At 47.3% G+C, this 279276-nt stretch overlaps 5 protein-coding genes and 1 non-coding gene across 9 annotated transcripts; 2 read left to right on the top strand and 4 right to left on the bottom strand.

The window, feature by feature from the left end:
* Nucleotides 1-20495: 20495 nt before the first annotated feature.
* Nucleotides 20496-35005, top strand: LOC114198189 (aldehyde dehydrogenase, dimeric NADP-preferring). The gene is made up of 10 exons (XM_088027041.1): nucleotides 20496-20657; nucleotides 22123-22354; nucleotides 22572-22657; nucleotides 22881-23089; nucleotides 23306-23423; nucleotides 23891-24032; nucleotides 24688-24854; nucleotides 25193-25292; nucleotides 25740-25870; nucleotides 34841-35005. Exons 1-10 carry the CDS (start codon nucleotides 20496-20498, stop codon nucleotides 35003-35005), a joined length of 1512 nt encoding a protein of 503 aa, XP_087883167.1.
* Nucleotides 35006-44498: 9493 nt separating this feature from the next.
* SLC47A2 (solute carrier family 47 member 2) lies at nucleotides 44499-62629 on the top strand. Its single transcript, XM_088027227.1, has 16 exons — nucleotides 44499-44621; nucleotides 45559-45660; nucleotides 45940-46008; nucleotides 46797-46945; nucleotides 47557-47599; nucleotides 50526-50570; nucleotides 50789-50886; nucleotides 51337-51434; nucleotides 53318-53385; nucleotides 54405-54513; nucleotides 55182-55257; nucleotides 55694-55763; nucleotides 60607-60739; nucleotides 60819-60913; nucleotides 61358-61478; nucleotides 62409-62629. The coding sequence occupies exons 1-16, from the start codon at nucleotides 44499-44501 to the stop codon at nucleotides 62627-62629; spliced, it is 1620 nt and encodes a 539-aa protein (XP_087883353.1).
* Nucleotides 62630-64323: 1694 nt separating this feature from the next.
* On the bottom strand, nucleotides 64324-86081 carry ALDH3A2 (aldehyde dehydrogenase 3 family member A2). 4 transcript variants are annotated; one of them, XR_003607057.2, is made up of 13 exons: nucleotides 85995-86081; nucleotides 85685-85846; nucleotides 82506-82737; nucleotides 81189-81274; nucleotides 79665-79873; nucleotides 78171-78288; nucleotides 76473-76614; nucleotides 74002-74168; nucleotides 72488-72587; nucleotides 69768-70003; nucleotides 68672-68799; nucleotides 65433-65897; nucleotides 64324-64905 (listed from the first exon to the last, which is right to left on the bottom strand). XR_003607057.2 is itself a non-coding variant. In XM_028089544.2 (12 exons), exons 2-11 carry the CDS (start codon nucleotides 85835-85837, stop codon nucleotides 68719-68721), a joined length of 1524 nt encoding a protein of 507 aa, XP_027945345.1. In that variant the 5' UTR covers nucleotides 85838-85846; nucleotides 85995-86081; the 3' UTR covers nucleotides 64324-65897; nucleotides 68672-68718. The 4 variants fall into 4 exon arrangements, 3 of the variants coding, with proteins under 3 accessions (XP_027945345.1, XP_027945348.1, XP_027945349.1); XM_028089544.2 differs by having other exon boundaries at nucleotides 64324-65897; XM_028089547.2 differs by having other exon boundaries at nucleotides 64324-65897; nucleotides 68672-68735.
* A 24144-nt stretch (nucleotides 86082-110225) lies between these two features.
* On the bottom strand, nucleotides 110226-171019 carry LOC114198204 (multidrug and toxin extrusion protein 2-like). The gene is made up of 17 exons (XM_028089551.2): nucleotides 170954-171019; nucleotides 170722-170823; nucleotides 164482-164550; nucleotides 161753-161901; nucleotides 160898-160940; nucleotides 160099-160143; nucleotides 158728-158825; nucleotides 156876-156973; nucleotides 147144-147257; nucleotides 145960-146027; nucleotides 133253-133361; nucleotides 132382-132457; nucleotides 121731-121800; nucleotides 120489-120621; nucleotides 111792-111886; nucleotides 110748-110802; nucleotides 110226-110455 (listed from the first exon to the last, which is right to left on the bottom strand). The coding sequence occupies exons 2-17, from the start codon at nucleotides 170806-170808 to the stop codon at nucleotides 110226-110228; spliced, it is 1539 nt and encodes a 512-aa protein (XP_027945352.2). The 5' UTR covers nucleotides 170809-170823; nucleotides 170954-171019.
* A 2428-nt stretch (nucleotides 171020-173447) lies between these two features.
* On the bottom strand, nucleotides 173448-208690 carry LOC114198218 (multidrug and toxin extrusion protein 1-like). Its single transcript, XM_028089578.1, has 18 exons — nucleotides 208638-208690; nucleotides 208259-208337; nucleotides 201694-201795; nucleotides 200142-200210; nucleotides 199059-199207; nucleotides 198153-198195; nucleotides 196666-196710; nucleotides 193284-193381; nucleotides 192946-193043; nucleotides 192727-192840; nucleotides 192574-192641; nucleotides 188785-188893; nucleotides 188591-188666; nucleotides 185110-185179; nucleotides 184519-184651; nucleotides 176467-176561; nucleotides 175672-175741; nucleotides 173448-173686 (listed from the first exon to the last, which is right to left on the bottom strand). Exons 1-18 carry the CDS (start codon nucleotides 208688-208690, stop codon nucleotides 173448-173450), a joined length of 1710 nt encoding a protein of 569 aa, XP_027945379.1.
* Nucleotides 208691-234607: 25917 nt separating this feature from the next.
* TRNAW-CCA (transfer RNA tryptophan (anticodon CCA)) lies at nucleotides 234608-234679 on the bottom strand. Its single transcript has one exon. It is a non-coding gene; the product is annotated as a tRNA-Trp (tRNA).
* Nucleotides 234680-279276: the final 44597 nt, after the last annotated feature.

The following is a 279276-nucleotide window of genomic DNA, read 5'->3' as shown; positions in this document are numbered from 1 at the left end:
AGGGAAAGAGAAAGAAAGGAAGGAAGGAAAGAAAGGAGAAAGAGAAAGGAAGGAAGGAAGGAGAAAGAAAGAAAGAAAGAGAGAGAAAGAAAAGAAAAAAAGAGAAAGAAAGAAAGAAAAAGAAAAAAAAGAAAAGAAGAAAAAGAAAAAAAATGGTTCTGTCTGATTGGTGGAGCTGGATTACATGCAAGACCCTGTTTGCAGGGTGGGCAGAGGCCTCAGGTAGCATGCCTGGTCGTCTTCGTAGGCAGGGAGAAGAGGTCAGAGGTCAGGACACATGCAAACACATGGGCAGTGGTGAATGTGTTGGCTGCGTGGTTGAGGGTCTAGAAGAAGCAAGACTGAAAAATTGGGAGTTGGGACCGGGGGAAGGGGCGGGTGGATGACCTAGGAAGTGGGCACAAAGTGTTGTACTTTGTATCAATGGCCACCAGAGGGGGCACTAAGCAAACCAAGTGGACAGGATGACTGGTCCTGTGGAGTCCACCAGCCTCCGTCCTTGGCCCCCCCCGGTGCTTGCACCATGAGCCCACCGCAAGCGGGCCATGGGGACAGAGTTAGAGGCTATCTATGGGCCCAGCCGGCTATACTCACTAATGCCCAGCCTGCCCGCAGCGGAGGCCAAGGCTGACCTCTGTGCTACCCTCTCTTGAGACCAGCCAGGCTGGTCCTGATGCCTTTCATAATGGCTGGTCCTCAGAAGGTCCCGTAGAAGCCAGCAGCAAGGATCGAGGGGTCACACACTCAGCAACACATGGTGGCATTGGCTCTCTTTCTTCCCTGTCTCACTCAGGCCCCCCTGGAACCACACACCCCGGGGTGAAGTCCCTGTGGGCAAGATGACCCTTTATCTCCCGCTTTTTCGGATACCCAGGCCAACACAGCACTTTGAGCACCCCCCGAAGGTGGAGGGCCAAGGGTTGCTCACAAGTCCGTCCAGTGGGACCTGTGGGAGAACTTGTATACGCAACTTCCGAAGCTTGGGGGACATTCTAGAAAGGTGTAGGACCAGTCATGTTGTAGAACTTGCCCCAGGAAGGACTAGCTCCACAGACCAGTGGGGAAAGAAGAGTGGGTTTGCAGGAGCCCAGCCTGAGACCCACCAGCCCGCTGTGATGAGTGAGTCGCCTACTGGAAGAAGGGTCGGTGGGAGTGCGCGAAACCGCAGCCCCCCCCACCCCCACCCCTCCGCTGCGGGTGGGAACGTAACATGGAGCAACCGCTATGGGACACAGCATGGCGGGTCCTCAAGAAATTGAACGTAGAATTACCGTAGAATCCAGCCATTCCACTTCTGGGCATAGCCCCCCAAGAACTGAAAGCAGAGACGCAAGCAGATCCTTGTGGGCCCCCATTCACAGCAGCATTATTCACAAAAGCTAAAACATTGGATGCACCCCAAGTGTGCATCAGTGGATGAATGCATAAAACGCGGTCTCTGCATCCAAAGGGATATCATTTAGTCTTAAAAAGCAAGGAAATTCTGGCACATTCTCCAACATGGATGAACCTTGAGCACATCTCCTCATGCTGGGTGGAAGAAGCCAGTCACAGAAGGACAAATGCTATGTCATTCCACTCGTGTGAGGTACCCAGAGTTGTCAAATTCGCCGAAACAGAAGGGAAGGATGGTGGTTGCCAGGGGCTGGGGAGCCGGTGCCGGATGGGGACAGTTCCAATTTCACAGGATGAGGAGTTCTGGAGGGTGGATGGGGTTGCGAGAACGAAACTTATCTTTTCTTATGGTCCTAGTTTCCACAGTAAAAAACAATGAATAAATAAAAGTCCAAAGTCGGCTTGTGACAGGGGGAGGCAAAGACGGAGCAGAAGGAAGGCGGTGAGGTCCAAGAACAGACAGGCCCTGGGACTGAGCAGTGAGCAACTACAGCAACGGGGCTGAGCTGGAGCCCCACTCAGGGGCGCCCTCCGTGGCCGAGGGTCTTGGAAATGGGACGGCCAGGAAGGGGAGAGGGCTGGGATTTGTGCGGGACAAAAGCACGGACCCACCACGGGGGTCCGGAGGAGCCCTGCCCGCTCCTGGAGCCTGAGGTCAGGGACTCAAGAGGAAGAACTGCCCCCCAGGAGGGAGGGGGCCGTAGGGGCCCCGTTCCTTGTCCTGAGGGGCAAACCAGATTTCCAGTTCAGCCAGGGAGGGAGGAGCGGGGCTGCGCTTTCCAGAAGGTCCAGGGGAGGGGCTTGGGCCGATGGGGAGGGCGGGGCTGAGCAGGTGGGGCGTCCCTATGGGGGGGCAGAGGAGCAGGGGCACGAATAGTGTCCGTGATGGGCTCCGTACAAGAGGAGCTCAAGTGGTGTGAGTCTTACTTTTCATGGTAAGAGGGTCTCAGAGCAAAGGCTGCTGTGAGAGGTGGGTGGAGAGCGAGGGAGGAAGGGACGAAAGCTAGTCCTTCCACAGGGGTGCCAGGGGTCCCGGCCCCAGGCCTGGGGCTGGTCCCTACATCTCTCCCCAGATGGGACTGCCACAGGGGCCACCTGGGCCCCTCCCAGCTGGGGGAAGCACTGTCCTCTTTTTTGTCTTGAGGTGGTTTGCTTTGCGTTGTCCTTGGCAACACGTGTCCTTCTAAACATTCCATGGCTCCCCATTGCACACGGCCCTGCCTAGCTCACCGAACTGCTCTGGGCTCCCTGAACAGACTAGGTCAGGGCTGCCTTGCCCCGGACTTCATCCCATGAAAAGCCCTCACTGTCCAGGGCCCCTTCCCTGCCACCCCACTCTACCCACCCCCGCCTGAGCTTGGGCCTTCTCCTTCCCTGGCCCTGCCCCCTGGGGCCCTCAACTTCCCCTCCCCCTGGGACTCCTCTCCCCATTGCCTTTCAGTGGGAGCTTGTTGAGAACTGGCACATAGTGGAGGCTTGTTGAGAACGGGCACATAGTAGGGGCTTGTTGGGAATGGGCACATAGTGGGGCTTGTTGGGAACGGGCACATAGTGGGGGCCTGGGAAATTCTTGCTGCCTTGCTGGAAGTGCATAGACCCTTCCAGTGGCTTCTCTCTCTCAATGTCCTATGAATGGAGGGAAGCTGGAGGGGCTCGCTTCCCTGTGGAAGACCCCTCTCCTCCTCTTTATAAGTACTTTATGTTGACTGCAGAAACCTCTTCTTTTTTTTTTTTTTTTTTTAGGAGAGGGAGAGGAGGGGAGGGGCAGAAGGTGAGGGAGAGAGAGACTCTTAAGCAGACTCCTTGCCGAGCCTAGAGCCCCATGCGGGGCTCGAACTCACAACCCTGAGATCATGACCTGAGCTAAAATCAAGAGTCAGATGCTCAACTGACAGAGCCACCCAGGCGCCCCCAGAAACCTCTTAAAACACAAATAAGCAAAAAGAGAACAAACCCATAAACCCAGAGATTATATAAACACTCCCGTTTGTCTTGCCCAGATTATTTTTCTTCCATGTACACAAAATGATGCAAAATATACTATTTGAAGACTTGCCTCTCTTATGTATGAATATATTATGAACATCTCCCCTTTCTCAGGATCTGAAGTCTTTCATCAAATGGCTGCACCTTCATTTATGTAGCTGGTACCATCCTGTGGGGCCTGAGGCTGCTCTAATTCTATGCTCATTCCAAGTGATGCTGAATCGAGTACCTAAATAGGTCTTTACTCACTCCTTCCATTGTGTCTGATGGCGGCTCTGCCACGCACCGAAGTCCATGTACTGCTGGCTGGCCCTGGTGTGCCTGTCCCCCCTCCATGGCCTCCCACCCTGCTCTACCTCAGGAAACTCTGTCCTTGGCTTCTGTGGTTCTATTCTGTTTTCCCTTCAGGACCTCAGGCTGCCCCTCCTTGGCTTCATGCTACAGTGTAGACCATGTCTACACTCTCGCTCTGGGCCTCTGACCCAGCAAACACTTCGATGACCATTTCCAGACAGTTGGGCTTGGATGTGCCCCCAGACACCTGGAAATCTACATGTGTCCTCTTGAAGGCAGTGAAAATACTCTGCGCAAGGTTATGGTGGGTGGATCCGCGTCATAATGCGTCCAAACCCGTAGAATGTACACCAAGAGTGAACTGTAATATAAGCTATGGGCTTTGGGTTGGGTGATGATGATGTATCAGTGTAGGGTCATCAGCTGTAACGAACACCCCATTTTGATGGGGGATGTTGATAGTGGGGGAGGCCATGTAGCTGGGGATTTGGGGATATATGGGCGATCTCTGCACCTTCCCTTCAATGTTGCCGTGCCGAAGATGGCTCTAAAGACTAATCTTAATTTTAAAAATAAAATGTTTCAGCCATGCAAAAATGTGTAAAAACTATTTAACCAACATCTGTATCCCTTCTACCCAGCTTTAGATTTTAAATACATGGAAAACCTGCTGTGCCTCCCCTCCATCTATTCCTCTCCTGGCCACCGCCCCCCCACCCCCCGCAGATGTTTTCACTGTCCTGATTTGGCTTTGTCGTTCTCCATGCACATCTCTCAGCAAGTCCAGCCTCACACACGCAAGGCTGGGGCTGGCTCATCTGACCTCAGCGCGTCTCTCCCATCTTGGATTTCTATAATTGGGCTTCTTGGGCATGTGGTTCTGGTTGTCCCTCCAAGCTCTGCAGTTGTCACCCCAGCTGCTTCTGCCTTCCCTGCTGACTGGGAGCCCTGTGACAGCAAGGGCATCTCTGCCTCTCTCTCTCTCTCTCTCTCTCTCTCTCTCTTTTTTTTTTAACCACCACTATGGCTCTAGCACCTGGAACCCAGGAGAGGTTAGTCAGTAAAACATGTTGATGGATTCCTGCATTACTGGGTCCATATGGATGAGTTTTTAAAGATGTTATTTATTTATTTTTAGAGAGAGAAAGAGAGCAGGGGAAGGGGCTGAGGGGGAGGGAGAAGAAGAGGGAGAGAATCCCAAGCAGACTCCCCGCTGAGCGGAGACCCCCAATATGGGGCTTGATCTCAGGACCCTGAGATCATGAGCTGAAACCAGGAGGCTTAACCGAGTGAACCTCCCAGGCGCCCCCATGTGGATTTTTTTTTAAATTTTTATTGTGGTTAAATATCGTGGTTAAAAACATGACATGAAAGCTACTATCTTCGCCATTTTTAAGTGTCCAGTGCAGTGGCACTAAATGCAGCCACACTGTTATGCAGCCATCCCGCCACCCACCCCCAAAAGTGGACTCCACTCCTCTCCAAGCCAACCAAGTGGTCAGGGCTCCAAGAGAGTCCCTGACAGAGCTCAGGGTGCCCGCAAGAAGGGGAGTGGCAATTCATTGCCCCTTGAGATGTGTCCTCATGCAGGAGACTTGCACTCGAACTGGTTGAACTAGAAAAAAAGAGAGAGGTGGCTGGGTGAAGGGAGGCGACCCTGGGGCGGGGCAATGGTGAAGATGTGTGGTTTCCTCTCTGCTGACTGCTTGTTGGGTTAACCTTCTTGCCGATAGCAGGGGAGCTGCTGGCTAGGAGACCCCCGTGGGAGGTGCTGTGGATGGTGGCGGGAGGCTACGAGGCAGCAGGAAAACTCTCTCCCTTTCCTGGGAACCGTGTTGTGGACAAGTGAGCCAGCGAGGATGTCTGCCCACAGAGGGCGTCAGGAGCACCACTTGAGTAAAAAGACTTTGTCGGCATCCATTTTTCCCCGGCCAGCCCCAGCGACCAGGGGGAAAGGGACTCGGGAGACATGGGGTGGCAGAGGGAGTGAGACCCCCACCCCTTCCTTGGGGCCACAGGCCAGGCCTGAGCTGGGGAGGTGGAGGAGCATTCACTGGGATCAAAGGTTAAATTAGTCCAGACTGAGCTTTTGATACAGGAAATTAACCAGGAAGTGAGAGGAGCTCCTTGGAATGTTTGAAGGGAGGGAAAAATGAAGATTTGATGGAGCACAGTTGGAGGCAGTAATTGAAAACAAATTTGAAAAGCCATTTTGTATTCATACCTCAGTTGGTCCAAAACACTAGTCTAAAACTAAAAGTACAAAACTCTCCAAGAGGAGAGGAAAAACCAAAGGGTACAGATGCTGGGGAGGCAGAAAGTTAAGACCAACCTACATGTCATAACCAAGGCCTGGGAGTCCACGGAGAGGAGGGAGGAAGTGAAAGTATCCACAGCTCCTGTCTTGGGGCAGGAGAGGGACAGAGAGACTTAGAGGGGGAAACGGTTGGAATTTTGCTTACAAATAATTGTCAAAAAATATTCATCTGATTATGGGAGCAGGGAGAGGGAAGGGGGCCATCAGTGGGAGGTGGAGAAGAGCTTACAAATTAATAAGGAGAAAGGGAATGAATACTAACCATCTGAGCGGACAGAACAGTGTAAATAGTGAGCATGAAGGAAATGGAAAGAATAATATCAAGTATTTTGAAGTATTATACGAGGTCAGAATGGCATATAAAACAAACCCTATGGGGGGAAAAGAACCCTATGAGGGCGCCTGGGTGGCTCAGTTGGTTAAGCAACTGCCTTCGGCTCGGGTCACGATCCTGGAGTCCCGGGATCGAGTCCTGCATCGGGCTCCCCGGTCTGGGGGGGGGTGGGGGGGAGTCTGCTTCTCCATCTAACTCTCTCCTCTCTCATGCTCTCTCTCTAACTCCCTCTCTCAAATAAATAAATAAAATATTTTAAAAAATAGAAAAATAAAACAAACCCTAGCTAGATGTTATTTACAAGAAATGCAGGCAAAACAGTGGGATGAAGGAGGCCTGGAAATAATTAGATGGTCGGACACAAACAAAAGCAAGGCAGGACCAGTGATATTAACATCTGATAAGGTGGACGGTAAGGTGACCACGTGTGAAGATGAGGCGCCTGGGTGGCTCAGTCAGTTAAGCGTCTGCCTTCGGCTCAGGTCATGATCCCAGGGTCCTGGGATCGAGCCCCACATCGGGCACCCTGCTCAGCGGGAAGCCTGCTTCTCCCTCTCCTGCTCCGCCTGCTTGTGTTCCCTCTCTTGCTGTGTTTCTCTCTTTCAAATAAATAAATAAAATCTTTAAAAACAAACAAACAAACAAAAGGATGAAGAAGATCAAAGTGTCATAAATCCACGTTTTCTTTGGCAGCACGTTACAAAGTGTCGTAAACCCATATGAACTAAGCAAAATGTGATTAAGCACACAAAGCAAAAGTACCGGAATTGTAAGGAGACGTGGATAACAATGTGTTTACAGTGAGACTTCAATACACAACTCTCAGGCCCAGAAAGTAAAAAGTAACAATATACAGGAATAATCAATAAATTTGATTTAATAGTGAAGATTCTTACCTCTGTGAACAGAAAACATACATCCTATTCATAGGTCCCCAGAACTGCTGCAAAAATAGTCTCTTTGACCACAAAGAAGACCTGAACCAGTACAGAAAAACAGAGAAAAGGGCCATATTTTTTTAAGATTTATTTATTTATGTGAAAGAGAGAAAGAGAGAGAGAGCATGTGCATGGGCACCTGGGGTGAGGGGCAGAGGGAGAGAATCTTCAAGCAGCCTCCCTGCTGAGCACAGAGCCCCACTCAGGGCTTGATCTCACGACCCATGAGATCATGCCCCGAGCCGAAACCAAGAGTCAGGACGCTCGACTGACTGAGCCACGCAGGCGCCCTGAAAAAATAGAATACTTCATTCCCAAACTTCTGGGACACGGCAAAACCACATCCAGGGGAAAATGAAAACTTAAATGCCTTTGGTCTTAAAATAGGAAGACAAAGGATAAGAACCTTCTTTCTTATGGAGTTTAAGCACCAAAAGAAATGAGGAAGTTGAAGTTGATAAAGATAAAAGCAGAAATTAATGAATTAAGCAAGCAAATCTGCAGTCACATCCATATTTCTACTAGAGAAGATAAACATGCATCAGTTGGTTTTTGCAAGCCTGGATGCACAGAAAAATCTGAGTTCATCATGACTTGCACTTTCCTTGGTAAAGGAAAGATGAGATAGAAATAGACAAGGGCAACAGTGAGAAAGGAGACAGTAAAGGAATTTGGAGGAAACCATATTGGACACTATGGCAACAGGTTTCAAAACCTGGAGGATGTGGATGAAACAGAAGGATATGAACCTCTGAATGGGGGGGGACACTGAAGTCAGATGTCCTGGGTGACACCTGGACCTGTCACTCACCAGCTGTGTGACCTTAGGCCAATCGCTTAGACTCTCTGTGCTTTAGTTTCTGCATCTGTGGAGGTAATAATGGTTCCCATCTCTTGGGTGGTTGTGAGAATTAATGAGAATTAATACATGGACAGTGCACACAGTAAAGACCCAGTACATGCTGTTGTTACTGTTGCTGGTGGGGTTTTTTTGTTTGTTTTGGGGTTTGGGGTTTTTTTTTAAGATATATTTATTTATTTGAGAGAGAGAGCACATGTGCGCGCAAGCAGGAAGAGGAGCGGAGGGAGAGGAAGAGAGAGAATCCCCAAGCAGACTTCCCGCTGACTGTGGAGTCCCAACTCGGGGCTCGATCCCAGGACCCTGAGATCATGACCTGAGTTGAAATCAAGAGTCGGACTCTTAACCGACTGAGCCACCCAGGTGCCCCACTGTTGGTGGTGTTTTTATTAAGTGGTGTTGGCACATGCTATCCATTTGAGAGAAAATAAATGTGGATTTCCACCTTCATATGTAGAACAATTTCTTGGTGGGCTCAGGGTAAACAATAAAATAATTTAAAAAACCTACTAGAACAGCTAGAGAATCAGATGAACAACCTAGGACTCGGGGGTGGGGGGGTCGGGGGACCTTCTTCATCGAAACTAAGATGGAAGCATTCTAGTTGGCCAGATAAAAAACTTTTGAATAGCAAAAGGCCCCCCTCAATAAAGTCCGCAGGCAAATGACAGATTAAGGAAAACGCTAGTAACTCAGATGGTTATAACACACAGAGTTCTTAAACCCTGACAGGCCAAGCACGCGAAACAGGGTGGAAGAAATGGACCAAGGGGGGCAGGTCCCAGGGCGTGAACGCAAATCGCCAGTGCATGTGTGCAAAATGCCCCAGCTCACCTGCGGTCAGGAAATAGGGATCCGAGGAACGCAGCTAAAGCACTTTGCCCCCATCAGCCTGGCTGAACCTCCAACCCGCTCTGACAGCTTCGCTGGCCTGGAACGGCGCTGCCTTTGTGGAAAGCCATCTGGCAACACCTATGCAACTGAAGACGCAAATATTCCTGGGAATCTATTACAAAGAAATAAAAAAGAAAGAAGTCTACCTTCCTGCCCGCCAGTGGGAGGGGTGCTACAGCCAGATCTCAGTGGGGAGGTGAATCCATGGATACCAGGAGGGGAGCCGACTGCAGGGGGAGTCACTGCAGGCATGGAGGGGAAAGGCTGAGTGTCCGGGTGGGAGGGAAAAAGAGAAGCAGCCCACCTGGGGGCTGAAGGGTCTATACTAAGGTGGCCAGAGGCAAAGACCTATTGATCTACAGTTGATGCTTTTGGACAACTCAATGGGTGGGGGGTGTTAGGGGCGCCACCCACCTCCCACCCCTGCAGTGGAAAATCCCTGTGTAACTTCTGACTCTCCAAAGACTTTCCTAACAGCCTGCTGTTGACCTGAAGCCTTACAGATAACATAAACAATCAATTAACATGTATTTTATATACGGATTAATTACTGTATTCTTAAAGTAAGCTAGAGAAAAGAAAATGTTATTAAGAAAATCATAAGGAGGGGCCCCTGGGTGGCTGAGTCTGCCTTCGGCTCAGGTCATGATCCCAGGGTCCTGGGATGGAGCCCCTGAGATCAGCTCCCTGCTCTGCAGGGAGTCGTCTTCTTTCTCTCCTTCTGCCCCTCCCCCACTCATGCTCCCTTACGCAGGGGCTCTCTACCTCTCTCTCAAATAGATAAAATCTTAAAAAAAAAAATCACAAGGAAGACAGAAAAACATTCATAGTACTGTAATATATCAAAAAAAGAAAAAGCCCATGAGATTCGACCCATGCAGCTCAAACCTGTGTTGTTCAAGGGTCCACTGTATATTAAAGTTAGGAAAACAAGAATGTTTGAAGAATAAAATGTCCACATTTTATGTCCACATAGCTAAGTTTTTTTAGCTAACCGAAGCTCACGCTTGCCGGTGGATTATTTTGGAAGAAATTTCACTTTCCAGAGTTCTTCCATGTATGTTGCTGAGTTAGGATTCTACAACTGTTGGAGATTTTGGCACAAGTATTTTAACTGATGGGGGAGATCAGGCCCAGAGAGGGTAAATATCTTTCCTAGGTCACACAGCTAGAGAGCTGTGAAGCTAGAACCCGTTTCACCCTGCGTGCTGCCTCCAAATGGGATTTTCACAATAAACTTTACTTTTGCGAATTTTCAATTTACAGACAACTCGCAAAGGTAGTTATAGAGCGTTCCTGTAGAGCCTACACTCGGATCACCTGTTATTAACGTGTTTCGCTAGTGTGACTCTTTTGTCACAAGTAATGAATAAATGTTGGTGCATTATTATTAATGGCAGTCCATGCTTTATTTGGATTTCTTGACTTTTTACCTAATGTCTTTTCCTGTCCCAGGATCCCATTCAGAAGACCACCTTACACTCATTGTCATGTGTCCTTAGACCCCTCTTGGCTCAGACTTTCCTTGCTTTTGATGACCTTGACGGTTTCGAGGAGTACTGGTCAGGTATTTCTTAGACATCCCTCCATTTGGGTTTGTCTTTTGTTTTTCTCATGGTGAGAATGGGGTTCTGAGTTTTCCCAGGGAAGACCACGGAGGTGGTGTGGTCTTCATTTCATTTTCACTGGAGTCATTTTCATTATGCCGTATCTGGGGGACAGGCTGCCACCATAACTCATCACTGATGACCTTGACCTTGACCGCCGGGTGACATTGCATTTCTCCATGTAGAGCCACTCTCCCAACCTGTCCACACTTCCTCTTTGGAAGGAAGTTACCGCACACATCCCACACTTAAGCAGATGGGGGTTATGGGCCACCTCCTTCAGAGGGCATTACCTATACATGTTATTTTGAATCTTTCTTTTTTTTAAAGATTTTGTCTATTTATTTGAGACAGCAAGGGAGAGAGAACACAAGCAAGGAGAGGGAGAGGGAGAAGCAGACTCCCTGCTGAGCGTGGAGCCCGATGCGGGGCTCGATCCCAGGACCCCGAGATCAGGACCTGAGCCGAAGGCCGACTCCTGACCAACTGAGCCACCCAGGTGCCCCATTTTGAATCTTTCTATAAGGGAGATTCCCAAAGGATTTTCAATTCGTTTTCCTATTTCATAGAGTGAAAATACTAAATATATAATATGAATATTTTAATAGCTTTATTGAGATACAACATTATATTATTCACCCTTTAAATGTACAGTTCAGTGTTTTTTAGTTTTTTGGTACACCCATCACCACAATCTAACCAGGAACATTTTCGGTCCCCTTAAGAGAAATTCTCACCCCCACCACCCCCAACCCCCTTCCTCAGCCCTAGGCTGCCCCTAATCTACTTTTTGTCTATAAAGTTGTCTTTCCTGGATATTTCCTATGAATGGAATCATATACGATGTAGTCTTGTGTGTGACTGGCTTCTTTCACTAGGCATAATGTTTATAAGCAGCATCCATGTTGTAAGGTGTACCAAAACTTCCTTGTTTTTTATAGTTGGTTATTATTCCATCGTGTGGATAGACCACATCTTGTTTCTCCATTCATCAGTTGATGGACACTGGGTGGTTTCCACTTTTGGGCTATTATGAAACGTGCTGCTGTAAACATTCACATAGAAGTTTTTCTATGGGTGTACGTTTTCATTTCTCCTGGGTATATACCTGGGAGTAGAATTGCCAGGCCCTACAGAAACTCTGTTTACCTCTTTGAGGAACTGCCAGGCTGTTCTCCAAGCGACTACGCCATCTTACATTCCCACTAGCAATATAGGAGGGTTCCTATTTCTCCACATCCTCAACGACATTTGTTATTGTCTGTCTTTCCTTTTTTTAAAGTTTTTATCCAAATTCCACTTCGTTAACATACAGTGTAATATGAGTTTGGGGTGTTACAATATGGTGATTCAACATTTCCATACATCACCCCGTGCTCATCATGATAAGTGCCCTCCTTAATCCCCATCCCCTATTTCACCCCACCCTCCCGTCTGGTAACCATCAGTGTGTTCATTTGTTTCTTGGTTTGCTTCTTTTTCTCTTTCTTTTCACCCTTTGTTCATTTGTTTTGTTTCTTAAATTCCACACATAAGTGAAATCATATGGTATTTGTCTCTCTCTGACTGACTTATTTCACCTAGCATAATACTCTGTAGCTCTGTCCTTGTCCTTGCGAATGGCAAGATTTCTTTTTTTTTTTTTTTGATGGCTGAGTAATATTCCATCGTATACACATACCTCATCTTCTTTATCCATTCATCAGTCAATGGGCACTTGGGCTGTTTCCATAATTTGGCTATTGTGGATAATGCTGGTATAGACATAAGATGCATGTGGCCCTTTGAATCTGTATTTTTGTAATCTTTGATTAAGTACCTAGTAGTGCAATTGCTGGATAGTAGGGTAGATCTATTTTTAACTTTTTGAGAAACCTCCATAATATTTTCCACAGTGGCCGTACCAGTTTGTTAATGTCTGTTTTTGGAAAGAAAAAAAAAATACCATCCTAGTCAGTATAAAGCGGTATTTTTTTTTTAAGATTTTATTTATTTATTTGAGAGACAGAGAGAGCACGAGAGGGAAGAGGGTCAGAGGGAGAAGCAGACTCCCCGCCGAGCAGGGAGCCCGACGCGGGACTCGATCCCGGGACTCCGGGATCACGACCTGAGCCGAAGGCAGTCGCTGAACCAACCGAGCCACCCAGGCGCCCTATAAAGTGGTGTTTCATTGTATTTTATTTACATGTCCTTAATGACTATGATGGCAAGCACCTTTTCATGTGTTTATTGGTTATTTGTGTAACCTTTTTGGAGAAATGTCTGTTCAAACCCTTTGCCCATTTTTAAATTGGGTTGTCTTTTTATTATTGAGCTGTAATAGTTCTTTATATATTCTGATATAAGTCCCTTCCCAGATATATGGTTTGCAAATATATTCCCCCATTCTGTGGGTTTTCTCTTAACTTTCTGGATGGTACAACTTATAACACCCAAGTTTTTAATTTTGATGTAAGCCAGTTATCTTTTTTCTCCCCCTTTGATCATTTGTGCTTTTGGTGTTGTATCTAAGAAGTCATGACCTAACCCAATTCTGAACGTGAAGGTTTGTTCTTACGTTTTCTTGTAGAAGTTTTATATTTTTAGCTCTTACATGCAGATTGATGATCCATTTGGAGTTAATTTTTGCATATGGTGCGAAGTAGAAGTTCAATTTCATTCTTTTGCATGTGGATATCCAGTCATCCCAGCACCCTTTGTTAGAAAGACTTTTTTTTTTTTCCATGGAATTGTCTCTGCATCCTTGTGAAATAGCGATGGATGCTAAAGCTTTTGGTCCGGGGGCCATATTTGGAGAAGCACTGACTTAGTCTTATACTTTTTAAGAAGGTAATGTTTAGGCCTGGGGTCGTCAGATAGGTTCCCTGGAGGTGGTATTTGTGTCAGCAGGTTGAGAGCTGGATCCACCTGCCAGGGAAAGGTAGAGGTTACCTGAGCCCAAAGAGCTAACCCGAGAGCCCGCTGCATTGTATTCACAGGGGAGATACTGTTCACCAGGGGAGTCAGGCTAACGGTCGGTTCTGCCCACGTGGACAACCTATGGGGCAGCCAATTGATGATCAGATGTGACAGTTGGTCAATTTACAAAAACGAGAATAATGGTCAACCGTTCCCGAATTTTCCCTCCCAGGCTCCCAAGCTCAGTCCCGTCAAGAGAGGCATCGTGCATGGGTTTATGTGTCCAACGTGCGATTTCAAGCTTCTGGAGGGCTCCTGCAGATCTTTTTTTTTTTTTTTTTTTTTTTAAAGATTTTATTTATTTATTTGAGAGAGAGAGAGAATGAGAGCACGAGAGGGAAGAGGGTCAGAGGGAGAAACAAGACTCCCTGCCAAGGAGGGAGCCCGATGTGGGACTCGATCCCGGGACTCCAGGATCATGACCTGAGCCGAAGGCAGTCGCTCAACCAACTGAGCCACCCAGGCGCCCGGCTCCTGCAGATCTTGTCACAGGTTTTATTTCGAGGTTCTAAACCCAAGAGGCTTTTCTACCTCCCTCAAAGTACGCCTCTGATACACGGGTGGACAGCCTCGGCGCAGCTAAGGATCAGGCCCCCTTTGTGACAGTGTGTTCTCACCCTGCCCGTGACCTCAGGGGCGCATGAGACCCTCTTGTGGTTCCCAGGCTGTCTGTCCCTGGCTGCCCCAGGTCAGAAACAAAACCAGGACTCTTTTCCCCACGGTCTGTGCATGAAGTATTCCCACAGGCCCCAAGCGTCCACGTCTCTCCCCCTTCCCTCTTTAACAGAAAGGAGAGACATAACAACCCCACGTACTCACCACCAAATTATTTCCCATCTGCTCTTAAAAAGAAAGTGGGTAGGGGCACCTGGGTGGCTCAGTTGGTCAAGCGACTGCCTTCGGCTCAGGTCATGATCCTGGAGTCCCTGGATCGAGTCCCGCATCGGGCTCCCTGCTCAGCGGGGGGTCTGCTTCTCCCTCTGACCCTCCCCCCTCTCATGTGCTCTCTCTCTCTCTCTCTCATTCTCTCTCTCAAATAAATAAATAAATAAATAAAATCTTAAAAAAAAAAGAAAGTGGGTTTTCCCCTCCAACAGCTACTCTAACCTACATGTTCCTTGAAATTTAAGCCAAGTAACTTTTTTTAATGTACCTTCCACTAAGCAAAGTGACTTTTAAGCCAATTTTTTTTTATTCATTCAAAAATGTTTTGCTAGGTTTAGGTGAATTTGCTGAAAATCATCTGGCCAAATGATTGCTAATTTCTCTTGGTCTTCGCTTGGACCCTGCCCAGCCCCATCTGCTGATTTGGGATGGTTTGGTACATGGGCCTATTTCCATTATTCTTTGAGGCCTTCCTATATGCCACATGCTGGGGATACAGTGTTGAACAAAAGCTGAGATCTCAGCTTTCCTGGAAATGTGAGTCTGGGCGGAGGGGGTGGCGGGAGGGTAGAGGACAAGGAGCGATGAAAAATAATCCACAAAGAATCACAGATGCAAAAATATGATTGCAAGTTGTGGCAGATTCCTGGGAGTAAGGAAGCTATTATTTGGGGGTGAGAGTCGGTCAGAGAAGCTGAGGTCTAAACAGGAGTGAGGGTTACCCTGGTGCACAGTGGAAGAGGAAGTGTTCCAGGGAGTGAGACTGAGCATGTGCAAAGGCCCTGAGGTGGGCAACCGCCTGGCCCATTCTAGGACTGCCGGTGGACTAGAATCCAGTGAAAATGTTGGAAAGTGGTGCAAAATGAGGCTGGCAAGGCAGCCCAGGAGTCAGACCATGCAGTTCTCAAAGGCCACGGAAGGTTTTTTTTCCTCAGAGCGGTAGAAAGCCACTGAAGGATGTCAGCGGGCAGAGAGATGTTCAGGTCTTCTTCATTGCCCAAAGGTCCCCCTGTCGGTGTTTGAAGAAGGTACCGTAGAGAGGTGGGCAGGGACTCAGGAGAGCAGGCAGGTGGCAGTGGCGGTGGCTTCGGAGAGAGCGCGAGACCATCTGGGCATTGGGATGGAGTAGCGCGGCGAAGATGAAAACCTAAAAACCATGCATGCGCAACGCCGTCTGCGACAAGTCAAGCTTATGGTAGAACCACAACTCTCCACCAACAAGAATCTAAAGCTTTGGTTTCCCATGGATTTAAACAAGGTTCAAGGCTCCTTGCTCCGTGACGAAGGCTGCCGCTTCTAACGAGAGCAAGACACTCAGCGTTTCCACAAAACTTTCTGTGTGTGCCAGGCACCATTCGGCATCATTGCCTGTGCTTGTTTTTTCCAGTCGCTTCCATGGTTCTCCTCGGGGAGGTCAACTTCATGCTAAAAGATGAAGGAGGAAATGAGAGGGATGAAGGCGGCTTAAAGCCACGAAGGCTGCAGAGGAGTCTCACAGAAAGCGGGTGGACCCAAGGACCAGAAAGCGGGGAGCCCCAGGGGGGCTCATCTCTCTGTTTCTTTCCACCTCATTTTTCAGATGAGGGAAACTGAGGCCCAGAGGGACTAAATAGCGTGTCTAAGGACATGCAGCCGGTAATGTTCGGCAGTCCAGTGAACATTTCCACTGAAGGCATTAAACAGCGGAGCTGACAATCAGACCTCGGCAGGGTAGGGGCTGGGGCGATCAGGGGACTGGGGAGTGGACCGGGAGGGCTGAGTCTCCAGGGAGCTATGGTCATGATGAATCCGCTCCAGTGACCTTGGGTCTTGCAGTCTGCCCTCCACTCAATATCCAGTTCCCAGGAGAGCGTGGGGGGGGGGCGGGGCTCGCGTTCCCCCTGGCTAAGCTACAACAGAACACCCCAGTTGACTGTCTCACCGGCAAGGGGTCATCTGCAAAGATCACCAGGTGCCACCACCAGGAAAGCAAGGGGGAGGGTTCCAGTTGACATAAGAGGCCTGGTGCACCCACTTGGTCACTTTCCATCTCAGAGCATGCCCCCACCTTCCACCCACCACCCAGCTCACCGCCCCCCCACCCCCGTCCCCCAGGCACCAGATCCTGCCCCGGTTTCCTCCAGCTATACTGCCAGTCTGCGTTGGGGTCCTGTCATTCCTTTCCTGCATTCCTGCAAGCTGCAGTTTCCAGTCCAGACCTCACCAAGACCATGCCCTATCCAGAGGCATCCTCGAGAAACAAGGTCTGATTTTGATAGGCTATGATAAGCTCCTTCACGCCCAACTAAACCCACAGCCTGCCCGGCCCCCGGGGCCCCCATGAGCCCCCCGCCCCTGGAGCGTCATCCACCCCCTCACCTCCTGCGGGCAACAGCATGCCCATCACAGCTTATGAGTAACTGCAGCGGATGCATGACTTTGTTCACGGTCTCTGAGCCTTTGCTTTTGCTGTTCCAAACCCTCCCGCTGTTCCTCGCATGAATACCCTTCACTCAGCACAGACGCCGCCCCCTCCCGTGGCCCCCTCATCCTTGCTACAGTTTTCGTATTGTTTTGGAATGTTCTGTTCATTCCATCGCTCGGCAAATATTTATTGAACAGCTACTATGTGCCAGACACTGTGTGAGGATTATGGCAGTGAGCAAACCAAATTCTAGCTGGAGGGCAACAGGGAGCAAAGGAAATAAGTAGGCAGAGAGCATGTCCGGGGGCAACGAATGCTCTGGAGAGAAACAAAATGGATGAAGACCGAAAGTGGGTATCTGGGCAGGGCCTCCTAGGGAGGGAGGAGAAGGACTAGAACACGTCCCCGGGGGTTTGTAGGCCCCTCTTGGAGACCTTATGTTTTCCTCTCAGTGAAATGGGAAGCAAGGGCCCCCAAATGCTGCCTGGAGAAGAGCCTGCTGGTGGGAAAGGGCAGCGCAAGTCTGGTAGGGAAGAGGTCAAGAGTCTGCAGCAACAGGACAGGTGTGAGAAGTGACAGGAAGCGACGTCTGCCTCCTTCCCCGGTGGGTGGCCCAGAGGAGATGCCCAGCAAACAGCTGGTAAAGAGCAGGGGAAGGGGCTTGCAGATGCCTGCCTTCCTTCCCGAGCACTGCTGGTTTCCTGGGTGACCACACAGAGGGAGATTCCAGGCAGGCATTCCTGGTTCTTGGCCTTGTCTCTGCCCTTCAACGGGGGGCGGGGGGGGGGCAGACCCGCGCAGAGAAAGCCCCCAGCCTGTAGTGCCCCTGGTGGGAGATCACTCCCTCCGTGGGGCCCCGACACCCGTGCACATGGCCGAGAGGCGAGGGGGACGCACTTTTGGAGGAGCTGCGTGCGTGCTCACCATGACTCGTGCCTCACCCCCTGCTGACCTTACATAACAGGGAAATTAGGAGAACAGCCTCTGGCAGTGGAACTTCGGAAATCTGGGAGAGTTACGTGCCAGGCTGAATCAATCAGGACCCCCTTGCCCAGGGCAAACTCAGAGGCTCCTTCTGAAGATTGGATGGGAGCCCCGCCCAAGCCTTCACAGACTCATTCTTGCATTTCAGAAGAGGAAAAAAAAATAAACCACCCAAGGCCTAATCCCCAAAGCTGGGGTCAGAGGAAGTAGAGGTCGTTAGCTAGAACCCATATTCGTACACTGTTTTTTGTTCTTGTTACCCAAACTTCCTGGGCAGGGACTCCCAGGCCAAGTGGGCGGGAAGAAGGGTCCTTAAATGTGTCCCTTCTAGGCTGCTCATTCCAGAAGCTCAAGCCACTGGGAAAGGCTGTGTCAAAGGTATTCTCCCCACTCCCCCTCCCACCCCATCCCCCAACCCCGTTCTTTTTTTTTTTTTTTCCCTAGGTGGGACTATCCAGCGTCTTTCGGCCTCCCTTTGCTCACCTGTAAAATGGACTCCTACCAGTTCCTTCTTCATGGGCGCAGCCATGGAGTTTTTGTGAGGATTAAAGGGGGTGGTTGAGGGGAAGTCATCCACAGGGACACCTGGGGGCAAAGTCGGCACAGGTGAGGTGGGTGGGATGCAGAGCTGTGCGAAGGTGGACTGGTCCGGGGAAATGAATTCCATCAGCTCTCCTTGGGGTGCCAAGTGCAATGTGAGATGCTCTCCAGCTCCATTAATCTCTGTAATAATCTCTGTAATAAGAGGCGATGCCATTATTGATGCCGGCCATAGAGGGGGCTCCTTCCCAGATATCCCAAAGTTCTGAGTGCCGGACCTGGGGTCACACAGGGCTCTTCCACCCTGGGTCGCCCAGCCTCGGCGGCCAGTGGCCAGACAGAGGCTGCTGCCCTGGTTTGATCTCCCAAGTCGGCCGAGGGAAGCAGGACCCTCCTGTAGAGCTGTGTGCCTGAGGTCGTGGTCAGCTGGGGTGCCCCGGATGCCCGCAGGGCCCCTCCTCTCTGTGCGAAACGCCTGCGGTGGGGGTCAGCACCGTGGACAGGGGACCCCGTGGAAGCTATGAGAAACCGCTTGCTGGAATTTGAGCAGGATTACACACACACACAGCTATTTCCATTTTGCAAAAACAAAATTATATATACCATATATACATATATTTACATACGGATATATGTATCTGTATACTATATATGGTATATATAATTTTTTTTGCAAAATGTAAATAGCCGTATTGTGGGTTTTCTTTTTTTTTTTCTGATACTAGAAGTTATGCAGTGTCTGAAAGTGGTTGGGTATCTCTGGGAGGGACGGTAAGGAATTGCTGAGGGAAAAGGGGGAAGGGAGGTTTTTCTCTGTGCCCCTTTCATATCTTTTTACCTTTTCTACCATGAGCACCTGTTACCTATTCAAAAAGGTACAAAACATTTTTAAAAACGCAAGCTTGTTGCAAAAGAAGTCAAACACCACAGAAGATGAATGCAGAGATCACTATTAATCCCACCCCTACCTATTGTCACAATGTTGAGGGTTATTCTTCTGGTCTTATCTTCCGTGTACAAGGGCACACGTACGCGTGCACGTGCACACACACGTCTAGGCGCATGCCTAGTGTGCCTGCTGTTCTGTAACCTGTTTCCTTTCTTATGTCTCATGCTTATGCCTCGTGCCTGGGACACATCTGGCACCGAGAACAAGAGCTGCACCTCCCTCCAAAATCCTGCACAATCATCCGTTACATAAGTGCTGCGTACCTCATTTCCATTGCTGATGGCCATTTAGGATGTTTCCAGTATTTCTGGGTTATATGCAACCTTCATGACCTTGCTTATTCATGAATGTTTAGGAACGCTGAGATGTCTGTAAGCTCCTGAATGTGGACCTGCGGTATCATAGAGAAATACATTGTAAAGGCTTCTGCTGGAGGTTGCCAGATGGCCCCCAGGACAGCCATCCCAGTTTGCCAGTATGGTTCCTTGCTCCGCTAGCAGGAATCCCCTCTGCACTTCTGTGCGGAACTCTGAAGCTCTGAGAGACTTCTGCTGGCACGCACTCTGTGTCCCACCACAGGTGTTACAGGCACACTCTGGTTTAAAGACCAAGCCTGGTTCCACCTGCAAAGCAACCAGTGCTTTTGCAAACAGTCATGGAGCCAGAAAGGTGGCGTGGGTAGGCTGATGCTGGGTTTTCTTTAATCAGCTGGCTGTGGAATCACAACCTGAGCCGGCCAATCTAATCCAGAAAGGGGCCTGGCTTGGGGCGCAGAGCTCTTGGAGTGTTTGCCTGCCAGTGTCTTCCAGTTTGCAAGCGGGCAGAGGTGGGAGTGGGGCTTGAGAGATGCCAGGAAGGACCTGTCCCAGCACACTGCAGGGGAACTCACCGTGAGCAATTAGCGTCGCGTGTCATTGCTTCCTGGCCCTCCCTGCAGATGAGTTTGTCATCAGCTCAGGGGGTATTGAGAGGGCCAGAGGGTACCAGCCATCTGGGTTAGGGAGCTGAGAAGGCAAAAGCATGCCATTTTCCCAGCGCTCCCCGGGAGATCGTCCTCTTCCTACAAAATTAACGCGGTGGAGGAGCAAGGAGGGTGCTAGCCCTGAAGCCCCCAGGTCCAAGGTGTCCCCCCCCCCCCCCCGCCAGGCACCATGAGCAAAATCAGTGAGGTCGTGCAGCGGGCCAGAGCCGCGTTCAACTCGGGCAAGACCCGCCCGCTGCAGTTCCGGATCCAGCAGCTGGAGGCGGTGCGGCGCATGATCAAGGAGCACGAGAAGGACATCGTGGGCGCGCTGACCGCCGACCTCCACAAGGTGCGCCCCGCTTCCCCCCGCCACCCACCCCGGAGGCTGGAACAGCAACAGGAAGGGTCGCTGCTCGCGTCTGGGACATCTGCTGCGCGCCTCGCGCTCTGTGTCCAGCTCTTTGCCTAGAACCGCAAAGCAGGCTGCCTGAGGCGGGACCCTTTTTATAGAGGAGGAAAAGTGCAGCTCAAACCATCAGACTCTGAGATGGGGCGCTCAGACCACTCCTTCCAACCCATTCTGAGCCCCGGTTTCCCCGCAGCCCAGAGCAGGGGCCGGCAGCTCCTTCCCCCCATCTGCCTGCCATTCCCTCCTGGCTTCACTTCCTTCTCCATCCAGCCCGGAGCACGAGGCCACCCTGTTTAGCCACGTCCTGCGCACAGGACACCCTGAACTTCTTGTCTGCTCATTCCCCCAGCCCTCAGCCCCATGCATGGCCACCTGGTCCCCTCCACCCCCACCAGAGAACATCTCAGCTTGGGGTCCCAAAGGGCACCCTGCTCTACAGGGTATCCTCCCTCCCTCCCCACCCATCCCTCACCCTGAGCAGAATCAGACACCTCCCAATTTTCAAACTCTTCACCTTGCTGCCCCCAAGTCGCCTGGCCCTGCTTCCACAGTTCGATTTTGCCTCAGAGAAGAGCAGGGGGTTAGCTGGAGCTCCTCCCCCTTTCTGCTGCATTTTTAAATCTCTGATTCCTCATCTTAATACAAAAACTTCACAAATTCTGTTTTGCTCTTTCACAGCCGAAGCGCATGGAAGAGTTGTGTATTTTGCCATCTGCCCCTCCTTTCTCCTCACCCTTGCACAGTGGCTCCCTCCCCCCCCACTCCAGCAGGGTCCCTTGAACACTCTGCTCATTCCCTCCTTCCCCTGCTGAGGTTCTTCTGGGTTTTGTCCTCCCTTTCACAGTCTTTTTTCCTGCACCTGTTTCTTCAAGGTGGCTTTCTTAGGGCTCCATCCTGGGTTCAAGTCTCATTTCAATCTATGAGCATTCCTGGACACACCTCTGCTCGGTTCTCCCCACCCTTTAATGACCTTCAAATCACTGACCAGGTCTGAGGTCCTCGCAGGCACCATGAACTTGACATGTCCAAACCTGCCTGGGCCCCCAACGCTGTCAGAAAGGGACCTTCGCAGGCCCACCACCCCAGTGGCAAATGCTCAGCTTTGCTCGCACCCTCTGTGCCTTCTCTGGCCCAGGCCCCTGGCCTGGGGAGCCCCCAGTGAACACCCACCATCAGCCTGGCAGCTGAACATAACTGGGCTGTGTCCAGCATGCCGACCCAGCAGTCCTGTGAGGTCCAGATCACGCTCCCATTTTTCAGATCAGGAGGCTGAGGTTAGGAGAGGGTAAGCAGCTCAGTCAGGGTCCCAAATCTAGGGAACAGTGAGCCAGGAGCACAGCCAAGCCCCGGTGACTCCCTCGATCTCCAACCAGTGAACTCACACGGAGCCCTGTCTCCACCACAGAATGAATGGAATGCCTACTACGAGGAGGTGGTGTACGTCCTGGAAGAGATCGAGTACATGATAAAGAAGCTCCCCGAGTGGGCTGTGGACGAGCCCGTGGAGAAGACTTCCCAGACCCAGCAGGACGAGTGTTACATCCACTCGGAGCCCCTGGGTGTGGTCCTCATCATTGGCACCTGGAACTACCCCTTCACCGTCACCATCCAGCCCATGGTGGGCGCCATTGCTGCAGGTATACGTGGGCCCCGTTTCGGAGGGAGTCACCAGGAATCACGGTCCCACCCCTGCTGAGCTTGGCCAGAGACGGCAGGCCTGGGGGAAGATGGAGCCCCAGGCTCAGGTCGTGGTCTGATGGATCTGTCTTTCACGTGGTCTGATGGACACAGAACGGATGGGGCTCCCGGCTTGGTCAGTGGGAGGGCAGGATTCTGACTCCCTGATCTCTGCAGGGAACGCAGTGGTCATCAAGCCCTCGGAGCTGAGTGAGAACATGGCCAACCTGCTGGCCACCATGATCCCTCAGTACCTGGACAGGGTGAGGTGCTCACTGGGTCTTTGGGGGTTGAGAAACAGTGCATTTTTTTGCAGCAAGAGGCTAAGCCTTGGGTTGGGGCAAGGACAGCCGGCCCCTCCCACAGAGATGAAAGGAGCCCCGGTGTCAGGTGGTGGGGGGGTGTTCTACTGGATGGTGGCTGGCTCGCCAGGGGGAGGTGGGGTCGTTGTCTTTCCTGAGCCTCGTCTCTCTCCTCCCATGGAAGGACCTGTACCCGGTGATCGATGGGGGCATTCCCGAGACCACAGAGGTGCTCAAGGAGAGGTTTGACCACATCCTGTACACCGGGAATACTGCCGTGGGGAAGATCATCATGACGGCCGCAGCCAAGCACTTGACCCCCGTCACGCTGGGGCTGGGGGGAAAGAACCCCTGCTATGTTGACAAAGACTGCGATCTGGACATTGCCTGCAGGTGAGGCGTGCGGCACCTGTTTGTGCTGGAGCCTTCCGGCTCACGCAGACCGAAGTCCTGCTGTGAGTCTAGGCAGCCTCTGGCTTCTGCCCCCTGAGAGCTCCCCTCCGGAGCCCGGCCCCTTGTGCCTCGATCCTGAGCTGACGGAATAAGATGCTTGTCTGGGGGGAGCCTCCCGTGCCTTGCGGAATGCAATCTAATCTGGAATTTTCACAGACGCATCGCCTGGGGGAAATTCATGAACAGCGGCCAGAGCTGTGTGGCCCCTGACTACGTCCTCTGTGACCCCTCCATCCAGAACCAAATTGCGGAGAAGCTCAAAAAGTCCCTGAAAGTGAGTGTGGGCCCCCCGGGGCTGAGTGACAAGAGAGGTTGCAAAGCAGTGAGGTGGGTCTAGGCTTTAGAAAACACTGGATTTTCTTTTTTTCCGATCCTAAAAGTAATCTACACTCACTGTAGATCATTTGGAAAAAGATTATAAAAGAAAAAAAAAAAAACAAATTCCACCCAGGACCCCACCACCCCAAGACAATCACTGCTCACGTGTTGGTATGTTCCCTCCCATTTCCTATCGCCAAGTCCACACAACGGTGCATATATTTCTTTCAAATAATGCTGTCTCGCAGCAGTTTGTACGCAGTGAACGTCTGGAGCACCCCCGATGTCATGGCACTCTGGTGGCTCTTGGTGTCGCTGTGCACCAGCTGGGTGGTGCCCCGCCCTGTGCTCCAGGGTCACCTCTCAGCCAATGGCCATAATGAAGGTCCGCATCCTTACCTGAAGCCAGCCTCTTCTCTATAGGACTTTTATGGAGAGGATGCCAAGAAGTCCCGTGACTATGGAAGGATGATTAACTCCCAGCATTTCCAGAGGGTGATGGGCCTGATGGAGGGCCAGAAAGTCGCCTACGGAGGCACTGGGGACGCGGCCACCCGATACATAGGTGCGTGTGCTCGCCCTTGGTAAGAGCACCACTGCCCCCCGCCCCGTCACACGCCCCCCGCCCCCTGCCGCCCAGGCTGCCAGGGTCCCCGCAGGTTGATGGCGAATGAGCGCAGATCCTTGGGGAGCAGGCACAACCCATGGGCCTGGGGTGGGCTGTGGGACCGTCGGCAGGCAGGCGCCTAGCCCCAGCCCAGAAGCCCTCTGCCCACGGGGCCCGGAGGGCAGCTCCCTCTTCCCCCCACCCCTGCATCAGCAGGGGATACAGACCGAAAGACCACAAGAGCAACAAGAGCTGAGCCGGAGGGGCCCCCCAGGGCCTGGGCTTGCAGGTCACCAGATGCGACCCCACTTTGCCCCCAGTTTGGCAGGGAATGAAGAGCTCCAGCAGGGGCTCAGGTGGCGGGGCGGGGCACAGGGCCTGCCCCCTCGCAAGGTGGACCCTGTGTCTGTGTCCCCCCGCCTCCCCATCTAGGTTATACACAGTTCCCCCCATGGTCTGCCGGGATGGAGCCGGGCAGGTGGGGGCCTCGTCCATGCCCCACCTGAGCCTCGGCAGCCTTCCATACAGGAATGGAAGGAAGGAGCTAGATGCCGGGGCTGCCAGGCGGGCAGGGGCCTCGGCAACGGCTGATCTTGCTTGTTTCCTGCCCCAGCCCCCACCATCCTCATAGACGTGGACCCCCAGTCCCAGGTGATGCAGGAAGAGATCTTTGGGCCCGTGATGCCCATTGTGTGTGTGCGCAGCCTGGAGGAGGCCATCCAGTTCATCAGCCAACGCGAGAAGCCCCTGGCTCTCTACGTGTTCTCTCTAAACGACAAGGTGGGCCTGGGGTGCCCTCCCCCCGGGGTCTTGGCATCATGGGAACAGGATCCAGGGGTCCATGGACCCAGGTTCAGATCCCAGCTTCAGTGCTCACTGCTGTGTGACCTTGGGCAAGTCACTTAACCTTCCAAGCCCCTTTCTCAGCTCTGAAACCAGTTGTTTCTCACAAAGTGTTTGACACCTGGGGAGAGTGGGAGACCCCGACTGGGGTTCAGACCGCAGTGTGGGTCTGCCTGCACTGGCCCTTGAGGCTCCGGGATGCGCCCACACAGGGTGGGGAGGGGCCTGGGGTGCCCCGGGAAGGAGACTGAGGCAGGGGCTGGGTGCCGTGGCAGGTGATTAAGAAGATGATTGCAGAGACATCGAGCGGTGGGGTGACAGCCAATGACGTTGTGGTCCACACCTCTGTGCACTCCCTGCCTTACGGGGGTGTGGGTGAGTCCGGGGCTGAGCTCACTGCCCACCTGCCCCCTACAGATGTCCCCCCCCTCTCCCAGCCCTGGGTTGGGAGTTCAGGAGGGGCCTCAGACACCCCCAAACCCTCCCCTGTGGACCTCTGGCTCCTGTCAGCATATCCACCAACCACGTTTGACCTCGAGACCCAAGAGGCTCCTAGAGGCCCCCTGGTACACCAGGCCTGCTTCATGGAGGCCCCGAGAGAAGGGACAAGGGCCGGAGGTCACACAACTCTCTGGTGGCATCGCTGAAAACGAACTCTTCGGAGCACTCTCCGTTGTCCCCAGTGTGGACTCCCTGGGGGATCCTCCAGGGCTCGGCCACCCCTGGGAGGCTCAGAGAAGGGGTGCATGAGGGCTGCAGGCGGGGGCTGGGGGTCTCAGGCCACCTGGGGCTGAGCCAGCTCCCCGCCCCCGCCCCCCGCAGGGAACAGTGGCATGGGCTCCTACCACGGCAAGAAGAGCTTTGAGACCTTCTCCCACCGCCGCTCCTGCCTGGTGAGGCCTCTGCTGAATGATGAGTCCCTCAAAGCCAGATACCCCCCGAGCCTGGCCAAGGTGAGAGGTGGGGGTGGAGGCTGTCCCGGAGACCAGGCTGCAGGGAGCTGCTGGGCCCAGCAGGACACATGCCTTCCTGTCCCCTTGTGTCCTCTTCACAGATGACCCGTCACTGAAGTGGACCTGGCCTCCCCGTGCTGCACCCCTGCCTCTCTGTCCAGCCCTAGGAGGATTGCTCCTGGAGCCCCCCTCTTGCTCCTCTGTGGATCACTGCATGCCCCCACTCCCATCTGGGCCCTGGGCTTCCCTTCCCCAAGTCCCCGCTGCCCCTTGCTGGACATAGACCAATAAAAGTTCACCAGCCAGACAAATGTGTGTGTGTGTGTGTGTGTGTGTGTGTGCGCGCGCGCGCGCGTGCACGCGTTCATGCTTCCTTTGCAACCCCCCCTCCATTCTCTCCAGTCCCACCCCCGCCCCCCGCCAGTTCTCATCCTGACTCGCAGCAAAGGTCTCCCCAAAGTCTCGCATTGGCCCCCGGGGGGCGTGAGGCAGGAGGCACTGGTGTCCAGGAGACATTTATCTTGCATCTAGACGATGGGAGTCAGCTCCATTTCTGGAGTGTATCCAGTGAAGGCGATGGCCAAGGAGGCTGTCTTGATGGCACATGGCTCAGAAACTGGAGGCCAATGTGCTCCTTTCAAATTAGGTTTGACCCCTAGCTCAGGGGTCCCGTGGTGAGACCACACGGTCATCAACATGAACCCCCTTGGTGATTTCTGAGGGCAGCTCCTGGGCAGGAGGCTGGGAAGCCAGGTCGGCCCCCCAGGACCCACAGTGCCTGACAACTCTTGGTCAGGCAGCATCTGGGCCCAGGAGGCTGGCCTTGGAGGCCCGAGGAGCTAGGACAGAGTCCAAGGGACGATGGTCTGAAGTGGGAGCCAAGAATCAGCCCAGCCTGGCCAGCAGGTGCATGGGGGCGGGTTGGGGAGAGGTCTGCCGAGGCTGGCCTGCCTGCCTGGTTTACAAACTCGCAGTGGGTAGCAATGACTGGGGCTGGCCGCTCTCCGGGATAAACGTGGGGGTGCTCACGGGACTCTTCATGGTGAAAGCAGAGTTAGTCATCAGCTGTACCAGGCCCTGCGCCAAAGCTTTCCTGCTCCCAACCAAGGCCAGCCCTCCACTGGGCCCGGGACCCCTGCCTCTCTCAACCTTGCCTACTCCTGACCTTGACTCACGTCATTACCCTCCTTCCTCTCCACCCCTGGTCCCCCATTCTGTGCTGGATCATTCCTAGTCTCTAGTATCTCATACTTTATTTACCCTCCCCCCCAAACCCCAATACAACCCCAAATAAAAGCCCTTAAGCTGTTACCTGTGCTTCACCCCCTCTGGTGGGGAGAAGGGGAGGGGAGCCAGGCAGAGAGTGAACCGTTTTGTATGGCTTGGATGTTCCCTGTGTGCACCATTTACTTACTTTGCAAATATCCAAATAATTGAATAATAACAAAATCAAAATCCTCTCAAAGCCCACTGCCCCTCTACTTACTGCCTTGTTTCTCCGCTGTCCTGCTTCCAGCGAGACACTCCTCTGGACAGTGGGGAGTCTGCTCTTGCGCAACATTTTGCTTCCATGCACTTTGACCCGGCCAGGTTAGCCTCTGTCACCTCCACTCTGCTGAAACTGCTCTTGTCCAGACGCCAGTGCGTGGGCAGACTCACCCTCCTCCCATCACGCCGTCGCCCTCCCCGGCCCCACTGCTGGGCCACCCCTCTTTCCAATTCTCCCTCACCTCTGGGGTCCTGGGACTCCACGCCTCCATTCTCCTCCCACCGTCTTCCCAGATTAAAGTCTCCAATTCCGGCCCTGAGCTCCTGACGCATAAATCTAACTGCCTACCTGACCCATGAACTTGGATTCTTTTTTTTTTTTTTTTTTTGAACTTAGATTCTTAATAGGAACGTAACGCTAGCACGCCCGGGACTGAGCTCTTGAATTCCCTCTAAGCCAACGTGGCATCACCCTCCGGAGGAGTGCTCAAGCCAAAACTTAGGAGGCATGTTTGACTCCTCACTTTCCTTTAGGACCAAGACCTCACAAGACCCCCCGGGGGGGGGGGCACCCACATCAGCGCAGCTCTGTATTTTCACCATCACGCCCCTGGGCTAAGTACCACGGAAAATGGTACCACTGAGTGGTCTTTCTTCTGCTCTTGCTCCTCCCCAGGTCATTCTTCCCTGAGCACCCAGATAAGATTGCTAGAAAAAAGTGTCTGCCTTCAGCTCAGGTTGTGATCCTGGGGTCCCGGGATCGAGCCCCTCCTCCCTCTCCCCCTGCTCATGTGCTCGCGTTCTCTCTCTCTCTCTCTCTCTCAAATAAATAAATAAAATCTTTTTTAAAATAATCAGATCATGCCACTGTGAGAGCAAAAAATTATAAAAAGAGGCCTAATGCCCCCACCCCCGTCAAAAACAGAGGGACACATTTTTCTCTCCTAGTAAATATAAACTGACTTCCGAAAAATTGTCATTGTATGTTCTTTGTCTCTTTGAAACCTGTGGAAATCTTTTTTTAAAAGCTAAAAAAGCGGGCGCCTGAGTGGCTCAGGTGGTTAAGCAACTGCCTTCGGCTCAGGTCATGATCCTGGAGTCTCTGGATCGAGTCCTGCATCAGGCTCCCTGCTCAGTGGGGAGTCTGCTTCTCCCTCTGACCCTCCCCCATCTTGTGCTCTCAATCTCTCTCTCAAACAAATAAATAAAATCTTTATATCTAAAAAAAAAAAAAGCTAAAAAAGCCTCTAGCCAGCTTAGTAAGTCAGGAGATCTTTCTCAGGGACCTGGGAGCCACCTTTTGGAAAGGAGACCATCCGGGGAAACAGCGCCCCCTATCTCCTCAGGTCGGAGCCGCACTTGGCCAGCACTTGACCCCAAGGTGCAGAACTACCTACCTCCTGTCATTTAGACGTTTGCCCCTGGAGGAGGCCAATTAGTTAGCACAGATAGTGTCCCCAAGTACCAGGCGAGGTTAGGATGAACTCTGTGTGACAAATGGTGCTGCCGAGTCCTCTTATCAAAGGACTAGCTATCTTTCATCTTGAGAACGTGTGTGTGTGACGGAATATTCCGCCTGGCTGTATAAGGTGGTGGGATTCCTTCTGTCTCTGCCTGGGGTGTGCATCACATTCTGCTTTAATGCCTCCTCAATCAAAAACCTGTTTTCTTTCTCCACTACCTTCGCGGAGAGGTTTCCTGGGTTGTGAGATGTAGGTTTTAATTCTATTCCCCCAACACCACCTTCCGTTTAAAATCCTCAGGTCCCTAAGTTGCCCTGCAAGGGGGCTGTATGATCTGGGCCCCACCTTACTCTCTGACCCCAGCTGATATATCTCAAACTCCCCATCCAACACATACATCACCCAAAGCCTCATGGCAGGTGCGTCTCATCACCCCTGTCTCAACGCCCCCAAGTCCTTCCCCATTCTTTATCACTGCTTTGTTGTCTCCAAAATGCTTCGTGTCTCCAAAATGCTTCTTATCATCTGTCCTTAACTTGATCTGTTCATCTACTTATAGCCTGTGTCTCCCCGTTAAAATGAGAGCAGTTACCTTTCTCTGTTGTACTCACTGTATCCGCCTAGAGGCTAAAACAGTGACTAGCACATAGTAGGTGCTCACTAAATATTTAAGTGCATGAATGTATTGCGGGGATGATACAGCCCAGAAGCTGAAACCGTATTAACCCTAAAGACAACATCCCGATCAAAGACTTCTTGTCCCTTGTCTTCCCCGAGCTTAGGCCCCACAGGCATCCCTCTGATAAGTGAGAAAGCAGAGCCCCCCTACCCCAGGCCAGAGGTGGGAGGAAGGAGAAAGCCTTAGCTGGTCCCCACCCCCACCCCCAGCTCCTTCTCTCCTTCACTGCCATCCACCTGCAGCACTATGAGTTAGTCTCATGAGCCCATTCACAGATTAAGAAACTGAGGTTGAGGGGCGCCTGGGTGGCTCAGATGGTTAAGCGTCTGCCTTCGGCTCAGGTCATGATCCCAGGGTCCTGGGATCGAGCCCCACATCGGGCTCCCCGCTCCGCGGGAAGCCTGCTTCTCCCTCTCCCACTCCCCCTGCTTGTGTTCCCTCTTTCGCTGTGTCTCTCTCTGTCGAATAAATAAATAAAATCTTAAAAAAAAAACAAAACATACACCTTGCAGTGTAACCTGTTTTAGTCCAAACGTCCCCAACCCGACCTGTTCTGGTCTAATCCTATTTCCAAACTGGATTTGAACTCAAAGAAAACAACTGGAGGGGGTGGAGAGGGCAGAAAAACAACCTGATCTTGTCCCAACACTGTGATTCAATCTACTGTTTTTCTTTCTACTGTTTTTCTTGGTTGAAGGAATGGGCCAAAAAAATATTTGCCCAATCATGATTCAAACTTTCCAAACAATTGCCATTGTCCCGAACATAAATGGCCAAGAATCGTCACAACTCATGTGTTACCCCATGAAAGCAGCTGACGTTTCTGGGTTGCTCATCGCAACCCACACCTCGCTGGACAGAGTACACAAGGGGGCACCTGTCACCTTCCAATTCACAACGCGGTCGCCACGTGAGCAAATCTTCCCTTCGTTCCATTGTTCAATCGCTTCTAGCGTTTAGATTCTCAGATTAAAAAAACAACAACAAACCTATTTGTTGTAGTCACAGCATCTTCCAAATTATAAACTTTTGTTGTTGTTATAGAACAGAAAGGAAGAGTACATCTTCAACAAATATTTATTCTGGGCGCTGGAAGAAACAGATAAGGTCTGTGCTTTCGAGGAGCTTAAGGTTGATTGGAGTGTTTTAGTCAGGGTAGGCTAGGTTAGGCTGGGGTAACGAGCTAGCCACAGAATGTCTGTGGTTAACCCAACAGGGCATTGGTGGGGCTCTGCTCTGCATAGGCAATCAGAGGCCACCGCTTACGGAGGCCCCATCTCTGGGGTTCACCCCAGAGGGGAAGGAGATCCAGAGGGTCACACACACAGCAGATCACCACGCCTCACCTTCCGCTGGCCAGAACCACTCACATGGCCCCACCAGGCGGAACAGTGCTGGGAAATGCAGAGGAGCCTTGTTATCTGTTGAGCAGCCAACGCGTCTGCCACGTGGATGGGGACAGACAATAAACGCATGAAACAACGCACAAGGAAAACACCTGGAAAAGGGCAATGCTGTGCAGATAAGGAAGACCCTGCTTGGCATTGAGAGGTGAGCATTTGAGGGGTTGACTGAGAAAGGCACATCTAGGACCCTTCATCACAGGCCCCAGAAGTCTAACCCTGACCTGCAGTGGCTCTTGAGTTCCTCTGTCCTCCAGGTTGGCACTGCTGCTACCCCAGGCCCTCCTCCCTCCACACACCATCCCCAGGGCTCTGCACACCACAACCGGGACTCTGCTCTCTGTCTCTGGCCATCTCTGAGGTCAGGCAATGGGGAAACCCACCATGCTGCACTCCAGGAGTCTGAAGGGAGGGCAGACGGCAGCTGTGGACGCCCATCTCCAGCTCTGCTTCTGGGGTCCCCCTGGCCCTGCCCTTTCCGTGGGTCCCCATCACCCTCGGACCAGCCCCTTCTCTGTCCCTGCTTCCCCAGAGTTTCTTTGTGGTCCCATTGACTAGTGTGGACTGAAGTGAGGACCTTGGTGACCGCTGCCTCCGCAAAGTCCGTCCCCTCCATCCTTGCTAGCAGAATCTCCATATCATTCAGATGTTCACCTCCAGGAAAGGTCACTTTGTCCCCAGCTCAGAGACAAATATTACATAGTTTATTTATTTATTTTTAAATTTTTTATTGTTATGTTAATCACCATACATCATTAGTTTCTAATGTCGTGTTCCATGATTCATTGTTTGTGCATAACACCCAGTGCTCCACGCAGAACGTGCCCTCTTCAATACCCATCACCAGGCTAACCCATCCCCCCACCCCCTCCCCTCTAGAACCCTGTTTGTTTTTCAGAGTCCATCGTCTCTCATGGTTCGTCTCCCCCTCCGACTTACTCCCCTTCATTCTTCCCCTCCTGCTATCTTCTTTTTTTTTTCCTTAACATATATTGCATTATTTGTTTCAGAGGTACAGATCTGTGATTCAACGGTCTTGCACAATTAATATTACGTACTTTAAACCAATAGTTCCTCAACTCTGGTGGCATGCTAGATTATTATAATAATTCTAGGAAATTCTAAAAAAAATAGTAATGCCTAGGATCTTGAGCTTTAAAGAGTTTTTAAAGAAAATTTTTTTAGAGCAGTTTGAGGTTCACAGCCAAATTGAGTGGAAAGTACAAAGATTTCCCACATAACTCTGTCCTCCGCCCTGATATAGCCCCTGTATCAACAGGTACATTTGTTTTTTGTTTTGTTTTGTTTTTAAAGATTTTATTTATTTATTTGAGAGAGAATGAGAGATAGAGACCACGAGAGGGAAGAGGGTCAGAGGGAGAAGCAGACTCCCTGCCGAGCAGGGAGCCCGATGCGGGACTCGATCCCGGGACTCCAGGATCATGACCTGAGCCGAAGGCACTCACTTAACCAACTGAGCCACCCAGGCGCCCCTAACAGGTGCATTTGTTACAATTGATGAACCTGCATTGACACATCATTATCGGGGATCCTGAGCTTTTGATTCATGTTCCAGGGTGGAGACTAGGCATTAATATATACATTTTTTTCTTTTTTAAGTACTCTGAGTGATTCTCATATGTTGCCAGGGTCAAGAGCCCCTAACATGAGCCAATAACGAAGTGTGTTTTCCCAGCCAGAGACTGATTAGGGATGACCATGAGACCCAGTTTTGGGCATTAGGGTCTGAGAGGAAGTCTACTGGGGGATTCTGGGAACAGTTCTTCTGGTAAAAACAGGAGCCCAGAAGGGATGACTCCTCTTCTTAGAGGTTGGTGTGTCTGGATGTGACATTTGGAATAGTGTGGTCATCTTGTGACCATGAGGATGTGACACTTGGAATAGTGCAGCCATCTTGTGACCATGAGGACAGCCCCACTGAGGCTAAGCAGACCTACCAAGAAGGCTATGGCGGAAGGATAGGAAACAACTTGGCCTTTCAAAGACAGTATTGGGCTAATATAGATGCCTTGTCTTTGGAGTCTTTGTTATATGTGATAACAAACTGTCCTTAAAAAAAAAATTTTTTTTTTTTGGAAGAGCGTCTTCAGTTATTTACATGTGAAAGCATGGAGAGAATCAACCATTTCCTGCACAACAGACTCCACTCTTCCCCTCCCCTCGGCTGGTGTCCATCTCTCTCCTCTTGGCTCTTGGTCCACACCTTGTTCCAGCGTCTTCCAAGCAGGGCTGGCTTGTTCCCCTACCTGAACTTCCTGCTCGTGATTTCCAGCAATTCCTCCCTGCCGGTCTCCCTTCCCTAACCATACAAGCAGATGCTAGCTGGGCCTCCTGATTCTAAACACCCATGGCCATTGGCCCCTCACTCAGGCCACTGCTGCCCCCAAGCTCTGGACTCTGAAACCAGAGAGACAGATGGCTGAGAGCGTCTGGAGGCAGGAGACCCTGGTATTGGCCCCAGCTTTGCCTCTTCACTAGCTTTGGGACTGTATCAGCCTCATCAGAACAGGAAATGGAAAGTCCTGGCAGGTATTTTCAACAGAAGGAGGTTCAATAAAGGGAATTAGGTCTCTACAAAAACACAGGAAAAGCTGGGGGCACGGGGTCCAGGCTAGGTCTCCAGGAATGGTCCCCCTGGGCACATGAGAACTGTCCAGCAGGAGAGTTACCTCTCCGCCTCCAGAATCAGAGGTCACCTCTGCAACTCACAGCCGTGGATTGGGAAGGGACGCCGCCCCTGTAACTGGCTCTGGACCCCAGCCCCAGTCAAGGCGGTGAGTGAGCACAAGATGGTAGGTGCATAAAACCCCACCGGTCCATGCCCTTGCCCGCCAACCCAAGCTGCCAACCCCTGCGCAGGTGTCTCTGAAGGACAGAACCTAAGTATCACCTAGAACCCTGGAGGCAAGGGAGTCTGGGAGTCAAGTCCAAGCTCTCTGATCCCTGCTGCAGATAAAGCTGCTAGCAGGAAGCAGGCATGGATGCTGAGAGCCAGCTGAACCTGGGGCAGATTCCTGAGCCCCTCCAGCCTGTTTCTCGATTTCCAAGGGAGTATGCTATCAACACTGAGCTCCTAGGGTCAGCGAGAGGATGAAACGAGATAATGCAGGTAAAGCGGTTGGCATGGTGCCTTATGAGGGGCTAATAACTTTTAGTTATTATTTTGGGTACTTTCTCCTGTGGTTCCCTGAGCGTGGGCGAGGCCCCTTACTCTGAAATAGGCACTGGAGGTTGCTTGCCTGGTGGTGTTTGCAGGGAGGTTGGAAGGCACGACCCCGAGAGGGTGGCCTGGCAATGACTGTGGACGACCTTGTTCAGTCCCAGCCTCCCCGGACACACTGCCCTCGGGGCTCCTGCTGGCTGCTTGCTTCTCCAGCCTGGGGTGCGATATAACCTGCATCTTTTACTTTGTTTACAGGAAAGCATGAGAATACCAGTTGGGTATCGCTCAAAGTGCTTAATTCCTTAGAGGCAACGCAGATTGGGCTGGTGGGACAGTCACATGGAAAGCAGCTGCCCAGGCTGAGAGCCAGGTCTAGGAGGACAGGCAGGCTCTGGCTGTCTCTCCATCAGCCACTCCTAGCTGGGAGATCCAGAATGCCAAGTGCATGCGGGGAGGGGGCGGGGGGGGGAGGCAGCCCTGGTGCCCTCAGATGTGCCGCTTGCAACCACGCTGACTCTCAGACGGGGCCTCGGGTTCCCTGCCCAGCCCTGAGGTTCTCCACCACGAATGTCAGCCCTCCACTCTGCCACCTCCCATGTGATCTGGGAGCCCGCCCTAGGCGTCTGTCGATTCTTCTGACTGGCATCAGCCTCTTAGCAAAGCAGGAGGAGAGGAAAGCTCAGTGTGCGGGGCAGGGAGGGACAACAGGAGTAGGCAGTGGCACCACGGTTTCACCTCTCTGGTTTGACCCAGGTTTTAAATCGCGAGATGGGGAGAAAGCTCACACCCTTGGCCCCCTCACGTGACAACAGTGCCACGCAGGTGCCAAGCTTCCCGAACGACTGCCAGATCCATTCCGGGAACGCTGCCCAGGCCCGGTCCCAGGGCGTTACAGTCACAGAACATCGTCCCTTTTGAGTCGGGACCAGACATGAGCTCACAAGTCCTCATGTGACCTTCTGGTAAATAAGTGTTCATGCTGGTAGAGCTGTTTTGCCAAAGAAAGACAACAGCTCTTTGTGCCCCAAAGCTTGTCCGCCTGGTAGGAGTTTACAGGGTTGGGGACCGGACGAAACAGGAATGACGACTTCTGCTCCAAACCCGGGCTCGGTGTGATGGAGGCTGGAGAGGCAGACGCAGAACACACAAGCTCTCTTCCTTACTCCTCCATTCCAGGCCCAGGGCAGATGGGTTCCCGATACAGCAGTGCAAGGCAAGGTGCCCAGGGGCACCGAGCTGGAAGGCTGGAGAAAAGCTCTCACCCCAGATGCAGTAGAAAGAGCATGTCCTTTGGATAAAATACAGATCCAGCCTCACGCTCTGGCTCCGCCACTAGATTGGGGCAAGCACTTTGCTTCTCTGGGCTTTGCTCTTCTCCTTTGTAAAACCAAGATAAGCATATCTACCTGAATAGGTTGGTAGAAGATCAAACGAGAAGAGGTGTCTGAGTCTGCTCGTCCACTCACACACGACTGATCGAGAGACACTTGTTTCTACATACACCCTGGCATCAGCACAAACCCTCCTACACGCCATACAAACATACTCTGCATGGAATCTATAGGGATGAAAATGCCACCAGCCAAGCTCAAGTTTTCTCTCGAATCTTCCTCTCCAAATCCCGCTTCTCTTTCTCAAAGGATTTGTTGTTGTTGTTGTTTTAAAGATTTTATTTTTTATTTATTTGAGAGAGAGAGAGCCCAAGACGGGGGAGGGTCAGAGGGAGGAGCAGACTCCCTGCTAGGCAGCGAGCCCGACGTGGGACTCGATCCCAGGACTCCGGGATCATGACCTGAGCCGAAGGCAGTTGCTTAACCAACTGAGCCACCCAGGCGCCCTTTCTCAAAGGATTTGTAACGCAACAAAACTTAATATGAGGATTATCGAAGCTACTTAAGAAACCTAGGGATTTTTGCACTGCTTATTGACCTAAAGGTTAAAGTCTGGGCTATTTGTAAATTAGTTTCCTCGAGTCTCTGTGATGTTACCGCATCAGGAGTCAAGGACCAGAACTTGAGGAAGAAAGAAAGAAAAGAGACCCTAACATCTATTAAACGTCTACCATGTTCTGAGCACCTCTGTATCAACACCTTCTGTGAGGTTTCAATTTTTTTGTTGTTATTTTTAATTGTGGCAAAATACACATAACATAAAGTTAATCATCTTAAACATTTTCAGGTGTTTTGGTGAGTTGTGTGAAGTATTGTTGTGCAACCAATCTCCAGAAATTTTTTCAAGTTGCCAAACTGAAACTCTACCCCCAGTAAACAACAACCCCCACTTCCTTCCCCCCCCCTCAGCCCTTGGCAACCACCCTTCTCCTTTTCTGTCTCTATGGATTTGACTACTCTAGGTACCTCATATGAATACCTCATATAATACCTCATTTATCTTCTTGAGACTGATTTAATGCACTTAAAACAATGTTTGTTCAGTGTTCCCAAAGTTCATGTGTTGTGTGGCATGTGTCAGAATTTCCTTCCTTTTTAAGGATGAATGATTGCCCATTGTATGTATTTACCACATTTTGTTTAGGCCTTCATCCATCACTGGACATCTGGGTCGCCTCCACCTTCTGGCTATTATGAGTAATGTTGCTATAAACATGGGTGTGCAAATCTGTTTGGGTCCCTGCCTTCAATTCTGGGGTATATACCCAGAGGTGGAAAGGCTAGATCATAGGGTAATTCCATCTATGTCACGTTCTGTTACAAAGGAAGAACAAGCCAAAGAGAAGAAATGACTTGCCCAACGAGAAAGGGGCAGAATCAGAATTTAACCTAATTTGACTGAGCTTCACTGACTGACCGCATTTCGTTTCTCACCTTTTAAAAGACACACTGAGGCAAATGGAAAATGGTTAAGAGTTTGAGTAGAAATCTATTCAAACCAGGTAGTGCCAAACCAGAGTGATTAGGAGCACTCCACTGACAGGAGCGGGGGGGGGGGGGGGGAGGCTTTTTATAGAGAAAGAGGCAGACGCAAATCAAGGACATTATTTGGCCATAGCTTAAGCTTTATGTGGAAAAACCTCGTTGACTGGGATTGTCCTTAGGTTTTGATTTCTTAACCTTGAAGCATTCACAGGCTGAGGTCTGGGTTTGCTTAAATAGGGCGACTAATTTGTTTCATTGATTTAACACTCCCTTGAGCAAACAGTTGGTACCCCTCATGAAAGGGGTACAGGAGTGAGGGAAAGTGGGGATGAATTCTTTCCTCCCAGGCTGGCATGTGATCTGATGGGTCAGGAGGGGTCTCGCTAGGTGGTTTGGGAGCATCCTCAGCCCTTCACGCTGGGCCGGTGGCCTCCCCGGCAAGACCCACAGGATGGACAATGAGGCCATCCTTTGCTCGGTGGGGTCAACACGCACTGGGGGTGGGGGTGGGGTGGGGAGCCGGCAGGCCCCCGTTAGTCAGGGTTGCAAGGAACAGACCTCCACTCAGATCACCTCAAATGAAAAATGAGGTTGGAAAGATAGGGTTGTCATCTTCGAGGGAAAAGGAACAGGCCCCACAGCGACCAGAAATGGGAAAATGTTGAAAAACAAAAGAGTGAAAAGCGCACATTGCAACCCCTTCTCTCCGGCGGCGACAGGGTCTCCCAGCTCTGCCTCTCGTGGGCTCTGCTTTTCTCTTTTCTCCTGCCAAATCGGCTGCCTCCCCAGCCTTTGCCCCCAGGGCCCGCCTTAGCTTGGGGTTTTTCTTTCTCTTTCTTTCTTTCTTTCTTTCTTTTTTAAGATTTTATTTATTTATTTGACAGAGAGAGACACAGCGAGAGAGGGAACACAAGCAGGGGGAGTGGGAGAGGGAGAAGCAGGCTTCCTGCTGAGCAGGGAGCCCGATGTGGGGCTCGATCCCAGGACCCCGAGATCATGACATGAGCCCAGGGCAGACGCTAAACGACTGAGCCACCCGGGTGTCCCTAGCTTGGGGTTTCATACAGCTCTGCCCAGCCTAGCAGGCACCAGCTTCCACAAGCTGACCACATCTCCCTGGCCGACTGGACCCCGCCTCTCAGGCCCAAGTGTGAAGTCCCGGGAGAGAGGATCTGACTGGCCCAGCTTCATGGGGAGGCGACCACGTGGCATTCAGGACCACCCCCTTCCAGGCACTGTGTCCAGCCAGTGGGGGGGGACCCCTGGGCGGCCCCTCCCGGTGCAGTCCACGGTGAGAGGAGGCCCCCACCTGCCCGCCTGCGGGACCGTGCCCGTGAGCTGGGCACGTGGCTCCAGGAGGCATGTCATCCCCAGCTGGCTGCCCCCAGGCTCCGTAATCCCGGCCAACTGCGCACAGGCTGGGCTGAATTATGGCTTGTTTTTAAATAAAGGCGGGTTTATTCCCACCATTTCGCTGCTGGCCGCCTGGAGCCAGGGCCCCGCTTCCTGTTTGCCCTCCCGGCTGGTCACGCTCCAGCGCCCAAGGCAGGTGCGCTGGCCTGGCCTTGCTTTGACCTCAGAGAGCCCCTTGCTTCAGGCCAGTAGCTCCCTGGCGACTGGAGGACAGTGGGCCCTAGCCCCGGGGTGGCCCTTGGGAGGGATCCCTGCAGCCCTGCTCCCAAGCCTTCAGGCCCCGCTCCTTGGATGCGCCCTGCTGGTGGCTAGACGGATCCCATCTGGAGAAGTCTCCAGGGCTCCCCCCTCCAGCATAAACATGAGCTTCCCCCAGGGTAAGCCTTCCTGGGAGCTCAGATCTCCCAGCCCACCCCGTGCCTTGCAAATCCTCCAATGCCCTGGGGGATCTGGTCAAGTCTGAGGGCAGGCAGTACCCGGTTCCAGTGACTTGAGACGTCTCAAAGGTGTGGGTGCTGGAGTCTTGGCCTTGGCTTCTGTCATTCCTTAAATCTGAAGCTGCTCTGGGGCAGAGCAGACAAGCCCTGGTGGAAAAGGACATGCTGGGGAGCGAGGGGGACGCCCAGGGTCCCCTCACCCACGAGGAGCTGCTACTACCTTCACCCCAGCCTCTGAGCTGTCCCTTCTGGTGCCTTAGGATACCACAGGTCTGATGACACTTCCTGGCTGACATCCTAGGGGCCTCCTGTCAGTGAGGCACCTCCCTGCACCCACAAGTGGGGCCGCTCGCCACCCCTCCTTCCCTCTACCCTCTCTGAGTACCCGCCGCTGCTCCTTCTGGTCCTGAGCTCCTGGTTAGCTGGCCTGGCCTGCCCCTACCCGCTTTCTCTCTGTCCTTCGGGACCTCCGGCGCACCTGCTGGTCCTGGGTGCAGCGGGCTGACCTGGGTTTGAATTAGGTTCAGCCTGGTCCCAGTGTGGGACGTTGCCTGGTTCGTGCAATCTCTCCGAGCCACTTCGCATGTCTGCAGGCTCACCCACGTTGTAGCCTGGGTCAGTCCTTCATTCCTTTTTAGGGCCGAATAAAATTCCGTTGTTGGATAGATCCTGCTTTGTTCGTCCTTTTATCAAGTCGATGCACACTCGGGGGGTCCCCGCTTTTTGGTGACTGTGAATAGCCCTACCATTGCATTCTTAAACTGAAGGGACAAGGGGGAGGGTATTTTCCTTAGAAACCTCAGTAAATGCTACCCTTTTATTATGATTTTGTCTATCAGTTTTTTGTGTTTTTTTTAATAAAGTTTGTTTTTGTTTTTGTTTTTGTTTTTGACAGACACAGCAAGAGAGGGAACAGAAGCAGGGGGAGTGGGAGAGGGAGAAGCAGGCTTCCCGCCGAGCAGGGAGCCCGATGCGGGGCTCCATCCCAGGAGCTTAACGACTGAACCACCCAGGCGCCCCTATCAGTTTTTAATAGACTTTATTATTATTATTTTAAGTAGACTCCACAGAGAGCATGGAGCCCAACACCGGGCTTGAACTCACGACGCTGAGATCAAGACCTGAGCTGAGATCAAGCGATCAAGACGCTCAACTGACTGAGCCACCCAGGCGCCCCCAATAGACTTTATATTTTAGAGCACTTTTAGATTCATATAGAAATTGTGCAGAAAGTACAGAGTTTAATTTCCAGTCCCCTCCCCAACCTTCCCCTCCCCGGTTTTCCCGAGTATTAATCTCTTGCAAGAGGATGGTACATTGATTATAACTGAAGAACCAATATGGATACAGATGATTAATTCAAGTCCAGAGTTTACACCAGGGTTCCCTCTTGATGATGTATGTTCTAGGGGTTTTGACAAACATATAATAGCAGGGAGCCGGAAAAATCCTCCTTCCCAACCGTTCATCTCTCCCTCTCCACCCACCCCTGGCCACCACTGATCCTTTTACTGTCCCCGGTAAATGTCACATAGTTGGAATCACGCAGCCTTTCTAAATTGGCTTCTTTCACTTAGTGATACGCATTTCAGGTGCCTCCCTGTCTTTTTATGGCTTGAGAGCTCATTTCTCTCTAGTGCTGAATAATCGTCTTTTTTTTCCTGCAGACTTTTTCCCAGTAGGAAATGCCCCCCAACATCTTTGGGGTTTTAGGAGCCTTGCTCTTGGCAGGTCTCATGTAGGGGCCTCGCTGTTCCCGCTGCGGCTCTGGCAGCTCTGTCCCTCCCCTCACCCGCAGGCCTGGGAGCACCTTGAGCCTCTGTTGGGACTAAGGCTCTGGGTGGTTCTGTGGGGAAGGTGCCCAGTGAGGCCTTGTGGGAGGACGGAGGGAGGAGAGAGCAGAAGGGGGTGAGGCCTGGAGGAACGAGGCGCTGGGTGGACGCAGGGAGAGAAGGAAGCAGCTGTCTTGGGGCTGTCGGAGTGGCCTCGGGCATTTTGGTCAGGGCGATGTGGGTCACCGCTCAGCTGAAGGCCTAGGCACGGGCAGGAGGCAGACACCTTGTCCTTCCCAGCTGTCCTTCGTCCTGAAGATGGATGTGGAGCTGAGGGACCAGAAGGCCAGAGTCGCTGCTCTCCCCGGTGGATAACCGGGAGTTGTTTCAGTCACGGGGCAGTGAGTGGGGCGTGGGGGGCGGTTAAAGAGAGAAAATCTGGCTCCCCGGCCTGGAGGTGCAAGGCTTGGGGTAGCCAAAGGGCAAACAAGCGTGGTGAAGTGTAACCAAGCGAAGAAAGAGGTTAGCAGAGGCCCAGACATCCGCCGTATCCAGCAGTTACCTGAGAGCAGGCCCAGGACAGGGCCCCCCGTGCCCCCCCCACCTCCTACTGCCCCCAGGACTTTGTGACTTCAGGTCCTTCTTCTGTGGGAAGGTCCTGGGCAGGCCGGAGCCTCACCACTGTGTGCCCGAGACTTCATCCCTTCCACCCTTGCTGGGCGGGGCTGTGGGGGATGGGCAGGGCAGGGGAGAGGAGATGGGGCAAAGAAAGGAGTCGGCGCAAGCCCTGTGATTAGCTCGGGCCAACAGACGGAAGTGACCGCTGTCACTTCCCAGGCTGTGTCTTGTTGCGAAGGCAGCTTCCTCTTGTACTCCTGGAATGTTCTCTCTTCAAGCCAACCCCGCGCGCAGCCCAGGGAGACTCTGTGGAGGGAGATCCGGGTAGGCAGTGTGACCCTCAGCAGGCACCCCTGCCAGCCCTCGGGGACCGTCCAGCCCAGGCCGGCCTGCGGGCGCTCGCTCACACAGCAGTGCCAGAACTTTGCCAGCAGAGACCCCAGCTGATCCCACCAGCCCAGACCCAGCATACAAATGGTGGCTGGTCAAAGACACTAACTTGGGGGTGGGGGGCGTTTACTATGCAGGATGTGTAGGGGATACCGTGTCTTTTTATCTGTATGGCATCCCATCTTTTGGGGGAACCCACTGCCCCACTCCAGATGGCCACAGCACCCCGCTCCCCGCGTGTTCCTCTTCTGTTCCCAGCAGTGGCTGATCCCTGCTCCGTCTTCCAAGAATTGGCCTCTGGGATGGGAAGGTGTTTGCAGCTGAGTAATCTCAGGAGCTTGCCTGAAAAGCCCCGAGTCCAAAGTTGCCCGGATTGTCTTGTTTTCCAGGCTGGTTGCTCAACTTTCTTCTACCAGTGATCACCTGCTGATAATTACTCCTCCCGCCCCAACTCCCTCCCCTCCTCCCTCCCTCCCTCCCTCCCTCTCCCCCCTTCCTTGCTCGGATGGTATCAATCTCAAGGTAATTTCTACTGTTCCCACCAAAGAACTGTCATTGGCACCGAAATTGGCACAAGGGAGGACGTTGTAAGTCACGGGGCCCCAAGGGGAAGGGCACCCCAAGAAGTGAAAGGCTCCCCAGGTCATGGGGATTCATGGTCCTGTTCCCGGGAGCTGAACCATGACCACGGACAGGAGGTGGGGCAGGATGCTCACAATAGCGCTGGGCAGCTTGGAGAGGGGGACCGACACCCCCGAGTTCTCACCTCCCCGCAGGAGGGTGCCAGGGCCTCCACGTTGGCTGCCTTGGCTGGAGTCCCAGAACACCAGCCTCGGAGGCTGGACCTGCAGGCAGCTGAACCACAGCCCAGAGCGCAGGCCCGGCTGGAAAGCACCGTCATCTGGGAGCATCTGGAAGACTTGAGATCCTGAAACTCCCCACCTGGAGGAGGCAGTTCCCACAGGGCGCCTGTGCCTGAGGGAGCACCCACATGGCCACTGGGCCCTAATCCCTGTTCCTAACCCCCCAGGCCCAGACCTGGACCCACCCCGAGGGAAATGTAGGCATTCTTAGTTTTTGTAAGAATCCTGGGGAACATTTGTCGGAATGGTTTTGAGGACGCTCAAGCAAGGACCCGCCCTCGGGAGGTTGAACTGACCTTGACCTACGGCACCCCCTTGGCCAGACGGAGAAACCCTTACTGGAAACTGCACCCAGTGTTGCCATTTGCACCAAATATCTTCCATCCTGGTGGGGACGGCTTTGCCTTCATTAAAGCTGACCTTGGATTTAGATTTGCTCGCCTGCCCCGCACCCACGGGCTTACCCGAACCCCCTCCCCCAAACCCCCCCATCCACTGGGGACTCCCACAACACGTGACTTCTGACCACGGAAGTCACTTTCCTGCCGCAGGAGTGGGGCAGGGGGCCTAGGCTGGCGGGACACCCCTCTGGCCGCGTGGCCCCACGTCTAGGGACAGTGGGTGTCATCTAAAAGAGATTTCCCCCACCCCCGAGGCCCAGGTGCCCCGGAGTGAAGGAAAAGGTTTTGGCCAGCCTTTCAAGAGAGGAAGCCAAACCAGCCCAGAACCAGAACGGGCCGAAAGGTGAGAAGAACCGGAAAACGCATCAAAGGAAGCACATCATAGCCCCAAGCCACATAGCCCAAGGCAACGGGCTTATCACTAGAGCCCTTTGGCTTTGATCCGTAGGCCTGCCTTGTTTTGGTCACACGCTAATCCTTGCAATGGTAATAAAATGTCTTCTTGGTCCTCTGTGTCAGTGGCAGTTAATTTGGCTGTGTCGTGTGCAGGTTGTAGAAATTTGCACTAGGAGCTCGGCAGAATCGGGGAAGGAAGAGTGGTCGCCCAGGTCACTGGGGTGCACAGGGCGGCGGAGCATTTGGGATTCTGTGTGTGCGTGTGGGGAGCAGCGTGCGTGCAGGGCTGTGTCCCGGGGTCCTACTGGCTGCTTCCTCCCTGCAGGGGAGCGTATGGGACCATCCCATGGCCGCTGTCCTGCCTGCCCCTCTTGCCGGCGCCTCTCCCTCAGGCTTCCTTTTCCTGGCTGAGCCCACATCCCAAAGCCTGACTGGGGACTGGACCAGGTAAGGTGGCAGTTATGAGCCTCCCGTGGTCTGCCCTGCCTGTCCTTGGTGGGTCACAGGCCAGCCCTGCATGCATGGGAGAGAAGAGAGGGTAGACTGGGCGGGCCAGAGAGCCACCTGGGGGGATGCCCAGGGACAGCTTCCCTGGGCAAAATGGAGGGGGAGAGCGGTGAGCTGTTCACCCAAGTGGGGTCACCCTGGCTCTCAGGGATGCTGCTGAAAGGGATGGTGGGCAGAGAGGGGGCTAGGGGTCTCCCCCAGGTATCCTGGCTCCTGGCTACAGGCCATTGCCCCCTCCCACCGGACCGCTCCCCGGGCAGGGCTCTGGAGGCTGCCCTCCTCTCTAAGTCTTCATTGCTTCTTCTCTGGAGTCGGAGTCATCATGGGTACCAACATGCCAGGGTGTAAGATGCCCAGCGCCTCAGCCCACCCCAGCCAGGCCATCCTGCCCTCACCCCCAGAACCAGCACACCCCCACACTGCCCCAAACCTTCTCCTCCCGGGGCTTTGCAGTTGACCACCCTGGGGACAGCAGACCCGAGGCACCCACAGGCATCAGCCTGGGTGACTCCCGGGTGCCCAGGGCTCCAACCTGTCCTGCCCTGGTTGACAGAGCCAGGGGGCTGGGCAACAGGGCCACGGTGCTGGGAGGGAGGGCACATCCCATAGGTTGCTGCAGCGGCCCCTCCTCCTGCCCCTTACTCATTAGCCAGCCGGCAAGGTGACATGGACTTGGCTGGGCAAGGCTGGCTGAAGGAGTGCCCAGGCATGCAGGGCGGAGAGCAGCCTGGTCTCGGAATGGACAGCATTCAGGACACGGTCCCCCAAGACCGAGGGGGCTGTTGCCCTGCCCTCCGCAGGCTGGTCCCCGTTGGCTTTGGGGCTGAGGTGTGGACGCTCTTCGCTCTTTCTGGACCCCTGGTAAGGAGGTGAAGTTGCGCGGAGGGGGGATGGGCAGTAAGGCTGGGTGTGACGGGGGCTGTGCCAGGAGCAGCTCACCCCCCTCCCCAGAAACTTCCCACGCTGACGGTGTCCAGGCACTACCAGGGGCCACCACCCAGAGCAGGTGACAGACAGCGGGACAGCTGTCCCTGGACAGTGCCTGGGGTGGCAGTGGGGCCTGACCTCGCTCAGCAGCCAGCAGCCCCCACTCGGAAGGGGCAGGTGTGCCCTCCTTCAGAAACAAACAGGAAGGCTGGATTAAATCCCTGGGATGACCAGTGAGACCCATTAATGCAGGAGTCTGTGGGCCCCCCCTGCAGACAGTTTGCAGGGAGAAGACGGGGCCATCTGCCCGTTTTATTTCCAATGGGAAATTTGCTTTAGATCCTTTTTTTTTTTTTTTCTCTCTCTCACCATAAAGACTAATCAATATATGCTCCCTACGAAATTTCCGGACGAAATGAAAAGTTACGATGAAATTTATCTCTAATCCCACCACCAGGACCTAGCCATTACTCTTTTGTATGAGGTCTGACCACATGATTATTAATAACACCGTTGGAGTATGAGATGTTTGAGTTGAGCTCTCTGTGCTCCAGGCTGCTGGGTGCTAGCTGCTTCTCGTGCATTCCTGCACTTTCAGGCAGGGAACCAGGAGCCCAGAGGTGGAGCCCAGAGGCTCACGACCACTGCTGACAGCGGAAAGGGAACAAGACTCAGGTGTCCTGACCTCCCGCTCTGGCTGCCACGTCCGCCTCAGCCACAGTGCTCGCTTTCTTTCCCCGGTTGCAGGCAATGGGTCCGGGGACTGTGTTTTTTTGTGGGTCTCTGGTTTGAGGCTCCCCCCAAGAGCTGGAAAAGCCTCAGTGTGGGGCTGGGCGGTGCAGGGCTCTTGACCTTGGTTGCTGTCCCCCAGTTTTTGTTCCAGGTGCTGACCTTCATGATCCATGTCGTGAGTTCGGTGTTTTGCGGGCACCTGGGCAAGCTGGAGTTGGCGTCAGTGACCCTCTCAGTGGCCGTGAGTATAGATGGGTCGGTGTGGGGATGCTCTCCCCCCCCTCCCCACTGAGCCACAGCATGAGGGCTGACATTCCCAGCTGGGCCTGGGAGGGGGGCCTTGCCCAGTGGCCCACAGTGGGTGCAGGCAGGGCCTGGGGCAGGAAGGGGGTCTCTGGCTCAGCCGCACATCAGGGCTGCCGTTGGGTGGCCTCCCCCAGACGCAGGGTGCCCCCCAGGTTCCCCTCCTTCATCCCCCGCCCCTGACAAGCCCTGTGTTCTCTCCTGTGCGTGACTCCAGTTTGTCAATGTCTGTGGAGTTTCCATAGGATTGGGCTTGTCCTCGGCATGTGACACCTTGATGTCCCAGGTAGGTGGGCCTCCTGGAGCCGGGCAGGAGGGCACCCACTGAAGGCCATTCAGTGACCCCTGGATCTGGGAGCCCATCAAACAGGCCCCAGGGACAGCTGCCCCCCGGCCTGCCTGCAAGGCCTTGCATGCTGTCAGGGACTTAGATCCATCGTTTTGAAAGAGGCTGCGCAGACGGGCAAGAGAGCCATGGAGGGAACGGGGTGGAGGCCGGTCCCTGACCTCATGTGTCAAATGCTGAGGGTGCACCTGTGCGGACCCTCCCGCCCTCGGGGGCCCACAGCCCAGGGGGGCTCAGCTTTCCTGGGGCAGGGATCTGGACTCACGGTGGACCTGGGGACCTGGGCTTGGTCCTGGCTGCCACGTAGCTGTATGGGGACTTGACAAATGTTCTCGGAGCTTCCCTTGCTCTAGCTGTGATTGGGAGAATGAAGCTCTCCTTGTTAGGGGCTTTTGAAGAACTGGGCACAAGGGGTAGATAGAGGTTGGCCTTGGCCGCAGGGCGGGCCTGGAGCTAGTGCTCACTAAATAACGGCTATTGTGATTCTATGAGCAGGTTGAGCCCCCTGCAGAGGAAGCTGAGCCCAGAAGGACCCCCTCCAGGCTGTAATCAGGGGGTGCCAAAAGCCCGCTCCCGGGGCGCAGAAGACTGCGGGTGGTGGTGTCCTGGGCCCATCCCCACAGCCCTAGCTCCACTAGGAGCTTGACGCCCTGGCTAGGCTCACCCGGGGACAGAGGGAAGGTGCTGAAGGGGTGGGCAGCCTGACCCAGGACTGAGCTGTTTTGCAGAGCTTCGGCAGCCCCAACAAGAAGCACGTGGGGGTCATCCTGCAGAGGGGGACCCTGGTGCTGCTTCTGTGCTGCTTCCCCTGCTGGGCGCTCTTCCTCAACACCCAGCAGATCCTGCTGCTCTTCCGGCAGGACCCGGCCGTGTCCAGGTACTGGCTTCTGCTGGGACGCCGGGGAGGGACCCCGTCAAGGAGACCCCTAGCCCCGCCCCGCCCCGCCCCTCCCCGCCCCTGTGCTTCTCTGGGTCGCCAGCGGTCACAGGTGCAGCTCCTAGGGGCAAGGTTCCAGGATTCCGTGTTCGGGTCTCTCCCTTCTGGGGCGTGCTGCTCCAACTGCGACCAGCAGGGGGCAGACACGCGGCCAGTTTTTAACTCGTTAGGAGAGGAGGCCTGATGAAGGCATTTGCATGTGTGCCCCCGCCTGGGAATACCTCCTTCATTTTGTAGGATCTGCGCTTCATTTGCTTCTTTCTTGATATCAGCTTCTCCCCGCTCCCCCTTACACACCGCATGTTACCGCGAGTTTACGTTCCCTAGCCATGACGGCCTCATGGTTAGGTCCTTGCCAACCCCCCCACCCCCACCCGGCACCTTCCAAGTGCATAGTAGTGGCACCCCGTGACTACTTGTCTTCAGGGCTTGGCAAGGCCTCTCTTCAAACCTGGGGTGCCCAGAGTTTCCTCGGGCAGCCTCCCAGCTCCCGCCCCCCGCTCCTGGAGGGCACAGCCTGCGCCGCTCTGGAGCTTCTGGCTCTCTTGCAGGCTAACCCAGGAGTACGTGCTGATCTTCATCCCAGCACTTCCGGTAAGTGCCTCTGTCTCCTGAGCCTGGAGGAGGGTGGACCTACACTCCCTTTGATTCCGGCGGTTTGCTTTTCCATGCTTTTCCATGCTCTCTGCTGGGGAGGCCCATGAGCCTGCAGCCACTTCCGGCCGAGGCACCGAGGCTGGCTGGAGGCGAGAGGAGAAATCCGGCCTCGTTCCAGTGCACGCAGAAGCACCTTTTAGGAAGTAACATGTTTTCTGATTAGAAAACCATTTATTGGAGAAATCGTGGGAAGCGTGGGAAAGAAACATTCTAAATCACCTCTAATCCTGCCCCCCCATGACCCGGAGAACATAGGGTAATTCCTCTTTCCAGGGTTATTTCTGTTCGTGGGACGCGTGTGTTCAAACACGCATGCGCACGTGTAGTTGGAAAAAGGGTCAACGTATCTTGCATTATAACCTGCTTTTCCCCTTTCCAATATGTTGTTTGTCCCTGGATGTGATTATAAATAGCTTTCCACAATATCCACTTCAAAGGCTATGGAACATCCTATGGTGCCACAATGTATTAACCAATCCCTATTTGGTAGGTATTTCGGTTGTTTCCAATATCCCACTATCAGAAAGAAGATTGTGATAAACACCCTTATAGAAAGATCTTTGTGAACATCTGTAACGATTTCCTTCAGGTGCATTCCTGGAATTGGCGTTGCTTTGGCAATGGCTTTTGATACCAGTTTGTACCAATTCTCCCCCACTAGCAACACTCTCGTTTAGCGCAGAGTATTGTTACTAATTTTTTTTTCCCGATTCGAAATAGTTTTCACAGGCATTTTATTGCTAATGAACATTTTTCTTCATGTATTTATTGATCATTTTGTTCTTTTGTGAACTGTCCATACCCTTCGCTTTAGTGGGTTAATCTTTTTTTTTTTTAAGATTTATTTGTTTATTTTAGAGAGAGAGCGAGGGAGGGAGGGGCAGAGGGAGAGAGAGAATCTCAAGCAGAGTCCCCGCTGAGCGCAGAGCCTGACTCAGGGCTTAATCTCCTGACCCCAGAGATCGTGACCTGAGCTGAAACAAGAGTCCGACGCTTAACGGCCCGAGCCATCCAGGCACCTCTGGGTTAATCTTTTTCTAGTTATTATAACCCTTGTTAACTAATAACTCTTTATCATATATGGCACATACCTTTTCATTTTTTAAGCTTGTCACTCGCCTTATAATTTTTTTGATATTTTTGACCTAAAGAATTTTTAATGTATACATAACAGACCCATAAACCCTCTTCTTTGTGGGGTCTTTGATGAGCTTAAAAACACTTACCCCATTGCAAGATTATATAAACATTTGCCTCTGTTGTCTTTGAGCCCTCCTATGGTTTTTATTTTTACCTTTAAGACTCTAATCCATCTAGGGGCGCCTGGGTGGCTCAGTCATTAAGCATCTGCCTTCGGCTCAGGTCATGATCCCAGCGTCCTGGGATCGAGCCCCACAGCAGACTCCCTGCTCAACAGGAAGCCTGCTTCTCCCTCTCCCACTCCCTCTCTCGCTGTGTTCCCTCTCTCACGGTGTCTCTCTCTGTCAAATAAATAAAAATCTTAAAAAAAAAAAGACTCTAATCCATCTAACAAACTTTAACTAGGACTCATGATTGCATATTCTCTCCTTTCTCCATTAATTTATTAAATACCAGCTAGGCAGTGCATCTAGTCAAGTCAGTTTCTGAGATTTCCGGCTGGACCGGTAGTCTGTATGTCTGCTCAAGAATTCACTGCTATCCTCTTTAATTTGTTGAGGTTTAGTGAGACACGTGATTAGCTGGCAGTATTGTGTTGGGGATGGCGTCTTTGGAATGACACAGCACCCCTTTGGTGTCCTGCCAAACAGGGCCACTGGGGCTGGGTCAGGGGGAGACATCCAATAATGTTAATCACTGTGGCAACTCCTTTATCGAATAAAGCAAGTCCCTCCCATACAATGCCGCTGTATAATTTACCAGTAAAGTAACAACAGAAGTGCCAAACATCATTTACATAATGCTTACCTAACACTTGGGATGCTTAAACGTGCCATTTCCTGTTTTGTAAACATTTGGCAATATTAACTTTACGTATATATGTACAGGTGAATATGCATGCAGTATGCGCACAGATGATTATCCCCATTGTAGATGAAGAAACTGAGGCCCAGAGAGGTTAAGCAACTTGCCTAAGATCACACAGCCGATAAGAGAGTGGGGCCAGCACTTGAACCCAGGCAATCTAGCTCCAGCTCCATGCTCTTAAGCACTGTGCTTTACTCAACAGAAGCAGAGGGCTAAGGGAAGGGATGGGGTAGGAAGGCGCAGGCCAAGGGCCATGCTTTGACAGAGGACAGAAAGGGGGGCAGGGACACACACACTGACGCGCATGCTCTCTCTGTCCTCCACCTGCCACCCTGTGGGGACTTGAGCCTACTCAGCAGGGACCACTGATGGCCACACGGCTAAGCCCCCTTCCCCCCACCCCCGCCACCCTAGCCCGAGGCCACTCCCCCCAGATTATGGTTTTCAGCAGCCAGAGCCAGACTCAAGGGTTGTCACAGCCCGTGGACTGGGGCTCTGCTGGGTGCTTCTGTACGCAGGCCCCTGGGTGGCCTCCCTGAGCTGATGGAAGGTCCGGGTCGGCAGCCAGAAGCTCTCTGCTCTCAACTTTCTGCCCTGCCTGTCTGTCCTCCCGTGCAGCCGAGCAGGAGCCCGGATGGGGGCCTCTATCCTCCTAGGCAGGGCCAGAGCACCCGAGATGGCTCAGCGGGCTTCAGCCCACCGGGGGAGTGGGGGGCGCGGGGGTTCCAGACATACTTTGGTGAAGTAATTGCTCCATACTCAGGTATCAGAGAAATATCTGTTGATGTTCATCTCGTGCTTTTGGGTAGTCATTGTTTATTTGTGTGTCTGGTTTTTTTGTTTTTATTTTACACAGGCATTTTTCCTTTATGTCCTGCTGGCGAAATATTTGCAAAATCAGGTACACGTCTCTGGCTAGCAGGGTGACCCCCGGGCCCAGCACACTGCCCTATTCCGTGGGAAGGGGTGCCTGAGGCTTTTCTCCTTTCTGCACAATCTGTGAGCCTGACTAGGGCCCAGCAAGGAGCTGCATGTCCCCAGCCTCCTTCCAACCCCTGGACCTGCAGGGGCTGGGCCACACCCCTCACTCCTGCCCCCCACCCCCTTCATTTATTTCAGGGAATCGTCTGGCCCCAAGTGTTCAGTGGCATCGTGGGCAACTGCATCAATGGCTTGGCCAACTACATCCTGGTTTCCATGCTGAGCCTGGGGGTCAGGTGAGCACTGGGGACCCCATCAGGCAGCACTGCCCACCAGGCACCCCACTCCCAACTAGGGCGGGTTGGTCACCATCCTCGCCTCACAAGAACTGCGGGGGCTGCCCCTGCCGTCCAGAAGCGGGTGTCGCGAGGAATTGGGGGGTCCCGCTGGTCCCTTGGGTCCTGGGGGGGCTCCCCACCAAGGAGACGGGGAGAGGAGCCCTCCTCATCCGTGCCCCAGCCTGCCAGGAAAGGCCGAGAGTGGGGACCTGGCAGGGTGACTCTAGGGACTCTGTCGTCATGGTGCCTGTGGCACTAGAGGGTCCCGTGGCCAATCCCGGGATGCGGGCGCTGGCTGGGCCATGCCTGGGCCCGCTTCCCCTCCATGCTGGCTTCAGCAGGGGAGCCCCTTACCCCGAGGGCCACAGTCGGCCCTCGGCCCCAGCCCTGCTCTCTCTCCTTTCCCAGGGGCTCTGCTTACGCCAGCACTATGTCTTACTTCGTGCAGACCATCTTCCTCTTTCTCTACATTGTGCTGAAGAAGCTGCACCTGGAGACGTGGGCAGGTGCAGAGGGCCGCCCTGCCTTCGGGGGGCTGAACAGACAAGCATTAGGCAGGACCCCGGCACGGGCCCAGGGTGTGCATTTGGCAGGTGGACAGAAGACCCGGTTGGAGTCCCGTTGGAGGGGCCCTGTCTCCAGGCTTGCCTCTACTTCCCTTCGGGGCCTCCTTCCCCTTGGCTCCACCCCTCAGGACCCCGCCCCCAAAGGCCCCAGATCGCCCCCCCATCAAATGTGACGTGGTGCAGAGCCCCGCTTTCTGGCCCGCTCCCTGATCTCAGGGTGGTGACACGGGGGAAATCCTAGGTGTCAGCCGTGGACCCAGCACCAACGTTTCTGACCCCAGTTAAACTCCATGATGCCTTATTATCCCCATTTTATTTACACAGAGGAAATTGGTACATGGTGGGGCTGGACTCGAACCTGTGGCCGTCTGAGCTTTTCTGCCTCCTGAAACCTAACTCTGTAGACCGTGGGGTCCCCTTGCAGGCATTTCAGGACCAGCTCTCTGGCCAGGGCCTCAGTCACCGGGCAGGGAGCCCGGCGTGCCCCCCACCCCCCGCCCCGCTCTCCATGCCTGCGCAGCCCTATCTGCCCTGCGAATCCTTTTGTCACCCTTGACCTCATACCATCCTCCCAAGAATCCTTCCGGAGAGGCAGGGCAAAGATAACTCCGATTTTCAGATGAGGAAGTGGAGCCCAGAAAGGGCAGGGTAGTTGCCCGAGATCCCGGCGTGGTGACGCAAGCAGTGTGAGGTCTTTCACCTGCCATGTGGTGCTGGCCCTTGCCCTGTACCCTCCTCCCGCACCACACCAACCCTGGACCAGCTGGCACGCCCTGTGCAGAATGCAAAGTGCCTGCACGTGCGGAGCCGAGCCCCGGGCGGGGGGAGGGGGGTGGGGGCGCAGAGCCAGAGGCCGGCAGGGGCTTCTGGCAGTGGACGGGCATGCGCAGTGGGCTCCCTGCTCGGCTCTTCAGCGCGGCTTCTGTTCCTAGGCTGGTCCAGCCAGTGCCTGCAGGACTGGGGCCCCTTCTTCTCTCTGGCCGTCCCCAGCATGCTCATGATATGCATTGAGTGGTGGGCCTACGAGATCGGGAGCTTCCTCATGGGTATGTGGATGAGCACGGCTCGGGGAACCGTGTGGGCAGCTCTGAAACCCCTCCCACCCACCCGTCCCGGGACGCAGCAGCCTGGGCCAGGCTGGGCCTGTGGCTCTCTCATCTCCCCCACGAGGTCCTGAGCTCCCGGAAGGCAGGCCTGGGCCTTTCATGTCCAGACCCCAGCACCGCCCAGCAAAAGGCCTAGAACCGAGCAGGTGCCCCGGGCAGGTGGTTGAGTCAGTGAGGGGGCGAGGGACTGAACCAGCAGGGGTGTGAGCATGTGTGGGTTTGTCAGGCATGTGACACAGGTGTGCTCACCGGAGCACCCAGGGCAAAGTCCACACAGCCTGAGAATCAGGCCAGTGCGAGAATGGTCCTGGGAGACCTTCTGGTCCAACCCTTGCCCCCCATTTACAGATAGGTAAACTGAGCCCCAAGAACAGGAGACTGTCCAGAGTCGCACAGAGTTGCACAGTGGTAGGGCTGTGACCCAAACTCGGCTTTCCTGATCTTGGTCCAGGTCTCTTTTCTCTCGCTCACCATGCCGAGGTATACCAAGGACTTGAAAGTCAAACCATACAGGGAAAGGCCTCCAGAAAATTCCACTGGGATTTTCCTGGAAGGCTGAAGGCCAAGTAGGAACATCTTCCATTGCAAATCTGCCCTTGGAAATCATTTGCCCCTTGGCCTCCAAAGCAGAGGGGCCTCCTGTCCCAGGTCTGTTAGCCAGCCCCAGGGCTGGATGCTGACCGTGTGCCCCCCAAACCCCCCCACTCGCCCCCGCAGGCCTGATCAGCGTGCTGGACCTCTCTGGCCAGGCCATCCTCTACGAGTTGGCCACGGTAGTCTACATGGTGAGTGTCTTCTGGGGGCACGGTAGTCTACATGGTGAGTGTCTTCTGGGGGCACCTTCGCCAAACCCTCCATGCTGGCCCAGCCCCCCCTGACGGTCTGGGGTGTCACAGAAGAGGGGCAGGCGGTCACCCTAAGGGCCATCTCTATCTCCCGAGAGACCCTCCTGGACCCTCTGTGCCCGTTCAGGTCCGGGCCCTGCTGGACACACAGGTGACTCACAGCTGCTCCATGGAGGGTAATACTGAATGCACGTGGTGTTAGAATTTTTTTAATGAGCACCATTTAAAAATGGGGAGATTTCACATCGTAATTTGAATTTTTGCCTTTTCTTGAAAAATGGGACATTCCATTTAGCGGTGGGCCCATATTCCTGCACGCCCCAGTCAGCAAGAGCTGGGTGATGGTATCCCCTGGTGGTGGTGGGGGGGGACATCTCTGTCCCCCACCACGGTCCCCGTAGCTCCCTCCTCTTCCCACAGAGACATGAATTGTCCCATGTCACTCAAGTGTGTATCTATCTGCCAGCCTCCTGGGGACATGCAGTATGCGACCCTGGGCTTAAGGAAATGACTCACGAAAGTCTGCACTTAGAGCACTAACGTCTAAGGTGCTTTATTTTACAAATGGTTTCCACAAAACTTTGTTTTTCTGGCATACTTAAGACCACAGCTACCTCTTAAAAATGTATTTACTCACGAGGTTTTGGCAACACATCGATTTAGGTTGCAGGGCCAGTGGCCTTGTGATGTCTTCTGGAGCGGGGGTGGGGGGCAGCATTGCCTGGCTCACTCAGGGCATCCCCAACCCATCTCCCAACCACAGCCGAGGATGCCCTCTGCCCTCATGCTGCCTCCTAGGGATCCATCCTGTCTCCCTGCTCTTCTCCCTCTTGGCCCGGCTTGGAGGGCTAGAGGACCGCTCCACCCCCAGCCCCGGCCTCTTCCTGGCTCAGGACCCACCCCATTCCCGGGGCTGGAGGTTGGCTCCACTGACAGCCCCTTGTTACCTGTGATCCCAGATTCCCCTGGGGCTCAGCAACGCGGTCTGCGTCCGGGTGGGGATGGCCCTGGGAGCCGCAGATACTGCCCAAGCTAAGCGGTCAGCCATCTCAGGCATGCTCTGCACAGGTGGGTAGAGTCCTCTGGGCGTGGGGGGAGGCTCTTGGAAAGTTAGAGCCGGGGGCAGGGGAGAAACCAGCCCGAAGGGGGGGCAGTGGGGGGGTCCGGAGCAGCCCCTGCTGAGTTGACACAGCCTTTGCACCCCTTACCTTAGTGTGATCTTGCGAAGTCTCTTCCTTCCCAGGCTTCTCCCTCCAGCTCTCCAGGGTCCTATTGCAAATTTGCCCTCGCATTATCTCCCCCGCCCCAAGGAGCTTGGGGCCTGCGTATCCCCCATCCCCCCACCCTGGGATGAACCAAACTTGTGTCCTCCTCCGTGGCTCTGCTTTCTGAGGCTGCCCGATCCAGATCAGCTCAGCTGTGGAGAGCAGCGGTTCCCAGGCTTTAGGCTGCTTTAGAATCAGCCAGAGGGCTGTGTCAATACACAGACCCCTGGGCCTTCCCCCACAGAGTTTGCGATTCAGGAGGTCTGAGACGGGGGTCCGAGAACCTGCAATGTTACCAAGTTACCATGTCATGCTGGTGCTGCTGGTCCAGGAACCCCACTTTGCGAACCAGAGGAGGAAAAGCATTCCCTCCGTTGTCCTGCCTTGCGCTGACCTCAGCTGGGCTCCTCCGAGGGTCGGGGTGGGGGGTGGGGGTGGGGGTGCAAATGCTCTTCCTTTTGTCTCTTCCAGTTGGTACCTCGCTGGTTGTGGGCATGCTGTTGAGCCTCCTGAAAAACAAACTGGGGCATATTTTTACTAATGATGAGTAGGTAATCAGTTCTCTTCACTGACCTCTGGGACGTGTCAGAGTGGCTGGCGGCTAGTCCTCAGCGGCTTGTCACACGGCTGGCTGGCTTGGCACTAGGTCCGGAGGAAGTGGGGACTAGCCCCGACTTTGCCCTCCCTGGGAGGAAGCTAGCTAGCAGCTGTCTTTGCTGCTCTCCCCGGACCACGGCCTCCATCACTTGCTGGGACAGGATGCTGAGCGAAGGGCGGTAGGATAGTGGGGGGCTCTTCTGGAGCTTAAAAGACCCACAGACATGCAGAAACTCAGGGCTAGGAATGTCAAGTCCGTGTGGGGCCACTACCTCTATTCCGACCCTTTATAGGAGGTGGTGGAACAGAGGGGAGATACATGAGTCTCAAGGACACGGTCATGCCTCAGATTTCCACACGAATGTTCTTCCCTGTCTCTCCTGCAGAGAAGTCATTGCCCTGGTGAACAAGGTCCTGCCGATTTATATCGTCTTTCAGCTCTTTGAGGCCGTCTGTGTGAGTACTGCCCTGGTGGGAAACCTGACCCCCCCCCCCCCCCCCCCGTCCGAGTCCATGTTCATGGGCGCTCCCTGAGGCCTCCATGGGATGTGAGGCTTAACTCATTAACACATGTAAAGGGCTAACTGTATATTGTAAGTGCCCAAAGTCTTCGCTCGGATTAATTCTATTATTACTCAAAACAATAATTCCCTTTCCCTTCTGCAATTCTGCAATTCGAACAAGCCAAAAGATGAATGCAAAAAAAAAAAAAAAAAAAGATGAATGCAGATTAGCAAAAAACGGAAAGATTGCATCAGTATAAACTCCCGCACCCTGTTACCCGAGCAAAGGGACCTGCAAGGGAGGGAGTCATCCCAGAGTACAGAGGGACCAGAGTTTTCTGAATCTCTGACCCCTACAAGACAGGTCCCATTTAGTGCAGATCTGAATGATGTGAATTTTAAAGAGCATCATATAAAAAGAAAAGAAAAATTACTAACGGCTCCTTCTGGAAGCAGAGTTTGGAACCCTGTGTCTTCTCCTTCACATCTTGAGGTCGGCAGGAATGCGTCCCTTGCCTAACAGGCAACAGCTCTGCCTGGGAGTGCGGGCTTTGAGAGCTCCACAGAGCACCTGCCCTCTGGGCTGGTCCTGCCCTGGGGAAAATCACCTGTACAATAACTATTCACCAGTATGAAAAAAATTTTTTTTTCCTCAATGAAGGATTTTTCTAAAAGACAGTGCACTCTGTCCAGATTGCTACATATTCTAGAATTTACTTTCGACTCGAGCAGGCATGCACGAAGCTTAGAGCACCTGCTCAGCCTTCCGCAGAACTGCCTCCTTTGGACTGGGCTTCGTGATGATATCCTAATGTTATCACAGAACATTAAAAGAAACCATCCTATGGAATCTATTATGGCTTTTGTCACAGGATGGGGTCAAGGACACTTTTTTTTTTTTTTTTTTGCCACAGCTGAGAAATTCTTCTTGCAGTTAAGGGTTGGGAATAGGAATTCCTCGAGGAGTTAATTCACACATGAGTCTCCGTGTGGATGTCTGTTTTCATCACTCTTGGTAGAGTCCCGCGCGTTCAATTGTTGGAAGTGTATGTTTAACTTCCTAAGAAACTGCCAGACTCTTTTCCTCGGGGGCTGTACCATTTTACGTGCCCACTGGCGATCTATGAGGGTTCCAGTCTTTCTACTCCCTTGCTAATTCTTGGTATTGTCTTTTGAAACAAAAACTAGATTTTTGTTTCAAAACTTTTGTTTCAAAAAGTAGATTTTAAAGAGCAGTCTTAGGTTTACAGAAGGAAATAGAATTCCCATAAACCTCCTCCCTCAGTTTCCCTTATCATTTCACGTCTTATTAGTAGTTATTAATTATGTACGGGTGAGTGTGGCACACTTGTTGACCTGATGAGGGAATATTGATATGTTATTAACTAAAGTCCACAGTTCATTGTCGGGGGTCACTGGTGGTGTTGTAGAGTCTATGGGTTTTGACAAATATAGAAGGACACGGACCCACCATGATAGTATCATACGAATAATTTCACTGTCATAAAAATCCTTGTGCCTCCCATTCACTACCCCCCCCCCTCCATTCTCCCTACTGGCATTTTGAAAGGAATTGTGTTGAATCTACAGGGTCGTTTGGGGACAACTGACATCTTAACAATATTGGGGCCTCCAATCCATGGACACGGAGTGTCTCTCCAATTATTTAGACGTTCTTTATCCAACAACGTTTTGTTGTCTCTGGTGGACACATCCGGCACTATTTTTGTGAAATTTATCCCCAAGTATTTTGGAGGTTTTTTTGGGGGGGGTGCAGTTGTGAATGGAACTGGTGTCTTAATTTCATTTTTAGTTCATTGATGCTAGCCCCTGGAAATAGAACTGATCTTTGTTTATTGATCTTTTATCCTGTGACTTTGTTAATCTCATTCAAGTAGTTTTGTGTGTTGGGGGGGTATTCCTTTAAGATGTTCATATAGGATCAGGTCATTTGTGAATCAAGAGTTTTACTTCCCCCTTTTCATGTGGCTAGAACTCGACTCCAGTATGATGTTGGATACACACGGAGCATAATCTATGCCTTGTTCCCAACGTTAGGGCAAGAGTGTTCAGTCTTTCAGCATGAAGTGTCATCTGTAGGATTTTTATAAATGCCCTTCATCAGGCTGAGGAAGAGCCCTTCTACTCGTCGTCTGGTAAAACGTTTTCTCGAGAACGGCGTTGGATTTTCTAGAATGCCTTTTTTGCGTCTGTTGAGATAATCAGGTGGCTTTTGTCCCTTATTCTATCAATACAAATCACATTAATTGATTTTCAAATGTCATACCTTGCATTCCTGTGATAAGGCCCTCCTGACCATGGCATAGATCTTGTTTATCTATTGCTGAATTTGGCTTGCTAACATTTTGCTCAAGATTTTGGTCTACATTCATGAAGGATATTCATCTGCTAACTTGTATCTTTGTGGTATCTTGATCTGCCTTTGGTGTCAGGGTAACACCGGCCTCACAGAATGATTCTGAAAATGTCCTCTCCTCCTAGGCTTTCTGAGTTTGGGAAGGATTGGCATTATATCTTCTTTAAACATTTAAGCTCATCCGGGCCTGAGCTTTGGTCAGAAAATTTTTTAATTAATTCCATTTATTTACTTGTTACAGGTCTCTTCACTTTCTCTTTCTTGCTGAGGTCCCTTCAGTAATGTGTGTCTTTCTAGTCCTTTATTCATTTCAACTAAATTTGTCTAATTCTTTGGCACGAAGTTGCTCACCATATTTCCTTACCATCCTTCCCTCTGTGGTCCGTGGTTATGTCCCTTGTTTCATGCCTCATTTTGGTGATTCGTGTTTTCACTTTCTTATTTTCTTAGTCTTATTTTACCAAGGCCAACTCCTTGGCAAGCGTTTGGCAGTGTTGTGGATCTTCTCAAAGACCTAGAATTTGGGGTTTCATCGATTGTTGGTTGTTTTTCTGTTGTCTGTTTCAGTGATTTCCACTCTCATCATCAGTATTCCCTTTCTCCTGCATTATTTCGATACGGTTTGCCCTTACTCGTTTCTTAGGATGGAATATTAGGCTATTGATTTGAGTGAGGCCTTTCTGCTTTTTGGATCTAGGCATTTAAAGCTATACATTTCTAAGCACTGCGTTAGTGGCATCTAATACATTTGATATGCTGTTTTACTTTGCATTCAAAATATTTTACAATTTCTCCTGTTCTTTATTCTTTGACCCATAGGTTTAGAAGTGTGTTAACTTCCAAAAAAAAAAAAAAAAACATAGAAGTGTGTTAATTTCCAATATTGGGCGTCTTCCCAGATTTCTTTTTGTCAGTGTCTCTAACTGAATTCTGTTGTATGCTCTGGCACAGACCCATCCCGGAGAATGTCTTGTGTGTGACCTTCCCCCAAGGCCTGTTGTTTTATTTGGTAATTTGCCTGCACTGCTTCTGTGTGTGAATCCTGCCTCCTCTCCTCTACAACCCGTAGGTGTTCTCACTACTCAGTTTGGTTTTCTGGTTTTGTTTTTTTTTCCCTCCCTTTAATTTTAGACTTAGCTTCCTGGAGTGGGGGGGCGGGGCGGGGCGCACTGGCCCTTCTTGGTGTGCTGGTCACTGGAGACTGTCCCTGTCATTCAAAATGCTCTAAAGGGCTTCACAATCTTGGCACCGTAACATTTCAGGATGGACAGTTCCTTGTTAAGGGGGCTGCTAAAGGAGGTTGAGCAGCATCCCTGGTCTCAACCCACTAGGTACCAGTCGGCATCTCCCCAGACCATCTCCAGACATTGCCAAATGTCCCCTGGAGGACGAAATTGAGAAACACTTGTCCAGAGCGCATCAATCATCATTTGGGAGGAGTCTTTTTCTAACCAAAAAAATACCTTCTATGTCACCGATAGATACATGAGTAACCTACCTGCCACATTTCCAAGTTCAAGAGGCACACATCTCCCCTCCCGCACGCAGTGCCTCTTTGCTCAAAAGTGTGAAAGCAAACCACAAAATCCTCCACGTCCTTCATCTTAAGGAAAGAAAAAGAGCCAAGCATCTCTGCATCAGCAGCGCTGATGAAACAGAACTGTGGCTGTAGTTCTTTCATTCACTAGGTCGGAGATCAGGTTGGGAGGGTGAGCCTAGTAAAATCAAGCAGAGTTAGTATTTTCTCCAGTAGTTCTTGTCTGTGAGCATTACGGGGACAGCAGCGAGCTAGGGCTGCAGGTCTGGAACAGACAACACCTTTGCTCGCCCCGTGCAGAATCCAGAATCGGGGCCCCCAAAGATATCTATCCACATCCAAATCCCCAGACCTGTGGCTGTCAGGTGGCAGGAGGGGATTTTGCAGATGGGATTAAGTGAAGGATCTTGAGCTGGGGCAGATTTTCTTGGATTATCCAGAAGACCCGATATATAACCACTAAGGGTTCTCATAAGCAGGAGAGGGAGGCGGAGAGACAGAAGGAAGGCACCAAGCCAGCAGCAGAGGCTGGGCTGATATCACTGCTGTCTGAGGGCTGGGAGCCAAGGAATGCAGGGCAGCCAAAGAAACAGATTCTCCCCTCGGCCTCCAGAAGGAACCCGCCCTGCCTTTAGCGTAGCGATTTTCTAGATTTTCTAGAGAGGCGGTCATGATGCAGGAGTGATGAGGGGGGGCCCTGGAGTGGTGTCCAGAACACAGTGCTACTTTGGAGCAACTGTGGGCAAGTGACTTGCCCTGACTCGGTCTCCCCACGGAAGGGGACGAGAGCACGGTCCCGGGGCTGAGTGAGAGGAGGCCTCGTGACAGGAGTGGCCGTCGGTCTCACGCCCACCTCTCGCCCCTCTCTGCGCCGCCCCGCAGTGCGTCTACGGCGGAGTCCTGAGAGGGACCGGCAAGCAGGCCTTCGGAGCCATTGTGAATGCAGTCATGTACTATGTCGTCGGCCTCCCTCTGGGCATCGTTCTGACCTTTGTAGTCAGAATGAGAATCATGGGTAAGTGTCACAAGGGGAAGCCGGAAGAGGCCTGGGGGCCCTCGGACACCCTGGCCCCACCGCTGCGTGTCCCCTGCAGGCCTCTGGCTGGGCATGCTGGCTTGTGGCCTCCTGGTCACTGCTGCCTTTGCGGTCTACACCGGCCGGATGGACTGGAAGCTCGCTGCAGAGGAGGTGAGCGAGAGGTGGGCCCTGGCCTGGCCAAGCGTGCAGGGTGACTGCTCCCCGGCAGCGCTCAGGGCACGTCAGGCCTCGGCAGCAGCGAACTGCGGGATAGGCTGGGGGGCACGGGGGGCACGGCCCCCCATCTGTTCCCCGCGCTATAGCGGGACCCCAGATGGCGCCAGTATACTCTCCAATTACGAGGAGGAGCACACACACCACAACCCTTCCTTAGCCAGCCCAAGCTGCTGGAAACCCAGACAAAAGCCAACAGCTCAAACAGGGCTGAACCCAGACACGTGCCCTGAGCGTGTGGCCCAAGCCGAAGGCGGACGTGTAACCGACTGAGCCACCCAGGCGCCCTCAGCCTACAGTGTGTTAAGGCAGGGTGCTGGTGAGGCCGGTGGTGAGCGGGAGGGCCGACTGGCTGACCCAGGCAAGCTGTCGCTCTTGTAGGCTCAGAAACATGCGGGGTTGCTGCCGCAGAGCCCCGACGGCACGGTGAGCGTGGTGACCGCGGGGACCTCGGCGACCTCGGCCCCACGCCCCGGGCCTGCGAAAGCTGTCACCTCTTCAGGTAATGCTGTCCTGGTGCTTCTGCTGGGCACACACCATGCCGGGGGGGGGAGGGGGGAGCACACTGCTCCTGGCGGCCTTGCGTCAGGGCCTGGGTCGAGTGGGAATCGTGCAAGCCACCGTTCCTCCTCTTGGCTCGGACGCACCGTCCTAAGTACCAGGAAGGCGACGTTACTACCTCTGATTTAACGGGCCCTGCCCCAAGTACTTCACATCCTTGACCTCGCGAGGTCGCGACTATAGTCCCATTCTCAGATGAGGAAGGCAGGCTGAGAGCTTAGGTCTCTTCCCCATGGTCCCGCTACTAGAAAAGGGGAGAAGATCCTTGCAGGGACCCGTTCTCCTCTCTGAAGGCCACGTCCTGCCCATGGGCGGGCAGCCCTGGTTGATATCCAGGGTGTCTGTGATGAAGTGATGGCCCAGGCGGGCGTGGAGTGCGGGGCGTGCGTGTGCACAGCCCAGAGGCCTCACTTACCTCGGTGAGCTCATCGCATCCCGGGCTCTGCCTTCAGTAGGGAGCTACGGACTAAGCTCGGGGAGCTCAGAGTGTCGCGAGAGACCACGGTAAGGTCCGACTAAGCATTTAACGCGCTCTGAAGACACATGTGAACGTCCCACTCGCCAGGTCATCACAAGGACAGGCTCGGAGAGGAACCCCTGTAATGTCATCTTAGTAGTAGCTCTATGCATCGAACTCACATCCCGAGAGGTTTTCCCACATCATTTCCTCCTCTGATCCTGCTGCGGAGTAGATGAGACTCCTTCTCCTGTGCGGGCATTTTCTAGTGTAAGGCACAGAGGCGGATTCTTAACTGTCACCCCGCATAACACATGCAGCTGGGCTTCTTGATTCAAGGCCGAAGCTCTCCCCCAGCCCCCCAGCCCCCCGGCCCCCCAGCCCTGCTGAGTTGGCTCCTGTTTGTGTCCACAGTGGCCACGGGTAACTCCCCAGGCATCACCCTGACGACGTATTCAAGGCCCGAGTGCCACCTGGACCTCTTCAGGACCCCGGAAGCAACCCATGCCCTGTCGGCCCCGGCCAGCCCCCTGTCAGCAAAACAGCTGCTCATCCGCCGTGGCGCTGCTCTGGGGGTGGTGTCAGCCATGCTGATGGTGGGCCTGGTCATCAGGTTCCTGACCACCAGACACTAGCCACGCAGCTCGGAACCAGAAAGGGAGCCAAGAGCGGCCGCCCCCACCTGCCCACACCTGCCTACAACAGCACACGCGGGATCCAGGGAGGGGGGACACCTTGGTGCACACCTCCGAGGACGACCTGCAGCCGGCGCCTCGTGTGACCAGTGTCAAACTGGTGTGTCAAACTGGCTTTCTCCCCTCTGCTCTTTAAGAAGCCATCCGCCGACCGAAGAGACAGAGTCCTGGGACTGCTTCTAGGCAGGAGTCAGTGATGTACATGGCTTCAAATCGGGAGACTTCAAATCAAAGCACGATCACAAAACACACTGTCACCCAATCAAAAATTCCATTTTCTCCCAGGAGACTCTGGGGCCCGGGTCTGTTCACAAAGCCTTTGTGAAGTCCCTGCCCCACGCGCCCCTGTAGATCTGGGCGCCGTGAAACCCCGACGAGGCAGGTGGCCGTCCACAGACCCTTCTTTGCCTTTGCCTTTCCGCTAACCCTTCGTTCCGTCAGCATCATGCTGGTCACAGACCTTGAGAAACACTGGTTCTTACAGCAGGGATGGGGTAGAAGCAAGGGCAGCCGAACCCAGATGGCCGGGCCACACAGCCTCAGGATGGAAGGCAATGCCGACCCAAATTCTCGGACGCTTCTCCTGAAGGCCTGGGACTGCTGAACGTTTTCAGGCTCCGTGTCTCCAAAGCGGAGGGCGGTCTGGCCTCCCCTGCCACACACAGTCCCTTCGGCATCAGTAGCTATAAACGCCTCGCAAACAAAATGAATTTATTGATCAGAACCAATAGAAACAAAAGGAAGCACAGAACGTAATCCCGGTTTGAAAGAGTCAATGTGAATTCATGTCGAGGACCTGGTAACACTCCGGGCCTCCCGCTCCCCGGAAGGCGGAGATCCTCCTTGCCTGGGACATACCTTAGTGAGCTGTTGGCAACCCAACAAAACGACTGGGAACCAAGCACAGAAAAGTAATGTTTCCCCAAATGTGTTCCAAGGTTACAAAGTCTTCAGAGCAAAGGGTTCCCTGGTCAACTAAGTTTGGAAAACCACTCACGCCAGCCTGCAAACGTTCTATAGGCCTGGAGTCCTGAAATATGCTGCCGTGCTTTACGAATCCCGGTGGACAGGGTGGGTGGTGGGATCCACTTTTGTGTAAAACCTCATGGGATTAATGTTCTGGGAAGAGGCTTACGGAAATGCTTGTTTTAGATTAGCAAATGGGGATAGGAGGAGAGAGTTGGGAAAAACCTCTTTACTATACAGATATTTTAAAAAATAAAACCCCACGGGGGCGTCTAGGTGGCTCGGTCGGTTAAGCGTCTGACTCTTGATTTTGGCTCAGGTCATGATGTCAGGGTCGTGAGATCAAGCCTCACGTCAGCGCTGTGCTCCACATGGAGTCTGCTGGAGAATCTTTCTTCCACTGTCTGCCCTGCCTCCCACCCCCCTCTCTCTCCCAACCTTAAAAAAAAAAAAACAACAAACCCACAAATGATAGAAAGTAAAGCCTGAGAAATTCTTGGCTAAGAATTTAGGTGAGAAAGCAGGACTTAAAGTGGATAAATACCACCTGTGATAGATAAAGGCAAAAAATGGATTTATAGTTGGGGGAAAACTTAGGGCCAAAGAACTGTCTTCGAGACAACAGGGCATGAGGGGTTCCACGCCAAGAATGTCATTCTTAAACTTCATGCCAGTTTTAGCAAATATAATGTATTTATTTTGAAGCAGGATATACGAATAGACAAGCCAGTAATTTAGTTGAACTAGAAATTAGAACGTACAATATGCTAAATGAAAATTCCACGTGGAAATTCTAAGATACTTTATGACCGATTATCCTGATGGACTAGCCTAGTGATGAAGTCTTGACACCTCATCCTGGGATGAAGATCCCACACTCAGCCTTCCTGGGAAGAGATTCACGCAACCAAGCTGACTACACATTCTCTTGTTGCGCAGAGGCGGGGCGGGTCACCTGCAGCCAAGAGTCACCACGGCAGGGCAGGGAGGCTGCACTCCACTGGGTTCTGTCCCACTGGGTCTCAGGTCTCGGCCGTGCTCAGGAGAGATCCCCTTCCTATGCCCTCCATCGCCTTCAACACGGCCGCCTGCTGTGGCTTACAGAGTCCTTCTCCTCCAAACGATCCACCATCAGCCCCCTGAGGCTCTCCAGCTCCAAAGTTCTGAATATCCGAGGCCTCTTGGTCACAACAGGCAATGGCTTTCCGCGTTGGGTCCTGAAGGCTGCACTTATCCAGAAAAGGAGCTCTCTAAAGTGTAGCAAAGTGAAATTTATGTGCATTGCGCTACAGACATAAGAAACTTAAAGATCTGTCCTGGAAGATCCACTCACTTGAAACTTTAAGATCCTGAGAGAGAGTTAAGTATTGTTATAAGTCATTTTATTGCAGCATAAAAACACGCCCGTTAGGTTTTATGAGATGCGGAATCCTACAACTCCTACACAGGAAGAATGACAGAGGATACTTGCGTGAAATTGGCAGCTTGTCTTCCCAGACGCCCTGGGACGGACAAGATGATTTGCGTGGTATTAATTGCAGAAGGCATTTCTGGACAGCCACAAGAGACTGTCCCAAACCAAACACGAGAGAGGGTGGAGAATGGCTGAGAAAGGAGGAAGCCCACTGGTCCGACGGTACATCTGACAGGAGGGTTGACTCCTGAAAGTCAAGTCCTGTGTCCCAGTGGATGAGGGACAGGGACCCCCCCCCCGCCAACCCCATGTACAATTCTAGTGCCTCAAACCTCAAGCAGAGCTGGAAAGGTCTAGCCTCACCTCTCTGGATGCAGATGGTTTCGGATAACCCTGGGCAGGGAGGGGCCCCTGACAGACGGCTTCACAGCAAGATGGTGGAAGGCAGCAGGGGTGGGGGCGGGGTGTCCTGTGTCCCATGAACTGGAGTGAAGAAGTCACTCAACAGGTTCGGAGACTCCTTTACATCTCCCAAGGAGTCCAGGTTTCGCCTATCCTATGCTCCTCCCTTAGACTCAAGCTCTAAGGTCTGGGTGACACAATGTAAAATGGGTTCTCCGCGTCCCCCCCACTGTGGGGGGGAAGGCTGGGGTTTGGCTGAGATGGCAAGTTTTATCCCTGGGGAGTGGCAATGACTTTGAGAGTTGATTATGGTGCATTTGCCTATTTCCCTACTATTTTGGGTAGGATTTTAGCTATTTAATAGAGGAATAATTCAGTAGCGGCAACCAGGAGATTGAACAGGATCTTTCTTCAGTAGTATCCAGCCTAGAGAGAGGAGAAAGGGATCCAGGTTACTCTGCTGGTGTAAGACCCGACCCGCCCAGCCCCGGAATAGGAACTCCGTACCGGGACTCAACCAAATGCCTCCTATTTTCAGAGACGCAAAATGCGCTGTATAACAAAAAGGTCCCTGTCTCTCTAAGAAGTTAAGTGCAGTTTGGGCTGAGGATAGAAGACTGTGCTCTCCCGTGCAAAGCAACCGTAGCAAGACAGGGAGTGGTGATGAGGTGGTGTTCGGTCTCGTGTCAATGAGACATCAGCGTTTGAGCCAGGAATGGAAAATGTTCATTTACTATCCTCCAGTTGTGAGTGGGAGGCTGAACTCTTGACATGAAATCTGAAAACTCAAGAGCTCTAATGGCATACTCAATTCTCAAAGGCCTTGTGACATCTCTCAATTGTAACCCTTTATCTTTCTCAGCTTTTTAAAACCTGCCCCACCTACCATGCTTTCTGTGGCTCATATTACACTTTGCTAGAACTTTACCTTGCGTGGATGTGTATACACATGTACACACAGATGTTTTTTTAAATGCATATAGAAAATTCCTCTCCACTCTGTGATTCTGACATGCTCCCTTTAAAGTGATCATCGCTGCTTTCAATTTCCCGTTTAGAAATGTTCCAAGCCCGTTCTCGTTCTAGTGAAGTGAATTAATGAAATCGCAACCCAGCACATAAAATAACAGCTAAGTGCAGAAAAGCCATTTCAGAAAAATGATTGCAGTCCCAATAAAGACTCCTCAAATAAAGGCACAACATGGGCTCAGAGTCACTTCTTTAAAATAACAGGTGGGGGCGCCTGGGTGGCTCAGATGGTTAAACGTCTGCCTTCGGCTCAGGTCATGATCCCAGGGTCCTGGGATCGAGTCCCACATCGGGCTCCCTGCTCCTTGGGAGCCTGCTTCTCCCTCTGCCTCTCTCTCTCTCTCTCTCTCTCTCTGTCTCTCATGAATAAATAAATAAAATCTTTAAAAAATAATAATAAAATAAAATAAAAGGTGATCTGGGCACCTGGGTGGCTCAGTTGGTTGGGCAACTGCTCAGGTCATGATCCCGGGGCCCCAGGATCAAGTTCTGCATTGGGCTCCCTGCTCACCAGGGAGTCTGCTTCTCCCTCTGATCCTCGCCCCTCTAGTGCTCGCTCTCTCAAATAAATAAATAAAATCTTAAAAAAATAAAATGTGATTTGCTAGAAAGAAGACAAGCTCAGAGATGAGCAGAGAGGCAGCAAAGAGGAAAAGAAAACCAAATCCTCGCTGGTCTCACACGGAATCCAAAAAGGTCCAAACCACTAACACATCCGCTCATAGGAAGAACCGAGGTTTCCCCACTGAGAGACCGCGGCTGGCGGCCCCTATTCCATGGATGAGCAGGCCAAGGCCAAAGGGCGGGCTCAGAAAAGGCCTTGCTCAGAGTCGGAATTGGCTTGATCTCGGAGCCAGGGATCAAAGCCACATTTTCCTGTTTCCAAGCTACGTGTTTTTATACACTGCTGCTTCTCTAGCCGTTCACAGGGGAAGGCTTGTCTGCCAAACCCTTTGGGGAGCTCTGGGCAGGCTACCTGGCCAGCCCCAGCCTGTCTGACCCGGCACGCTGCCCCTGTGGGGAGCACCACAGCCTGGAGCTCTGAATTTCCCACAATACTAAGAGGTTCCACCACCAGCAGGAAAGTGCCTCTCAGCTGGGGACTGTTGTCTGGGGACAAGAGAAGACAGGCAGATACCGACCCGAGATGCAGGCACACCTCAGACCTCGGGGAGATGCAGAGGGAGGAGTTGAAAGCCTCTAAATTACACACGGTGTTTTGATTCACTTCATCTGCCACCACCAATTCTAAAGTCAAACTTCTTTTTAAACACCCAAACAACTCCAAACAAAACAAAAGAGTGACTAAGAGATTTTTAATTTTTTTTTAAAGATTTTATTTATTTATTTGAGAGAGAGAATGAGATAGAGAGAGCATGAGAGGGAAGAGGGTCAGAGGGAGAAGCAGGCTCCCCGCCGAGCAGGGAGCCCGACGCGGGGCTCGATCCCGGGACCCCAGGATCATGACCTGAGCCGAAGGCAGTCGCTTAACCATCTGAGCCACCCAGGCGCCCCGAGACTCATCTTTAAAAAAAAAAATCTCGGGCGCCTGGGTGGCTCAGTTGGTTAAGCGACTGCCTTCGGCTCAGGTCATGATCCTGGAGTCCCGGGATCGAGTCCCGCGTCGGGCTCCCTGCTCGGCGGGGAGCCTGCTTCTCCCTCTCCCTCTGCCTGCCACTCTGCTTGTGCTGTCTCTCTCTGTATCTCTGTGTCACAAACAAATAAAACCTTCAAAAAATAATAAATAAATAAATAAAAAAGATGAGTCTCCAATTATAAAGCAAAGGGTTCACTGTGTACATGTACCTATAGAGCTGAGTGGGTCAGCTGGTGCGACCTCCAGGGGAGCTGAGCAGACGGGGAGGAGGCAGGAAGAGCACCCGTGACTCTCCTTTTTCTAGAAATGATGTGGGCTTCATCTAGACCCAGCTGGGCCATTACCTGCACACATTTTTTTTTTTTTTTTAAGATCCCAGCGAGCCACCCTCGCCCTTTTGAAAGTATGGATAAGTTAGGTTTTAGCACTCTGATACCCTGGGCCAAGCTCCAAAATAAATGTCTGGAGATTTTTTTCTGATAAGCCTCCAGCTATGGGAAAACGAACCACTAAGAGAGAACAGACCCCCGACTCGGCCCACTTTACACGGGGCTAGAAAACAAGCAGTTCCTACCTCACTCTTAACAGAGCTGGGTCGTGGAGTCGGCTGTCCGTCACGGCTTACTGGACAACACGGTCTAAAATGCCAGAAAAAGCAACACGCCTTTCTGAGGCCTTTCTCCTCAGCACAGCTTGGTATTTCTGAGAAAACCCAAATGATTTCACATGCAACTGGTCTCTCCAGTTCCACCAAAGCTATGTGATACCGACAGACGAGCCAACCCCCTTGCAAACTGTAACTGAAGTGCAGACATGAACAACACAGATAAAAATCCAGTAAACGCTAGAATCCGACCTCTCTTCCAAGAGGGCGTTGTCACTATATTCAGTACATCGCCTCGGTTGGTCAGTCAAGCACCCCAAGAACACAGTGGCCTTGCCCCCACACCCGTCTTCATTTCTGTAATCTTGGATCTTCTCCATCACCCCCAGGGACACACAGACTGCCCTGGGAAGGCAGGTATCGTGGGCCACTCAGGGAGCCTACGTCTGCAGGAACTCATCACCAAAGACAGAATTCACAGGGCAGTGAACTGTGGCAGAAGAACATTCACGCTTCCCTTGTCACAGTCGCTCCAGCACACAACTCTCCCCCTCGAGTGCCCTGCATGCGGATGCCAGGGACACTGGAGAAGCACACCGGAACGGAGACACCCAACACCATGAGGATCGGACCACTGGACAGCTCGCAACACCGCAAGCGAGTTCTGCAGGGTTTTAACCTTGGGATTTTGTTTTGTTTTGTTTCAGATTTAGCCCACGAGGGGCTCGGTCCCACGGATCCCGTGACCCTGAGACCGTGGCCTGAGCCACCCAGGCGCCCCAGGGTCTTAAAACTCTTACACCAGAGGACGGCACACTTCTTCTGCGATCATTTAGGCTCTGGGGGCCGCGCGACCACTGTGGCAAATATGCAACTCTTGCCACGCTAAGTCAGCAGGGCATTTTGTCTGTCCCCCAGGAAGTCGGGGCTGGCTGCGTTCACCGACCCTGCCCTAGACTCGGGAAGTTAACATGAGAAACAGAGTTCATCTCTAACGGTAGAGGAGCTCCCACGACACAAGAGGACCATCTGACAGCCCTTCGGGCGGGACCAGAAAGGAACTCACCTTGGCCAGCACGGCCACCACCAAGCCCAGGAAAGCCAGTAACAGCAGAGCGAGTTTTCCTTTGTTGAAGCGCTTCAGGAGGAAAAATTTTGCCCAATCCACCTTTGACTGGCTGTTGGGAGGATACCTGAGCTTGTTAGCACCTTCCCTCTTTAAACTTTTTAGTAGACAGGAACGTTGATGCGAGAAGGTATCGAAACTGTATTTGCCGTGATAGGCTCCCATGCCGCTAGAACCTGGAACAGAGAGAACAGACAACACTGACTCCAGTGTAGGTGACACAAGCTACCTGTCTGTGTGAACCCTGACAGAGGAAACCCCCAGCACTCCCTGCCGCCCCCATCTCACTTCTCAGTGCAAGGGGCTCTTTCAGGAAATTCCTCCCCGCGTTCACCAGCAAGCTGATCTCCCTGCCAAACAGGGCGCTCTCCAAGGGTCCCGCGAGGACTTGTGGCTCTCCGGGCCAGCGGTTCTCACCAGGACCAAGGTCCCTGCTCTGCGTTCCCTAAATCCATCCTCCCCACAACCCCCAAGTATAAAGGCATCAGTGCTCCCGATCCCAGAGAGGGTGAGGGAGCTTGGCAGGGTCAGGCAACCTGCCCAAGGTGGAAAATGCAAAGCCAGAATGTGAATCCAGGTCGGCTGGACTCTTAACTACCGTGTGCTCTTTTCCTGCTGTTCCATGTGGCTTTATCCATAGCCCTCTTTACCCACTTGCTTCCTCTAAGCTCCTAGAGAGCAACAACAGAGTCAGGATGACAGGGTTACCCCACTGGGTGATAGTAAGCCAGTGGAAGTCCCTGCCCTCTTAAAAAGCCATGCTCCAGGACAGTCTTCTTTATTATGGGTACTGGGGAGATACGCCGCACAGATGAATAGGGCCAGGAAGGCACTTACTGGTGCTTTACGGGGCTGCTGGTACATCATTCAGGGACAACCGAAGCTATGGGGAAATTTGGCAATATGCATCAAAAGATAAGCATTTTTAAGGAAAAATCGAAACTATGTCAACGCATTAACAGTGTTTATGCCTGGGAGAGTATTACATTTCATCCTTACAGGTGTCTCCAGTGTTCTGTTGTTGCTCTTTTCCCCAAAAAACCTCTTGTCACTTTTAGAAACAGGAGGCAAAAAGCATTTCACTTTTAAAAAAAATAGCTCTAAGCCTTTTTAAGACAGCAATGACACTCTGAGACATTCTTCCTATGGAAAAAATCAGAAATTGCACAAAACCGCTTTAGAGTCCTAATACCGAAAAATCTGGAATCATAAAAACCTAATGCCAGGAATTAAACGCAAACAGGCCCCATCCGTAGGACAGAGCAGTATGTGGTTACTGAAATCATGACACACGACCATGCTGACGTGGGAAAATATCACACTATCCTCTCACACATGCGGTGAAAAACAATCTACAATAGGATACAATTTTGAACAAAATTTTATGTATATGTATGTAAAGAAAAGAATTTTAAGTACGTATACCAGAGCCTGGATTCCTTCTGCATTTAGCGGGGGGAAGATTCTGTTATAAACAGGAGGATGCTAAAGGCTATCTAGTCAAGCAAAATAGGGACTGAACACAAGTCACTCGACTTGCACTCAGGAGGTACCAGGGACGACACGTGAAGCAGTTGAGAGTCTTTGGTAGGAGCCAGGATCCTGGGGGTTCACTGAGGTATAGGAGACTGGAGTCTCACCGAATCCTTTTAAGAATCCGAGCAGTGAGGAACAGTAGCCCCCATCCGGTAAGCTCTCGTTGCTTTCGTTCACCACCCCTCCCTCCACAACACGCGCAATCCATCAGCTTGACCCCCCAAAACATCCATCCCCTTTCCACCAGCTCCCCTGCAACCATGCGAGTCCAAGCCCCCACTAGCTCCAGGCTGGGCCCCCGACCGGCCTCTCACTACACGCCCCTCATGTGGGCCAGGCACGGTGCTGGGTGCTGGCCATCCCTTTACGTCCTAGAAGGCGACACGGGGCATGCTGGGAAGCAGGCCGTGTTCTCTGGGCCTCGGGGTGAGCCGGCCCGGATCAGAAACAGGTAGTCCTGTTAAAATGAGCCACTTCATTCCCATGGACTCATTATGCAATCAGAGAGAGAGACAACAGAGCAGGAGCTTTTAAGACAGGGGTTTTTATTGCCTTTTACTCTAAGAATTCCTCCACGTTCATTATTTGTGATACTTTTTTTTTTTTTAAAGATTTGTTTATTTATTTGAGAGACAGAGAATGAGAGATAGAGAGCGCGAGAGGGAAAAGGGTCAGAGGGAGAAGCAGGCTCCCCACCGAGCAAGGAGCCCGATGCGGGACTCGATCCCAGGACTCCAGGATCATGACCCGAGCCGAAGGCAGTCGCTCAACCAACTGAGCCACCCAGGCGCCCCGCTACCTCACTTTGAAAAAGACAGAGGGACCTTATCTATGAATCTGAGACCTGGCTTTTGGCCCCCCCCCCAAAAGTCCCCTTCTTCTAAGAGAAGAAGAATAACCAAGTTAATAACCAATAAAAAGTAAACCAATGAAAGGAACAAAGCCAATTACAGGCTGTGCTGGGGGCTACTAAAGACGGGAGGGGGTGACAGGACAGAGTCAGCCCTCGGCCGGAGGGCCTGGCAGGGTGGCGGGAAGGCACCTCCCAACGGGGTGGCCAGATGATCTGAGCCACCGTGCGACTTTTGTAACCGGTGCCACGCGCGGCACACAGGAGTACTCACCCACTCCTCCGAAGGGCAACGAGCTGAGGGTGAAGTGCATGATAACGTCGTTGGCGGTGACGCCGCCGCTGGACGTGCCGTCGATCATCCGTCGGACAAGCTGAGGAAGGGAACACGGGCTCTGGGTGAGTGACGCCCATGGCGCAGGGAGGGGACGCACATGGACACGCACGGAGCCACATGCGTCAACACTTCACAGCGCCGTTGCACTTGGCAAACGTGATCGTGTCTACGTGCTCTGACCCGTGTCTGGTCCTTCAAGGGGCGCAGCACGGAACTGTCTGTTCTACCGCTGCGCACCCGAGATGGCCACAGCAGCCTCTGTCCGCGAGGGACAGTGCAGACCACATTCTGGTTTTCACCCATCGCTACCATTTCTCTGCCTCTCCCCTAAGTGACGGCGCAGGATCGACAGATACCCTTTAGTGTGTAGGACCTGCCAAGAACATTTAAGCTTTCAGACTTGGTATTCTATTTGTTTTGAAGAAACGGCTGGCCGAAGACCGGAACGGGCACGAGGACACCTGACCGGTAAATGCCATTTCACCTCGCTGCCCACAAGCTCTCGGGAGTTCGAGTCATGAGCGTCAGAGTGGACTGTGGTCACTGAAGGTGACCCCGTTGCTGGGCAGCGCGCCCCCACGGACTTGCACCCTGCCCAGGAGACTTCGGGCTTCCAGGTTCTCGTCCGCATCGCCTGTGGTCGTTTCAACTGTCCGACCACAGTTAATAACCCATTATTGACGGAGACCCAGCGTTCGGTGTCACTTCACAAAGCCGCACCTCCACAGCACGGCAGGCTCTAGAAGCTGTGCGTCACCATGGGAGGCTCTCCGCAAAACCTCTGGCGTGTGAACTCCTCAGACCTTGACGGGTCCCGCCTCCCTCCGGGCCTCCCATTTCTCCAGAGGGCTCCTGAGCTCACTTGCCCACGTCGAGGCCACCGTCCCTCAGAAACAGCTGGTCCCCTCACGAGCCGTGCAGCAGGGTGGGGGGGGGCCCGCTCACCCTGGTGTACTTATGGCGTCACACACTCACCTGGGCTGGTATGGCCCCATTCGCTCTAACGACAAAGGAGCTCGAGAAAGCGAAGCGTGCGACTGCGGAAGCACGTTCATGACCGTGCCGCAGACCTCAGTCCCACGCAGCCCACCTGAGCACTGCAAATGCCACCGGGGGTGAGAGGGAAGGCTCTCACACAGGACCGCCCTGGGGCTTAACACCACAGAAGCTTCTAAGGCTGGTATGGAAGCCTTCCAATTATAGGGGAGATGTTTGCTGGTGCAAAAGTTCGTGACACAACCCTGAAGACTCAGGTCTGACCCCAGGGAGTATGGCAGGGGTGACAGCCGTAACTCCAGGGTCTCATTACCCAAGACAGCCATCTGGGAGCAGCGCCTCACTTGGTGGACTCTGTGACTCGACAAAATAGAACATCGTTTGCTTTGTGGCCAAGGAGGAACATGGTCTGTGATAGTGGCTCGTGCCGGGGAGTCATCCTCTGGAGCGTTTACCTTATTGTTGTGAGAAAAGATGTAGAAAGCCAGCGGCTTTTCACGGCTGTTTATGAATTTTATGGCTTCGTCGGCATTCTTCACAGACACGATGGGAAGAACTGGCCCGAAAATTTCTTCTTGCATCACCTTGGCTTCAGGATCGACGTCAGTAAGGATTGTTGGGGCTGGAAAAGGAAGCAGCGAGGTGAAATCGTGAAGTCGAAGACAGGAATGCCAAGCTCTCACCGATCCATTTCCTTGCCGCTCTTGCCCAAGTATTAGCTAGTGACAAAAATAAAAATAAAGTCCTGAGTCTGGACATGGAGGAACCGTGTACTTCTGTCTCCAAGCTTGTGCATCAGGGGATCCCCATGCAAACCGAGGGAAAGATACAGACACTTGAGAGTATTCCTATCTAACCCTGTTCACAGCCATATTCGCACGGACCAGGCGGTTATGTTTCCGTTTTGCCGTGCACAGGTCCCTCTGGGGGAGCAGACAGCCCCTTTGTGGATCAAGTTAGCACGACTTCTTAACTCACATGCTTTCATGCGTAGGATCTCGTTGCCCTTTATTTCAACTGTTAGACGAGTTAAGAACGGACTTCAAGGGTCAAGAGTCCCTGAGTTCAGGGGCACCTGGGTGGCTCAGTCATTAAACATCTGCCTTCGGCTCAGGTCATGGTCCCAGGGTCCTGGGATCGAGCCCCACATAGGGCTCCCTGCTCAGCGGGAAGCCTGCTTCTCCCTCTCCCACTCCCCCTGCTTGCGCTCTCTCTCTCACTGCGTCTATCTGTCAAATAAATAAATAATCTTTAAAAAAAAAAAAAAAGAGTCCCTGAGTTCAGAGTTCCAGCCACTATGGGGAAGGCGCACGAGAAAGGAGGACATCATGGATGCTGACAAAAGCTTTGCAGAGCGTCCAGGCGTCCGTGCCAGGCCAGGCACCAAATAGGAACACTCCGCAAGACCCCGTAAACAAGCCGGGTCTTCAACTAAAACAGAAGACACCTGCCAATAACAAGGTTGCTCTCTTCCTTTCCCCCGCGTTTCCTACGGGGTCATCCTGGCAACGTGGCAGAAGACAGCTCTCGCCAGCACCCCAAAGGGTGCTGTCTCTGCTGTCACCCCAAAGCCGCCACCTGCTGCTTCCCAGGCTCAGAGAACTGTTCCATGTGGGTGTCTACTCCCCACGGAGCCGTGCGCTCAGGTAAGCTAACCTGGACTCCAGGTCAGGGGGAGGTGCCTAACTGGTTGAGCTAATTGCAACAGACCTTTCCTCTTGCTGCCGATGAGCCGAGGAGTGGGCAAAGTCAATGGCTGATGGGAAAACAGAAGGATGAAAAACTGGGGGTTTGGAGGCCATTACTGATGAGAGAGAATACATTCTTCCTCACTGTTTGAAGTCCTTTATGGTTTTAGGTTTTTTGAAGCCGGCTTTTTTGGGAATGTGCAGCATCCCATCTGATAAGAGGGGCTAAGTAAAGTCATTCGGGGCAGCTCTTCTGCCAAATAAATGTGTCTGTTATTCCTCTGTCACTTTATGTTATTTTAGAACAACGCGTTCGGGGCACCTGGGTGGCTCAGTCAGTTAAGCGTCTGCCTTCGGTTCAGGTCAAGATCCCTGGGTCCTGGGATCGGGCCCCACATCGGGCTCCCTGCTCAGCAGGAAGTCTGCTTCTCCCTAGCCCTTCCCCCTGGCTCGTGCTTTCTTCTCTCTCTCAAAGAAATAAATAAAATCTTAAAAAAAAAGAAATAGAACAATGTGTTCAACATGCAACAGGAATACATATTCATGGCAAAGAATAAAAGAACACAAAAAGAAAGTAAACAAATAATGTCAAGCCTCATAGATCAAAACATTATTTCCGGGCTGCGTGGGTGGCGGAGTCAGTTAAGTGTCCAACTCTTGGCTTCGGCTCGGGTGGTGACCTCAGAGTCATGAGAGAGAGCTCCAACAGGCTCTATGCCCAGGGCAGAGTCTGCTTAAGATTCTCTCTCCCTCTCCCTCTCCCCCTCCTGCCCCATCTCCCTCTCTGTAAATAAATAAATAAATAAATAAATAAATAAATAAATCCTTTAAAAATAAATAAATAAAACAAGAAAACATTATTTCTGGAACAGTACTGCCACTCGCTACTTGTGGCAGAATGATTTCCTCCTTGGGCTGTCCCTCCAGCCAGAAACCAGAAAGAATTACACAAGAGCTCTGTTTCGCTTCTCAGGGTGCTAGGCTGTAGGAAGGAAAAAAAAAACAAACAAAAAAACGTACGTGTAAAGGCAAAAAGCCAGTGTGACACGGGTGCTGTTATTTATAAAGACATAAAACCATCTCTGAGTGGTTTATAAGGCCGCACACCAGAAAACAACGTGTCATCGCTTATTAAACGTTATGTATCTAAGAGTTTATTTATTCAGAGACAATAAATAGAGTCAATGAAAACTGTCCCGCGGCCCGTGTCCCCAGAGCAAGAGGTGAATCTCCATTACCTATGTAGCGCGTCGCCTCGTCGGTCTCCCCACCGAAAGCGATCTTTTGTCCTTCAAGCAAATTTAGTATCCTCTTAAAATGATGAAGGTTGATGATCCGCTCATAATCAGGAGATTCTTTTATATTTTCGCCATAAAATTCCTATTTAAAACGGTAGTATTTAATTGCCACAAGTGTCTTTAGTAAGCGCAAAACCCACTCGCGCCCAAAAAGCCATCTGGTTGTAGATCAGCGCCCTTCTCCCTCACGTCATCTAACAGTGTTTATGCTTTCTTGCAGGCTGTGGACGAGAATTAAAGCAGGGGCACAGACCAGAGGACTCTCTGTGATGTCCGGGGTTCATATGGATCTCCTGCAGACTGGTCGGGGGCCATCCTGGCGGTGAACGCTCTCAATTTACTCTCAAGTCAAGAGGAGCGTTGTTCACTACCCCCGTAAGCGACGCCCTCAGGCCTAGGTGCCAAGAATCACGCAGGCAGCTTGCTGACGGGCCCCAACTTCCCGGGCCCCAACTCCGGAGCCACCAACAGTGGTTTTCAAGGCTACTTGCCCCTTAGAATCACAGAAGGTGAGGACTGGAAGCTTCCATACGCAGTTCCCTGGTAGAACCTCAGTTGAGAACTGCTGTCTTAAGGACAGAAATGCCTCAAAGGAAGGCAGAGGGGATCCTATTTCTTTGAAACCAAGTTCATCCCCCTATTCAACTAGGCACGTCTTCTCCAATCTCCAGGGGTTTTCCCTCTCACAGGTACCCCGAAGCCCTGCCATCCCGCATTCCTTGGGTCTGGCCAATACCCCTTGCATGTTCTCCTTTTCTGGCCCTATCTTCAGTCCCATGCCTCACGGCCAAGTCCCACATCAAGACCTTCAGGCCCTTGTGCCCAGAGTGACCCTGCCTGGATCCCTGCTTTTCTGTCAACTTCCCGGCACACGCTCTTCATTCTCTGATCATAATGTGACTTCTCGGTGTCCCCAATCCTTCCTTTGAGGGCTCAGTTAGCATCTGCTGAGTGAACCGTGACTGTTCCAGTAATTTCTTCCACCCAGGGGGCTTAATGACCCCCTCCCACCGGTGAGCTCAGTCACACTGGTTCACCCCCCTCTTTCTTCCCAATCCTACATTTCTTCGAGGTTTAGCTCAGGCCACTACCACAGCATTTCTCGATTCCTTCTAGAGAGATCTTTACTTGGAACACCCTGAAAGACTGATAACCAGACCGAGAGTATAGGATCCATACTTCCTCGGTTAACTCGCTCCTCCAAACTACTGGCCTTCCTGAGCCCTCTGCACACACAAGAACCGATAACCTGAATCAGCAATGGCCAACAGGCCAAAGGGCCTCTGACTGCACTTCACAGGATTGGCAACATCCTCTAAAAAAACCATGAAACATAGCTATTTCATTTTTTTTTTCAGAGCCTGTGCCATAACTCACCAGTTGTTTCAACACATCAACTAGACAGCTGAAGTGGGTTAAACACCAACCTATCTTGCTCCTAACAGACATTCTGTGAAAGGTGCCCAGAGCATTCTGAATAAGCCCATAAATTAATTCAGCCACATGTGCTCCTGGAATTCTCCTGGCGGGCGGGGGGGGGGGGGAGCAGGGGGAGGAAGGACCAGGGATTCTGCCTGCACAGCTGATTAGATGCATAGCTTAACGAAACCAATGGACTCAAATGCGTTAAGCACAAACCTTCAGGGTTTCCTTAATCTTCTGCACAATTTGATTCTGGAGGGACGGTTCACAGAGAATGTAGTCAGGAGCAATGCAGGTTTGGCCACAATTCATGTACTTCCCCCAAGTTATACGCCTGAGGGGGAAAAAAACCAGAAAAGTCATAGAATTCACTCTACTATTCATCTGCTACACCTTTTTCTGTTGTTTGACTATTTTGCAACTAGCATGTATTCAGAGATTTACTGAGTAGTCTTTGTAGTTATTTTTTTTTAAAGATTTTATTTTTTTATTTGAGAGAGAGAGAGAGAGAGAGAGCAGGAGGAGGGGCAGAGTGAGAAGGACACGCAGACTCTGTGCTGAGCGCCGACCCCGTGCGGGGCTCGATCCCATGACCCTGAGATCATGACCTGGGCTGAAATCAAGAGTCGGGTGCTTAACTGACCGTGCCACCCAGGCGCCCCTGTGGTCTTTATAAAGAACAAAAATGTTTTAAAAATTCATCTCTTCATCAGTTGGTTGCGACTCAGGGTGCAATTTCCCACTGACACAGTATACTCTAAGGAGCAGGGACATTCTCATGCCAGCTCGCGGGAAACAGTACTTTATAAAGCAACGAAGCCACTGCCTGTTTTGAGAAAAACAGCAGACTCCCCACACCCACTTCTCCTCCCACTCTAGCCAAGGGGACTTCCAGATGTCAGGAGTTCCAACCAGACTTCAATTCTCCCGGTTGTGGCTCTAGGTCCTGCTGGCAAGAGGTTCAGCTAAACAGCAGGAAAGCAGCCAGCCCCCAAGACCACCCTCTTCTCGGGGGAGCCCCTCCCTACTCTGGAAAGCCACGCCCACATATGGATCAAAGCCTGCTTCCTGAGCCTTCCCTGAAGGCCTCATGCTCTGGCAACCAGACAACCTGGACACAGCCTACCTGCCTACAAGCCCTCTTTGTGCATCTCTGGAAGGGGAACGAGAAGCCAGACCACCTCGATAAGCACAGAGCCAGTCCCGGGTTTTGGCATTTCCGGGGAGCTAAATAAACCTGATCTAACAGAGAGAGAATCTGAAACCTTTTGTTTTCTGGCTCCCAGGTGCACGATGTTATTCAGACTGAAAACATGAGTAATTGATTTTGGTCAACAAAGGAACTCGTTAAGAGGTGAGCATAATACCTTTCTGTTGGGAATCTAAAGATTTTATTACGTACACGTGATCTTTTACCTACTGCCCAGATCACCTACCAGCAGAAGAGTGAAATTTCTTGCTACGTCTGTAACCTTAAGATAGCACTTTTCTGTAACTCCTAAAGACAACCACGCAATGTCAAGACCCACTGCTCGTTTCTTCTGGCAGAGGTAGCAAGAGACGGTTTGGGAAAGAGTTCCACTGCCCCTGGGGACATCAACCACCCAAGCGTCCCAATGTCTCTTCGAGCCAGGAGGCCCGGGACCCCGGTGCCGAGAGGACACACCAACCTGTCGGTGTCGGGAAGCCCTCAGATATAAGTAGGCTCACCTGCAGGCAACGTCCAGGTCACAATCCGTGTCGACATAACATGGGCTCTTCCCTCCCAGCTCCAGCGTCACGGGGGTCAGATGCTTGGCGGCGGCTTCCATGACAATCTTCCCGACCGCCATGCTCCCCGTATAGAGAATGTGGTCAAACCGCTGCTTCAGGAGCTCCGTGGTCTCTTTGACGCCACCGTTAATAACAGCATACAAGTCCTTCAGGAAGGAGAAACAGAAGCACTGACGTCACCACATTAATCCCACCATCTACCGAGCACTTTCTTCGACGTAAACCTGAAGCATTCAGGAGCAGCGGGGGGAAAGAGGGGGAGCAGCCCCGAGGAGGAGGCAGGAGGGCGCTGACAGGAGACACGTGCGGAACAGAGTCTGCGGGCGTCTGAGACCCCTCCGCCTGCAGTTTCCACACCGAGCTCGGCAGTGAGGACACCCAAGAGAAGAGATCGAACGGCTGGCTGGATTCGACCAGGGAGATGCACGAGATGGGGGCCGTGCGAGTGGGAGATTTTGGTGAAGAATTTGCGGTCAGGGAGCAGGGGACAGGTCCCAGCTCCAGCTGAGTGTCTCCGGCTGAACGTCCTCGCCCTCCGCAACTGTGCGGGGCTCAGCCCGGGCCAGGAATGAGCAGAACTCGAGGCAATGCAGGGGAGAGCCCTCGCTCTAGAAGTCAGATCTGGACTCAGTCTGGGCTCCGTCACTCACTAGCAGCCCTGCTGCCCATCTGTGAGCCTCAGGTTCCTTACGTGGGACTGGGGAGAGGTCCCAGCGCTCCAGACGGAGCCCTCAGGTGCCCTGTGCTCTTTCTCACGAACAGCTAGAATGGAAGAGCGCCTAGTGCAGCAGCAGCTGAGGAGCAAGGACAGGAAACAGAGAGCAAGACCGGACACAGAGACAGCTGTTCAAAAGACTCGGAGAGCACGACATAAAAGCGGCCTGGGGGGCCTCAGGCTCCCACTCGATCCCCTACTAATTAGGAGGCCTCATTAGCTCTCGCTCACCCCATTGTTCAACTGTCCAACAAACGCTTCAAGTTTTAACTTGCATGTGGGTTAATCCGTGGGAACGTCTGTGACTGGTCCCCCAACAACCTCAGAGAGGCGGGGTGGGCCTTTCTATCCCCACGGAGTGAAACCAAGAAGAATTTATGGGGTGAGGGGCAAAGCCAGACCTTCAACCTCCATCTTCTGGTTCCAAATCCTGCTCCACCCATGACCTCTCCCTGTCTTCATCACCCTCTTGAGCCGGATAACCACAGCTGTTAGGACAACGTAGTTCCGTGGGAGGGACAGTGACTGACAGGACAGCAAGGAGAGCCCATGGTCAGCCTCCAGACTGTGCCAGTAACATGTACAACTCCAGCTGTGACTCGATCCTAAATCCTAAATCAGGACTCCTCCCTACAGCAATTTCATGCAGACAGCCATCATGACACGCACTAGTAGGAAGATCAGATGTGTGTCCCCCGACGCCCAATAGAAATAGACACACCGAGGATGGGTCAAGACATTATTACCTGGTCCAAATACTGTGGGAGGAGTTCGGTCAAGATCTTAGCCGTTTTTTCACTTAGTTCAGAAGGCTTGATAATGACAGCATTTCCTAAACAAAGCAAAAAAAGCAGGACAGCATCTTTTGATACTTGAGTAACTTTTAAAACCTACCAAAACGGTGTTCATGGTGGGAATACAGGCTAGGTACTCCTATTACTTCTGCAGCTGTGAATTCTGCTCTTCCTCAACGAGCGTTAAGAGCTTGTCTTTTTTTTTTTTTTAAGATTTTATTTATTTGAGAGAGCGAGCTCCTGCACACGAGTGGGGGAGGGGCAGAGGGAGAGGGAGAAGCAGGCTCCCCGCGGAGCAGGGAGCCCAACGCGGGGCTCAATCCCAGGACCCCGAGATCATGACCTGAGCCGAAGGCAGAAGCTTCACCGACTGAGCCACCCAGGTGCCCCAAGAGCTTGTCTTACTTCCTCAGATTCGAACTCCTTGGTTTCCATTAGCTGACAAGAGGCTCCATTATCCTCCCCTACTCCTATAGCTTTACTCCGACTCTCACCGCTGGACTTTCCTGTTTGCCTTGGAATTACTGGGCGAACAAGCCTTGTCAACATAAAGTTGTAGACTGGGATCTGGCAGAAGTGAGAAATTAATCTTCCGGTGTCTGCCATATACCCAAGCTAGTGTTACTCCCACAGCCCACAGCTGGATGAAGAATCTGGTCAGATACGATTGGTTCACCCAACGCCAGAGTCAGCAACTAAAACCACGCGAGAACATGGATGGCTGACTCCAAACTCCTGGACCCATCAACGCCTGACTTTATAGACCCTCACAGGTTCATTCTCCAGGTATTTCAAAAAACAGTCACCATTTGCAAACAAATCTCTGGAGCCCACTTTAAAAATGATAAAATAAAGGGGTGCCTGGCTGGCTCAGTCAACAGAGCGTGTGCTTCCTGATCTCAGGATTATGAGTTTGAACCCCACACTGGGTGTAGAGATTACTTTAAAAGAAAATAACATTAAAAAAAAAAATCCCTTTCTACGTCACAGCTCCTCCCAGCCCAGAGACATCTAATGATAATCCATCCCAAAACAACCCTCGGCCAGTTCCACCCCGCAGAACCTGCCTGCTCACCTATCTTGACAGTGTACTTTTGCTTTAATAAACTGCTTTGCGCTTACTGGGGGGGGAAAAAAAAAATATATATATATACACACACACACACACACATATATATATATATATATATATGAACGATAATACTTTTGCATCCTCGGTACACTGCTGGTGTAAAGCAAGGCAAACCACAACAGCAAATGACCCCAGACCTGCAGCAATGGCTCCGATCAGAGGTTGAATGGTGAGAACAAAGGGGTAGTTCCAAGCTCCAATAATCAGTACGACTCCCAGGGGCTCCGGCTGAACATAGGCCTCATCCAGCATGGTGAGCAGGTTCTTCTGAGCCGGTTTAGCAGTAACCCATTCAGAAAGATTCTCCAGCACGAGATCAAGTTCGCCAAGAATGGTAATGACTTCCTGACTGTATGCGTTGAGTTCACTCTGTTACAAAGAGAGTCGCGGTTAACCTTGCACAAGCCTTGCACAAGTCTGACACACTCAGCCCTGAACGCCAAAAATCAGGTCGGGTGCACCTGCAGTGACATGTATGACACTAAGCTGGTTTGCTGTGCAGACTCCTTTCACATCCTTCGTGCCCTCAGCAAGGCCTTGCGAACTTGGCTCTAATATAGTTAACCCCTCTAAATCCTTCTTTACTGATCCAAGCCCTTTATTTTTTTATAAAGATTTTTATTTATTTACTCGTCGGAGAGAGAGCGTGCGCACAAGCATGGGGTGGGGTGGGGGAGGCAGGCAGAGGGAGAGGCAGGCTCCCCACCCAGCAAGGAGCCCGATGCGGGACTTGATCCCAGGACGCTGGGATTATGACCTGAGCTGAAGGCAGACGCTTAACCGACTGAGCCACCCAGGTATCCCAGATCCAAGCCTTTTAGAGTCAGGATTAAACATTACTTCTTTCAGGAAGACTTCCCTGATTAATATTAACCCATCTTGATCACACTTCATAAATCATAGCAATTCTGCCTCTGATGTGTATGTTAATGTCTCACCTTTACACACCGATTTGTAACTGCAGTCACACTGTATCTGAGTATGTTTTGTTTCCCAAATTCAAATCCCACAAGGGATTACTGTTTTTCTTAAGTAATCATATATGTGTACACGCACTCACACAACCATCTGTTTATAGAATGACAGATTCATCCTTTTTGAAATCTTAATTATGTCACCTTGTTTATTTGATATCACAGTCTCTCTCTACCAAAATTACTAGAAAGGAAAGTTGAGAGTTACCGTTGTTGCTATTACTACTGGTGTTACTACCCCTCCAAATAATCTTTGGGGGAAGTGAGGGAGACTCACAGAACCAGAGCAGGGCCTTGTTACCCCTGGAATAAAGATAAAACGTAAAAACAAAGTGCTAACAAAATAGAGAGTAGGGGCGCCTGGGTGGCTCAGTTGTTAAGGGTCTGCCTTCGGCTCGGGTCGTGACCCCCGGGTCCTGGGATCGAGTCCCGCATCGGGCTCCCTGCTCCGTGGGAAGCCTGCTTCTCCTTCTCCCGCTCCCCCTGCTTGTGTTCCCTCTCTCGCTGTCTCTGTCAAATAAATAAAATCTTTAAAAAAAAAAGAGAGAGTAATATACTTACACCCTAAATATTACCCCACACCTTGCTACTCAAAAAGTGGTTCCAGGTGTTTTGGGGAAGATGGTGAACAGGAGGATCCTGAGCTCACCTCCTCCCACGGACTCTCCAAGGGTCCAACTGCATAGAGAGTAACTCTTCTCTGAGAATGACCTAAAGACCCACAGAACACCTCTTCCACAGCTAAAGACAGAAAGAAAAAGCTACATGGAGAAGGCCGGGGCGGGGGTGGGGAGCAGAGACATGGTCTAGTCCAAAGGTACACCCCCGGAACAGGGACCCACAGCCAGGAGTGGTATCATAGGCGTGGCGATCCTCCCTGAAGAGGGAGGAGTTCAAGCCCCACATCAGGTGTCCCCACCCTCGGGACCTGCACCGAGGAGCCTCTGTAACTCTGGCTTTGAAAATCGGCAGGCCCCGATGGGGACAGGGTTAGTGAAGAACTGCAGGGCTACAAGAAACCAAGATGCTGCTCTTAAGCTGTCTGCACACAAACCCACTCAGCATAGAGGTAGCAGTTTGAAAAGCACCTGGGCCATATGTGAAGATTTATTGACTAGTTTTAGGGTGTGTGCCATATTAAAAACAGAAATACCACACCATCCCACAATTCCACTTCTGAGTATTTATCCAAAGAAAACGCAAACATTAATTAAGGGGCGCCTGGCTGGCTCAGTCGGTGGAGCACGTGGATTCTTGCTCCTGGGGGTATGAGCTCAAGCCCCACACTGGGTGTAGAGATTACCCTAAAAAATAAAATCTTAGAAAAAAAATACACTAATTCAAAAAGACTTATGCATCCCTACGTTCACTGCAGCATTATTGACAACAGCCAAGATACGGAAGCAACCTAAGTGTCTGACAGATGAACAAAGAAAATGTGGTATATACACACGTATATAGATACACACACACACACACACACACACACACACGTACACGTATATAATGGAATACTACTCCGCCCTGAAAAAGCAAGTAATCTTGCCATTGGTGACAATATGGGTGGACCCAGAGAGGGGGAAATAAGTGAAAAAAGCCATATTGCACACTTACGTTGTACACCCGAAACTAATATAATAGTGTCTATCAACTATACCTCAACTTTAAAAAAATGAAATAATTTTTTAAAAAGCGTGGTTTCAAAACAGGCAAGATGGTATCACCTGGGAGCTTGTTAGAAAACTTCGAATCTCAGATGCCCTCCAAGACCTACTGAACTATGACTTGCATTTTAACAAGATCCCCAGGTGATTCACCAAGGCACTCGAGTTTGAGCAGCACTGGCCTAAAGCACACAGTCAGGGAGGAAAATCTCAAGGCAGCAACGACAACCCAAAAACCTCTGTCAACAAAAGAAAACCATAAACCAAAAGGCAAGAAACAGACCTGGAGAAAAACATTTTGCGATCTATTAAGCTGACAAACTACCGAAATCCGCAACATACAAAGAATTCTCAGAAATAATAAAGGAAAGGACCGCAAATGCAACACAAAAACAAGCAAGGATATAAAAGGCAATTCACAAAAGAGAACAGAGGCCAGAAGACACTTTCGTCTTTCTCTCCCTGTTGTCTGCAATCAGAGGCACTAAGCCGCATCAGCGTTTCGGGAAAGTCAAGGGAAACTTGCTTCATCAGTACGGCTGGAGATAACACTCCCACAGTGCTTACGTAATCAAAAATAAATTAAAAAAAAAAAAAATGCGAAAGCTCGGGCGGAATTAGGTCCCCAAGTGGGGCGGCGGCAGGCGGGTGTCCCGGCGCCGGCCGCCGCGCGCGTACCTTGCACAGGTCGGCGGCGAGGGCCTCCAGGATGTCCTTCTCGCGCTCCTGCACCATCCTGCGCAGGGCCTCGAGCTGCTGCAGCCGAAACTTCACGGGGCGCGACCGGCCGGACGCGAACGCCTCGCGAACCCGCTGGATTTGGCTCTCCATGGCCTGGTCCTGCCGAGAAGGGGGAGGTCGGGGAGCGCCGCGGCGGCGAGGGCGTGGCGGGCCGGCGGGATGCCCCCGCGGGCGGGCGGGCGCCGCCCCCCTCCCCGCTGCCCCCCGTCCCGCCCGGCGACCCCTCGGCACGGACCCGGAGCCGCACCTCTCTCTCTCTCTCTCTCTCACCCGCCGGCTCGCTCGCTCCGCCGCGTCCTCTGCAACTGCCCGGGTCCTGCAGTCCAACCGCCGCCCGACGGGGCTGGGCTCCACCCGCAGCCGCGCGCCGATTGGCCGGCGCGGGTCACGTGACCTCGGCGGGCCGGCCACCGCTCCCGGGATCTGGCCGCCCGGTGCGCCCGGCAGGGGAGGGGTGCGCGCGGCAGGAGAGGGCTGCGGCGGCCGCGCGCGCGGAGCCGGCGCCGAGGTTTCCGACCGGGGACGGGGAGCGGCGGCCGAGCGGCCGAGCGCTGGAGGGAAGCGGACGCGGGGCAGGAAGCGCGGCGACCGCCGGCGGAGCGCGGCCCACGCGCAGAGACGCCCTCGCGAGGGGATTCCCTTCCCTCCTCCATCTTGGGGCTCTCAGAGGCGGCCCAGCGGACCGAGGCGGGAGGCCCGGCGCCGCCCGAAGCCTGGGGCGCCGTGGGCCGGGCCTCGCCGCGTCGGTGGGCAGTGAGCGCCATCGCCCCGCGCGGCCGTGCGGCTCTGGGCCTTCGAGACCGCCGCCCGCCGCCGCGTCTCCTGCCCGCGCTCGTCGCTGCTCTGACTGCGTGCAGCGTGCACGGTTTTCCAGAAAGCCCTCCGAGGTTAATCTCCCGAGGGCAGGAAGCCGGGACCTCATCCAGGGCCGTGCTGGCCGAGTGCGGATGTTCAAAACGCTCTCCCCGGGCTGCCTCTCACCCCGCTAGCAACCTTCCCGTTTTTCTGTTCCCCTTTGCACCAGAACTCCTCCAGAGAGGGCACCCACGCCGCTCGCATTTGCCTCCCGCTTGCTGTGTGCCAAATGCAACGAGGTCATCCTCAGATCCCGCGGCGGTTGGCCCCACTCCTCAGTTGCCATCTTCTGGAGCCCCCGTCTTGGCTTGTTTTCCACCCCTCTGCACGCTTCTGGTTTTCTTTTTACCTCCCCGACGGAGCCCTCTGCGATCTCCTTTCTGGACCAGCCTTTGGACCACTTCTCTTTTCACGGCCCAGGACTTACTCCTCTAATCCCGTGGGTGGTGGTCAGAGACGGCTTTAAACTCAGTCTCTAGTCCCACCCTTTTCTCCAGAACCCCAAGGACCGTGTTTAACTCCATCCCGTTCATCTCTATTTGAATGTATTAATGGGCATCTGAAGTTCACTTTAGGTAGAACTTTTTCTTTACCCTCATCGACCAAATACAAGGCACACCTCCTCCAGTGTTCCCTACTTCAGTAAATGGTATGTCCTTTATCCCGTTTACCCAGGCCAAAGTCCTTGAAATCATCCCTGACACTTCTCTTTGGCCCTATGTTCAAAAAATATGTTGAATTCCAACCACATGAACCCTAGTCCGAGCCAAATCATTTCACTTGCAGGGTCTATGGCACTAGGATCCTACTGCTTCCCCTGCTTCTACTCTTGGATTCTGTGGCGGTTACATATAGGTCATTTCTCATTTCTATACTTGCCCTTGTATACTACTGTACCGTGGGGGCCCAGAGTGTATAGACTACTTTCCCCAGGTTCTCATCCCGGAGCTTCTGCCATTGGGAGGCGTAAGCAGGAAATAAGGTAGGAGGTGGAGAGTAACCGGCTTGCTTCTGGATTCAACAGTGCAATAGTTGCTGGCCACTTCTCCAGTGAAAGGGGAGGTAGGATCATTCCCGACTCCAGCAGCAGTTACATCCTCGGTCCAGGCAACACTTCTGTTGTAAATAGAGGATGACGGGGGACAGGCACCAGACCTGATGCAGCTCCCGTGCGTTTCGCCAAGGGTATTTTTAGCAGCCTCTAATCTTTGATACCACTCCATTCTTCCATTTGATATGTGACTCCTAAAATTCTGCCTGAAATAACTAGAGTGGTTTCTCTTTCCCGGGCTGGACCCTGACTGACACATCTCGCTACAACCTTTTCTCCAGCTAGCTGTCATGGGTCCTTGTTTATGACCGTCTTCCCCACTCGAATGTCTTATAAAGGCAGGGACTTTGTCTTGCATGTTCACTGTAATATTAGCATCTAGTGTAGAACGTGGCCATTGGTTGGTATTCAATAAAGATTTATTGAAAGAATGAATGAATGATACACTGCTGAGTAGTCTCAGTGTCTTGGCACTGTCCACATTTGCGGCTTTCTCAGTAGCGTGTAAAAATTGAGGCTTATTTAGAATCTTAGGGAAGGAAGAAGTTGTCATGACCATCAAACTCTACTTCTCCCTTGCCTTTTTTTGGCAAATAGAAAGGGGCGGGGAGCCAGTTCACGGGCGCCTGGGTGGCTCGGTTGGTTAAGCGACTGCCTTCGGCTCAGGTCATGATCCTGGAGTCTCTGGATCGAGTCCCGAATCGAGTCCCACATCGAGTCCTGCATCGGGCTCCCTGCTCGGCAGGGAGTCTGCTTCTCCCTTTGACCCTAACCCCTCTCATGTGCTCTCTCTCATTCTCTCTCTCTCTCTCTCAAATAAATAAATAAAATCTTTAAAAAAAAAAAAAGCCAGTCCACATGAAGATATCATGGTTAAAGGGGAGAATGCAGGCTTCTACATTCAGGAAAAGCTATAATCTCTAACACACACCAAGTCTTTAAACCAACTCCGTAACTAGCAGAGATGCCTGTGAATAACAGGCCAGCCATCTAATGTTAATATTTAGAATTGTGGAGCAATGTTTGAATTACCCCAGAGTTCACCACAGAGTATACCCAGTTATCTTTTTAATCTGATCTGCGTGGCCATTTTTTAACTCATTACGTAAATCATTATGTAAAGGACCAGATAAATCAAAATGCAAATCTTGCCACAATTTTAAAAAAATGTAAATGAACATAATTCCAAAGTGAAAATAGAATGGGAATCAGTATCCTCTAAGGCTAGTTAATCTCTAAGCGGCTGAGAGCTGCTTCTGCTGAGGATAAGGTGTGAGAGTTTCTTTAAAAGAATCTTCTAATGGCACAGTCACCAAGAGTTTGACTCTTTACCGATTCTTAAACATTTTCTTTATTAGTTGGAGAAATCAATGGCATTTTGTTGGGCACAATTTAAAATCACATCCAGGGGCGCCTGGGTGGCTCAGTTGTTAAGCGTCTGCCTTCGTCTCAGGTCATGATCCCAGGGTCCTGGGATCGAGCCCCGCATCGGGCTCCCTGCTCCACGGGAAGCCTGCTTCTCCCTCTCCCACTCCCCCAGTTTGTGTTCCCTCTCTCGCTGCGTCTCTGTGTCAAATAAATAAATAAAATCTTTAAAAAAATAAAATAAAATAAAATCATATCCAAATACTTTCACAGAATAAGGTGATATATGTATGGAAGCAGTGAGAGACTGGGGATTCTTTGACCACATTCCCAAGTTGAAACATTCTCCCTTTCAGCCTTTGAATATGATAAACTCATTGATTCAAGTAGCTGTGGGCCAATGAAATCACCCCTGCAAGATCCAGGACGAGGAAGTGAGGGCTTACAAGCCATTTCTTCCAGGAGATGTAGTAGACTGGTGATTTTAGTGTGCCTGCCCACCATACTCTTCCTACCTCCCTCTCTCTGTTGTAAAAGAAAGTTTGTTTATCAAGGATAATCTACTCCATGACCCCTCTTCCTCACCTCAGGGTTTCCATATGACCCATGCCTGTCTGGTGAGAGTATCAAATCTTCCTAGCCACAGTGATTGAGTCAGGAATATCCAGGGGACCCAGGGACTTTTGTTAGAACTATCATGAAAGAGACATGCTTTTCTTTTTTTTTTTGTTTTTTTATTTAAGGACTCTCTACAGCCAACGTGGGGTTTGAACTCACAACCCTGAGATCAAGAGTCACATGCTCTACCAGCTGAGCCAGCCAGACACCCCCCCCCCGACACCCGCCAACCCAACCAACCACCCCCTGGGGACATGCTTTTCCCTATGGGATCACTAGCTAATTTGCTGGCACTCTGAGAGAAATGACTTGCTGAGAAGAAAGCTAATACAGAGGAAGGCAGAGCTCAGAGACAGTGTCTTAATAAGATTAGTTGTATCTGGTAAGGCTTGAAGCTAAAGGTACATCTGTGAAGTACATCTCCAGTTTCCTAAGCCAATAAATTTCCAAATGTTAGGGACCCGAAATTTGAATTGAATCTTTGCCACTTGCTACCAAAAGAGACTTTATTATAGAGAGACTTGCTACACTTCACTTAAGTCTGTTGTCCATGTCCTTTGATTAATTCCACTATGTGATAAAAGGAGTAAAAAGATCTTAAAAGTGTGAAAATATATGTAAGCAATCAGTACACTCCTTGCAGGGGAGCATTAGGTATGAGCAAGTCATCCAACTTCGTAGGAATCCAAATTAGGGCCGGAAGGAAGAGAGAAGTCCTGGGCATACACTCACAACCTTAGCCCCTCTCAGGTTGAGAGAATTAAGGGTGTGTATTCTACCTTTGCCTTTAAGAAGACTCTTCCTGCTGACAATTGAGATCAAATGTCTAAACTTTGCATATAGGCTACAATTGTTTTAAATAATAAACATTACATTTTTTATTTGCTGTGACACAAATATAAAATAGTGTGTGAATTAGAAACGTATACAATGAAGGGACGCTGGGTGGCTCCATCAGTTAAGTGTCTGCCTTCTGCTCAGGCCATGATCCCAGGATCCGGGGATCGAGCCCCACGTTAGGCTCCCTGCTCAGCAGATAGTCTACTTCTCCCTCTGCCCCTCACCCTGCTCTCGTGTTCTCTCTCACTCTCTCAAATAAATAAAATCTTTTTTTTAAAAAAAGACATGTATACAATGAATTCTTACAGAGTCAACTCACCTATGTGTCTACCACCCAGAACATTACCAGCATGCCAGTTATGCCCCTACCCAAACTCTGCTACAGAACTTCTGGGTGAAAGCAAATAATGTCTAACATGTTTAACTTTCAAATAATTTTCCAACATACTTACACCAATTTATATGCCCCATTGATAATATATGACAGTCTTGTAGCTTTACAGCCTCTCTGTGCCTCATAATGTCGGTTTTGAAAAATGATCTCTCCTGGTGGGTGTGTGGTCTTACGTCATTATGATATTACCTTATATAACATTTCTTGTTAAATGTATCTCTGGATATTTAATCTTTTTGTTGCCATTGTAGGTAAGGCCTTTCTTTTCATTATATAATCCAGGTGGCTACATGGGAGGACTGTTAATTCCTGTATGTGAATTTCGTGTCTTGTTAAAATTTTGAATTCCTCTTAATCGTTTCCAGTAGTTTTCAGCTGATTCTCGTGGGTTTTCCAAGGATACAATTGTATCATCTACTGAATAAGCTTAATTTTATATTCTCCATTCCAGATTTATACCACTGATTTCTTTCCCTGCTTAATGGCTTTAGTAGTGTAATAAACTGATGTGATAGTAGAAATGCTGGTTGTGTTCAGGACTTGAGAGATAACGTTTCCAATGTTTTTCTACCAGTAGTATGCTGGCTTTAGGCTGACATACACACAGATGCAAACACACACACACACACACACACACACACACACACACACACATGAGTAAGTTTGTGTGTTCATGTTTTGTAAAATCATGTTCAGGAAGTATCCAGGGAGTCTGCTTTATTGAATGTGTCTAACAGGAATGGTTGAGCATTTTGTTCAATGACTTCATAGTGCTCATAGAGATGATCCTATAGTTTTTCTCCTTAGATTTATTTTTTTTTTAAAGATTTTATTTATTTGACAGAGAGAGAGACACAGCGAGAGAGGGAACACAAGCAGGGGGAGAGAGAGAGAGAGAAGCAGGCTTCCGGCTCAGTAAGGAGCCTGACACGGGGCTCCATCCCAGGACCCTGGGATCATGACCTGAGCCAAAGGCAGACACTTAACGACTGAGCCACCCAGGTGCCCCTCCTTAGATCTATTTAATGATAAAAGATATTAATTGGTTTCCTCATGTTGAACAATTCTGGTTATGTGCTATTTTATTAAGTTGCTAGATTTGGTTAATATTTTATTTAAGAATTTTTCAGGGGTGCCTGGGTGGCTCAGTCAGTTGAGCGTTGGACTCTTTTTGTTTTTAAGATTTACTTATTTTTTTGGAGAGAGCACAGAGGGAAGGGGCAGAGGGAGATTGAGAGACAAAAATCTCAAGTAGACTCCCTGCTGAGCATGGAGCCTGACCCAGGGCTCAGTCCTACAACCCTGAGATCATGACCTCAGCCAAAGCCAAGAGCCAGACACTTAACCCACTGAGCCACCCAGGTGCCCCAAAGCATCTGACTCTTGATCTCAGCTCAGGTCTTGGTCTCAGGGTTGTGAGTTCAAGTCCCACTGGGCGTGGAGACTACTTTTTAAAAAAAAAGAATTTTTCAACAATATTTTTAAGTAAGATTAGTCTATAGTTTGTGTGTGTAATCTTTCTTAGGTTTTGATATTAATATTATTCTTAACTTCATAATTGATTTTTTTTTCCTTTTTGTATGCCCTGGAACAATTTACCTAGAATAGGAGTGGTCTGTTTTTTTTTTTAAGTTTGGTGGAATTCTTTTATGAAACTATTGTGACCTGCTGTTTTGGAGGAATTTATTCTTACAGATTTTGTGATTTTTTCTCCGAAAATCAGTCTGTTTAGACTTTCTACCTTTTGTTGGGTCAACTTTGGCAAATTATATGTTTTTTAAATAAAGTTATCCATTTAATTAAGATTCTAAATGTAGGGAATTGCATACATGTGCTTCCGGGATAAACTGTTATATATATGTTCTGCAATTCAATTCATATGTGCATTCTCCATAGCTATCCTTCAGTAACAAGGATTGCTTTTTTCTTTAGAAAAAAAGATAGTCTAGGTTTCTAGAGGGGAGGGGGGTGGGGGGATGGGTTAGCCTGGTGATGGGTATCAAAGAGGGTACGTTCTGCGTGGAACGCTGGGTGTTATGCCCAAACAATGAATCATGGAACAGTACATCACAAACTAATGATGTAATGTATGGTGATTAACATAACAATAAAAAATTTAAAAAAAAGAAAAAAGTCTAGAGGACTGACTGAATTCTGTAATATGTATTCAAATAGCTCATTTTTTTCTGTATCCAACCAGTACACTTTACCATGTAAAAATTTTGATATGCCCCCATTTCTCTGTGAAATTTTAATCTTGTGGCTGTCCTAAGATCCTCGCTGTGTCCACACAAACAGGTGCTTAGTTTCTTATTTTAACTTTTTGGAAATGTTGTTTGGTGGCTTAATGAATAACTGTCTTCAATGTCATCTCTCTTTTTGGTATAGGCTGGGGGCCTATGGGGCATTTGATTGATATCCAGCAGGACTTTGTCATTCTCTATTTGGGACACAACAACTGCCAAATGTTTATTACTGTCTCATCTCTGCCAAGCATCGTCCTAAACACCGGGAAGTACCATTTAACCAAATTGCAAGAGCCTCTGCCCTAAGAAGGCTGCTGGGGTTTTATAATTCAACCTTATTTTAAAAAAGCAAAACACATAAAATCTCTTCCCTATTAGCCTCTAAGCTTCTTTAGAATAAAGACATGTCAGTTCTTCATCCACAAAAGCACTTCTTGCTATTGTACTTAGTAGGTACTCAGATTTCTAAAATTACCCTTTTAAATTATTAAAATTATACTTTAACAATATGGAGTACTTGTGAAAATGCATACAAATATAAAGTAGAAATTTTAAGATACCTATAATTTCACCCCTAACATACAAAAACTGAAGCATTTCAATGCATTTTATTCCAGTATTTTTTTCTATTATTCACACATGTAGGATTACACTGAATATGTGATCTCCCCCATTCCATGTTAAAGGCATGGTTTTCAGTGCCTCTATAATATTTCCTTGTATCATTTCTTTAATGCTTCCCTGATAGTGGACATTTAAATTGCTTCTCTTTATAAATAAGATTTTTTTCCCTAAGGTTTTATTTATTTGACAGAGACACAGCGAGAGAGGGAACACAAGCAGGGGGAGTGGGAGAGGGAGAAGCAGGCTTCCCGCTGAGCAGGGAGCCCGATGCGGGGCTCGATCCCAGGACCCTGCGACCATGACCTGAGCTGAAGGCAGATGCTTAATGACCGAGCCAACCAGGCGCCCCTATAAATAAGATTGTGATGAGCATCCTAGGTGTATGAATTACTAACATCCCTGAATCTTTCCTCAGGACGATTCCTAGGAATAGAATCACCCCATCAAAGGGTGTAAACTGTCAAGCTACCTGCTTCTCAAGTGAAGAGAAGTTTTGTTGAATTCTCAGGAGTTTTTTTGAATTCCAGGTTTGTTTCATTACCAGGAGACCACAGAGGACCAGCCTCCGTGTGCCTTTGCCAGTGCAGCGCCCCGGACGTGTAATGAATGAATGAATGGACTAATTCTCAATCTATGCCATATTCCATCTCTAACCAACAATGACCTATTTACTGAGAGCACGCTTCTGCCCGTGTCGTAGAGTTGATGGGGTGTTTTACTTGGTGCTTGATCTTTGAAAGGTGCTGTCTCAAGCCAGGGTTCGCCAGAGAAGCAGAACCAGCAGCAGATATATGCATCCGTGTTTATATCCGTTTGTTATGGTGAACTGGTTTATACCGTGCTGCTTAAGCAATCTCTGTGAGGTTGTTGTCAGGGCCTCTGGCACTGGAGCCTGGAGTTGGTGGGGGAGGCCTTCGGGAAGAGAAGATGAATATAAAGCAGAGGAGATCAAAGGCGGACAGGGAACCCCAAGAAACTGGGACCCCATGAGGAGAGACTGAAACTCCCATCAGATGCTTAACAACTGAGCCACCCAGGCGCCCCACCTACCACTAAATTTTTAAACTTTCTTCTTCATTTCCATTGTTTCCTGACCACAGTATATAATTGTTTTTTGAACCATATCTGAGACAGGAGAAGCCAAAGCTCCCATTACTCTTCCAACTTTCGTCTAGCTCCTCACCAAGAGGAATCATCGCTAATCATAAGTGGGTCAGATCCCGAGGCCCTGATGAAGCCATATTTATTAGTGGAGTAAGAGCTTCTAAAAATTAAGGGGAAAAAAAAAAGGAAAAAGAGGAAAGCTTTCACTGCACCGATATGGGACTTTCTCTAGAATACATTGTTATGGAAAAAAAAAAACAAGATGACGCACAGTGGTATGCTGCCATTTCTGTAAGAAATGGTGGGAATGAACATACATTCATATTCCCTTACTGTTGCCTAAAGAAACAACTGGAAGACTGCAGAAGAAACTAGTGAGGGGTGCCTGGGTGGCTGAGTCTTTAAGCGTCTGCCTTGAGTTCAGGTCATGATACCAGGGTCCTGGGATTGAGCCCCCCATCAGGCTCCCTGCTCAGCGAGAAGCCTGCTTCTCCCTCTCCCACTCCCCCTGCTTGTGTTCCCTCTCTCGCTGTGTCTCTCTCTGTCAAATAAATAAAATCTTAAAAAAAAAAGAAAAAAAGAAACTGGTGTTTCCTCTGGGCAAGTGCCATTGCGGGCAAGGGTGCTTCCTGAGGAGAGGAGTGGAGGCCTGCTTCAGTGGCGTTCAACTGTTCACGTAGGGCTGCTTTTTTATTATTTATTTTATTTTCCCTTCTGTAACTCTACCATGAAGTGAGAACTTTTGCATACATGTTCATCAGGGATATTGGTCTGTAATTCTCCTTTTTGGTGGGGCCTTTCTCTGATTTTGGGATCAAGGTGATGCTGGCCTCATAAAGAGTTTGGAAGTTTTCCTTCCATTTTGATTTTTTGAAACAGCTTCAGAAGAATAGGTATTAATTCTTCTTTAAATGTTTGGTAGAATTCCCATGGGAAGCCATCTGGCCCTGGGCTCTTGTTTGTTGGGAGATTTTTGATTCCTGCTTCAATTTCCTTGCTGGTGATGGGTCTGTTCAGGTTTTCTATTTCTTCCCGGTTCAGTTTTGGTAGTTTATATGTCTCTAGGAATGCATTCATAACTTTCAGATTGCCTGATTTGTTGGCGTATAGTTCCTCATAATATGTTCTTATAATTGTTCTATTCAGTGTTGGTTGTGATCTCCCCTCCTTCGTTCATGATTATACTTATTTGGATCCTTTCTTTTTCCTTTTTTTTTTTTTTTAAGATTTTATTTATTTATTTGAGAGAGAGCATGAGCGAGACAGAGCACAAGCAGGGGAGGGGCAAAGGGTGAGGGAGAAGCAAGCTCCCCATTGAGCAGGGAGCCCGATGTGGGACTCGATCCCAGGACCCTGGGATCATGAACTAAGCTGAAGGCGGACACTTGACCAACTGAGCCACCCAGGCGCCCTCTTTTCTTTTTTGAAAGTCTGGCCAGAGGTTCATCAATCTTATTAATTCTTTCAAAGAACCAGCTCCTAGTTTCATTGACCTATTCTACTATTCTTTGGTTTCTATTTCATTGATTTCTGCTCTAATCTTTATTAAATCTCTTCTCCTGCTGGGGGTTAGGCTTTATTGGCCGTTCTTTCTTCAGCTCCTTTAGGTGTAGGGTTAGGTTGTGTATTTGAGACTTTTCCTGTTTCTTGAGAAAAGCTTGTAGTGCTATATATTTCCCTCTTAAGACTGCCTTTGCTTCATCCCAAAGATTTTGAACAGTTGTGTTTTCATTTCACTTGTTTCCATGAATTTTTTAAAATTCTTCTTTAGGGGCGCCTGGGTGGCTCAGCCGTTGGGCGTTTGCCTTCGGATCAGCTCATGATCCCAGGGTCATGGGATCGAGCCCTGCATCAGGCTCCCTGCTCCACGGGAGGCCTGCTTCTCCCTCTCCCACTCTCCCTGCTTGTGTTCCCTCTCTCGCTGTGTCTCTCTGTCAAATAAATAAATAAAATCTTTAAAAAAAAGTTCTTCTTTAATTTCCTGGCTGACCCATTCATTCTTTAGTAGGATGCTCTTTAGCCTCCATGTATTTGAGTTCTTTCCAAATTTCCTCTTGTGATTGAGTTCCAGTTTCAAAACACTGTGGTCCGAAAATATGCAGGGAATGATCCCAATCTTTGGGTACCGGTTGAGACCTGATTTGTGACCCAGGATGTGATCTATTCTGGAGAATATTCCATGTGCGCTTCAGAAGAATGTGTATTCTGTTACTTTGGGATGGAATGTTCTGAATATATCTGTGAAGTCCATCTGGTCCAGTGTGTCATTCAAAGCCCTTATTTCCTTGTTGATCTTCTGCTTAGATGATCTGTCCATTGCAGTGAGGGGGCTGTTAAAGTCCCCTACTATTGGGGTGCCTGAGTGGCTCAGTCGGTTAAACGGCTGCCTTCAGCTCAGGTCATGATCCCAGAGTCCTGGGATCGAGCCCCACATCGGGCTCCTTGCTCAGCGGAAAGCCAGCTTCTCCCTCTCCCTCTGCCTGCCTCTCTGCCTACTTGTGCTCTCTATCTCTCTGTCAAATAAATAAAATCTTAAAAAAAAAAAGTCCCCTACTATTATTGTATTGTTATGGATGTGTTTCTTTGATTTTGTTATTAATTGGCTTGTATAATTGGCTGCTCCCATGTTAGGGGCATAAATATTTACAATTGTTAGATCTTCTTGTTGGACAGACCCTTTAAGTAGGATATAGGTCCTTCCTCATCACTTATTACAGTCTTTGGTTTAAAAGCTAATCTGATATAAGGATTGCCACCCCAGCTTTCTTTTGATGTCCATTAGCATGATAAAGGGTTTTCCACCCCCTCACTTTCAACCTGGAGGTGTTTTGGGGTCTAAGATGAGTCTCTTGCAGACTGTGTATCTATGGGTCTTGCTTTTTTTTTTTTTTAAAGATTTTATTTATTTATTTGAGAGAGAGAATGAGAGACAGAGAGCATGAGAGGGAAGAGGGTCAGAGGGAGAAGCAGACTCTCCGCCGAGCAGGGAGCCCGATGTGGGACTCGATCCCGGGACTCCAGGATCATGACCTGAGCCGAAGGCAGTCGCTCAACCGACTGAGCCACCCAGGCGCCCCGGGTCTTGCTTTTTTATCCAATCTGATAGCCTGTGTCTTTTGGGGGCATTGAGCCCATTTACATTCAAAGTAACTATTGAAAGATATGAATTTAGTGCCTGTAAGGTGACTGTTACTGTATATTGTCTCTATTCTTTTCTGGTCTATGTTACTTTTGGGCTCTCTCTTTGCTTAGAGGATCCCTTTTAATATTTCTTGTAGGGCTGGTTTGGTGATCACAAATTATTTGTTTCTGTTTGTCCTGGAATTTTTTTTCACTTCTTCTATTTTGAATGACATCCTAGCTGGACATTCTTGGCTGCATATTTTTGTATAGTACCCTGAATATGTCATGCCCTTGTATAATTTTCTCCAATGTACCTTCTGCTCTTCTCTCTCTTTCCTCTTCTTCTGGGATCCCAATTATTCTAATATTGTTTCACTTTATGGTATCACTTATCTCTTTAATTCTCCCCTCGTAGTTGTTTATCTCTTTTTCTCAGCGTCTTTATTCTCCATCACTTGGTCTTCTATATCACTAATTCTCTCTTGTGCCTCACTTATCCTAGCAGTTAGACTCCATTTTTTATTGCATCTTTTAATAGCCTTTTTGATTTCAACTTGGTTCGATTTTAGTTCTTTGATTTCTCCAGAAAGGGATTCTCTAGTGTCTTCTATGCTTTCTTCCAGCCCAGCTAGTATCTTTATAATCGTTATTCTGAACTCTAGTTCTGACATCATACTAATGTCCATATTGATTAGGTCCCTGGCAGTCAGTACTGCCTCTTGTTCTCTTTTGTGAGGTGAGTTTTTCCATCTTGTCATCCTGTCCAGAGAAGAATAAATGAATGAGAGAACAGAGTACTAAAATGACAACAACCACCCCAGAGAAATATACACTAAATAAATCAGAAGAGACCCAAAACTGGGGAGGGGGGAGAATATAATCAGGCAGATGAGCAGAATAGATCAATATGCTGGATTCTGTGTGTATTTCGGTCTGTTTTGTTTTAGAAAACTAGATCCCAAATTTGTGAAAAAAGAAAAACTTGTATATGTACAAAAATAAAAATAAATACATTGAGAGGATAGAATATAACTATAAAGATGAAAATTAAGAAAGCCTTTAACAAAGCAAAACAAAACAAAAAAGGGAGAAAAGAAAAAAAGAGAGAATATGATCAGAGGGTGACTAGAACAGAGCCATACACTAGGTTTTGGGTGTATTTTGGTCTGTTAGAAGAAACTGCATCCCAAAATTGTAAGGAAAGAAAAACTTATATATACACAAAAATAAGGTTAAGTGCTGTGAAGGGATAGACTATGACTACGAAAATGAAAATTAAAAAAAGATTTTAAAAACGGAATTGAGAAGTTGGTTGAAAAAGGAAAGAAGAAAAAATTTTTAAAAAGAGAAGAAAATTAAAAAAATTAACTTTGAAAGACTAAATCATGGTAAAAAAGCCATGAATTGTCTGTGCAGTATCTGCCATTCTCATTGATCGGTAAACTTGGTGTTGGCGGGCTGTTCGTGCTGATCTTCTGGGGGAGGGGCCTGTTGCCGTGGTTCCCAAATGTCTATGCTGAGGCTGAATTGCCCCGCCCTTGTCGGTCCGGGCTAAGCAGTGCGCCCCCAGAAAAAAGCAGTCACTCCCGTGTCCCCGGTGTCCGGCCGCACTCCGTGCTCACCCGGCCTGTGACCGAGCGTTTCTATCTCCGGCACCCGACCCCGTGTGGAGTCTCCAAACCCAGCAGATCCCTGCGGTGCGCTCCCGCGCCGCTCCTCCCCGGGAAGGAAGGGGAGTCTCCCCGGCTCTGCCGCTTGTTGGGTCCCTGCTGGAGGAGCCGTGGCCCGACTGGGCCGCGGATCACAGTTTATGGCCACCCCGAGCTGAGAGCCCGCGCCTCGGCTCCGTCTCTGCAGCTGTCTTCCCCGCTCCGATCCCTGGGAGCTCTGCCGCACTCAGGCACCCCCGGTCTTTCTGTGACCCCGAGGGTCCTGAGACCACACTGTCCCGCGAGGGTTCCACCTCCCGCTTAGCCACTGGAGCGACGTCCCTCCACGGAGCCGACTTCTAAAAGGTCCGATTTTGTGCTCCGCGGCTCTAGCACTTGCCAGAAGTGGCCGACGGAGGCCCCCCCACCCGCCATCTATCCTCCCGACTATCACCTCGGATTCCCTTCTCTGCACATCCTACCTTCCAGAAAGTGGTCGCTTTTCTGTTCAGAGTTGCTGCTATTCTTTTTTTTTTTCCTTAAAATTTTTATTGTTATGTTAATCACCATACATTACATCATTAGTTTTTGATGTAGTGTTCCATGATTCATTGTTTGCATATAACACCCAGTGCTCCACGCAGAACGTGCCCTCTTTAATACCCATCACCAGGCTAACCCATCCCCCCACCCCCTCCCCTCTAGAACCTTCAGTTTGTTTTTCGGAGTCCATCATCTCTCATGGTTCGTCCCCCCCTCCGATTTACTCCCCTTCATTCTTCCCCTCCTGCTATCTTCTTCTTCTTCTTTTTTTTCTTAACATATATTGCATTATTTGTTTCAGAAGTACAGATCTGTGATTCAACAGTCTTGCACAATTCACAGCGCTCACCATAGCACATACCCTCCCCAGTGTCTATCACCCAGCCACCCCATCCCTCCCACCCCCGACCACTCCAGCAACCCTCAGTTTGTCTCCTGAGATTAAGAATTCCTCTTATCGGGGGCGCCTGGGTGGCTCAGTTGGTTAAGCAACTGCCTTCGGCTCAGGTCATGATCCTGGAGTCCTGGGATCGAGTCCCACATCGGGCTCCCCGCTCAGTGGGGAGTCTGCTTCTCCCTCTGACCCTCTTCCCTCTCGTGCTATCTCTCATTCTCTCTCTCTCAAATAAATAAATAAAATCTTTAAAAAAAAAAAAAGAATTCCTTGTATCGGGCGCCTGGGTGGCTCAGATGGTTAAGCGTCTGCCTTCGGCTCAGGTCATGATCCCAGGGTCCTGGGGTCGAGCCCCGCATCGGGCTCCCTGCTCCGCGGAGGCCTGCTTCTCCCTCTCCCACTCCCCCTGCTTGTGTTCCCTCTCTCGCTGTGTCTCTCTGTCAAATAAATAAAATCTTAAAAATAAATAAATAAATAAATACCTTTAAAAAAAAAGAATTCCTCGTATCAGTGAGGTCATATGATACATGTCTTTCTCTGACTGACTTATTTCACTCAGAGTTGCTGCTATTCTTTTCTTCAATCTCCGGCTGAGTTCGTAGGTGTTCAGAATGGTTTGATCCCTATCTAGCTGAATTCCTGGGACCAGACGAAATTTAGGTCTCCTACTCCTCTGCCATCTTGTATAGCACTATTTTTTTTTTAAGATTTTATTTATTTATTTGAGAGATAGAGAGCACGAGAAGGAAGAGGGTCAGAGGGAGAAGCAGACTCCCCGCCGAGCAGGGAGCCCGATGCGGGACTCGATCCCGGGACTCCAGGATCATGACCTGAGCTGAAGGCAGTCGCCCAACTGACTGAGCCACCCAGGCGCCCTTGTATAGCACTATTTTTAAAAGCAAATTTAATTTTACCGAAATTCAACGAAAGAGAAAGACCAAGGTGAAACCGAATTGCCGACTTTCAAGTGAGGTTTCATCACAAAAGATATTATTGAATGAAAATATCCCTTAAAGTAAAACATTTAAAAAATTTTATTGAAGAAAAGAACTTGGAGGCTTATTTATACCATACATTTTAACCCTATGCGGGATCTACTCGTAGGAAAACTTAGGAAATTAAGGAACTTGCACTTTCTCCCACCTCCCGATTTTTATTTAATTTTTTTTAATACCTGGTAATCCCCTTTATCTATTTCACCCATCCCCCACCCACCTTTCCTTCCCACTGGCAACCACGTGTTTGTTCTCTGTATTTAAGGGTCTAGATTTTTTTTTTTTTGGTTGTTTCTTTGTTCATATTGTTTGCTTTATAGATTCTACACACAAGTGAAATAAAATGGTAATTGTCTTCCTTTGTCTGCCTTATTTCACTTAGCATTACACCCTCTAGGTCCATTTGTAGTATTGTTGCAAGTGGCAAGATCTCATTCTTTTTATGGCTGAGTAATATTCCATTTCATATACAGATAGATGTATATATATTTTTTCAAGTTAGTGTTTTGCTCTCTGTGTAAATACCTAGCAGTGACATTACTCAATCACATGGTATTTCTATTTTTATTTTTTTGAGAAACCTCTATGCTATTTTCCATAGTGGCTACACCAGTTTGCATTCCCACCACCAGTGCATGAATGTTCCTTTTTCTTCACATCCTTGCCAACACTTTTCATCTCTAGTCTTTTTGATTCTAGCCATTCTGACGGGTGTCACGTGATATTCTCATTGTGGTTTTAATTTCCATTTCCCTAATGATCAGTGATGTTGGGGATCTTTTCACATGTCTGTTGGCCATCTGGACGTCTTCCTTAGAAAAATGTCTATTCAGGCCCTCTGCCCATTTTTGGTTTTTTGGTGGTGGTGTATAAATTCTTTATATATGTTAACCCCTTATTGGATACGTCATTAGCAAATATCTTCTCCCATTCTGTAGGCTGCCTTTTTGTTTTGTTGGTCGTTTCCTTTGCTGTGCAGAAGCGTTTTATTTTGGTGTAGTCCCAGTAGTTTGTTTTTGTGTGTTTGTTTCCCTTGCGTGAGGAGACATATCCATAAATATGTTATGGCTGATGTCAAAGAGATTACTGCCTATGTTTTCTTCTGGGATTTTTACGGTTTCAGGTTTCACATTTAGGTCTTAAATCCATTTTGGGTTTATTTTTGTCTGTGGACTAAGAAAGTGATCCTTTTTACATATGGTTTAGAATCATATGTTTCAAGGTTCATCCAAGTTAGAGCATATATCAGAATTTCATTCCTTATCAAGCATATACAACATTTTGTTTATCCATTTACCTGTTGATAGACGTTTGGGTCGCTTCCACCTTGGCTATTGTAAATAATGCTGCTATGAACATTGGTGTACAAATATCCGTTTGATTCCCTGCTTTCAGTTCTTTTTAGGTATATAACCAGAAGTGGAATTGCTGCATCAGGTGGTAATTTATATTTCATTGATAAAGACCACACATACTATCTGCCACAGTGGCTAACTATTTTACATTCCTTTCAGCAATGCACAAGATTTCCATTCTGTCTACATCCTTGCCAGCACTTTTTTCTGTTATTTTTATAATGGCCATTGTAATTGGTGTGAAGTGAAGTCTTGTGGCTTTAATATGCCTTTTCCGAATGACTAGTGATGTAAAGAATGTTCTCTTGTGTTGATTGGCTATTTATCTTTCATGGAAAAATGTCTATTCAAGTCTTCTGACTGTTTTTGAATTGGGCCATTTGTTTTTTGTTGCTGTTGATCTGTAGAAGTTTTTCATATATTCTGGACATTAATCCCCTTCATATATAGGATTTACAAATATTTCCTTCCATTCAGTGGGTTGTCTTTTCATATTCTTGAAAGCATCTTCTCATGCACAAGAGTATTTAATTTTGATGAAACTCAGTCCATCTATCTTTTCTTTTGTTGCTTATTCCTTTGGTATCATACCCAAGAAATCATTGCCTAATCCAGTGTCATAAAGATTTTCCCCGGGACACCTGGGCGGCTCAGTCATTAAGCATCTGCCTTCGGCTCAGGTCATGATCCCAGGGTCCTGGGATCGAGCTGCACATCGGGCTCCCTGCTCCGCGGGAAACCTGCTTCTCCCTCTCCCACTCCCCCTGCTATGTTCCCTCTCTCACTTGCATCTCTCTGTCAAACAAATAAATAAAATCTTAAAAAAAAAAAATAAAGATCTTCCCCTATATCGTTGTTGTTGTTTTACAGTTTTAGCTCTTCTAATTAGGGTTTTATTTTTGCCCATTTTGAATTAATTGTGTATATGGTGTTAGGTAAAAGTCCATCTTCATTCTTTTTCATGCAGATTTCTGATCTTCCCAGCACCATTTTTTCAAAAGACTGTCCTTTCCGCCACTGAATGGTCTTGGCAGTCTTGCTGAAAATCATTTGACCATATATATAAGCAAGGGTTTATTTGGGGTCTCAGTTCTATCCACTGGTCTATACGTCTGTCTTTATGCCAGTACCACACGGTCACATAGATAGAGATGCGACTGATTACATTGTGTTTATTTGTATCCTGGAACTTTGCTGAATTTGTTTATTAGGTCTAACAGTTTCATCAATCTCAGGTTTTCTACTTTTAAGATCATATCATTAATGAAGGTAGATAATTTTATTTTATCATCTTTTTAAAGATCCTATTTATTTATTTGAGAGAGAGAATGAGATAGAGAGAGAGCATGAGAGGAGGGAGGGTCAGAGGGAGAAGCAGACTCCCTGCCGAGCAGGGAGCCCGATGCGGGACTCGATCCCAGGACTCCAGGATCATGACCTGAGCCGAAGGCAGTCGCTTAACCAACTGAGCCACCCAGGCGCCCCTGTTTGCTTGCTTTTAGAGTCAGTGTGTGAATACTGATATAGTGGGATTAAGTATCCTATTTGTTACTTTTCTACGTGCTTGCCCTTGTGCTTTCATTTTTCTCTTTCACTTTCTTTCTGCCTTCCCTGGTTTTAATGGAGCATTTTATGATTCAATTTTCTCTCCTCTGCTAGCATATCAATTATATTTTTTCTTAAAAGTTTTTAGTGGTTACCCTAGGGCTTGCAATATACACTTACAATGAATCTAGTTCCTCTTTTTTCTTTTTAGGGGGGGCGGGGGGGCAGAGGGAGAGGGAGAGACAAAACCTTAAGCAGGCTCCTCACCCGCACAGGGCTTGATCTCACAACCCCAAGATCATGACCTGAGCCGAAATCAAGAGTTGGACACTCAGCCAAATGAGCCACCCAGGTGCCCCTCTAATTCTTCTTTAAAATAACACTTCATGGGTAGTGCAAATGCCTTATAACAGAGTATTCCCAATACCTCCCTCCCAACCCTTGTAACGCTACTGTAACTCATTTTAGTTATCCATAAGATATAATAGCCAAATACATTGTTGTTATTATTATTTTCAACAACCTTTTTCTCCATTAGATCAATTAGGAATATGAAAAAAAATTACCCTCATTTCTTTTCTAAGGCTGTTCTGCTCTTTATGTATATACAAGTTTTTGATGTATATCATGTTTCTTCTCTCTTAAGAACCTCTAACATTTCTTGCGAGGCAGGTGTACTGACAAAAAATTTCCTCCATTTTTATTTGTCTGGGAAAGTCTTTATTTCCTTTTCACCTTGAAGGATGATTTCCCTAGATACAGATTTCTAGGTTGATGGTTTTTTACTTTCAATACCTTAAATATTCCACTCCATTCTCTTCTTGCTTGCATAGTTTCTGCAGACGAGTCTGATATAATTCTGCTTCCTCCATTATGGGTAGTGTTTCCCCCCTCTGGCTTCTTTTCAAGATTTTCTCTTCAATTTTCTGCAGCTTAAATATAATATACTTAGGTGTAGAGTTTTGGGTATTTATCTTACTTGGTATTCTTTAAGTTGGATCTGTGGTTTGGTGTTTGTCATTATTTTGGAAAATTCTCAGTCATTAACTTTGTCTTCTGTTCCTTTCTGTTTTTCTTCTGATACTCCCATTAACTGCATGTTACACCCTTTCTAACTGTCCCACGGTCCTTGGATTTTTTTCCCCATTCTTTTTCTCTTTGCATTTCATTTGCGAATTGCTGTATCTGAATATTTAAGCCCCCCCCATTCATGTTTAGTCCTAATTCCCAAGGGTGATGGGATTAGGAAGTAGGGCCTTTGGGAAGAGAATGGATGGGATTAGAGTTCTAAAAGAGGCCCCAGAGGGATCCTTTGTCCCTTCCACCATGTGAGGATACAGTGAGAAGGCACTGGCTATGAACCAGGAAGAGAACCCTCAACAGGATGAGACCATGCTTGCATCTTGACCTTGGACTTCCCAGCCTCCAGGACTATGAGCAGTAAATTTCTGTTGCTTATAAGCTACTCAGTCTATGGGTATTTCACTATAGCCCCCTGAACAGACTAAGGCAGGAAGTTTTTATTGATATTTCTAAAAACTCATTGATTTTTTCCTTGGTCATGTCTAGTCTATTAAAAAGCCCACAAAAGGCTTTTTTTTGTTGTTGTTACACTGTTTCCTATTTCTAACTTTTCCTCTTGATACTTTCTTAGAATTTCTCTCTCTCTCTAGTTTACATTACCCATCTGTTCTTGCATGTTGTCCACTTTTTCCATTAGACCCTTAGCATATTAATCCTAGTTATTTAAAATTTCCAGTCTGATAATTTCCAAAACCTCTTCCATATCTGAGTCTGGTCTGATGCTTGCTTTGTCTCTTCAAACTCTGTTTTGCCTTTAAAAAGCGTGCCTTGCAATTACCTGTTGAAAGCAAGGCTTGATGAACTGGGTAAAAGGAACTGAGGTCAATAGGTTTCTGATGTGAGGATTTAGGTTTATCTGCCTGGGACATAAGCTACGTGTATTGCTTTTCTGACCGTAGCTGCCAGGGGCTACAATTTCCCCTGGTGTCCGTTGATTTTGTCTCTCATTTGTCTTTGGGCTTTGCTAGAGCGTTAAGTAAGGTTTGAGACATGTCATTCTTTTGGTTGTCATCTCTTGGTATGATACAGGAGCTCTGCTGATGTGATGGTAAGGTGTGGGGGAGGGAAGTGTTCTACAGTTCAATGATAAGGTCTCAGTCTTTTATTTTATTTTTTTAAGATTTATTTATTTGAGAGAGAGAGAATGAGAGAGAGAGCTGAGAGGGAAGAGGGTCAGAGGGAGAAGCAGGCTCCCCGCTGAGCAGGGAGCCCGATGTGGGACTCGATCCCGGGACTCCAGGATCATGACCTGAGCTGAAGGCAGTCGCTTAACCAACTGAGCCACCCAGCCGCCCAGGTCTCAGTCTTTTAAAGAGCCCGTGTCTCTGGGCTGTTCGCTTCATACTCTTACTGAATGAGTCTCTGTATCACCCATCCTCTAGGATGAGAGAAGGGTAGAGAGAGTGGAGATGGGTATTTCACTTCTTGTGGAAGGCTCCTGGCGGGGCTGGAGTCAGGTATTTCCCTCCCACCAGGTCAGGTTCTGATAAAACCCAAGGTAGTTGGCCTCTGGTAAAATAGTTTCCCTTGATGGTAGGCTTTGGCTAAATAGCACAGAATGCTCTGGGCTTATTCTTAAATGGTTCCATTTCCCTTACCTCCTACAGAAGCATGAAAGGATTTTTCTCTGATCTACACCCTGAGAACCTGATGGGGCCCTTGAAGATAAAACTCATGGGATTTTATGGGGCCCACCTAAGACGAAACTCCCTTGAAATTTTGGACCTGGTAAGCTTGTCTGCATTAAGCCTCCAGCAATTTGTCAATTACAGTTTGAGTTTTCCTATCTGTTACCGGCTCCTGCTGCCTCCGCTTGGGTAAGCTGTATCTGCCAGTCTCTTCAATTTACAGGGAAGAAGGATCCTCGTGACCTCAGTTCTCTGATGGAGCTAACAAGAGTGGCTGATACTCAGTTTGTTCAGGTGTTCTCCTTTTGTTATTGTGATATCTGTGTCCAAAGTTTCTGGTACAAGAGCTTCTAAATCCCTTGGAATTTCCCGAGTGATAGGGGTGAGAGGAGCATCTTTTGTTATTTATGATGAGTCCCTTTTAACCCTACCTGAGTTTATGCTAATAAATTTATTCTTGGTGGGCCCCTAGATAACTGCAGGATGGGGAATGGTCAACAGAAAGACCAACATATGACTAGAGGGTTAGGGCCTGCAGTCCCACCCCCCAACCTCCAGCAAGGGGAGTGGTTGGAGATGCATCCAATCACCAATGGCCAGTGATTTAATCAACCACACCTCTGTAATGGAACCATCATAAAAACCTCTAAGCAACAGGATTTGTAGAACTTCTGGATTGATGAACACATTGAGGTGCTGGGAGGGTGACATGCCCAGAAAGGGTATGGAAACCTCTGAGCACCATCACCTCTGTACTTTAATCCCCTATGCATCTCTTCCATTTAGCTGTTCCTGAGTTGTAGCCTTTATAATAAAACAGTAGCCATATGTAAAGCATTTTCCTGAGTCCTGTGAGCTGTTCTAGCAAATTATCAAATCCAAGAAGTGGGTCATGAAAACCCCCAATTGACAGCTGGTCAGTCAGAAAAAGTTTGGTTGGCCTGGACTTGCAGTTGGCTTCTGAAGTTGGGGTCAGTCTTGTGGGTCTGAGCCCCTAACTTATGGGGTGTGACATGGACTCTGGGTACTTAGTGTCAGAATTAAATGGAATCATCAGACCTCTAGTTGGTGTTGGGAGATTTGGAGAACTGGTTGTTGGGTGTAGAAAAACCACACACATTTGGTGTCACAGGTGACAGGGTAGAAATAAGTTCTAGAATTCTTTTTTTTTTTTTAAAGATTTTATTTATCTACTTGAGAGAGCGAGAATGAGAGAGAGAGAGAGCGCACATGAGAGGGGGTAGGGTCAGAGGGAGAAGCAGACTCCCTGCCGAGCAGGGAGCCCGATGCGGGACTCGATCCCGGGACTCCAGGATCATGACCTGAGGCGAAGGCAGTCGCTTAACCAACTGAGCCACCCAGGCACCCAAGTTCTAGAATTCTTGACTGAGAATTCTTGATGACCTCTAACCTCCTGACATGTCACACTGGAAACACAGTCTTCTATTTTGTTTTTAAATTCTTCCATAATATTTTTAGATTCCGAGAGTACTTAAAATTTTTTTTCTTACCATGTGGCAACGGATTCCTAAGATATGATGACAAAAGCAGAAGCAACAAAAGAAAAAATAGATGAACTGGGCTTCATCAAAATTAGAAACTTTCTGGGTGCCTGGGTGGCTCAGCCATGTAAAACTGTCGGCCTTCGGCTCAGGTCATGATCCCGGGGTCCTGGGATGGAGCCCCACGGCTGGCTTCCCGCTCAGCGGGGAGTCTGCTTCTCCCTCTCCCTTTGCCTTTCCCTCTGCTTGTGCTCTCTTTCAAATAAATAAAACCTTTACAAAAAAAAAAAAGAAATGGAAATTAACACCACATTGAGACACTTCATACCCACTCAGATGGTATAATAGTTAAAAAAAACCCAGCAAATCACAAGTGTACTAGATGTACAAAATGCCACTGAATTATACACTTTAACTGAGTAATTCTATGTTATGTGAATTTAAGCTCAAAAGTTTTCCTGCATGTTTTATTCGAGAGCATCCTGTTATAGATCATGGTTGCAATATTTGGGGTTATCCTTTTCTTTTCCCTATGAAGTCTCAGTTTCTTTTCAGTTGCTTTCTTGTGTAACTGGTTTTCACAGCTGTCTGGAATCCTAGGCTCCCTGTTCCCATTTCAGAGAAAAAGATGAAAAGCCAACGGGGACACTGGTCACGTGGTGGGCTTTGTGGAGGGAATCCCCAGTATTAGTACTTATTTTTAGTATTTTCTATTTGGGTTGGTCACACTCCCCATAAAGGCTTTAAAAATCTGCTGGGAGGGGGCAGCATTTGGGGAGCTGAGCGGCAGAAGAGAACACAGATTGGATTTTTTTTTTTTTAAGATTCTATTTATTCATGAGAGACAGAGAGAGAGAGGCAGAGGGAGAAGCAGGCCCTCGCGGAGCAGGGAGCCCGATGTGGGACTCGATCCCAGGACCCTGGGATCATGACCTGAGCCGAAGGCAGACGCTTAACCATCTGAGCCACCCAGGCGCCCACAGATTGGATTTTTAATATGCAAGTTGCCACAAAAATGTGTTCAAAGGCCCCAAACTAAAAGTTAACATTTCAATAGATTTTACAGCCTCAAATATTATTAGCACGCATTTTCAATTTTAAGGTGTTTATTTTACAGAACCTTATATGGCAATACCTGAGATAGGACTTCAACAGGCACTTAATACACACCTACTAATAAGAGTCTATACATTAACAGAGAAATACAAACAAAGCTGAATCAGCCATCAGTTTTAAAGGGCAGCGAACTTTCCTGCAAGAGGGAAGATACTCAACAGAAGAGCGCGGAACACTTCCAGCAGGGAAAAGGAAATTTACAGATTTACAAGCCATGATAGAGTTAACATCTGGGAGAAACTTAGAAGTCTACCTCCTTTCTTGATCTCCATGAGGATAGTGCAGATTCTCGGGATAACTAACAAGACATCACTGATATCTTTTCCACTCACAGCGGGGAGCGAGACCACTCTCCGTGTGACAAGGTCACCTCCCACACTTCACAGATCAGTAATAATGATCCTGTCTAGTTTGTGGGCTGGTGACAATCCTTCTATTTGAGCCACGATCATTGAAAAACCCTGATTAAAATGCCTGCTAAAAGAATAGCAACAGCAACAGCTAGAGCTATTCCACGATAGAAAATCAACTGGCTCACTGTCAAAACATCCCCAATGGTGGACACGGCATACTGGTTGCTTTCTTCTAGTACCATTAGTTGGAGGGTCTGGCTCTCGGGTGTGATGGTATCAGGCAAAACCACTCCATCGGTTACTTCTTTCTCCAAGACAGGTTGATCTGATTGCAGAGAACAGTAGAGTATACACACTTATGCACAGGGTTCAACAGAGGGATATTATGGAAAGTTACATAAGAATACGTTGTAAACAATGACCAATTATTGACTGGTATATGTGAAATTACATTAAGAACATTTCACAGGAGAACCCAGAGTTGATCGCCCAATTATTAAGCAGAGGCAAGATTTATTATGCAAGAGAGCAGGATCTCATAAACTAAGTAACTCTGGCTACATTAAGTTTTGGCCTCATGAGGCAGATCAAGGGCCCTAGACCGTGTTGTCTGTTACCTGCTGGTGATGGTGTGGTCTCTTTGATCCCCTTCAGCCCAGCTCGGACCTGTGCCTGAGAATAAGTGTTACAGAAGTAAATGAAGTGTAAGTCAAGTTAGGCGTGTATTCTCTTGTTAAAATTTCACCTGAGCTACTGATGAAACCACTCCTAAAGCACTCTAACATCTATAGCACAGTCCTCTCTGGCCAATGACCATAGAACGTAACACTGGAAAAATCACTATTCTCCCCAGTGCTCAGCTCACAATAATAACGTAAAAAAACAAAAAACAAACAAACAAAAAAACTTGTGCCTATAGTTGCAGATTTAACATTATTTTTCTTACACTGTGCATTTCAGTGTTCCTAAGCACTGATATAAGGAATAAAGTCTAAAGACAAATGGTGTTATCATATAAAGAATGGTTTATGTATGGCCCAACTGAATGTCCTGTACAATTCACTCCCTCCATAGATCACACTAAGATAGGAAAGACATCATACAGCACAATTAGGAAAACCAAAGGTATGTGAGACCTGGAAGGGTGCGGGGGGGACAAAACTGAAGCAGGGACGCTTTGTGCACTGAACTCACCCCCCTCCCCATCAGTAACATGTCCCCTATGCCAACCTCCCATCCATCTCATCTCGACAAATAAACACAGCTCACAATTCACACAGAGAGATGCCCATACAGTCAGGATCCCGTTCCTCCACTCGTAGGTTATGGTTCTGCCCCCAAGCACTCCTCACTGATCATAGATACTTAGCAGACTGCTTTTTAGGAAAACATGGACCAAAAATGTTTCTAAAAAGAGGCCTAAAAACAGATAAATCAGTACAATTGTTAAGCCCTTGGGAGTAGACACTGAACTAACTGTACGAAGAAGAAAACGCGCTGAAACATGATGTCCTTCTGCCCCCTAACTCTCCTATTAGACGCTTTCCAGGAATCGAAGCGAGCCATGCTGCCAGTGGCATTCTTAGCATTTTGACCCTCGAAGATTCCTTCCAGCTACGGGGCCAAGAAAGAGCCACACTTCTAGAAGGACGCGCTGTTACCTGCTCCGCAACTCTCTTCCAGTTTGTCCTCCAGATGAGCACCAAATAGAAAAGGGCTTGAAAGAAAACACAGATGATCAATCCAGACCAGAGACCTAGGGATACAGGAATGAGAACCTTGGCTTAGATGTTTTCAAGTTATTTTCCCGTCATTGTTAACATTCTTCCAAAATTTACTGTGTCTGCAGAGTTAAAATAACTGCCTTAGAAATTTACATAAGCATGGACCAGGATTAGACTCAAGCTTCCCACTGATCCATCAGTGGCAATCACTCTGCCAATAAGCAGTAAAAACACCACAGAACCGTTCGCTGCTTATACGTTGATTAAACGAGTATGTCCTGGCTTTGTTTGTGGCAGGTCTTGTTTTAAGGGCTGGAAACACAGAACTGGACAGGCTGCCAAGATCAGGGCCCTCCTGGAGCTTACACGCTACTGGGGGAGACAAGACAGCAAACATGCTAGCTGGAAGGGTGAGGAGGGCCACGGAAGACACCGAGCAGAGCGCCGTCACAGTGACCTACAGCCCCGAGTCCGCGAAGAGGGCAGGTGGCTCTCTCCCGTGGGGGAGGGGGGGCAGCTGTGACAGCTACAGGACAGGCCCTGCAGGCAGAGGGAGGAGCAGGCCCAGGCCCAGGAGAAACCAACTGCGGTGTGGAAAAGTTTACTGAGAATATGAATGGATCCATTAAAAAAAAAAAAAGATATAAACAATGCCTATCCACTTATGAGAAGGAACTATTTAAACTAAAATATCCATTATATGCCAAAGTGGATATAAAAATATCTACTCGTATATCAACAATTTCGCTACAAAGCAGGCTGCTTTGGTTAGAGATGGAATATGGCATAGATTGAGAATTAGTCCATTCATTCATTCATTACACATGCGGGGCCCCACACTGGCAAAGGCACACGGAGGCTGGTCCTCTGTGGACTCCTGGTAATGAAACAAAACCTGGAATTTAACCAAACCCCTGAGAATTCAACAAAACTTCTCTTTAGTTGAGAAGCAGGTGGACTGACATCCCTTTGAGGGAGTGATCCTATAGGAATCGTCCTGAGGAAAGACTCAGGGATGTTAGTAATTCGTACACCTAGGATGCACATCACAATCTTATTTATAAAGAGAAGCAGTTTATTTACTTACTTTTTTAATTTTTTAAAGATTTTATTTATTTATTAGAGAGAGAGAGAGAGGGAACACAAGCAGGGGGAGCTGGAGAGGGAGAAGCAGGCTTCCCACCCAGCAGGGAGCCTCATGTGGCAGGAGAGCCTGCTTCTCCCTCTCTCTCTCTGCAGCTCCCTCTGCTGTTCCCCTGCTTGTGTTCTCTCTCTCTCTGTCAAACAAATAAATAAAATCTTAAAAAATAAATAAATAAAGAGAAGCAATTTAAATGTCCACTATCAGGGAAGCACTAAAGAAATGATACAAGAAAATATTATAGAGGTACTAAAAACCATGTCTTTGGGGCGCCTGGGTGGCTCAGTCGGTTAAGCGACTGCCTTCGGCTCAGGTCATGATCCTGGAGTACCAGGATCGAGACCCACTTCGGGCTTCCTGCTCAGCGGGGAGTCTGCTTCTCCCTCTGGCCCTCCCCCCTCTCATGTGCTCTCTCTCTCTCTCTCACTCTCGCTCTCAAATAAATAAATAAAATCTTTAAAAAAAAATAATAAAAACCATGTCTTTAACATGGGATAGGAGGAAATTACATATTCAGTGTAACCCTACATCTGTGAATGACAGAAAAAATACTGGAATAAAATACACTGAATGCCTCTGCTGTTATAGCTCAGCAGTATAATTAAAGGTAATTTAATTTTCCGTATATTTTAAGCATTTTCCAAAATTTCCATACTGTTAAAGTAAAATTTTAATAATTTAAAAGTACTTTTTAACAAATCTGAGCACCTACTAAGTACAACGGTAAAAAGCCCCTTAGTGAACAAGGAGAGGGAGATCTGCTTATTCTAAAGAAGCATTAGATTCTAATAAGAGAGAGGTTTTTGCATTTTGTTTTTTTAAGTAAAGTTGAATTGTAAAACGCTAGCAGCTTATTAAGAACAGGGGCTCTTGCTATTTAAGTAAACGGTACTTCCCCCGTGTTTAGGGCCAGTGTTTGGTAGCAGCACCGTGAGACAGTAATAAATATTCGGCAGTTGTGTGTCCCAAAGAGAGAATGATGAAGCCCAGCTCGACGTTAATCAGCTACCGCAAAGGCCCCCCCCACCGGCTGTACCAGTCATTAAAAAGAGAGATGACACTGAAGACAGTTATTCATTAAGCCACCAAGTAACATTTCCAAAAAAGTCAAGAGAAGACACTAAGCACCTGTTTGTGAGGTGCGGGATCTTAGGACAGCTGCAAGATTAAAATGTCGTAGAGAACTGGGGCAGATTCAAACTTTTTACATGGAAAAAATGTACTGATTGGATACAGAACTAAAGAACCTATTTGAATACACACTACAGCATTTCGTCAGTCCTCTAATTAGGCTACTTTTTTCACTAAAAAGAAAAAAAAATTCACTGTTACTTAAGTCTATAGAAAATACAGATGTGGATATATATGCAGAACCCATGTATAACAACTTATCCCCAAAACACATGATAGATTATTCTGCACAATTTTGTACATTTGTACATTTAGGATCTTGATGACGGATAATTTTCTAAAAAAAAAAAAAAAGTGGTGACTTGCCAAAGTGACCCCCCCCAAAGAAAAAGGTCTAAACAGACTGATTTTTCAGAGATAAAATTGAGAAAGCTGTAAAAAGGATAAACCCCTCCAAAACATGAGGTCACAACAGTTTCACAGAATTCCACCAAACCTTTTTAAAGCAAATCGTTCCTATACTATGTAAATTGTTCCAGGGCATACAGAAAGGAAAGAAATTTAGTTCCTTTTATGAAAGGAGTATAACATTAATTAATATCAAAACCTAAGAAAGATTATACAAAAAATAAAACTACAGACCCATCTTACTTACATCATTGCAAAAAAAATCCTTAAATAAGATATTAATAGAATCTGGCAGCTCAATAAAAGAACAGCACGTAATAACCAGGATTGTTCAATATGAGGAAACCAATTAATATCATTTATCATCATAATATATTTAAGGAGAAAAGCCATAGGATCATTTCCACAGACACTAAAAAGTTATTTATTTATTTATTTTTATTTATTTATTTTTCAAAAGATTTTATTTATTTATTTGACAGACAGAGACAGCGAGAGCAGGAACACAAGCAGGGGGAGTGGGAGAGGGAGAAGCAGGCTTCCCGCTGAGCAGGGAGCCCTATGTGGGGCTCGATCCCAGGACCCTGGGATCGTGACCTGACCCGAAGGCAGACGCTTAACGACTGAGCCACCCAGGCACCCCCCTAAAAAGTTATTTTTTTAAACAAAAGTAAAAATAAAGTAGACAAATACAAAAATAATGTTAAAATCCTATTGTAGAAGTTCTTGCCAGAACAATAAGGCAAGAAAAGAAATAAAAGGCATAAAAATTGGAAAGGAAGAAGTAAAATTATTCTTATTTACCTATGATATGTAATTCTTTTTGACAAAATACCCAACCATTCTGGTTGGAAATATTCAATAAAATAGACTGAATGGATACTTCTTTAACATTATTTAAAAAGCAAGTACACATCCGCTTACTTATGTGTGTTTGCATGTGTGTGTGTTAGCCCCAAATCCTGCATGATATTTATCATAGAAACACTGGAAGCATTATCTAAAAAATCCTGAACGAGACAAGCATTTCCACAAATACTACAACAATTTATTATATTACTAGAAACATTAAGAAAAAGAAAGAAAGAAGTAAGTGGTATCAAATCTGGTAAAGACAATATAAAATTATTTGTAGATGATATGACTGTATACCCGGAAAAGCCATGACATTCAACGGAAAACTACTGCAGTTAAGAGGAATTCCAAAGTAACAAGATAGAAAATTCACATATAGTAACTAACAGACCTCCTACACATAAAAAACAACCACTCAGATTACATATTGGAAGGGGAAAACCTCATTTACAATGGCAACTAAAGGATAAAACGTCCCAGGCTAAAATTAACAAGAAATGTGTAAAAGCTTTTGAGGAAAAGGATTTTAAAAAATGCCTGAACAGCAGCTAACATTTCCAAAATGAACATAAACAACTGAGTGTCAGAGATGTACCCACTTCATGAAAACACAAACGGCCTCCAGGTCTGGGACTAACTGGCAGCTGGATTTCAGAGTTGGCTCTGTCATCTTTTGACATGAATGGATTTATTCCCTACAGACAGAAATCGCCAGGTACTATTTTGAGATTAAACCCAGGAGAGAGGGGCGCCTGGGTGGCTCAGTCGTTAAGTGTCTGCCTTCGGGTCAGGTCATGATCCCAGGGTTCTGGGATTGAGCCCCGCATCAGCCTCCCTGCCCCGCGGAAAGCCTGTTTCTCCCTCTCCAGCTCCCCCTGCTTGTGTTCCCTCTCTCACTGTCTCTCTCTGTCAAATAAATAAATAAATAAATAAATCTTTAAAAATAAATAAATAAACAAAAAGTAAACCCAGGAGAGAAGAATTTCCCTGAGAAAGAAAGATGTCTGAGAAACAGAAGCGGCCTCAAGTACCTCTTCCTTTGCTTGCTCTGCAGGAAAACACAGGCTGAGTGGTAATAGCTTCATGAGAGTAATAAATATCTGAGTTAGGCACGTAGTTTACCGGAGATAACAAACGCTAAGATAAATGCCATACCCATTATACATTCTCAACTCTTCCTCTCTGAAGTAGGGATAAATCCCTCGCAGATATGAGAGGTTACGGAGGCAGAGCTGGTAAGACTTGGCAGCATCACTGGGGCAGAGTTCTTGAGCCTGGAAGACTAGATCAGAAAGGGGGCCAGGAGTCAGAGATGTTGGCAGGACCACCGTGAACACGTGGGGCAGCTGCAATACACAGAGCAGGACCTCAGGCATGAAGTCAGGCCCAGAGATGGAGATCCAGCAGCCACAGGCACCAAAGACTGAGGTGAGGCCCTGAGGCTTCTGAGGAAGAGAATGCAGAACAAGAAAAGCAAAAGGATCATCTCCTGGGCCTTGGTGAAGGCCTACCTTCAAAGAGCATAAAGTAGAAAAATTGCCAAAGAACGTGAGAGGAATAAATAGTAAGAGCAGGCACCATGAGCTCACAAAAGATCGGGATCTGGTTTATCTTTATATTCCCAGATTCTAACATACCGCAGGGCCCGAGCTATACAGACAAAGCTTTGTTGAATGAATGAGGGGATTATGAAACGCAAAGGGATGGATATAATGTGCCCACAACAGTAATAAGTACGACTTTGGAGGCAAACTCTCTGGGTTCAAATCCTGTTTCATCACTTGCTATCTGTGGGAAAAACTACTTAACCTCTTCAGGTTTTAGCTTCTTCAGATTTAAGGTGGAACTAGTGGGAGATCACATCGTATGTGGGCATCATAAACCTAAATAATATAACATACATAAAATGTTACCATATTTCTGATAAAAGCTCTCTGTGAATATTATCTTACATCATGTGAATTTCAGTTTTTACATTTTCTAAACTTAAAAATAAAAGTACTGTAGAAGAAGGGGCGCCTGGGTGGCTCAGTCGTTAAGCATCTGCCTTCGGCTCAGGTCATGATCCCAGGGTCCTGGGATCGAGCCCCGCGTCGGGCTCCCTGCTCGGCGGGAAGCCTGCTTCTCCCTCTCCCACTCCCCCTGCTTGTGTTCCCTCTCTCGCTGTGTCTCTCTGTCAAATGAATAAATAAAATCTTTAAAAAAAAAGTACTGTAGAAGAATATAGAAAAATGTTAAAGCTCTATTGTAGAAGTTCTTGCCATAATAATAAGGCAAGAAAAAGAAATAAAAGGCATTAAAATTGGAAAGGAAGGCAATAGAAGAGTCTTTTTAATAAATGGTTTCGGGGAAACTGGACAGCTACATGAAAAAGAATGAAACTAGACCACTTTTTATACCATACACAAATATCAACTTAAAATGGAGTAAAGGCCTAAATGTGAGACCCCCCAAACCATAAAACTCCCAAAAGAAAATATAAACAGTAATCTCTTAGACATATTTATGGACCTATCTCCTCAGGCAAGGAAAACAAAACCAAAAAACTGTTGGGACTATACCAAAATAAAACGTTTTCACACAGCAAAGGAAACCATCAAAAAACCAAAAAGGCAATCTACCAAATAGGAGAAGATATTTGCAAGTGATACCCAAAATATCTATAAAGAAGTTATATAACTCAACACCAAAAAGCAATCTGATTAAAAAATGGTCAGAGACCCTGAAGAGATATTTTTTCCAAAGACATAGAGATGGCCAACATACAAATGAAAATATCACTAATCAATGGCTAGTACAAAAGAGACAAGAAATAGAAAGTGTTGTCAAGGATATGAAGAAAAGAGAACCTCGGGGCACCTGGGCGGCTCAGTCAGTTAAGCATCTGCTTTTGGCTCAGGTTGCGATCCCAGGGTCCGGGATAGAGCCCCACACTGGGCTTTCTGCTTAGGGAGGTATCTGCTTCTCCCTCTCCCTCTGCCCCTTCCCCTACTCATGCTCTCTCTCTCTCACTCTCGCTCTGTCTCAAATAAATAAATAAAAATCTTAAAAAAAATAAAGTTAAAGGGAACCTCATACACTGTTGGTGGGAATGTGAATTTGTGCAGCCACTTAGGGAAACAGAATGAAGGTTCCTCAAAGAAATAAAAGTAAAACTACCATATGATCCAATAACCCTGCTTCTGGGTATTTACCCAAAGAAAATGAAAACACTATTTCAAAAAGATATATATATCCCTATATTACAGCACTGTTTATAATAACCAAGATATGGAAGCAACCCAGTGTCCATCAATAGATGAATGGATAAAGAAAATGTGGTGTATGGAATATTATTTGGGCATTAAAAACAATGAAATCTTGCCATCTGCAATGGTGTGGGTAGAGCTAGAGAGTATAAGGCAAAACAAGATACGTCAGCCAGAGAAAGACAAATACCATATGATCTCACTCATATGTGGAACTTAAGAAACAAAGAAAGACAAACTAAGAAACAGACTCTTAACTATAGAGAACAAACTGAGGCGGGGAAGTTGGGGGGAAAGAGGGAAATAGGTGATGGGGATTAAAGAACACACTTATCTTGATAAAAAATAAAAAATTTAAAAAATTAGAAATGGAGTAAAATGATTTCTATTTACATATGACATGATCCTATATATAGAAAATCTTTTAAAAAATCCACACATAAAAAGTTCTACGGCTAGGGGCGCCTGGGTGGCTCAGTCATTAAGCATCTGCCTTCGGCTTGGGTCACGATCTCAGGGTCCTGAGATTGAGGCCCGCATCGGGCTCCCTGCTCAGCGGGAAGCCTGCTTCTCCCTCTCCCACTCCCCCTGCTTGTGTTCCTGCTCTCACTGTCTCTCTCTGTCAAATAAATAAATAAAATCTTTAAAAAAAATACTACAGCTAATAAATTCGTAAACTTAGATTAACACACAAAAATCAGTTGTGTTTTAATATACCATGAAGGAACAATCTGAAAAGGAAATTAAGAAAATAATTCTATACACAATTGTATCCAAGAGAATAAAATATCTAGGAATAAATTTAACCAAGGGGGGGCGCCTGGGTGGCTCAGTCGTTAAGCGTCTGCCTTCGGCTCAGGTCACGGTCCCAGGGTCCTGGGATCGAGCCCCGCATTGGGCTCCCTGCTCGGCGGGAAGCCTGCTTCTCCCTCTCCCACTCCCCCTGCTTGTGTTCCCGCTCTTGCTGTGTTTCTGTCTGTCAAATAAATAAAATAAATACACTTAACCAAGGAAGTGAAAAAACACTGACAATTACAAAACACTGGCTGTAAGAAATTAAAGACCCCAATACATGGAAAGACATCCTTTGTTCATGGACTGGAAGACTTATTATTGTTAAGATTCCAATATTCTCTCCAAAGCAGTTTACAGATTCAATGCAGATAAAAATTCTAATGGTTTTTGTTTTCTTTTTTGCAAAAATGGAAAACGTGACCCTCAAATTCATATGGAATCCCAAGGATCCTCAAATAGCCAAAACAAAATTTAAAAAGAACAAAGCTGGAAGGCTTACGCTTCCTGATCTCAGAAATCAAAACGGAGTGGTCCTGCTATGAGCCAGACATAGAGACTAACAGAGTAGAAGGAAGAGTCCAGAAATAAACTCATATATCTATAGCCAACTAATTTTCAACAAGTATGCCAAGATCATTCAGTGGGCAAAGAATAGTTTTTCAATAAGTGGTGTTCACTTCACCTAGGTAAATCATCATGTTGCAGGTCTGAGGCTAATGCATGACTACTTTAGGGCAAGCCAGTTCTGGCAACTCTGTCCTCCAACCCATGATAGGTGCTCACAGGACCAAGTTCTTCTCTCTTGCAGTACTGAACCCAAATGGAATTACTGAGTAATTAATTAATCCTGGCCCCATCCTGAGGGCACAGATCATGTCTATTTTCTTCAAGACCACATTTCCAGTGTTGTTGTACAGAGGAGGCAGGGAGGAACTGTTTCAGGAGAAAATAATGCCACAGGGGTTACTTTTCAGTCAACTGCTTTATATCTCAAGCAGTTTATCTTAGTAAGACAGATGAGATTTGAAGTTGATCACAGAAGAATCAAAAACATACCTATTATCCCAAGTTTAGCAGCAAACATCAGAGATATTCCAATGGGAAAACCAAAAACATAATAACCAATGGCATTCAAGATAGCACCAATCTTTTGTTTTCCTGTACCTCGAAGGACTCCCCCGCAGGTGCCCTAAAGAGAGGAATACCAAAACCAACACTGCAATCATTTACCTGTCATCACATCAAGTTTGGATTACTACATTAATACATCACAAGTCTGGATACGGTCAGTTCTCAAAACGAGAACCACACATTATGTAAGAGATAAAGAAAAATGTTTTGCTTCTAAGGTTACATTAACAACTTTCATCAGAAAGCCATCAGGTAACATCATTTAAATCTCTATTTAAACATATTTTGTCGGAAGCCTGGGTGGCTCAGTGGGTTAAGCGTCCTACTCTGATTTGGGCTCAGGTCATGATCTCAGGGTTGTGGGATCGAGCCCTACATCAGGCTCCACACTCAGCGCAGAGTCTGCTTAAGTTTCTCTCTCCTTCTCCCTCTGCCCCTCCCTACCAAAATAAATAAATCCTTAAAAAATATTTTGTAAAAGCACATGTTAAAAAATGTAGAGCTTCACTGATGGAAATCTCAGCAGAAACCAGTCTGATATCATGGCTGAAAAATATTAATGCGATCATGGGCTTCAGAAATGCCCAGAACCAGAGTGGCAACGATCGTCTTGTTTTCTTCCACATTATTCTTAACACAGCCAGTGTTCAACTGGGTACCCCATCTTCAGAGCGACGTTAACAAACATTAGAAATTCCTTGGGGGAAAAAGCAAGATGGCAAATGTACCCAGAAATCATCTCATGAGGGCTAATTGCTGAAATTGGGAATAAGCCTCAAGGCATCATTCCAGGGTACAGAAGAAGGGTCTCCAAATACCTACAAATCTAGAGAAAATCAGCCTAGGGAAACACTTTTTAGTGGTCAGAGTTAACTCAAAGGTGGCCTCGCCTGCCTTGGACGATACAGCAGAGATCACTTGATCACTTGGTCAGGATGTCACACAGGGCATTCAGGCCCCAGATAAAGAAGTGGAGGTTGGATGGCTCTGGTTTCTTCCACCTTGAGATGCTATACTCTACCGTGACCCATCTTTTCCACAAATGGCTAAGAATGCCTGAAGCAAGAGCTCTCTCTTCTCAAAGATGAAATCACAGACGTTTAATTCAAAAGTTAGAAACACAAATTTTGCCATGTATCTTAGACCAAAATCACTCCAAATACTCACCGCAAGTGCATCGAATAGATGAAAGGGAGCAAAAATAGGCATCACTTGGCTCACAAGGTAAATGATATCTCTGTTGGAGGAAAAAAAGGAGTCAGTGACTCAAAAATCACATATCAATGGAGTACTAATTAACTACGGATCTGACAAACCTAAGAAATTGATCAGGTAATTCGGTGAAAACACTACTTTTCTAGTTGACAAAACGAGTACACAATAAAGCCTCACTAATTTAAGTTCTGTTAGTTAGAATTTGGGGTAAAAGGGACACGGTCTAGGCTGCCGCTATGGAGGATAACTGTTGGAAGTTTTGTTTATGAGTATAAAAATGTGCAGGTTGGAAAAAAAGGTTTCAGCCTGTGTATGGTAATCTTCCTCTGCAAATGGGAGTCTTCCTCAAAACTGGAGGTGAAAGTCAGTGTTCATACAGGAAACATTCATGGATCCTCTGAACTCTGATTATGGTGGGAGATCTGCCTGGGGAGGGACTACAGCGGAGGTCCTGGGATTTTGGAGAGAGACACAGCAGAGCTGGAGGTGACTAAGGTCCTGCATGACGGAGCCAATGTGGTTGCGATACATGAGACAGGCTATCATATGCTCCCTGAAGGAATTTGTCCTGCTTCCCTACCATTCACCCTAAATGGGAAGACTGCTGGTCGACAGCGACCACCCCCACAGCCTGGGGTCAGCCCTCTCACCAGGAGTCACCTCTTTGGCACAGACATAGGACTGTAAAGTGACCACTCTGTACACTATTCTCTACTAATCAAAACGACAATGTGGTCTTTCATTCAAACGGACATTAACCCAGTGTTCACCAGCCACTGAAGAAAATCCACAGCACCAAAAAAAAAGGAAAGACCAAAATGAGGGTGCAGAATAGTTGACACAAAGAGCTGACATTTCTCTAAGCAAACACAGAACGCAAGGAAAAAGAAGCAGATGGAAAAAAAATGAAATGGAAAAGATGAACACTAAAATAAAATGTTCTATTTAAGGACCAGATAAGGAAACAGACTTGGCAAAACCCTAAATTTCAATTTGAAAGATAAAGCTGAGGAAATATGCCAAAACACAGAGACAGAAAATGAGAGAAAAGAGACAATTCGGATTAATCCTTAAGTTCTACCATTTATATGTTACCCAGAATTAAAGAAAAATCCAGTGCCTCACACTGAAAGTCTATAAAATGCCACACTGAATAAAAGAAAAAGATTCACCTATACCTAAGCACATCCAAGGACAAAAGGAATATCTGAAAGAGTTCCAGAAAAAAAAATTTTTCCTTCAAAAGGGTAAGAGTCAGATTAGTATGAAAAGTCTATATCTGGTGGACTAGGAAGCTCCAAGAACCAATCCTTTTACCAAAACAGTCCTTGAACTGGCAGGAAATGTCAAAATCAACCATTTTCAGAACTCTGGAGTCTAGCTGAAAACTTGCAGCAAGAACACTTGATGAAGGAAGAGGCTAATTAAGCATCCATGAATTTCGGTGTTTTGCATAGTAGCTACCATTTCCCATCCCCTGGTTCCCATGACAGGCAGCTATAGGGATGGCTGCCTGCATTCCTGATGTGGCTTATTGGTGGCATGTTGGACAATAAGGATCGTTTCCTCCAAAAATCAGAATTGCGTGTTTTGCTCTCCTTGGCAGTTCACTAAGGGATTGGCATAGAGGCTGCCCACTGTCTCAACCCCTTTGGGCTGAAGTGCCTTCCATGTAGTGCCTGTCAAATTATTTAGAGACAGAACTTCTAAAAGATATTTCTTTTGGGGGCACCTGGGTGGCTCAGTCGGTTAAGTGCCAGCCTTTGGCTCAGGTCATGATCGCAGGGTCCTGGGATCGAGCCCCACATCGGGCTCCCTGCTCGGGGCAAAGCCTGCTTCTCCCTCTCCCTCTGCCTGTTGCTTGTGTTCCCTCTCTCACTGTCTCTGTCAGATAAATAAATAAAATCTTTAAAAAAAATAAAATAAAATAAAAAATATCTCTTTTCTTATTGGATCAAGACATTTAAGGAAATCTGTCAGACCACTGGCTGACTGAGGAGATAAGAGACACCATACATGACAGGGAAAACACTCTTCGTAAAAAGTAGTTTGGAAAAACACTAAACAAATGGACAAATACAGAACAGCAATGAGAACAAGTAAGAACAGCAATTCCCAAGGAAAGAGAACCTGATCTCCAGAGTTATCTCATTACAATATTCAAAATGTAATTCCAACAAAAACAACCCACAAGCATTCAAAGAAAGAGGAAAGTATGGCCCATGCACAGGTAAAAGATATATTGTCAGAAACTGACAAATATCGTCAGAATCAATTTTTTTGGAACTCTGGAAATTAACCAAACGCTTGCAGTGACCTGGGGAGTGTTTCTTCAAGAAAAATTGATGCAGGGGGAGGAGCAAGATGGCGGAGGAGTAGGAGACCTGGATTTTGTCTGGTCTCAAGAATTCAGCTGGCTAGGGATCAAACCATTCTGAACACCTGCGAACTCAACAGCAGATCGAAGAAAAGAATAGCAACAACTCTCTGAACAGAGAAGCGACCACTTACTGGAAGGTAGTGCGGAGAAGTGACTCCGAGGCGATATTCGGGAGGATAGACGGCGGGGGAGGGGGCCTCCCTGGGCCGCTTCTGGCAAGTGCTAGAGCCGCGGAGCACAAAATCGGAACTTTTAGAAGCCGGATCCGCTGAGGGACGTCGCTCCAGTGGCTAAGCAGGGGGTGGAACCCTCGCGGGACAGTGTGGTCTCAGGACCCTTGGGGTCACAGAAAGACCGGGGGTGCCTGAGTGCAGCAGAGCTCCCAGGTATCGGAGCGGGGAAGCCGGCTGCGGAGACGGAGCCGAGGCGCGGGCTCTCAGCTCGGGGTGGCCATAAACTGTGATCCGCGGCCCAGTCGGGCCACTGTGCCTCCAGCAGGGACCTAACAAGCGGCAGATCCGGGGAGACTCCCCTTCCTCCCCCGGGAGGAGCGGCGCGGGAGCGCACCGCAGGGATCTGCTGGGTTTGGAGACTCCACTCGGGGTCGGGTGCCAGAGATAGAAACGCTCGGTCACAGGCCGGGTGAGCACGGAGTGCGGCCGGGGACCGGGGAGACGGGAGTGACTGCTTTTCTCTGGGGGCGCACTGAGGAGCAGGGGCCCGAGTTCTCAGCTCCTCCGGGTGGAGATTGGGAGGCCACCATTTTCACCCTGGTCCTCCAAAGCTTGCAGGGAACAAAAGCTCCTGAGAGCAAACCCGAGCAGCTTGCTTAGCCCCGACCGACAAGGGCGGGGCAATTCCGCCTCCGGCAAAGACATTTGGGAACCACGGCAACAGGCCCCACCCCCAGAAGATCAGCATGAACAGCCCGCCAAGACCAAGTTTACCGATCAAGGAGAACGGGAGAACTCCAGCGCTAGGGGAGTACTGCACATAGAATTCATGGCTTTTTTACCATGATTCTTTAGTCTTTCAAAGTTAATTTTTTTAACTTTTTTTTAAATTTTTCTTTTCTCTTCCCAACATCTTATCAATCCCTTTTTTAAAAAAACATTTTTTTCACTTTTAGAGGCATATTCTATCCCTTCATAGTAGTTACCCTTATTTTTGACATATATATGTAAGTTGATCTCTCTTTAAAATTTTGAGATACAGTTTCTTCTAACAGATCAAAATATACCCTAAATCTCTAGTGTATGGCTTTGTTCTAGTCTCCTGCCTGATCACATTCTCTCCCCTTTTTTTTTTAAATCCCCTTCTTTCTTTTTTCAAACTTCTTATCAATTCTTTATAAAATTTTTTATACTTTTCATCTTTACAGTCATATTCTATCCCTTCAACGTATCAACCCTTAATTTGTACATATATAAGTCTTTCTTTCTTTAAAATTTTGGGAGGCCCTTTCTTCTAACAGACCAAAATACACCCAAAATCTAGTGTGTGGCACTGATCACCAGCCTGATCATATTTGATCATACTCTGTTTTTGTTTTGTTCTGTTTTTGTTTGTTTTTATCTTTTTTTTTTTCTCTTTCTTTTTCTTTCTTTTCCCCTGGTTTCAGGTCTTTTCTGATTTATCTAGAATATATTTTCTGGCGACATTGTTACCCTGTTAGCATTTTGTTCTCTCATTCATCTATTCTCCTCTGGACAAAATGACAAGACGGAAAAAATCACCTCAGCAAAAAGAACAAGAGGTAGTACCATCTGCCAGGGACCTACTCAATACGCACATTAGTACGATGTCGGACCTAGAGTTCAGAATCATGATTTTGAAGATACTAGCTGGGCTTGAAAAAAGCATGGAAGTTATTAGAGAAACCCTTTCGGGAGAAATAAAAGAACCAAAATCTAACCAAGTTGAAATCAAAAAGGCTATTAATGAGGTGCAATCAAAAATGGGGGCACTAACTGCTAGGATAAATGAGGCAGAAGAGAGATTCAGCAATATAGAAGATGAAATGATGGAAAATAAGGAAGCTGAGAAAAAGAGAGAGAAACAACTACAGGATCACGAGGGCAGAATTTGAAAGATAAGCAATACCATAAGACGAAACAACATTAGGATAATTGGGATCCCAGAAGAAGAAGAAAGAGAGAGAGGGGCAGAAGGTATATTGGAGCAAATAATAGCAGAGAACTTCCCTAATGTGGGGAAGGAAACAGGCATCAAAATCAGGAGGCACAGAGAACCCCTCTCAGAATCAATAAAAATAGGTCAACACCCCGATATCTAAAGTAAAACTTACAAGTCTCAGAGACAAAGAGAAAATCCTAAAAGCAGCTCGGGAGAAGAGATATGTAACCTATAAGGGTAGAAACATTAGATTGGCAACAGACCTATCCACAGAGACCTGGCAGGCCAGAAAGGACTGGCATGGTATCTTCAGAGCACTAAATGAGAAAAATATGCAGCCAAGAATACTATATCCAGCTAGGCTGTCATTGAAAATAGAAGGAGAGATAAAAAGCTTCCAGGACAAACAAAAACTAAAGGAATTTGCAAACACGAAACCAGCCCTACAAGAAATATTGAAAGGGGTCCTCTAAACAAAGAGAGAGCCTAAAAGCAGCATAGATCAGAAAGGAACGCAGACAATATACAGTAACAGTCACCTTACAGGCAATACAATAGCACTCAATTCATATCTTTCAGTAGTTACCCTGAATGTAAATGGGCTAAATGCCCCAATCAAAAGACACAGGCTATCAGATGGGATTAAAAAATAAGACCCATCGATATGCTGTCTGCAAGAGACTCATTTTAGACCCAAAGACACCCCCAGATTGAAAGTGAGGGGGTGGAAAACCATTTACCATGCTAATGGACACCAAAAGAAAGCTGGGGTGGCAATCCTTATATCAGACAAATTAGATTCTAAACCAAAGACTGTAATAAGAGATGAGGAAGGACATTATATCCTACTTAAAGGGTCTATCCAACAAGAAGATCTAACAATTGTAAATATCTATGCCCCTAATGTGGGAGCAGCCAATTATATAAGGCAATTAATAACAAAAGCAAAGAAACACATTGACAACAATACAGTAATAGTGGGGGACTTTAACACCCCCCTCACTGAAATGGACAGATCATCTAAGCAAAAGATCAACAAGGAAATAAAGACTTTAAATGACACACTGGACCAAATGGACTTCACAGACATATTCAGAACATTCCATCCTGAAGCAACAGAATACACATTCTTCTCTACTGCCCATGAAACATTCTCCAGAACAGATCACATCCTAGGTCACAAATCAGGTATCAACCGGTACCCGAAGACTGGGATCATTCCCTGCATATTTTTGGACCACAATATTTTGAAACTGGAACTCAATCACAAGAGGAAAGTTGGAAAGAACTCAAATACACGGAGGCTAAAGAGCATTCTACTAAAGAATGAATGGGTCAACCAGGAAATTAAAGAAGAATTAAAAAAATTCATGGAAACCAATGAAAATGAAAACACAGCTGTTCAAAATCTTTGGGATGCAGCAAAGGCAGTCCTAAGAGTAAAGTATATAGCAATACAAGCCTTTCTCAAGAAACAAGAAAGGTCTCAAATGCACAACCTAACCCTACACCTAAAGGAGCTAGAGAAAAAACAGCAAATACAGCCTAAACCCAGCAGGAGAAGAGAAATAATAAAGATCAGAGCAGAAATCAATGAACTAGAAACCAAAAGAACAGTAGAACAGATCAACGAAACTAGGAGCTGGTTCTTTGAAAGAATTAACAAGATTGATAAACCCCTGGCCAGACTTATCAAAAAGAGAAAGGACCCAAATAAATAAAATTGTGAATGAAAGGAGAGACCACAACCAACACCAAAGAAATACAAACAATTATAAGAACATATTATGAGCAACTCTATGCCAGCAAACTAGATAACTTGGAAGAAATGGATGCATTCCTAGAGATGTACCAACTACCAAAACTGAACCAGGAAGAAAGAGAAAACCTGAACAGACCTATAACCACAAAGGAAATTGAAGCAATCATCAAAAATCTCCCAACAAACAAAAGCGCAGGGCCAGATGGCTTCTCAGGGGAATTCTACCAAACATTTAAAGAAGCATTAATACCTATTCTCCTGAAACTGTTCCAAAAAATAGAAATGGAAGGAAAACTTCCAAACTTGTTTTATGAGGCCACCATTACCTTGATCCCCAAACCAGACAAAGACCCCATCAAAAAAGAGAATTACAGACCAATATCCTTGATGAACATGGATGTAAAAATTCTCACCAAAATACTAGCCAATAGGATCCAACAGTACATTAAAAGGATTATTCACCACGGCCAAGTGGGATTTATCCCTGGGCTGCAAGGTTGGTTCAACATCCGCAAATCAATCAACGTGACACAATACATTAACAAAAGAAAGAACAAGAATCATATGATCCTCTCAATAGATGCAGAAAAAGCATTTGACAAAGTACAGCATCCTTTCTTGATCAAAACGCTTCAGAGTATAGGGATAGAGGGTACATACCTCAATATCATAAAAGCCACCTATGAAAAACCTACAGCGAATATCATTCTCAATGGGGAAAAACTGAGAGCTTTCCCCCTAAGGTCAGGAACGCGGCAGGGATGTCCACTCTCACCACTGCTATTCAACATAGTATTAGAAGTCCTAGCCACAGCAATCAGACAACAAAAAGAAATCAAAGGCATCCAAATCGGCAAAGAGGAAGTCAAACTCTCACCCTTTGCAGATGATATGATACTTTATGTGGAAAACCCAAAAGACTCCACCCCAAAACTGCTAGAACTCATACAAGAATTCAGTAAAGTGGCAGAATATAAAATCAATGCACAGAAATCAGTGGCATTTCTATACACCAACAAGACAGAAGAAAGAGAAATTAAGGAGTCGATCCCATTTACAACTGCACCCAAAGCCATAAGATACCTAGGAATAAATCTAACCAAAGAGGCAAAGGATCTGTACTCAGAAAATTATAAAATACTCATGAAAGAAATTGAGGAAGACACAAAGAAATGGAAAAACGTTCCATGCTCACGGACTGGAAGAACAAATATTGTGACGATGTCAATGCTACCTACAGCAATCTACACATTCAATGCAATCCCCGTCAAAATACCACCCACTTTTTTCAAAGAAATGGAACAAATAATCCTAAAATTTGTATGGAACCAGAAAAGACCCCGAATAGCCAGAGGAATGTTGAAAAAGAAAAGCAAAGATGGCGGCATCACAATTCCGGACTTCGAGCTCTATTACAAAGCTGTCATCATCAAGACAGTATGGTACTGGCACAAAAACAGACACATAGATCAATGGAACAGAACAGAGAGCCCAGAAATGGACCCTCAACTCTATGGTCAACTCATCTTTGACGAAGCAGGAAAGAATGTCCAATGGAAAAAAAACAGTCTCTTCAACAAATAGTGTTGGGAAAATTGGACAGCCACATGCAGAAGAATGAAACTGGACCATTTCCTTACACCACACACAAAAATAGACTCCAAATGGTTGAAAGACCTAAACGTGAGACAGGAGTCCATCAAAATCCTAAAGGAGAACACAGGCAGCAGCCTCTTCGAGCTCAGCTGTAGCAGCTTCTTCCTAGAAACATCGCCAAAGGCGAGGGAAGCCAGGGCAAAAATGCACTACTGGGATTTCAAGATAAAAAGCTTTTGCACAGCAGAAGAAACAGTCAACAAAACCAAAAGACAACCAACAGAATGGGAGAAGATACTTGCAAATGACATATCAGATAAAGGGCTAGTATCCAAAAAAAATTTTTTTTAAAAGATTTTATTTATTTGACAGAGAGAGACACAGCAAGAGAGGGAACACAAGCAGGGGGAGTGGGAGAGGGAGAAGCAGGCTTCCCGCTGAGCAGGGAGCCCTATGTGGGGCTCGATCCCAGGACCCTGGGATCATGACCTGAGCTGAAGGCAGACGTTCAACGACTGAGCCACCCAGGTGCCCCAAGTATCCAAAATCTATAAAGAACTTCTTATACTCAACACCCAAAGAACAAATGATCCGATCAAGAAATGGGCAGAAGACATGAACAGACATTTTTCCAGAGAAGACATCCAAATGGCCAATAGACACATGAAAAAGTGCTCAACATCGCTCGGCATCAGGGAAATCCAAATCAAAAGCTCAATGAGATACCACCTCACACCCGTCAGAATGGCTAAAATTAACAAGTCAGGAAACGACAGATGTTGGCGGGGATGCGGAGAAAGGGGAACCCTCCTACACTGTTGGTGGGAATGCAAGCTGGTGCAACCACTCTGGAAAACAGTATGGAGGTTCCTCAAGAAGTTGAAAATAGAGCTACCATCCGATCCAGCAATTGCACTACTGGGTATTTACCACAAAGATACAAATGTAGGGATCTGAAGGGGTACGTGCACCCCGGTGTTTATAGCAGCAATGTCCACAATAGCCAAACTGTGGAAAGAGCCAAGATGTCCATCGACAGATGAATGGATAAGGAAGCAGTGGTATATATACACAATGGAATATTATGCAGCCATCAAAAGGAATGAGATCTTGCCATTTGCAATGACGTGGATGGAACTGGAGGGTGTTACGCTGAGTGAAATAAGTCAATCAGAGAAAGACATGTATCATATGACCTCACTGATAGGAGGAATTCTTAATCTCAGGAAACAAACTGAGGGTTGCTGGAGTGGTGGGGGGTGGGAGGGAGGGGGTGGCTGGGTGATAGACATCGGGGAGGGTATGTGCTATGGTGAGCGCTGTGAATTGTGCAAGACTGTTGAATCACAGATCTGTACTTCTGAAACAAATAATGCAATCTATGTTAAGAAAAAAAAAAGAAGAGCAGGAGAGGAAGAATGAAGGGGAGTAAGTCGGAGGGGGTGACAAACCATGAGAGATGATGGACTCTGAAAAACAAACTGAGGGTTCTAGAGGGGAAGGGGTGGGGGGATGGGTTAGCCTGGTGATGGGTATTAAAGAGGGCACATTCTGCATGGAGCACTGGGTGTTATGCACAAACAATGAATCATGGAACACTACATCACAAACTAATGATCTAATGTATGGTGATTAACATAACAATAAAAAATGTAAAGAAAAGAAAAGTTGATGTATCTTGGTAATAATGACGAGCTTTGTGGTGTTTTAACTGTCCTTAGTACCATCCCTTGCTCCCAGCTCAGCTGTAACCTTGAAAAATAACAGCCCATATTTCCAAGACTGGAGGAGGAAGAATGAGTTGAACTTTTTCAAAGCTTCATGCCCAAAGAACAGTTATTATTTTGCAGATAGACCACCTGTCTGTTTGTTCCTTAGACTCCACTTGAAAGGCTGTCTTTATTTCATCTGACTCAAACTTGCCCAGTGCTAGCCCTGATCTCTGAGAGATGTTTGTCAAAAGTATTATTAAGTAATAAAACCGAATTTCGGGGTGCCTGGGTGGCTCAGATGGTTAGGTGTCTGCCTTCAGCTCGGGTCATGATCCCAGGGTCCTGGGATCGAGCCCCGCATCAGGCTCCCTGCTTGGCAGGGGAGCCTGCTTCTCCCTCTCCCACTGCTGTTGCCCCTGCTTGTGCTCTCTCGTTCTATCAAATAAATAAAATCTTAAAAATAAATAAATAAATAATTTCTTCAGAGGAGTAATCTGAGGCAACCAGTGAAAATTACTGAAGCTTTTCCATAAAGAGGATCTGGTTTATACAAAAGACACTTCGTTATATCAAGATAATTGTGCAAACACATAATTACAGAAAACATGGTAAAATTCAACCTAAGATTGAGTTAGTGATCTATACAAATTCTGCCCTTTTGATTCAGGCGTGCAGGGAGTCCATATGCTGTGCACTGGGAGGTGCCTTTCTGGGGATGAAGATACTCCATGTGCTTTTTCTGTGTCTCTGAGCAAAACCAGCATTGAGCACAAGAGAAACCCCACTCAGGTTTGATAAATAAAGAAACTGGGTATTGGAGGAGGGGGGATGGTTACCATGGGCTTCCTTCACCCAAATTCCTTCAAATTTAGTACTGTGGTTCTCATTCCTGGCTGCACTACGGATTTTCCTGCGAAGGAAAATAGCACTCACCTCTTAGAACCAGAAAAGTACACTGGAAAAAAAAAAAAAGCAAGCATGAAACAGAAAACATTTCTCAAAAAGAGGAGTACATACCTGTCACTGGTAAATATGTAGGCAACCACATCTTTCAAAGCTGCAATTAAAACGCCCACTATGAGCGCACAAACACCTGGAAAATACAGAAGAAGCAACCGGAAATGAAAATTCTCCCGAGTGTAATAAATCCTAGTGCTGGATCCTCAGGAGATAGTTGTGTCAATGAATTAAGAAATGTGATAATTTAGGGTGCCTGGGTGGCTCAGATGGTTAAGCATCTGCCTTCGGCTCAGGTCATAATCCCAGGGTCCTGGGATCGAGCCCCGCATTGGGCTCCCTGCTCAGTGCAGAGCCTGCTTCTCCCTCTCCCTCTGCCATTCCCTCTGCTTGTGCTCTTATCTCTATCTCTCTGTCAGATAAATAAATAAAATCTTAAAAAAAAAAAGAAATGTGATAATTTAAAGTGTTTCTTCTTAACTATCTATGAAGAGAGCAAAGATGATCAGATGATTCTGACTCCTTTTTCTAAGGCAGATTCATAGGAAAGATGTCAGTAAGATGTCAGTACAATCAGAATCTTCTCTAACTGCTCAGATTCCACAGCATTAAAGCTGCCATAGAGGAGGCAGGGATCCAGGAATGTGGAGAAGCAGTCACCGAGACTTTGGTCAGAAAATGAGCCTGCAGATGATAACAACTGGAACATTTTTCAACGGTACCAAGTGTAACATTATGTCATTGGTACCTAACGATAGAAAATCATAATGAGAAGTTTTATTTAACTGAGTAAACTGGAAAGAGCTTAAGGAATACTTCAGTTGAGTTTATATAGGTAAATCAATTCCCTAGAGAAATTCTGATGTGTGTATTTTAACTTAACAGACAAAACTCAGGACAGGCGCCGGGGAGCGGAACCGCTCAAACTCACCCGCACACAGGAGAACGGTGATGCTGGAGTACCGAGCCTGCTCAGCATTCCCTGCACCTAGAGCATTGCCCACGCGGACACTGGCCGCCACACCAAAGCCAAGGGGCAGCTGAGAATGAACAATCACAAATCGTAAGAAGTCAGAGGGCCTGAGAGTTAGAATATTAGTGCCCCAGAGTCCAACCACATGGGAACCCTTGAGACAGTAATCTGTGTTCTAGAACTGGTTCTGTCACATCCAAGCCGTGTGAGCATAATCAAACTGCTCAGTCTCACCGACTCCCAATTTCTTCACTGCTGAAGAAATCTAGGGGCTGCCCTGACTGCTCCCTGTGTCAAGTACATCAGGGCAGAATCCCTGAATGAAGCGGGACTTGAAGACCAAGCATCTCCTTTATTGGCTAAACACACACCATCAAGACTTAATTCAATCTAGCTACATTCTACAAGAGATTTAATGTATTACAAATATATAAATAATCTGTAAAAATTAAATGAACCCTGTGAAAAAAGCACTTAGAACAAAGCCTGGCACACCATAGGAACTCCATCAACACTGATGGAATCGGACTCCATTAACTCCATCATGTCCAATATCCCATACAGCTAATAATCTAGGACACTAACTTACATCCCTTCAAAATAACAAAATTTTATTTTCCATCATTCATTATGGAAATCTGAAGCTATGAGCTTCCTTGCTTCTTGAATAGACCATTATTCACCCTTCAGGGTCATCCTTTTGACCTTCTATTATTACTCTGTAAAACAATGTCGCCCTCGGGATCTGTTCGGGTTGTATAGAAGACTCTGGTTTTAGCCCTCATGTCTGCTGACAATTTATACATCGGCTTGAACTTCTCATTCCTACTAGAAACAGCATCTTCCCAACGACCTCTAACTTGTTACTATTTTGATAACTGGCCTGAATTGGTAAAAAATAAATAAATAAAATAAATAAATAAATAAAATTATATATAAATATATACACAGAGAGAGAGACACACAGACAGACAGGCTCACTACAAACAGCACAGCCAGATCCCACTGCCTACTTGGACCTCCCTCTCAGCCTCACCGCACACAGAGAGACTAGGCTAAAATAAAAAAGCAAAGTGGGGGAGTTCCCTGTGTGGTATGAACACCTCAGAACCAAGCCCTTCTTGTCTTGGGGACAGTGGGGTGGAGCAGCGGTTGGCGAAGGAGGGCAGGCTGCCTGCTCCCCGTTCTTCACCCATAAAACCCTAAAATGAAGATGTCACTTGATAGATACCACCTTTGTACTCGGTTCCCTACTGGTCCTTCCCACTTAGGGGAAAAGTCTGTTGGAGAAAAATTCCCAAACGACAAGGTCCGAAAAGCCATGCCAGCCATTTATTTTATAAAGCAATGTATTCATTCTCTCATAAGTACAAAGGGACTAATAAAGATCACCAGATCTTTGAGGAAAACCAAAGAACACATGCCCCCAAAAGACCAAGATAAATAAAAGACCAACTGAGCTCAGAGGGAACAATGAGGTGACTGAAAGCACGGAAGAGAACATTTGAAGGTTCAACTTAGTACCCTACGACATTTAACAGATAATGCAGCATAAAACAAGAACAGGTTCCCATAAAGAAGGGACTGTAAGAGAAAAAGAGGGTTCTTGGAAATTAAAAACAAAAGTGAAAAGATTTAAAACAAAAAGAGATTATTTTATTTTTTAAGATTTTATTTATTTACTTATTTATTTAACAGAGCGAGCGAGACAGAGAGAGGCAGTGACAGAGGGAACACAAGCAGGGGGAGTGGGAGAGGGAGAAGCAGGCTTCCCGCGGAGCAGGGAGCCCAATGCGGGGCTCGATCCCAGGACCCTGGAACCATGACCTGAGCCGAAGGCAGTCACTTAACCAACTGAGCCACCCAGGTGCCCCAGAGATTTTTTTAATGGATGAAAAAAAAAAAGAAGTTCAGTACTGGAGGTCAACCTCCACCTAATAGGAAATTAAAAAGAGAGAATAGAAAAGAGGTACAGGAAAGGGAGAAAGAGTAATATCTTTAAAACTTCTCAGAGTTGAGAGAAACAAAAGTCTTCAGTCAGAAAGGGTATATACCAAACGCTCATAAGCAGGGAAAGCAAAGAAGAACCTTCACAGAAAATCACACTTGAGAAATTTCACAACTACATGGATAAAGAAATAAATGCTAGAATTTTCAAAGAGAAAAACCATGTTGTCACAAAGGAATAAGAACCAGATTAAGATCAGACTTCACATGAGTAACTCAATGCCAGATGAACATACAGCAATGCCTTAAAAATTCTGAGGGAAGACTGCTTTGAACCTACAATTCTATACTCAGCCAAGTTACTGAGCAAGTATATGGGGAAAATAAAGGCTCTTTCAAGTGTGCATGGCTCACAGCTTACCCTCCATATAATCTTAGGAAAAAGTTCTTTGACTAAATAATCCATTTTTTTTTTTTTAAGAGAGTGGGAAGGGGCAGTAGGAGAGGGAGAGAAAGAGAATCCTGCGTAGGATCCACGCTCAGCGTGGAGCCCAATGTGGGGTTTGAACTCACAACCCTGAGATTATGATGTCAGCTGAAATCAAGAGTCAGATGCTTAACCAACTGAGCCACTCAGGTGCCCCAATAATCCAAACATGTTTTTAAAGGAATATAATAAAGTAGAAGTGAGATCCAAGAAACTGTAGACTTAACTCATGAGGACAGTGAAAAATAATTGTGGTATTAAAAAAAATAATAAAAAATAAAAAATAAAATAAAACAAATTAAAAAAAGAAAAAAGAAAAATAATTGTGGTATGACAGTTGTAGGGCACCTCAGGAAGAAGTCTAGAGCTCAGGGATACAAATTAAAGCAGGGAATCAAAGAGCCCTAAGCTCTTCAAGAAGAAAAGGGAATCACACCAAACGGTCTAACGCTGTGTGACCTCAGTAGAAGGGTGAGGGTATACGCCGCTCTGTTGACAATAAACAAACCCTATGAAAAAGGCCTCCAAAACTTAAAAAAAGGCTGTACAGAAAAGCCATAGTCTAAATATGAAGCAAACTAAAATACATGATTTTGATAACTGATGAAAGCAAGAAAAAAATAATACACATCACCTTTTACTCGTAAAAGTCTCTCTCCAGTGGAAGCCTAGGTGTCTACTGGGATATTTCGTTCCCATCCAATGCACACCATCACTTAGGTCCGCACATAGTTCTATACAAACAATCCTAAGTGTTACTTATTGGTTTCTAGACTTTCAGACAAGTTCTAAAACATGAAAGAGATGACAGAACACAATTCAAAGGTTATAGCCTTTACACAATAAAGACAAGGACAGAGCTGAAAGGCAGCATGACGCCATGATTAAGAACTTGAACACTCAGAGGGGAGGCCTCTGGGATCAGATCTTAGCCAGTTACTTCCCTGAACTTGGACAAATTCCCTTCTCTGGATCCCAGTTTCTCTGTCCGTAGATAGGTGGGAAATAGCAGGAAATACCTCACATGGCGTTCCGCGAGTTACTCTTTGTAAAGTGTTTAGAATGGTGCCTGGCCCATGGCATGTGGCTGTTATTAACACCTTATGGGATTTGGGAGGCAACTGAGAAGAGAGATGTAAAGAAATGTAAGGACACAATGTTCCTCATCTTTTAACTTAAGAGATTAAGTTGCAGTGTCCATAAAGTTGATGGGTCAAGGAAGAGAGGTGTACCTTTATTATTTCGGGTCACAAAAGTAACCACCAAGAGAAGGAGAAATAACCGCCACCTCAAAGTAGAGGGAGATGTTGTGGAAAGTGAGTGGGAGTCCTCAACCTCTCTAACAGGGAGTCAAAGGCGGTAAGAAATGTAGGAATAAAGCTCTGGGGTCGATCATCAGAACTAAAACCAGAAATGGTTCCGAAGTGGCCAGTTCTGGGGAACCGGCCTCAGAAGGAGGAAGCAAATTTATTTTCAGTTTGTAACCCCCTGAACTACGTGAGCATACTATGTGCTGCTTAGTATGAACTGCTTTTATAATAAAACATTAAGAATACATAAAAATTTAAAGGAAGGCAGTGAGAGGAATTTGCCACAAATACAACTGATATAAACAACTTTCGAGTCTAGGCGCTCCTGGGTGGCTCAGTTGGTTGAGTGTCTGACCTGGTTTCAGCTCGGGTCATGATCTCAGTGTCCCGAGATGGAGGCCTGTGTCAGGCTCCATGCTTAGTGGGGGGTCTGCTTGAGACTCTCTCTCCCTCTCCCTCTGCTCACCCCCGACTGCTCATGCTCATTCACTTGCTCTCTAAAATAAGTAAGTCTTTAAAATAAATAAAATAATTTTCGAGTATAAAGAGTTCATATAACTTGATAAGAAAAAGAACCTCACTAGAGCCCAAACTTATAAACAGGCAAAGGATATAAACAGGTAATTAAGAGAAAACTACTTAAAGATAGCCAACCTCGCTAATGAGAAAAAATTGAAATAAAGTACCCATTTTTTAATGTTCAATTAACAAAGATTTTTGGGGGGGAATACTCATTTCTAACAAAATTCTCTTCATTTGAGATTATATTCTCAAGGATACAATTCTATGTGTTAGGAAGATATTCACTGAAACAATACTGGTGATCATGAAAAACTGAAAACCAAGGCCAAGTCCAGTCACAGTGAAGCAATGATGTGAACAGGGCTATATGCAGGTGCTGATCACACCGAGGCAAATTGGATTTTTAACTGTTTTTCAGAAAAGCCTTTAAAAAAATGAAAAACGTTTATGGTGAAGATGTTAAGTGGGAAAAAAAAAAAGCAGCATACCCCTGAGGAAAAAATTACCCCGTTATTCCCCCCAAACTTAACTGCTCATAGCCTACTGTTAACCAGAAGCCTTACTGATAACATAAACTGTTGATTAACACATATTTTAAACGACTTATGTATTATGTACTGTCTTTTTACAATAAAGTAAGCTGGGAAAAGAGGTCATTAAGAAGATCATAAAGAAGAGAAAATGCACTTATGGTACTTTACTGGAAAAACTCCACATACAAATGGACCCAGGCAGTGCGAACCTGTGTTGTTCAAGGGGCAACTGTATTTGGATTTAATTCCACCATCTTATTCTGTATGAATTATAATTTTTTGCTTCGTTATCTTCATTATTTTCACTGCCTTATGTTGGACTGATCTTGTTTTCTTAATTCCCTTTTTTATCTGGGCTACTGGCTAGGAAATACATTCTATTTCCTTTCTCTCGGTTAGTCCCCTTAAAATGTCAACATGCACACCAACTTTAAAATTTTAACTTAATCAACTATCTCCCACCCTCTTCCCTGATGTCTAGATTGTTTAAACTAAGAAAACCTTCTCCCAATCTCACCTCTTACTACTATTCAGTATTTTATTTCTACCTAATTTTGTACTGTGCAAATTGGTCGCACTTTTTTATTTATAGTCAGTGCTAGTTTAGAGTTATCCACATTTGTCAATTTCTTTGCTCACCACTGTTTTGATACCAGTGATTCTTTCAGCGACAGTCTGTGATCAGTGATGTCTCTCAGTGTTTTAATCTCTTGAACCCTAGCTTAGCTGGGTAAGGACTGGCACTGGCCTCCAAACACTTTGATGATATCATTTCACAGTCTTCAGGGTGTTACTGCTGTTATTGAAGGGTGACTCATCCCACCCTGTTCGTTCCCAAGCCTGTTTTGACTATTTGCGGTCCCTTGCATCTCCATATGAATTTTAGGATTGGCTTGTCCAATCTGCAAGAACGGCCAGTTCAATCACTTTGGGGGGTGCGGCCATCAGACAATACTGGGTCTTCTAATTCATGAACATGGGAAATCTTTTCATTTACTTAGGTATTCTTTCATTTCCGTCAACAATGTTTTGTAGTTTTCAATGTACAAGTTTCACCCTTCTTTGGTTCAATTTACTAGTGACTATTCTTTTTGATGGCGGGGCGAATGGAACTGTTTTCTTAATTTCATTTTCAGATTGTTCATTGCTAGTGTTATGGAAATGCAACTGAGTTTTGTGTACTGATGTTGCATCCTGCAACTTTTCAGAACTCATTTATTAGCTCTAGTAGTGTCAGTGTGTGTGTGTGTGTGTGTGTGCATGCGCGCGTGCGCACGCACGTATGCATCGGTGCGTATTGCTTAGGGTTTTCTATAGATAAAATCATGTCATCTGCAAATACAAATAGTTCTACTTCTTCCTTTCCAATCTGGATGTCTTCTATTTTCTTTTCTTGCCTCAAAATTGCCCAGGCTGGAATCTCCAATACAATATTCATTACAATTTTTGAGTACTGAGATTCGTGTCTTACTTCAGGTGTCTGTCTCTTATTAAATGTCTCCGAATATTGCATCCCTAACAGTCTGTTATTCTGTCTGTGTATTTCCTACTGGATGCATGTAAGGACCTAGATCTTTCATACATTCCATCTCTACTTTTTCCCATTTTTATTTATTGTGGTTAAGTAAACATAAAATAAAATGTACCATCTTTAGCATTTCCCCCTTATTACTCCAGTAATTATTATCTATTTTTTAGCCATACAGTCACTTTTAAATGTACAGTTTAATGGTATTAAATAGGTATTCATAAGGTTGTGCAACCATCACCACCATCCATCTCCAGGACTTTCCTCATCTTGTGAAACTGAAATAAAAAATAAGTAACTCCCCATTCCTCCCTCCCAACCCCTGGCAACCACCATTTTACTTTGTCTCTAATTTTCACTACTCTAAGGACCTCATATAAGTGGAATCACACAATATAGGCATACCTTGTTTTACTGTGTTTTGCTTTAGTGCGCTTTGTAGATACTGCGATTTTTTACAAATTAAAATGTGGCAAACCTGCGTCAAGCAAGTCTATCAGCACCATGTCTGCATCACATTTTGGTCTTGCGATATTTCCAACTTTTTCATTATTATTATACTTATTAAGATGATCTGTGACCGGTGATCTCTGATGTTACTATTGCATGGTTTGGGGACACCACAAACCGCATCCATGTGAGACAGCAAACCTAACTGAGAAATGCTGTGTGCGCTCTGACTGCTCCGCAATTAGACATCCCCCCATCTCTCTTCCCTTTTCTCAGTCCTCCCTCCTCCCCGAGACACAAAAATTATTAAAATTAGGCCAAGTGATAACCCTATAGTGGCCTGTGAGTGTTCAAGAGAAAGGAAGAGTCCCTTGTCTCTCACTTGAAATCAAAAGCTAGAAATGACTGAGCTTAGTGAGGAAGACCTCTCAGAAGCTGAGAGAGGGCTGAAGGCGAGGCCTCTTGCCCCCAGTGAGCCAAGCTGTGAATGCAAAGGAAAAGTTCTTGAAGGAAAGGAAAAGTGCCACTCCAGTGAACACACAAATGGTAAGAAAGCAAAACAGCCTTATCGCTGATGTGGAGAAAGGTTTAGTGGTCTGGAGAGAATGCCAAACCAGCCCCAACATTCCCTTAAGCCAAAGCCTAGCCCAGAGCAAGGCCCTAATGCTCTTCAATTCTGTGAAGGCTGAGAGGTGAGGAAGCTGCAGGAGTGAAGTCTGAAGCTAGCAGAGGTTGGTTCAGGAGGTTTAAGGAAAGAAGCCATCTTCAGACCATCGAAGGGCAAGGTGAAGCAACAAGTGCTGAGGTGGAAGCTGCAGCAAGTTCTCCCGAAGAACGAGCTAAGATCATTAATGAACACGGCTACGCTCAACAATGGATTTTCAGTGTACGTGAAACAGCCTTATTATGAGAAGGTACCACCTAGAACTTCCACAGCTAGACAGAAGTCAATGTCTGGCTTCAAAGGTCTGACTCTCTTGCTAGGGGCTAACACAGCTGGTGACTAAAGCGGAAACCAATGCTCATTTACCAGTTTGGAATTCCTAAGGCCCTTAAGAATGATGCTAAATCTACTCTGCCTGTGCTCTATCAGTGGAATATCAAAGCCTGGATGACAGCACATCTGTTTACAACATAGTTTACGGAATATTTTAAGCCCACTGTTGAGACCTACTACTCAGAAAAAAAGGTTCCTTTCAAAATATTACTGCACATTGACAATGCATCTGGTCACCCAAGAGCTCTGATGGAGATGGACAGTGAGATTAATGTTCTTTTGAGGCCTGCTAACACAGCATCCACTCTGCAACCCATGGATCAAGGAGTCATTTTAACTTTCAAGTCTTACTATTTAAGAAATACATTTCATTAGGCTGTTGCTGCTATAGACAGTTATTCTTTTGATTGACGTGGGCAAAGTAAATTGAAAACCTTCTGGAAAGAGACGCCTGGGTGGCTCAGTTGGTTAAGCATCTGGTCATGATCTTGGGGTCCTGGGATTGAGCCCCGCATCAGGGTCCCTGCTCAGCGGGTAGTCTGCTTCTCCCTCTGACCCTCTTCCCTGCTCATGCCCTCTCTGTCTCTCTCAAAATAATAATAATAAAATAAAAATCTTAAAAAAGAAAACCTTCCGGAAAGGATTCACCATTCTAGATGCCATTAACATTCGTCAACATGGGAAGAGGTCAAAATATCAACATGAACATGAGTTTGGAAGAATTTGATTCCAATCTTAATGACTTTCAGGGGTTCAAGACTTCAGTGGAGGAAGTCACTGGAGATGTGGTGGAAACAGCAAGAGAACTAGAAGCAGAAGTGAAGCCTGAACACAGGACTGAATGGCTGCAATCTCATGATAAAACTTGAATGAAGAGTTGCCTCTCATGGATGAGCAAAGAATGTAGTTTCTTGAGATAAAATCTACTCCTGGTGAAGATGCTGTGAAGATTGTTGAAATGACAACAAAGGATTTAGAATATTACATGAACTTAATAGATAAAGCAGCAGCACGGTTTGAGAGGGTGGACTCCAATTCGGAAAGAAGTTCTATGGTGGATGAAATGCTATCAAACAGTATCCGGTGCCACAGAGAAATCATTCATGAAAGGAAGAGTTCATCAATGCAGCAAACTTCACTGTCTCGTTTTTAAAAATGGCCACGGCCACCCAACCTCTGGCAGCCACCACCCTCGTCAGTCAGCAGCCATCAACATCAAGACAGGACCCTCCACTAGCGAAAAGATTACAACTTGCTGAAAGCTCAGATGATGGTTAGTATTCTTTAGTGATGAACTCTTTTTAATTAGGGTATGTACATTTTTTTAGACATGTGCCACTACACACTTAACAGACTACAGTATAAACATGACTTTTATATGTACTGTACAACAAACAAACAAAAAACCTGTTCATTCACTTTATTGCGATCTTCACTTTGTGGTGGGGTCTGGAACCAAACCTGCACTATCTCCAAGGTATGCCTGTATGACTGGCTTATTTCACTGAGCATAGCGTCCTCAGGGTTCATCCATGTTGTAGCACCCGTCAGACCCTCCTTCGTTTTTAAGGCTGAGTGATCCTCCATTGTTTGTCTATATCGTGTTCTGCTTCTCCACTCATTTGTCGGCGGACATTTGGGTTGCTTCCACCTTTGGCTCTCGTCAGTAATGCTGCTATGAACGTAGGTGTGCAGACAGCTCTTGGAGATCTTGCTTTCAGTTCTTTTTATGTATACCCCCGAAGTGACATTGCCAGGATCATATGATACTTTTAATTTTTTGAGGAACCACTGCACTTCCTGTCCACAGTGGGTGTGCCATTTTACATTCCCACCAACGGTGCACAAGGGTCCCAATTTTTCTCTACCCTCACCCACACCTGTTAGTTTTGTTTTTTTTTAATAGTAGCCATGCTAATGGGTATGAGATGGTATCCCAATATAGTTTTTTTGTAAATATTTCTTAACAATCAGTCATGTTGGGCATATTTTCACGTGCTTATTGTACATCCAAGTATCTTCCTTGGAGAGTATCTATCTATTCAAGTCCTTCGTCCACTTTTGAATCCGGTTGTTTGTTTGCCACTGAGTCTTAGCAGTTCTGTCTATGTCCTGAATATTATTCCCTTGTCCCATAGGATTTGTGAATATTTTCTCCCATTCCGTGGGTTGCCTTTTTACTCTGTGGATATTATCTTCAGATGCACGTTAATTTTTCAGTTTTCATGAAGTCCAGCTTGTCTGTTTTTTCTTTTGTAGCCCGTGCCTTTGGTGCTATGTCAAATCCAATGTCGTGAAGCTTCTGCCCTATGTCTTCTTCTAAAAGTTTTATTGTTTAGGGCTTACATTTAGGTCTTTTATCCACTTTAAGTTAATTGTTGTACATGGTGTGAGGTAAGAGTGCAACTTCATTCTTTTGCATGTGGATGGATATCGAGTTTTCCAGTACCCGTTACTGAAAAGACTGTCCTTTCCCCACTGAATGGTCTTGGCATCTTCGTTAAAAATCATCTGATCACGTATGCATGGATTGGTCTTTGTATCTAATTCCATCTATTTACATATCTTTGTTTTATTCTGGAGTTTCCATCGATTGGTCTTCAAGTTCATCATTTGATTTTCCAGCTTTAACTAATCTGTTTATGCTATCAAGTATTAACATTTCTATGGCTATAATTTGTAATTTTAAAAATCCTACCTGGTTCTTTTCCAAATATTGTTCTTTTGGTTTCAGCTCCTTTTATGTTTAATGACTTTTCTATTCCCCAATTATTACTCCATCATCTCAAGCTCTGAACTCTAATTTTTCTGTTTGTTCTATCTGTTCAAACTCTTGCTCATGGTGGGTTATTTCTTTGTATTTTGTAATTTTGATTGTAAGCTCACCCCTGTGGGAACTTGTTTTTTTCCATAGGAATAATGAAGAATTATTGCCTTACTGCCTCTAACAAAGGAAAGCCTGTGACAAGAAACAGAAAGGGGAATAGTGGTTGCCGGAGGCTGAGGGCAGGGGGAGTGGGTAACTGTGGAATGGGTAGAGTTTAGAGTCTTATGGGATGAAAAGGTTCTGGAACTTGGCTGCACAACAATGTTAATACGACTAAATTGTGCTCTCTCGTGCACACTCTCAAATAAATTAATTAAAAAAGATGGTAAACTTTATGTTATGTGGTTTTTAGCACAATTAAAAATAAAAAGAAAACAAAACGAAGGCTATGATAGAGCAGGTAAAAACAGAAGCTCTGAAGATGACAGATGTAGAAGATGGTTACTGTTGACCACATACCGATACACAAGCTCTAGTAGCCCCATTTAAATCTAGAAGCAATCCCAAAACCCTCCCTTGATGGGATTCTTTCTCACCACCAACTACCAAACCTCCAGGCAGAACTGTCTACCTCAGCAGCTTCTGCCCCTTCGCCATGGTTCTCGCTTCCCATCTAAGGTCTCCGATGACCCAAAAGCTAAGGGACACTTTCCACCCTCACCTTATGGGGACCCCCCCCCCCAGTAACCCTCCACCCAACTGTCATTCCTTCCACGAATGGTTCTTCATCGCTGGCTTCCTGCATGACATGTTCTCTTGATTTTCTCCATTCCACACTGGCCTGTCCTCCCTCTTGGCTGAGTTGTCCTATTCCTGACTTCTAGATCTTGGGGTTTGCTCCTTGACACTCACCCTTTTTATTCTTAAACTATGTCATCAATCCCCACTAAAACAAAAACAAAACAAAAAAAAAACCTGTTTTCATTTTTGAGAATAAAAGAAAAATACATGGAAACAAAAATGGCCCATAATCCCACTGCCCAGATGGCCTTTGTTGATCTTTAAAAAAAAAAATAAGAATCAAACAAAAAAAGGGGGGGGAGTATTTGTACAGGTTTGGAATATTCCAAAAGAATCAAGAGGTACAAGGTGGTTACTCAAGCCAGGGGTTGTTTGTGATTCTTCCTATTCATTGCCTTGCCTTCCACATCCAAACCCTGGTCATGTCCTATCAACTCTGCCCTACAACACAACTAACTCACCCACTTTCCTCCCCGTCCACCAGCAGCCTCCTTTGTGCTCACCTGGATGATTCCAGTAGCTTCCTTCAGAACCCCCCTGAACACCTGTTCTCCCCTAAGCCAGCTTCTACAGGTCACACCCTTCTTTTCTCACGAATCCCTTCAGCCAGGTTCCCATTTCGGGTCCCTGAACACACCACGTGCCCTTTTCCAGCGTGGAGCCTTTGCTCAGCCCCTGCAGTCAGCTCTCAGCCTCCGGCTTCCCAGGCTGGCTCCCTCTCCCCTTTCCAGAAGGACTGTTTCCAACTGCCCTCCCTAAAAGGGTATCCATCTCTATTTTTATGCATCTCAGACTTTTTTTTTTTTTTTTGCTTCTTCTATGGTACGTGCCATATATGTTTGGAATGCCTTCATGTATCTGTTTACTTCTTTGTCTCTGTCTCCCTACCAGACCACAGGCCACGAGAAGGCAGGAACTGTCTCCATCTTGCTCTCTATCATACCCTAGCACCAACTCCATATTTGTTGAATAAACATGCCAAGCATTGTGCTAAGTGCTTTAACACATTATCTATCCTATTCAGTCTTCACCTCCTACACATGTATTATTTTTTTCCCATTTTGTACATGAGAAAACTGAAGCTCAGGAAGGTTAAGTAATGAGCCCATAGTTGCAGTTGGGGAGCAGCACAGCAGGACTCAAACCCAGCATGTGGCTCCGAATCCACCCCGCCCCCCCAGTATGCTGCGCTCCCTCTCCTGCTGTCTACCTCTCCTCTCTCCTCAGCGCATGGCATGGGATGGCGGGCTGAATGGAGGAGTGACAATGGCCCAGAAGAGTTTATGCAGAGAAGGTGCTGGGTCTCACCCCAAAGGTTCTTACCATGTAGGCTGCAGAGGCCAGTTCGTAAATGATGGCCTGGGCCCCAAGCTCTGTCACACTAATCAGTCCTGAAATGTTGGCACAGACACACATAAAACACATCTTAGAAAGTGGGCTAAAGCAAACATTTTCCTTAGGAAACGAAAATATATCTTAATTTAAAAGAAGCGAGAGGGTGTTTGGATGGCTCAGTCGGTTAGGTGTCCACCTCTTGGTTTCCGCTCAGGTTATGATCTCAGGGTCATGATACTGAGCACCGTGGGAGTCTGCCTGAAGGTACTCTCCCTCTGCCCCTCCCCCCGACCTGCTCACATGCTCTCTCTTACTCTCGCAAATAAATAAATAAATCTTAAAAAAAAGAAAAAGAATTTAAAAAGAAGCCAGGATTGGTCCCAGAAGCATAACCCAATGGCACAATTCACTATCCAGGCTGTGCTGAGGAGAGCCCCAGATGTCCACTCCCAGAAAGCTTCCAAGAACTAGGGCAGCTAAGACCTGATACAGGTTCAACCCATAAGCCCCTGTTCCACCAAGGAACAAGACGTCAGGTTTAAAGTGGAAAACAACGAGGCTCCTAGAGTTGCAGGTCATTGCTTGGGGAGCTGTAGGGTCACCATGTTGGAGGGGAAGAACGGAGGGTATGGAACTCTGTACAGACGCGGTGGGACTATTGGAGTATTCAACTGTCCCCAGACACCGTAACATCAATCATTACCATCCTCTGTCTCTATTATTTCCTCTATTACTTTACTAGCAGTAAGATGGCTAAGGTGAATACCTATGACCGAAATTATTATAGCTGATAGAGCCAAATCAGTCACTCTGTGTTTATAAATGGCTTAAACACTTGCACGATGCCTAGCAAAAGTCAGCAGAAGCAGAGGGTCTGAGTGAGTCAGGAGACCCAGATTCGGGTTTCTGTTCTCCCTCCCCATGACCTTGACAAACCTTTTAACTGCGGCCTCCCTTTCCCAACCTATAAAGTGAAGGGCAGTGAGGCACACCTAAGCCCCACTCAACTGGAATACGCTTATGGTCGAACAAGGATTTAAGCCTTTGTTGAAACTTCCATGAGTGCTTGACGCAAAGGAAAGGAAGGAGAAATAAGGCCTATGTCTCTTGAGAAACTCTGGAGACAAGAGTGGCCAGGCTGTTCTGGGATTTCTACTGGATTGTTGACAAACCTGCAAGGAAAGTTCCGATCTCAAAGGTCCACCACTCAATGCACACCATGAACATACTGGGAATAGCCAGCTGGATGTAGGAGCCCCATTCCTGCAAACAGTCCCAAGTCCAACCTGGAGAACAGGGAAGAAAGAAAACAGCTTTTACCTTGCAGCAGTCTCTGATGCCAACAATTCTATTTCACATGCCTGCCTCCTCTAAATGGCCAGAGACTGGGAGTAACCATAGTTGTCCAGAAAAATAATACATTTAAAGAGGTCAAATAAGACCAGAGTTCGAGATTGTGGGAACAGGGCTGGCGATATGTAGTGAAACTGAAGTATGTATATGCCCTCCCACCCACACATTTCACACCTGGGTATAAATGGCAGACTTTCAGAGAGCTCTATAAGAACACATGTAGGCTGTTCACTGAGGCAGGTTGTGCTTGTGAGCTACTGGGGGCATCAAAGAGATCATCACTGGGAAGCTAGAGAAGCAAACTATGATCCATGCGTATTACAGTTAAAAGCAGAACACCAGATGCCTATGTGACAATATGGTTAGATCTGAAAATGTACTGCTCACAGGCAACTAATGTAAAAACAGATCCTTTCAACTACATCAAAATTTAAAACTGTGCATCCAAGGACACGATCAACAGAACAGAATCTGGCAGCCCTCGGAATGGGAAAAAATATCTGCAAATCATATATCTGATAAGGATATCTGGATATCATAATAACCAGAATATACAAAGAACAACAACAAAACAATCCAATTAAAAAATGAGCAAAGGACTTGAATAGGCATTTCTCCAAAGAAGATACACAAATAGCCAACAAGCACATGAAAGAATGCTCAACATCATTAATCATTAGGGAAATGCAGATCAAAATCATAATAAGATCTCACACCCATTAGAATGGCTTCTTTAAAAAAGAAACAAAAAATAACATGTCTTGGTGAGGATGTGGATGAACTGTAACCCTTGTGCACTATTGGGGGTAATCTAAAATGGTGCAGCCACTACAGAAAGTGTGGTGGTACCTCAAAAAATTAAAAATAAAAGTATCATATGATCTGGAGTATCACCTCTGAGTATACATAAAGAGACTTGAAAGCATGACCTCCAGGAGCTATCTGCACACCCATGTTCACAGCAGTATTACTCATAACAGCCAAGAGGTGGAAGCAGCCCAGATGTCCATCGACAGATGAGTGGATATGCAGAACGTGACAGAGACATAGAATGGACTACGATTCAGCCTTAAACAGGAAGGAGGGTCTGACAGGTGCTACAAGGATGAACCCTGAGGACACCATGCTAAGACACAAAAAGACAAATACTGTATATAATCCCACTTATGTGAGGTATCTGGGGGAGTCAAAGTCGGACAGAAAGGGGAATGATGGAATGGTGGTTGCCAGGGGATGGAAAGAGGGGGAACGGGAGTTTCTCTTTAATGGGGACAGAGTTCCAGTTTTGTGGGATGAAAAAGTTCTGTGAGATGAATGCTGGTGGCCCTACAGTGTGACTGTCCCTCACACTACTTAACTACATGCTTAAAAATGGTGAACACCGTAAATTTTATGTTATGTATATTTCACTACAACTTAAAACACAACAACAGAATATTGTGCTAAGTTAGAGAGGCCAATAAACGTTTTCCGTAAAGGGCCAAATAGCAAATATTTTCAACGTTGCAGGCCAGATGGTCTCTGCCACCGTAGCAGTAAGGGAATAGCGACAGGCGATGTGCAAGTGATTAGGGGCGGCTGTGTTCCAATCAAACTTTAGTTACAGAAACAAGCTGTGGCTGGATTGAATCGGTGGGGCCGTTTGCCGATATCCGTGCCAAATGAAAACAATTTATGGGGGGGAAAAAGAAATCTAAACTATAATACTATTAAGCAAATATAAACATACATACAGCCAAAAAAAAAAAAAACCACTTTGCATTTTTCAAAGATGCAAAGCAAAAGACCTAAGCACACAGAAGGTGCCTCCAGGGAGGAGGGTGGGAATTGTGACATGGAGGCAGAAAACACTCTAAAATGGGAGAGGGGCCCCGTAATACATGATGGCATCTGTGTGCCATGAATTTGAATGTGAGAAACTCAGTGCTTTGGATCTAAGGTCCAGGACACAAGAGGAAGAGAAGGGGGAGGGGAAGAAGGCACTGAAAAGCACTGAGGAATTTTTGTACGTAAGAAAAAAGAAAGACACCGAGAGCCATCTTGCCACGCACCTTATTGGGTCCCAGGAGAAGAAGAGAGGGCTTGGGGCCCCACCCCGTCCCCCCAAATTTGGAGGTGAAGGCTTGATGGGAGAACATCAAGAACCAACAGAGGAACATGGCAGAGAAGCAGGAGACCTAAATTTCGTCTGGTCTCAGGAATTCAGCTGGATAGGGATCAAACCATTCTGAACACCTACGAACTCAGCTGGAGATTGAAGAAAAGAATAGCAGCAACTGAACAGAAAAGCGACCACTTTCTGGAAGGTAGGACGTGCGGAGAAGTGAATCCGAGGCGATATTCGGGAGGATAGATGGCGGGGGAGGGGGCCTCCGTGGCCACTTCTGGCAAGTGCTAGAGCCGCGGAGCACAAAATCGGAACTTTTAGAAGTCGGCTCCGCTGAGGGACGTCACCCCAGTGGCTAAGCGGGGGGGGGGGGGGGGGGTGGAACATTCGCTGGGACAGTGTGGTCTCGGGACCCTCAGGGTCACAGAAAGACCGGGGGTGCCTGAGTGCAGCAGAGCTCCCAGGTATCGGAGCGGGGAAGCCGGCTGCAGAGACGGAGCCGAGGCGCGGGCTCTCAGCTCGGGGTTGCCATAAACTCTGATCGGTGACAGTCGGGCCACTGCTCCTCCAGCAGGGACCCAACAAGCGGCAGAGCCGGGGAGACTCCCCTTCCTCCCCTAGGAGGAGCGGCGCAGAAGCACACCGCAGGGATCTGCTGGGTTTGGAGACTCCACACGGGGTCGGGTGCCAGAGATAGAAACACTCGGTCACAGGCCGGGTGAGCACGGAGTGCGGCCGGAGACCGGGGACACGGGAGTGACTGCTTTTCTCTGGGGGCGCACTGAGGAGCGGGGCCCCGAGTTCTTGGCTCCTCTGGGCGGAGATTGGGAGGCCACCATTTTCACTCTAGTCCTCCAAAGCTGTACCGAGAGTTTGCAGGGAACAAAACTCCCAAAAGCAAACCCGAGCAGCTTACTTAGCCCAGACCGACAAGGGCGGGGCAATTCCGCCTCCGGCAAAGACATTTGGGAACCACAGCAACAGGCCCCTCCCCCAGAAGATCAGCACGAACAGCCCGCCAAGACCAAGTTTACCGATCAATGAGAACAGCAGATACTTCACATAGAATCCATGGCTTTTTTTTTACCATGATTCTTTAGTCTTTCAGTTAATTTTTTTTTCCTTTCCTTTTTCAACCAGTTTATCAACTTTCTAAAAATCTTTTTTAATTTTCATTTTTACACTTACATTATCCCTTCATTGTATTTACTTTTGTGTGTGTGTTTTTCTTTCTTTACAATTTTGGGGTACACTTTCTTCTAAGAGACCAAAATATACCCCAATCTAATGTATAGCTTTGTTCTATTCACTTGTCTGATCATATTCTCTCTTTTTTTTTAAAGATTTTATTTATTTGAAAGAGAGAGAATGAGAGAGAGAGCACATGAGAGGGGGGAGGGTCAGAGGGAGAAGCAGACTCCCTGCCCAGCAGGGAGCCTGATGCGGGACTCGATCCCGGGACTCCAGGATCATGACCTGAGCCGAAGGCAGTCGCTTAACCAACTGAGCCACTCAGGCGCCCCTGATCATATTCTCTTTTATGTTGTTGTTGTTTCTTCTTGTTCTTTTTGTTTTGTTAAAGGCTTTTTTTTAAAAAAACACTTTTTTTTTTAAAGATTTTACTTACTTATTTGACAGAGAGAGAGAGATAGCGAGAGCAGGAACACAAGCAGAGGGAGTGGGAGAGGGAGAGCAGGCTTCCTGCCGAGGCGGGAGCCCGATGCGGGACTCGATCCCAGGACCCTGGGATCATGACCTGAGCCAAAGGCAGACACTTAACGACTGAGCCACACAGGCGCCCCACTTCTTTTTTTTTTTTCTTTTAAGATTTTATTTATTCATCAGAGAGAGAGAGCACGAGCAGGGAGAGGGGCAGAGGAAGCAGCAGCCTTCTCCACTGAGCAAAGAGCCTGACGTGGGACTCGATCTCAGGACTCTTGAGATCATGACCCCAGCTGAAGGCAGACACTTAACCGACTGAGCCACCCAGGCGTCCCTGTTAAAGGCTTTTTAAATTTTCATCTTTACAGTTACATTCTATCTTTTCAATGTATTTAATTTTATTTTTCTATGTATAAGTTTGTATTTCTTTACAATTTAGGGATCTATTTTTCTAAAAAAACAGACCAAAATATACACAGAATCCAGTGCATTGCTCTATTCTGCTCACCTGTCTGATTATATTCTCTTTTTTCTTTTTTTTTTTGTCCCCTGGTTTCGGGTCTCTTCTGTTTAGTGTATATTTCTCTGGGGTCGTTGTTGCCATTTTAGTATTCTGTTCTCTCGTTCATTTATTCTTCTCTGAACAAAATGACAAGATGGAAAAACTCACCTCAAAAAAGAGAACAAGAGGCAGTACCAACTGCCAGGGACCTAATCAATATGGACATTAGTAAGACGTTGGAACTAGAGTTCAGAATATGATTATAAAGATACTAACTGGGCTTGAAAAAAGCATAGAAGACACTAGAGAATCCCTTTCTGGAGAAATCAAAGAACTAAAATCTAACCAAGTTGAAATCAAAAAGGCTATTAAAAGATGCAATCAAAAATGGAGTCTCTAACTGCTAGGATAAATGAGGCAGAAGAGAGAATTAGTGATATTGAAGACTAAATGATGGAGACTAAAGAAGCTGAGAAAAAGATAAACAACTACGAGGGGAGAATTCGAGAGATAAGTGATTCCATAAAGCAAAACAATATTAGAATAACTGAGATCCCAGGAGAAAAGGAAAGAGAGGGGCAGAAGGTATATTGGAGCAAATTATAGCGGAGAACTTCCCTAATCTGGGGAAGGAAACAGGCATCAAAATTCAGGAGGCACAGAGAACCCCCACTAAAATCAAAATACAAATAGGTCAACACCCCAACATATAATAGTGAAACTTGCAAATCTCAGACAAAAATAAAATCCTGAAAGTGGCTCAAGACAAGAGCTCTGTATCCTACAAGGGTAGAAACATAAGACTGGCAACAGACCTATCCACAGAGACCTGGATAGGCCAGAAAGGAATGGTATGATATATTCAGAGTGCTAAATGAGAAAAATATGCAGCCAAGAATACTTTATCCAGCTAGGATGTCATTCCAAATAGAAGGAGCGATAAAAACAAAACAAAACAAAACAAAACAAAACTTCCAGGACAAACAGAAACTAAAAGAATTTGTGATCATCAAACCAGCCCTACACGAAATATTAAAAGGGGTCCTCTAAGCAAAGAGCACAAAAGTAACATAGACCAGAAGGGAACAGAGACAATACACAGTAACAGTCACCTTACAGGCAATACAGTGGCACTAAATTCATATCTTTCAATAGTTACTTTGAATGTAAATGGGCTAAATGCCCCCAATCAAAAGACACAGGCTATCAGATTGGATAAAAAAGCAAGACCCGGGCGCCTGGGTGGCTCAGTTGGTTAAGCGACTGCCTTCTGCTGAGGTCATGATCCTGGAGTTCCAGGATCAAGTCCCGCATCAGGCTCCCTGCTCAGCGGGGAGTCTGCTTCTCCCTCTGACCCTCCCTGCCTCATGTGCTCTCTCTCCCTCTCTCTCTCAAATAAATAAAAAATCTTAAGAAAAAAAAAAGCAAGACCCATCAATATGCTGTCTGCAAGAGATTCATTTTAGACCCAAAGACCCCTCCAGGTTGAAAGTGAGGGGGTGGAAAACCCTTTATCATGCTAATGGACATCAAAAGAAAGCTGGGGTGGCAATCCTTATATCAGACAGATTAGATTTTAAACCAAAGACTGTAATAAGTGATGAGGAAGGACACTATATGCTACTTAAAGGGTCTATCCAACAAGAAGATCTAACAATTGTAAATATTTATGCCCCTAACATGGGAACAGCCAATTATACAAGCCAATTAATAACAAAAGCAAAGAAACACATCCATAATAATACAATAATAGTAGGGGACTTTAACACCCCCCTCACTGCAATGGACAGATCATCTAAGCAGAAGATCAACAAGGAAATAAGGGCTTTGAATGACACACTGGACCAGATGGACTTCACAGTTATATTCTGAACATTCCATCCCAAAGCAACAGAATACACATTCTTCTGAAGTGCACATGGAATATTCTCCAGAATAGATCACATCCTGGGTCACAAATCAGGTCTCAACCGGTACCCAAAGATTGGGATCATTCCCTGCATATTCTCAGACCACAGTGCTTTGAAACTGGAACTCAATCACAAGAGGAAATTTGGAAAGAACTCAAATACATGGAGGCTAAAGAGCATCCTACTAAAGAATGGAATGGGTCAACCAGGAAATTAGAGAAGAATTTTTAAAAATTCATGGAAACAAGTGAAATGAAAACACAACTGTTCAAAATCTTTGGGAGGCAGTCTTAAGAGGAAACTATATAGCACTACAAGCCTTTCTTAAGAAACAAGAAAGGCCTCAGATACACAACCTAACCCTACACCTAAAGGAGCTGGAGAAAGAACAGCAAATAAAGCCTAAACCCAGCAGGAGAAGAGAAATTATAAAGATTAGAGCAGAAATCAATGAAATAGAAACCAAAAGAACAGCAGAACAGATCAACGAAACTAGGAGCTGGTTCTTTGAAAGAATTAATAAGATTGATAACCTCCCGGCCAGACTTATCAAAAAGAGAAAGGACCCAAATAAATAAAATTGTGAATGAAAGAGGGGAGATCACAACCAACACCAAAGAAATACAAACAATTATAAGAACATATTATGAGCAACTACATGCCAACAAATTAGACCATCTGGAAGAAATGGATGCATTCCTAGACACATATAAACTCCCAAAAGTGAACCAGGAAGAAACAGAAAACCTGAACAGACCCATCACCAGCAAGGAAATTGAAGCAGTCACCAAAAGTCTCCCAACACACAAGAGCCCAGGGCCAGATGGGTTCCCAGGGGAATTCTACCAAACATTTAAAGAAGAATTAATACCTATTCTTCTGAAGCTGTTTCAAAAAACTGAAATGGAAGGAAAACTTCCAAACTCTTTTTACAAGGCCAGAGAGGGTCCTGGGATCAAGCCCCGCATCAGGCTCCTTGCTCAGCATGAAGCCTGCTTCTCCCTCTCCCACTCCCCCTGCTTGTGCTCTCTCGCTATCTCTCTCTCTGTCAGATAAATAAGTAAATAATCTTAAAAAAAAAAAACAACCCGCAGGGAAAATCAGCAACTACTCTGAAACAAAAGAAAACAAATACATAACATACCAGATGAGATGCAGCGAAGGAGCACTCCAACAGAAATTTATAGCTGTAAATGCCTACGTCAAAAAAGAGAGAAGCTCTCAAACTGATAAAACTAATTTTACACATTGAATTTCAAAACAGAAAAAGAGCAAATGAAACCCAAAGCTAGAACAACATAAATACTGAAGTTTAAAGCAGAGATAAATGAAATACCGAACAGAAAAATAACAGAAGAAACCAAAAATTGCTTCTCTGGGGAAAACAAAACAAAACAAAACAGATCCACGAAATTGACAACACTTTAGCTAAACTGACCAAGAGAAAAAGAGCGAAGACTCAAATAACTGAAATCAAATATAACAGTGGGGACACCACTACCAACTTCACATTAACAAAATGGATTATAAGAGAGTACTAGGAACAACTGTTAGAAACAAATTAGATAACTAGATGGCATGACAAAATTCCTAGAAACACGGGAATCACCTCAACTGACCCAAGAGAAATAGAAAATCTCAACAAATCTTTAATAAGAGCTTGAATAAGTGATCAAAATTTCCCAACAGAGAAAAGTCCCTGACCTAGGGCTTCACTGGTGAATTAAAGCAAACATCTGAAGAACTGACACCAATCTTTCTCAACCTCGTCCAAAAAAGAGAAGAGTAAATAACACTACTGAACTCATGGCCTCATTCTATGAGGCCCAGCATCACCCTGCTACCAAGGCCAAACCCAAGAAAAGAAAACCACAGAGCAATATTCCTTATGAATATGGATGTAAAAATCCTCAACAAAATACTGGCAAACTACACCCAGCAGCATATTCAAAGGATTGTACACTGTGACCAAATGGGGTTTATCCCAGAAATGCAAGTAATGATAAACACCAATCAATGTGATACATCACATTAATAAAACGAAGGGGGAAAAACAAATAGGGTTCATCTCAGTTAATGCAGAAAAAAAATCCAACAGCCTTTTATGAACAGAAACACTCAACAAACTAGGAATAGAGGAAATTTTCTCAACCTGATGAAGGGCTACTATGAAAATCCCACAGGTATCATATCAGTGGCTAAAGACTGAAAACTTTCCCCCTGAAATCAGAAACAAGACGAAGATGCTTGCTTTTGCTACTTCTATTCAACATTGTGCTGGAAGTTCTATCAGACTGATTAATCAAGAAAAGAAATAAAAGTCACCAAAACTGGGAAGAAAGAAGTAAAATGCTCTCTATTCACACATGGCATGATCCTGTATGTAGAAATACCCAAAGAATCTACAAGAAAGCTGCTAGGGCTAATGAATGACTCCAGCAAAGTTTCAAGGTACAAGATCAATGGAAAGTAGATTGGAATTACCGGGGACTGGAGGGAGGGAAAACGGGGAGTTATTGCTTAACTGGTACAAGGTTTCTGTTCGGGGTGATAGAAACGTTTTTGTTTTTGTTTTGTTTTTTTAAAGATTTTATTTATTTATTCATGAAAGACAGAATGAGAGAGAGAGAGAGAGAGGCAGAGGGAGGCAGAGGGAGAAGCAGGCTCCCAAGGAGCTGGGAGCCTGACGCGGGACTCGATCCCAGGACCCTGGGATCATGACCTGAGCCGAAGGCAGACGCTTAACCATCTGAGCCACCCAGGCGCCCTAGAAACGTTTTTGAAATAGATGGTGGTGATGGTTATGCAACATCGTGAATGTACTGAAGAGCACTTAAAATGGTTAAGACGGCAAGTTTTACATGATATATACCTTAGCACAATTTTAAAGATTAGAAAACAAAACAAAACAAACTCATTTTGCTAAATTTACAAATGCATGTTAAACTATTTAAAGGAATTTAGCTAACCTGTAAGTGGTACTGATTGTTTAAGAGAGTTCAACCTATTCACTTGAGTTGGTAAGACATTAATCCAACTTCACTTTAATATAGCAGGGTAAATTGCAAAGAACAGTTAGGATTTTGTATCTGCAAATTTAATTCATTAAGTATCAATTCTTACAACCCAACAGCTGCCAACAGTTTTCTATGACCAAAAGCTGCCTTCATAGATATAAAATTTTTTAAAAATCTCATATTGACCTGTAACTTTTGTTTTCACTAATTTAAATATTTTCTATAATTTTTAAATTTTCCAAAAGATCTAAAAAAAAAAGAACAACTCTCTGGGGGGGAAACAATTCCCCAAGCCAGAATCACATCCTTCTGAATACTAAATAACAAAATGTAAGAAATCAAAGTCCTCGTACCTCCCCAAGTGTCAACGTGGATTTTTTTCCACCACACATACAGGAAAAGAAGAGCGGACAGGAGGAACTGGGAAGTGGTGTTTGCCCAGGCAGATCCTCTGAAGGAGAGAACGTGATCATTCCCTGTGAGTGTCTTCCATCCAAGTACAAAGAAACAGGCTACCCCCCGAACAGCTTTGGCTTCATTAGAGAATCACAGTCTTTAGAAAAGCCTAGAACCCATGGGCTATCTTTTAATGATTTAAATACAGCACCCACTTATGATGGACTTGTTTTCTTTCCACCAACACTGAATTTTGTGGAAGAGCCAAACGTGACTATTCGTCAACCCAAAAAACAAAAGAACATAAACGTCTGGCACCACTCTTTGTCCTCACAGCCTGAAATAACCCTTCGAATAACTTCTTAGACATAATTAGTTACATAGAGTTTCAAAACACAGCTACTGTGTTCAAAATACTGGTCTAAGGTTCATAGTTGTTTTATTTCCCAGGATTATAATAAATTTGTTTGCTATTACAAGATAACCTTAGAGCATCGTCGACAGATGACATTTTGCCCCACAAATAAAATGATGCACAGAGAGCCCGGGACTGCTCGCTTTCTATTTTTTCACTTTACTCTTCTGACCAATCCTTGAATTTTATCACTGATTAATCCATGCCCATGGGTTCTTCTCCTCTAACCCAACTACCCCCAAACTGTCCTTCGTAAATCTGTTCAAGAAACTTTTTTTTTTTAAAGATTTTTATTTATTTTGTTCAAGAAACTTTGAAGAGAGGGTCTGTAATGTGCACCTGAAGGGGAAACCCGGACCCCCTACTCAGGTGTTTACGTGGGTTGATGTCACCAGCCCGCAAACCTGCCTGCCGACTCTTACTGCCAGAGCCTTTCAGTTTCCTGGCTAAGGAAGATGTTACGAACCTTTTTTCACTCATTCTTTTATTCCACCTGCCCACTATCCCTTACCTAATGGCTTTTATGTATATGTTTCCTACTGCAACTACCAGTGAGAAATAAATTTCCGATCACTACCCAGCACCCACAATAATATGTGCACACACAGGCGCACACACACACACACACACACACACACACAGAAACAAACATCTCACGAAAATACCCCCATACCTTCTCATATTTTCTATTCTATTCTATTTCATTCTATTTTATTTCATTCATAATACACCTCATTTTTTAAAGTGTCCATCATGACCCACTAAACTAGTTTTTATTTATAAAGAACCACGCTGCCCTAAAGCATCTAAAAACTGCCAGGGCTCAGGGCTGTGTCTCCAAGCACTGGTGGGACCATGTCTGCCACATGTGAGGGAGGCTGGCTCTGGGCCAGCGCACCAGAAGGTTCGACCAAGGGATGGACCGACGGCATGGCACCTCCGTGAGAGGTCCAATCTGACACTGCCTTCTAAGGGGGACCCTCCTATTCTTGAGCTTTATAGAGATGGAATCGGCTCAGTTTCTCACGACTCAGAGAGAGAGGGAGAATCCCTACAGTCCTGTGCCCCCCTCCTGCCTTCGCCCGGGGCACCCATCTCCATCTGCACAGGCTCCTCGGGCTACCTCCCCTCCGACAGGCAGGTGTCAGCTCACACATCACTTCTTGCACAGCATTCTCCCTCATCTCCCCCAACTAAGCCCCTCACCCCTCCCTTCCAACAGCCTACGTTCGTTGCCCCTCCCGGTGCCCTGAGCACCAGCACCCGCCCTATCATACGGAGCATCTCTCAGTGCTCCCCCCGGGGCTGCCTCACTCCCCTGCATCCCGGCCCCTGGGACTGGAGCCAGCACACAGCAGACTCAGGATTTGGGGAATGAGAGGGTCACTACTTACACCACGCCGAGGTCCAGGGCATAGAGCAGGAGGGCATTCATGCCCACATTGATCACGTTCGCTCCAATCCCAGTGATCACCTGCGGCATGATGATGCCCTAAAATCCCCAGACAAATACGAAAACAGAGAGCATTTTCAAGAGCTAATCAGTTAGGTGGTGTGAAATAATGAAAAACATATATATTGGTCTCTGCCCCTGCCCCACCCCCAGTCCCCAGCACAGCGCTCCTAAATCCCTGGTAATTTCCCCAGTGTTAAGAGCTAGGGGGATCCTTTGTTCTAATACATGGTCTTCAACACAGGTTCTTGACACGGAGTTCCTAAATCCTTTGGAATGTCTCGGGTGACAAGGGTGCCTTTTGTCATAATGAGGGGACTCTCAGTGGGCTCCTGGATGGGACCTGGTCACCAGAGACACCAAGCCATGATTAGAAGCTTGACTTTTTCAGCCCATTTCTCATTTTCCAGACAGGGGAGAGGGGCTGGGAACAGAGTAAGTGGTGAATCCTGCCTATGTGAGGAAGCCTCCCTGAAAATCCCAAAAGCACAGAGTTCAGAGAGCTTCCAGGTTGGTGAACACGAGGGCGTGCTGGGAAAATGGCACCCCCTTCCCACAGACCTCGCCATCTGGGTGTTCGCTGGCATTCTTTGCCACATCCTTTGATAATAAACGGGTAAAACCCAACCAACCAGCAGTGTATAAATGCTTCTGAATGACCCGCTGGGCCCCAGGTGATATCACAGAGAGAGAAGAGAAGGAAGGATCGCATGCACAGCAACTCGTTTCCTGGCATGCGGCGTCACGGGAAGACCATTTGGGAGGCACTTCTTGGCCAAGTGACTTCTCCACAGGGCCGCGGTGAGGGTTCATGAAATCATCTCATACAGAACACCCCCAGGCCAGGCCCCTAGCAGGCGTGCAGTGAGTGTTCCCCCCAACCCCCCAGGCTTTACCGGGCCATAGTTCCTCGCTTCTCCTGGGTCTGTGGCCTACTCTACCCTGGTCCTCGGATAAACATTTTCTTTAGGATTCTCCATGTGTTTAAACAGAGCTGGCCACCATCAAAGTAGAGTGGCTTCTGTGGACAGAAGTCACAGGAAGGCAAGCAGGTGGCTCACGGAAGAGGTAAGGGGTGGAGCGTGCGGACTGCACAGTAACATCAGGAGTGGGTGCAGGAGTCTGACAGTTGGAGACAGGCGTCTCCTGAGCTGGACAAAATCCGTCTACGAGATATCACGTCTCCCCAACAAGGAGCTCTGGGTAGAATGCCAGGGAAAAAAATTGTGAATTGCTTTCATGGAAAACTCCCTAAGAATATTTACTATACATTTCCAGTACCGTGGGGTAAAAATAGAAAATGAATCTGTACCTGACTTTGTAAGTACCTCGTCTGCAGCTGGAACAAGAATGCTGCCTGTAAGATGAGATGGAAAGACACCTCTCATTAATATGAAAGTTTAATTCTAATTCCAACAGTTTCTGTCAGTTCTGTCTTTCAAGAAGACATTTCTTCTTGATGAGACCTCAAATTTAGAGAACTAGAGCCACACCAACCAAGGCTAAGATGCTGTTTGGAATTTTCCAGAAAGGACTCCCCGACAAATGGACAAGTCGACTTCTAACTGGCTGAAGCAGGAACTGCTCACTCCCTTGACATCTGAATGGCTCCCAGGGTGCTAACTGGGGGTACCCTTCCCCAGATCCCAGGGGAGCCCCGGAAATATCCTGATTAATTTGCAATCAAAAGTTATCATGGCATAAGGAAGGAAAGTTCTTCTCCTGATCAGTGTAAGTTGTGGGACCTCAGAGTGGTACAAGCTCTGAGAATCAGTAAGGGAGGGATGGCAGGTCCAAGACATACTTGTTGAACATACACAGGAACAGCACTATGATAAAACCAAGGAGGGAGGCACTGTACACATGACCACATTCATGAGCTGCTTCATGCTTTGCAATGCAGGGCACCTGGCTGGCTCAGTCGGTTGGGCGTCTGCCTTCAGCTCAGGTCATGATCCCGGGGTCCTGGGATCGAGCCCCGCATCGGGCTCCCTGCTCATCCGGGAGCCTGCTTCTCTCTCTGTCCCTCCCCCTTGCTCGTGCTCTCTCTCTCACTCTAATAAATAAATATACCTAAAAAAAAAAAAAAAAAGAATACCCTTGACACTTACAGGAAGAGCAGGAATAAAAATCATCACATAAATCTGGGCTATCCTGAAATAAACAACAAACAGCCTTCAGTTAATATTCAAACAATTGCTCGTCCTATTTCCTCAAATTGAATCCATACAGTATTTTCTAAAAATTAAAACTAAAAATAATTAAATGGGGAAATTTAGTGACACTCTTAAGATACCTTTTCTACAACCCAAATTAACCCTACATCAGGCCTGCTGAGGGTCTGCTTTCTAAAGGGAAGCCGGACTTCACATCTTTCAGCTCATTCTTAGCAGAAAAGGTAGAATGAACATAGCAAAATGAACTGAAAGTTGGGCAAAATTTAGAAATGTTTTGAGTCAGGACTGTAGGTGTATCTCACACTAAAGCCAGGGGAACGGTCTTCTGAAAAAGGAGAGATGTTTCCCCGGATCCCACATACCCTGAAGATGATCCCAGAGAGCCTGCTGGAATTGTAGGTTAAAAAAAACCCCAACTCTAAAATCAAAAGTGAAGGCAACTGTGTTCCTATTCTGCTCTGGGAGGAGAGAGATACTCTGTGCGTTTGCAAAACACCTCAACGGAGCAACTCTGGGAAAGGTCGACTTGGGCCAAGGGTATCATGTTCTTGTCCCGTAGCTTTTCACTTTGGGCATGGCACCAGGTCACCGTGTCACCCCGTGTCACCCCGTGTCACCCCGTGTCCGGTGGACCCCACCAGCCCTCTATCCCGTGGTCCGCACGTCACAGCTTCCATTTGCCACGGGGTTCGAGTCCAGGGAATCGGCCGAACATGTCAATATGGGTCAGAGGACCGGACAGTGACTCACTCTGAACCTGGGGTTCTGACATGAAGAGACGCTGCTGACCTGGAAACTTCGGGGTCTTGTTTCAAGAGCAGGAGGATGCGCTCCGTATTGATGAAGACGGCCCAGCAAGGAAAGCAACAGAGCATCAGGATGAGGATTCCTCTTTGAAGGATGATCCCCACGCGTTTTAGGTTCTTGCCTCCAAAGGACTTGAGAGAAGAAACATAACAATGGTAAAAAATGCCAAGGTGTGCTGAGAGCCATGTGGGAGAGGCCCGGGAGGGCGGCCCGCGTGGCTGGGACCGGGGAGGGGCACGGCAGCAGGCCCAGCGGCCTCCATGGTGCGACAGGGTCAGCGGGGAGTTCCCAGCAGGGAAATGACATAAACTGCTAAAGTCTAAGAGGGATGAGGGTCCAGAAGCCAGAGTGAGCAGCCGCCGGGCGGCCAGAGCGCGGAGCAGAGAGCAGGCCAGGGGAGGACAGGGCAGGCCCCAGACAGAAGCAGACCCGACCGAGGCCAAGGGGCCACGTCCCCACAGTGGCCTTGGCCGAGTCTGGGCCTCGCGGAGCTTTTCCCACGCTCCCTTTCCTTCAAGTAACCCGAATGACCGTCTCTTTCCACACCCAAAAAGAGGTCAACCTTAAAGCACGGTACAAGAGGCAATGGAAACAAATTAAATAAAAATCATGGCAAGATAAATGACATAGGATATTATGCAGATATTAAAGGGACTGTGTGTACCTACTTCATTCCACGTGTTCTCCAAAACACATGGTTTAATGGGAGGAAAACGTAGTAAAACCATGTAGATTTTAGAATGGTGTGGGTGTGCAAGTGTACACAGATGGAAATATTTGGAGGACATTCACCGAAAAGTTAATAGAGATAACGCAGAAGGGTTAAATTTTAGTGATTTTTCCCCCACCTTTTTCAAATAGTTTTCTAGGTAACTTGAAGTTTCTATATGTGCTTGACTTTTAACTATCTTCTTATTTTATTTTTTATTATTTTTTTACAATCTTCTTATTTTTATTTTATTTTATTTTTTTACAATCTTTTTAAAAGGCTATTTAAAATCCAGGAAACAATGTGCTATTATGGAATATATTTACTAATACAGAAAGATGTGCATTATATGCTGATAGGTGGGGCAATAAATTAAACATATAGTCTTTTTTGTTTTTTTTAAAAACCACATGAATAAAAATAACAGAAATGGTGCAAAAAGGTACAAAAAACTAGTTTAAAATAAAAATTCATATCCTGGGGTGCCTGGGTGGCTCAGTCGTTAAGCGTCTGCCTTCAGCTCAGGTCATCATCCCAGGGTCCTGGGATCGAGCCCCACATCGGGCTCCCTGCTCCGCGGGAAGCCTGCCTCTCCCTCTCCCACTCCCCCTGCTTGTGTTCCCTCTCTTGCTGTGTCTCTCTCTGTCAAATAAATAAATAAAATCTAAAAAAAAAAAGATTTTATAAAATAAATAAATAAATAATAAATAAAAATAAAAATTCATATCCTATGCCATGCCAATCCAGAGCTAACTCTAGCCTAAATTACACTAAATCCTTTAGAGCCGTGTTTAGCTTAGCCCATAAAAACTCTCTCGGGATACCTTCATGCACAAACTGCCAAGAAGCTGAGTGCAAAAGCTCGGAAGATACCACATATGCTGAGTGCTGCTCCTTCCTTGGGATATAACACTGTCCTCACTCTCCCAGGCGCTGGGGTTTGAAGGCAGGACTCATCTGATACATCCACCCACCCATCTATCCATCATCCATCTACCACCCACCCAACCATCTATCCACCCATCCATCCCTCTACCCACCCACCCATCCATGCATCATCCATCTACCCAACCACCTACTCAACCATCCATCATCCATCTACCCAAGCACCCAACCACCATCCACATAAACATCTATCCACCTGTCCATCCATCATCCAACTACCCAACCGTCCACACAACCATCCATCTATCCATCCATCTGTCCCTCCACCCACCCACCTGGCCATCCGTCATCCATCTATCCAACCAACCATCTGTCCACCCATCTACCCATCTCTGCTTGCTTCTCTGCTTTCCTCTCACTCATTCAACAAACTTCCAGGGTACCCACTACATAGCAAGCGCAAGGCTGAACCATAGGGATCCAAAGGCTGAATGGGAGAAAGCCTTTCTCCCCAAGCACCTCAGATCCTAGTAGGGAAACCACTATGGTTGTAAAGCGGGTGGGTGAGATGGAAGACAGAGCCAGGAGTGAAAGGCCTGGACCAGAATCTGACCTCTGATTACGCTAGCACACCAACCCGGAGTTCCCAAACCCGTGAGAGCCAATGAAGACGGAGAGAAATGGGCAGATTCTCTGCTAACACACAGAGACGGGAGATAAAGAAGGATTCTGATATGAGCGGAGGGTGGTATATTCTTGTGAGAGAAACAGTTCGGGTGGGAAAGCCTGACGAGCTTAGTTCTGGTAGAGCTGAGTTTGAGGTGTCTGGGACGTGACTGACATTCAAGCCCGGCTCTCAGGAGAGAGACCATGGGGGTGGGAGATGGAGCTGTAAGTCTTCAACATCGGGTGAAGGAGGACAGTTTTAGGGTGGGAGAGATCACAACGGGAGAGAAGAAGGAAAATCCAGCCCCACCCGAGCACACAGGCCCCGAAGACACAATTTGACAAAGAAGAGGCAACAAAAGCCATGAAGGGGACAGTCCCCTACGTTGTGTCCCACAGGAAAGGGAACTGACCAGAACAGGTGTGTGGGGAAGGGGTGGAGGGGCCTCACCTGAGCCATGAGTGTGTCACAAGCCGAGGCCAAGCCAGTCCCCACGGAAATCCCAGTAATGTTCACAACCTGCAAGGAACAACAGAGTTGCAGCCAGCACCCCGGGGCCTGGCCGGGGCAGCCTCGCGGCCAGCAGGCCCCTCCACACCAAGGAGTGACGTAAGGCAGCTTATCTCGAAGGAGCAACCCGTGATCCCACGCTGAAGGCCTTCCACTGTCAACTGTAAACACAACTATAGCCTCCGACCGACGGATCCCAATCACTTCGAGTCAACCAACGTGGCTTAACAACCTAATTTTTCTCAACCCAGCACCCGTTACAGTGTCTGTGTGAAAAAGTTGTGACTGATACCTAACAGCAATGCCCCTGGTCTGCGACGTGCATTTAATAATAATGACAGCAAACCCGCACCGAGCGTATGCGACAAGCAGGCCCCGTCCCAGGCCCCTGCCATGGCGAGGTGTCGTGAGCACTACTCCCATCTTACGGTCACTCGAACAAGTCACAGAAAGCCGCGGTCATTCAGAGGGTGGCCTGAGGCTGGGAAGTCTGGCCCCAGGCTTCAATCCTCTAGTGAGAAACGGGGACTCATTCTGTGTCACCCTCTCGCCTCGGCCTCACCCGGGGCCCCTGACCATTAAGGGCACAGACGGTAACCTGCAGGTAAGGGTCAGAGCCCAAGGTGCTGTTTTGCAATGACAGGGTTTGGGGAGAGATGGAGGCCCTCGTTCTCATCCCCGGTCTCACACTGAGCAGGAAGGTCAACCCTCGCTGAGTTAGCTTCTTGGCTGACCAAGGTCACGGACTCTAGCCCCCGGGAGTCGGGGACAGGCCATACGCAGAGTGAGTCCCCTGGGCCCCGGTCCAGGGAGCAGGAGGAGGTGCCCACACCCAAGACACGCTGTGCTCTGCCTGCCAGCCCAGGGCAGCGTCAGGGCTAAAGCTCCAAACACGCCTCTGCCTTCCAGGAAAAGAAAGGAAAGCATGGCTATTACTCTTCCTCGACGGCTTCAAGTGTCTCCCCAGGTCAAGTCCTTTGTCAAAGCAAAGCCTGCCTTGTATTCCCGTCACGGGCCGCTAACCCTGAGCTTGGACGTCATCCCTTCCCCCTAAAAACGACCGCCGGCATGCCCAGCCGGTCCCCCACTTCACCCCAGGCTACAAGAGACACTCCTCTGACTCAACATCAGGAAAGGCCATCCTTCCCCCCGAAGACATAGCTCGGTAACATCTGGGGTGTGCTGGAAATTTCTGGAAACTACCAGGGCAGGGAGTCCGGAGGGCCATCTGCAGCTTCTCCCGTGCTAACCCCTCCCGGCTGAGTCTTTTTCTATCCAAGTTTCTTTGATCCTATCCTACCACTAATTATTTGCCCTTCTGTCTTGAAGGTATTTTTATAAAGCTACTCAAACTCTTCATGAAACACGGTGGGGTATAAATCAATGTTCGGGGGGGGCACGTGGTGGGCTCAGTGGGTAGAGCATGTCACTTTTGTTCTCGGGGTCGTGAGTTTGAGCCCCATGTCCAGGGGAGAGATTACTTTAAAAAAATAAAATATATATATTTTTTAAAAAGTTCTTTTATTTAAAAAACAAACACTTTGGGGCACCTGGGTGGCTCAGTCAGTTAAGCATCGGCCTTCAGCTCCAGTCATGATCCCGGGGTCCTGGGATCGAGCCCGTCGGGCTCCCTGCTCAGCGAGGAGTCTGCTTCTCCCTTGCCCTTCCCCCTGCTCGTGTTCTCTTTCTCTCTCTCTCTCTCTCTCGCAAATAATAAAATCTTTTAAATAATAAAAAAAATAAATATAAAAAACAAACACTTTTGTAAGTCCTCTCATTGCATGTACAGAACTTTTCACAAGGCAAAACACTTTTAAACGTATCTAGCTTTCGTGAACAGTTTTCTTGATATTGGGCCTGCTGTCATCTCAGCAATTAGTTACAGTTTAACAGCTGGTTAAAAGCACAGTCTAACTGCCCACTGCCCAAGGAAGGACAGGCACAGACCCCCTGACCTCAGACCTTAGCTACAGAAATTCCTCTCTTTGGGATATACCAACCTTCCCAGGAAATTCCCTTTTCAGGCCTATTAATTGAACTTTAGGTTTCTAGTTCCTCTGTACCTATGAACCTTTTTCTTCAAATAGTAGGAACTCTTCTTACGCTCTTATCATCGGGTGATTTGGGATGGAAAAGCATAAAGGAACAGTGCTGGGAAGATGATCAGGAGGTGCCTAGGTGAGGCCCAGCTCACAGTTCCCCGGAGCTATGGACTTCTCTGAAATATCCGCTTGGGCCAGATCTGTGCCAGGAACCAGGCTTGGCAAAACTTAACATGAGCTGGTGGACCAGCAGGAGGGCACACAGAGACAGAGAATGTGGCAGAGCCCCCGAAGGACAGGCCCTGCCTGGGGCTTCCGGGAAAGCGTTCTGCAGATGCCCCTAAGCCGTGTCTAGAAGGATCCGCCCCAGCCTCACAGGCAAGTCACAGAACGCAGTGGGCACCCACAGGCAGGACGCCCCATGCCTGGATTTCACTGTCTGGTGTCGGGACCAATGAAGGGGGTTTAAGCCAGGGAGTGGCTTGATTGTTTTTTATGGCTGGGACTAGGGGAGATGGGACTCAGGGCCAGGGGAGGGGCGGCCCAGGGCTGGCAGGAAGGGTGAAGGCTGGGCCAGGATGGTGGTAGCAGGAAACAGAAGAGGAGTCATTTTAAGAAAGGCGGGAAACGAAGTTAGCAGGGCTCGCTGGCCGATGGGGAGGTGGGGTGTAAAAACAGAGGGGAGTGTCTAGGTACTGTCAGGGAGGATGGCCACCAGAGCATCCCGTATTTTCTGAGTGTGAGAGGGTCCTGGCGTATTCAAGCCGATGGATCATGGGGTGCTTGGCCGTGGGCGGGGGCACCTCGGTCAAGGAGGGAGACACAAATTTGAGAGGCACCAACGAACAGGAGGAGGAGGGGAAGGGACAGAGGTACACCTGTCAGAGAGGGGCAGGAGAACTAGCAGTGGAAGCAAAGAGGAGGCAGAGTCCCTGGGAGGCCAGGAGATGCTGAGGCCAGGTTAGGGAGAGACCTCTAGAGAAGGAAGAACCGGGGTGTCACTGACAACATTAGTCAGGGTACGTTAAAAAGAGTGGTGGAGAGATACAGGCCAGCCTGCAACGGGGAGGAAAGGAAATGGAGACGTAAGACAGACTTTCTGGCAAAGAGCGTAAGTGGCTAGAGGCCAGACAGGGGGCTGGGCAGGGAAACAAGCAGCTGGAGATGGTTTTTACAGAAAAGGAGGGAGTTGGAAACGTTTATCATAGTGCAGAGGGACCAATTAAAGAGAAGAAATGGAAGAGGAAGGATGGTTCTGGAACACAGGCAGAAGGCTGGTCTTGAAGAGGGGAGTAATGGAGATCAGGTGTTGAGGGGCAGGGGAGGGGAGGCCAGGCATGGACTGGCCCACCATCCTGGGAAGGAGAGAAGATGGAGGGGCCACGGCATGGGAAGACCCCACGAGGTCAAATGGCAGGCGGGAGGTGTGGGGAATTTTGACAGAATAAAAGGTTGCTAGTGGGAAAGTAAAGTTTAAAACATCTCCCGTGGGTCCATGCTGAGGGACGGACATGTGCAGTGTGTGAGTCCTGAAGTGGATTTGGGGGGTTCCTGGAAGCCAGTGAGATGGAGGGAGGTGGGGCCCACACACCCAAAGAGATGAGCACGTAGTTTGATGAACACCGCCTTTTCCGGCCACTGGATAGCACTCACAGGGGAGAGTACAGGGTGATCTATCTGGAGGGAACGTCCAAACACAGGCACTGCAAAAAGGCAATTCAATAAAGGGTGTTGGGAGAACTGGCCAGCACAGCGCAAAGAATGGGACTGGACCACATTCTTATACCATATACAAAAAAATAACTCAAAGTGGATTAAAGGTCTGAACACAAGACCTGAAGCGATTAAACTCCTAGAAGAAAACACAGGCAGTAAGCTCTTCGACATTGGTCTTGGCGATGATTTTTTGGATTTGACACCAAAAACAAAGGCAACCAGAAGCCAAAACAAGCAAGCGGGACTACACCAAACGCAAAAGCCTGCGCCCGGTAAAGGAAACCACCAACGAAATGGAAAGCCAACCTACAGAGCGGGAGAAAATATTTGCAAATCACGAATCTGATAAAGAGTTCATCTCCAAACAGATGAAGAACTCATCCAACTCAAGAGCAAAAGAACCCCAAACAATCTGATTAGAAACTGGGCAGAGGATCTGAATAGAAATCTTTCCAAAGAAGACACACAGATGGCCAACGGATACTAGAAAAGATGCTCAACATCACTCATCCTCAGGAAAATGCAAATTAAAACCACAAGGAACTATCACTGCACACCCGTGAGGGTCTGTGACAGGAAATAACAAGTGTTGGAGAAGATGGGGAACCCTTGTGCGCTATTGGAGGGGATGCAAACTGTCGCAGCCACTTGGGAAAACAGTAGGAAGGCTCCTCAAAAACTTAAAAATAGAACTACCATATGATCCAAAAATCCCACTCCTGGGTATTTAACCAAAGAAAATGAAAACACTAACTCAAAAAGATATCTGCACCCCCATGTTTGCTGCAGCATTATTCGTAAGCCAAGATATGGAAACAACCTAAGTGTCCACTGATGGATGCATGGATAAAGAAAAATGTGGTCCACACCCGTGTGCACGTGCCTGCACACACATGCACAGTGGAATATTATTCAGCCATAAAAAGGAAATCTTGCCATTTGTAACAACATGGATGGACACTGAGGGCATTCTGCTAAGTGAAATAAGCCAGTCAAAGGCAAATGCCATATAATCTCACGTGTGGAATCTAAACAAAGGAAAACTGAACTCAGAGAGGCAGAGAGCAGACTGGGTATTACCAGAGACTTGGGGGCGGGGAGCTGGGTAAAGGCAGTCAAAAGGTACAAAGTTCCAGTTACAAAATATATAAAGTGTGGGGATGCAATGTATAGCATAGTGACTACAATTAATAATATTGTATTGCACATTTGAAAGTTACTAAGAGTAAATATTAGAAAGATTTCATCACATGGAAAAAAATCCATGTATAGTGACAGACATTAACTAAATTTATTGTGGTGATTCTTTCACAATATATACAAATATCAAACTGTTACATTATATATGTGTGTTAATTGTATCTCATTAAAAAAGTTAATTAAAAGAAATTTTTAAGAAAGGACATGGGGAAAGAAAGGTTTGGAAGCTGTGATAGGAAAAGTTAGACCCCCAACTGTGGGCCCTGTAGAGAAACAGAGAGAAAGTGTCCCTTCAAGTTTCCAATAATAACCCACTGTTAATATCTGTTCACAGCCAAAAGAATGACCAGGAGTACAAGGTGTCTCGGGGCCACAGGGACCTATGTGAGGGGAGGGGTCAAGTTCATCCTCTCCAGGGGACACAGTTAACAGCCTGTATTTAAAGCTTCTCTGCTTTCTTGACTCTTTCTAGAGGCCCCATCTAAACTTTGAAAGGAAGCAGAAATATTCCTTCACCTGTATTAGTTCACTCAATAACAGACCTGTAAATAAAATGTCTGATTCCACATACTGAAGTCATCCCAACCATAAAGGTGAAACGAGAAACTTCTGTGGTCCCGCCACAACCTTAGGGCATATAATTGCCTCCAGTGGGGACGGAGGAGACATCTTCTAAGACTGAGAGAGACCACCTTTGCCATCACCACCTTGGAAGTGTTTTTCACTTTCTCTGAAAGCCTGGATGAGACGCAAGAGGGACGCCCCTTTCCATCACACATCACTAACCAAAACCCATTTCAATCCACGGCCCAAGGGGAGACACGTTATTACGAGCGTAAAATACCGCGCCCATGATGAACTGTGTAATTCGAAGTCACGGCAGACAACCTACAACGCCTCTAAGTTCTTTGGTTTGGGTTGATTTTATAACAGGAAGAAAAAATGCAGTGCTGTTCGATTCACCCGCACAGTTTCTACCATTGCTACCAGTTCCTTGCAATCCCGGGCCGCTCGGCCACGGCGGGATGACGACGAAGACGGAAACTCCTCCTTAAGTAGCTGACCCAATCTTCCTTCAAATCTAAAGATAAGGCAAAGCAAGGTGCCCCGGGGTCAAGGTCCGACTCTGCAAGGGAAGACAGCAGCCGTGTAATACAATGCAAATTCCGAGGCTTTACCACGGGGTCGACCCCAAAGAAAAGATGAAAGCAACGACACCTACCGACACTGCGAGCATAACGGCGTCCAGCTCCACTTTGCCCAGATGCCCGCAGAAGATGGAACTGACGACGCTGATGAGGAAGATCATCAGCTGCGCCAGGAACTGCCGAGCGAAAAGGAAGGACAGCACGAGCTGACACCGAGCCAGCCCGCCCGCCGGCCCGGGGCGGGGGCGGGGGGAGGCTCGGGGAGCGCCGGGGCCGGGCCGCCGTCGGGGGAGGGGGCGCACTCACCACGGGGCCGGCGAGCGCCACCAGCGCGGCCGCCTCCTGTCGCACGTCGGGCGGCAGCGCGCCACGCAGGCCTCGCAGGCAGCCGCGCCAGCCCGGGGTGTCGGGCCGCTGGGCGCTGTCCGTGGGGGCGGCGGGGGCGGCGGCGGCGGCGACGGTGTTGGGGGGCTCCATGCTGGCGCGGGCACTGGCGCGCTGCAGGCGGCGGTGGGCTGGGGGCGGCTCCGCCCCGCCCCGCCCCGCCCCGCGCGCCCGCGGACCTCCCCACCTGCAGACGCGGCGGGGGGTGGGGATGGGGATGGAGATGGGGGCGGGAGAGGCGGGCTGGCCGCGCCACCCCGGACGCCCCCCGCCAACCGTCGCGGTGCGCAGATCCCCGGGGGCTGGGGGCGGGGCGCGGAGACCCCGAAGGGTCGGACGCGATCTGCGGGCGTGGGAGGCCGCGTGGGGGGGCGTTCTGCCAGGACAAAGGAGACTGTACGCCCTTAGAGTGAAATATGCCGGGGGCGGGGTGTTGGAGAGGGCGAATTCGTAGTTCCCCGCCTCGCACCTCTCTGCCCTTTCGGGTGACCTCTCCTTCTGCCTCGGGTTACGGGTGTGTTAAAGTATTCCCCCGGGGATGCGCTCCTCGCAGGCAGTTTGAGATCAGCAGATAAGCCTTCCCATCCCCCATCCTTGGGGCTCCTACCTGAGGAAGAGGGGCAGACACTGTGAGAAGTCTCTAGAAGGCTAGGGAGTATCTGTCCGAGACTAAAGGAAGAGGGTGTGTATGAACTTCCTAACAAAGAGCTGAGAGAGGAGACGTTGCTGGGGCCCAACCCTAAGGGCAGGCCTTTATCTTCGCCCCTGCAAAATGGTCCTCCAAGAAGAAAGCATTTGAGGGTGGAGATGCCTGAAGGTGGCCCTGGGTGCTTTTCATTCGCGGTAGCACTTTTTTTAATCTGGTCCATTATCTGTTCTTTCAAGGCAAAGGCCAGGCCTAGCTCTTTGTATCCACCTAAGCACCCAGTGTACTTAATACTGAGGCTTGCTGCGTTAAGGGGTGTGGCCCCACCCCCGGGAAGGCGGAGTCCAAGTAGGACTTGGTATTTAACTGCTTAATCCAAGGCCCCCTTTTTTTTTTAAGATATTATTCATTTGAGACACAGTGATACAGAGAGAGAGCGAGCATGAGCAGGGAGAGAGGAAGAGGGAGAAGCAGGCTCCCCACTGAGCCAGGAGCCCGATGTGGTGCTCGATCCCAGGACCCTGGGATCATGACCCGAGCCGAAGGCAGACGCTTAACCATCTGAAGAGTCTTGTGCTCTGACCCCCAGACGAATTAGCAATGGTAGTTTGGACTTTCACAGCTCCAAAGACTTCCCCAACTATTCTCCAAGGGAGGGGGCGGGGAGGAGGGAGCATTCATGGAAACCCCATCCTTTTGAGACACAACCGCACAAAACCTCCTGGATGTACCATGTTTGCCACCCAAAGTTGGGGTGCCTTTTTTTTTTTAAAGATTTTATTTATTTGACAAAGAGCACAAGCAGGGGTGGTGGCAAGCACAGGGAGAGAGAAGCAGGCTCCCTGCTCAGCAGGGAACCGATATGGGGCTCCATGTGGATGTGGGGCTCCATCCCAAGACCCTGGGATCATGAGCTGAGCCAAAGACAGACGCTTAACCAACTGAGCCACCCTGGTGCCCCGCTGGGGTGCCTTCTTAAAGACAAAGACAGGACCCCTGCCCCTAGCCTCCCCTCTCCTGGACCCCTCTTTTCATTTCTTCTGCCTCCCCTCTTCTATCAACACAGGAAAGGGTCTGACTTCTTCCTCCGCCTGGATTAGCTCTTCAAACCCTTTATTCCTCTCTGTGGGATGCCTACCACTCTAGAAAAATGAAGTGCCGGTTTCTCAGTGAGGCCCACAGCTTCCTCTTTGTCTCTGCCAATCCATGTCAGCCCAGATTTTAAGACAGGTCCTTAAGAGGAAGCTTGCTCATCAGTGCCATCTGGCTCCTTTCTGCTTAATCTAGGTCTTCTCCCCTTTCAGTTTCTCAAGCGACACCATTGCCCATAGCGCCTGAGATCTGGATCCCAACTGAATATTAACGAATGCCATTCGCCCGTTGAAAAATCACTAAAGGCACAAGGAAAGATACATTGCAAAATATATTTTAAATAACTCAAACAGTAGGAAACCTTAAGCACTCAGTACATGGGTTTTAACTAAAGAAACAGTAAGAACTATCAAAGCTATTAGATGAATGCAGTCAGTACACCAGTGGTCCTTGGTTGAGACAATGGTGCATGAACTGAATGATCATCACTCTAAACTCTCAGACATTGTCTTGGACAAGAACATTGTACCTTAGTTCCTTTTCTTCATTTGAAAACATAACTTTGAACTCTCAATTCTTGACACCCATAGGCACAGTTGAAACTAACTTAACTGAAAACAAATCCCCACCATTGGGCCTATGAATTTTTAAGTATCACTTGACTCTCTCTCTTGCCTATCACTCAACTCCGCCGACATATACTCTCACTAAAATCCCTATGAGCAAGACGGAAATGAGCCCCAGGAACAGAAGCCCACGCCGCACCACCAACTGTTTCCCAGTCAACATAGTCGTGTCCCTTGGATCCGCCTGAACACGTTCTTCTTGGCTTATGTGCAGGTCCAAACGAATCTCATCTTTTCTTCTAAGATCTCTCATTAAAATTCCTCCACGGTTCTCAGGGCCCACTGAAGCGACTGAAGGGAAAAAGGAACTTAGTTAGCAGTGTAAAAGGATATTTTTTTCATTTGTATAAAAGATGCCATATATATACGTGTTCCTAGCCAAGGGAAAGTTTATTCAGAAAGTAGTAGTTGCTACCTTGGATAAATAAAAGAAATTTCATCTCAGAGGGCCTCTCTGTTTGTTCACTCACAAACTCTGACTGAATCCTACTGTTGTCGGCTTGGGTCTTCTAGGGAGCTCTGCCCCACCACAAGAACTAGAGAAATACGGGGGCTCTCGAAGTTAAGGTTCATAAGGGAAGTTTTCAGGGGGCCACCTAATTAGCAGTCCAGAAGGAAAACAAGGCCAATGGAGGAGAAAAATATCCAAAGAAGTAATTCAAGGCCATCCCCAGAACTGAAGAGAGATGTGAATCTTCCCATCAGAAGGCCTACTGAGCATCCAGCAGGATAGTGACTCAGATGGACATCCAGTCTTCCCACACCTCCCGAAGGAAAAAACAAAGGCAGTTAACCTAACAGAACAAGAAGATGGGCATCGGACTTCTTCGTAAAGCATAGTGGATATTAGGAATGTGACGATGCCCTTGCAGTTGTGAGAGAAAAGAATTCCCAATAAAGTAACACCAGCTCTCACTCTTACAAAATGCTTTCTCCTCAGCGGAGGAGTCGGCTTCTCCCTCTCCCTTGGCCCCTCTCAAATAAATCATCTTTTTAAAAAAATGCTTTTTCCACATCGGACATCGTTCTCAGCACTTAACATGTACAAAGCTCACTTGTCTCTCACGACAGTAGTATGAGGTACTATGAGGTATTATTACCCTGCTTTTATAAGTGGTAGATGGTAGAAAATTTGGACCAATCATCCTCTGAAGATAATTACGAAAGCTGGACAAAATAAATGAAAAGTACCATCTTGAAGGTGTCAAGAGTGCTACCAAGGCAACAAAAAGTCACCAGGGTAAGATGTAGGGGAAGTTGGAGACCCAGAGGTGGGACCCAGCCTTTGGGGCCGCTCTGGACCTGAGAATTCTCCATCTGGATTGAGCGATGCTTTGGGGAGTTCAGTCCCTACCGAGGTAAACCCCTCTCTACTTCAGGCTGAAACTCAAGGGCTGTGTCCAAGAAGTAAGGACAAACCAGAAGTCAACCAGCCCTCACCCCCGTTGCTTCCCAAGTCAGCTGGGTGGTCCAGGAAGCTCGGTTGTTGAAATTGCCCTACACAGCTAGTAACCCTAAGTAAGAGTCTGATGGAAGCAAAGGAAAATCCTCTCTGAAGACCGGTATCATTATTGGCCTCCAATTACTTCTACAGACCATGTTCAAATCCAAGATCTGGAACACAATCAAAGATAACCAGGCACACAGGGAACTGGACAAAGTAAACAAGAACTAGTAGGGAATGGCAGAATGGGGGCCAGCTGTAATTCAACCGGCCTGTGAGCTCAAAGGGGTTCGGTGAGAAAGAAGCAAGGAACAGAGTGTGAGTCCATGACTCACTGCCCGACGAACTGGGAATCTGGAGGGGCGGGGGGTTACTAATTGGACAGAAGGAAAACAATACCCACAGTTGCATGCTGCTCCCCAGAAGCAACAGTTAAAAACAGTAATCTGTTTAAAGCCCACCTGTGTGTTGGCCTGGGGGATGGGGAAACCCCATGTACACAAACATGTCAGTCTCCAAGATAAGGTCACAGCACAGGATCACCAAGCATTAGAAATGCCTGTTTGTGAAACGCTTATATGAGTAAGCCAAGGAATGGATGACCTGCAGCCTCTCATCATCTACTGTAGTGTATTAATATCTGGAATGCAAGCAAACAAACTTCCAAGTCTGTTTACCTCCAGTTTGTGTGACTTTTATCATTTGTTTCTGAAACTTTATTGCCCGAGTTCAGTGGGAGCTCATGGCAGCAAATCTAGCTGTGTCCCACCGATGGCCCCTCCAGGACCCCCCGGAGAGGCCTGTTCCAAGAGCTGAGGCAGTTACTCCATACCTGGGTCCCGACAGGCAGCAGAAGTCCCACCGTGGGCCGTATTGAGGCTCAAATTGGCATGGATCTGAGCCTAGAAGATGAAACTCGAAGTAAATCCACAAGGCTTTATTTGGTGTTGATAGAACATAGTGCTAATAGAACATTTGACTTGACTACCCAGTGTAGGAAAAACCAAGGCATTTTCTTTAGCTGACATGTGGTTGGAGCTTCTCTAGTCTACAACTATGGAATCGTCTTTCCGAATGATTGACATGGGATCCGTGGGTGAGGGAAGGATGGATGGAAAAGCACATTAGGGGGAAGGTAGGACCCCAAGATCATAGCATCCCTTCCTTGCCCTTCCCTTTACCTCTTTGATCTACCATCTATTTTTAGACCCACACTGACCCTAGCAAGTTGGAGAGACAGATGGATGCAGGTTATCTTCATGAAATATTTGGGGATCATAAAAAACAGTATCAGGATAAATTTGCTGGCATCCAACCTCTCTCTCCAGTTCCAAATCTTGTCCTAAAATTGGCTTTTCAGGCGTAAGGGTGGTAGCTTACTATGGGATACAAGGAAGAAAGGAACCCCTGTTTTTTTATTCGATGAATAAAACAAAGGGGAATGGATTAACATCCAGGGTCATCTGGCCCCTGGCATCTGAATTAAATGCAGCTAAAACAACAATGACAAAGTAGAATTGGCGGTAAAAGGGGAAGGACCCTTCCAGAATGAGAGAGAGCGCCTGAGCTGATTCTGTTTGTTTTCTAGGACAGGAATCTTTACCCGGCCAGCACTGTGCATAGTTACCTCCTCACAGGCTTTTTCCCAATCTAGCTGAGCAATAAAGCTGAGAAAACACAGAGACTGCGTGATCACACAGATGATGATCCCTGACCACAGACCTAGAAGTGGAAATATTTAACAGAGGTTAATTCCGTGGAAAACTGGCCGCCCCTGGGGAATAAGCTGGTCCCACATCACTTCCGAGAATTTGCTCTCATGGCCTGGTGTGGAGCCCACAGTGAGCCAGAGACCTCGCACGTGCTCTCTCCTTTGGTTTCCAGAAGGTTCTGGGAGGCCCAGGGCAAGTCCCCTGCCCAGCGTTCTGGATCTCAGAACGCACGTTCAGAGGCTATTTTCGGCCTTTGGGAGCCTAACGGTTAAGAGAAGCGCCAGTTATAAGGAAATGAAGTTCCCAGGACAAACTATTTCCAACTTCTAAGAGTTCCGTACTTCCAAACTGCTATGTCCTATTTTCCTAGACTAACACGTTCCCAAAATGCAGAGGTCAGCAGCCTTGTATGTTCCCTCCCTTGGGGCTTCCTGCAGGCCCTCACGGGCTTTGGGCACAGACTTCCAGAGCTCTCAGGACACGGTCATCCGCAGAGAGAGATGACCACACAAAAGGAGAGGCTGAGTGGGAATGGAAGACGGGAAGGGCCTTGTGGATCCCAAGGTACCATCACACTCTACTTAGTAAACCCACACAGGACACAGAGGGATGCCCCAAGCCAGGAGGGTTTCTTTGGTCCACGGTGAGGAACTGAATATTCAAACGGGCAATCGTTAGACCGCAGGTAAAAACAGAACTCTGATCCACAGCCTACAGCAACCCGTCCAGAAAACCAACCCCTGATCTACAATAAACAACCCACGGAGCCAGCCGGGGACACATCAGACTCCAGGGACAATCCAGGGAACTAAATCACGACTTCTGCAATAACTGACCCCAAACAGCCACGACTCGATTAGTAATTGACACCTTCCCTAACATTTGTCCCTGCTTCCAACTTAGGACCAACCAGAGAGAAGCAAACGTGCACCCCTGACCAATCCCACCGGATGCCTCAGTTCTACCCAGCTCGCCTCCAGCTTTCCCAGGCCATCGGGCCCACCTGAGCCCTCCCTTCGTCCCACCGCAAAGCTCTCCTACCCCTCTGCCTGCCTCTGGGTCTCTGCCAAAATTCAAGCGGTGGTGGCTGACTCCCTTGCGGGAGGCAAGCTTAAAATGAATGGCCTTTGCTTTTTGCATCAGGCTGGTCTTTATTTCCACAACCCATCATGGAGGCCCCCCAAGACCTGGCCCACACTACCAAACATGGACCCCAGCATCCAACCAGATGTGGTACCCACAGAGGCCCCTTGTGCCTTTTTGCTCGTGGTGTGCCCCGTTCAAGAGGACGTGGTAAATTGGGGCCAGGTCCACACCCCAATCTCTTTACAGTGAGCCCCTTGGCCATTTCCTCTTTGGTTTGGTACCTGGATACCATTGGTTCCCATTTGTTTGGCATCCTTGGTGGCATCAGGTCATTCCTTTTCATCCCTTTTTCTGTGTCTTGTGCTATTTTTTTGCAGTGCTGGGTTAAGTGTTGTCACAGAGGAAGACTAGAGTCCAGGACACAGCCTGTTTCGTGCGCCGATCTCCTAGACCCATGAGTTTGTAGTTCTCACCCAACAGGCATCCATTTGGACCAACTCTACTGCAGGCTACCAGGAAAACCAGAGGAGGTTCTCCTGTTAACAGTTTCGGGTCCTGCGACCTTGGCCTTGATCCAGAGCTCATTCTTTTTTGGTCTTCTGCCTGCCCGTGCTACCTGTCGTTTGGGAGTCAGAGAAGGTGCTGACATGTCACTATTAGCCACCCTTTTGTCTCCTTAGGTCCGTGAGAAAATTAAAACTGAAATCAGAGCCCTCATATGAAAACAGAACCTGATATGAAAAACAGCCCTTTCACTGAACGACAACACATGCAGAACACTTGGAAAGGACTTTGGGACAAAAATGAGACAAGACCCAAAGTAAACGTGGGGCCCTGCGGACAGACAGCTGGGGGGCCCATCCCCCAACGCCCCCAGCCAACCACCTACTACAAGGACAACTTGCAGATACTGTGAACAGAAGGGACACTAGGAAAGATAAACCGAGACAAAGAAAAGTCTCTTGTTTCAGGTCAGCGAGAGTGCTTGCGGAAGGCAAAATGCACTCATTAAACACTCCAGGGGAATTAACTGTAAATATAGATGGTCGTCATCATCAACGCCTCATGGACGCCTGCCACTCTATGTACAACCCTGTCACCCCTGCCCAACCTCGGCCTCGGGCTACACATACCACAGAGGTGGTTGGTATTTCAAATAGGCCACAGGTTTTCCCAATCTCCCAGTCTTTGACTGGAACCCTTGAACCCTTAAGAAACCCACCTTCCTGCTGTGATTACCATCCCTGCAGAATTTCAGAGGTCGAGACTGACTTTGCAGATGGAACTGTATCAAAGGCATACCGGAGGGAACCATGTCTTGAGGTCCCAGAGGACTCCTGTATTCATAGTCAAGTCTGGGCTGTTCTGGATAGAACTTGCCTCCTCTATTATATTGGACGCAGGCCCCAGACAAGAATCTTGACCCTGCACCTGACATTCCACGGCCTTAATATTCTACTGACATAGCCCAATAATTGCTGCAAGATGCATAAAAGTTCAGATGGCTCCTACCAAATGCTACCTTATCTTCTCCAGCATCCCTTCAAGGCAAATGAAGGGAATCAAACCTAGAGCTGAAAGTCATAGCTAGAGGTCTTCTCATTCCCTGGACTGGCCCTTTAACTGCCACTAAAAAAAAAAAAAAAAAAATCAAATGAATGAGGCCAGTTGATTTATGCAAGACGTCGGGGTCATCACCAAGATGGTGATCCCTCACTCGCCACTAATACCTAACCCAGTACCATCCTGACATCAATTCCGCTGGAAGCCACTTGCACAATGTGGTGGGTCTCTGGTCGGCCTTGCTCAGCGTGCCTCTACACCGAGAGAAAGCCAGTAACTCTTTGCTTTCACTGCAAAGGACAGCAGTGGATCTGTACAGTCAAGCCCCCCTTTTTACCTCCATTCCTCAATCAAGAATCGTAAACACCTAAATTTCCCTTGTGATTCAGTTCTGGTACACTAGGTACCAGAGCTCCTACTTTGTGCAGAGAAGGAAGAAACCCACCTTAAAAAATCCCATTTTCTTGTTCTTAGCCTTGGCATAAAAGGGACACGGTTTCAAAAGCAAAATCACCATTTTGCGAGAACACAGTTCATTTAGGGTCTGACCTATGTAGGATTTCTAGGTTTAGCTGAATATTGCAGACAGCAGGAGCCACGTTTCCCTGAGATTGCAATACCTCTTTATGAATTGACTAAGTCCGTAGTGATGGACCCTCTGCTCAGGAGGCCCCTACGTAAACAGGCTTCCGGAATCTGAAGAAGGCTTCTCTACATCCTCTTTAGAGCCCAGGCATCCCTAACTACAAAAAAAAAAAAAAAAAAACCATTTTGTCTATTTGCACCTGGGCCATCTGGACAAACCCTTGGGGTTTTAACTCAAGCTCAGGGAAACCACCAAAAGCCCCATGTTTATCATAGTCTTACTCTTGACCCCAGTGCAAAGGCTTCTCCCTCTTGTGTTCAGGCAATGGCTTCTATGCCGCAAAAGCTGTGGATGCTTCTGATGAGCGAGTTCTAGACTCCCCCCCCGCCCCGCCCAGACCTCAGTTCCTCATAAAGCACAGATACTGCTGCTGACAACACACAGCATTTTTCAGCCAGTGGATTAACCGCTTGGGAGATTCTGTTGGTACATCCTTTTCTCTCACACTACCATTCGCCCCGCAACCCCCCTAAGCCCTGCCACTCCCCTAAACTGCCAGAAGCAGGGCAGCCTGGTGATTGTGTTCCCTGCTCTAGGGAACTCTCCGTACCTCACTCAGCTTTATCCGAGACCCTTCTTGACAACTCTGACCTAGTAGTATTTGCTGGTGAATCGTACCTTAGCACTGAAGCTGGAGATTATCAGGCAGGATGTGTTACCCCCTAGTATGAGCTCTCCTTTGGAATACAGTCCTCCACCCGCAAGCAACACAAACAGCAGACCCTACTGTGCTTCCCCAGCAAAGACCACAGAAGAACCGTATGTGCCCACAGCAGGGTTATGCTTTTGGAAAAGCAGCCGATTTGGGGGTGCTTGGGAAACACAGCGGGTTCTCTCTTCTGCTGGAGCCCCCATCGTAGATGGACAGCAAGTTAAGGAACTTTTATTTTTTTTCTTAAGATTTATTCATTCGAGAGAGAGAGAGAGAGAGAGAGAAGCATGAGCGGGAGGGGCAGAGAGAGCGAAAACCCCAAGCAGACTCTGCGCTGAGCACAGAGCCCGAAATGGGGCTCGATCCACAACCCCGAGACCATGAACCAAGACCAAAAGTTGGGATGCTTAACCAGCTGTGCCACACCAAGGTGCCCCCAGGAGCTTTTAAATGCACTTCTAGGGCGCCTGGGTGGCTCAGTTGGTGAAGCATCTGCCTTCGGCTCAGGTCACGATCCCAGGGTCCTGGGATTGAGTCCCGCATCGGGCTCCTTGCTCAGCGGGGAGCCTGCTTCTCCCTCTCCCTCTACTGCTCCCCCTGCTTGTGCCCTCTCGCTCTGTCAAATAAATAAATAAAATCTTAAAAAAAAAAAAAAACTATCCTGTGCTCATCACCCACCATCTTCTGGTAAAAGTAGAAAGGACCAATGTCATCCTTAAATTGAAATTAGCAGAACTTTCAGAAACCCTTGAGCTCCCTTGGCCAAAGGCACTCCCTGTAGTCTTGCACACTATACACAACATACAGTCGACTCCCTCAGGGACACATCGGTTATCCCCTATGAATTAGGAACTGGAAGGCCTGTGTCTAGGGATTTCACCCCCGATACCAGACTGACCAGACTGACCGGCTTCATGCAAACTATCACCAGGGTCCTACCGCCAATAGCTTAAGGCTGCCTTCCACAACATCTTCCTAAACAGCTTCTTCATAATCTTTGCCCAGGAGATTTCATCTACTGGGAAAGACGGCAGAGAGAAACTGCTCCTGAACCTTATTGGAAGGGACCCTATCCGTGGTTGTGATGCTGGCTGGTTGCATTTTCTCCCAAGTCTTGAATGTTTCTGTGCAGCCACTCTCCCATGGGTTGATCGCCACGATGGACAACATCAAGCTCAAGAAGACCTTGCAATACAGTTGACTATGAAGATGATTAATAATCCCAATGGTGAAGATCTGGCTCCCTAGTTTTCCCTGAAAGAGAGACTGAGGCACCGAATACACAGACAAGGGTCACACCATATATAAAAGAACTATGATCCACCACCTGCAGCAACACACCCAGGAAATCCCCTACCTATGACAAACACCCCCAAAGCCAGCCTGCTACCCATCAGACTTGTGGGAGGCCAGACTGCTCTCTCTCGGGATATTCCAGGGATCTCAACAATAACTTCCTTAACAGTTGACCCCAAATGGCCAGGACATGATCAGTAATTAACAGCTTCCTTAATTTTTAGCACTGCTTCCAACTTAGGGCCAAGTAGAAAAAACCAAAGCTGCACCACTGCCTGACCAATCACACAGGACGCCCCACTTCTAGTTACCCCACCTCTTTCCCAGGCCACCAGCGTCCATCAGGGTACACCTGATGCTTTCCCGTTTCCCACCACGAAGCTCTCTCACCCTCTGCCTGCCTTTGGGTCTCTGCCAAAACTCTAGTGATGGTGGCCAAGTCCCTTGCTGGAGCAAGCTCAGGATAGATAGCCTTTGCTTTCCCATTTGGATGCTCTTTGTTTATTTCCACAGCCATCGAGATCTGGGTAAGGGCAACGTGACTAGACTGGGTTTACAGGTTCAGGCAGCCAGATTTGGTGCATAGTTTACGGGTCTGCTCCTTGATACCAATCACCCCCATATCACATTTCAGGAATGATCAGCCCGATATTTGGAAGAGTAAAGTTGACGGCCACCTGCCATTCCTCTAAAGAAGTAATAACAGCAAATATGTATAGATAAACACACACACACACCAGTGTTCCCAATCCATAAGAACTACCAAGCTTACCCTAACCACCCTAAACAGAAAATAACCAGCTTATCTCTAGCTGTAATTTAAAAGTGATGAGTTACGTATTTCCAGGAATTTCACTATACGCCATTTAAAAGATTGTTTGACTCAACCTAGGAATCGCAAAACATGATGAGTATCAGAATCCCCTAGGAATGTGTGTATTTGAGAAAAGTCTCCCAAGGGATTATGATGGGGACTTCACGATTCGCTGGAGCTGCCCAAGAGGATATTAAGGGTAGCCTTAGGATGCTCGTCCCACACTCTGTGTACATATACTGCGGATCCTACCAATGACGACACCGTATTCAAAACCAGTTCGTATTATACTTCTTTTCTGGAAGAGGTGGGTGACAGGGATTGACTAGTCTTCCCACGGAGCCCTCACCTGCCCACAGATCCCAACGTTTTTTAAACTGAGATATAACTGACAAATTAGTTTCAGGCGTGCAACATCACGGTTCAATATTTGTGTGTATATCATGAAATGATCACAATAAATCTTGGTACCTTTCGCCACATACAGCTACAAAGTTTCCTTTTCTGACCATGAGAACTTTTGAGATCTGCTCCCTTAGTAACCTTCAAACATGCGATACAGCATTATTAACTACAGCCACCACGCTGCCCATTCCACCCCCAGGACGTACTTTATAACTGGAAATTTCTCCCACGGCACTTCTTTTAAGGGATTCTTAACTCCCTCTACTTTGCACATACTAGGTATCCTTTTCTCAAGTGAACAAATGGGACTTGCAGAGCACTGGGAACATAGATACGTGTATGTTTTTATTTTTTTTAACTTATTTTTTACTTTTTTTTGATCTATATTTTTAAGTAGGTTCCTCTACTATTTCCCTTAGCTATGCCACTGGCAAATCCAAAGTATGAATAATGCCAGAAACTCAGCTAAATAATTTCCTGCACCATGATGAAAGTCCAGTGAACTTTGCATTGGCAACTCCATTCTTCGAACATCTCCCATATTTTTCATTAAAATATTATTGACCTTGAAAACAACGTGCAGCATAATGGGATGGGGAGTTCACTCAAGGTATCAGATGACTTCTTACTGCTCTAGACCTGCCAAGTACTGATGGACAAATAAGTCCATCACTACTACACCCAAAGATAACATGTTCAGGTTTTAATAGCATCATTTATTAACTGCCAATGTACTCCAAATTATTATTTTAGAAATCAAAGCTGGGCAGTCTTTTGTTTCCCTACTCTTTTAAAGATCAGCTCTAGTAATTCCAGATGCTATGGATTAGGTTCTTTCCTCCACAGGTGGTAAGGTGATAAACAGTCCCCTGCCTTCTGTAATGTTCACACACGACACTCATGCCGTTCCGGATGGGACCTGCAAGACACATGGCTTAAAAGGTCACACCAGGCAGGAGATGGAAAGTATAGGATGGCCATGAAGGTGACTTCCAGAGCACAGCTCCAGGTGCTACATGGGCTAAGCCACAGGGGGGGCATGATCTCGAATGTATACAGCCACCATACCGTGTACGTTGTCGGGAGTTCCGAAGAATCACAGCAAGGCTGACCCCTGGCCTCTCCGGCCTCCCCCCAAACGCTCCGATAGGGCCAGTTTACAATGGCCTCAACTCGTCCTGCAGACTCGCCCTCAGGGTCTCACCAGAAAAGGGCTGTCACCAAAGGACAGAACTGGGGCCAACAAAGGTACACTTCTGAAGGTTTCTTCAGCACTCCTGCTGTCACCAACAGGAGTTGGAAGGAGTTGGAAGAAGTGAGCACTTGATGACACAGGACAGGGAGAGGAGCAGGAAAGTCATCCTGCTTTGCTCAAGTACGTCAGTGTGGAAGAGAGATAAGAGGGCCCAGCGTCAGGTAAGAGAGGCGTGAACTTCCAGAGCCAAGTCTCCCAAAAAAGCCTACGTGTTCCAAGAGTCATTTTGGGGCCCGTGGTAAAGGCTTACCAACCACTCCCATTCTGGCTGTGAACATCAGCGAAATCCCGACCGGGAGACCAATCATGTAATACCCAATGGTATTGACAAGGGCCCCAACCCTCTGGTTGCCGCTCCCCCGCAGAACACCACCACCTGTGCACTGTAGGCAGAAAACATGCATCGGTGAGAACGCTGCCAAGGCTTCGGAAAGACTCCCATCCCGAGCACGTCCCATCCCAGGGGTACTTGGACTTAAAAATCCATAATCACGTATCGGTGTTCTTGTCAAGCGAATATGCTAAAAACATTCAGTATCACCTACCTGCCCCACCCTAGCTGCTCTCTTCTGTTTAAATTTACCACCATCAGAAGAAACACATAGATCATAAAGGTGCTGAAAGGGAATACTGCAGGGTGGCTGGGTGGCTCAGTCGGTTAGGCATCTGCCTTCAGCTCAGGGCATGATCCCAGGGTCCTGGGATCGAGTCCCTCATCAGGCGCCCTGCTCAATGGGGAGGTGGCTTCTCCCACTACCCTTCCCTCCCCCACTTGTGCGCCCTCTCTCTCAAATATAAATAAATAAAATAAAAAGTAAAGGGAATATTGCATAATACTTACAGCAAGAGCTTCAAACAGATGGGAAATAGCAGAGATGGGAATCACCTGAGCCACCAGGGCAATGATTTCTCTGTTAGGAAAAGAAAGCACATGGTGATCAGGAGTAGACAGACATGTGGGGAAAAGCAGACTACGTGATTCAGCTGACGGCACTTGGCTTCTGCAGAAATAGGAGAGGCTCGTGCGTTCCAGCCAACACCCAATTCGGGGACAATCCTACTGTTTCTTGGCCCATAGGGGAAACCAACCCTACAATGCGTATCGCGTGACTTTTAAAAGAAATACATAGTACAGTCGGCTGATGTAGACAGTTCAAGCATATGATCTGGTACTCCACTGCCCCCACAAAAAAACAGAATTTGGATTATAATGCCATCTTTCTGTTAACATGATTCCATGCAGATCTCTTCTTGTGTCTGGATGAAGCACAACAGAGTGGTTAAGTTTCTCTCTGTGGAACCAAGGTGAGCAAATTATAAAGGCCATGGATACAGTTTACAGAATTATCCGTGGTTCCTAGAAATAGTCCCTAACCTCTACAGCTAGAGACTTTAAAACCTACACTTGAGGAAGTAGAAAATGCTGCCACTGACCCAGGGAGGCAAAAAAAAAATCCATAGCACTCTTGAGTGATTAACAAATAAGCCTAGAACACTGTCCAGCAATAAATATTTGTTGAATGAATTAAAAAAAACAAAAACAACAAAAAAAGAGATCCAGCACGGAACAAGACAATCGCTGCCCCCCTCCAAAAAAAGGACAGAAACACAGTTCTTTTCTTCAGATTGAATTTTATTTTTTGAATAGGTAACATATGCAACAGTTAAAAGAAACCAAACAACATGAAAAGGATATCGAGAAAAATCTTACTTCCATTCTGTTCCCAGTCCACCCATCACCACCACCTCCCCCGAGACGAGGCAAAAATCCTTGGTACTGTTTGTACTTGTCCACACACAAATGCGTACTTTTATCTTCCCCTTCCAGTCTCCGTCATTTCATGTTCTAGCATTCTCTGCATAATGTTCCGCAACTTGATTTGTCCACCTGATCGATTATATTCACTTTTATATTCTATCAAAATGTACCGTTTTTTACATGCTGCTGAATTCTGTCCACTAACATTTTATTTTGGATTTTAAGATAGACATTAGTAAGTGAGATTGGTCTGCAACGTTTTTTCTTGTACAAACTTTGTCAGACTTTGGTACCAACCAATGCTCTATTTTTGCTTCCTAAACGGAACGTGGGAATTTTCCTTTTTCTGGTCTCTGCAACAGTTCGACAGTATTGGAATCACATTTTAAAGGTTTTATAAAATTCTCCTTTGGAACCCCCAGGGATTAGTGCTTTTTGAGATTTTTAAAATAAACATTTCTCTTTTTTTTAAATAAACATTTCTTATTTCTTCTAAGGAAATCGGTCTACTTAGACCTTTTGTGTTTTCCAAAGTTTTGGTAAATCATTTTCCTAGAAAATTATTTATTCCTTCCAGATTTTTTTTGAGTTGACTTGCAAAAGTCATGCAGCAAACTAGTCTCTCATGGTTTAAAAAAAAAAAATCATTGGGTTTTTTTTTTTTAGTAATTTCCCCCTTTCTTACTTTGTGTCGAGAAAGCTCTCTCCCTTTTTCCTCTTCGATTAGGTTAGCTGTCCATGTTGTTGTTAGAATCTATGTCACCGATTCCCCAGTTTCCGTTGATCCTAGCCAGCTCATAAATAATCTGATTTTGTGAGTTTTCTCTGTCTCATAATATCATCAAAGATACGGTTTGTGGGCCTTTTGTTTTCCTTGCTCTTGCCTGCCCTGCATGATTTCACCAAGTGGACAGACTCAGGATCAAACGTCTGCCCTGTGCCTACTGAAGCCATCAGCGTGGATACAAACCTGCTATCATTAATTCTGATTCCCTTGCAAGAAAACGGGAATGATTTCCGGTTGCTTTTCCATTCACTCTGAAGTGAGGGACACTTAAACATCGTTATTTCCCCACAGCGAAATGGCTGAAGCTGAAAGAGGACAACCCAACACCAGAAGGCAAAAGACAGGGGCGCCTGGGTGGCTCGGTCAACGAAGCATCAGACTCTTGGTTTCGGCTCAGGTTGTTATCTCCGGGTCATGAGGTCGAGCCCCGTGTTGGGCTCCATGCTGAGCACAGAGTCTGCTTAAGATTCTCTCTCCCTCTCCCGCTCATTCTCTCAAATAAATAATCTTTAAAAAGAAGTCAAGAGACAAATACGCGCAGCAGAATGAACTGGGAAGAGCACCTATCCACCAGCTGCTTTTTAAATCCATGAAGGAAAAGTCAATTTTGCATTTTGTAATTGCTGATAAAAGAACCCCAAATCAGGGGTACCTGGGTGGCTCAGTTAAGCGTCTGCCTTCAGCTCAGGTCATGATCCCAGAATCCTGGGATCGAGCCCCACATCGGGCTCCCTGCTCAGTGGGGAGTCTGCTTCTCCCTCTCCCTCTGGCCCTCCCCACTGCTTCTGCTCTCTCTAGTAAGTAAATAAAATCTTAAAAAAAAAAAAAATCCCAAATCAGAGGTATCCTCACAACATAGCCACTTAGTCAAAATGCACCAGTTAGCCTCACTGATGAAAGCAACTAACCCAATAGAACCCGAAAACCTCAGAGCGGATCCATCCCTTACAAGAATTCTTCTCGGTGATCAGTCTGATAATGTGATTTTTTTTTTTTTAAGATTTTATTTATTTATTCATGAAAGACAGAGAGAGAGAGAGAGAGAGAAAGAAGCAGAGGGAGAAGCAGGCTCCCGCTGAGCAGGGAGAGCCCGATGTGGGACTCGATCCCAGGACCCTGGGAGCCAAAGGAAGATGCTTAACCATGTGAGCCACCCAGGCGCCCTGATAATGTGATTTCTTTAAGACGACTCATTAGGGAGAATCTTAACTTCAATTTGAACCGACGAGTATATTACGCAACTTGTACACACCAGGCACTTGGGCAGATTCTGGATACCAAAATGATTTGTGTCACTGGGAATGAAATAATTAACTGGAAATGTAATCAATGGGACCAAAAAGGGGTTTCCTTCGTTAAAACAGACGCATATGTTCGGGCGCCTGGGTGGCTCAGTCCGTTAAGCATCTGCCTTCGGCTCAGGTCATGATCTCAGGGTCCCGGGATCAAGCCCCGCATCGGGCTACTTGCTCAGCAGGGAGTCTGCTTTTCCCTCTGCCTCTGCCTATGTGATCTTTCTCTCTCAAATAAATAAATAAAATCTTTAAAATACATGCATATCCTGACCTCCAGCAGCATCTATCCACACCCGGGCCCAAACAATGGCATTCTGGATAAATTAGCTCCTAGAGCTTCTTTTCCCAGGTAACAGCGATGGGTTTCTGATCTTGCAAATGGCTCAGGGACACCCCCCTCCAAAGATGCAGCACTCCCAGGAAGGCATCTACCCAACCATTTATCGCAGAGTTCACATTTCAAGAAAATCTCCGCACTCACCGGTCCGTAGTGAAAATGTACCCCACAACATCCTTACAGCTTAACAACAGGACACAAAAGGCTACAGCAAAGACTCCTGGAGGTAAAAATGGCAGAGAGACAGCACAGTGAGAAAGCAGGGCTGCAGGGAACCGGGGCTGGGCTTCCCGAGCAAAGACCTTTCGGGTGATCAACGACAGGAGACTCTTAAGCACCTGTGACCAGCAGGGCGACAGCGGAGGACTTCTTGGCCTGCTCGATGTTTCCGGCGCCCAGCGCAGTCCCTACCCGGACGCTGGCAGCCACACTGAAGCCTGAAGGTATCTAAAGTGCAAAAGGAAAACATGCAATAATGACAAGGAAAGAATGAGCAGGGAGCAGAGATGCAGTCCCGTCTCTGGGCTCAGAAATGAACCTTCTCCAGGGCAGAGGGGCCTGGTAGATCATGTTGCACACCTCATTGGTAAAACTCAGTGGGAAAGTTCTGAGAAGGGTCATTTGCAACATCCCCTTTGTCTAGAGGCGTGCCCCCAGGCCAAGGTGAATCAGCATCACTCACTGGACGTCTAAGGTATGCAATGGGAGGGTCCTGCACGATCGCATTCCTCCTCCTGCTTGTAGCCCAAGCTAAGTCTGAAAGACCATCAAGGGATCAAGTTTAGAGGACAGGGGCGCGCCTGGGTGGCTCAGTCGGTTAAGCATCTGCCTTCAGCTCAGGTCATGATCCCAGAGTCCTAGGATCGAGTCCCACATTGGGCTCCTTGCTCAGCGGCGAGTCTGTTCTTCCCTCTCACCCATACCTCCCCCAGCTTGTGCTCTATCTCGCTCACTCTAATAAATAAATAAAATCTTAAAAAAAAAAAGTTTAGGGCGCCTGGGTGGCTCAGTTGGTTAAGCGCCTGCCTTTGGCTCAGGTCATGATCCTGGAGTCCGGAGATCGAGTCCCGCATCGGGCTCCCTGCTCGGCGGGGAGTCTGCTTCTCCCTCTGACCCTCCCTCTCTCATGTGCGCGCGCTCTCTCTCTCTCTCACTCTTTCTCTCAGATAAATAAATCTTTAAAAAAAAAAAGTTTGGAAGACAGAATCCTAAAAACGGTGACCTCCCCCTTCCCCAAAATGTTGGGTAAAAAGGAACTTAAGAATTAACAGAAAGATGCATACCAAGCTGATAGCAGGCTACCCTTTTGGGAAGGGAAAGGCACAATGAGAAACAAGACACCAGAAGGCGGGATGGCATTGTGGTTAGGAATGGGAATCTCTGAAGCCACACTGCTGGGTTCAAGTCCTGGTGCAGCCATTTATCAGCTGTGTGACCCTGAGCAAGTTACTCACCCTCTCTTGCCCTCAGTTGTTTTCTGTGAACGGGAGCCTGTAATACAGCCTTGCTTATAGGGTTACCGTGGGGATGGGATGAGTCCGTACGTGCTAGCTGCTTAGAACAAGGCGTCACGTATGGTAATTGTTCAATAAAAATTAGTCGTTCCTAGTACCTATAAATTTACACTAAACAGAAACCTCAGACTGAGGAACACAGAAGACCTCCAAGACAGAGTCCCCGCTGGGAAACTCGCCAGCGGGAGCAAACATACAGCCCTCCCACTGACTATTTATTAATTACCAAGAGAAAGAAAGTGACTTCGTGATGGAGAAAACCCAGCAGACCACCACCTTAACCAGGAAATCAGCTAATATCGTCAGTCGTGCAACAAATCCACGTCACCAGCCCCCTGACAGAATGTATAAGCAGCACACAGTGACACTTCTGTCGTATTCCTGCCAAAAATGCAGACTTGGAAACTGTTCACGAGAAAGTGTCAGCACGACAAATTGAGGGAAAGTCTGTATAAAGTGGTCCTTTATAAAAGTCTTCAAAAACATCAAGGTCAAGAAAGACAAAGAAGGCTGAGGATCTGTTCTAGATTAAAGATTAAGGAAGCGTAACAATATAGGGGCACCTGGGTGGCTCAGTTGGTTGAGCCTCCGACTCTTGGTTTCGGCTGGGATCGTGGTCTCAGGGTCATAGTCTTGGGTCATGGGATCGAGTGTTGGGCTCTACACCCAACGAGGAGTCGGCTGGATGTTCTCTCCCTCTGTACCTACCTCCCCACCCCCACTCGCACTCGCACCCACACGCACACTCTCTCTCAAATAAATCTTTTTAAAAAGGGAGGGCGCCTGGGTGGCTCAGTCAGTTAAGCATCTGCCTTCGGCTCAGGTCACGATCCCAGGGTCCTGGGATCGAGCCCCCCATCGGGCTCTCTGCTCAGCGGGGAGTCTGCTTCTCCCTCTGCCCCTCCTCCCCGCTCGTGCTCTCTCTCTCTCTCTCTCTCTCAAATAAATTAATTTTTTAAAACGCCTAACACTTTAGTTCCAGAATAAAAATAGTTATAAAGGACACGATCAGAACAATGGATGGCATTTGAATACGGATTGTGGAGGTGATAGATGTTTAGATACATAAGATTGACTGATAAAGTGAGGAAATGGGGCAAAATATAAACAGTTGAGGAATAGGAGTAAAGGGTACAAATCCCTCTTTCCATTAGAGAAACACAAGTGTAAACTCTCACAAGCCTGTTGGAAAGCACATGGCAATATATGCAAAAGACTTCAAACTGTTATTTTCACTTCTAGGAATTCATCTTAAAGAAATAATCAAGTATATAAAGATGTTTGTCTTAAAGTGTCTTTGAAGTGTTATTTATAACACTAGAACATTAGAAATTACATATTCCACAGGAGGAGACTGATTTAAAAACTGTATGTTCAAGGAGACACTGGTAAGCGTTTTGATTTGGATATAGTTACTGAACATATTGAAATTAAAAATATATATAAAACATCAAGCGTTGAAGCGATGAATACAGATTTAAAAATTCCGCTAAGAGAATGAAAGCAAAAACAAAAAGCACCGATCCTCAAAAGAACGATTCTTTAGGAAAAAAACCAGGAAATACGGGGGCATCTGGGTGGCAAGTCAGTTAAGCATCCAACTCTCGGTTTCGGCTCAGGTCTGATCTCGAGGTCGTGAGATCAAGCCCCGTATCAGGCTCCATGCTCAGCACAGGGTCTGCTTGAGATTCTCTCTCCCTCTGCCCCTCTCACTTCTGCCCACCCCCAACACCGTGCTCACTCTCTAAAACAAAGAGATACATCTTTAAAAAAAATACGAATTACATATTTTACGTTAACTTTTAAATATAACCAGCCTCAAGGTGGGGCAGGGGTACTAAGCGTTAGTGTGCTGGCTTCAGTCCCTTTCACATCACAATTCTCCCTTTCTAAAGCAGCACTTGCTAGAGATGAAAGCCCTTCAGAATTTCCAGCTGCCGTTTTCAATAGAACAAAGTCACAGGAAAGCCTCTAACAACTGGGATTCTTCTTTAGCACATCAAAATCTGTTCCCTTTCCAAGGCTAAGTAATATTCCATTGTACGGACAGACCACAGCCTGCTTCTCCATCCACCTGCTGATGGACTCTTCGGTTGTTTCCCCCTTTTGGCTATCATGAATAATGCTGCTGGGAGCTTTGGCATGGGTATCTGCTGGAGACTCTGCTTTCATGTCTTTGGGGGTCTAACCTAGGAGTGGTCACTCGGAGCTTACGCAGCAGCAGACCCAGGCAGGAGTGGAGTTCGGGGAGACACAATGAGCTAGGCTCTTCTTGCCATGTACCTAGCGCCATCACCCTTCGGGCCCCCTCATCTGTCCCCCTCCCCAAAAACATCTGTGTCCTAACAACTGGAAAAGATACTTCATGTTTGGCAAGTGTGGCAGGCAATCAAGGACGTGCATGACCAGCACTGAGCAACTCATTCTTCCAAACTTCCCAGGGCTCACAGGGAAGATCCCATTGTTCCAAACGGACCCTCCCTGGCTCTAGGATGAAATCATCAATCATTTTAAAAACTACTAATGTGATGAATGCCTATGCTCGTTCGTAGGACTCTTTTTTTTCAAGGGAAACATCCAGCACCTCCCCACGACTGGCTACCAGACACTCACCATGTACAAAATGACGGTCAGTTCGTACACGACAGACTGGGCTCCCAGCTCCACTGTGCCGAGGACGCCTGGTGGAGAAAGGCAGCTGACACCGTGCTTCCCGACGGGGCCCCCACATTTACGCCAGCCATCGCCACCTGTCCCCACACTGACCGCTCAGTAAGCTCCCGATCTCGTAGGCCCACCACTCCACGCACAGCATGAGCATGCCTGGGATGGCCAGGCTGAGAAAGGAGGCCCAGTCCTGCAGACACTCACTGGTCCACCCTGTAGTGGGGACACAGACATATTAACAACACATGGGTGTCTGGGCTGGACCTCAACCCAAGCTAAAACCTCCGTCCGACGTGGAAGACAAACGGTGGTCTTTACCTCCCCAGGTAGCATGATGCAGTTTCCTCCCAAGGATGTAGAAGAAGAGGAGCAGTGCCAAGGTGAACTGGGAAATCATATTTGCCAGTGCTGACCCGCTGGGAAGAACAGTCCCAGTTAGGGGAGGTGCCCATCCTCCGCCTGCGTAAGCCCTGAACGCACCTTCTTTCTGAGGCAGCCTCACTGTCCACCCCGGACAGCGTATTCCAGGGCGGCCCAGGGAGGGGACAACACACGGGCGTGACCAGGTCTAGGCACCCCCCTCCCACCATCCTGCCCTGGAAAGGCCACGCGGTCGGTCATTCCTTCCCCCATCCCAAGAGATCAGTTGGACTCACATGACCCCAAGGTGCAGCTTATGAAGAAACGCATAGTGGATGAGGGCATTGACAAGGTTGGCCACTACTCCGGTTAGGATCTGGGGCAGTACAATTCCCTGGAACGAGGAAAGACCACACCCCGTGCTGGAGACCAAGGAGCGGTACTGCCACTTGGTCCCCCCACACCCAGGCGAGGCGGCGGCCTGCCACAAGGACCTCGCTGGGTGCGCATCCTCGCTGCTCCCACCTTCCTGCTTCCCACTCCCTCCTCCCAGAGCCGTGAAGCACGGGAGCTCTGGCCACAGGGACGCGGGCAGGAGATGAGAAGGTAGCAGAGGGGCAGGAAGACAAATCAGTTTGCCTCCCGGACCGCAAGGGCTAACGGGGATTTGGGGATAAACAAGTCACCCTCTGCACTGGACAGCGGGTGAAAGCTCAACACTTTCTTGACCAAATGGAAGTTCAGTGAGCTGAGAAAATCTAGAACGAGCTCACGAAGCTAGAGTGCGGGAAGGACTCCATCACACCTGGCTCCGCTCACAAGTACAAGGCAGAAAAGTCCAGGCTGTCCGGCATCTCAACGAAGACTTCCGGCAGAAGAGGAAAACGGCGCACACGGCCGGGCTGGGGATGTACAAAGCTGCCCCGCCGAGCAGCGGGACACAATCACGGACATGACGAAGCCAGCGGTGAGTGACGTTCACAGGAGGTGCTGCTTCTCCCAGGTGCCAACGGTCACCCTGGCCCCTTCTCTGAATGTTTTCTCTCTCTCTGAGAAACCTGGCTCTCTCAAATCCCAGACCCCAGGGCATTTTGCCGTTTGAAGTCCTATCACTAAGCCTAAAAAGATCCCTCACCTCCCTGGGGGATTGACGTCACTCTCACACCCGCAGAAAAAGGAGCCGCAGCTTCCACTTTGCGGAGGGCGGGGGGAGAGCTTCGCATGGATTTCTGGACATGGCAACCTGCATCTCTCCGAGCTCCCTGAGGGAGGACTTGGGTCCACTTGGCAGGGCAGACCTTTTCCTGCTTTGCTCTGAGCCCACCAAAACACGGCCTCCCCGGGACTGCACCTGAGCTCCGTCCTTCAGAATCGCAGCACCCTTCCCCTTTGTTGGGTGAGAACCACGCTTCTTTGATCTCCGCCACGGCTGGCAAACCCGACTCTGCCGTGCTGCGTGTTTGTGTCTAGTGGTCTTGGTAGTCCTGGGCTCGGGGGCCAAGCCAACAATCGTGGCCAACCACAACTATGGGTCGCTCATTTACCAGGTGACCTGCTTAGTTTTTAGCAAAGGAGGCAGGTGACCACACCTGCCTTTTAGGTAGACGATAAAAGTAGCAGAGCATGGGGTGGGGTTGACCCAGGGAAGGACTGGAAGCAGGGAGACTCTGTAAGAGGCTCCTGAAGTTATCACAGAAGGAAGAGGAAGAACGAGAGAGGAACTGAATCAAGGGGGGAAAGGGGGAGCCGACAGGCAGGACCTACAGGCCCATCACTGATGGGCTGTGGGAGTGAAAGAAAAGATGGGGGTCCCAGGTGAGGACAGGTTACCCGAAGAGAAGATGTTGGAAGCCACTGACTGGGAGGGGAGGCAGGCCTGGGGGATGAGAAGGTCAAGGGCGCAACGTGCACAGGTCTCCCACGGGCAGCGGGCAAGACTGGCGGTCAGAGATGGAAATGTGGGAGCCATGCGCACACAAATGGAAACCGAAAACATGCCACAGAAAGAGGAAGGTCAGCGGAAGCCGGTCCGGCCACCTTCTCTAACTCTCCCCACCAGAAGTCTCAGCAGCCCCCCGGTTTCATCTGGGGCTCTCCACCGTGTTAACTCTGCCCCCAGACCAGCTGCTTCGCCCCAAGATGGAAGCTGGGTTACATGCAACGCTTGGCTCTCCCGCCCGTCCCTGCACCCAAGGATCATTTCATTCTCTAGGATCCACCCCGGCATATGTCTCCCGTTCCTCCCACAGGACATCCTTTCTTGTCACAGACCCACGGCATCTCTTGTTTGGACCACGTCTGTAACACTCCTCTCTTCCCCCGGCAATTGATTGGTTTCCCACCAACTGAAAGATCCACAGCAGAGAACAAACACAAGGCCCCATACGCTGAGCCCAGGCCAACCCACCCCTCCGGTTCTGTCCTTCCCTGTGTCCTTCTGCCCGAGTCATGGCCTCGGCACCCCCACCCTTCGGTGACCCCAGACGCCTTGAGAACCCCACGTGTTCTCCAAAACCCAGTTCACGCCTCCTGGGCGGCCCCTCTCAGCTCCGGGCTCCTACTTCTAGATCTTTCCTTGTCCCTCCGAGGATCAGAGAGAGAGAGGGGTTTTTCGCTTCCACTCTCCTCACTGGACCAAGCTGGAGCCTGCGGTCAGGAGCCCCTGCATTTGCTGGGAGACTGACGGTCAGGGACAAGGTCCTGAGCAGGCTACAGCCTCTACGTGGCTTCAAGCAAGGTTATGGGCTGAGAGCAGACGGAGATTTCTGTCTCTTCATAGACACTAATGAAGATTTGAAATGTTTCATTCACAGGGTAAGACCTTCCATTTAAGAATACTAAATAGATGGGGTGCCTGGGTGGCTCAGTTGGTTAAGCGACTGCATTTGGCTCAGGTCATGATCCTGGAGTCCCGGGATCGAGTCCCACATCGGGCTCCCTGCTCGGCAGGGAGTCTGCTTCTCCCTCTGACCCTCTTCCCTCTCGTGCCCTCTGTCTCTCATTCTCTCTCTCTCAAATAAATAAATAAAATCTTTAAAAAAAAAAAAAGAATACTAAATAGATGGAAAACCTCCTTCCTTCTCTCTTCCCTCCCTTGGCCCCTCCATGTGTCCTAGAGAGGGGGCCTCCAGGGCCATGACCCACTGCCCGGTACCCTCATTTACCTGGATTCACCTGGAAGCAAGTCCATGGTCCCACATATGCTGGCATCATAAATCCATACCTACCGTCCCGGGGCTGTCAGACATGTGTGGAGGTCTAACCGACATGAGGTATCATTACAACATGGGCTTTCACGCCCCACTGAGGAGAGTCGGGCTGAGAGGTTGGCTCCCTGGAGCCTGACAGGTGCCCTCTGCAGGGCCCATAGGCACGCACACACCCTTACTGCCAGGGAGCCACGTAAGAACACAGAGCCAAAGACCACTCCAGTGCTAACCCTATCCGGCCAATGGCAATATTTCCGAGGGGGAATCGGATAAGAATTTTCCAGAGCCAACAATAACGTATCCTTTCTTTGATTTCATCTCATAAACCTCTCCACACCAAAGTCCTGCGCCTACAACACGGGGAAATGTACTTCGGTGGCTCCTGAGTATTTTCAGGGCCCCCCCATCACTGAAAGGCGTAAACTCCCACGAGCCCCCCCCCCCAAAGAGAAAGGAAAGTCTGCATTACCTGGTTGAGCAAATATTTAACTTGTAGTGTATAAAGAAAGGTTGCCTACAAGAGAATAAGAGACGAAGGTTAACATTTTGGCCTCGGCTTGGCTGCCCTCTGCTTCCACATGGAGCCACAGAAGCACCCCATCTCAGGAGGGGGACCAGGGGCAGGGGGCGGCAGCCAGGGTGTCTAGGGCCAGGGTGTTCCAACATGATCCAAGAGACCCTAGGGTCTGGGAGAACGGTTCCCTTGAGTGCATGGCAAGGATTCTTCTGGGGGTGGTGGGCTGTCAAGGAGGCCCGTGGGCAAACTCTAGGGGAGGCACCACTTTTATAATATAGACGAGGCAACAGTCCTATTCGGTTGGACGATTAAAAGAATATTAAGCGTTAAAGATTTCGGTATAAATTAAAGACTACACGGCCAATCAGGAGAGCAGAGATAGCTATTTTTAAGAGCTGAACTGTATCCATCCCAAATTCCCAAGTCAAAGCTCTAACCCCCAACGGGACCATTATTTGGTGACAGTCTTTAAAAGAGCTGATTAAGTTAAAATGAGGCCATTAGGGGCGCCTGGGTGGCTCAGTTGGTTGAGCGGCTGCCTTCGGCTCAGGTCATGATCCTGGAGTCCCGGGATCGAGTCCCACGTCGGGCTCCCTGCTCAGCGGGGAGTCTGCTTCTCCCTCTGACCCTCCCTCCTCTCATGTGCTCTCTCTCATTCTCTCTCTCAAATAAATAAATAAAATATTTTTTAAAAATAAATAAATAAATAACTAAAATAAAATGAGGCCATTAGAGTGGCCCTAGCCCAACAGGACTGGTGTCATTATAAGACGAGAGACCCTAGGGCTGCCCCTGTTCAGGGGGACAACCAGGAGAAAACACAGCGAGGAGGAGACTGTCTACAAGCCACGGAGAGAGGTCTTCGAGGACACCACACCTTGATTTTGGACTTTCCCATTGCCACCAGTGTTAGAAAAATTGATTTCTGTTGTTTGAGCCACCCAGCCTGGCGTTTTGTTATGGCAGCCCACGCAAACCAAGACAGCCATATCGCCCAACTGAATAAAATGAGCTTTGATTGTTCATTGACCACGGACTACTGTGTCCAACACGCACACACACTGAGGGAGTTATGTGATCACGCTCCGCAAGGAAAACAAATCTAAAAGTTCAGAGTGAGGCCCTGAGGGGTTCTGACATAAAGAATTCAGCACCATCCAAAAAAAAAAAAAAGTCTGAACTCCTTTTGGTGGATGATTCTGGAAGTTCGTAGGAGTTCGGGACAGGGGCCTCCTGGACTTGCCTTGACCCAGGTGTTTCTTGAGGGACAGACGTTTGTGTCTTTCACGGGCATAATGAAAGCCACGGTTCTTGAAGGAGCCAACATCACATGTCTGAATCCTATAGGACTGACCCAACACACTGAGCTCGCAGGTACCGCAGCTGCCTTCTACCCGTGAACCTCAAGAGGGGGGCCTCGGAACCCCTTGAAAACTTACAGGAAGAGCTGGAATGAAGACCATGACATAGTCCTGGGTCAGCCTACATAACAGAAAGAAAAAAAAGGTGGCAGGGGTCTCCATTTCAAGGGAAGGGTAGGGAGAATAAGCTACCTAACACCACCTTTCCCGTTCTTGGCTCCTTCCAAATTAATGAGCTTCACGTGCAGGAGCAAACGTGAAAATGGACCCATAGACCTCATCATCTTATACCCAGGTTACTTCTCTTGGTTCCTCCAAATCTTTAGGTCTAGGAAAGGGTTTTTCAAACTCTGCACGATGGCCAGTAATTCTCTGCTGTGCATCGGAGGATGTTTTGTAGTTATCTCTGGCTTCTCCCAATACTAGTTCTGACAAATAACCGGAAATGCCTCCCAACGTTGCCAAAGGTCCCCGAGGTTCACAGCCACTGGTCTAGGACAAGAACTTGTTCTAAAGGTCCTTATGAACTAAACCAGCAGGCCTCAAAACTTGGCAGCACGTTAGAATCATCTAGGGAAACTCTGAAAAGACACTGATGCCCATGCTGCCCCCCAGGCCAATTAAAACAGAACCCTGAGAGGGGAGGGGAACCAGGGATGGGTGGGTTTTTAAAACACCCAGGTGATTTGAATATCAGCCAGGGTCAAGAACCACAAAACCATGAGCAAGCGCCTTGAACTACTATCTCAGTCAAGTGGAGGACGTTTGCCAAGTCTTGTTTCGCCCCAAACTTTGTACGCTGAAGTCATTCAAATAAGGAGGGGTCTAGATCGTAGGTGTCAGGCGTGGACAGCACTATGGCCTGGCAGAAGTCAGCTAGGGAACGCTGACTCCCCTCCCGGTACGTGGCCTTTGCTGAACTTGGATGAGACCATCTTTCTGCCAAGATGGACCCAACCCCACCACGGCGTGGGCCCACCTTACCTGGACACGGCCGGGTCCTGCCGGAAGAGCAGCAGGATCTGCTGGGTGTTGAGGAAGAGCGCCCAGCAGGGGAGGCAGCAAAGAAGCAGCACCAGGGTCCCCTTCTGCAGGATGACCCCCACGTGCTTCAAGTTCTGGCTCCCATATGTCTGGGTGCGCACAATGCAAACAAACCCATTAGGAGAGGAACGGCACCCCCCCAACCTCCCAAAAGCCTTCAATCGGATGTTTCCTAGGACTTTGCCACACTCTTTGGGTATTCGTGGTTCTCACACTTGGCTGCCCATTAGAATCACCTGGAGAACATCTTTAAAACACCAATGCCACGGTCCCACCAAAGACAGTCTGGATTTAACAGGTCCAGGGTGGGGCACCAGAGAGCGGTCATTTTTAAAAGTTCCCCAGGAGATTCTAATGGCCAGTCAGGGTGGCATCAGCTGGAAACCTCTCAGAGATGCAGTATCTTGCTCCCACCCCACCCCCCAATCCGTGAAGTAGAAACTCTGGGGTACGGCCAGTGGGGGGCCGAAGCCCGCTCCGCTTCCAAAAGCCGAACTGTGCACGTCTCTCCCTGGGCCACGTTCAGTGACATCTGTGTGGCAGCCTGAGACCAGCTATGAAGTACCTCCTCTGCCACCGGAATGAGCAAACCGTGCAGGTCAGAACATTTGCCCTCCTCCCACCCAAGACCTGGACATTCAACATTTACCAGCATGCCACTGGCGGGAGGCCCCCGACCTGTTTTAACAAGCCCCCCAGGGAGCTCGGGCGGGTACTCAAGGTCGAGCAGCACAGGACGGTGCCAAACTCAGCGATGTGGAAAGCGCTAGGAGGAGCTTGTACAAAACGTCCCCTATTTGGTCAAAAGTAGTGTAAGGCAGACGCGCAAACACGACTTCCCAAGCCTGCAAGGCACCCGGCCACATTTCCAAAAAAGCAAGCACGGGAAATTGGAATTGAGGGGTTGCTGTCGGGGAGTCCCTCCCCTCTGTGCACAAGAGCCTCCCCGCTCCCTGCCGGTGAGGCCCTCCCAGCTCCCGTGTCCACGGTCACTTGCGAGGGTCACCCGCGGCTTCCGCTTACCTGGGACATGAGGGTGTCACAAGCAGAAGATAAGCCAAAGCCCACGGACACACCAGTGACGTTGATAACCTGGAAAGAAACCCAAGACGGCCACGCAGTGAAAGGGAGACAAGAAGGCGAATTCTCTGTCCCCACTGAGCAGAGGCCGCCACGTGCCTCCGGCAACCCTCCCAAGTCACCCTACCCAGCTCTGTCCTCCCCCTGGAACCCTTGCACAAATCCGCTGGGCCTGCTTAATTAAAGGACGGGCACAAACTTGGAGAGAGAAGAAAAACCTCAGCCAGAGATTATTACACCAAGCCCTTTTCTTTCCCCAGTGCTGGGCATTTTGATCCCCAATTTCAGAGGAACATGAATCATCCTTAAGGGGAATGCCACGTGGCACATTAGCAGTCCTGGGTAAGTCCACTTCCCCCAGACCAAGCACGGCCTGGGACAGTATCCCAAAGGACTCTAAGGGCTCAGAATCAAGCCTCTGAAGTCAAGGTCAGAGGGCTCCTGGGTGTACTTGTCTTGACCAGGGACACCAACTAAAGCCCCAGGTCCCTAGAGCTTTGGGGAGCCCAGGGCAGCACCCCCAACACCACGGCGTGGCATCACAGGATGTCCAGAACCTGCCATCTCCAGCTGAGTGTGCAGGGCACTAACCAAGCACAACAGCCCCAACTGGGCTCAGCCTGGAAGCACCAGCCTTCTTGCACTTCCTTGGCTAAAGGGAATCTGCTAGAGGCTCGCTGAATGCATTTCTTCCCCCAGATTTCCAAACATTAAAACCCCAAAAGGATAATTAAGCCTGGGGTTGCCCATGTTGCTCCCTGAAAGCAAGACAATCCGTATATATACCTGGGGCCAATTCAGAATAGTCCTGCACCGTTCAGAGGCACCAAACGTCAATGGCTACGGGGACCAGGCATATAAGGCGAATGTGTGCCTGAGCAGGGCAGCAGCAAGGGGGAACCGGGGAGGCGGAGAAGAAGCAGGACACACATCTGCTAAAAGCCATGGACTCCACCTTTCTAGAAACACCTAGCTGGCCAACGAAGCAAGTCAGCAGGGCCATTTGGCCACACATAACCAGTTAGCCCCTAGCAGAGATCGATGACATCTCTCTTTGGTTTGGGGGATTCACATCAGGATACAGAGAGGATTCAGGGTTCCTCCCAATTTTAGGTTTGGACACTAGGACCCAGGATGTCGTCTTCCAGTTCTGTATCACGGAGATGGAAGTGGGCGGGCAGGAGTCAAGAGCTCCATGGATTACAGATTCGCTGATGTGGGAGACAGAGTAACAACAGCCCTCCAAAGACGTCCCGTCTTAACCCCCGGAGCCTGGGAAAATGTGAACTTACACGGTAAAAGGAGAATTATAGTTGCAAATGGAAGTGAGGTGACAGCCCGGCCAACACCTTTTTTTAGCCCAGCGAAACCCGTTTGAGACTTCTGACCTCCAGCACCGAGATAATGAATTGTGCTGGTTTAAGCCCTTCAAGAGTGGGACTTCCTAACATAGAGACGGCTTTCAGAAAGGTGTGTTAGCAAGTCTCGTACGTACCGCAATGGCAAGGGTGACAGCATCCAGCTCCAGCTTCCCCAGGTGGCCACAGAACACGGAACTTACGAAACTGATCAGAAACATCATCAACTGCGCCAAGAACTTGGAAGAGACAGAAAAGGAGCTATAGGTGAGTGCCAACCATCACAGGGGGAGGAGGGCGCGAGGTCCCGGGAGAGGGAGGCGCCCCCCCACCCTCTCCAAATCTACTCCAATCAGAAGCAAAGAAACCAAGGGGCGCCTGGGTAGTACGGTCGGTTAAGGGTCCGACTCTTGGTTTCGGCTCAGGTCGTGATCTCAGGGTCATGAGATGGGTGTCCCGTGTCGCGCTCCGTGCTCAGTGCAGAGTCTGCTTGAGATTCTCCCCCTCCCTCTGCCCCTCCCGATTGTGCTCTCTTGTTCTCAAATAAATAAATAAATCTTAAAAAAAAAAAAAGTAAAGAAATTCGGCCGTTTGTGCGCCTCTGCCAACTTTCACAGGCAAACGTGCAACTTCTGGTAGGCTTCTTGAAGGATATCCAAGAGTTCACTTGCAACCATGATCAGCATCCCATTTTTGAGAACTTCCCGGCTTTTTGAGTTGATTTTTCATGTTAAGATTCTCAGGCCATAGATCACAGGTGTATTTTCTCTGAAATTCTCAGAGGCTGCCTTCTGGGATAACCCCCTTGTCATCTCACATTACCAGTGAGGACTGGAAAGGAATATAGCCTTCAAAAGCCAGCACGAGATGCCACAAACAGGAACCCCTGAGCTAAAAATGGGGTTCTCCAAATGGAAAGTCAGTGGGCTCTGGAATCTTCGGGTGAGACATCCCCCAATCTGCCAAGCACCTTTAATTCCTGAATCCTGCGAAGGCTCAGATGGGAGGGCAAATTCCGTTTCCAGAACCTTGAGCCATTCCTCTTCACCATTTCAGGAACCACCATGAGTTGCTCCACAATCCTGTAATTGCCTGTTTGGACACTGACCTTATTTCCTTAGGCTAATTCCCAACCACCTTGCACCCCACCATCGCCACCTGCCAGACCCTGGCCATACAGTACCTCTCGGGCAAGCCCCTCTCCCTGGGAGGCTCACGCGGTCCGAGAGGGGGTTTCATCGGACTCCCACTCCCTGGAAGACAGAACAGGTGCCTAAAGAGTCACTACTGCGGACAAGGTGCTCTCCTTCCTGGGCTCCCAGTGGCACAGCTTCCAGTCCAACAGGACCTTCTGCTACTGAGCAGAAGGGCAGAAGGGATGCTTTTAGAATGCATTGCAAAAGCAAGCCAAAAACGAGACAGCAAGCAAGGGACAATGAAAAGCTGGGGGTAGGGGTGAAAAATCAGAAAGTTGGTATGGAAAACCCAATTCTAGAGAACCTAAAGCGAGAGCCAAGGGACCCCCATCTCCCCCACCCCCCACCCCCAGTAGGCCTATACCAGGAGATGGCCACGATCTAGGGCATGTCACCACCCTACAGATGGGCTTTGTAGTTTCATCCAGCGGAGCCTGATGTCTGTTTGACTGTGGATTTGTGTAACTTTAAAGATCACAGGGTGCCTGGGTGGCTTGGTTCAGGGTCAAGCAACTGCCTTTGGCTCAGGTGGTGATCGCGGGGTCCTGGGATCAAGTCCCGCGCTGGGCTCTGCTTCTCCCTCTGCCCCTCCTCCACTCATTCTCTCAATCTCTCTCTCTCAAATAAAATAAAATCTTTAAAAAAAAAATAAAGGTCACGGGGTCCTTTTTTTTTTTTTTTTTTTTTTGTAAATTCAGCATCACTTTCAAATCTTTTCAGGTCATTATCCGCTCAGCCACGTCAACTATTACAAACGGTTGCGTCATGGAATCTGTTTCCCCCCTTTCCACAGAATGGCATACTTCTGCTACACAGTGCCCTGGTCCCCCACAAGCTGCTTTCGTGGCTTCGCATAAAGAACATGCTCAGCCTCATCTAGGGTCAGGCCTTTGGGCCACTTCCCCGATTTTGCTATTACTAATTGCACTACACGGAACACCATCTGTACTTGGGCGGGGAAACGGGCGTTTTCTTAGGTCAAGTGCCCAGTCCAAGGCTGGGAAGAGTTAATGTTTCCTAGACGAAAAGGCCAGGGAGTCCGCCCAAGTTAAGCTCATCCATGTGAGATGCTCAAACCATTTCTTTGTTGGGGCCGCTGCAGCCTTGCTGGGGTGACAGTAACATGGGGTTCAGGTTGCACAACACAGAAACGTTTTCTGACCCTCAGTCCCAGGGAGACCTTGGCTCCAGAGTTGATATCTGCTAGCCGCGCATACTTGTTTTCCAAATCCTGGTTTCAAGCCCTTTGGGTGAGCTCTTGGCCCTCGCTGTGGTTCACATACGTAAGGATCACCTGGGGACATTGCTCAGCAGGCCCACGCCCTGCCCTAGCTCAAGAGACATCGCAGATATCTTTGGGGCTGTGGGATCTGCCTTTCAACACCCCCACACCCACCCCATCCACACCCAGTCAAGACACGGTAGTCACAGACGAGACCCATCACGGGGCCTCTTGCCATGCCTGAGCGATTAGCCAATTCTGTTGCCCCAAGTGTCTCAAGGATGGCTGTCTCAACAACAACCTGACGGGCAGTGACTAGCTGTAGACAAATGGACAATAAAAATCACCAGACTGACCGTGCCGCCTCTGTTTCTTCCTATCACGGAGGCCCCACTCATTTTTTTAGCCAGGCAGCAATAACCAAAACTATTGCCACTTGCAGGCTTTGGAAGGGTGCTCTCCAGGGCCAGATGCTGCAGAGGCAACAGGTATAGGCCCGCCCAATGAGCTTGCTGTGTGAGCACATTCGGGAAGCCCTGGTCTCACCCCCCACCATGGATGCCTGAAAGCTCACTCCTGGCATCGAAAGGTCAGCACTGGAAGGGGCCTCGAGGTCATGGGGTACAGCCTCTTCATTGACATATGAGAAAACCCAGGCAGCCCCAAGTTACACAGCTAGTTAGTCACAGAGGTACAACTGGGACCCAAGTCACTTGACTTACGGTCAACTGGGGTCAACAACTTTGGAGCACAAACTACATGCCAAGCAAGATGAACACCGTCGCTCCATTTCTACCCCCACGGAACCCACTATAGAGCAGGGAAAGGGTATTCAACATGGAATAACACCACCAATTACACAGGTGATGAGCATGACAAAGAAGACAGGAGCTCTAAGAGCACAGCCTGGGAGTCAGAGAAGGTTCTGGAAGAAATGAAGCTCCACTGAAACCTGAATGGTGAAGAGGGAGGTGAAGGTGGGTTGTCCTTCCAGGGAGAACGTTCCAGGCAGAGGAAACAAAGCAGCCCGAGGGTATGGGGTCTGAGGGAAGGCCGGGGAAGGACCACCGGGAGCCAGAGACACGAGATGAGACCCAGGCGCCTGACAGAAGCCAAACCCCAGAGGACCTCACAAGACCAACAAAAGGGGGTGACAAGCTCACATGCCCATTCCCCTCTAAAAGAAGACTTTGGTGTCTGGCTTCACGGGAAGCATTTGGGGCAGCATGAGCTGAAGAAGGGAGAGTACAGAAGGAGGCTGCCGTGGTCCAAGCTGGGATCAAGGCGGAAGGGGGATGAAGATGTGCATCCAGTTGAGAGACAGGAGGCCCGGAAAAGAAGGGAAGGAGCCAGGGAGGGTCCCAGACCACCCCCAGGCCTCCTCCGCCCACCTGCCCCCACACCTGTCACCCTTTGAAATGCCTCCCATTTTTGCAGACCTTTATCAAACCTTAGCCTAGACCCCATCCTGTGGTCTGTGGCAGCTTCCTCCTGCTGAGCCTTACATGTCACTGAGGACTTTCCCCACTGCCTATAGGATAAAAATCAAACCATCATCCTGCATGCCTCGTGTGCAGTCTGGCCCCGTCCATCCAGAGGCCCCTCACCCTGCGGGGCCTGCTCTGGTCCTTCTGCCCTGCAGCCCTAGAAAAAGTTCTCCAGCTCCCTCTCAGGTGGTCCTTTGTGCACACACCCGGAAACCAGCTCCCTCGGTTTGGACCCAGGCTATTCTACTCCATTTCCAGCCTCAGCAATGTTGCGCACAGCCCATGCTCCCAGAGCGCCAACAATCCCTCTCTGGGATTATTTTTCAGGACTCCGGCTGAGCCTGGCAATAAACATAAAATACTTTAAAAAGAGACAGAGAGAGCGCGCCTGGGTGGCTCAGTTGGTTAAGCGACTGCCTTCAGCTCAGGTCACGATCCTGGAGTCCCGGGATCGAGTCCCACATCGGGTTCCCTGCTCTGCGGGGAGTCTGCTGCTCCCTCTGGCCCTCCCACCTCTCATGTGCTCTCTCAAATAAATAAATAAAATCTTAAAAAAAAAAAAAGAGAGAGAGAGAGAGAGAGATACGATCCTAACAAAAACAAAGCATGATTGAAATGCCCAAGGCTAGGTATTATCAGCTACACCTCTCTCCTTTGCAAATATGTTTTCTGCAGGATAAATAAAACACGTAGTGACGTGCGTTCTGATAGGCACTTCTTTCCCTTGTGTTCTCTCTTTATAGGCTTCATTGAAAGCTCGATGGGAGCGAGGTAAGGGAAGTCTGAACACCTAAGCCTGAAGCCTATCTCGGATCCTCAAGGGTCAATGTTCATATAAGAGGCCTGGAAAGGAGACAGGGAATGGGGAGAGGCAAAATCACAGAGAGAAGATTCAGACCGGGCATCCCACCCAATTGACGGTAGGTCTTTGGAGAGCAGAGTATGGGACACTCCTCCTCTCCAAGCCCCTCAGACAACAGAAAACTCACAGCAGATGGGAATAGAGCTGTAGAAAGACCAAGAGAGGCTCCATATACAATTTATAAGAAACTAAACAGCTGCCAGAATTCTATGACATCCTTGGGTAAAGCAATCACACACAAACCCAGACACAGAGGACTGGAAGGAACACACCCAAATTATCTCTGGGTGGGGTTTTCCCTTTGCTTCTTTGTCTTGGTGTTTGAGGTTTTTTTTTTCCTAGGAGCACAAATTTTGTAATTAACACACAGTCATTCGTATCTACACACAATGGTCTATATACACACAAACATAAAGGGCCCAGCAGTTAGGCTAGTTAGGCTCATCCCAGAGACCTGGAAGGTCCCCTACATCAAGGGGGACCAGGTTACTTCGGGGACCTGCAGAGAGGACCTGTCCTTGGAGGGGCTGGGTCTCAGCTGCCTCGTGGTGTGTTGTTTGTTGTATTATCAGGGCAACGAGAGCCTTATAGTTACCTTTCTCACAGAACTCTGTGAGGGAATTTGGGGCACGGATCATTGTTCTCAGTTTATGCATGGATAAGCAGAGGCTAGAAAAAGTCAGGAACTACTCAAGTTCACACAGCTGTTTCCTAACCTGCCTTCTAAGGTCAAAGCAGGGAACTGGGCGCCAGGTATGGAGATTCCAAACCATGCATTCTTTCCGCTTTTTAAGAGAGCTTCATAAACACCTTTTTGCTGGATCAATTTTCGTTCCCTGGCATTATTTTGCCCGCATGGCACACCACAGCAGGTATCACAGGGTCCCACAAACAGGGGTGTCACACCGCGCCAGGAAGACGCCCCCGCCCACCTTAACCTTTGCTGGTGTGGAAATGTCTACTCAGCGGCCCAAAACGTATGCCTTAAAAACAACGGGTTCGGGCGCCTGGGTGGCTCAGATGGTTAAGCGTCTGCCTTCGGCTCAGGTCATGATCCCAGAGTCCTGGGATCGAGTCCCACGTCGGGCTCCCTGCTCCTTGGGAGCCTGCTTCTCCCTCTGCCTCTCTCTCTCTCTTTCATGAATAAATAAATAAAATCTTTTAAAAAAATAAATTAAAAAAAAAAAACACAACGGGTTCGTTTTGTCCAATGAAATGACTCACTCCGTTGACTTGAAAAGCACCCAAGCTGTCAGAACAGGGGTGGGATTCTGTTTCTTGTGGTTTTTAAAACCCACCTAACTTTTAAATAGATAATGCAGAAAGAACCCTAACCTAACGATGAGAAGAAACCTCAACCCCAAAGAGAACCACATTAAAGACTTTAAGGAAAAACAATAACGGGGAGGAGAGGGTGAGACAGGACGCCTCTGGTTTCGTGTTGCAGAGATTAAGTAAAATTCTGAAGGATTTGGAGATCGCGATCCAAGATAGACAATTTCACCTCCTTCCTCCCTGCCTCAAAGTAACTTAGCCGAAGTCCCGACTCGACAGCTTCCGTTCAAACAAGTTTCAAAGGGCTTCGGGAACTTGCTCGCTTCGCTAGAATCCTCGCCCAGGGAAGGCGCCGGGAGAGCCTTTAGGCGAGCAGGTCCCGGTTCCCTGGGGGCTCCCCGCGCCCGGGCGGGGACCCTCTGGACGAGCTGCGCGGGCTGTGCCCGGAGGGGCCGCCCCCGAGAGGCTGCAGAGCGAGGCCCGGGACGCACGTGGAGGAACGGGGACGCGCGCCCGCCGGGCTCTCTCTGTGCACCGCGTCCCCCGGCGCCCGCCCGCCGCCGGCTCGCTCTGCCCCGTACCCCCTGGTCACCCGCGGCGACACGCGTACCGGGCCCCCGACCCGTGGGACCCACCTCCCACCGAGGCCACATTACTTACCGCGGGACCCGCCAGAACCAGGAGCGCCCACAGCTCCTCTCGGACACCGGACAACAGCGAGCAGCGCGGCCCGGCGCGCTCGGGGGTGGCTCCGGGGCGCTCGGGGGTGGCTCCGGGGCGCTCGGGGGTGACCACGGGGCGCTCGAGGGTGGCTCTGGGGCGCTCGGGGGTGACCCCGGGGCGCTCGGGGGTGACCCCGGGGCGCTCGGGGGGGGGCCCGCAGCGCTTAAAGGTGACCACGGGGCGCTCGGGGGGGGGCCCGCAGCGCTTAAAGGTGACCACGGGGCGCTTAAGGGTGGCCACGGGGCGCTTAAGGGTGGCCCCGGGGCGCTTAAGGGTGGCCCCGGGGCGCTTAGGAATGGCCCCGGGGCCCCCGGGGCGCTCGGGAGTGGCCCCCTGGCCTCCCGGTCCGGACTCGTCTGCGGTCTCCATGAGCCCGGCGCTCTGCGTTAGGGGAGCGCAGAGGCGGCCTCTGAGAGGGTACAGGGCCGCCCCCGCTCCAGTCTCCGCCCCGGGCCGCCCACCCCGCATCGCGAGCCCGCCCGCAGCCCCGGGCCCAGCCGCGACCTTGGGTGCATCCCTTGCATCTCTGCCACGGCGTGGACGCCCGCGGGTCTCGAAGAGGCCCACGAACTCCTGGACTGGGAAGGCAAGAGGTTGCAAAACGTCTGGAAACAGACGGAAAGCGTTCTGGGGGCCTAGGGCCTCAAAGCCTCGGACGCCAGGGCTTGCCCCGGCCCTGCTGCGCCTCCCCACGGAGGTTTCAGATTGTGAAACGTCGGGCGAGGAAGAATCTCGAGTTGTCGCTCGGCCCGGGCGGCCAGCCAGGAGCGCAGGTTGGGCGGACGCCCGCATCGCAGGCATCTCTGCTTTGGCGGGACGCGCGCTCCGCAGAGTGCACTCAGCACTGCTTTGCGGCTGCGTTGGAATCTGCGTACTCGTCCGTTCCGCCCACCAACTGTAGCAACTTAGAATCTATCAAAAGAGCAACAACCCCACAATTTCCAAATAGAACTATGGGGGAACAAGAGGTTGTGAGTATCAGCAAACCCGGATTCAGGAAACACCTGCCACGGTCTCCCTGGGAGCAGAGCCACTTGCTTGACTAGAGCCTCAGTTCCCTCATCTGTAAAATTGAAATAGCGTCTCCATCACTGGTTTTGGTGAGGGTTCAATGAGCTTGTGTAGGTGGACCACTTGGCCTTCAACCTGCTGCATAATAATTGCCTAACAAACATTCCTCACCGGGACAGGATGATTTCCGTAATAGTCGAAATTCCTTCTGTCGTAGAAGTGATCCAACTTTGGGGACTCACATAACCAGAAAGTTTGGATTCAGGGATTTTAAAACAAGGTCTTTAGTGTTCCCCCTCTCCCCCGAGGAATCTTCCCACCATTTTTGATTCTCTCCTTGGTTTGGGGTATGTGTGTGTGTGTGTGATTTTTTTTCTCTGCAGGCAACCTCTCTTTCCCTGGAGGGGGCAGGGTGGCCTCCAGCAACCCTCATCCCTTCCTTTCCCACCCCCTAAGCCAGATAATAAGACCCTCCCTCTTCTAGCTCCAAACAAATAAACAGACAAAAAAACAGGGAGGAAACTTATGTATGTGGGTTTCATATGTAGGTTTCTTCTTGCCCACTTTGAAACAATCATCCTGGGCAGGGAAATAGGGTCTAACGGCTGGCCCCAAAGGCCTGGGTGCTGTTGATGAGGGAAACAAAGGCAAGACAAATGTAGCTTAAATTAAATCTCTTTAGCGCTTGCGTCCCACTGATAGATACCTGAAACATACAGAGGTTGACCTTAAGAAACTCAGGTCTTCCTGCCTTACTGTTTCTGTTTTAATTAAAGACTAAAAATAACCTTAGCTTAACAGCAGCCAGCCCAAGGTCCTGAAAGCCTTGCTTTCAAACTCCTTAGAGATTTATGCTATCCCTAAAACCCACTAATTAAAAAGTATACAATCAGTCACTTCTCACAATCCCAGTGTCGCTCTTTTCTGTCCACGGCTCCTTTCCCCGGGCTCTAATACAATCACCTTTTTGCACCAAAAACATCTCAAGAATCCTCTCTTAGCCGTTCGCTCACAAACCCCAAAACTTCCAAATGTCATCACTATGACTGGTAATTGACCACCAGAATTAGATGTAGGGAGTGGAGAAGGAGGCCTGAGTCCCAACAGACAAAAGTCCTAGGCTGGACGCTAGATCGCCAATCACTGCTATTCTTGAACAGCCTTCTGGAGTCCTAGCCAATGCAATAAAACATATAACAGAAATGTAAGATATAAATATTAAGAAAGAAGAGGTAAGAGCATTACATGCAATTACAATTACACACAATCCAAATAAAGCAAATGGGAAAGAAAGCTAATAGAATCAATAACGGAGCTTGACAAAGTTGCTACATGCAAGTTCTTCAACAGATAATGTCGGTCTTTTAAATTGGTAATACCATATATGAAAATAGTGGAAGAAGAAATCTCACAGGAGTGACAAACCCTCCTTTTGATGTAGAACAGAATTCCCTCCTTAAAGGGGCTGCGTACAATGACTTCCTTCCAAAGAGCGCGGTGTGCAAAGAGGGGAAAATACTAACTTTAGAGTGGAGAAAACTGGTAAACACTACCTCAGCCAGATGATCAAGGTCACTCTCAAAATCATACCGATAGATGCAACTGTTTTAGTTCCTTATGGTTGCTGTGACAAGTTATCACAAACTTAAAGGCTTAAAACAACAGAAGTTTATTCTTTCATAGTTCTGGAGGAAGGATGTCTAAACTCAAGGACTTAGGGGTGCCTGGGTGGCTCAGTTGGGTAAACATCCTACTTTTCATTTCAGGGTCCTGGGATCGAGTCCCATGTTAGGCTCCATGCTGAGCACGGAGTCAGCTTGAGATTCTCTCTCTCCCTCTGCCCCTCTCCCCACTTTCTCTCTCAAATAAATAAAATCTTTTTATTTTTTTTAAGACTTTATTTGTTTATTCATGAGCGACAGAGAGAGAGGGGCAGGCTCCCAAGGAGCAGGGAGCCCGATGCGGGACTCGATCCTGGCACCCTGGGATCATGACCTGAGCCAAAGGCAGATGCTTAACCATCTGAGCCACCCAGGCGCCCTTTAAAAATAAAATAAAATCAAGGACTTGAAAGGGCTGGTTCCCTGTTGAGGACTCAGGGAGAATCTCTTCCTTGCTTCCCTCCTGGCTTCTGCTGGTTGCCTGCAATCTTTGGCATTCCTTGTTTTGTGGCAACATAATTCCAATCTCTGTCTCTGCCATCACATGGCATTCCCTGTGTGTCTACCTCTATGTCTCTTGTTTCTTATAAGGACACCAATCATGGGATCAGGACTCATTCTAATTACGACCTCATCCTAACTTCATCACATCGACAAAGACCCTCTTTTCAAATAAGGTCACATTTTTTTTTTAAGATTATTTATTTGTGAGAGAGCGCACAAGCAGGGGGAGCAGCAGGCAGAGGGAGAAGCAGGCTCCCTGCTGAGCAAGGAGCCGATGTGGGACTCGATCCCAGGATCTTGGGATCGTGATGTAAGCCTAAGGCAGATGCTTAACCGACTGAACCACCCAGGCATCCCTAAGGTCACATTCTGAGAGACCAAGTATTTGGGGGAGATGCTCCTATTTAACCAAGCATAGTACCTTTGACATGATGGAATGAAAATGGACTTTAACCTCTGGTCTTCTCACCAAAACCCACAACCTCCCCCACCCCAAGTCTAACCATCAGAAAAACAGACAAATCCCAGTTGAGGGCTATTCTATAAAATACCTGACCAGCACTCCTCAAAATAGTCAAGGTCAACAAAAAACAAAGACATTCTGAAAAACTGCCACAGCCAAGAGGAGCCTAAGGAGACAGGACAACAAAATATAAAGTAGTATCATGGGTGGAATCATGGAACAGAAAAAGAACATTACCTAAGAACCAAGGAAATCCGAGGGAAGTATGGACTTCAGTCAGTTATAATGTATCCGCATCAGTTCAGCTCCTGAAAGTTATTGTTTAAATAGAACGGGAACAAATAGATTCAACTCTCAACAACAGGCAAATTGGGGACTTAGGGGACACCTGGAAGTTTTCCCCTTGCAGGGAACTGCCAGCAACACTTTTAGTATTTTAGCTTTTAAGTATCTTTAATGGGCAATAAATAACAGGCATATGAAACTGTTTGACCTGTTTCCGTATTCTTCAGTTTTCATCCAGATGAAAAGAACCAAAACTAAATGCAATCTGTCCGGAACACAGGGGTTTATGTGCTGTGGCAGGTCCTCAAAAAACAATGCTTAAGAATAATCTTCATACGGGGCGCCTGGGTGGCTCAGTCGTTAAGCGTCTGCCTTCGGCTCAGGTCCTGATCCCAGGGTCCTGGGATGGAGCCCCGCATCGGGCCCCGCATCGGGCTCCCTGCTCCGCGGGAAGCCTGCTTCTCCCTCTCCCACTCCCCCTGCTTGTGTTCCCTCTCTCGCTGTCTCCCTCTGTCAAATAAATAAAAATTTTTTAGAAAAGAATAATCTTAATATGAAATAGACAGGACATGTCTTTGTGAATTTTAGAAAAGACTTGAATCAGAGACACATGATGTTCTTGAAGAGGACTGGTCTTTTCCAAGTAACGTATCAGGTTTTAGGACTGCAATATATTTCGTACTTAAAATTTTTTTAAGTGACTCAAAAAGCATTTAGGAGTATAAAGAGGCAAAGATATGAAAAAATATATTTTTTTTCTGGAAAAAGAAAGTAATGGGGAGAGAAGTTGTTCTGTCAGTTGATCATCAGTTTAAAACAACACACAGGAAAGATTAGACAACTCGATCCAGGGAATGGGAGGCAGCCAAGAAATGGACTTTATTGATAAGCTTTTTCTTACGTTAAAAAGTCATATTTACGAAGGGCCACTGGAGTCAACGAAGAAGTAAAGGATTACTTCATGAACGGTTGTGGAAAAGCATGCTTACCTTGGACAGTGCTGGGATTTTGACTGACATTGCATCATATCTGCAGATTTATTCAGAAAGAATGTACCTCATTAAGATACTGAGTCTTCTAGGTTAATCATATTCCTACTTCGATTCATTTCTTTTTTTTTTTTAAGATTTTATTTATTTGACAGAGACACAGTGAGAGAGGGAACACAAGCAGAGGGAGTGGGAGAGGGAAAAGCAGACTCCCCGCGGAGCAGGGAACCCCATGCGGGGCTTGATCCCAGGACCCTGGGACCATGACCTAAGCTGAAGGCAGTCGCTTAACCAACTGAGCCACCCAGGGGCCCCTCGATTCATTTCTGATTCCCCTAGATGAGTAATGTATTGAGTTTGCTAATGACGTTTGACAAATTGTCATTATTATGATCACATGTGGCTCTTGATAAGAGATTTTTTTTTTAAATCATGTATTGAAATTACTTTTATCTGCTTTTTGTCCCAGTATTCACTGAAGGAATCACATTTTCTTCTTTTAGGACTTTTTTCTTTTTTTTAAGATTTTATTTATTTATTTGCCAGAGAGAGGGCACAAGCAGGGGGAGCGGCAGGCAGAGGGAGAAGCAGGCTCCCCGCTGAGCAAGGAGCCCAACTTGGGACTTGATCCCAGGTCCCTGGGCTCATGACCTGAACCGAAGGCAGACGCTTAACTGACTGAGCCACCCAGGCATCCCTCTTCTTTTAGGATTTTAATGTAAAGTTCTTCCTAGCTTCCCTAATGATTAACCCTCACTGGTTCCTGGAATAAACTTCCTTTGATTATGACGTGGTATCTTTGGTGTATGGTGCTGAATTCATTACGAGTGTTTTATTTGGCACTTTTTATTTTTTTATTTTTTTTTTTTAAAGATTTTATTTATTTATTCATGAGAGACGGGGGGGGGGGGAGAGAGAGAGAGAAGCAGAGGGAGAAGCAGGCTCCCAAGGAGCAGGGAGCCCGATGCAGGACTTGATCCCAGGACCTCGGGATCATGACCTGAGCCGAAGGCAGATGCTTAACCATCTGAGCCACCCAGGCGCCCTATTTGGCACTTTTTAGATCTGTGTGCATAGGTTAGACTCTTTTGTATCTGTGTTCACTGTCTTTGTCCAACTTGGGCTATCAACACCATTTATAACCTTGTAGCATCAGTTGTGAAGCTTTCTCTTTTTATGCTCTGTAAGTATTAAATTATCATAAGAATTATCTGTTCTTGGGGCGCCTGGGTGGCTCAGTTGTTAAGCGTCTACCTTCAGCTCAGGTCATGATCCCAGGGTCCTGGGATCGAGCCCCACGTCACACTCCGTGCTCAGTGGGGAGCCTCCTTCTCCCTCTCCCACTTCCCCTGCTTGTGCTCGCACTCTCTTTTTGTCAAATAAATAAATAGAATGATGTTTTCTTTGAAGGTTTGAAGGCATTCATCTAGAAGACCGGCTGATGCCTTTTAGGAGCTATATTTTGTCTGAACTTAAGGAAAAAAAGAAAAAGGGGCAAGTTTCTATTTCTTACGAGGTCGCTGGTCTATTCAGATTTTCTACCTCTTCATGAATCAATTTTGGCCCATGATAAAACAGGACAGGAATTTATGTCAGTGAGGCCAACACCGGGGAAGACCGTGAACAGTCTCAGACCGCCTCCAAAGTGCTGAAAATACTTCCAGGTTTACATAAGGAAAATGCGGGACAAAGGTCAGTGGTTCCTCGCAGGTAGGCAATAAAGATCAGGTCGATCATTGTCATCTGCGGGAGGGGTCCTGCGGGCTCGGGTCAGTTGCAGATTGCTTGACAGGGTAGTTAGTTGTGTTCCCAGCACCGGATGATTTGCCCACAGGGTCTTTTGCCGGAGGTAAGAGATAAGCTGGAAAGACCTTAATCAGTTAGAATGTTTGAGGTCAAAATGGAGATTGGTGGAGTCCTCTTTCAAAAACTTTATTTTGCAGAGGTCGTTAAGTCTGAAATGGGTTTTGTGGGGATAAGATCAAGATATGAGCAGGGCTGCAATGCAGCTGGAGGCTCTAGGGGGATATCCATTTTCTTGCCTTTTCCAGCATCTATTGGCTGCCCACACTTCTTGGCTCACGGCTCCTTCCTCCATCTTTGAAGTTCATTGTTCCAACCTCTGCCTCACCAACACATTGCCTCTTTCTGATTTTTGACCCTCTTGCTCTCCTCTTGATAGGACCTTTGAGCTTACACTGGGCGCACTTCATAAGCCAGGATGATCTTTGCATACAGGATCCTTAAATTAATCCCGTCCGCAAAGTCCTTTTGCCCGGCATTGTGTTCCCTCTCTCGAGGTCTCTCTCTCTGTCAAATAAATAAATAAAATCTTAAAAAAAAAAAAAAGAATAATCTTAATATGAGATAGACAGGACGTGTCTTTGTGAATTTTAGAAAAGACTTGAATCAGTTAGAGACATGTGATGTTCTTGAAGAGGACCGGTCTTTTCCAAGTAATGTATCAGGTTTTAGTCCACTGCAATATATTTCTTTCTTTTTTTTTTTTAAGATTTTATCCATTTATTTGACAGAGAGAGAGAGACAGCAAGAGAGGGAACACAAGCAGGGAGAGTGGGAGAGGGAGAAGCAGGCTCCCCACTGAGCAGGGGGCACGACACGGGGCTTGATCCCAGGACCCTGGGATCATGACCTGAGCTGAAGGCAGACGCTGAACGACTGAGCCACCCAGGCGCCCCAACTGCAATATACTTCATATTTAAAAAAATTTTTAAGTCACTCAAAAAGCATTTAGGAGTATAAAGAGGCAAAAATATATTTTTTTCCAGAAAAGGAAAGTAATGGGGAAAGAAGTCATTCTGTCAGTTGATTATCAGTTTAAAATAATACACAGCAAAGACTAGACAATTCGATCCAGGGAATGGTACGCAGCCAAGAAATGGACCTTATTGATAGGCTCTTTCTTATATTATTCTTTTTTTTTTTTTTAAGATTTTATTTATTTATTTGAGAGACAGAGAATGAGAGAGATGGAGAGCACGAGAGGGAAGAGGGTCAGAGGGAGAGGCAGACTCCCTGCCGAGCAGGGAGCCCGATGTGGGACTCGATCCAGGGACTCCAGGATCATGACCCGAGCCGAAGGCAGTCGCCTTAACCAACTGAGCCACCCAGGCGCCCCTCTTATATTATTCTTAAGCATTGTATAATTGTAATGTAACGCTCGGAGGTTCCAGGGGTTAGGGTGTGGACATGTTTGGGGGACATTATTCTGCATACCACACTCACCATGTTCTCAACATGTCTTTGGCTTTCCTGTATTCTTTATTCTGATGAACTCTTCACTATATACGGGGTATTTTCTTAAGTCACCATGTTTTAAAAAGGATATGCAACGTATCCTTTATGAACCCTTGCGTGCCACCCTCTTTTTCTTCTGTTCACAATTCGAGCCACTCCATTGCTTCTAGCATTGTGTGTTACAGACGAAAATTCCAAAGCCACTCAGATTCTTTTTATTGTAGGAAACCATGGCGATCGTTGTGGCTAATTTTCCAATATTCTTTTCACTCCAAAAGACTCGTCTTTGCTAGTCACGGCCATCTCATCTTCCTTGTCAGGGCTCTGTCTTGGAAATGGACACACATGCCTCAATCCTGGCCATGAAACATGACCGAGAATCTGATGCAAGTTCCTGGGAAAGATACCCTTCTTTCTAAGAAACAGTCCTAGAAGGAAAAGGCCCTTATTTTCCCCTTCAGGTGTTGCTATATCTAGTTGTGATGCCTACAAGTCCAGCCATTATGCTGCCCGCCCAAGGATGAAGCCAATACTGGAGAAGGGTAAAGCCAAGGGGGTCACAGATGCGAAGGACTCAGAAAGCGAGAGAGCACTAGCTCGAGAGAGATTATAAACAGATCATTGTGAAAGGTAAGTTACTGTCATTTGCAAGAAGGGGAAAGGCTCATGATGTTGTGATTTATAGTAAGATACGGATACTGTATTTGGTTGTTCATCCCATTTCTGGCACAGAGCTCCCAAAACCATTGGAATTTCCTAAGTGATAAGAGCAATCAAGATGCCTTTTGTTCCAATCATAGTGACTTCTGGACCTCACCTAAGGGTGAGGGCTGTTTGCTAGTTGAGCCAACTATGATTAGAGGGTTGGAGCTTTTGGGTTCACCTGCAACCTCCAGGAAGGGGGGAAGGGTTGGATCCAGGTTGAGTTCAATCACCAATGGTAATGATTTAATTAATCATGCTTACTTAATGTAGCCTCCATAAAACACCAAAAGGATGGGGTTCAGAGAGCTGCTCGGTTGGTGAACCGGTGGATATTTGGGGACAGAAGCCCTTGGAGAACATGGAAGCTCCCCACCCTTCTCACATACCTTGCTCTGTGCATCTCTTCCATCAGGCTGTTCCTGAGTTACATCCTTTTATAACAAACCAGTCATCTAGTAAGTAAACTGTTTCTCTGAGTTCTGTGAGCTGCTCTAGCAAATTAATTGAATCTAAGGTGGCAGTCATGGGTACCTCCAGTCTATAGCCTGTTGGTCAAAAGCACAGGTGACAATCTGGACTTGTGATTGGCACCTGAAGTGGCAAGGGGGATCCTGGGGGGGGCGATTTATACACTGAGTTCTTTACCTGTGGGATCTGATCCTATCTCCAGGTAGATGGTATCAGAATTCACTTGAATTGTAGGATACCCTGCTAGTGTGTAAGAACTGTTTGGTGGTGTGGGGAACCACCCCCTTGAGACACACACACACACACACACACACACACACACACACTGGAATTCGATGCAGAATGCTTCTTATAAATGTACACACACAGAAAGAGAACAAACCACCTGTTTTATTCACTTTACCCACAGGTCACTAAGTAAAACACAGAACCTTAACACCTACTGGCTGGTGTTGCTGCTGCTATACCATACAGCCTCTCTCCATCCCAGGGAGGAAAAAAATACTTTTCCTATTAAGTGATTTGAGCTCATCCTGGTAGATGAACAAAAAAAAATAAAATAAAACTCGGCTTCCCAGGAGCTATCAGAATCCCCATGATAAAGGAAGAAATAAACTAATGACCAGAATTCCCGTTGTCTGCCATCTGACGATGCTCACCGAACGGTCCAACCATAAATCGCCCCCACCCCTTGCCATGGGGACGTAAGTCGCCGTGGGAGGGTCAGAACCAGACCCAAACCAGACTGGGCCAAGAACCAGATATAACCTGGGACAGAAACAGAGCCAGGATACACATAGAAAACACAGGGTCGGTGAGAGCCAAGCTTTATTGCTTCGTGAGATTCATGCTGGGCTGGGCCAGGGCAAACCGCCCGTCACGTAGAGGCCGAGTTTAGGCAACAGGCTTGAGCAAAGGAAACTTGAGCAAGGCCAAAGGGCCACAGTGACCACGGAGCTGAATGCAAACAGGATCACTAAGCGACCCACCTCGAAATGGCCACAGACCCTAGCTGACCAGTTACGACCAGGCACAGTTCTTAAGATTACCAAAAAAGGAAAAACTCCCTAGGTTCCCATACTCCCTCACTCCACCCTATAACTATAGCCCCTCACCACCGCCTCGTGGCAGACAGTCTCTCTCCTTCGCTGGCCCTCCCGCTGCTCCCTTGCAGCGTATTCAATAAACTTCTATCTCTCTTGCTCTGCCTTGAGTGAATTCTTTCACTGCCTACTCCACCAGCCCCCACCCAATCAGGATGCCCCATGCTCAGAAGTGCAGGTTTCTTAGCTCTGGTGGGTAAACGCTTCCAGGTTCTCAGTGGACCCTTCAGAGGTGACAGGGAGACCTGGAAGCAGATGCATTTTAGACAAGAGAAGAATGTTATCTGCAAAACTGTTCCAAGGTCAGACTTTAGAGAATAGATTGCCAAATAAGGAAACACGAGGCGCCTGGGTGGCTCAGTTGGTTAAGCGACTGCCTTCGGCTCCGGTCATGATCCTGGAGTCCCAGGATCAAGTCCCACATCGGGCTCCCTGCTCAGCAGGGAGTCTGCTTCTCCCTCTGACCCTCCCCCGTTTCATGCTCTCTCTCTCTATCTCATTCTCTCTCTCAAATAAATAAATAAAATCTTTAAAAAAAAACAAATAAGGAAACACTACAGGTATTTGAAGGGGAGAAAAAGTCAAGATCTCTAAGGTTACCAAGTCTGTCCATGACACACATTTTTTTTCACATGAAAATCATATCCATAAAGTTGGTGACATGCCTTCAGGTGTTGGCATTACAGAAGTTGAGGAGAAGGACTTGAGGTCAGGGAGGAAACAACTTATAGGACTCGGGTCTCATTAATTTGGGGAGCCAGAACTTGACAGAGTGGGTTTGGGGTTTGGCTTGGCTTAGCTCAGGGTCCAAAGTGTTTGGTTTGGAATTTGCTCCTGCCTGCCAGATGTCACATACGCACTCAGTCACCATGTTAGCAGTCAGTTTGTCAGCAGTTAAAGTTGCTTCCCCAAAGAATGTGAAATCTAGAAGCCCTGATGGGTATGCCTGAGCCCTCCCTCCCTCAGGCTCCTCCATGTCCAACTCTGGTCCAGTTTGGATAACAGTACCTATCACACTGAGGAAAACAGCCTAACTGATACTGATACAGAAAGCTCTTTTCTGGGGCACCTGGGTGGCTCAGTCGGTTGGGTGTCTGCCTTTGGCTCCGGTCATGATCTCCAGGTCCTGGAATCAAGTCCCACATGGCTCTCCCTGCTCATCAGGGAGTCTGCTTCTCCCTCTCCCTTTCCCCCTCTGCCCCTCTCCCACCCCCACTCTTTCTCTCTCTCAAAGAAAGAAAAAAACTTTCTTCTTCCTTCTTATATGGCCAATCTTGACTTTATCCTTGGAATTTTGATATTTCACTAGAATTTGTCTGAGATCAGGTCTTCCTTTAACTTCTCCTGACCTTGCAGGGCCCTTTATTCACACACTTCTTAAGCTCAGCCAAATGGCCTTCACTGACTAGTAAACCACCACCAATAGAGTAACGTGCCCCAAATTCTCACAAACTCTGAGGCCTCTGAATCCAAGTCTCCTGTGCTTTTCACAATGTCCCCTCACCGTTTTCTGGTGAGTTTTGTAAAGGCGAACATACTCTTTAGCCAATTTGGGTGCTATTTTGTGTATCTGAGCTTTGTGTCTTAAGCATCTATGATGCACTGAAGTAGCTTTGAATGTATTTTACGCCACGGGGGTACTCCTATGGCTCGGCACTTAAAGAAGAGGGGAAGGTGGTTGCCTCCCACGGCAAGCATAACCTCTGCAAAGTGGCAACATCAAAATAAATCCAGTCTGGGCACCTGGATGCGAATGCCTGCCAGCCCCACCAGCTCACACCTTGCTGTGACCTGATGTAGCACCCTGAGATTTTAGGCGCAGTTAGCCACTGTACAAAGGTGTGGCCGCAATTCTTTACGATCAAGAGAAGCAAACTCCAGGCAAGGCCAGAGGTCAACACCTGCGCTAATTGCTGCCACAATGATCTCAAGATGTTGGTCACTAGGAGGGCCGGGCCTTGCTCCACCACAAAGGAGCTCAAGCCCCCAAACTGGTCAGGAGCTCATTGACTCAGGGCTGCCCGGGGTGGGAGCAGGGCAGAGCCGGCCTGGGGCTGGATTTGGAGGCTAAAAGGGGACACCCTAGGTCCTTCTCTGGGACAGCGTGACCCAAGCCCATTCAGTTCCCCACCAAAGGAGACCTTTGGATTCTGGAAGAAGCAGCATCATTAAGTGGAAAGAGCCACCCACCTGTAAATCAGGAGACCTGGGTTCTAGCCTTGCTGCTGCCATTTCCTGGTTGTGTGACCACAGACCGGCCACCTCACCTTGAATTTTAACATTCTTGCCACTAAATGATAAGAATAATTCCTACTCGGTCTATTCCCATAAACTTTTTTTTTCTTCTTAGATTTTTTTTAATGTAATCTCAACCCCCAACGTGGGGCTCGAACTCAGGACCCCCGCAGTCAAGTGTTGCATGCTCTACCCACTGAGCCACCCAGGTGCCCCTCTATTTCCATAAACTGATTTATGACTATCACGGCAAACTGTCCTGTCTTCCTTTGAACCCTTTCAGTGATGGACCTCGTGATCTGTATCAGTTTCCTGGGGCTGCTGTAACCAGTTGCCACAAACTTAGTGGTTTAAACAACACGGATGTATTATCTCACAGTTCTGGAAGTCAGAGGTCCAAAGTAGGTCTCACAGGACTACAATCAAAGTGTTGGCCCAGCTCCATTCCTCCTGGGAAGCCTCAGGCAAGAATCCATTTCCTCGCCTTTCTTAGCTTCAGGAAGCTGTCCATGTTCCCTGGCTCTTGGCTTGTTCCTCCATTTTCAAAGCTAGTAACACAGATTGAGTCCTTGTCAAATCACATCACTCTCCACCTGCATCCTTAATTCCCCTTGGCCATGTGATATAACAGGTTCACAGATTCCAAGGATTAAGACGTGGACTTCTTTGGGGGCCACTGTTCTGCTTAGCGTACCCCAGAAGGAGGAGGCTCTTCATTATGCTGAGACATAATATAAAATCCCCACCCGCCAGTCCTAATTCTGCTTTCACACTATGTGTGACTTCTCTGCTTCCCACATGATAGTTCTGGAATGATCTGAGCCAAGGATACTGTTTCTCCCATATCTTTTCTGTTCCAAAAAAAAAAAAAAAATTCTGTAGTTTCTTCTGGGGTGTGTGATCTGTCATTGACCCCCTTTCTTCTGAAGCCCCCACATCCTACAAAAGTTGAGGTGTCTGGTACCAGTGATGCATCGCTGGGTATAGTCTGTTCAGAGAATCCCAAACTCCCTTCATTAGGAGGCTGGGAAAATTGGCAAAGAGTGGACAATCTTTACCAACCCCTTTGATGAATTCTTTGGAAAAAAAGAATCACTGTAGCTCAATATACATAAATAAAAGTGCACAGATCATGGTTGTCAGTGAATTTGTGCAGAGTGAACACACCTACGTAACCAGTAGCCAGATTAAGACAGAACATTACCAAGCCCCTCAAAGCCCCCTTGTGGCCTTCTAGTCACTAATCTCCCCAAATGAATCCACTATCTCGGCTTTTAGCTGCATGTTAGCGGGTTGAACTCTGCCTCCCCCACACTCCGCAAAAGTTGAATCCATGTCCTAATCGCTAGAACCCACGAACGTGGTGACCTTATTTGGAAAGCTCTTTGCAGATGTCATTAAATTAGCCGTGTGGAGAAGAGATCATCCTGGATTACCCGGATGGGCCCTAGGTCTAATGACAAGGGTCCTTACAGGAGACAGAAGAGGAAAAGACACACATGGAGGAGGGGCATGGGGAGACAGAGGTGGAGACTGAAGTGAGATGGGCATGGGCAAGAAACACCTAGAGCCGCCAGAAGCCGAAAGGGGTAACGATGGATTCTCCCCTAGAGCCTTTGGAGGGAACAAAGCCGACATCTTGACTTTGGACTTCTGGCTTCCCGACTGTAAGAGAATGAATCCCTTCTGTTGAAAGTCATCAAGTGGGGGGCCCGGGTGGCTCAGTTGTTAAGTGTCTACCTTTGGCTCAGGTCATGATCCCAGGGTCCTGGGATCGAGCCCCACATCGGGCCTCTTACTCAGCAGGGAGCCTACTTCTCCCTCGGCCTGCTGTGCCCCCTGCTTGTGCTCTCACTCTCTCTCTCTAGCAAATAAATAAATATCTCAGCAGTGAGCTTCATCCGTGCTCAGGTGTGTAGCGGCAGTCGGCTCATTCTCATGACTGTATACTAATCCCCTGTCGGAAAATGCCCCTGGGCAGGGCAGGACATTTCCATTTGCTGCACTTCCTCACCAACGTGTGGAATTTCTCATTTTGGCCATCTCAGTGCGTGTGTGTAGTGGTACTATATTTTGCTTTTAATTTCCATTCCCCTAAGGATTGAGATTTGTCATCTTTTCACATATTTTTTGGCCACTTGAGCATCTTTTTTTTTTTTTTTTAAGATTTTATTTATTTGTCATAGAGAGATGGCACAAGCAGGGGGAAGCAGCAAGCAGAGGGAGCAGCAAGCAGAGGGAGAAGCAAGATCCCTCTTGCTTCTGGAGCCCGATGCGGGGCTCGATCCTAGGACCTTGGGATGACCTGAGCCAAAGGCAGATGCTTAACCAACTGAGCCACCTAGGCGGCCCAAGCATCTTCCTTTTCATCATCTTTTCTGTATCTTTCTACTGGGTCTGCTAAACGTTGCCTATTTTTCTTACAGATTATAAGAGTTCCTCATATATTTTAAATATAAATCCTTCGTGGACTATATATATTACAAGTATGTACCACTGTTCCCTGAGTTGCTTCTTCCTCTCTTAATTTCTTCTGATGAATTTGAGGACTTTAAAGGTCAAGCATTTAGGTCTTAAGGGAACTAAAATTCTACAAAAGAAGGGAAGATGATTCTTTTTTTTTTTAAAAAGATTTTATTTCTTTGACAGAGAGAGAGCACAAGCAGGGCGAGAGGCAGAGGCAGAGGGAGAAGCAGGCTCTCCACTGAGCAGGGAGCCCGACACGGGGCTCGATCCCAGGACCCTGGGATTGTGACCTGAGTTGAAGGCAGACACTTAACGACTGAGCCACCCAGGTGCCCTCTTTTTTTATTTTTTTATTTTTATTTTTTTATTTTTTATTTATTTTTTTTAATTTTTTTAAAAATTTTTAATTTTTTTTTTTAAAGATTTTATTTATTTGACAGAGAGAGATAGCGAGAGCAGGAACATAAGCAGGGGGAGTGGGAGAGGGAGAAGCAGGCTTCCCGCGGAGCAGGGAGCCTGATGTGGGACTCGATCCCAGGAACCTGGGATCATGACCTGAGCCGAAGGCAGACGCCCAACGACTGAGCCACCCAGGCGCCCTTTATTTATTTATTTTTAAAGATTTTATTTATTTATTTGAGACAGAGAGAATGAGAGAGAGAGAGCACATGAGAGGGGGGAGGGTCAGAGGGAGAAGCAGACTCCCCGCTGAGCGGGGAGCCCAATGCGGGACTCGATCCAGGGATTCCAGGATCATGACCTGAGCCGAAGGCAGTCGCCCAACCAACTGAGCCACCCAGGCGCCCTTTTTTTATTTTTTTAAAGATTTTATTTATTTACTTGTCAGAGAGAGCACACAAGCAAGGGGAGGGGCAGGCAGAGGGAGAAGCAGGCTGAGCAAGAAGCCAGATGTGGGGCTGGATCCCAGGACCCTGAGATCATGACCTGAGCCGAAGGTTAACCATGCTTAACCCACTGAGCCACCCAGGTGCCCTGCCCCCAAGAATATTAATAACAATGACGACTGAATCGTGTCCCCACCAAAACTCCCATGTTGAAGCTCTAACCCCCAATGTGACTGTATTTGGAGGTAGGGCTTTTAGGATATAATTAAGGTCATAAAGGTGGGGTCCTAATCTGATAAGACTGGTGCCCTAATAAGGAGACCGTATGCATCAGAGAAAAGGCCATGTGAAAAGACAGAGCAAGATGGCAGCCATCTAAGAGCCTCAAAGAGGGTCCTCAGCAGGAAGTGAGCCACCCGGCACCTTGATCTGGGACCTCCGGCATCCAGAACTGTGAGAAAATAAATTTCGTTTAAGGCTCCCAGTCTATGGTATTTTGTTATGGCAGCCCAAGCTGACTAACACAACAATCATAAAAATGTCATGTCATTGCTCATAATTTGACATGATGACATTTTTTTTGGTAATCGAATTAGCCACTGCCATATTGCAGGGCTATGCTAAGTGCTTTCATCCATAATCTCCTAATCTTCACAGCAACCCTAGAGGGGTTCTTAGCTTCTTCAGAGGGGCTCCTTTAGGGTTTGAATGGCTAAGTAACTTGCCCGAGGGTAAGTGGTTACTAAGCGGCAGAAAGGGGACTGCAAATGACTTCTGCCTGATTCCAGAGACAGCGGAAAAATAGAAGGTCATAATTTAATATCAGATAATTGAGAGACAGGAATACCCAGCAAATGCACTGTGTAAGCCTGCTGTCCCCAGGCACAAAGCAACAAAAACGAATAAACCCCATATTTTCAGATGCGGGGGTTCAGAAAAGGCCCCCATCATCTCCCTCTTGTCAGGAGCAGCCTCGACCCAAGAGTCTATGAAATTTCTACATTAATAATGATTCCAGGAGTTTTGTTCTCTAAAGTGCCTGAAATCTATGCAATCTAGGTCAGAGGAAAACACGGGAGCAGCAAAGTTGGAGAGTTACAAGAATGTTCATACTAGGAGGGTTGTAACAAGTAGCCAGTAAAATCCTTGCATTCAACCCATTGGGCAGGGGGCGCCTGGGTGGCTCAGTCGGTTAAGCGTCTGCCTTCAGCTCAGGTCATGGTCCCAGGGTCCTCGGATCGAGCCCCACGTGGGGCTCCCTGCTCAGTGTGTGTGTGTGTGTGGGGGGTCTGCTTCTCCCTCTCCTTCTGCTGCTCCCCCTGCTTGTGCTTTCTCATTCTCTCAAATAAATAAATAAAATCTTAAAAAAAAAAAAAGAAAACTAAGGCTCATAAAAAAGCAACTGGCCAAACTAGGATTCGAGTGTAAATATGTCTAACTTCAAAGTTTATCCTTTCCGCTAAGAAACACGCATTTCATTTATTTTAAAATATCAGAGACCAGACATCATGTATGATAAAAAAAAAAGCAAGGGACTCAAGCTCCATTCAATCACAAACTATCCCTATTTTTCCAAATTAAAAAAACAAAAACAAACCCAACAGGTGAGTTTCAAATATTTTCATTTTCTCACCTTCAAATTCTGTTTATAGGACTTGTTAAAAATGGAATTTGAAGAGTTGTAAACTATTTCAGTGAGCAAAGGAAGGCCGTTAGATAGAATACAGACGCATGTGATGCTTATAATATGTAATATAAATTACTTTTCATCCCTTTGCACAGATCCTGTCTGTGAGTCGGTCCTGAGGCTTCCTCTGGGTTGACTTTGATCAGTGATTTCTTTTTTTTTTTTTAAGATTTTATTTATTTACTTGACAGAGCAGAAGCAGGGGGTAGCGGCAGAGGGAGAAGGAGAAGCAGACCCCCCCACACACACACCGAGCAGGGAGCCCCACGGGGGGCTCTATCCGAGGACCCTGGGACCATGACCTGAGCTGAAGGCAGACGCTTAACTGACTCAGCCACCCAGGTGCCCCTGATAAGTGATTTCTGACCCAGCTCCCCCCTGGGCCAAGGACATTTCGTAATCATGACAGCACCTTGCAATGGTGCCCCCTACTTCATCCACTCAGCCGGCCACCACCTGGACCCCCCAGTCCAGTGACCAGTGAGCTTATTTGGCTTTTCTATTCTCTGAATAATAGGTTTTGACAGCACACCCCAGGACGCAGGAAGACTTTCCGAGGGAATCTGTGACAAAGTCAGTTTTAAGGAACTGATTTTCCAGACTCTCAATTTCCTCGTCACAACCTCCCTCCCTGAGAAACGCGCTGTGGTTTGAGCGTTCCTTTTGGTTGTCTTTGCCCTTTCTATGTTCAGTCTTTGTCTCCAGAAAAGCCACCTTCTCCCTCGGGTGCATCGCCCCAGGGTGTAAAAACTTCGGAAGTGCCAAGTAAAGAGGCAATCTGACAATTTCAAGCTCTGTTATCAAAACTTGTAATACATTTGTGTTGTTTGTTTGTATGGGCGCTGTGCTAATATGAATCATAGTAATAATTCAATCCCAAAGAAAAATTGTTAACGCTTAGACCTCTAAGGTCTCAGGAAACAGGCATTTTAATTTTCAATTTATATTTGCGTTTTTGTGGAGAGAAGTATGACAGGGTGGTAAAATAAAAGACATCGAGCATGAAAGTATATATTGTCCTAAATTTGTGGAGGGAGGAACGGAAATACAAAGAGAAAAAGGAAACATGCAAAATATCTAACCAGTACATAGGAGTTTGTTCTTGTCTATTTTAAATGCATCATAGTATCAAATCGTGGTGGTGTTTATACTTCATGGGCTATATTTAGAAAATGATGTAACTGCTGATTTTAACACGTTACTATTTATAACAGGCTGGCTCTTGCAACGATTTTAAATGACAATAAAAGTGTTAGGTGCCCACTAGAAAATGTGCACAGGTTACATCGTTTTCCGGAAAGTCTTTTAGGGGTACTCAAACAGAAAAGCTCGAAAGCACTCACTGAGTCAGAGGAAAAAGATGTTCCAAGTTCACGGCCCAGTTTTTCCTGGGTTTGCCACTTGCGCCCTCTGCTGGTGAGCTGCATCTCTAAGGAGGCCGCGCTGTCTTCCTGGTCTCTGCATTTCCAGCCGTGGTCAAAATCCTGCAGGTGGGGGGCCCTGACCAGAGCCGGGCTGCCTGTGGTTGCCACGGTGGGCAAACCCATGTGGATTAGCATGATCCCTTCACAGCCCGCAGGGCACAGAATCACGGGGGCAGGTAGGCAGCAGAATGCTCTCCCGTCCAAGTGCTGAACTCATGTGACCTTCCTTTCCTGACTGATCGAACGAGGAGTTTCTGGCTTTGAAAATAGTAATAATGTTGGAATAATAATAATAATGATAATAATACCCAACACCACTGTCTATGGTGTTTACTATGTGTCCGTCGCTGTTGGAAGCACTCTCCATAAATTCCCTCACTGAACCCTATGAGGTAGGAACCTTTACTGTTCCCATTCTCCAGAGGAGGGTGTTGGGCACGGAGCGGTGAAAACTAAATAAAATAAACTGCCCAAGTCACACGACTGATCAGAGATGCAGCCAGGATGTAGATGCAACACCCCCACCCCCACCCCATTTGGTATACTTGCCACTTTCCTTTGCCGTTCATTGGGGGGAAATGAGAAACACAGGCGCAAAGACAAAACCTTCTATTTCTGTAATGCACTTAGGACACTTCAGAATATATCTGGGTTTCCCTTGGTCACTTTTGTCTCTCCTCTTTGCCCCTGTCAGTTTTGTGTATCGCCTGGAGATAAAGCAGGCAGACGTCGCTCTATTTCGTTCTGACATTCAGCTTCTAGCATTCTCCCCACTAAGTAAGGGCAGCTCAGGGGAATGAGGTGGTAGGGACCCAACCACAGCTTGCTGGGCTGAGGTCCCCCTGCCCCTCCTCTGAAGCATCGAGTTCAAATAGGACATGGGGAGGAAAGAGAAAGCAGGCTCACTGCTGAATTCTCGAAGCTTTGGTTGCACTTGTGCGCTGTCTACTGAAGGAGCAGATTCTGATGCCCAAGCATATTCCATCTCTCTGGAGCCAAGGACGACAGGATGCAGTCATGAGTCCCCTGGAGAGTCCCACCAGGGTGTTTGAGCCTGGGGCCAGCAGAGGGGAGGTGGTGCTTACCAGCACTTGGGGACGGAGGGGGCCTGCCGAGAAGGACACTTGAGGGGTTCTGTGAACCTCCACTGAGGCCACATGTTGCGGCGACCCCGTAGGGAGGCAGCTCGGGGATAAACTGCCTCTGAGAGACTGAATATACGAATGGACAATGGCCAGGCCAGATATCAAAGTAGAACTCCGGGGGTGCCTGGGCAGCTCAGCTGGTAGAGCATGCAACTTTAGAGCTTGGGGTTCTGAATTTGAGCCTCATGGTGGGCACGGAGATTACTTAAGAAAAAAAAAAAGTAGAGCTCCAACTCACAATCTACCTCTCATGACAGTAACCAGCCAGGAAGGCTGAACGTGGGACTTGTAGGAAGTCAGACTGCCATCTCTGGTAATAATCCAGGAAGCCAAACATGACCTCTAGAACAATCAGCCCCAAATGGCCAGGACTTGATTAACCACTAACAGCTTCCCTGAGTTTTGTCCCTGCCTCCGACTTAGGACCAGCCAGAGTAAAGCAAAGCTGCACCTGTGACCAATCACATAGGACGCCCCAGTTCTAGTTAGCCTGCTTCCAGCTTCCTCAGGCCGCTGTAAATCTCTCCCACCGCCCCCTGCCCACCTCTGGGTCTCGGCCGAAACACAGGTGCTGGTGGCTGAGTCCCTTCTACAGCAAGCTCAGAGTAAATGGCCCTTGCTTTTCGCATTTGGTTGGCCTTCGTTCAGGTCCACATTTCTTCCTTTCTTCCTCCAGTTGGTCCTCCGCATCAGCCAAACTCAGTTGGAAGCCAGAGGGCGAGGGTCACATGGATGGGGGCCACAGAGGAGTCACATGGGAAGGTCACACGCTGGGTCAGATGCACAGGTGGGCTATGAATGGAGACATAATGAATGGGGCACCCATGAGAGAGGTCCCATTAGGACAAGGTCAGGGACCGTGGGTCAGGCAGGTGACACACAGAATTCACACATGCGGTCGTATTGGGCTTCTAAGTGAGGCCCTGTTTACTCCACCCATCCCCACACCAGCCACTGCCGGGGTCATCCCATCCCAGAGCTCTTAGATGTTGAGGTCAGAGATTTTGTTCTAGAAACCTGCTCTCTGCCTGACCTTTTAGCTGTCCTGGGTCCCTCAGCGTGCATGCCCGACACCCTGCCTTTAAAAACTATCGATGTGGGGCGCCTGGGTGGCTCAGTTGGTTGGGCGACTGCCTTCGGCTCAGGTCATGATCCTGGAGTCCCGGGATCGAGTCCCGCATCGGACTCCCTGCTCAGCGGGGAGCCTGCTTCTCCCTCTGACCCTCTTCCCTCTAGTGCTATCTCTCATTCTCTCTCTCTCAAATAAATAAATAAAATCTTAAAAAAAAAAAAAACTATCGATGTGCCAATGTCCCTTAGAAAGTCTTGTCTGTATCCTCCAGGAGGACAATACTCACTGATGTTCATCACTTTTTTGCTTTGAGTAGGTAATATATTCATAATATATTCACATATTCAAAAATCTAAACGACATATAAAATGAATGTGAAATGTTTTGTTCCTACGTTTGCCCCCTTTCACCTTATTCCTAACTGGTTGATTTTATAAAAATGATTGGTTTCTTTTTTTTTTTAAGATTTTATTTATTTATTTGACAGAGGGAGACAAAGCGAGAGAAGGAACTCAAGCAGGGGGAGTGGGAGAGGGAGATGCTGACTTCCCACTGAGCCGGGAGCTGGATGCGGGGCTCGATCCCAGGACCCTGGGATCACGACCTGAGCCAAAGGCAGATGCTTAACAACTGAGCCACCCAGGCGCCCCAGAAACTACTGGTTTCTGTACATTAATTTTGTACCTCATTATCTTACTGACTTCTCTTTTTGTTTCTAGTAATTTTTCATCTGACTCCTTTAGGTTTTTCAGTTAAGGGAGAGTATCATCTGCAAGCAGTGATCATTTTAGCTCCTTCTGTGCAGTGTCCATAACTCCAATTTTCTTCTATTGTCTATTTTCTTCTAGAAAATTCTCTAATTTTCTTCTGTTTCTCCTATTGTCTGGGTTCTGTCTTTGGTCTATGAAGTAATTTACAAGTGTTTTTAAACATCCTAATTTTAGTACGCTTTTCCTTGCTGGTTTCTAAATTAATGGTAAATGGGTCAGAGAAAGTGACCTGAATGATACCAGTGCTTTGGAGTTTCTTGAGATTTCCTTCACGGTCTAGAAGGTGGTCGCGTTTATATAAAATGCTCCATGTGAACTCAAGAACAGTGTTACCTATTTGTTGTATGCAGAGTTCTATCTACGTCCACTGGACCAACTTTATTAATTTATTATTTAAACCTCGATATCGTTAGCTGATTTTTTTGTCTGCATACTCAATTATCTCTACTCTGTTAGTGATTATCCTACATTTTAATATATTTAACGTGGTTTCTGTTTAATAAATATCTTTCAAAAAATACAACCACTTTAAAAGGCTTTACTCCCAGATCATGTTGACTCTGGCTTCCATGTTGTTCTTGGCCAGTATTGTAGTTCTATTTTGCAAATCCACACATTTGTGATATTTTTTTTTGTTTCTGTGTGGTCAAGGTTTGTTAGCTAACCCACGTGTTTACCATTTCCTTTACTCACTGGGTCCTTCTTGCCTCTCAGACCTTCTGCCTGGGATTGTTTTCCTTCTCCCTGAAATATGCCCCTCAGAGAGTCCTTCAGGGAGAGCTGCTGGGGGATCCATTTGTTTGAAAATCTCTCTATTTTTTTTTTTAAGATTTTATTTTATTTATTTATTTTTTTAAGTAATCTCAACACCCGATGTGGGGCTCGAACTTAACAACCCCAAGGTCAAGAGTTGCATTCTCTACCAACTGAGCCAGCCAGGTACCTGAAAATATCTCTATTCTTTAAGATTTCACTTATTAATTTGAGAGAGAGGGAGAGGGAGCATGAGCAGGGGGAGGGGTAGAGGGAGAAGCAGACTCCCCACTGAGCGGGGAACAGACGTGAATCTCCATCCTAGGGCCCCAGGATCATGACCTCAGCTGAAGGCAGACGCTCAACCGACTGAGCCACCCAGGCACCCAAAATATATCTATTCTTTTTTTTTTTTTTTAAGATTTTATTTATTTATTTGAGAGAGAGAGAATGAGAGAGAGAGAGCACGAGAGGGAAGAGGGTCAGAGGGAGAAGCAGACTCCCCGCCGAGCAGGGAGCCCGATGCGGGACTCGATCCCGGGACTCCAGGATCATGACCTGAGCCGAAGGCAGTCGCTTAACCAACTGAGCCACCCAGGCGCCCAAAATATATCTATTCTTGAAAGATAACTTCCCAAGTATATAATTCTAGGCTGGCGATTGTCTTCTTTCAATGCCTTAGAATTAAGGATTTATTTATTCTGGGGTGCGAGGGGCAGAGGGGGAGAGAGAGAGAGAGAGAGAGAGAGAGAGAGAGAGACCCAAGCAGACCCCCTGCTGAGTGCGAGCCGGACATGGGATTCAATCTCACCACCCTGAGATCACAACCTGTGCTGAAACCAAAAGTTCCATGCTTAACGTACTGTGCCACCCAGGCATCCCAGTGCTTTAGGATTAATAATGCACTTCTGGATTTCCCTGTTGCTGCTCAGAATTCGGCTTCAGTCCAACTCTTTTTTTTTTTTTTTTGTAGATAATTGTCTTTTTTTTTTTTTTAATCCCCTGGTGGTTTTAAAAACCTTTACTCTCCATATTGGGCAGTTTCCTTATTTTGTATACAGGTATGGGTGTCTTTTTCCTTATCATACTTAGGAGATAGAGTGCTTCTTGTGAGTGAGGACTCATGTCTTCCATCAATTCTGAAAAGTTAGTAGCTGCCATTTCTCCAAATACTACCTCTCGCCTACGGTCTGTCTCCCTCAGGGAACTCCATTTAGGCTGAGATGAGACATTTTCATTCTATCTACAGTATCGCTTCGTTCCTCCCATATTTTGTATCTCTTTGCCTCTTTATTTGCCTTCAGTGTAATTTCTTTAATTCTACCTCTGTATTAAGTTATCTATTACTACATGGGAAATTAACCCCAAACCTTAGCATCTTAACATTTATTATTTCACACAGTTTTTGAGGGTCAGAAATTCAGGTGTGTCTTAGCTGGTTGGTTCTGATTCGGGGTCTCATATGAAGTTGGAGTCAAAATGTTGGCTGCGGCTGCAGTCACCCAAAAGCCTGACTGGGGATTCCTCATGAGGTTGTTGCCTGGAGGCTTCGATTCGTCATCAAGTGACCCTCTCTGCAGGATTTCAGAAATGTTCTTGCGACATGGTAGCTGGCTTTCCCGGAGCAAGTGATCCAGAGAGAGGCAGAAAACCACAGTTCTTTTATGACTAAGTGTCCAAAGTCACACACCATAACTTCTACTTTTTCTATTTGTTAGATGAAAGGCATTAAGTTCAACCCACACTCAAGGGAAAGAGAATTAGGCATCACCTTTTGGAGGGAATGCCAAGATTTACAAACATATTTTGAACCACCAAGATATTTTATTTCATTAATTATTTTTTTCAGCTCTGTCTAATCTGCTGGATAATATACCCGTGTGTTTCTAATATCAAATATTAAATCTTTTATTTCTAGAATTTTCTTTCTAGTTATTTTAAAACATACCGAGTCATTCCTATTGTCTCTTGTTCTGTTAAGTTTATAGTCCTCTCTTTTATTTTTAAAGGATTAAACATATCCATTGTGCCCTCTGTATTTGAGAATCCCCATATCTGAAGTCTGTGGATCTGATTTTGCTGGTTCTTACACAAAAGGTCTTCTCACTTAATTTATTTTATTTTAAAATATGAGTGTATTTTGACTGGTACTTTAAAACTAGAAGGCCTGTTTTGAGGGTGTATTTCTTTCAGGGAGAATGTACCCTTACTCCCACCAGCATGCTGTGGGTCCTACTAACCTGGGAAATCATAAAATACTTTTTTGACATGGAGGTTTTGGACTATGCAGGTAGAGTGAATTCTGACCTGAAACCCATGTTTCAGATTAGATTCTATGTACCCTCTAACCAGATTTAATTAATGTTAACATTTTGGGGGTGCTTATTTATTTAAAGATTTTATTTATTTATTTGACAGAGAGAGACACAGCGAGAGAGGGAACACAAGCAGGGGGAGTGGGAGAGGGAGAAGCAGGCTTCTCCCGGAGCAAGGAGCCCGATGCGGGGCTGGATCCCAGGACCCTGGGATCATGACCTGAGCCACCCAGGCGCCCCTGGGGTGCTTCTTTAAAAAAAAAAAAAAAAAAGGTGAGACTCTGCCACCATCCCTTCTTCCTCCTCATTACCCAGAGGTAACCACTATCCTAGAATTGGTGTGAACAATCTTCATCCATATTTTAATACGGATTTATAGCAAGTTATGTATCATTAACATACACAGTACGTGTTGAAATTTTTTTACAACTTGCTTTTTTCCCTATACATCTCTCTACTGGAGGAGAGGTAGCTTTTTTTTTTTTTTGTAACTATTAGCAAATAATATTGAGGTGAATACGCAGGCCTTTGGCTGTGGCTAAATCCACAGAGCTTCTACAAGTGGTGTAACAATCCAGATGAGAGGGAACATTTGGGGCGGAGGGGGGAAAAGAGACGGTCAAGGCGAGCAAGAAGACACCTGCAGAAGGCACCCAGTCCTTCTTGGGACGGAGGGGCCACTTCCTGGACGAGAGACCCCTCTAGGGGCGCATTCAATCTTCCCGCAGGTGGTGGTCCGAGGGGCCCAAGTGCGTTGGGGGAGGGGAGGAGGGAGGCGTGGGGAGGAAGATGGGCGCTGATAACGCCAGGGGCCAGTGTTGAATGGCCAGGGGGTGCGCAGCTCAGGGCGGCCGCCAGCGCGCGGGCGGGGGTCACTCTGCGCTGGCCGCGGCGCCTCCTATCGGTCGCCAGGAGCAACCTCTGCCTCTCGCCGCCGCATGCGGAAACCGTGCATTCGCTATGCAGGGACAAAAGAGCGGGGTTTTCTGCCTGCTGGCAGTATAACAAGGGGCGCCTGAGGCCAGATTTCTCACATTCGGGCTTCTGCAGCGCTCCTCCCAACCCCTGTACTTGGGTGGGGGGGCGGGGGGGGAGCGGGGAGGAAAAAAAGAAAGAAAAGACAACCCTGACCCCGACGTGACTTGAACACGCAACCTTCTGATCTGGAGTCAGACGCGCTACCATTGCGCCACGAGGTCACAGCAAGCGGACGCCTCTGCGTCGCTAAAGACCTCGCCGCGGCGGCACCGTCCCGCGGCTCGGAACACCTAGGCCGAGAAGCGCCGCCCCCCCCTCGCTCCCCCGCCCCTTCGCCCCCTGCCTCTCCCCCCACCCCCCACCCCCCGCACACTGAAGGGGAGGAGCGCGAGCCGCCCAGCACCTCGGCTTCCGGGAAACCCGCGCGCCGGGGCCGCCGAGCCCGAGCGCCGCCCCGCCGCCCCGCCCGCCCCGGCGGAGCCCCGGTGGTCCGGGGAGGCGGGCGGCGGCGGCCGGCAGCGGGGTCCCCCTTCCGTGGGGGTCGACTCGCCCGGCCCTCCGCCCGCTTCAAACGGCGGCGGCCGCCGCGGCGCGGGTCCGAGAACACTGCGCGGGGTGGCGGCGACCCCTCCCCCCGCCCCAAGCCGGCACACGGTGGCCTCGACCCCCAGGCTGGGAAGACGCCACGGTTTTGTTCTTTGCAAAGTGTGAAAGGAAACATTTTCTTTGACGAGGGTCACACCAATATCGGGAAGACAATTCGAGTCCTTGGAAACCCCAAGAGGTCGCCGGAGGTCGCCCGCTCTTATGATCGCACGCGATATTTCTTTTTGCGGAGTTTTACTGGTTGGGTATAATCCCAAATAGAGTTTTGATCTTTGAATTGATGGAAAGCACCCATAGGGGAAATACCCCTACGTTTGCACGAATTGTAAAATACATGTGTGTCCGGCACCCAGATCAAGAAAGAGAACATTAGCACCCCCCCTTCTGGTCACTTACAAATTCATTTTTGAGATGGGGTTATATCGTACATAACCTTTTGTCAGTGTCCTCGCTTGTCGTTATATTACGCACATATTTTAGTTAATATTTTTTCCTAGCGTGATTTTAAGCGGCTCATTGTTCACCTCATGGGAGTCTTAAGTCCCTGCTTTTGGAGAGCACTTTTTCCTTTTTTTTTTTATTAAATAAAAGATAAAATTATTAAATAAGTGAGTAAATAAGCTCTTGAATTAAGCCATTAATAATAGAGAGCACTATCCTGGTCTAAGAACATGAAGCATCAATTAATTGAATAAATACAAACCCCACGAGGGCCTGATATTCTGAGAAGGAACGATCCGGAATGGGCCTCGCTCTTTGTAAGAGGGAAAAGAGGAACTGTGTCTGGGGCGCTCAGTGAAGCCAGTGGGGGGTGGGGTGGGGTGGGGTGGTGGGTGAAGGGCTCTCTCACTATCCTGGTTACTCGGGGACAGCTAAGACCACCAGAGCTTCTGTGAATCTTGGATAGGAATCTTGGCAATTTTTGTGTTTCTGGCCAGGTGTGAAAATAGCAGGCATTTGGGATTAACTGTGAGTCCTGAGGCAGCTGCCCTACGGCTGTCAGAGAAGCAGAGACCAGAAGGTTCTATCACTGTCCTCAGGGGGCAAGAGTCAGCTAGCCCAAGATTACTGATTCCATCTACAGGTATCCAGACAAGAGTCCCTTCCTTATCGCTTTTGATGGCCCAGAGGTGAACTGGACCCTGATTGGGGGAGGTGTGGGGAGCAAGGGAGTGACAAATGCTTCTCAGAAATCTAAGAAGTGACTGAAATGCTAGAGCTCTGAGGTTTGGATTCTAGGTCAGGCTGATCACAAACTTCCTTCCCTGCTCCCCTGTGAGGTCCTCCAGCATTGGCCGCATAGCAAAGTCACTGTGAGGAAAAGCCAGTGCCTTTCCCACAGAGGTCATGAGTCCAGAATCTACTGGAAGGGATGCTTCACACTCAAGGAAACACCAGAGACACTCTTGAAATCCCTGCTCAGATTTTTGGATATACTTGTCATGTCCCGGCCCTTCTCCCCAGATGTGGAACCAAAAGCCAGTTTTTATTCTAAACTACAGTGTGGTAATGTCATCAGGTGAAGGAATTAAAGAGATTTGTGCAGATAGGGTTACAGGATCCTTTTAAAGGCTTGGGCACCTGGGTGACTCAGTCAGTTAAGCATCTGCCTTCAGCTCAGGTCATGATCCCAGGGTCCTGGGATTGAGTCCCGCATCGGGCTCCCTGCTCCTTGGGGGGTTTGATTCTCCCCCTGGCTCGTGCTCTCTCACTCTCTCTCAAATAAATAAAATCTTTAAGAAAAATAAATAAAAATAAAAGACCCATGCTTGCCAGTGCCAACCAAAGTGAAGGGAATGAGGCAGTCATGCCCATGGGCAGCGTTGAAGCCTCTTATTTATAATTTGACCCTTTGTTCATCTTGGATTTTTGGCATTAATTTTTTTTAAATGTTTTATTATTTATCTTAACTGCTGAGTTTTTTGGCGCCACCCACACTCCTTGCACTTTGCACCCGGGAGAGTGTCTCACCGGCCTCGCCCTCATCTCAGGCTGTGGCTCACTGAAATTCTGGGACTGCCCAGAAATCACAAAGAACTGCTTCTTTATTTTAGAACTAAACTCTAGTAAAAACAAAAACAAAAAGAAAAGAAAAACAAAACAAAAAAACCCCTGTAAAATACAGAAAATTCCAAAATTACATAACAGTCAATGTCCAATTAAATACCCCCCCCCAAAAAAAGGTAATTAACAACACTGGCGAAGGTGCGGGGAAAACGAAGATCTATGAGAATTTATGCAAGACCGGAAAAGAACGTAGATCAGTACTAGCTGTGTGGATTGTGATGCGGCAACTATTTTAAAAATGCAAAGATGTACCTTCATGATTGTTCTCATCAATATTGTGTTTATAATAATGGAGCACCGGGAGCCATCTTGATGGTTCTATGGTCCAAGTTCAGTCTGGATTTCGAAGGGAGTGAGGCAGGGAAGTTGGCCTTGTAGAGTGCATGCGTGTATGAGTGACTATACAGGGACACTTGAATGAAGGGATGTGGTAAGGAGAGGTCCAGAAGTAACTGCGATGGAGAAGGAAGGCTGCAGGCATTATGCTGAGGGCTGCCCCCCTCCCGCCTCCCCCCACTGAGAAAAACATGTTAACTTTGGCTTTTCAGTCTCTGCTTAGTTGAGCACCATCTCAGACCCAGGCGATTGCTCCATCTCTTAGAAAAAGTTTTTACTTGGCTTCTGTTTCCTAAGGGGCTGAAAATGTTCCAGCTCTCCAAAGCCCATCAAAGATGTCCTAGATCTTTCTGATAGACACATTCCTTTTCCAGCACATTCCAACAGGGGCTTGACGATGGAGGACCGAGAGGGGTGGTGCTCTGTGGAGTGTGTTTTCTCTCTCTCATGCGGCTCTGGGGAGACAACCTCATGGCAGGCCGGCTTCTTGGGAAGCATAGGTGGAGACTGTGAGGAGAGCCAAGAATGTATTTTGAGAGGAACAGTGGTGAAAGGAGGAAGCGTGTCTTTGGGGGGAAAGCTGAACTGGAGGGGGGGTGGGCGGAGCTGTCGGGGTGTGATGCAGGCTCTGCCACCCCGTGGAGAGAGCTCGGGACAAAAGACAGCCTGTGGGACAGCAAGCTGCAGTGGCCAAAGGCTCATGGTGGGAGGCTGTCTACTTCCTTCTCCCCTCTTCAGAAGGACAAACACCCTTGGCACTGGTGCAACATTTAGAATTTCATCAGAAATACTCCCTGGGAACCAGTGTGGCACAATCCAGAGCCCTAGGCCAAGGACAGGTTTCCAAACTGTAGCCTCCTGATGACCTGATGTTAAAGGAGGCCCCTCATAAACCAGTGAGGGGGAGATGGAAGTTGAGTCTGGCCACTGCATAGAGGCAAAAAAAAAAAAAAAAAAAAAAAGACTGCAGATTTGGGGAGTTTGTGAACCTTAGGCATTTCGATTTTTTTTTTTTTTGGCATTTTGATTTTCATGATCATTTGCTTTGATGCTAGGTTTTCATTCTTTGTACCTCAAAACCTTGATTAGGAAAGAAACCCTCCCTTAACATGGGAAAATCCAAAGGGATTACAAGTGGAAACAGTTGCTGCTTCTTCCCTCTCTGCCCCTCCCCCTTTTAAAGCATCTGTGACCTATTAGGCTTTAGTTTTGCTGTGGAGGTGGTTCTGTTGACACGGGGGAGATTTGGCTGACAAGCCAGGAATTGATTTTTTTTTTTTTTAAGCTCTATGCCCAACGTGGGGCTTGAACTCACTACCCTGAGATCAAGGGTTGCGTGCTGTATGGACTGAGCCAGCCAGGCGCCCCTGGGCTTGAATATCTTTCAATGGTTTAATTAGGTTGCCACGTTCGTTCTTGACCAGAGGAGATTGGGGCAGCGTGGATATCCTTTACACTGGAGAAACGGAATTCCAGAAGCAGAAAGTTTTAGGTCTGTTGGGGTATCGGCTGTGGGTGCAGCTAGCAAGAGCCAAGGGTCCTGTCTAGCTAGTCTCTGCGTGACAATAAATGTGACTTTCTCAGTTTGTCTTTGCCTCACATGACAATGTTCGCTGAACTGGTCTCTGGAGATTTTTTCAGCCTAGTTTTCCTAAACCCAAAGGCCATGCTTACTAATGCTCACCAAATGCACTTGATGGCAACTGCGGCTTAGTGAGTAGGGGCTACATGTCATGTAGAAAAATTTTGGGGTTCGCAACCGATGGCCAATAAAGAATTCTTGAGCTGTCTTTGATGCAGAAAGGTGGTTTTATCAAAGCCCGGGGACAGGACCCGTGGGCAGAAAGAGCCGCACTAGGGTCATGAGGAGTGGCCCATGACATACTTTCAAATTGGGAGGGGCTTAGGGACAGCGTAAGTCTCCAAGGAATTTTGGAAGCAAGGTTTTCAGGACCTTGAGGGGGCTAGCTGTTACGAAAAGGTCATTTATTACTGCTTAGTAAATCCTGTCATGAGACTCTTCAGATGTGTATCCGTGGGCCATATGCTTGGGGGATGATTGCCGACATGGGGTGGGGGGTAGAGATAAAGCACATTTCCAAAAGAATTTCTATATGTTAAAGAAGACTTACAGGATCCTGGGGGGTCGGGCTCAGATAGCCTTTGCCCTTAGCAAAGTGTCAACATTGAGGCAGCTGAGCTCCCAGAGGAATGCCACTCTGCCTGTTTAAGGACTTACCAATGCGCTGTTAAGTAGTAAGGAAATTTAATTTTTTCTTCTGTTTCCTGCATCATATGTGGAGATTGGCCTCAATGGCAGACAGGACCTTGGAATTCCAGCAAAGGCAAGATGAAGAAGAAGCTGCTGCTGTCTTTTTGTCCATCAACAGATGAATGGATAAAGAAGATGTGGTATATGTAATGGAATATTATGCAGCCATCAAAAAAAAAGAAATCTTGCCATTTGCAACGACATGGATGGAACTGGAGGGTGTTATGCTGAGTAAAATAAGTCAATTAGAGAAAGACGTGTATCATATGACCTCACTGATATGAGGAATTCTTAATCTCAGGAAACAAACTGAGGGTTGCTGGAGTGGTGGGGGTGGGAGGGATGGGGTGGCTGGGTGATAGACATTGGGGAGGGTATGTGCTATGGTGAGCGCTGTGAATTGTGTAAGACTGTTGAATCACGGATCTGTACTTCTGAAACAAATAATGCAACGTATGTTAAAAAAAAAGAAGATAGTAAGAAGGGAAAAATGACGGGGGGAAATCAGAGGGGGAGACAAAGCATGAGAGACTATGGGCTCTGAGAAACAAACTGAGGGTTCTAGAGGGGAGGGGGTGGGGGATGGGTTAGCCTGGTGATGGGTATTAAGGAGGGCACGTATTGAATGGAGCACTGAGTGTTACAGGCAAACAATGAATCATGGAACACTACATCAAAAACTAATGATGTATGGTGACTAACATAATAAAATAAAATTTAAAAAGATGCTGTCTTGATGAATGGATAAAGAAGATGTGGTATATATACACAATGGAATATTATGCAGCCATCAAAAGGAATGAGATCTTGCCATTTGCAACGACGTGGATGGAACTGGAGGGTGTTATGCTTAGTGAAATAAGTCAATCAGAGAAAGACATGTATCACATGACCTCACTGATATGAGGAAATCTTAATCTTAGGAACAAACTGAGTGTTACTGGAGTGGTGGGGGGTGGGAGGGATTGGGTGGCTGGGTGATAGACATTGGGGAGGGTATGTGCTACGGTGAGCTCTGTGAATTGTGCAAGACTGTTGAATCACAGATCTGTACTTCTGAAACAAATAACGCAACATATTTTAAGAAAAAAGAAAAAGAAGAAGATAGCAGGAGAGGAAGAAAAGGGGAGTATGTCAGAGGGGGAGACGAACCATGAGAGATGATGGACTCTGAAAAACAAACTGAGGGTTCTAGAGGGGAGGAGGGTAGGGGGATGGGTTAGCCTGGTGATGGGTATTAAAGAGGGCACATTCTGCGTGGAGCACTGGGTGTTATGAACAAAAAATGAATCATGGAACACTACACCAAAACAAATGATGTAATATATGGTGATTAACCTAACGATAAAAAATTAAAAAAAAAAGATGCTGTCTTTTTTGGACTAAAACAGCTGTCTTCCAATATGGGGTATAGTTTCTAACTGTAAAGAGGGGAATCTTGTCCCTGGTACCAGAATTTAATTATGGGATTAAAATGTCTTCAGCAGTATAGACGTAGACAAGGGTTACTGTGAGTGAGAAGATCCACTCTGCCAAGGAGGAGACAACAAGTATGCCAGGGGGGCTGGGTGTCAGGACAGAGGTTCCAGTCCTGTCCTCACCACCTACCAGCTGTGTGACATTGCACAGGTCACCCAACGTTTCTCTGCCATAGATTCCTCAATTCGAAACTGAGCACAGTATAACTTATCTCAAAGGGTCGTTGTAAGGATTAAACAAAGTAATGCTCTAAAAATGGATTCCAGGGGTGCCTGGGTGGCTCAGTGGGTTAAGCATCTGCCTTCGGCTCAGGTCATGATCTCAGGGTCCAGGGATCAAGCCCCGCATCAGGCTCCCTGCTCAGAGGGGAGCCTGCATGTCCCTCTCCCTCTGCCCTCCCAGGCCTCCCCTCTTCTTGTGTGCTCTGTTTTTTAAATAAATAATAAAATCTTCTTAAATAAATACAATGGATTCCAGAGAGAACAGCCTTGTTTCCTGGTATTTAGCGTGTAGCGTGACTACTAGGTTTCCATGGCCTTGTCAGAATTGAAGCTCTGGGCAGGTACAGAGCTGACCAGAGCCACAGGAGATGTAATTTAACCTAATTCCGGGCTCTCTGTAAATATGAGTAGTAACTGAGTTTGCTGTGAATACTTACAGTGGAGTCCTATCAGCCAGAAGGTTGCTATGGTGCTGGCCGGCCCCTTTTCCCACTTTACATTCTCAGATTTTCTCTACCACATATGGCTCTCCTCCGATTCTTCTGTAATGGACGCCAACCAAATCACTTTAATTACAGGCCTCGGATACCCAGAGTGTAAACTTCCCGCCAGTTATCGGACGGATATGTGAATTGAGGAATCATCACAAAATGTTTCATAAACCTACTCTGAGTGGCCTGGGAACTCCCATCTTTGTCATTTTATCAGTTACTTTTTCTGAGGACCTACTCTGTCCCTGGTGCCATAGTAGGTATTTGATATTTTACTTCATTTAATCTTTGCAACCAATCGGCTCTTGAATTCTTCCATTGTACAACTTGACCTTCTTTGATGGTATTTGTTTTTTCCTGTTCTTTCATGTCTATGATAACTTCCTCTGAAGAGCCTTTTACTGCCCCCCCTCCCCCAAGAGATTTCTGCTTTGAGCTTCCATTTGTATTTTGACAGTATTATAAAGCGTCTTGAATTTTTATGGAGATGTTTTTGACCATTTAATCCGTGGTTCGGTCAATTGACATCTCTTGTTGAAGGGAAACGTTCCTAAGAATAAAATAGTAGTAGAGACTCGCAAAACATTTCAAGAAATTCTGGGCCAGGACTTAGGTCCCTCATCTCCCTCAGGATAACCAATCCAGGGGTTCCTTAAGAGAAAGAACTCTACTGTCCACACCTCTGGCATCTGGCGGGATTCTTCTTAGCCCTGTTTTGAGGTTCTGCTGTTTCTTAGCCAGCATGAAGTCAAAAAGGCAGCCTTTCTGCATCTGTCACAACTTTCAGACACTCTTAAGACCTAGTTCCTCATTCCCTATTTCGATTTTCCTCTACAGGGCATGACCCTTATTTTAGTTCCTACACTGTCAACTCAGTTTCTTTGATGGATGTTTCCAAAGGTTGAAATGGGTTTCAGACTACATTTGTTCTAGAGGCTCTCTAGAGTTGTCCAGCTGGCCAATGGCCTCGACTGAGGCCTTTGGTGCCTTTGCCCGTTGGTGTCTTCGCTGAGCATCTATCCTTCCCCTGGCAGTTCTGCTCCCTGAGGCCATGCTCTCTAGCCCGCTGGCCATGGCCACGAGGGAGGAAAGCCGCAGGTGCACTAGCGAGGCTGGGAGCTTGGAGCGGAGGCAATGGTGGGTCTGGGAGACTCGAGTGCTGTACGCAGCAGCCCCGGCCCTGGGTCCGGATGGGCGATGGCTGAAACCCGGGGACTGAGGTTGGGTCTGAGGCCCCGGAGGCGGGACAGACGAGCGCTGCCTGCTCAGCAGGGCGCGCGCGGAGGCCCTGGGGAGGGAGGGTCCAGGGAGGGAGGGCCCGGCGGGAGGAGCTCAGACACCGAAACCCCCCTCCCCACACCTACTGAGGGTCGCTCGGCTCGACGCCTGGGCTTTTATCCCGCCGCCGAGCCAATCGCGGCTGACGTTGCCCCGACGTCACAGTCGAGCGGCCGCCTCGCCACGTGACTCCACCCCCGGAAGCCCCGCACGAAATTCCTCCGCCCGACTCCAGGCCGGGACACAGCCTCCCCGTCTTTCCCCTTTCAGCTGCTGCCTCCCTCTCACCCTATCCCGCCCGTCCTCCATCCGTTCAGAATCCGATGTCCATCACCGGCCGGTCGTTAGGCCACCGCAGGGAGGAAAACTCCTCGAGCCCGGTTTACCGGCGCCCAGCTGCCTGCCACGGGCCTGCTGCTTCCACGAGGCCCAGGGCGCAGGTTGAACAGGAACCCGGGCGCTGACCCGAATCCGCGAGTCCCGGTGCGGAGTGGGGACCTCCGCGACAGCCTCGCGGGGCTCTGACCACGCCCCTTCCCAAGCCCCGCCCAGGGCTTGCGGGGAGGTCTCCATGGAGACAGTACACCAATCTCAGCGCGGCGATGGTCCCCACAGCCCCGCTCCCCCAGCCCCAGCTCCTGCAAATAAGGCGATCAGAAATGAACTGAAACACGGAGAAATGGGGGCCCAAGTGGGGACAGGCCCTGGGAGGGGCAGCCTGGGGGTCCAAGACGCGTGAGCTGTGGTGCGAGGGCCTGCAACCCTCAAGAGGCAGCAGCAACTGGGGAACCAGGGGTTGAGCTGGAGGGATTGAGGGAGCAGACGTGCATGTGAAGGCAGATGTGACGTGACCCCCGGGGCAGCAGAGCTGGGAGAAGACACCAGGAGCAAGAAGGGCTCGCTCAAGCAAGACCTTGTAGTGTTTTCCTAGAAAGGAGCAGGCAGGTGTATAGGAGGAGAGCTCCAGGCCAGGAGTATGAGCAGTGTGGACAAGTAAGCGTTGCGTGCTGGGGAGTAGGGAGGAGCAGCAGACAGTCTTTGTTTTCTACGTCCACAGAGTTTAAAAGGCTAAATAGTTCTAGAATTTAAGAAAACAGCATCCCCAGACCCCTCAGTCCATTTTCTACTCTCATGTGAAACCATTTCCATTGGTTGGCAGCTCAAGTTTATTTCACCTTTGTCTTGCCTTCTGCCTGAGCCCTGGGATCTGTGTATTTGTCTCCTGTTCACAGAGGCAATGGCTTCATTAAGTTAAATATTTCGATGCCAAGTTTTGATCGGAGTTTTCATTCACTCTGACCCATTGTTTTCGTGAGTATTCCAGACAAACTTTGTTTTTACTCATAGTTTCTTTGTGTAGATCTTGTGCTGATTTCTTTTAAATAATTCTTTTGTATTAGGTAAATTCTCTTGAAAGGGCTTCTTTGCTTGAGATTTTTGTCTTCTCATTAAAAAAAAAAAGAAAGATCTGACATTATAGCTATGCTGTCCTATCTATATTGTGGTTATAAATAGTATTGACATCTTGACAATATTGTTTTTCAATCCATGAACATGAGTTGTCTTTCCATTTTTGTGTCTTTTTTAAAAAAGAGTTTATTAAAAAGAAAAGATTTTATTTGAGAGAGAGTGGGGGAGGAGGGGCAAAAGGGAAGGGAGAGGGACAGGCAGACTCCCATCTTAGTGCCAGCTCGACCTGGGGCTCCATCTCAGGACCCTGAGTTCATGACCTGAGCTGAAACCAAGAGTCAGACGCTTAACCAACTGAGCCACCCAGGTACCCCTTGTGTGTCTTCTTTCATTTCTTTCAACAATGATTTACAGTTTTCAGTGTACAAATCTTTTTACTTCCTGGTTAAGTTTATATGTAAATATTGTATTCTTTTTGCTGCTATTTTCTTTTAAAGATTTTATTTATTTATTTGACAGAGAGAGACACAGCGAGAGAGGGAACACAAGCAGGGGGAGTGGGAGAGGGAGAAGCAGGCTTCCCGCGGAGCAGGGAGCCCGAGCCTGATGCGGGGCTCAATCCCAGGACCCTGGGATCATGAACTGAGCTGAAGGCAGACGCTTAATGACTGAGCCACCCAGATGGTCCTGCTGCTATTTTTTATAAGACTTTATTTATTTATTTTGAGAGAGAGTGAGAGCACAGGCAGGGGGAGTGGGAAAGGGAGAAGCAGGCTCCCTGCTGAGCAGGGAGCTGGATTCAGGATTCCTGGGGTCATGACCTAAGCTGAAGGTAGACGCTTAACTGACTGGGCCAACCAAGTGCCCTCTTTTTGCTGCTATTGTAAATGGAATTGTTTTAATTAACTTTTGGGAGTGTTCATCGTTAGGGTATAGAAATGCAATTGATTTTTGTGTGTTGATTTTGTATACTATTACTTTGCTGAATTCATTTATTCTAAGTTTGTGTGGATTCTTTTGGATTTTTTTTTTTAAAGATTTTATTTAACAGAGAGAGACACAGCGAGAAATGGAACACAGGCAGGGGGAGTGGGAAAGGGAGAAGAAGCAGGCTTCCCGCTGAGCAGGGAGCCTGATGCAGGGCTCGATCCCAGGGCCCTGGGATCATGACCCGAGCCAAAAGCAGATGCTTAACGATTGAGCCACCCAGGCGCCCCTCTTTTGGATTTTCAACATCTAAGATGATGTCACCTGTAAACAGAGATAGTTTTACTTCTTCCTTTCCAATTTGAAGGCGCTTATTTCTTTTTCTTGCCCAACTGCTTTGGCTAGTATTATGTTGAATAGAAGTGGAGTGAGCGGGTGTCCTTGCCTTGTTCCTGATCTTAGATGAAATGCTTTCAGTCTTTCATCATTGAGTATGTCCACTGTGGGTTTTTATATATGGCTTTTATTATGTTGAAAGAGTTTTGAATTCGTCAGATCTTATTCTGCCTCCATTGAGATGATCATGGGTTTTTACTCCTTTATTCTGTTAATGTGGCATATGACACTGAATGATTTTTGTATGTTGAACCATTCCTGCATTCCAGGAATAAACTCCATTTGGACATGTTGTATAATATTTTAGATATACTGGGGCGCCTGGGTGGCTCAGTGTGTAAGTGTCTGCCTTCGGCTCAGGTCATGATCCCAGGGTCCTGGGATCGAGCCCCACATCGGGCTCCCTGCTCGGCGGGAAGCCTGCTTCTCCCTCTCCCACTCCCCCTGCTTGTGTTCCCTCTCTCGCTGTGTCTCTCTCTGTCAAATAAATAAATAAAATCTTAAAAAAAAATATTTTAGATATACTGCTGAATTCAGTTTGTAAGTATTTCATTGAGGATTTTTACATCAATGTTCATAAGAGATATTGGTCTGTTGTTTTCTTATAGTATCTTTGGCTTTGGTATCAGGACAATGGTGGCCTCATGGAATGAATTAGGCTGTGTTCCCTCCTCTTCAATTTTTTAAGAGTTTGAGAAGGTTTGGTGTAAGTTCTTTAAATGTTTGGTAGAATTCACCAGTGAAGCCATCAGGTCCTGGACTTTTCTTTGTTGGAAGATTTTTAATTTGATTTAATCTCCTTACTAGCTATAATCTATTCAGATTTTCTTTTTTTTTTTTTTTCCTGATTCAGTGTTGGTAGATTTTGTTAACTAGCAATTTTTCCATCTCATGTAGGCTATCCAATTTGTTGGTAAACAGTTATTCATGCTACTCTTATTATACGTTTTATTTCTGTAGAATTGGTAGTCATGTCCCCACATTCATCTCTGAATTTTGTTTTTTAAGTAAATCTAGCTAACAGTTTGTCAATTTTGTCAATCTTTTCAAAGAACCAACTTTTGATTTCATTGATTTCTCTATTTTCTATTCTCTATCTCTGTCCAAATCTTATTTCCTTCCATCTGACAGGTTTATGTTTAGTTTTTTCAGTTTTTTTTTTAAAGATTTTATTATTTATTTGAGAGAGAGCACAGCCAGGGGAGCAGCAGAGGGAGAGGGAGAAGCAGGCTTCCCACCAAGCAGAGAGCCTGATGCAGGGCTTGATCCCAGGACCCCAGGATCATAACCTGAGCTGAAGGTAGCCCCTTAACCAACTGAACCATCCAGGTGCCCCTTTTTTTCTAGTTTCTTAAGTTGTAAAGTTAGGTTGTTAATTGAAGATTTTTCTTCTCTTTTTTTTTAATTTTTTTCTAAGATTTCATTTATTTATTCATGAGAGACAGAGGGGGAGAGAGAGAGAGAAGCAGAGGGAGAAACAGGCTCCCAAGGAGCAGGGAGCCCGATGCAGGACTCGATCCCAGGACCTCGGGATCATGACCTGAGCCGAAGGCAGATGCTTAACCATCTGAGCCACCCAGGCGCCCGAGAGTTTTCTTCTCTTGTGAGATAAACATTTATAGCTCTAAGTTTAGCCCTTAGCAGTTTTCACTGCATCCTACAAGTTTTATATGATGTGTTTTCATTTTATCTGAGTTTTTTTCTAATTTCCCTTATGATTTCTTGTTTGATCCATTGGTTGTTTAAGAGCATGTTTAATTTACACAAATTTGTGAATTGTGATTCACAGTTTTCCTTATGTTTGATTCTTAACTTCATCCTGTTGTGTTCGGAGAAGACCCATGGTTTGATATATTTTAAAGCCTATTGGGACTTAGTCTGTGGCTTAACATATAGTCTATCCTGGAGAAAGTCACATGAGCACTTGAGAAGATTGTATGCTGCTGTAGTGTTCTCTATATGTCTTTGAGATCTGCTTGGTTTATTGTGTTATGTTCTCTATTTCTTTACTTACCTGCTGCATTCCTTTTGGAGCTTCCAGGGGACAATCGGTGTCCTGATCTTTTCCAGATTCTAGAGGCCTCTGCTTTCCTTGGTTTGTGGTTCCTTCTTCACATCACTCCATTCTTCTTGCTTTGGGGTGGTATGTCCTAGATGGTGTGTCTCCAGCCAGATAATCCCCAATAACCTCCCCTTCTCAAGATCCTTAACTTAACCACACCTACAAAGTCCCTTTTGCCATGTAGGGTGACATATTCACAGGGCCTAAGAATTAGATGTGGATATATTTGGATGGCCATTATTCACCTTACCACATGAGTTAGAAAATCTATTCACATTCTCAAGATCTACTCCAGTCATTTTTGTATGTCTGTGATTCTTGCTTATTTCCTTAGAGGTTGTATTTCTGTATTCAAACTCTCAAATAATTGTGCTTTATTTTAAGCTATCCTTTTATAGACAATACATTTTCTTTTCTTTTTTTTAAAGATTTTATTTATTTATTTGACAGAGAGAGACACAGCGAGAGAGGGAACACAAGCAGGGGGAGTGGGAGAGGGAGAAGCAGGCTTCCTGCCAAGCAGGGAGCCCGATGTGGGGCTCGATCTCAGGACCCTGGGATCATGACCTGAGCCAAAGGCAGACGCTTAACGACTGAGCCACCCAGGCGCCCCTAGACAATATATTTTCTTGAGTAATATGTTCAGCGATGACAGGAATTCTTCACTTGTTTCTTTTTCCAGTGAGGGTGATGGAGAGTGGGGAGAGAAACTAGGAAAACACATCCCTTCCCTATTCTAGTCCATTTCCCACCAATTTTGATACAATTCTGGTTTTTCTAACAATTCTTTTTTTCTTTTTTTATTGTTATGTTAATCACCATATATTACATAATTTGTTTTGGTGTACTGTTCCATGATTCATTGTTTGTTCATAACACCCAGTGCTGCATGCAGAATGTGCCCTCTTTAATACCCATCACCAGGCTAACCCATCCCCCCACCCTCCTCCCCTCCAGAAACCTCAGTTTGTTTTTCAGAGTCCATCATCTCTCCTGGGTCATCTCCCCCTCTGACTTACTCCCCTTCATTCTTCCTCTCCTGCTATCTTCTTCTTTTTCTTTTTTCTTAAAATATGTTGCGTTATTTGTTTCAGAAGTACAGATCTGTGATTCAACAGTCTTACACAATTCACAGCGCTCACCGTAGCACATATCTTCCCCAATGTCCATCACCCAGCCACCCCATCCCTCCCACCCCCGACCACTCCAGCAACCCTCAGTTTGTTCCTGAGATTAAGAATTCCTCATATCAGTGAGGTCATATGATACATGTCTTTCTCTGATTGACTTATTTCACTCAGCATAACACCCTCCAGTTCCATCCACGTCGTTGCAAATGGCAAGATCTCATTCCTTTTGATGGCTGCATAATATTCCATTGTGTATATATACCACATCTTCTTTATCCATTCATCTGTCGATGGACATCTTGGTTCTTTCCGCAGTTTGGCTATTGTGGACATTGCTGCTATAAACATTGGGGTGCACATACCCCTTCGGGTCCCTACATTTGTATCTTTGGGGTAAATACCCAGTAGTGCAATGGCTGGATCGAATGGTAGCTCTAATTTCAACTGTTTGAGGAACCTCCATACTGTTTTCCAGAGGGTCTAACAATTAATTCTATGGTGAAAGGGTGCTGCTGACCTTGTGAAATATGAGCATTTGCATGATGTGCATTAATATTTTTATTGAATTCTTATCAAATGTTAGGTACAGTATAGGTGCTTGATTTGAAGCATCTCATTTAATTTACTTAATTTTCCCTCCCAAAAGCCCTATCAGTAGGTGATAGTTGAATATATATAGTATATCAATTTTCTAGGGCTGCCATAACAAAGTACCACAGACTGGGTGGCTTGAACAACAGAAATGCATTTCCTTGCCATTCTGGAGGGTAAAACTCCAAGGTCAAGGTGTCAGCAGGATTGGTTTCTTGGGGGACCTCTCTCCTTGGCTGGTAGAGGGCCACCTTCTCCTGTGTCTTTACATCCTCTGTATATGCCACTTAATCTCTTCTTATAAGAACACCAGTCATGTTGGATTCAAGTCCACCCATATGATTCACTTTAACTTAATTACCTCTTTAAAGGCCCTATCTCCAATACAGTTGGTTAGGACTCCAACATATGAATTTTAAGAGGGACACAATTCAACCAATAACATATAGTAAAATGTCTTTTTATTTTATTTTTATTATGTTCAGTTAGCCACTGTATAGTACATAATTAGTTTTTGATATAGTGTTCAGTGATTCATTAGTTAAGTATAACACCCAGTGCTCATCACAGCACGTGCCCTCCTCAATTGCCATCACCCTGTTACCCCCTCCCCCCACCCTCATCCCCTCTGAAACCCCCACATTGTTTCTCAGGGTCCATAATCTCTCATGGTTCATCTCCCTCTCTGATTTCTCCCCCTTTGGATTTCCCTCCCTTTCCCCTCTGGTCCTCCGTGCTGTTGCTTATGTTCCACATATGAGTGAAACCATATGATGATTGTCTTTCTGCTTGACTTACTTCACTTAACATAATCCCCTCCAGGTCCATCCGTGTTGATGCAAATGGTGGGTATTCATCGTTTCTGATGGCTGAATAATACTCCATTGTGTATATAGACCACATCTTCTTTATCCATTCATCTGGTGAAGGGCATCTCAGCTCCTTCCACGGTTTGGCTATCGTGGACGTTGCTATGAACATTTGGGGCGCAGATGCCCCTTCTTTTCACTACGTCTGTATCTTTGGGGTAAATACCTAGTAGTGCAATTGCTGGGTTGTAGGGTAGCACTCTTCTTTTTTTCTTTTTTTTCTAAACTTTATTTATTTGACAGAGAGAGACATAGCAAGAGAGGAAACACAAGCAGAAGTGGGAGAGGGAGAAGTAGGCTTCCCACTGAGCAGAGAGTCCAATGTGGGGCTGGATCCCAGGACCCTGGGATCATGACCTGAGCTGAAGGCAGACGCTTAACAACTGAGCCACCCGGGCGCCCTGGTAGCTCTATTCTTAACATCTTGAGGAACTTCCATACTGTTTTCAAGAGTGGCTGTACCAACTTGCATTTCCACCAAGAGTGTGGAAATTCCCCTTTCTCCACATCCTTGCCAACATTTGTTGTTTCCTGTTTTGTTAATTTTTGCCATTCTAACTGGTATAAGGTGGTATCTCACTGTGGTTTTGATTTGTATTTCCCTGATGGCTAGTGATGTTGAGCATTTTTTCATGTGTCTGTTAGCCATTTGTATGTCTTTTTTGGAGAAGTGTCTGTTCATGTCTTCTGCCCATTTTTTGACTGGGTTATTAGTTTTTTGAGTGTTGACTTTGAGAAGTTCTTTATAGATCTTGGATATCAGCCCTTTATCTGTAAGGTCATTTGCAAATATCTTCTCCCATTCCGTGGGCTGCCTCTTACTTTTGTTGACTGTTTCCTTTGCTGTGCAGAAACTTTTTATCTTGATGAAGTCCCCAAAGTTCATTTTTGCTTTTGTTTCACTTGCCTTTAGAGACGTGTCTTGAAAGAAGTTACTGTGGCTGGTGTCAAAGAGGTTACTGCCTATGTTCTCCTCTAGGATTTTGATGGATTCCTGTCTCACATTGAGGTCTTTCATCCATTTTGAGTTTATCTTTGTGTATGGTGTAAGGGAATGGTCCAGTTTCATTCTTCTATATGTAGCTGTCCAATTTTCCCAGCACCACTATTGAAGAGACTGTCTTTTTCCCATCGGATATTTTTTCCTGATTTGTCAAAGATTAGTTGACCATAGAGTTGAGGGTTCATTTCTGGAGTCTCTATTCTGTTCCATTGGTCTATGTGTCTCTTTTTGTGCCAATACCATGCTGTCTTGGTGATCACAGATTGTAATAGAGCTTGAAGTCAGGCAACGTGATGCCTCCCAGCTTTGTTTTTCTTTTTCATCCTTCCCTTGGTGATTCGGGGTCTTTTCTGGTTCCATACAAATTTTAGGTTTTTTTGTACCAGTTCTTTGAAGAATGCCAATGGTGGGGTTTTTTTTTATAGGAGAAAATCAAATTTAATTTCACACTTGCAAGGAATCCACACAGACATGAAATTCCAAAGACAGGTAAAATGAGGTATATATGTCATTCTGAACTAAGGAGAAGGGGTAGGGGTCTGGGACTTCAAAAGGAAAGGATGTGATTCACAGGAAGGTGAAATAGTAAACGATTGGTAAACAAATGTTTGCGGGGACATTCTGAAACCATGGGATATAAAGGACTTGCTAGACTCCTCCCTGTCTATGATACCTAGTTCATATTATAATGTAGTTATCTATGATGATAGCTCTCATCCTGGAGCAGGTCCTCTATCTAAATTCTTTTTAGGCAGTTGAGAGGGAAGTAAAGAGCTTTTCCTGCTCTGCTTGTTTTTTTTTAATTGTTTATTGTTATGTTAATCACCATACATTACATCATTAGTTTTTTTTAAAAGATTTTATTTATTTATTTGAGAGAGAATGAGAGAGAGCACGAGAGGGAGGAGGGTCAGGGGGAGAAGCAGACTCCCTGCTGAGCAGGGAGCCCGATGCGGGACTCGATCCCGGGACTCTGGGATCGTGACCTGAGCCGAAGGCAGTCGCTTAACCAATTGAGCCACCCGGGCACCCATACATCATTAGTTTTTTTTTTTTAAGATTTTATTTATTTATTTGAGAGAGAGAGAGAGAATGAGAGATAGAGAGCACGAGAGGGAAGAGGGTCAGAGGGAGAAGCAGTCTCCCTGCTGAGCGGGGAGCCCGATGCGGGACTCGACCACAGGACTCCGGGATCATGACCTGAGCCGAAGGCAGTCACTTAACCAACTGAGCCACCCAGGCACCCATACAGCATTAGTTTTTTTTTTTTTTAAGATTTTATTTATTTATTTGAGAGAGAGAGAGAATGAGAGATAGAGAGCACGAGAGGGAAGCACTGCATTAGTTTTTGATGTAGTGTTCCATGATTCATTGTTTGTGCATAACACCCAGTGCTCCATGCAGAACGTGACCCAATGGTATTTTAATAGGGATGGCTTTGGAAGCGTAAATTGCTCTGGGGAGGATAGACAATTTAACAGTGTTTATTCTTCCAATCCATGAGCATGGAATATTTTTTCATCTCTTTGTGTTTTCCTCAATTTCTTTCATAAGTGTTTCTATAGTTTCTAGATCCTTTACCTCTTTAGTTCGGTTTATTCCCAGGTATCTTATGGTTTTTGTTGCTATTGTGAATAGAATTGATTCCTTAATTTCTCTTTCTATAGTTACATTGTTAGTATATAGAAAAGCAACTGATTTCTGTGCATTGATTTTGTATCCTGCCACATTGCTGAATTGCTATATGAATTCTAGTAATGTTGGGGGGAGTCTTTTGGGTTTTCCATATAAAGTATCCTGTCGTCTGTGAAGAGGGAGAGTTTGACTTTTTCTTTGCCAGTTTGGATGCCTTTTATTTCTTTTTGCTGTCTGATTGCTGAAGCTAGGACTTCTAGTACTATGTTGAACAATAGTGGTGAGAGTGGGCATCCCTGTTGTGTTCCTGATCTTAAGGAAAAGCTCTCCATTGATAATGATATTCACTATGGGCATACAATATCCATTCCTGATTAAAACTCTTCAGAGTATAGGGATAGAGGGAACATTCCTCAATTCGTCAAAACCATCTATAAAATGTCTTTTAAAAAAGTATTTAAATTCAGTTAATTAATATATAGTGTATTATTAGTTTCAAAGGTAGAGTTCAGTGATTTATCAGTTGTATATAACATCCACTGCTCATTACATCAAGTGCCCTCCTTAATGCCCATCACCCAGTTACCCCAACCCCCACCCCTTTCCTCTCCAGCAACCCTCAGTTTGTTTCCTATAGTTAAGAGTCTCTTATGGTTTTTGTCTCCCTCTCTGATTCATCTTGTTTTATTTGTCTCTCCCTTCCCCTATGATCCTCTGTTTTGTTTCTTAAATTCCACATATGAGTGAAATCATATGATAATTGTCTTTCTCTGATTGACTTATTTCACTTAGCATAATACCGTCTAGTTCCGTCCACATCTTGCCAATGGTAAGATTTCTTTCTTTTTTTTTATGGCTCAGTATTATTCCATTGTATATACAGACCACATCTTTATCCATTCATCTATAGTAAAATGTTTTTTAGCAACTAGATACCAGGGTGGGATTCGAACTCAAACCCATCTGTCTATAACTCAAGAGCTGTTCTTAACTCCTTTACTTAATTCTACTTTGAATTATTCATTCTTTTTAGTTAAGTTCCTATTTCTTGTGAAAAGAAATCCCCATGATTTGAGCACTCTTCTGTAAGAGTTAACTTAAACAACAGATACCGAGTCTAAAATGGATTATTAAGCTTGATTCTGGTGTTAACTTCCCAATATATCCTAGGGGTGATATTCATATAATTATCAGGATAACATCAGGATTCTCAAGCAAGCGGCCCAGACAGAACACACCAGAGTGGAATTTGCTGAAAGCCTTACGTATTCAAAGCTTCCAGTCAGCTCCACATTCCCACTCCTCAATATGAGATGGATCACCACACATCCTCTCTATGAAAGAGAGAGACCAGATCAAGCACAAAACAATATGGCATCATTTCCTTGGTCTCAGAAATGTTACCCACACCAAATTATATTGGGAAGGAGAAGGCTGATGAAAGTGGTTGCGTGTGTGGGATGGATGAAATAGAGCAAAATGCATGCATGTCATTTAGAAATGTGGAGATATGTACCCAAAAGAAATCTGCCCAAAAAGTTGGGTGTGGGTAACACTGGGGGAGGAGAGAGGGGAAGCGGGTAGACATTGTTTGTCACAAAAACGTTATAAATTAATTTGCTTTTTATACTCTGCATCAGTAATTTGGTAAAAATTGAAAAGAAATAAAGAATAAAAAGGATCATACAGAGGGCGCCTGGGTGGCTCAGTTGGTTAGGCGACTGCCTTCGGCTCAGGTCATGATCCTGGAGTCCCAGGATCCAGTCCCGCATCGGGCTCCCTGCTAAGCACAGAGTCTGCTTCTCCCTCTAACCCTCCTCCCTCTCATGCTCTCTGTCTCTCATTCTCTCTCTCACAAATAAATAAAATCTTTAAAAAAAAAAAAAGGATCATACAGAGCATCTTGTTGATTACTGATAATGATTTATATCTGTACTATCACTGAAGGAAACTTACCCTTATTCCTTGCAAACATAGGAAGTCAGAAAGGAGCCCCAATTCATACATTTTTCTCATTGTTCTTCCCCAATTACTCTTGTTCATTTTTAATCTGATGGGAGTAGAAATTAAGTTAGAGATAAATGTATACATGAACACAGACAAAAAAGCACATATAAAAGCAGATACAGAAAAGTGCTAAGAATAAAATATAAAGAAGCATGGATTCATTGTTGAACTCAGTGCTGTATAAATAATAAACCACAGCAAATATTAACAGTATCATATTTTTCTTACCTAATAATTCATCTTTCTTCTTTTCAGTGATTTTCCCCCTTTCACATTGTTAATATCTGCCTTGTGTGCTTTAGTATATTTGCATACTCATTTTGTATTTTTGATCCATCCATTCTAAGATTTCTTCTCCCCATGCCTTATGGTGAACAATGATTATTTCTCTTTCAAGGAAGTCGTTCTGCTCTTTACCCTAAGCTCATCTTTCCTCCCTCACCCTGGGAGATCATTTCCTTTGGCAGAGTATCGAGAGGGGATGGTAGCCAAACCCTGGTCTATGTCCAGCAATGGAGAGGTCAAGGAATTGGAGCTTTTGGACTGAGAGCACACAGCACACTAAGCCTGTCTGTGGTCACTCACATTTGGAGCCTTAGACTCCAATAAACTCTTCAGGTCAGGGCTTCACCTCCAAGCATCCAAGAAGGGCAGCATTGGGATTACACTGGAGTCCACTGGTCCTGGAGGCCTGGAGAAAAGAGGGGAGTCATGATTACCTTGGAATGTCAGTCCCCAGTTCCTCACTCAGCAGGGTGTTTGTGCTGCTTGGATGTCACCTTTGATAACACCCACATCAGCAGCCTGGACCTTTGCTTCGGATTCCTGCTGTTAGGGTGCGGGACCAACAGTGACTGTCCAAGGGCAATGGTTGAGGAAAGCCCAGAGCAGAGCTGAAAACACTACTTGTTCTTCTTATAGTTGGAGTCTCCCTGTGCCCCAGGCTGCAGACAACCCACTTACCCCCCAACTCCACATACACACAAACATGCACACACCACTGGCCAAACCTTCTCTCCTTCCAGAGGTTTCCCATAACGTGGGTCTGCTGGTTCCTGGTTCCATGTTTTCCACTACAGTTTTTGTCAGGGACAAATTTCATGGACAGAGCCAGCAGCCTCTGCTATTCATCAGTGTAGCAGGAACCAGATCTCCTCTTTGTGTTTTCAATTCTATTTAACAAAGCACATATTTCCCACAACTCATTTGAGGGCTGGGAACTCTGTGGCCTTTTCTTTACTCCAAATCTCAGCCTTCAGTCCATCTGATGACCCGTGACCAAGCCTGCCCCCCCTCCCCCGAGGCCACATTCTCAACCCACCTCTGACAGCACCCTTCCCAGGTTCAAGTGGCTTCCAAGGTCCCACTGATTCCAGTCCAAGACTCAAACACATTTATAAGCCTTGATTTCTCTGCTTGTTTTTCATAGTCATTGCCTGGTCTCTCCCTCCTGACCCAGCTTTACCTCCACTGCTCCCCGACACTTCTGTGCCCCACCATGCCAGCCAGTCTCCATGCACCTCCACTAAACCTCCTGTTTTCCTGGCCCTCTAGCCTGAACCGAAGTTGTGCCTTCCTCCATCTTTTGACTTTTCAACCTGTCCTTCAAGCAAACTCACATTAGGGGAGTTTTCCTCGACTAACTCCAGACCATTAAAATAATAATCTAACGATTTTATGATTTTATGGGGATGAAGATAGGCTTTTAGAAAATAATTTCTGAGGGGCGCCTGGGTGGCTCAGTCGTTAAGCATCTGCCTTTGGCTCAGGTCATGATCCCAGGGTCCTGGGATCGAGCCCCGCGTCCGGCTCCCTGCTCTGTGGGAAGCCTGCTTCTCCCTCTCCTATTCCCCCCCGCCCCCGCTTATGTTCCCTCTCACTCTCTCTCTCTGTCAAATAAAATCTTTAAAAGAAAAAGAAAATAATTTCTGGAGGCATTTAAGCATCCGACTCTTGGTTTCGGTTCAGGTCCTGATCTCAGGGTCATGGGATCAAAGCCATGGCAGGCTTTGTGCTCAGCATGAAGTCTGCTTGTCCCTCTCCCTCTGCTTCCCCTGCTTGTGCTCCCTCTCTCACTTTCTCCATCTATCTTTAAAGGGAATAAGTAAAATCTTTAAAAAAAAAAAAAAGGAAGAAAATAACTTCTGAAATGATTCCAATCTGCAGTGTTGTGAACTACAGGAATAGAGGGTCTCCAAAATCCTTCCAGTTTGTACCGTCTTCATTATCAATATCCTTGTGGGAGGAAGCCAGCTGATCAGAAGGCCTAGGTTATTTTCAGACAGGCTAAACTTTTGCCCATTGCTAACTCCAGGTAACTAGTTGGCATAGCCCCACACAAATATCAAAACTCCTTCAGTATTGGGGCGCCTGGGTGGCTCAGTTGGTTAAGTGACTGCCTTCGGCTCAGGTCATGATCCTGGAGTCCCAGGATCGAGTCCCACATCGGGCTCCCTGCTCGGTGGGGAGTCTGCTTCTCCCCGTGACCCTCTTCCCTCTCGTGCTCTCTGTCTCCCATTCTCTCTCTCAAATAAATAAATAAAATCTTTAAAAAAAAAACAACCTCCTTCAGTATTTCCAACAAAAGAAACAAATAGTAATGATTGCGTATGTTTTCTAGGGCTGCCATAACGAAGTACCACAGACTGGGTGGCTTATTAACAGAAATTGATTTTCTCACAATTCTGGAGCCTCGAAGTCCAAGATGAAGATGTCATCAGGTTTCATTTCATCTGAGGCTTCTCTCCTTGGCTTGTAGATGGCTGCTTCCTCCCCGTGCCTTCACATGGTCTTTCCTCTGTGTGTCTATGTCCTCATTGCCTCTTCTTAAAAGGACACCCATCATATTGAATTAAGTCTCACCTAATGACCTCACTTTAATGCAGTTACCTTTTTAGATACCCCGTCTCCAAATGTGGTCACATTCTGAGATACTGGGCCTAGGATTTCAACATATGAATGGGGCGGGGGAGGGTTTACAGTAACTGCATTCTTTTTCTTTATATTCTTTGTCTCTTTTCTCTCTCTTTTTTCCTTCTTTGGTTCCAGATACTTAAGGACAGTTAAAAACACTAGCTGACCACTAAGCTAATGGTCACATGACAGTGAATTCAGTTTTTACAAGATTAGTTTTTTTTTGTTTTTTTTTTTAAGTCACTAAGCAAGCAAATAGCCACAACCCACAACAAACAGCAACAACAAGCCCCAGGGAGGTGGGAGAGTTATTTTCCAGTGTTGCCACATTTTAATCTTCAAAAGGTCTAGTTTTCAACAAAAAATTGTGAGGCATGTAAAGAAACAAGAACATAAGGACAATTCACTGGAAAGGGAGAATGAATAGAGACTCTCTTGGGAAGCCCAGGTATACTTATTAAACAAACACTTTAAACCAGCTTCCAAAGAGAGAGAGGAAACCATGGACACAGGATTAAGGACACCAGAGAAATGTCTCACCAAATAGAGAGCATCAATAAACAGAATTATAAAAGAAACCAAACAAATTCTGGTGACGAGAAGTACAACTAAATTAAAAATTCACTAAAGGAGGGCACCTGGGTGGCTCAATTGGTTAAGCGGCTGCCTTTGACTCAGTTCATGATCCTGGAGTCCCGGGATCGAGTCCCGCATCGGGCTCCCTGCTCAGCGGGGAGTCTGCTTCTCCCTCTGACCCGTCCCCTCTTGTGCTCTCTCGAATAATAAAATAAAATCTTTTAAAAAAATTCACTAAAGGAGGGACGCCTGGGTGGCTCAGTCGGTTAAACGGTGCCTTCGGCCCGGGTCATGATCCCAAGTCCCACATCGGGCTCCTTGCTCAGCAGGAAGCCTGCTTCTCCCCCTCTCTCCCTCTGCTTGTGCTCTCTGTGTCAAATAAATTAAAAAAAAAATCTAAAAGAAAAAAAAATTCACTAAAGGAGTCCAACAGACCCGAGGAGGCAGAAGAATCAGTGAAGATAAGCAAGTTGGTATTATCTAATTTGAGGAGTAGAAAGAGAGAAGAATAGAGAAAAATTAACAGAACTTAAGATACCATGCATACCCATAGAAATTCCAGAGGGAGAGGAGAGCAAGAAAGGAGCACAAAGATGAAGAATTATTACCCAAGAATTTCCCAAATCTGATGGAAGACACGAATCTACACATTCAAAAAAGCTCAAAAAAAAAAAAAAAAACCCAAATAGGATAAACTCATATGACATATTAAAGTCAAATTGCCAAAAACAAAAGATAGAGAATCTTGAAACTAACAAGAGAGAAGCAACTTATACAAGGGATCCTTAATAAAATTAATAGCTAATATCTCTTCAGAAACAATGGAAGCCAGAAAGCAGATGACATATTTCAGTGCTGAGATCTTAAAAAGTCAACCAAGAATTCTATATCCCCCAAAACTAGTCTTTAAAAATGAAAGAGAAATTAAGACATTTGCAGATAAAAGCTGAATAGCTTACCACTAGTAGACCTGCTCCACAAGAAAGGCTAAAGACAGTCAGGACCAAGACAGGGATGTCCACTCTCACACTTTTATTCAACATGGTACTGGAAGTCCTAGCCACAGCAATCAGACAAGAAAAAGGAATAAAAGCCATCCAAACTGGTAGTGATGAAGTAAAAATGTCACTGCTTGCAGATAACATGATAGTATATGTAGAAAACCCCTAAAGACTCCACCAAAAAAAAAAAAAACCCTATTAGAACTAATAAATGAATTCAGTAAAGTTGCAAGATACAAAATTAATATACAAAAATCTGTTGCATTTCTGTACACTAATAACAAAATAGCAGAAAGAGAAATTAAGAAAACAATCCCACTGGGACGCCTGGGTGGTTCAGTTCGTTGGGCGTCTACCTTCGGCTCAGGTCGTGGTCCTGGAGTCCTGGGATCGAGTCCCAAGTTGAGCTCCTTTCTTGGCGGGGAGCCTGCTTCTCCCTCTGCCTGCCATTCCTCCTGCTTGCTCAGTCTCTCTGACAAATAAATAAATAAAATCTTAAAAAAAAAAGAGAGAGAGAAAGAGAAAACAATCCCATTTGCAATTGAACCAAAAAAGAGAAAATACCTAGGAATAAATTTAACCAAGGAGATGAAAGACCTGTATTCTCAAAACTATAAGACATTGATGAAAAAAAGTGAAAATGACACAAACAAATGGAAAGATATAGTATGCTCATGGATTAGAAGAATCAATATTGTTAAATTATCCATACTACCCAAAGCAATCTACAGGTTCAATGCAATCCTTATCAAAATACCAATTTTTTCATAGAATTAAAACAAATAATTGTAAAATTTGTATGGAACCACAAAAGACCCTGAATAGCTAAAGCAATCTTGAGAAAGAACAAAGCTGGAGGCATCACAATCCCGGGTTTCAAGATATATTACAAAGCTGCAGTAGTCAAAACAGTATGGTGTTGCCACAAATATAGACATATAGATCAATGGAACAGAATAGAGAGCTCATAAATAAACCTACGCTTATATGGTCAATTAATCTATTGTAAAACGGAGACAAGAATATACAATGGTGTTGGGAAAACTGGACAGCTATATGCAAAAGAATGAAACTGGACCACTTTCTTACACCACACACAAAATAGACTCAAAGTGGATTAAAGACCTAAATATAAGACTTGAAACCATAAAACTCCTCAAAGACAGAATAGGCAGTAATCTGTTGGACATTGGCCTTAGCAACTTTATCTGGGTTGGTCCTCTTCAGGCAAAGGAAACAAAAGCAAAAATAAACCATTGGGACTACCTCAAACTGAGAAAGCTTTTGCACAGCAAGCAAAACCATCAACAAAATCAAAATGCAACCTACTGAATGGGAGAAGGTTTTTGCAAATGATATATCTGATAAAGAGCTAATGTCCAAAATATATAAATAACTCATACAACCCGACACCAAAAACCCCCAAATAATCTGAGTAAAAATGGGCAGAAGACCTGAACAGAAATTTTTCTGAAGACATAGATGGTCAACAGACATGTGAAAAGATGCTGAACACACTGATCATGAAGGAAACTCAAATCAAAACCACAATGAGATATCGCCTCACATGAGTCAGAATGGCTAGTCTCAAAAAGGTAAGAAAACAAGTGTTGGCAAGGATGTGGAAAAAAGAAACCCTCACGCTCTGTTGGTAAGAATGTAAATGGGTGCAGCCACTGTGGAAAACAGTAGGGAGGTGTCTCAAAAAAATTAAAAATAGAAATACCATACAATCTAGTAATGCCATTGCTGGGTATTTCCACAAAGTAAATGAAAACACTAATTCAAAAAGATATATTCATCTGTATGTTTATTGCAGTGTTATTTACAATAGCCAAGATACGGTAACACCCTAAGTATCCATCAATAGATGACAGATAAGGGGGGAAAATATATATATATGTAACTTAGCCATAAAAGGGAATGACGTCTTGCCATTCATGACAACGTAGATGGACCTAGAGGCTATGCTAAGTGAAGTAAGTCAGACAAAGGCAAATACCACGTGATTTCACTTATATGTGGAATCTAAAAAACAAAACAAATGAACACACAGTATCCTAAATACAAAGAACAAACTGGTGGTTGCTCATGAGGAGGGTAGTTAGTGGATGGGCAAAATCAGTGAAGGGGATTAAGATCTTCAATGATAAAATAACAATCTTCCAATGATAAAATAAAAAAGTCAGAGGGATGACAAGTACAGCAGAGGGAATATAATCAATAATATTGTAGTAACTATGGTGGGGGGATGGGGTACATGGTGATAGACATTATCAGGTAATGAGCACTGGGTGTTATACACAACTGATGAATCACTAAATTCTACCCCTGAAACTAATAATACACTATATGTTAGCTAACTTGAATTCAAATAAAAAAATAAAATAAATTACTTAAACCCAGTAAGTGCATTGTCAGGAATTGACCTGCAGAGATGTTAGCAAGCGATGTGTATTGAGGCAGAGTGTTAATGGCCAACAACCCAAACACTCATTAAAAGATTAATAGTCAGGGGTGCCTGGGTGGCTCAGTTGGTTAAGTGTCTGCTTTCGGCTCAGGTCATGATCCCAGCGTCCTGGGATCGAGTCCCGCATCCGGGTCCTTGCTCAGCGGGGAGTCTGCTTCTTCCTCTCCCTCTGCCTGCCCCTCCGCCTGTTTGTACTCTTTCTTTCTCTACTAAATAAATAAAATCTTTTTAAAAAATTACTAGTTAAATAAATTATGATTTCTCCATTAAAATAAAAACCTCTGTTATGGTGACATGGTAACGACACTTATGGTGGGGAGCACTGTATACTGTATAGAATTGTCGAATCACTATGCTGTACACCTGAAAGTAATATAACATTGTACGTCAACTATACTTCAATTAAAACACAGTGAAAAGGCAACCCATATAAAGAAAAGACGTATTTGTAAATCTTATATCTGACAAGGAAGTTGTATCTAGAATATATAAAGAACACTTTCAACTCAATAGTAAAAAGACAACCCAATTAAAAAATGTTTCAATGATCTGAATGGATATTTCCCCCCAAAGAAGATATACAAATGGTCTAAAGCACAGAAAAGAGGCTCAACTTCAATTGTCATCAGAGAGATGAAAATCCAAACCACACTGAGATATCACTTCATACCCAGTAGGATGACTATAATTAAAAAGGTAAATTAAAAAAAAAGTGTTGGCAAAAATAGAGAAACATTGAAAAATTCACACTCTCATTTTTTTATTTGAGTAAAGTGATGCAGACCCTTTGGAAAACAGTCTACAGTTCCCCAAAATTAAGCATAGCATTACCATTTGACCCAGCAATTCCACTTAGGTATATATCCAAGAAACATAAAGACATATCTACACAAAACTTGTACATGAATGTTTACAGCACCATTTTTCATGACAAGTAAGAAGTAGAAACAGCCCAAATGCTTATCAACTGACGAATGGGTCAAGAACATATGGCATATCCATGGGGTGCCTGGGTGGCTCAGTTGGTTAAGCATCCAACTCTTGATTTTGGCTCAGGTGATGATCCCAGGGTTGTGAGATCGAGCCCCACATCAGGCACCATGCTCAGCGCGGAGTCTACTTGGGATTCTCTCCCTCTGCCCCTCCCCCTACTCACACATCCTCTTTCAAAATAAATAAAATCTTTTAAAAAAGAAAATACGGTATATCCATATAATGGAATGTTATAGACTATTATTCAACCATAAAAAGAGGAGTAAGGTCCTGATCCATGCTGCAACATGGATGAACCCCGAAAACATCGGGCAAAGCAAAGGAGGTGGTCACAAAGGACTGCCAGAATAGGCAAATATACAGAAATAGAAAGGAGATTTGTGATGCCCAGGGCGGCAGTGGAGGTGGGAAATTCAGGGGCAGTAAAGTTTACAGGGTTTCTTTTTGAGGTGAAGAAAACGTTCTAGAATTGATTCTGGTGATGGTCGCACCACTCCGGAAATATTAAAAACCATTGACTTGTGTATGGCATATGAACGGTCTCTTTATTTTATTTTTTTAAAGATTTTATTTACCTATTTGAGAGAGGGAATGAGAGAGAGAGAGAGAGAGAGAGAGAGAGAGCACACATGAGAGAGGGGAGGGTCAGAGGGAGAAGCAGACTCCCCGCCAAGCAAGGAGCCCGATGCGGGACTCGATCCCGGGACTCCAGGACCATGACCTGAGCCGAAGGCAGTCGCTCAACCAACTGAGCCACCCAGGCGTCCTGAACGGTCTCTTTAAAGCTGTGACCTGACATGGAACCCGTACAGTTCTGCTACACCCGTCACAGTGTCCCATAGACTTAGGTAAAGCACTCCTGCCTTCCCTCCACTGTCCCTGTCTTCCAGAATTCGACTTATGAGACCTCTCTCCATGGTCCTCAAAGATCAGTTTACTTCTTCTCTGCCTCCTTCCCGCCCCAGCAGCCCAGATTCAACTCATTTCCTATCAGTCCTCCTAGAATAAGTTTCTATGAACAAAGTTTAACGTGGTCCTTAAATCCTGTATGAGTTTTCTTTCTCAGGTCACAGGCTGAGTGACATTCGCTTGGGTTCCCCCCTCTTGCTGATGTCCCAGTAAAGTCTTGGCTTCCTGAGTCCATCTTCAGGGCTGGTCGCTGCAGGATTCTAACCGCCAGTCAGTGCTCAGTTCACGACTGGGGTGTGAGGGGTGTCTGGGTGGGAAGAAGCTTCCAAGAGATGGATGCAGCCAGGGAGGGAAGGACCAGGGGGCAGGCAGGACTAGCCACCAAGGCCTCCAGGAGAGGCGAAATGTCAGGAATCCAAGGATTCAGCCCCCGGGACAGAGAGGAAGGAGGAGGCCGAATGTAAGGACAAGGAGGGAGACTGAGGAAGGCATTGCCTCGCACTTGCCCTTCCCCTGGAATCCTTCCCTCCTCCACTTCTGAAATTCCACTTCTCCATCAGCCTCAGCTCGCACACTGTCTCCCCCAGGAGGACACCCCTAGTGGCATGGTTGACACTCTGTGCCCTACGCCTTTGCTTACACCTTCTCTTGTCCTTGCCATGTAAGCTGCACTTCTATAGACTTTTGGCTTGTCTTGAGCAGTAAATGATAACTCTATTGGGACAAGAATAGTGGGGTGGGTTTTTTTTGTTTGTTTGTTTGTTTGTGTCTCCATGACTCTCATATGGTATATTGCACAAAAAGTTGTTCATAAATGTTGATCGAAGCATCTCGAGAATTCGTCACAAGAGAGAAGTTCATATGCAGAGTGGGCACTTGATTTATTCATCATCTATAACGCACTGGAATAGACACTGGGGTGGGTATGGAGACCACTACCCTAAACAAGATAAACAAAAACGTTCATCCTCATGGAACATTTTACTGATACACGCTTTCCCCGGGTGTACACTGATGAGGGAGGGGACGTTCCCAAATAGGAGTGGTGCAGGACCTTCATGACAATGTCGTGTCTTTCATTGACCTTAGAGGTGGGTTGTTACTGAATTAGCCATCAGGGGGCACTCCAGGCACAGAAGAAAAAATCCTATGCCAATTATTGCAGACCCTGAACTGGGGACCCAGATGCGTAGAGCAGCCCAAAGCCTCAGGCAGGGAAGTCTGCAACTTCTGGCATTCCCCTTGGGTGAGCCCAAGCAAGGAAGCCACCAAATAAAGTTCTAAGGGTAAGAAAGATTTTATGCCCCTGGACTTGTACAGGATTTGTAACAGGGGGCGGACATCCGATGTACAACCATGCTTTTGTTTCTGTTCTCAAATCCTGAACTGTAGTCTGATCTTGGACCACCATGCCTCACGCCACAGGTTCTCCATCTGTAGAGTGGAAATTTTGCATGGATGGTGTGTGAGGTCACATCTGACTCAGACTTTCTAGAGTCCACAGATTTGCTAGGATTGGGGCGGGCGGGGGGGCTTCCATCATCATACGAGTCTGAAGATTTTCCTGGGTTGTCGAGATGATTGAAATCAGACAAAAGGAATGAACCCTGTCTCCCTGCATTGCCAGGCTCAATAACGGCAACCATTCCAGAGCGTCCACAGAGCCCTGGGTGGGTGGAGTCTGCTCCTCGCTTGCCCTGGCGCCCACCCTGTCCAGTCCTGCTGGGGGGGCATCATATGTGGCTGAAGCACCCCAGCCTTAGAGGAGCCCGTTAGGGATTTCCTCACTTCAGTATGAAGCTGTTTGGGTTTTTTTGGTTTTAACTAATTGAGGCATTGAGAAAATTTCTTTTTTGCTGAAAAAAAAAAGTGCCATTATAATTTTCCTCCAGACCCTTCAGCCCCATACCCTAACTCAGTCTCCAGTCAAGTGACTGTTCTCTGGAAAGCTGCAAACAGTTCAAGGCAGGTCTCTACAGATTCTCTCTGAAATTCTTTGACGTGTCTGATCATTGGAACTGAAGTCTGGGAGAGGCAGAGGAGAGACGAGGGGGCATCTGCGTGAGATGCTGCTAAGAAGTTAATGGGCTTGTTGGCTCTGCTCCCCATCACTCTGCCCCATTCCTGTGGCCACAGTTCACACAGGAAAGATTTTTTTTTCCCCTTTGGGGTCCCTGCAACATGACCTGCCAAAGTAGCAGCTTTGTGTCTCCCTCCCCCTAAGAGTATCTCTGCAGATTCCCATGGGGGTGGAGGGACAGGGCAGAGGCACCCAGGATGGAAGGGGTCCTCCGGCCTCCTGGGTCTAGTTAGAAATATTCAACTGGCGTCTTACTGAACACACACTGTATAAAAATGACCCTCACAAAGCTTAGACCATGTAGATAATAAATAACAGGAATTAGCTGAGAATGTGCACACACAAAGTACACACAGACACTTGTACATATAGATACACAAACTGCTTTTTCTCCCCAAAGCCCGAGGGACAGCCCTGGGACAGGAACCCAGCTCTGAGTATGTCCCAGGACTCACTTCTGTCAAACAGTTGGTCGGACAGAGCAGGACTCCGGAAGAATATTCCAAGAAGGCTGTAGTGTCAACCAAGGCATCCTGCCCCTTCCCTGACTGTATTAATCATGTTTTAAATTTTCTATATTTTATGATGCTTTGATATCCTGGTGGCCTTTGGACCTGGAAGGGACTGCCCCTCCAGAGTCGGCTAAATCCTAGAGATAGTAAATGATGTGCCTTTAAGCACACCTTTGATCTGCAAAGCAAGGCCCAGCACCTTTTTTTTTCAGGCTCTGGCAGTTTGGGACACTATCCCCCTGCCTTAAGTCACCCCAGGGCCATGAACTAGACAACTGGGGACAGCCCCACCCAGAGCCACCGCAATTATTCAAACTAGCCAATCCTAAGCCTGTTTCCCCTACCTTCACCCAATCCTTCCAGCAAAAACTAAAGGCTTTTGTTCACACTTTCCCCTTGCTCCTTTCACCTCCTGACTGGCCTGGGTGCCTCCCCATGTGGCTCTGTGTGGCATGCCCCCTCCTTTTGGGAACTGTAACTGAACTGTCTTTCAATAGCAATCATTTTTTTAAAGAGTTTATTTATTCATTTGAGAGCACACAAGCAGGGGGAGAGGCCGGGGGAGAAGCAGACTCCCCGCTAAGCTGGGAGCCCCACGTGGAGCTAGATCCCAGGACCTGGAGATCATAACCCGAGCCGAAGGCAGACGCTCAACCATCTGAGCCACCAGACGCCCGCATATAGCAATCATCTTCTAATCTGTTGGCCTCGCCATACCTGAATCAAACTAACATCTTGGGTACATTTTAAAACACTGACCATCATGGGAGTTGGGCACTGGGAGTAAGAAAGGTGAAGTGAAATGGGGTCACTAATGTCAAGGGGCTCTAAAATGAAGCTGGAGGCCATTAAGGAGATGGGCTTTAGGTATGGTCTCACCAGCGGAACCATGAACTTTTGAACGGGGCCAAACTGAAAATATTCCAAGGACTCAACATGACCACCTGCAAATCGCTACAGTAAGAGACTACATGTATTGATTTTATAGCAACCCATTATATTCAGTAAAGATTAGCTTTCTTCCACCAACACCAATCAAAAGTTCTTTGTAAACAACATATACAAGCATTCCCTTTTTACTTTAAAAACTTGACTTTTGCTTTCTAATGGGACTCTATTTGGGTAGCTACCCATGTCTGTGTACCCCAAATAGCAATTCTTTGATCCCATATAAATGCTCTTGCTTAATTATTGCCTCCTGACAATTTTATTTATTTATTTAAAGATTATATTTATTCATGAGGGACAGAGAGAGGCAGAGGCAGAGGGAGAAGCAGGCTCCCCACTGAGCAGGGAGTCCAACGCTGGACTCGATCCGAGGACCCCAGGATCATGACGAAGGCAGATACTTAACCATCTGAGCCACCCAGGCGCCCGCCTCCTGACAGTTTTAGGTTGACAAGGGAAACAACATATAGGGTCCCATCTGGAGTTATATGCAGGGGTGACTCTGGGCCCATAATGAGCCCCAGAATGGAGCCAATCTCCTTTACTGGCACAGGATGAAGCTGGGAGGGGAAGGGACATTCACACAGTGAATGAGAAATTCGATCTCCTTGCCTGTTTCTGACCTCCTCATAGCCTGAGCCAGGCTAAAGGGGAAACAGGAAAACCAGTCCCCCTTTGTCACCCACAGAAGCTTGGGAGCTAATCTCAAGGTTGTAAATGGATATGGGGAACCTGAGATGATGGGGTAAGAAGGTCCAACAACCCTGACTCCATCCCAACAGTGTCAGGAGGACCATTGATGTCAGAGACAGCTCTCCTGGATGTGCCCAGCCTTGTTATGTGACCCCGGGCAAGGTCTTCCACTGGTCCTTACACTCCCCATAAATGATGAAAAGTATTTGGCCTCCAAATGCTATGATAACTCCACCAAAAGACATGTACCAGGATATTCAAGGCAGCTTTATTCATAGTATCTTTTAACTGGAAACATCCCGGATTTCCAGCAATAGGAGAATGGAACACTGCTCAGCAATAAAAAGGACATGCTCCTAATACAGGCAACAGTGCTATGCTGAGAGAAGGAAGCCTTACCCAACACAGCACATACTGTATGATTCCATGAATATGAAGTTCTAGAATAGGCAGAACTTATGCACAGTTGAAGACAATCATAACGGTGGTGGTCTTTGTAGACTCAGAGGCCTTACCTGATCAGAGAGAAGCCACCGGACACAAGGAGGAGGGATATGGCCATCTGAAGGATGCACTGCTCACTAAGTGTGCCTGGTTGGGTAATGATTAATATCACGGGAGGGGAAAGGCTTTGTGCTGGCTGTGTCTCATGAATAAGCCATTACTGTGGACTCAGGTTCATTCATCACTTGGGTGGAGAAAATACCCTACATGAAGTGAGTACCCAGCATGACTCTTTCTTTTGCAGATGCAGAACTTCTGATGATGTGCTCATTAGGACTCTGAGTTTTCTTCCAAGGTTTTACATTTTAAAACCCTGGGATTTCGCATGATATTGATGAGGCTCAATGAGCTCAAGACGTTGATCATTCTGGTGATGGGCTTCCCTTTGTTACAGCTCTACAAGATTCCAGATTTTCGTTTTTCCCTCTGCAGACCAATGGAGCTCAGTTTGGTGTCTTTCTGCCTTTTCTTTTTTCTTTTATAGCTGCCGCAGGATAGTGAAGGTAGATGTGGATGGTAAAGGGGAGACCTGAGTCTATACCTAAAACCCAGGAGACTGGGAAAGGGGCCCTGGGTGGGTACTAAGGCTGTGGGGAGGAAGGGTCCCGTAGAAGCTGAGACAAAGAACACCCCGCTGCATGGACTCTCAGGCTGAGGTGTGTGCAGAGCTCTGGCCTTTTATCCCAGCCCTGTGCCCATCTGACCAATCACAGCTAAGGCTCCACATGCGTCACAATGGGACGTCTGTGATGTTCCATAGTCCACCACCCCCCGCCACGTGACTCCATCCTCCGAAGTCTTCTCAGCCTGTCCGGACTCCTCCCTCTTCCGTTGCACAAACTCTCTGCCCCTGTCCAGCAGCTCAGGAGATGTCCCCCAGTTTATTGTTACATTTATCAGCAAATTTATCTTGGTCTATTGCCCATGAGGGCACAGGTGAGCTCGCAAGAAAAACGTTAGGAAGAAAATCTAAGAATGCAGGAAACGAGAAGATAGATGTCAGAGCCTGACTCTTGCTGAGGGGTGTGGAGTCTTGTGCGGTTTGTTCTTGAAAATTACTGCATTAGCTGCTACTGTGATAGTGAACACCATCCCAACAGAGTAAATAATTAAAGAATAAATAAAAACTGCAAGGTATGTTATACCTGGAAAACCTGAACACTGTAGGTCCCCAAAAGTGGTTTCCATGAAGGAATCGCTGCGAGGTTGGTAAGACAGGAAAGTGGTAACGTTTACAGTTTTCTCTCCTCAGGTGTGGCTCACTGTAGCTGACCCACAGCTCCTCCCCCCCCCCCCACAATCCATCTAAAGTTTCCAGGAAGTAAAATGAACTGGAGTACATAATGCTCACATCGCGGGAATAATCAAGTTGCTTTGGAGCTGCGTTATCTGAATTTGAGTCCCCACCTGGTGCTAGCCTTCATGTGGGTCTCGAGTGTGTCTTATTTAAATTCCCTCACTCTCACCGTCTCTAAAGACGACGACAGCATGAGCCTGACACGGGGCTACTGTAAGGTCAGTATGGGGTGCCATTTGTGGGGCTCATTCATGTTTATTCATCTTCCTTTTTTTTTTAGGGGTGACAAGGCAAATGAAATCGTTTGACTAAGATAATGCCATGGATGTGTGGGATAGGACTGAGGATTTCCCATGGGAAGCAGGTGGAGGCGTGAGAACAGATCATGGAATTTGAAGATGAAGGACAAAAGCCTACTCCTAGACCAGCATGCCCACAGCCCAGGGCAGATGAGTCAAAACCATTCCCTCCCAGGCCTCTCTCAGTCCTATGGCACCACACCTGCATTTGGACAATGAACTTTAAGACCACCAACATCATCTGTTTTGCCTCTCCCTTTTGATTGGGCCACTCGCAAGAAAGACATAATGTAAAATGTTTCCATCCATGTTTGTGATTTTCTTTCTTTTTTTTTTTTTAAGATTTTATTTATTTGACAGAGAGAGACACAGGGAGAGAGGGGACACAAGCAGAGGAAGTGGGAGAGGGAGAAGCAGGCCTCCCACAGAGCAGGGAGCCCAATGTGGGGCTCGATCCCAGGACCCCGGGATCATGACCTGAGCCGAAGGCAGACGCCCAATGACTGAGCCACCCAGGCGCCTCATGTTTGTGATTTTCAAACAGTTTCCACTGAGAGGTGTTTCCTGGGTTAGGAAAAGTGAGGGACTGGGTTCAACTCAGGCTGGTGCTATTTTGTCAGGTACCTTGTAGTTCTAAATCTGCAGTGTAGGGGTAGGGTAATCAAAGAAAGCCCTATATCACAAGTTCTAACTTTACAGGAAGGAGCTTCCTGTTTCAGAACTTCTGCATTTGAATAAAGAGATTGGATCCCATGGTCATGGAGACTGAGACGTCCCAAGACCTGTAGTCAGAAGGTTGGAGACCCAGGGGAGCTGGTGTGTAGTAACAGTCCAAGTCCAAAGGCCTGATAATCAGTTACTCCAGTCCAAGTCCAAGTCTGAATGCAGGAGAAAACCAATGTCTCAGTGCAGAAACAGGCAGATAAATGAGCAAATTCTCCCTTACTCCATCTTTTTGTTCTATTCAGGCCTTCAACTGATTGGATGAGGTCCACCCACATGGGGAGGACAATCTGCTTTACTCAGTCTACCAATTCAGATTTCATCTCATCCAGAAACCCCTGCATAGAGAGGCCCAGAAGAATGTTTAACCAAATATCTGGACACACTGTGGCCTAGTTAATTGACACATAAAATTGAACATAAACAAATAAAACATTTTTTAGGGAAATCTGTTTATTTCAAATGAAAAATATTTTTGTCACTAGAACCAATACATTTATTATATATTTAGGTACCTCTTCTGGAGAAAAATTAATACATATCTACAAAGAGGCATGGAAAGATTATTCATGTTTATTTGTTTATAGCAGCAAAAGCAGAAGAAATACTCTATATGCCCACCAACTGGAAACATTTAAATAAATTGCTGCCATTCATTATATCATGTGGCTTTATATCCTGTGAAAATTAAAAATGATGGCATTGCTATATACTTAGTTACCTGAAGAGATCTCTAAAGCTTAACATGCCTTAAAAAACAAGTTGAAGAACTATGCATATAATATAATCTTCTAAACTGTATTTGTGCATTTAAAAAAAAAGTATATCAAAAATGTTCACTCTTTCTATACATTTCTATTTATTTATCTGTATCTTTATGAGTCTGTTCTCTAATCAGTGGGGTATGAGAGTACCCAGCCCTACTCTCTTCTTATGGTCTATGGTGGGATTGGGGTTAGAAGTCATGGCTCTGAGAGGGAAGCTATACCTTATATTAGTGTCCTTGGGCTTCTATAACAAAGAACCACAGACTGGGAGGCTTAAAATGACAGAAATTTATTCTCTCACAGTTCTGGAGGCCAGAAGTCCAAAATCAAGGTGGTGATAGGGTTGGCTCCTTCTGGAGGCTCTGAGGAAACATCTGTTCTATACCTCTTCTAGCCTCTGGTGGTTGCTGGAAATCTTTGGTATTCCTTGGCTTGTAGACATATATCTCCAATCTCTGCCTCTGTCTTCACAAGGCATTCTCCCTGTGTGTCTCTGTCTCAAACATCCCTCTCCTTTCTTTTATGAGGACATCAGCCAGCGGATTTATGGCCCACTTTAAATCTAAGATAATCTCATGTTAAGATCCCTAACTTGATTACATCTGCAAAGATCTTATTATTTCCAAATAAGGTCACATCTGAGGTTCCTGGCAGCCAGGACTCTTTGGGTGACACTGTTCAACCCAATATAGACCTATCTTTTGCTTGCCAAAGTCCTGGGTCACTGATTGTTGTTCTGCTACAGACTAAGACATCGACTTCAGGCATATCCCATGCCCTCGCTTATCTTTAGTTTCCTCACTAGTTAAAGGAGGTGTAATCCTTGGTCTGCCTCACTCATTCAGGCTTTCATTCAGTATGTTTGTGTTCAATGCATTCAGTTTCATACATTTGGGAACCCCATGATCTCTTAAAGTTTTTTTTTTTTTTAAAGATTTTATTTATTTATTTGACAGAGAGAATGAGAGAGAGAGAGAGAGGATGAGAGGAGGGAGGGTCAGAGGGAGAAGCAGACTCCCCGCTGAGCGGGGAGCCCGATGCGGGACTCGATCCCGGGACTCCAGGATCATGACCTGAGCCGAAGGCAGTCGCTTAACCAACTGAGCCACCCAGGCGCCCGGGAACCCCATGATCTCTTAAGGTAAATAATGGAGAAGTCTGGGTGATGCCAGCAAGATGGACTAGGAAGTCCCAGTCCTCATTCCCCAACAGAGACACCAAGTTGGTATGGACCAAAATACCTTTGGGAGAACTCCAGAAACCAGTTAAGAAGTTACAGTACCCCAGGCAAATGTAAAGCAAAATGCATCCAAAAGGATAGAAAAGCCATTTACTTTATCCATGATCACCACTCTCGCCCTCCCCCCCTGCCCCGACTAGCATAGTTTCTTGCTGGGGTGGAGTGGTGAGGAGAGTAGAGAGGTGTGGAACGTTCATCCATCATTCCAGCTTTCAGAGGGCTACCCAAGAGACTGGTTTCTGTCTCTTCTGACTTAGAGGGCCAACAGAAACAAGAGTTTGGATGACTTGGGGGCTACTGAAAGAAAGGAAGAGTGGGAGTATCTTTCTGCAGCACCAGAGGGCCTGTGGTGCTACAGACAGAGGCTAGGGCAACTTGGTGTGATCAAGAGAAGACTCGAAACTGAGTAGCTTCTCCTTCAGAAGGAAGAGGAGAGTAGAACATGAGTCTGGCGTTCTGACTATATAGAGAGCCGCTCAATGGACTGGTATCTGTCTCACTTGATTTGGGGAGCCACCAGTGAGCGGGCATGCTTCGGGTGCCTGGGGGCTGGGAAGAGCAGAGGAGGACAGAGAACAGAGGAGACAAGAGATTAGGAGCTCCTGAAAACAAACAAACAAACAAAAAACCCCCAGCAAACCTCTCTAATTGGGAAATTACATGTACAAGACCAAAAGGTTTCAGAGGCCCCCAGAATCCCTAGTCAGGCTAATTGGTGAAGGTCTTCCCCTTTATTGAAGTCAGTCCATAAAGACTGGGAGAGGTGGCAGTTTTTTCAAATGCATAAAGTTCAGCAAATGATCACAAGGCATACCAACAAACAGGGAAACATGTTCCAAACAAAGGAACAAAACAAATCTCCAGAGCCCAAACCAAAAGAAATGAAGATCTATGAATTACCAAATACTTCAAAGTAATTGTGTTAGAGAATCAGTGATCTACAAGAGAACACAGACAACTAAACAAAAGCCGAGAAATGATGCATGAACAAAATGAGAATATCAACAAAGAGATAGGAACTATAAAAAAAGAACCAAACAGAAAAAGGAACCCTCTTACACTGTTGGAGGGAATGCAAACTGCTGTGGCCACTGGAAAACAGTATGGAGGTTCTTCAAAAAATTAAAAGTATAACTACCCCGTGATCCAACGATCACACTCTTGGGTGCTTACCCAAAGGATACAAAAATACTAATTCGAAGGGATACATGCATTCCAATGTTTATAGCAGCATTATCATTAATAGCCAAATTATGGGGCCCAAATGTCCATTGACTAATGAATGGATAAAGAAGATGTGGGATATATGTATATATATTGGAATATACTCAGCCATAAATAAGAATAAATCTTGCCATTTGTAATGACATGGATGGAGCTAGAGGGTATTTTTTTTAAAATATTTTATTTACTCATTTGAGACACAGAGATGCAGAGAGAGCATGAGCAGTGGGAGAGGCAGAGGGAGAGGGAGAAGTAGACTCCCCGCTGAGCCAGGAGTCCGATGTGGGGTTTGATCCCAGTGACCTGAGCTGAAGGCAGACGCTTAACCATCTGAGCCACCCAGGCACCCCTGGAGCTAGAGGTTATTATGCCAAGTAAAATAAGTCAGCCAGAGAAAGACAAATGCCATGTGATTTCACTCATATATGAGGAATTTAAGAAACAAAACAAATGATCATAGGGGGAAAACCCTGCAAACCAAGAAACAGACTCTTAACTATATAGAATAAACTGATGGTTATCAGAGGGGAGGTCGGTTGGGAGGTGGGTTAAACAGGTCATGGGGATTAAGGAGAACACTTGTGATGAGCACCGGTGTTGTGTGTAAGTGTTGAGTCACTAGATTGTACACCTGTAACTAATATTACACTATGTTAGCTAACTGGAATTTAAATAAAAACTTTTATAAAAAGGAAAGAAAAGGCATGCAAACTGGTAAAGAAGAAGTAAAACCTTCACTATTTGCAGATGACATGGTACTATATATAGAAAACCTGTAAGACTCCACCAAAAACCTGCTAGAACTGATAAATGAATTCAGTAAAGTCGCAGGACACACAAAAAATCAATGCACAGAAATCCATGGTATTTCTATATTATACACCAATAATGAAGCAGCAGAAAGAGAAATTAAGAAAACCATCCCATTTACAATTGCACCAAAAATAATAAGATATCTAGGAATAATCTTAACCAAAGAGGTGAAAGACCTGTACTCTGAAAACTATAAAACACTGAAAGTATAACTGAAACTATAAAAAGAAATTGAAGATGACACAAAGAAATGGAAAGACAATCCATGCTCATGGATTGGAAGAACAAATATTGTTGAAATGTTTATACTCCCAAAAGCAACCTACACATTTAATGCAATCCCTATCAAAATACCAACAGCATTTTTCACAGAACTAGAACAATTCTAAAATTTCTATGGAACCACAAAAGATCCCGAATAGCCAAAGCAACCTTGAAAAGAAAAGCAAGGCTGGAGGCATTAAAATTCCGGACTTCAAGTTATAGTACAAAGGTATAGTAATCAAAACAATATGGTACTGGCACAAAAAGTAGGGACATAGATCAACAGAACAGAATAGAAAACCCAGAAATAAACCCACAATTATATGGTCAATTAATCTTTGACGAATCAGGAAAGAATATCCAATGGGGAAAGACAATCTCTTCAACAAATGGTGTTGGGAAAACAGAACAGCAACATGCAAAAGAATGCAACAGGACCACTTTCTTATAGCATGCACAAAAATAAAGTCAAAATAGACTACACACCTAAATGTGAGACCTGAAACCATAAAAATCCTAGAAGAGAACACAGGCAGCAACCTTTTTGACATGAGCTGTAGCAACTTTTCTCTAGTTATCTCTCCTGAGGCAAGGGAAACAAAGGCAAACAAAAACAAAAACAAAACGCCCAAACCCTTGGAACTTTTTTTTAAATCAAAATAAAAAGTTTCTGCACAGCAGAGGAAACCATCAACAAAACGAAAAGGCAACCTCTAGCATGGGAGATGATATTTGCAAATGACATATCCGATAAAGGGTTAGTATGCAAAAAATATAAAGAACTTATACAACTCAACACCCCCAAACCAAATCATCCGATTAAACTCTATGCCTTTTAAAGAAGCTGAGAGAAGAAAGGAGAGCAAAATGTATTTCTCACTTTTGTCCTAATGACCTTCTATTTATCTTTTCTGCTTATCTTCATTTGTTCTTGTAAATTCAAGTTACCATCTGGAGTCACTTCCTTTTGCCACTCACATCTATTAAAATAAAAAACAAATGGAGACCAGCCTTGAAAATCCCCTGAGCAGACAAAACCACTTCAGTCATACAAACAAAGCTTAATTTAGCTTATTATGCAAGACTAGGTTGACCTGGGTCACTTCTCGCTTATGCCTCTGGAAATCATAAGCAAAATTTCAACTGTTTCCCAAGATGGATTTGAGGTAACCTCACTGACCGATTCCCTATTATTTAAGAAAATTCTACTATTTTTTTGAAGATTTTATTTATTTATTCATGAGAGACAGAGAGAGAGAGAGGCAGAGGGAGATGCAGGCTCCCAAGGAGCAGGGAGCCCGATGCGGGACTCAATCCCAGGACCCTGGGATCATGACCTGAGCTGAAGGCAGATGCCTAACCATCTGAGCCACTCAGGCACCCAAGAAAATTCTATTATTATAACCAATCACTGTAAAGAATAAATAATCACTGCTTTCTCACTATATAAGCTGCTTTATCACAATATATTCCTGAGCCTCATTCCATGTTTTGGCTTGTGTGCACCTGGCTTGCAAACTGTCTTTTTGGTGCGTGCACAATAAACATTTACTTGTTACTGCTTTGGTGATTCATGCTTTTGCTTCTGTTATTTCTGAACTTTTGACACCTTTTGCCAATCACTGTATCACACTTTTATTATGTTATAGACCGAAGAGTATATTATATACATACTGCTTTATACAGTTGTTCTCTAAATAAGTTAAGACATGAAAGGAGCAAAATGTGCATTTATACTAATATTACATAATTACCTTTACTTTTGCTGTTTGCTTTTTCATGTGGCTCTGAATTACGAGCCGGGATCACTTGCTTTCAACTTAAAGAATTTCCTTTAGATTTCTTGTTAAGTTTTCATCTGCCAGTAACAAATTCTCAAGTTTTTGTTTATATGGGGATGTCTTATTTCACTCTCACTTTTGAAAGAGTTTTGTAGAGTCTATTACCATCCCTGTGGTGTTAAGCTTGTGATGTTGCTTCTCAGGGGGCACAGCGTTGGACATGCTTGCTCGCAGTCACCTTGGAATGACACTGGTTGGGCAGGGCTCTCTTTGTCTCTTTTCCTAACTACATCCAGCTGTTAAAGTGCATGAATTGAGTGCTGATTCCTCTATTTTTCCAACAATAACCGGAGGGCATAAATTGCTCCACAGACCAAACCCATCAAATTCCCACTCCTTTAATGCATATTTATAGAAGTCAGTGCCGGAGCTCTGTTCTGACCTCAGGTGGGCTCCTCCCAGCTCCCTCCCTCCCTGGTTCTCTTGTGCAAACCAGCCAGCCTACGGTTTAGCTTATATGTCCAATAATTTTTATCAATCTCCTTCCAATTGCCTTTCACCACATCACCCACTGCTGAAAGCCCCTGCAAGCTTGCACTTCTCCACATCCTCTTGTAGTGAAGTTATTCCTCTGGGAAGAGCTTACGACTTATCTGCTTTATGGCCTGATTCTCCCCCTAGGCAAAATCTCTGAGCCTGGGGTCTGGAGCTGAGGGTGAAGCCAATGGCCCACTTCTCTCTAGTGACATCCTCACAGGATGCACTGAGCATCCAGGGGCGGGATGGGCGTTATGGTGGGAGTAGACTCGGGTCTTCTTGGCTTGCCTCTCCAAATGTGGAAGCACCACCTTACACAGTCAGATAATGGCAATCAGGGCCAGAGTATTCTTGGAGGCACTGAGCCCAAGGTAGAGCTTCTGTCCCATCAGTGGGGCTTGGGGAAGAAAGGAGCCCCCATCTCTTGGCCACACTTGCACAGAATACAGTTCCACAGCAGGTAGCTGGGGTCAAGATGAGAAAGGCTGGGTCCTGCCTTCTGGAAATACAGCCCTCTGGCTGGGAGTTGGGGTGAGAGGGAGCCCTGTGTTCTTGGTTGCCCCAGTCTAGAGTCGATTTTCCATCTCCCTGAGCTGGGAGGGTGTAGGAAGTGAGTGAGTCCTGATTCAAACACCACCAATGCTTAGCATTCTTACTGAACTCTAGTAGATTTCTTGATGATTTTTTTTTCATTTTCTCTAGGTCCCTAGACCATTTCTAAAGACTTCAAATGGCTGTACTTCTATAATTTTCACGAGTTGCACTAGAAAGTGGGTCTGCAGAGTTCCTCACACTGTCATGTCTGTTACTTCACTCTTCACGTACATTTTCTCCTTTTTGTTTTGAGTAATGTTTGATGCTGCTTTCATTAGGGACCAAACCACACACCCCTTGCTCTCATAACCCTTCGTAAGTATCGCCCACTCGTTATCTATCACTATCACCCATACACTGGTCAGTGTGTCCTGGGTTCATCAGATGACTGTTCCCTGCAGTAGGGACACCCCGAACCCTGAGATCCTGGAAAATACACAGGGATCCATATGAATTTTACAGTCTGCCTTTCTATTTTTGCAAAAAAAAAACCAATGAAATTTTGAGAGAAACTGCATTGGACCAAGATCTCATTGGGGAGTAATGTCATTTTAACATTAAGTGGTCCACTCCGTGAACACAGGGTGTCCTTCCATTTATTTAGGTCTTCTTTAATTTCAGCATCATTTTGTACTTTTTAGTGTATGGGTTTTGCACCTCCTTGTTTAAATTTATTCCTAAGTATTTCATTCTTTTTAATATTATTGCAAGTGCAATTGTTTTCTTGACTTAATTTCTTTTGAGGATTATTTCTTGTTATTGTATAGAAATACAACTGATTTTTCTATGTTGATCTTGTACTTTTATTGGACCTCTTTGTTACATTTCTTAGATTTAATAGTCTTTCTGTGGATTTACTAAGATTTTCTATATATAAGTTCATGCTATCTGCAAGTAACA

This window comes from Eumetopias jubatus, unplaced genomic scaffold, assembly GCF_037043125.1.
Source record: "Eumetopias jubatus isolate StellerSeaLion01/CBP00866 unplaced genomic scaffold, mEumJub1_p1.0 scaffold_10, whole genome shotgun sequence".
NCBI lineage: Eukaryota > Metazoa > Chordata > Mammalia > Carnivora > Otariidae > Eumetopias > Eumetopias jubatus.
The sequence above is the reverse complement of the archived record's forward strand: the minus strand, read 5'-3'. Positions and strand labels throughout refer to the sequence as shown.

Excerpts from the sequence above, each read along its gene's own strand:
- ALDH3A2 (XM_028089544.2), bottom strand. The coding sequence starts at position 85,837 with ATGGAGAGCCAAATCCAGCGGGTTCGCGAGGCGTTCGCGTCCGGCCGG. Across the intron at positions 81,275-82,505 it reads GATCGGAGCCATTGCTGCAG|GAAATGCTGTCATTATCAAG; the intron begins GTCTGGGGTCAT and ends TGCTTTGTTTAG. Across the intron at positions 68,800-69,767 it reads TGGTGGCCGTGCTGGCCAAG|AAATACCAAGCTGTGCTGAG; the intron begins GTGAGTTCCTTT and ends GGGTTTTCTCAG.
- SLC47A2 (XM_088027227.1), top strand. The coding sequence starts at position 44,499 with ATGGACAGCATTCAGGACACGGTCCCCCAAGACCGAGGGGGCTGTTGC. Across the intron at positions 46,946-47,556 it reads CAGGACCCGGCCGTGTCCAG|GCTAACCCAGGAGTACGTGC; the intron begins GTACTGGCTTCT and ends GCTCTCTTGCAG. Across the intron at positions 60,740-60,818 it reads AGTCAGAATGAGAATCATGG|GCCTCTGGCTGGGCATGCTG; the intron begins GTAAGTGTCACA and ends TGTCCCCTGCAG.
- LOC114198189 (XM_088027041.1), top strand. The coding sequence starts at position 20,496 with ATGAGCAAAATCAGTGAGGTCGTGCAGCGGGCCAGAGCCGCGTTCAAC. Across the intron at positions 23,424-23,890 it reads AGCTCAAAAAGTCCCTGAAA|GACTTTTATGGAGAGGATGC; the intron begins GTGAGTGTGGGC and ends TCTTCTCTATAG. Across the intron at positions 24,033-24,687 it reads CGCGGCCACCCGATACATAG|CCCCCACCATCCTCATAGAC; the intron begins GTGCGTGTGCTC and ends TTCCTGCCCCAG.
- LOC114198204 (XM_028089551.2), bottom strand. The coding sequence starts at position 170,808 with ATGATCTTCCTCATCAGCGTCGTCAGTTCCATCTTCTGCGGGCATCTG. Across the intron at positions 160,941-161,752 it reads CAAGACCCCGAAGTTTCCAG|GATAGCCCAGATTTATGTGA; the intron begins GTCAGCAGCGTC and ends TGTTTATTTCAG. Across the intron at positions 158,826-160,098 it reads CGAGGTACTTACAAAGTCAG|GGCATCATCATGCCGCAGGT; the intron begins GTACAGATTCAT and ends TGGGGATTTTAG.
- LOC114198218 (XM_028089578.1), bottom strand. The coding sequence starts at position 208,690 with ATGGAGACCGCAGACGAGTCCGGACCGGGAGGCCAGGGGGCCACTCCC. Across the intron at positions 201,796-208,258 it reads TGGTTCTGGCGGGTCCCGCG|TTCTTGGCGCAGTTGATGAT; the intron begins GTAAGTAATGTG and ends GTCTCTTCCAAG. Across the intron at positions 192,841-192,945 it reads GCATCATGCTACCTGGGGAG|GGTGGACCAGTGAGTGTCTG; the intron begins GTAAAGACCACC and ends TCCCCACTACAG.